The sequence below is a fragment of the Sorghum bicolor genome, chromosome 3, assembly GCF_000003195.3.
Source record: "Sorghum bicolor cultivar BTx623 chromosome 3, Sorghum_bicolor_NCBIv3, whole genome shotgun sequence".
NCBI lineage: Eukaryota > Viridiplantae > Streptophyta > Magnoliopsida > Poales > Poaceae > Sorghum > Sorghum bicolor.
In genome coordinates this window covers 62055820-62330855 of record NC_012872.2, presented here as the reverse complement: position 1 = coordinate 62330855, position 275036 = coordinate 62055820, and the positions used below count along the sequence as shown (strand labels likewise).

Below are 275036 nucleotides of genomic sequence, written 5' to 3'. Positions count from 1 at the left end.
GGGGACATGTCAATTCCTTGGACGATCCTTAGTGTCTTGGAGTTCTAAAAAGCAAAATTGTGTAGCCCTTTCCACAGCTGAGGCCGAGTATATTGCAGCCGGTGCATGCTGTGCTCAATTACTTTGGATGAGGCAAACCCTTCGTGATTTCGGATGTCAATTTACCAAAATCCCACTCTTGTGTGACAATGAAAGTGCCATAAAACTTGCAAACAACCCTGTAAGTCACTCAAGAACCAAGCACATAGACGTTCGACATCACTTCTTGAGAGACCACGAAGCCAAAGGAGATATCGAAATTCGCCATGTGAGCACCGAAAAGCAACTAGCCGATATCTTCACTAAGCCTCTAGACGAGACAAGGTTTTGTGCTTTACGTAGTGAACTGAATATCTTGGATTCTCGTAACGTGGTTTGAACTCCAGCACACACCTTGTTTGATTAACTAGTATGCATAGGAGAAAATACTTGAAAAGATTTAATTATGTCTTTCAAAACCTCTTAAAAATTTGTCTCAAATATCATGACTATAGTTTGATTGTTTCCTTGTGTCTAGTCATGGTGTTTGGGTTGTATATATTCATATCTAAAGCAATAGAGAAAAGTTAATTTCTCTTAAATCCCTCTGCTGTCAAGGAGGGCGGCAGTGCCGCCCTGTAGGGTCGGCAGTGCCGCCCTAAGCGGTTCAGGGTAAAATCGCCTTGGACTGGTTCTCACGGGCCCACTTTTCTTTTCCTTCTAGTTGTGCCCGTGATCTCTCTCTCTTCTCCACATTGCGCCGCACCTCTCCCTCTCTGTCTCTCTCTCTCCCTCACGCCGGCTCTAGGGGACTTCTCCCCATCGGCCTCTTCACTGCCGTGAGGAAGAAGGAGAAGAGGGGAAGGCCTTCTCTGGTCTTCTCCAGTGGTGCATTGGGGTGGGCTGCTCCCTCTCCAAGGAGGGACATTCTTCTCTCATCCCCTCAATCCAAGGAAGCAAAGCAAGGTGAAACCCTAACCAATTCCGATCTATGCAATGTCTGCTTTTTGGGCAAAAGTTTCAGTTTCTAGTGGATGGATGATGAATTAGGAAGAGGTTTAGTGGATGGATTTGAATGGATTTGATTTCTCTCGACGTATTGAAAGATGCCCTCCGGCAGTGCCGGAGCTTAAGGTCGGCAGTGCCGGCCTTGGCAACTGCTTCTCTGCAGTTTCAATGCATTGAAGGGAAAGTGAATCGATTAAAGTTCATAGATTAAATCTATCCTAATTCGTTTGTTCATCCTCTTTAAGCTCATGCTCATCTAGACTTAATCTGCATATGAACTGCATTAGAGATTGTATGATGGACAGTGGTGCACATGTGTGTAAGTTGAATAAGTGATGAAGTGAAGAGTAGGGACTGCAGAAACTCTGCAGGGCGGCAGTGCCGCCCTCAGAGGGCGGCAGTGCCGCCCTCACCTGACCAGCCTGGTTAGGGGGAGTTCCTACAGTCCATATTCTACACATCTCACTTGATCAATTGACTCTACATATGTTCCACTATATGCTAGATGTACAGTTCCTGATTTGGCTCAATTTTGGCATAGATGGACCGAGGAAAGAGGAAAATAACCACCAAGCAACAAGTTCGCAGAGGCAGGGGCAGAGGCAGCAGCTCTGGAGTATTCTTTGGAGATGATAGAGCAGCAAGGCAGCAGTATATTCAGCAAGAAGAAATGTTGCAGCAGGCTGGTTTCACGATCTCTCCCATAGGCTGTCCTAGCACTCCCTTGCACATTATAGAGTTTGATGACAGCTATATGAGGGACAACACTGATGAGTTTGAACTCAAGGCACCAAATGACACAGTGGATCATCCCTTAATCAATTATGCAGCAAGCTGGAAAGCTGTGGAGGAAGCTAGAGAGATGGATCCCTATGCTCACAGCAAGATAAGTGGTGTTGATTATCGTTTCTGGAATGTTTTTCATTCAAATTTCTATGCGACTGCTATTCTACCAGCTAGAAAGGGAAAGATTTGTGAGATGCATTTCATTGATTTTGATGCTATGCAAGCAAAAGAGGAGCCTGACTTTGATGCTGCAATTAAAGTATGTGATAAGTTTGAGCTGTCCACTCTCATGTCCTTTAAATATGACTGGAATAGAGAGATACTTGCTCAATTTCATGCTACCTACTTCTGGAACAGAGACAATGATGAGGTTCATTGGATGACAGATGGTACACATTATAGGATTGATTTCATTACCTTCTGCAGGATATTGGGTTTTGGAAATGACCATAGAACCTACTCTCGAATTCACAATGAGAGAAGGTTTGAGCCACATGAGGTGAGTTTTATGTGGGAGGATCCAACCCAAGTGAACAACAGGAGGACTGGGTTGAAGAGTTTCTATTATGTGATGAACAACCTTATCAAAATGACACTCAACCCAAAAGACAATGCCACTGATCTCAATGGCCATATTACTAATGTGCTGTCCAGATTTCCAGAAGGGGATAAATTTAATATTCCAAGGTTCATATGGGTAGAGCTGGCATATGCTATGGATGATGGGAGGAGGTCACTTCCTTATGCTCCTTATCTGATGTTTATGATTGAGAGAGTGACTGGAGTTAGATATCCTAAGGATTGTAGCCACACGGTGTATAACATCAAGAAAACCAAAGGTGGTAAAACAGCCCCACCTCCTGCAGTAGAGAGCTCACACCATAGTGAGGGAGGACACAGTGTGCCACAGAGGAGAGATGGAAGGAAGAAGAAGCGCTTTCAGAAGCTGGCAGAATGGATGAAGGCTATTTTTGGGACTTGCTCTTACATGGCACAAAATCAGTATAATGACAGGATGGAGAGCAGGCATGCAATAAATGCAGCTAGAGAGGTTCAGGGTCTACCTCCCCTTCCACCCGTGGCTCCACCTCCTCAGTTTCCCGATCTTCCTCACCTGTCTGACACGGAGTCTGGTGAAGATCATGGCAGCTATGATGAGCACCAGGGATATGATGATGATCCAGATCTTCAGGAGACACTAGGCAGTGTCTATCGGCAGTTCAGGGATGATGCTAGACAGCGTCGGGCTAGCACTTCAGCGGCTGCTCCTCGACGTTCCACGCGTGCCTCTCGCTTCACCGCTACGACTCATAGGGCTGGTCGTGCCGTGGTTTCCAGTGACGATGATGACGATGATGAGTGAGTTGTTCTCTCTTCTTTCTCTCTTCTTTTCTCTTTTTGGTACTTGATGCCAAAGGGGGAGAAAATTAGAGAAATTAGAGGGGTCAATTCTTTTCGACTGGACTTCGTCACTGCAGCTGCAGATCTTCATGTTCAGATCCGATGAGAGTGTTAGTTGTTAGTTTGTGAGCATGAGTGCTTCTTTAAAAACTATCTTTAAGTTGTAATAATGCTACTTACTTATCTCTATTTGCTTCGGATGTGAACATGTACTTGTGAACTGCTTGCCAGGCTTAATTTTTAGTTTAAATTCTGTTGGGTAACCTGTTTGTGTGGTGTAATGTTTTTTGAAATTTCTGTCAGCTTGCTGGTGTAGCAAGGGCGGCAGTGGCGCCCTACCAGGGCGGCAGTGAGGCCCTCTACTACAGCAGCATGCTGTCCTGCTTGTATAAACTGTCATATGCATACACGGTTATCTTGTGACACAGTTTGTTGCACCCCACAGAGGTCATGGACATAGGGGGAGGTCCTCCATCACTTGCTAAATGTATGAAGCTTGAATTTCATGTCGAGTTTGGGTATTCAAAACTCCAATCATACATTTAGGGGGAGCTCCTATGCCCATGACCATTTAAATCTCAGTTATAATTATTATCTTTTGTAAGCTCTAATTTGGTTGTCATCAATCACCAAAAAGGGGGAGATTGTAAGTGCAATCAAGCCTATTGTGGGTTTTGGCGTTGATGACCACCTAATTAGGGAACTAATGAGTTTTGCTGAGATGACAAGCAGGGAATATAGCAAAGAGGTTGTTGAATACCATGGAGGATCCCCCATTTCTAAAGGATGGCTTTCCTAGCTCCAAAGGAGGTTTAATTCATTTTCGGTTTGAATTTGAGTATAGGAAAAGCCGTACTATATAGAGGGACTCCAAGGTTGTGGATCAAATTGTGAACCAAAGGCTCAAAAGCTCATCAACATCCTCAGACCCAAGCCTAGCCAGCATATCTTTCTCTCTACACTTTTGTGTTTTCAGGCTGGTTCAGGCAAGGGCGGCACTGCCGCCCTCTAAGGGCGGCACTGCCGCCCTACCCTGTGACAGTTGGAGAGCTGGGTATAAATACCCTTCCAGACCGTCTCAAACGGTAACCTGCTCTTCTTCCTCGCTTCCAACCGTTGCAAACAGACCAGAGCTCACCTCTCTCTCCCTCCATTGTTGCTCCTCAAGCCCCCCAAGCCAATCCTTGATTCCAACCATCAAAACTTGAGGGAAAAGGCAGCAAACTTCGATTGGAGAGCAGATCCATTGATTCCCAGTGTCAAAAAGAGCTTTTGGTTCACGTTTGGCCGGCAGCCTTGAGTTTGTTACTCTTGGAGCTTGCTCCTAGCCGGCTAGGCGTCGCCCTAGAGCTTGCCAACTTGTGTGGCAGCCAAGGGAAGGTTTGTAAGGTTACCCTTGCAGCTAATACATTCTTTACTCTTTGCAAGGGGTAAAATCCTTGCTTTGAGAACGAGGAGAAGGTAAGCCTGTGTGGCTAAGCCGGTCCTAGTGTGGGCACCTCAACAACGTGGAGTAGGCCAAGCCTTGTTGTGGCAACAGCTGAACCACGGTAAAAATCGTGTGTCTTGTGTGCTTTCACTTGTGTATGAGTTTGTGTTAGGATTTGAGGCCGATCTACTTGGTGGGGAGGCTCCAGCACATTCTAGCCACGTATCTGTGCTCTAACATCTTGCAGGAAGCTTGGAAATTTAGTCGATCTAAATTTCCCTGGGTAAACTTTGAATCAATTCAATTAAGCTTCTGTCTGTTTTTTGTTGAGGCCGTCAGTGCCGCCCTGGTAGGGCCTCACTGCCGCCCTTGCCTGTGTGACTGATAAACTTTGCTGAAAAAGTTTGAACAGGCCTATTCACCCCCCCTCTAGGCCACTTCCTGTACATCCAGAGATCCTACACTGTCCCCTAAAACACTTGATTGATGTTAGCATTTTCGTTTTGTTTTTCTTTTTTTCTTTCTCTTTTCCTGTAGAACACAGCCAAAAGCACAAGAGCACATATATACATGTAATTTATCTAAACTTGTAATAACTTTTTGCGGAAGAAGTATATTTGTAAGTTTGAGAGACAAACAAGCATGTGGTTGAACCGGCACATGTGATGATGTCACTGCAATTTGGATTAGTTATATTTTCTCTTCTATGCTGTCTATTTCTACACGTGGGTGAACATAAGATTGTCTACAAATGTACAAAGGTTGTTTTTTTCTAGTAATGCTATCTTGCGCTTGGTGTTTCTCAAGCATGCAACACTCATTGTTTTCTACAGAAAATATGGCATCTCTCCCTCTTCTTCTCCAAGACTAATGGCATAGAAGTGGGTTCGGGGAGGTAGCGGCGATGGGGATGGAGGCTAAGCGATTAGGGGCCCTAGCGGTGATAGGGGCGAGGGGCAGGGCGCCATGGGCAAAGCTCACCGCAGAAACCAAAGATCGGGGGGGAGAAGGAGGACGTTGTGGTCATGCTAGGGTTTTATCGGAGCTCTGCGGCCTAGCGCGGTCGTGTTGGGTGGTGGGAGGCATTAGGGACAAAGGAGGGAAGGTAAAAAGGAGGAAATCTGAGTGTTGTAGCACTGGAATGGGCTATAGACATACTCCCTATGGATTACTTGATCCATATATTTTGCCCTTTTCTTATGCATTCGTGTCATTCGTTTCACTTAGGTTAGTCTCAATGCATGTTTCATGAGAGTGTCATGCACATTAAATAGGGTGTCACATAAGCAAGCAAAATTGCTGACTTTGGCAGGGTCATTAAATGAAGGAGTTTCATCAGATAAGAGAGGGGTTTCATCAGATGAGAGAGGAGTTTCATCCCCATAAAACTCATGTGGCTCGGTTATCTAGTTTATATAGTCTTAGTAATTGTGCCATGAAACTATGCATTGAGACTGGCCTTATGGTCCCTTCCACGCATAGGTTTCCACCAAGGAAATCTTTAACCACTCGCCAAATGTCCATCCCTGCCCTCGTCAATCAATCATCACCACCTCATTCCTTTCTTTTACATCTCTACCACACCCCACCTTTCATTCCCTCCCTAATGCCCCGAGCCACACCTCTACATACGCCTCGGATCCTCTCCTGCTTAGCCGCACTTTCCCCAACCGCTAGCTTTAGAAGTTGCAGTAGCTATCGGCCTAGGACTCAACGATAGCGAGAAGAGAGCCATAGACGAGGCCTATTTACCTAGCCTCCATGCCCGCTATGCTATAGCCCATCATGGCTCCATGCACGAGGTCAAAACACAAACGAGGCATGGCGCCCCACCTCTGTGGTTGGGGACGTATGGATCCATGAACGCTAAGACTTAGCCTCCTCGCCACTGGTTGCATCTCAGAAGTTGTTACATCCTAAGAAACTAGATCGCACCATCATTTGTCATCTTTATAGGCTCCTCATGAGAAATTTGTTGGGGTCATATTCATAAGAAGTGGTTTCACATATTTGACATCCAAAGCACTGGCTTAATTTGCAAATATAACTTTTTTTAGCATGGCAAATATAACTCCTAAAACATGCATTTGCTTGAACAAATGACATTTTTCATCTTTTCAATCTATTTCCCTCTCTTTTTTCACAAATTTAGCATATGAAAACGACACAAATGCTCTTTTATTTCTTATACTTTAATACATTGTGTGCTTCTCTTTTCCCCTCAGTTTATTTCCTTTTCCTCTTCACCGCTCGCACCACCAGCGCGTGTCTCGCAACTCGCAGCACGCCCCAGCGCCACGCGGGCGGCGGGCGGAGAGCTAGCGCCCGTCCGTGAGAGCGACAAGGGATGATGGCCTAGCCCTGATCTAGTGATCTGGCCAGGAGCCTGTTGAGTGTGGACTCGAGCCCGCGCGAGACAACAACACGCCATGCCGCTGCCACGCTTTCCTGGAAGCGGCTCGACTGTGACTTGGGGTGGACGCCCATGAAGATGAGGAAGGCCGCGTAGCTTCCCTGATCTGTCCTTTCGATCGTTTGTTAATGATTTTGCAGTGTATTTATCAGAGTCGGCAGAGAAGGAACCCCAACTACCGGTATTTGGATTTTCCCCAGAAAATCGATTTCGATTAGGCTTGCTTGGATATGTATGACCCCCAGTTGAATGTGCGTCTATTTATTTACAACTGAATCTTGATTTTATGTTTATGAACGGCAAAATTGTTTCAATTTGTTCTCAGCTCAATACCTTATTTTATCCATATATGACTTTGGGGCGTGTTCGGAACTTTAGATGGGTGCATGTAGTTTGCCTCCAACCGGCTGAGCTGCTCGGATGGGAGCGGGAGAGACTACAGTGTTGACCTGCGTCCAAACATTTTAAAAATACGCCTGCATACAGGCTGGTCCGTGCGCATTAATCGGCCTTCACTGTAGAGCATGCTACGATGGATGCAGGGATGCAAGTGGCGACTCCACGTAGCGGAATTTTAGCCCTTGTTTAGTTCCAAATTTTTTTTTTTTGCAAAATACGTATAGTAGCACTTTCGTTTGTATTTGACAAATATTGTTCAATCATTAACTAACTAGTCTTAAAAGATTCGTCTCGTCAATTCCGTCCAAACTGTGCAATTAGTTTTTATTTTCGTCTATATTTAATACTTCATGCATGCGTCTAAAGATTTGATGTGACGGAGAATCTGAAAAATTTTGTAAAATTTTTTGGAACCCTTGGAACCCAAAAAATTTTGTAAAAATTTTCAGATTCCCTGTCACATCGAATCTTTAGACGTATGCATAGAGTATTAAATATAGGCGAAAATAAAAACTAATTGCACAGTTTGGTCGGAATTGACGAGACGAATCTTTTGAGCCTAGTTAGTCCATGATTGGACAATATTTGTCAAATACTAACGAAAGTGCTACAGTGTCGATTTTCCAAAATTTTTTATAACTAAACAAGGCCTTAGGCTAGGTAGATTTCATCTATTCATGCATCTGACTAATAAACCTTTTTAAGATTTTACATTGAGCCTGTTCTCCATATCTAGAATGTATTCTACCCATTCTAAATTATAAGCTATTTCAAATTTTTTTAGAATCAAATCATCTCAAATTTGACAAAAATCATAGATAGAATTACAAAGATTTATGAAATCAAACAGGTATACTATGAAAATATAATTATTGAATAATCTAATGATACTTATTTGGTGTCATAAATGTTAGTATTTTGCTACTATATAAATTTGGTCGAACTTAAGATGTTTTGATACTCCAAAAATTGAAATGACTTATATTTTGGAATGAACGGAATACGGCAGAGAAAATTTATTCTATGTCATTGAAAGCTATAGCAATAACTAATACCTTGTGTGGCATTCCAAAATATAGGTTCTCTTAGTTACCATCCATTTATATTTTAAATCCCTTTGTGTGCCATTATAATTATACATGAGTGAAAGTTAGAGTTAGAAAAGCCAACTCTACTCATGCCAATTGTTGCTGCTCCAATCCTATTTCGTACCCAACGAAGGTGAGCTTATGTGGTCGTTGTGCCCACGCACCCTTCAACACAACCACGATCCTACTTGGTGAAGCACTTTGCCCGCATAGACGCAAAGGTGGTTGTAAAGCGAAAATTCCACATGCCCCTTGGGACACTAGAGTTATATGGACCATACGAAATTCGGATTTTGAGATGCGTACCTCGTCACTTGCTTCCCTCTTCCAATCGATTCACCACATAAGAGTATTTCGGTCGTTACAAAGTTTCTCTCCATCTCTATTCAACTTATCTTTGGTCTGCTCTTCTCTCTCTCTCCCCCCGCCACCGCTCATCTCTCATCTCTCTACTTGTCGCCTCTCTCTCTAGCTCCCCTGTCGTTGCTCCTCTATCATCTCTCTCTCCCTCTCTCTGCCCCGCCACCGCTCCTCTCTTCTCTCTCTCTTCTCTCTCTCTCTCTCTCTCCCCGCCATCGCTCCTCTAGATCTCTCATCTCCCTCTCTCTCTTATCTCTCTCCGTCCCCTCTCTCTCTCACACACACACTAACATTCCTGGCTAGGCGCAAACCATTGAAGTCGTGGAACCCAGCGGGTTCAAACCGCATAAGTTTGACATTAGACAGAGGGAGTATTGTCTATTAGATTGTCCATGATGTGAGTTTTTTTTATCGATGCTTGAAATCTAATTTTGCCTTTTAGCCTCGATGCAACCCACTATAATACGAGAATGGTGAAAGATGGATTCCTAGCATGGATGCATCTACTTTACTTGATGCTTTACATGACAACATATGCGGAAGGACTTGTCAGACACAAGGCTCATGCAACACGTTGCAGCTAAATTAAAGCTGAAATGGTGCATCCATGATTCAATGTTGTTTCTAGCATCGAACGCTGTGGACAGTTCCATGTGATTCGCTGCAACAATAAAGATACACAGCAATGCGAGCAGCCCATGCTATATAGACGCATGCCTTCCGGGCCTCTCGACACTCCCAACGCATTTTAACAGCGTGTCTTCTTTCCTTATTTGATAATTTATTCCCTTTTTTTGGGACAAGGTCTCGCTACAATTTCGGGTGCGTTCCCTCGCTCGATCGCCAAGCACAAGCAGCCATTGGCCCATTGCCATGGAGAAGCAGATGAAGACCGTGGTCCTCTACCCTTCGCTGGGCGTGGGCCATCTTAACCCCATGGTTGAGCTGGGCAAGGTCTTCCTGCGCAGTCGCTTGTCTGTCATCATCGCCGTCGTCGACTCGCCCGACGCCATGGGCCGCCTCGCCACCGCCAACCCGGACATCACGTTCCGTCACCTCCCAGTCCCTCCCACCGGCAAGGACAAGTACTCGCACCCTATCATGCGTACCATCGACGTGCTTCGCGTCGCCAACCCCGCGCTCCGGAGCTTCCTGCGCACGCTCCCGGCCATCGACGCCGTCGTGGTCGACATGTTCTGCACCGACGCCCTCGACGTCGCGGCCGAGCTCGACATCCCCGCCTACTTCTTCTTCACATCCCCGCTCGGCCACCTCGCCGTCAACGTCCACCTCCCGTACAACTTCCCCGCGGTCTCACTGAAAGACATGCCCGAGACCATGCTGCACTTCCCCGGGGTGCCGCCGATCCGCGCGATGGACATGGTGACCACGGTGCAGGACAGGGAGAGCGACATCACCAGAGCACGGCTGCGCCAGTGCGCGCGCATGCCTGAAGTGAGAGGCTTTCTCGTGAACAGCTTCGACTGGTTGGAAGCACGGGCGCTGAAAGCGCTCAGGTCTGGGCTCTGCACGCCCGGCCGCTCAACGCCGCCTGTCTACTGCATTGGGCCGCTGGTACCGCCCGGGAACACGGGAGGAAGCAGGGAGAGGCACGCCTGCCTCGAGTGGCTGGACACGCAGCCGAACCGGAGCGTGGTGTTGCTCAGCTTCGGCAGCATGGGCATCTTCTCGGAGCCGCAGTTGAGAGAGATGGCACGCGGGCTAGAGAGTTCGGGGCACAGGTTCCTGTGGGTCGTGCGGAACCCACCTGAGCACCAGAGCAGCAAATCAATCGAGCCGGATCTGGAGGCGTTGCTTCCGGATGGTTTCTTGGAGCGGACTAGGGAGAAGGGCTTGGTGGTGAAGAACTGGGCGCCGCAGATGGAGGTGCTGCGGCACGACGCCGTCGGCGCGTTCATCACGCATTGCGGGTGGAACTCGGCGTTGGAGGGGATCGTGTCCGGCGTGCCGATGATCTGCTGGCCGCTGTACTCGGAGCAGAGGATGAACAAGGTGCACATGGTCGAGGAGATGAAGGTTGGAGTGGCGGTTCAAGGCTACGAGAAGGAACTGGTGGAGGCAGACCAAGTGGAAGCAAAGGTGAGGCTGGTCATGGAGTCCGATGAAGGGAAGAAGCTTAGGAAGAGGCTCGCGATGGCAAAGAAGATGGCCGCTGACGCTCTCAAGGAAGGTGGGTCGTCATACATGGGGCTCGAGAAGTTCTTGGAAGGCCTGAAGAAGAGCAGCCCGGAGCTGAAGGCATAAACAGAGCACTGGTGGCCTGGTAGCATACTGATCGATACTGTCCTGCGATTTCTTTGCCGAATGTATCTTTCGAATTGAACAAGAAGACGATAGATGTCTAAAAGAATCGAATAAATTGAATGAAGCAAAGAAAGAATCATGAACGTACAAACCCCGTCCTGTTCTTGTGATCCGACCCAGCCTACACTAAAACACAGCCACAGGGCCATCACCTCCACAAGACATCATAGCAAGAGCTAACCCGGCTAGATTTAATCACACAATTCACAGCACAGGAGCCAAACCCAAGAGCACTAATACACGTCGTCGCTCGGGTCGGTCTCTCACTCGTCCTGGTCCTGGCACAGCTCCTTCCTGAGCCGCTGCGAGAAGAGCTTGCAGGCGTCCATGCAGAGATCGACGGCCGCGGACAGCGCCACGAACACGGCGACGTCGCCCATGCACGTCACGTGCTGCACGCCGACCTGCACGGTGGGCCGGCTCGCGCGCCCCTCGCCCTCCACCGTGGAGCCCATGACGAAGCCGCCGGCGAACGGCCACGCGGCGCCCGCCGCGGCCTCGGGGAACGTGGCCGGGTCGATGACGAACTGCCCGCCGCGCTTGGTGCTGATGGACGACTCGGCGATGGGGACGGCGCACTCGTGGGGGCCCGAGTCGAAGACCAGCTCCAGGCGGTAGCCGAGCGCGTCGACGGGGCCGCGCTCGCGCCAGGCCTCGAGCCGCGCCCAGGGCTTCCAGCTGGACGGCCCCGCGCCCGTGGCCTGGAGGATGAGCCAGGAGCCCGGGTTGGCGCGGGAGACGCGGCCGGAGCCCGGGGACGGCACGAACGGGGTCACCATCGACGCCGCCGCCACGGGGGACCCCGACAGGTCGTGGATGGTCACCGTCCATCCCTTCCGCTGCTCGCGCCGCGAGTGCGCGCCGTCGCGGCCTTCGCCGTGGAGGGTGCTGCTCAGCCAGGACCGCAGCCTGCGGCTGGTGCTCCGGGTCATGGACGATTGCGGCGTCAGCGATCTGGTCAAAATTTGCAGCGCGCATGCGAGATTAGTTTACATGGACGTAACGTGCAGGTGCATGGATGCATTACTGGTGAATCCGGTAAAGTGTTGCACAGATATCATGGCGTGGCGCCAAGTGTGCATGCGACAAGATTAGCAGGCACTAATGGCGATGGTAATGCGACCTCGTGTCGTGCTCCTTAGTTGGACGTGATATATGGAAGATTCTGAAGCCAGCTATGTGAGCCTCCTGAGCAAATTTAAAAACACAGCTAGGTTGGTATAAGCCCATCACATGCACGGTTGGTGTCTGTAGTCTGTCTGAGCATGACGGATGTGTTCAGGTTTAATTGATCAATGCTACCTATAAGTAATTTTTTTTCTGGTATCTTGAGCTAGCTAGCTGGATGTATGGGGATCTGAGCAGCACTGACACTGAAGGTTTCTCTAGAGAACCAGACTGCTCAGACTGCAAGGCTATTGAGAATTTGATCGATATGGTTTGTGTTTTTACTCCTTTTTTTTAACAATTCTGTAGACAGTGATGTGTTCACCAATTCATTTTGATCCCAACGAGAACGCTAGCTTCCATGGCGAATAGATAAATTAAACGCAGGCTTTGCCAATATATATATAATGCTTGTAGTACTCCTATGATAACCAACAAAGTATCTAAGAGCTGGCATCCTATCATGAAAAGGTGTGAAGAAAAAATCAAAATCAAAATAGAAAAGAAAGGTGGGATGCTTTGAAAGGACATAATAGAATTATGCAAACTAGTTACAGGCAGATATATACACTTCATTTGTTTAGCTCATGGCAACTGTCACTAGCTTATTTATAAATTTCCATCCGCTATCTGATGACCAAACTCCATTATTGTAAACTTATTTTGTTTGTCCAATTTAGAGTTATATGTTTATCCTTGAGTTTTAAACTTTTGACTATTGGATTTCTATATCAATCTCTTAAGCCACTTAATTGTATCCATCTGTTCATTTGGACCAACAGTTAATGCTCCACCCTTGCCCCCTAATGTCTAGCTAGCAGTCCTGGTCCAGTGCATGTCTGCAACTATGAACTATACAAGCACTTAGTAGCTGTGAAATCAGATTCAAACGATGAACGACGATCAAACAAATTACTGACAGCGCGAAGACAAAGGATAACTGAATGAGCAAGCAAATTGATGAAGATGTTGCAAGTGGCACACAACATAAATATATGTGTCACGTAAACGGCAGGCGAAGCTATACCAACCTGCTCCTGGCCGCCCTCCGGCCGGCGCTGAACCGGCAGGTGAAGACCGGCTGCCGCTGCTGCCCTCCACCGGCGGCTCCTCCGGGCACCTGGTACACGACGGGCCCGCACTCCGGCTCGCCGCCGAACTGGAACACGTACCGCGGGTCGGGCTCGGCCCGCACGACCATGTGGATCTGCGCGCGCACGGAGACGGCCGACGAAGAAGCCGACGACGCGGGCTTTCCCACGTCAACCCAGCCGTCTCGGGCGACGACGGTCTCCCCGGCCGCGGCGCGCGCCACGTCGATGGCAACGCGCACCCGGCCCAGCGCGCGAGAGGCGCTCACGCCGCAGCTGCTCCCCGTCGGGCCCGCGTGCACGGACACCACCAGCTCGGCGGGGCGCGCCGAGAGCCTCCGCACGGCCTCGGCGTCGAGGCTGAGCACGACGGGGTCGGCGTACGCCGCTGCCGCGCCGGGTCCCGAGGCGGCGGAGGCGGACGCGAGCGGCAGCAGCGCGGTGCGGGAGAGCGAGGAGGAGGGGTGGTCCTGGAGGGTGAGCGTGCAGAAGCAGGGCGAGTTGGAAGGGTGCACCCCGGCGCCGGAGCTGGGGCGCGGCACGGCGGGGAGCTTGAGGAGGAGCTGGTCCACGGTGAGGCGCACGAACGCGCAGGGGTCCATGGCGAGCGCGCGGCCGGTGATCGCGAGCTCGGCTCGCTCGCTCGACTGCCGCGCTTGCGCTTGCAGCGAATGAGAATGTGCAGCTGCCAGCGCTCCGTCCCCGGTTATATGTAGCCGCGGCCCGCGGCCGCGCGCGTCCTGGTTTGGGTTTGGCCCCGGCCCGTGCGTCGTCCTGCCTGCACTGGCGGATCGGTGTGGCATCTGAGGGCAAAGCGTCAAACTGGTGGTTTGGGCGGGCCTGACGATTTGTTTTGGTGGACAAAATTGGACGCTAGTAGGACACGCATGTGCTCGCGTAGAATTTGGCTCGTGCCATAGCCCTCTGAAAATACAGACTCTATTTTGGTTTCCTCCGGTAAAGTTTAACTCATATCACATCAAATGTTTGGACACATACATGAATTATTAAATATAAATTATTTATAAAACTAAAAAATAGCTAGAGAATAATTTGTTAGACGAATCTTTTAAGTCTAGTTAATCTATAATTAAACACTAATTAATAAATAAAATGAAAATGCTACGGTGTGTATTAAACTTTAACACAGCAAACCAAACAACCCCATACTCCATACTGACCGCGCGCGCGGTGCGATTTGTCTGGACCTTGATGTTTTAACTGAACCAACATAGACTAACCTCCAACATTTTCAAGTAATATATGGGAACTAAATTGCCCTTTTCGTGTAACCCTGTACGAGTGTCTTTCCGATGACAAGAGGTGTTTCCAATGTGGTACTATACCATACACGTACTCCTTGTCCTTGCCGAGCCTGTACTACATGTCCACGTCGATCAAATTAAAAGGTGAACAAAGCCAAGCAACCATAAACCGTCGATCTCGTCGTTTATATCATATAAAACGAAAGCATAATCAAGAGGCAGCACCAAGACGAACTAGATTAAGGAGAGAATGAAGGGGGACTTAATTTAGCGACGGGTCGATCATACCAACAACGATACGACAGTTGGACGAGATTACGAGCGCTAATAATGCATTATTATCGAATTGGGAGATGCATGATGGTGTTTATGATGCCATGTATGATAGAGATCGAGACGGCGTGACCTGTCGTGGACCCACCCGTGGGCCAGGACACTCCGCTGGTGCCGAGCTGTACTCACATGCGAGTATGCAACTATGCGAGCTGACTCTACCTGTACGCTTGCATGCATGCATGCGCCACCGGACGTGATAGCTCCTCGCATAAATGTACGACTGCTACTGCATGGACTAGCTTATCCGTCGCTGGCGGTTCGATCGCCTTCCGTCGATCGGCTGCCGGCTGGAGATCGAAACCATAGCTTCGATCGTTCCAGACTGGCTCGGCTTCAATTCTGATTCTCTGTCGCGGCAGGATGATTCACAGTTAGCTACGTAGATTTGATCGTGCCCTGCAGGAGCTAGCTAGCTTCTAACAAGACTGGCGTGAGCTAAGTTTGATTTGCTTCTGCATTAATCGAGGGTTTGCTGGCTGGTTCTCAAATGATCTCGACACATGATCCACAACTAGTAGTGTATAAAGATGGATCTCAGAAAAAGAAAAAAGAGGAAGTGTATAAAGATGTAGGATGAATATCTTTCTGGATTTGGTTGGCGAGGTAATCATATTCCTGGATACCGAAGCTAGCTGGGTACACGTACCTGAAATGATCGAGTAGTGTATATTGGTGATTGTAGGTGTTTAAGCTAAGACAAGAGTCCGCCAGTTGGCTGCATATATATGTACTCCTCCAATACCAAGTCATTTGCGAGGTCCATCCAATTATCTATTCGTTTATACTTATTGCGTATGCACGCAGATATTTGCAGAATAAAACTAGAGAGGGATCGATCATGCAAAGCCAAAGCTGACTGCATGGGTTCATATGCACAGCTAGCTAATCCAAATCGGTATGGTTTGTATACCAGCAAGCACGCATTGCACTTATTCCAAGCCTAGTATAGTACTCCCTCCGTCCCAATTTATAAATCATTCCAAGAATATTGAAGAGTCAAAGTTTTTTAAGTTTGACCAAATTTATATAGTAAAATAATAACATTTTTGGTACCAACTAAGTATCATTAGATTCTTTGTTAATTATATTTTCATAGTGTACCTATTTTGACATAAATCTTTATATTTCTATCTATATTTTTGGTTAAACTTAAAAATATTTTGACTCTTTAAGATTTCATAGAATGACTTATAATTTGGAATGAGTACTACGTACGTATAGCTAGGTACGCACCACCTACAGCGAGACGGATGTACCGGTAGCTAGGCTGAGCTGGGCTAGCCCAGCTCGATCGTACATATATACTGTATGCAATGTACTACTGAACCATGAACTGAATATATCATTGAAACACTTTATAATATATGCAGCGTTGCACGGTTCACTGATCTATCACCTTCGTGCGCATCTCACCAGCAGAGCCGCCCCCGGCCGCTTTATTTGGTCCCGTGTCCCGTGTACGTGCACGTCCGGTCCAACAGTCGCGCGCGCGGCGCCCATCCGCAACACTCGATGATCGGCTACCAAACTAAACACGTTCACATGCTCGCATGTCGCTTCCAAATCTTCAGCGAGCTGGGAAGAAAATACTAGTGGTTCCAGGGCGCAGCGGCGCGCGGCGCACCAGCACCACGCTGTGTTTTTTTGGCAATACGTCCGGACACAGACAGCAGCGTACGTGCGTCGGCGCGCCAGTCTCAACGGCGAGGTGCACTGTTCCGACACGAGCGTACGTGAGTACGTCCCGCCCGCGCCCGCGGGTGCCCCACGCCGGCCTCTCGATCGGTGCCGACGGGGTCGGGCACTGCCGGGCTCACCGCCGGCGGCCCCCGCGCAGACCAGACCAGGACCCTTTTTTCCGTGTGGAGGTACGCATGCATGCATGTGACGCAACGTCTCACCTATCGGTCGACCGATCAGTGTGCCGCTGTGGGTTTCGCATTCAATTTCGCAAGAGGATCAGCTCATCTGCATCTCGTCCCGTCATCGAGTTATTCGATTCGATCTAGCCGGCGGGCGGACCGACCGGGTTCCTGATGAGACTAGCTGGCTTCATGATTAGTTCGTTACAGATGTTAATGGCCATGTCGTGATGAGAGAATTGCCGATCCGAGTTAAGGATCGTGTTACTTGTTCGCCGGACCAGTCCGAATAACAATCCGTGCTTCATCTCTCCAGGAATATATGCAACACATGCATGAGTGACGAGAGAGAGAGAGAGAGAGAGAGAGAGAGTCTACTATACTACTACCTCTGTTTCCCGTTATTACATGTGTACTACACTCCTATGTATATAAGAGTACCAGCTAGCCCAATTCGGCGTATATAAACACGCTGTGCTAGCTGTTTTCGCTAGTTGCCATGTTACTAGAATCATGTCGTGTCTAATTGCGGCTGGCCTGCTGTGCACAATCATCCATGTTGTGTCTACCCTTTTTCTTTCTCCAGCTAGTAGTAGCTAAAGTATACACTACTATGTGTTCTTGAGTCAGCTTAACTTGCGTCGCGATAGTGCAGGATGGAGTGACAGCGCGAGATGGCGCTCACATGGCAGTATCGCAATGGAGAACCTAATCCGATCTCTGTCGTTGTCCGGTCTTAAAGCAGGCCTCCTTGGATGCGGACATAGCCTACCTGGCAGGTCCTGGCCTGATGTGACACTCCTACAGTAGGAGTGCATATATCATCAAACAATAGCAGCATACTACTCCATATATAATGCAGACTATGCAAGGTTAGCCAATTGTAAAACTGGTTTTGAAAAATACTTGCCTACAAGACAACTATGCAAACTATACTACTACTACTACTACTACTACTACGGATCTAGACCACCTACCGACCGGTAAATCAAGGTGACAGATAGCGACTTCGATGTGCAGAATCCTAGGCGCAAAGAGGGAACTCCATAAATCGATCCAAGACTACTGCAAAGCAGATCTGGGAGCACCCAGCGTACCACTAGTAGTTTGCAGAGGCAGATATTGCAAGTTGCAACGGTTTTAACGGCCGGGCAACCGACACTCACGCGACCGGGGTGAGTCACCGCGCGGGCACTCCGACGCAGCAGCAGGTCGGACTATTCTCTGGACTCTGGAGAGTATAGTATCCAATGGCGGGGGCACGCAGCCGTGCGGCTCGTGCGCAAGGGATCGCGGAGCAGGGCACCGAGATCCGCAGCGGGATACGCCTGTCCCGTCAGCTCGCCGCTCATGCGTCCGTCCTCCTCGGCAGGAGGGGCCCCGCGCGTGGGGATGCCCCGACTGACTGACTGACTGACTGACTGGCGAGAATGCTGCTGATGAGAAGGACGGAGAGCTCGCTCGATCGGCTCGCGGATCGCCTCGGCAATAGGCATGTGCGGTGTGCGTTTGGGTTTGGTTGGTGCCGCGCCCGGGCGCAGGTCGCTGGCCCGCTGGGCATGTGCCCCGGCCGGTTGGCCGCCGCGCCGCTTCTTTGACCCGCCGTGGATTGGACGGGTGCCGTTGCTGGCCGGACGGCATCTTGGACCGGTGAGTGGCTCGACGTGCGTGGCGGTTGGGGGGCTCAGGCGGATGGGCCGGCGGGTGGTGGTCGAGGTACGTACCGAGGTGCTGACCCGGTACGGAAGCATTACGCCCGGTGGTTCGCGGTCGATCCGATGCATGCGTGATTTCACATTTCAGGATGCGGACTGCGTTGCTCGCTGCTGTGGACGGCAGGGGGGGGGGGGGGGGGGGGGGGCAGACGGCTACGCTCTCCGATATGTGCTACCTACAAGCTGAGCAAACGAAAAGCACAAGAAAGATAACGAGCGGAAGCGACCGATGTTGCCGGGTTTGCAATTGATCGTGCATGCATGCAGCCGTCAACAGGTCTTAACCGGCCTGTCGAGGCCGGATGCTGAGAATGGGTGATCCATCACGTGGACGGTGGATCCCATTGCCTGTTTGCCTCACTCCAGTTCCGAAATTGGTCTGTGAAGCAAAATGTAGGCCGGTGCGATTATCTCTGTGACACCACGCACATCGTTCGATTCTTGCGTTCAAGCTTCGTAGTGGTTCGGAAAACAAAACCTCAACACAAGAGGCCTCCATAACTGCCAGTACATAGCTACCGAATCGCCGCAACGACCGGCAGCCGACGATCGGAACCTGGATTCGTTTGCCTTTGCTCCCGCCTGCTGCAGAGCAAACATGTGCAGCAACTTCTAGAACCCGGCTGCCATTTGTACTAAACAATCAGATGCCATTTGTGCCAAACGAATCAGCAATTAACTGTAAAATGCACCATTCTCCAACTTGCAGGTCTCACGCGCAGGATAAACAAGCAACAAGTTGGGCCACTGGAATAAGCATCGCATCTGTACTGGTGCAGAGCATCACAACTCTAGGCATATAATCTGTCGCAGAAATCGAGATATACTTCCTCCGTATCAAATTAACCGTTGTTATTGGTTTAGTACCATAAGTTTAACTCGATTTATAAAAGATATGTGCACTATTTGTATCTCTAAATAATTTATTAAAAACTATACTCAAAGATCTTTCTAATAATACTAATTATGCAACATAATATTCATACTTTTAATATATAATTAATCAAAATTGTTTCTCAAAATGTGCAAACGATAATTATTTTGGGACGGAGGGAGTAGCTTCATATAGTTTTTTTTTTACCAAAAAGAGCAGAACTAGTGGTAGCATATGTGCATCAATGTATAATTTGAGTTAACAACGAATAAAACACACATGTTGTTGTGCATGTTCTTTTCTATTTTCATAAAACTAGAAGATTTGAATCCCTGGAATATTAGATTAGAGGTAAACAATTAGAGATGTTTTTCCCTAAATAATGGTAAGAAGAACATAAATACGTCAATACTATGTTAGACTTAGAGCCACACCATCGGGGCATCATCATCTTCTTGGGGGGCATATCCCTTGTAGGTCTTCCCTCCTTCATTCACATAACCAATCCTCGTCAATATCGCTGGTAGGAGCTAAAATATTCACTCTTGCGGTGAGCCTGAGAGCCAACTCTAGTTGACATCCAGAAGCCCCTTCTAAAGCAACGGGCTAGCAGTAGCACAAAATGATCTTTAGAGACAATCCAGAGAGAGTGACCGAGGATGTGCCACCCATCCGTTTCTGAAAACCCATACGAGAAGACATCCATCCATGAGCATTCCAGACCATATAGTTTGGGCATGAGACAACCCTCGTCTCATTGAGAGGTGCAACATTCTAGAATGTGCACAATAGCAAGGAGGACAACATTTTGCTAGTCTAGGAAGACAAGTTCAAAAGAAATCCAATTTGGATTCTTGTATGGGTTTGTACTCAAAGGACAGGTCCCCCTATGGTGCTAGGAATACACTTAGGATCTAGCTCTTATCTAGGAGCATTTTTCGGTACGCTAAGTGTAATTATAGCACTACAAATAGTGCCCCTATATCCTCTGAAATAAAGAGGACATAGTGAATTTCATTGGAACACTATTGCGAAGAGAGTATTGTCCAAGGCTTCAGTCGTTAACAACATCAAGATTATTTGACCTTGTTTGGTAGAGCTTCGCTTTTAGCTCGGGCTTTGTGGAGTCTTACCAAATGATTAAAATACAACTTTATTCTTGTGGGAAGTTAAGAAGAACCAGTTCTCCATTTATTCTACAGCTACTAGTTGGGAGTAAAAAACTTACTCTCTTTTTAGGACCACCAAGTGTCTAAAAAAAGCAAAATAAATGGGTTTGTGAACGTGGATAGTGAACGAAGCTACTGTGCTGCAAGGATAGAAAGAACGTCTAGAGGATTTTTGGAAAAAAGAAGAAGGTGGTGTCAAACTTCACACAGTTATTGTGGATAAGTTAGAGTATCTTCAAAGATTTCTAAATAACAACTCCTTGATTTAGTTTCTTTAGAAAAAAAAATAAATAAGAAACTTTACAACAGTTTTGTAAAACAACTTTCAAATATAAGCACTTAGTCACATATGCGTGTTCATTCTATGTTGCGCGTCCATCCGATCCCCTTTGTTCGTCATTCGTTTACTGAGTGACTTAGCTTGTAGACGCTCTATAACCGAGCCTCGGCTCCGTGCTTCATTCTCGATTCTACCAAAGCTACTTAAAAAACACTCTTTAACAAATCCCTATCTCAACTCTCAATTTTCACGTGTGTATCAATTCTGCCAGTCTGAATGTGGAAGTGTGTGGGTAAGAATAAGAACAAAGACATGGTTTTCAATGTAATTGTACAAGAGAAAAAATTATAAAAAATGGCAGGGGTGATTTAAAGATAATTTGGGATTCATGATGCAAAATATCTTCTATATTTGAGGACTGAGATTATAGAATATAGTTAGAGGAAGATAACAAATATACTCCTAACTTTCCCTCAAAAAAAATATACTCCTAACTTTTTTAGGCCACTTGGGAACTCTTTTAGAAATGGTCGGACGGCCTATGTTTCCACGGGTTCCTTTGCCAATTGCCTAGAGATCTGGAGTTTTCTGGGCCTGTGGGCCGGAGCGGCCTGCAATACGTTTTGGAGAGCTTTTGAATCCGGTAACTGCACCTATTTGAACCTAAATTGCCATTCCATAAATTCAGATGGATAAGAAATAACAAAGTCGACCCAAAACACAAGAAGGAAGCTGAAGTTTTCTATAAAAAAAAAGAGGAGGAAAAAGCTTAAGGGGGGTGTTTAGTTCACTTTTTTTCAAAAAAGAATTAGATTTTAGTCCATCATTTTGCAAAATGAAACTAAACACCATATAACATTTTTGACAAAATAGTGGTTATTCTCCATTTTGGATTTTGGCCTCAAGAGGCCAAAAAACTCCAAAAAGAGCCTCAAGAGGCTCTCATGAGAGCAATAAATTTTGCATTTTGGATGAAACTAAATATGACCTTAAAAATTTAGGCATTTTGTATTTCATCACTCCAAAGTAGTTGACATTTTGCATTTTGGATTCTAGGTTATTATGTTTAACTTTAAAAAAAATCCAGAAACGCAAAACTGACTCTTATTTTCATATAATTGCATATGCATTGAAAACTGGAAAAGATATTGCACGAAATACATACATATTCCCGTGTTACAAAAGAATAGGTAGGAGCAGTTCAATCACATATAGTATATATTGTTCCGGGTTTACAAATCATACGACAACCAAATTTTGGGGGTGAAATCACAAAATTATTTGCAAAAACGACACCAACAAATTACAAACAAAAACAAGAAAAAAAAAATCTCTGGTGATCGGCGACGGACGGGGGGAGAGAAATGCCGGGCGGAGGATCGGAGGTAATTAACGGAGCCACGCACAATCCCAGAGCGTGGGGACTAAAAAAAATGCGTGCGTATAGAGACTACTAAATGCTGGCGGTCGTATCGTTGCTGCTGGATGCTCGAAACATGGACAGGCAGGCAGGGGGTTGAAGCAATCATCCATTTACAGGCCTTGCTCTACGAGGTAGTCGCCGAGCCTCTCGACCACCATGTTGCACTGCCCGGGGGTCATGGGCTCGTCGTAGATGCCGATCACCAGCGCCTGTCCGGTCTTCTTCACGGTTATGCCTCCAGATCCCTGGAAAACCAAACAAGAAAAGGGGAAGATACCTGTGATCAGGAGCGAGATCGATCGACGGAGATATGATCGAGAGGGCGGTGGTGTCCGGCGACGGACGGACGGAACGGTACCTTCTTCCCGCGGATGACGGCGCCGGGCTCGCCTTGGATGACCATGTACTTGGTGGGGCCGAGGAAGAGGCCGGTCGGGGCCAGGAACCCGGGCTCGTCGAAGTCCTTCATGATGTTGGTCATCTCCTCAGGCTTGAACTGGAGGATCACGGCGGCGAGCCATCATCATCATCATCATCATCATCATGCGCGCGCAGAAGGACGAAACCGCGTGTCAACCGCCGTACGCGACCGATCCGATCGATCGGCGGTGGGCCGACGCAAGAGCGAGCGAGATCGAACAAGGAGAGAGGGGCGCGCTCACCTGCGGGAACGCGGTGCTCTGGGCCCAGACGGTGCCGTCGTGGCCGATGATGGCGGCGGAGGTGAGGTGGTGGCCCTCGATCTCGCACATGAGGTGCTCGTCGACGTACGTCTGCCACGACATCCTGTCCGGCGGCCTTGTTGCTGCGACGACCTGCAAGAGGAGGGCGACGACCGGCGGTGGAAGCTCGGTGTCTCTGGTGGGGGAGGAGAGCGAGCGCTCACGTACGCAGGTGTCCCGGGGCACGGCCGCGGTATAAATAGAGCCCGCGCGGCGTGGCGGAGGACTGCATCGCCACCACTTTGGCTTGGCGTCCGCGCCCAACCACAACCACCCGTTGCATCGCTAGCTCGCCCTTCAACCTCGCCCCCTCCTTTGGTGCGCCACCGCCAGCGCCACAGGGACGGACGACGTGCGAGATACCGCTCCGCTGGACGCCGGGCCCTGCACCTCGCTCAACTCGTACTGCCCGAGTGGCTGGCGGGCCATCAGAATCTTCACTTTCCAGCCTCTCTGCACGATGCCCCCCACCCTGGCCGAAAGCACCCGCCAAGCTGCTGCTCCTGCTGGCCTGGGCTGGGCTGGGCTGGGCTTCCTGCCCCCCCGCCCCCAATTCTCATATTCCCATGTTTATCTTCTTGTTAATCCCCCACCTTTGCTCAAAAAACAAAAAAAAGTTAATCTCCTCCTTGCATGTTTTCTCACTACTACCTGATTTCTGATGCATTAAGAGTGGGGGGAAATGAGCTTCCTTTTTCTTAGAAACTACCGCCAAGTGCCAACATTCAACAATCTCATGATCCCAATTCAACAATACTCCTTGAAGCTTATATCATTGAGACATCGCTGCTCGTGATATTACCGTGCACAGCTCTACTACAGCTTGCCTGATTTCACAAAGATCATTGGCAGCAAAGAAGCATTGAAGCATCAATACAGCTTAAAAGGAGACATCAGAATTCAGAGCACGCATATAGAGCATAATAATGAACTCCAGGACCTCTCTGACAACTGACTTCGGAGCTTTTCTGCAATCAAATGATGGTCCAGCTGCTGCACAGGGATTTGGCAAAGAACTTCCCACCTTAACATTTTCATCCACGCATCCAATAATCCATTGATGGTCCAATGTACGGAAAAGACTTGCTAGCAGCGATATATTCTCACATGCTACCTAGGCCTTGTTTAGTTCCGAAAAGTGAAAAGTTTTCGGTACTGTAGCACTTTTGTTTGTTTGTGACAAATATTATCCAATCATGGACTAACTAGGATCAAAAGATTCGTCTCGTGATTTACAGCTAAACTGTATAATTAGTTTTTGTTTTCGTCTATATTTAATGTTTCATGCATTTGCTACAAGATTCGATGTGACGGGAATCTTGAAAACTTTTTGGTTTTCGGGGTGAACTAAACAAGGCCTACCATGGTAGTTCAGAAAAAGAACCATACAAAAGAGATTAATGCAAAAATGCAAAATGCAAAATGCAGCGATGAAGAGAAGAGAACCGAAAGACAGCAGAAAAGGTTATCGAGTTCTTAAGGCCAGCTGATATATATTGTCTGCGCGACGATGTACATCTCAACTGACCAGAGAATTCCTACAGCAGCATAATATGCCTCTCTACTAGACTACTACTAGTCTACTGCTCATAGCAAAACAGAACATCGGCTGGTTACCAGCATTACGCAATTCACCTTTCATCTCCACATCTGCAGAGGCTAGCTGGAGCATTTCCATAGATCACAGCATAACTGCAGCCATCACGGGGGCCAGCATGGGGAGGAAAGTGGTGAAGTATTTGGCGCATGGAACTGGACCAGAGTTGCTCTGAGCTGGAAGAGATGTCGAATTCATTGTGCTCATCTTATTGCTTCAAGTTAGAAGGAAAAAAATGTTAGTGGAGTGTCACTGGAACTGTTTCTTAAAATACAAAGGAGTGAGAGAGTATTTCGTACCCTGCAGCCAAATAGACACAAGTGTCGTAACCTGCAAGCCAGAAATAAAAAAAGCAAAGAAGCTTATTAAATTGGTCAGAAAAAGGAACATACATTTATAATAGAGCTTATTGAAGGAACACACAATAATATATTCTCATGCGAATCAATATGCTACACTGAAACAATCGTTGCAACTATCATCAAAATTTTCATTGTTTCATATGCATTATAAGGGAATAAGTTGACCAATACAAGACTCTGGTAAACTACAATAAGCTAATAAAGTTAGAAAACTATAGCATCATCAGTAATCCACAAGTCGTTTCAACACTCGAAGAGTTACTGGAATGAGTTAAGAAAGTTAGAAAATTATAGCATCATCAGTAAGTCTTTTCAACAATTCAAGAGTTACTGAAATACCATCAAAGCATCAAATTTGATAACATATGAGTACGAGGGGAACAGACACTGCTTATGCCTGTATTCAGAACCACAATGATCTATGCAAGATGCATTGGAGAGAAACAGAAACCACAAGCTGAGAAAGCAAACTCACAATTGTAAGTAAGCTACTGTTCTCTCATAGACATCTATATATAGCCTAATAGCAAAAGACACCTCATCAACATGAAATTAGCTACTGCCTCCATTCCAAATTGTAAAATGTTTTAGCTTTCTAGATACATACCTTTCTAGTAATGTATCTAGTAAAGCCAAAGCATCTTACAATTTGGAATGGATGGAATACTAGTAAATGCTACAACCATCAGATTATATGAGCAGCTTATGTATATAACTGCAACATCAACTAAAGACATGCTCCACAACTTGAATATATGCACATGGATGTCATCAAATGAAACCATGCATAGCATCATGATCATCAAAACAGTAACAAGGATGGGATTCTTACTTGGATCTTTCGTCGTTCGTATTCCCGCACCACTGAAGTCACAGGCCACAACGTTGGCTCCATTTTGCTGGTAGTAGCTATTGAATGCATATGAAGCATGGGAAGCTAAAGTGTCCGGCTGGTAGCAGGGTTGGCTTGGTTGAATGGCAGAGCAATCTACGTTGCCTGGACCACATGCCCAGTTGAGGGCATTCTGCAGATCTGTTTCTGATGCATTAGCTGAAGCAATACACCAGGTACCATTTGCACTTGTAATGTTTGCTCCAGTCATAACATCCACATTGCCTCGGCCCGTCCAATCAAGGCTGTAGATAGAGCTCTTATCAGGAAAAAACAGTCCCCAGTTCCTCTCCGACTCAATGCCAGGTTTCCTGTTCTCATTGAACAATGAAAATATGTAGACATCAATTTCTTCCCCTGGTTTCGCAGGCGTGCCACTGTCATTAACAACATGGCGTATCAAATTGGTATTGTAAGTCTGAGCATTGTCTGGAGTGGCTCCAGTCTCCTTGGCCGCCCCTTTGTTTGGCCACCCTGACTCAGTGATCATGATCTTCAGAGTTTTGAAGTTCAGAGCCATGAGCGCAAAGAAGATGGAATCAACCTGGGCATCAAACATGTTAGTGTAAACCAGTCCAGTGTTTGGGTCAATCACATCCTGAGACTGTGGCGAGAACAGGGCGTAGTTGAGGGACACATTGCTCGGTGAGTTCTGGTACGCATAGTAGGGGTATAAATCCACCATGAACGGCGCCTGATTCTCCACAAGGAACTCGAGCATAGGCTTCAAGAAGTAGGCGTAGCTGCTGTTGAACGCCCCAGCAGACGGCGGGAACGACCGTGACAGTATCCCGAGCGAGTGGGTGCTGGAGATGGTGATCTTCTTGTGCAGGCCGGCCTTCTTGAGTGCGGTGTGCACATTGCGCATGGCAGGCACGACGAGGGCGGAGACGTTGGTGGGGCTCTCGGTGACCTCGGCGCCGACGGTGATGTAGGTGATCATGGTGGCCGGGTAGTAGGGGAGAATGCTGTTCTTGAGCCATGTGTCGACGTTGGACTGGTACTGCGCGAAGGCGAGGAGGTCGGAGTTGGGGACGCCGACCATGAGCTCGACGCCGGTGTTGGCGAAGGCCTTGATGACGTCGATGTTGGTGTCGTAGATGCGCACGTACTTGATGGATTGCTGCTGGATTAGCTGCGCCACCTTGTCCGGCGCCGGCAGGTCGTCGGCGTTGCGGCCGTAGCAGACGCCAATCTTGCCGCCGTGGCATTGCCCTGCGATTGCGCATGTGCTGTTTTGATTACCACCAGCGCGAACAGAGCAAATACAGTGATTTGGGCTTTAAAAGTTCTTTTATTTTCTTTTCTTTTCGTAAAAACAGCGATAAATCTTCGGCTCTGGGTTTAGATGGAAAGAAAAGAATATGTTGCAGGGATATATAGATTCAAAAAAGGGGAGCAATGAAGTGGAACATTCCCCCTCTAAAAACACTCAAGAACACGCAGCAAAACATCAAGACCACTAGTCCAGAGCAAGAAGAATCGAATCGTGTCCTTTTCCTCAAGCACGCAAGGCATCTCGCCGTCCGCGCATTGCTAACAACACTAACGAGTGCGCAACTGGTGAAGGGTCGTAACATTCAAGAACAACGAGCGCAACTCACCGACGAGCAATAAGAAGAGGAGAATAGGGAGCGCCGCCAGCATAAGCCGCCCCGCCATTGCCGACCGAGCGCCGAGCCCTGGCACCGCCGCCACTTCTAGTTCTAGCCCTCGGTGTCCGCGCTCGAAACGGCAATGCGCCGGCCTCACCGTTGGGGAGGAGAGGTCAGACGTCAGAGGCAGAGAGCCGGAGAGGGGAGGAGTAGTGTGAGAGTGAGGACAAGACGAGACAGGCACGGGAGCACGGATGACGAGTGCAGCCGCTGAGCCACTGGCTGCGACGCAGGCAGAGCAGGAGGGGCTGCTGGAGTGAAGTGCGTGACGGCTGTTGCGGGCGCGGACGCCAGCCGGGGGCTATGAAATGGAGCTGTGGACGTTTAAACAAGGCCGGCTCAAGTCCGGAACGGAACAGAAGAGAAACGGAAGGCCGAGGAGTAGTAGAGTAGAAAACGGGGGCGAGGAATGTCTGCTGGTAAGGTTCTCGCATGGACCACGACCACACGAACACAAAAGGGACCCACATGTCAGTTGGGGCCTAAAAAATGTCTTTCCACGATGAGAGGTCGTGCTATACCTGTGACCTTATGTAATAATCCATCAATATTAAAAATTAGCAGCTAAAATTATTACTAATTACTACTGAATCCAGTGCAAACAAACCTACTAATATACTGTATAAGTTAATTATTAGCTGGGGGGCTCGTAACACGTGCTAAAAATTAGCAGGAGGTTTAGAGTTGTTAATCTATATCTATCTATAAAGAGCCAAAATTTCTCAAGAAGGCGTCGCGAGCGCGAGGAGGACGACAACGCGGTGCGGTGGTCCGGTGGCGCCTCAGATCTGGCTCTGAGATGGTAGGCCTATTCTATTTTCCATTCTGTTTTTGTCGAGTGCGCCACTGCCATGAGCCCATGACCCATGAGAGAGTCGGCAGTAGACGACGTGGGTGGCAAAGGAGGCGGCGCAAGGTAGCTGGCCGGGCGGCCGATTCTGTTGCGAGGGAGGCGACCGAGCACTGCAGGTGCAGGAGAAGGGGGCGCGGGTGCGGGCGTGCGGCCAGCCAAGATGCAGATAAGATTTGGCTTCTTTTCCTTCTTATATTGTTTTTCCTTTTGTTTTTCATTTAGTTCCACATTCTAACTTTTCTTTTTTTTCTGTTTTTTCTTGGACCTGTTTCTTTTTCTTGTTCAACACTAAGGCCTCGTTAGTTCTAAAAATTTTTGCAAAATAAATACTGTAGCACTTTTGTTTGTATTTAACAAATATTATTCAATTATAGACTAACTAGATTTAAAAAAATTTATCTCGTAAATTACAGGTAAACAGTGTAATTAGTTATTTCTTTTATCTATATTTAATGCTCCATACATATGCCGCAAGATTTGATATGATGAAAAATCTGAAAAATTTTACAAATTTTTTTGCAACTAAGGCCTTGTTCAGTTCCTTTGCAAAATAAACACTATAGCATTTTCGTTTGTATTTGACAAATATTGTCCAATTATGGATAACCAGGTTCAAAAGATTCGTCTCGCAAATTACAGATAAATTGTGCAATTATTTATTTTTTATCTATATTTAATGTTTCATGTATATGCTGTAAGATTCGATGTGACGGAGAATCTGAAAAATTTTATAAAACTTCTTGGGAACTAAACAAGTCCTAAGAACGGCTAACCTTTTTCGTGTGTTGATTTGACTTATTTATCCAAAATAGAGTCCTTATTAGTGAATAGGAATCCAAATAAAAAAGAAAAGAATAACTCTATTTCTCTTCTCTTCTATCTTTCCTTTCTTTCCTGTTGTCGGCGTCGGTCACCAAGTGCGCCACCGAATACACTGTTGCCCATATTCGTCGGAGCAGGATGGGATGCGTATGGGGTTGCTAGCTTCCACTGGTGGGCCCCACGTCCAGCCATGGTCGTCATTGCCCTTGCGGAGGCGTGCGACTAGAGTGGGAAGGGACGACATCGTGGCGCGTGGCGATGGGCGTCGGCGGAGAGGCCACACAGGGATGAGGAGAGACGGTGCGAGGATGGCTTGCCGCAGAGGCGCATGAGGGTGCAGTCGCAATGGCAGGGCACAAAGGTGCTTACTAGGAGGAAGTGAGGGAGGGCGTACGGGCATGGAGGGTGGAGGCAGCATGGGCGGAGATGCGGTGTGTATGCACGTCGAGAGAGGAAATAAGGTTGAAGGAGATGCGGTTTACTTCGTACGCATGCGTGGTGAGCAGATAAGATTGGAAGAGAAAAAAAAAAGGAAAACATGGTATTATGGACATTTCACTATTTTGAACTATGAAATAAAATTGTTTTGCCAAAAGGTCTAAAAAAGCGCTTGAGCTGTACAAGTGAATCTGTTCCATAAGTGAAACTAGAACTAAAGTTGTTTTGACGGGTGTTGGAGCTCTACCAAACTAACCCATAATTGGATATTGGATTCGAATACGTATTATCAGGGCAGCGAATAGGTAAGGAGCGCATGCGTTATGTTGCCTATCCGTTCATGGGCGATGGAGCCAGATTTTTTTCCCTTTCTCCAGGAGGAGAGGGGTTAATCCGATATTTGGTTTGGTTGCGTTGAACGGGGTGGCCGGGGGTTGGTGTATATAATTATTTTATTAATAAATAATTAATTAAGTAATAGTAATAGCTAATGGCAGCATTATCCACATTATACAACAAATTGCATATTTTCTATGATACAATAAATAATATCTTCAATGGTAATAAATTGGAAAATTCCCATTACCTCAAGACTATGTTGCACCGTGTGATATTATTATTAAATGTTAATGGTGTGTGTTATTGGAGAGAAAGTAAAACACATTGCTTTGTTTTAATTAACTTTTAGTCCCGTTGCAACGCACGGGCATTTTTACTAGTAGTTTGATAATAGCTCAATATACACCTTTAACTCACTACTCCGTATCTAGGTGGATCCAGACATCCCGTACTAAAAATTGGTTAGCTAAAAGATAGCAGCTTTTAAATATTGTCTAGCTAATTTTTAGTGCTCCGAATTGAAACAAGCTTTTTATATGCTTATAAAGATTATAAAAAATGCAAAGTATACAATTTGATTTTTTTACCGATTGTACAAGAATCCAGATGCAAGCCGATATGTTTGCATACTGTAAGTGCATTATGCAATTCTTTAGGCCTTGTTTAGTTCTAAAAATTTTTGGAAAATCGACACTGTAGCACTTTCGTTTGTATTTGACAAATATTGTTCAATCATGGACTAACTAGACTCAAAAGATTTGTCTCGTTAATTCCGACTAAACTGTGCAATTAGTTTTTATTTTCGCATATATTTAATACTTTATACATACGTCTAAAGATTCGATATGACGGGAAATCTAAAAAATTTTACAAAAATTTTTAGAACTAAACAAGTTAACCCAAGTGAAACGACAAGAGCTGAGAACGAAGAAGCGTTTTTTTTTCGTGAAAAGCATACTAGACAGAGGAGGGAGAAGGCCCATGTTTTCTCCTTTTCTCCAAGAACAAGGAAACCTACTCGGACTTTGGAGGAGGCTTTGCGTGACCAAAGAGCCTGCAACTTTATGCTCACGCCGCAAATTCATTCTCACCTGGCTTTTCGTTAAAGAAAAAGCTGGCAATATTTCACAAGCAATAAATAATTATCCTGCAACATAATATCCGTTTTGCCATGTTTCTTCAGATCTCATCAAAAATAAAATTTGTCTTTGTAATGTACTTTCTCCGCACCCATAAAATAAATCGTTTTTTATAAGATTTAAATCAAACATTGGGAATATAAATTATAAATAATTTTTAAGTTTTAAATTTGAAAATGTAAAACCATATAAATAGATTTGTTTTGAAAAATAGTTTTATAAAAGTATACATATAAGTATTTTTATAAAAATAAAGAGTTAAATTTAGGCTTTATAGATTCTGTCATTGTCCTAAACAATTTTTTATATGTATTGAGGGAGTATAAATATATATGTTATTAAACTTTTTTTTGACATCTCTCATGTAGATACAGCTGTAGCGTCTATTCGTATCCAAGACCAGGAGCATACACCTGCGTCGTATTGTACTCCACTGTACTCCTACGTGGATACCGCCATACCGGTCTGTCCAGGTCGGCAGAGCGGGGACCCGAGACCGGGGAAGCAGACGGCACACCACACCGGTAACCGAGGCAATTACAGCGACAGGTCGCATCGCAGCGCAGCACGCTGTGCGGGGCCCTGCATCGGTAAAGCTGGCGCCGTGCTCTCTTTCTTGGCTTGTTGCGCCTTGCCGTTCCTTTCTCTTTCCGTGCTCGCATTTTCGAGAACGCAAGGTGATGGAACTCCGCGCCAAAGAATTGAAATTGTCAGCATGCAGTGACGCGCACACCGAGACGCAGCTGTTTTTTCCCCCGCCTACCGAGAGCATGAGCTAAATTTTTAATCAGATTATATCATCAATATTAAAATCAATACAATGTCGTTAACCATAGAGACAGTTTTAAATAATTTAAATGATGCATACCATCTGTAATAGTAAAATGAGAGAGATTTACTTATATGGTTTTTAAAAAAAATTATATATCTTCCTCGTGTGACTTTTTTTAAACTTTCTACTATGGCCGTCAAATGAATTTTCCTTCTTTATATGGTCTTTTGTCCGTTTTCAGCACTTAGAGGTGTTAAGTGGAGAGTAAAAAGATCATAATGCCTCTAGCATGAATTTTGTTTTTGCAAAGTTTGGTTTGTTTCTTGTATAAATGAAATTTTTGAGCACATATTGTACTGTATTGTGATGTTGTCCAAATATTTATTATGATCCAAATATGTATTGTTATAATATCTAAGTAGTCAATTTATTTGTTTACTATTACTCAGAATATACAAGAAACTAACCAAATTTTACGATTTTTTTTCACGCCAGGGATATTATGGTCTTTATAACCTCCACTTAACACCGTTAAGTATTGGAAATAGATAGAAGGCCATAGAAAGAATAAAAGTTTGTTAAAGGGTCATAGAAGAAAGTTTTTTAAAAAAGACCATACAAAAAAGACATTTTTTGAGAGCCATATAAGTAAATCTCTCATAAAACTAATATCTTTTATGTTGTTAAAGTAGCCATAGATACAAATTTTAAATAGTTTTACCACACACTTTGTTATTCACAGATAAAGGTTATAAAAAACTAAATATATTTATGTACTCCCTCTGTCTCTGAAAGCACCAACTTCTAGAGTTGTCCTAAGTCAAACTTTTAAAACTTTGACCAAATTTATAGAAAAAAACGCTAAGATTTATAGTACCAAATTAATACCATTAGATTTATCATAGAATATATTTTCATAAGATACTCATTTTATATCATAGATATTGATACTCTTTTGTATAAAGTTAGTTAAAGTTAAAAAAGTTTGACTGACATGGATTCTAGGAGTTGAAGCTTTCAGGGACGGAGGGAGTATATCTGTATGAATAGAAGGGCTATATTGAGGCCTTGTTTAGTTCCAAAATTTTTTACAAGATGGACATTGTAGCATTTTTTTTTGTATTTGACTAACTAGGCTCAAAAGTTTCGTCTCGCAAACTACAGATAAACTATACAATTAGTTATTTTTTTATTTATATTTAATATTTTATGCATGTACCGCAAGATTCAATGTGATGAACAATCTAAAAAAAATTATATTTTTTTTGAACTAAACAACGCCTGACGCTAATGCAAATACGAATATCGAATAGTTTTTTTTTCCAAAATCTCGATCTATGCACACCCTCCCTTGCCTTAACCCGACAACCCATGTACTGGACCTATATATGGCCACTGTGTCGTGTCGCGCTGTGCCGGTCGTGCGATACCTGGCCGTGTCATGAGCCAGACCTTTGGCCCACAGCACAACACATGGACCGATTTTTCGTGTGGTGCCACACATGGGCCATGACCATTTTCGCCGTGTCGTGCCAGCCCGTGGCCCGTCGGCCGAGACAAAACTTAATTTCAACAAAAAATTCACAAGTGTTCAAAGCACTTCTTCATTTTCATACCAGTTCAGTTCAAAGTTTCAAACTTCAAAGAAATTGCACATAAAGACAAAAAAAATAGCACACGAAGACAATAAAAACAGCACACATCCGCAGCCACAGGCATCGTCACCATGGCCGATGGAGGGAGGGGAGGCCGATTCCAACCCCTAGCAATAGCTCTAGCACCGTCCCTCAAGAGTGGATATGTGCGCTTTTGGCGGCCTTGTCATGGCGTCTCCAGAGGAGGACAACTCAGCGTCAGGCACCAACCTCGGCAACCCGCGAAGAAGATGAACAAGAACAAGAAGAACAAAGGTAAGAGGAATCAGGAATCTCAAGAAGATGAACAAGTCGACTCACCTATGCCACTAGAGCCCAGTGCCGCAGAAGAGGCCAGAGTGCCAGCATCCAAGCAAAGAACGAGACAACCACTGTTAAACTGATGGCGAGCGGCGGCAGAAGAACAGACATGAGAACTCACATGGTACACCCAAGGAGGAGGAGGACTCGAGGAGGGAAGGGAAAGGAGGTAGGAGAGGGAGGGGTGGCAAGGCGAGCCGACGAGGTCACTGACTGGAGCAGGGTCCGAGAGCTCAAAGTGAGCAGGCCACCGCGCGGCGTCCGGAGGGGGAAAATGAGATTAGGGTTAGGGATTTGGGAGGGGGCGACGTGGTGGCGTTTATATACGCGCTAGTGGGCTTAACGACGCTCATGGGCTAGGCGAAATGAGCCATTTGAGGGGGCCGTGCCGCCCACCTTGCCGCGCCCTGGCTGTGTCGTGCTCGTGCCGTGTCATAGGCTAGGTCAGCGGCCCAGGTACGACACTGGCCACCGAGCCGTGCCAGCACGGGCATGAAGTCTGTCGTGTCGTGCCAAAAGGGTGTGCCGACGGGCCGTGGGCCGCATGGCCGGATATAACTGGACCGACATGGGGCTAGACACATTTTACCGGAAACTGGAAAAGGTACATAGACATGGGTCGGAAAATACCATACAAATATACTCCCAATCTTGAAAAGCTTTAACTTTTAGAATTTGTGTCAGTCAATTTATTTTTAAGTTTGACTAACTTTATATAAAAAACATCAATATCTATGATATAAAACGATATCTTATGAAAATATATTTTACTATAAATCTAATGGTATTAATTTGTTAATATAAATCTTAATGATTTTTTCTATAAATTTAGTTAAAATTTAAAAAGTTTGACTTAAGACAACTCTAAAAATTAAAGCTTTAGGAGAAAAAGAGTAGCCTAACCAGTTGTAAGAAAGTTTGTACCTGTATGAACACATATCGTTATTACTTTTGTTTCATAAAAATAGCTCTTGACTCCTTCGCAGACACAATGGCAGAAAATCAGAAAAATAGGAACAACAATTTCGATGAAGAAAAAAAAAACAACTAGAGCTCGATAGGAGCGTGGGCTACAGCCCAGCAAATTTTCAAGGTGGGCCTGATTTGGGCCTTACCATGCACGACTCCTTGACTCAACCAGAGTAACTAATTCTGGCCCTGGCCCCCACGCCTCGTTGTTTTCCACCTTTTTTTTTTCTTTGATGACACCGTCGAAATTCGAGTCATCCGCAACTCTCAAGTTCCTGTGTTGGAAACAGACTCCAAATTCTGTAACTCTGGGTATGGCAATCTGGCATGCCTTTTGATCGGCCCGTTCCTCGTCGCTTCATCGTCTTGTTGAGACAGTTTAGCTACATTTGTCGCTACGACACATGCATACCAGAACTCTCGCCGTCGGCCCGTCACCATTCATGAAAGCATCATGATCTGGCTACAATCTGCCGAACTACTCCGTATGACCAAATCATGGTCGGGAATAGAAATAGCCATCCCTCCTTATCCATACGGCTGACCAGACCAGCCCAGCTCGCCTCGCCTTTCCTGTGCCGCGTCGTGCGTTCCAACTCCAACCTCCACCCATCTCCTCTCCCCAGCAGCCGGTCGATCGGCCGCCCGCCACCTTCCCACCTGCATCCCAATCCAATCTGCCCAACTGATCGATCTCTCTGCCGACCGGCGGATATGACCATGCTCATTGGCTGCGCAACGGCCAGTCCGGTAAGGTCGTACAGAATCAGAAACCGCCCGTTTGTTGAAACCGCCGCCGCCACTTGCCTGCAACACAGGACCTGATACGGTACGGTGATACGGTGAAGTCTGAAGTGATGGTAAACCGGACAACGTTGGGCGCTTCGGAACGTTTTCGTAGGAAACCAGGGCGGAGGAGAGGAATTAGCTGTAGTACCTTTGAGTCTTTGACCGCGTGGATTCTGAATTCAGCTTGCATTGCGATCCATTCCATACAGATACAGCGGGTACGTTGCTTGGATCCTTCGTTCGTTCACTGAATGCAAGGAGCTCAAGTCCGCGACGCCTCTTCGTTGTCGCGTAGATTCAGACATGAGACATGCCGTTAAGCCAGGGCTCAAGAATAGTAGAAGCTACTACTACTAGGAGCTCTGACTGTGTCCGTCGGCAGGAATCTAAGGCCTTGTTTACTTCGCAAAATTTTGGTTTTTTGGTTACTGTAGCATTTTCGTTTTTATTTGACAAACATTGTCCAATCACGGAGTAACTAGGCTCAAAAGATTCATCTCACAAATTTCAGATAAACTGTATAATTAGTTTTTATTTTTATTTAATGCTTCATGCATGCGACCAAAGATTCGATGTGACGGAGAATCTTGAAAATTTTTGCGAACTAAACAAGGCCTAAGAACGATTTGGCATCCAAAACCATCAAACGGTCGTCAAATGTTAGGTTTGACTGTTTGAGCGAGGCGTCGTGCGAGACACGAGAGCAATGTGAGAGAGGATTCGTAGTTGCCTAGGAGTACCATGTAACCCATCGTGGAGTGCCAGCGAGTGGTTTCTCTCTCTCGAGAGAGACGGCTGAGGCCTTGTTTAGTTCTAAAAATATTTTAGATTTTGGTACTGTATTATTTTCGTTTTTATTTGACAAATATAATCTAATTATGTATTAACTAGATTCAATTTCATATCGTGATTTACAGATAAACTATACAATTAGTTTTTATTTTTATCTATATTTAATGCTTCATGTATTTGCCGGAAATTTTGAAAAGTTTTTTGTTTTCAGAGTCACAGGATATTGTATGGAGTACTGTACTCCGTAGCAGATAGCACTAACTATTGTACCAGAGAAGCACACGTAGCATACTGCTATTGCAAGAACGGATATGTATACCTCGGCATCCATCCATAGCGCCGGCTGGACCTACGCACCTTTTCTCGTCCGTCTCCTTTTGTCCATTCCAAAGTGCGGGTCCGTTATTGTTGAGTCGGCTCCCACGACAGTAACGCTGACAATGAGAGCTCAGACAGACCTGTTCGTTTGGCTGCTGAAAGCTCAAGCGATTGCACAGGTCCTCCGACAGCAGGCGAGCACCATGCAAGCTTGGCAAGTGGCCAGTGGCTCAACGGGAATACGCAAATATTAGTAACTAGGGGTTGAATCATGTTTAAAAAATAAAATAAAAAAACATAGCACCATAATTGGATCTCAGAAAAAAAGGGGAAAGGCTGATTTCGACCTAAAGTTGGATAAAGAGTTATCAATCGTCTATTGATAATACTCCCTGCATTTTTTTAAAGCACATTGTTTTGACGTTGTCTTAAATCAAACATTTAATTTGACCACAAATAACTTTTTTGGGGGTTGAGTTTCAATATGTGAAAGTGATGTAAGCAACATTTTTGCTTAACTAATATCTTTAATTAATGTCGAGAAAACCGGCCATTAGGACTGCTCTCATGTGAAAATTACTATGGTTTTTATGTTTTTGTAATTTATAATGCCACAAATTGCAATGAAGTCTCTATTGAGTGTTATGAGAGTTTTATGGACATAAAACATGGTGACATCTCGTCAAAAATGAGCCGTCGTTGTTTTCCACGCGTTGGAAAGCCTAGACCCACATTGATCCAGTTCGTTTCATGTCATCTGATGCAATGAGGTAAGTTGCAGCTACTCCTCGCACGCGCTCTTTGGTTTACAAAATGTTTATTTGCTGGTATAAAATTTCAAAATTGAGAGATGGCCAGATATGATAAACCATGTTTATTTGTCCGTGTGCACGTATTACAATATGCTAATAGTTAAAATAACAAATGACTTACATAGTTCACGTGCCATATTTAATCATAGCACTATGGAATGAATAGGCCATGTTTAGTTCGTGAAGAGAAAATTTCGCGACACTGTAGCATTTTGAGAACTGTATACTCTTCCACAGCTTGCATAACTGTATACTCCGGTGTTCTTTCTTTTTCCTCTGTCACTGCGCGCATCCATGATAATTCACCCAGCAAAAGAGAACCGATCGTAGAACCCCGGCTTTTGCCTCTGTCACTGCGCGCACCGCCTCCACGCCCGTTCCGGCTTCATCACAGAAAGAAAACCGATCCGGGTGGCGAGGGGACGCCGCCCGCCGCCCCCTCGTGAAAACGGCAGGTCGGTCTCCCGACACCCCAGGCCGCGCCGCGCGCGTCCGGGCATGGCATGGGTTTCTATTTTCTAGTCGTCGCATCCATGATCCGTCTATCCTGGCAGTGGCAGTGGCATGATGCGCGCGGCGAGCAGCGCCCGCCGCAGCGGGTGAAGCGCCGAAAAAAATATCGCCCGGACAGCGACGCGACGCGGACGCGGATCCATGGACGATCAGGTTGCCCTGGCTGGCAGTGGCAGGCCGCGCCGGCCACGTTCCCGCGCCTCAGGCGCGAAGCCGGGACAGGTAGTCCACGCGTGGTCCACACGAAACACTGGCGTGCGCAAAATTTTTTAGGCAGCGGCCCCGTCGTCGCACATGATTTTTCTGGGGCGCCGCGCGCGCGCTGCGCTGCGCTGCGATCGTATCGCGGCCCGTCGCTGTCGTCGGATCCCCGCACCGATTCGGCCGGGTCCGCTACGGATCCCATTCTTATCATCCTCTTTTCTCCCTTATCGGTGGCGCATCGTCGGGGTTAGGCTGTAGTATACGAGGACCGCGAGCGAGCGCGGCGGGGGTGCCTTTTGGGTGATGGCTTCGCGCGCGCCTCCAACCAAGAGTCGTTTTCTGTGGGTGGATAGGGGATAAAAATGATCCAGATGGGGGTGCTAGCGTTCCACGTTCCACGCACGAGCTACTAGATTGGTCAGGATCAGGACGATTGGTTCCGTGGTCGACGCGTTTCAAGTTTGAACGCACACGACAACAAGGTGCGTACTGAGCCACAGAGCGAGTGAGAAAAATAGAGAGAAAATATTTTGCTCTCTTTTTTTTGTGAAGGAGAAAAGTTTCACCTGGGCATTGTTTAGTTTTCTAAAAATTTTGCAAAATTTTTCAAATTTCTCGTTACATCGAATCTTTATATGTATACATGGAGTATTAAATATAGGTAAAAATAAAAACTAATTGCACAATTTGGTCGGAATTGACGAGACGAATCTTTTAAACCTAGTTAGTTCATGATTGGATAATATTTGTCAAATAAAAATAAAAGTATTACAGTCCCTGAAATCAAAAAGTTTTCAGAACTAAACAACGCCCTGGCTGTCCTGAGGTCGCAGTCTCGGCGCACAACAGACACAACAAACCGGAAGAGTCGTCATACGTGTTTGAATGGTTCGAAAATAGGAAGACCTGGAAACCTTCCAACAGGCCAAGTCATGAATGTTGCGTTCGAGTGAGGCAGGTGGACCATCACCGTACCCGGAACGACTATTGGCGAATTTTGAGCTTGTCCACCACCACCACTACAAGCTTGAACGAGTCCAGGGCTTGGATAAGGCCGGATTAAGAGCACCACGATCGGAAGCACGGATATATTCTTAGCAGCCGCCCCCCTTGACCACAAAAGGGCACCGATAATACTACATTGTTAAAGACGAAAGCACGCAGCTTAGTGTTGGAGCACCGAGATTTGTTTAGACGAGAAATTAAAGGACCTAACTGAATTAGGGCGTGTGATTGGCTGGAGCAGGAAAACGGGAGGGGAAACACATGAGCAGAGCAGACGCGGGCATATGGATTTCTGCATCGGCGGGACTCGAAACCACGTCGGGAAACACCGTTCGCAGCGAGCGGCCGGCAAGCACACATGCGGACACGAGGTGCTGTCGCCGCCCGACCTGTGGCCGTGTCCCCGGAAACGCTGCTCCTGCCCGCCATGTGTCCACTCACATCTTGTTCACACTCGTACTAGTTATTGATTGAAAATTGTTACTATTTGTTAATTAATTATTTGGTGTTTGCTTTGGTGGCAGAATACGTGGGAGGAGGTGTTTGTGTTGGTTCAGTGAACATGCGCCTGGCTCGTAGCTGGATCGCGCGACAGGTGTCCAGTTTTTGCGTCGCTCATCAAACAGGCTAGGTCCAAATTCGTCCTGGTGCTGCTGCTCTAACCCTGGTCGACAATTCAGGTCTTAAACAACGCTAACAAAAAGTGCAGGCGGCTGAGACAAAAAACAATGCCTTGATACTCTAGCGGTGGTATTCAACGCAACATTATCTATAGTAGTAGAAGGGGGAAAGCAACATTATCATGTGCACTTTCATGGAAAGTAAGTAACGTTGCCAACACTAGTGAGTGCATAATTTGTAGGTGAGCTACAACAACTTAAATTTTGAGCCAGGCATACTCATGTTACTTTTCACTTTTTTACTCCCTTGCAGTGGAAGCCAAGGAAGGAAGGAATGAGCAACATATCTATAGTGCAAAAACAGATGCGATGCGGAAAACCATACACGTGTGTTTACCCACCTACTTTGATAGGGTCCATGGATTCCACTTCTGCTCTTGTAGTATTTGAGAAGGGCAATCAAAATGGTCCAGGACCACGAGTAAGGCCTTGTTTAGTTCACAAAATTTTTTGTTTTTGGCTACTGTAGCATTTCGTTTTTATTTGATAAACATTGTCCAATCACGGAGTAACTAGGCTCAAAAGATTCATCTCACAAATTACAGGTAAACTGTGCAGTTAGTTTTTATTTTCATCTATATTTAATGCTCCATGCATGCGATCAAAGATTCGATGTGACGGGAATCTTGAAAATTTTTGCGAACTAAACAATGCCTAAAAATGACACTTGCAAGCTAAGACTCCGCTGTGGCTTACGTAAATTTGCAGCCAGCCTCGCACTGCAGGCAGGGCTTCTGTTCCAAAATAGGAAACAGCAAATAGTATTCTGGCGATAATCAGGGGAAGACTGTGCGATCAACCGGGTAACTAAGTCCAAATTCCCCCATCCCAGGATGTTTGTTGTGGGGTATACAAGTAAAACCATCATTTCGTTTCGTTTCAACTTTCAAGTAAAACCATCACAATTCAAGCAAAAGTGGTTTCGTGAAAAATATGCATACTCCGACACCACTTAACCTAATCCTGCGACCAAGACAATCGAAAAAGGATGATAACCCAACAACAGCGCGCCGCGTGTCCCTCGGCTCCCACATAAACAAGCAACACGAGATGAGGCGTCATCTCCAACCCAACATCCATGGCCCACACGTCGGTCTCACTCCCCGACCTGCCAAAGAGATACGCGAACAATCCTGGTCACATTCAGCAAACTGAAGAAGAGATAAGATCAGATCAGGCGGGGCACCAGCTGCAGAATCTGGGCAAAGGCATGTGCGAGTGGCCAACAGACACTTTCACACTCTTTTATATTCTTCTGCAAGTATAATAATAAAAAAGGGGAAAAAAAAACGGGACAGATGCACAGACCATGACGATAGGGCCCATGCCATCAGTGTCCTAGAAAAAACCTAACAATTAGGCCATGTTGGCACACAGCAAAGATGGTGATGTCACCGATGCAAATTGCTTGCGCGCATTATACTAGTCAAAGCGCACTACGCCGTGTTTGAATTCTTTGCGAGAAGGCAGCCTCCTAGCATTATCCCATTCCAGCTACTCCTAGAGCTGTGTCTGTGTGTATATATACCCCCTACCCTCCCCCTGGCCCTGGCAAAGGTCGTGAAGGAAAGCAAAGCAAAGCAAAGCAAGAGGAGCAGAGGAAGAATATATCCATCATCCACACACCCCACACACATACCTTGTTCTCCGGCGTTTCTTGCTGGGCATCCAGAAATCTCCTCGGAGTTGCAACAAGCATGGGCGGGTTCAGCGGCGCTACGGGTCTCGCGGTGTACCGCGAAGAGGACGACGAGGAGCTGTTCGAGACATCGTCTTCGATCTCCGGCGGCGACTCCGAGGACGAGGACCAGTTCTCCGACGGAGAAGAGGGCGCCGGAGCTCTGGAGCACCACCAGTTTACGCAGCAGTCGCAGCAGCAGCCGGTGCGGAGATTGAATTCGGACAGCCTCTACGATCTGTCGTCTATGATGGCACAGCTCCCTGTCAAGTAAGTCATCCGACTTCTCTTTCTTTTTACATGTAAATCATCAAAACAAATCTGCAAGCATCAAATTAAAGGGAAAAATTCTCAACTCGTGTTGTCCTCTCTCTCTCTGCAGGAAAGGGCTGTCCAAATACTATGACGGCAAGTCCCAATCGTTCGCGTGTATGTCTGAAGTGAGGTGCCTGGAGGATCTGCGCAAGAAAGAGACGCCCTACAAGAAGATGAAGCCATCCAGGAGTTATGTGGCATTAGACGAAGAGCAGGACTGTCATGTGCCGGGTCCTAACAGCAGGGGTTCTTGCGCGAATCTGGTGGCTCGGAAGAACAGCAAAAACATGCTCTACAGACCTCCCGCAATCCCTGTAAACAAGAGTGGATACCATCAGTAGGCTCTAGGACATGACTGTGTTTCTATCCAGGGTTTCACCTCTGTTCTTTTTTTTTGTCCTTTCATTTAGAGGGATTTTGTTGACAAGCGTATTGGCCTGTCTCAGTTGTAAGAGGTTTTCCTTCTCTGCTCTCAATAGAGTATCTCCTGTCTTGTTCATGAGACATTGATTCATGTAAATAACTGTGATCCTGTAGCCATATCGCAAGATCCAAGTATTTTGTGATCGGAGTAAAGAAGAGACAAATTGGGTAAAAAAAAAGGAACGCCTACATACAAATTTGAGAAAATAGTAATCCGATTACATATTCCAATTATAAGAGTATGTGGAGCTGGATTTCAGTGCCTGCCAACAAAAAATTATTACAGGCCAACAATTCAAAAATTCTAACCCTACATTGAGGTCGCACTCCACTGTAATTCTTCGAACGGTGTACTTGGAACCACTTGACTTCTGTGTTGAATACAGGGAAAATGGGGAATCAAAAGAACAGATATGAATCCAGTCCAAAATGATTCAGTGTTGTTAGAAAGCATATTCATAAATAGCCTGTGCAACTCCATCTTCATCATTAGTGGCACCAATTACATTTGCCACTGCTTTAGTCTTATCAGATCCATTTGCAAGAGCAACACCAAACGAAGCTAGTTGCAACATTTCAATGTCATTTTCTCCATCACCAATTGCCATTACCTTGCACAACAGAAAGTGATTTTAGAACCTTTTCAACTTATTTAGTTAATACACAATGGCAATTACATTGCAGCTGATCTTCTTTCAAGTCAAATAGGCTGAAATAGTACTAGAGCTTGCTCAAGGGGCTGCTATCCATGCCAGATTTAATTTTATTATGTTGTTTTGTTCTGTAAAACTATTGATGAAGTCATAAAAACAGAAGAGGTTTCACAAACTATACACGACGATAAGTACCCAAAGAAATGGTCTTGAACACATCCTAAGCTCAAAATATTCGATCCATCATGAATCCATGCTGTGGTTTTGGTAGGATAACACCATTCCTTTTTTAGTAACTTGTGCTTATGACAAATGCGTAAGTGATGGGACCAGGACCAACTACATGCTCAGACCAAACATGTAGACTAGGTTCAGAGCTAAAGATTAGGTAGATCCATCTATCTTCCCATTCCTTGAATCAAACACACCATAACTCCTCAAGATCAATTAGCATGACACACTATTAACGTCAGAAACATTATCACAGCTGCTTCACTGGTATCTCCATGTTTAAACATTTATCATGAACAAACACTTGAATGACCAGGAGTCGAATGCAAAACTCCATGGTTGGAAATTTTGGAAGAAAAGGTTAATAATGTGGATTGCACAAATTAGGTACCACCATATTTCTTGTCCTGGAGTCATTTGTCACAGCAGTTTAGAGGTATCACAGATCTCGTTGATCTAGAATAATGTTTTGGTATCTTATTTTTACTGAATCTTTTCTGCAGCTACTCCTACCTCAGCTAAGGCTAGCAAGCTTTGATTGGTGTAATGCAAATATATTAGTTGGGGACTAGATTGGTTGTACCTCATCCGGACTAATGGAAAGATGGTTCAACAGAATCTTCACACCATTGCCTTTCGAAGTTGCAGGCGGTACAAGTTCAAGCATATCAGGTTGTGCCTGAACAACATGGGCCCTTCCCTCTATCGCCTTTGCCCAGTATGGTCTCAATGCAGACGAAATTCCCTCAGGAGTTTCAAGGAACAATACTTTCTGAATAAGAAGAATATGGGAATGTTAAGCTGCAACTTGTCTTAGCACCACAAATTGTGAATACATCGTAGCATAAAAAGTGCAATTGACCCAATGTGTTCCATAAAATTGTACCTATCTTGTATACAAAATGGAAAATTCAAACAAAATCAGCATTTTGTTATAACAGAAAATGATCTTTGTTGTGAAGGTAACCCTAAACCTCTTCTATGCATCTGTAAGATGCCTTGTTTCTGCTTATATCAACTAAATAAATAACCTTAGAAACTAGCTACTTGAGCATGGATTTCAAGTAACAAATTACCTACAGACAGATATTCTGATGTTAATAGTTTTCAAGGGAGGGAACACTAAAATCATTCATACATTTGCGGAATAAGCTATTCAGAAAATTCATTTGGTATTTAAAGAATAAGCATACTTACTTGTATCTCAGCTGTTTCTAAAAGCTGATCAATAGATGACACTATTTTAGCCTGCAAAAGAAATTCCAACTACATTCAGAATGGACACGAATCTGATACCCAAAGAGTGATTAAGAACAAACTGACAAACCACGTCATACCTTAGGTTCATGGTATATGTAATGGAGAGAATCGACCAAAGGGTGGTCAAACACAGAATAACAATGATCCTGACTAAATGCTACTAATGGTATCTTGTTCTCCAAAGAATATAAGAGTGCCTGCATGAATCTCAACGATATCATATTTGTAGAAGAATAGTTATATGTGGCCTAACACACTAAAGAAAACAGTAGCAATATGCCACTAATTAGTAGGAGTAACGCAAGTTTCTAGATAGATACAGGAGCACCAAGCAAGCAGTGTAGACTGCAGACAATTGAGAGTAAGATTAGTTTATTCAGATAAACAGTTCTGCAAGTTCTTTCTCCTGTGCATTCAGGTGTTATCTCAGACATAAGAGAGTTATAAGCTATCAGTTAGCTAGTGTCCTCTGTTCTAAATTATAGTTCACTTTGGCCTTGTCCTATGTCAAATCTCTCTAACTCTGACCACACACTTTTGAAAATATATTTCACGACGAATTTAAGGAAACAAATTTGGCATTGCAGATGTTGGTGCATTTTTTTATAAACTTGGCCAAAGTTAAAGAAGTTTGATCTAGAACAAAACCAAATGAACTATAATTTGGAACAGAGGAAGCTCATCTAGCTCAGTTGGTCAAGGGTGTGGATGTATGACCAGACCACCCAAGTCCACATTGAGAGAAATTTGGTTGCCTATTTTCTTCTTAACAAAATACCACCTAGTTCCTCCCAGGTTGGTCTAGCTATTTTTGGGACGAGGTCGAGTTTTGTTCTAGAAAAGGCACATATGTATTTTAAGTTCTTGGTGTGAATGGTGTGTACACAGCTCTCCTATATGTTCGAGAGAGAGAAATGGAACAGAGGGGGTAGCATATAAACATTATACGAGTGTGCAAGAAAAAAAAACATGAAAATCATCGACAACCAGTTATGGTTGCTGTGATGCACGGATGCAGCCTGTTTATCTGCAGGCATATTTGCTAATTATAGTATGACATTGTTGACATGGATCCAAAGAGGATATCCACAACTAAATATAAAGAAAATAAGTGCATTTCAAAAGCCACAAGATTTTGAACAGAGCGGCAACTGCCCTTCTACCTATACTGCAAATTATGTCCACTTTTTTGTTTACTCAAACAAAAACAGTTCCTTACCTCTCTACATACTTCTTGGTCCAAATTTCTTTTATAAATCTGTCTCCCTTCCAAACCATAAACCAACAGACCCTACAAGTGGAAGTATGCACTAGATGAGATGGGGATAATGATCACAAGGATAGTTAATAATGCATAATTTACGTGATGTGAGAAGAATACAACAATATTCTTCACAATAATAATAGAATAATAAACTACATTGACATACATAATTGAGGGGACATCAACTATCAAATATAACAGGAGTACACTGGATGAAGAGTAGAGGCACTAAGCACCACTGAATTAGAAACATAAGTTTTGTGTCCAATGCCATCCATGTATCATCTCAGCCAACTAATAGGGACCCAAGTGAACTGTGTGGAGATGAATTAGTCCCAAACTTTAAGTTTTTAACTTTTAAGTATATAGATAGACAATAGAAACCTTCACCTATGATCGAGGGTGACCATTATTAGTTTAGTTAGAAAGGTTTCTCAACATTTTCTTTCCCCTACAGTTTTTCCCAATTCTGGTGAATTCTGAAAGTACACAGAAAATGCATAAAGTACAAAACCATACATGATAACCTATTGGGTTTATCACCCTGGATGTAGTTAGGGTTCCAATAAGGACATGTTGTAAGCAATACAAGGTTGTCAGTAAACTGAATGTATTGACAATGATCACAATGTTTAGAGGTGCAGCACTGACATCACTCAAGACAACTAATGACTAAAAAGACTGCATTTTCCAATAAATGTACTTCTAACAACCTGAAGGAATACACCAGGTGATGATTCTGAAACAATGCCAGTTCTTCCAGATAAGTCCACCATACTAAGAGCATCAATCACAGCAGAACGTGCCTGATTTCGCAATGAGCATGGAAGCAATATAATCATTAGCGGTACTGAAAAGATCTAATTATAAAAAAAAAGATAACCAACACAAATAATGTCCATTCAAGCTTCATACAAATCATGTTCAAGGAAAAAAAAAGCTTAACAAAGAAAAAATATTAAAGATGCATCAAGAAAGGCCTGTATTTATCCAATTCCAGCAGGACTTTAGCCAACAGTAAGTTCGTTTACCTTTAGACGAGTTTCACCTTGCTCAAAAGAAAAAAGTGTTGTATCAATGAAAGCAGACCACACAGGGGGAAGAAAAATAATGCAACATAGTCCTTTTTTCTTATGGAAAGTCTAGCTGGTGGACAACTTATCAGCATGTGAATTCTATGACAAAGCCATACACTTTAAAAGTTTATTTCCAGGTGTCTATTCTTCGGCAGTGTTGTAATACTAGGTGATTGGACCTGGTGGAATCACAGGAACAAATGAAATTTAAATGGACATCCCCTTCCCTTCTAATCATCAAGCAGTTCTACAAAGAGGAGGTGCTATGGTGCCTCGCTGGAGCCCTGCCTGTAAGCTTCAGGAATTGGTGTCTGGTTCTGGTTGTCGTGGTGGTGAAGCCTGATGCCCTAGTGTGAGTGGTCCCAGGACAGATCATTTCTTTGGTTTTAGGTGATTATCTCTTAAGGTGACTTTTGCAATCTCCATTCTCCTCATACCTCCTAGCTCCTAGTTAGGTAAGGGGGTTGCCTTGTACAGGACCGTTTTCTTATTTTTTGTATAATATAAAGATACGCAACTCCCCTATGCGTTCGAGAAAAAAAAAAGGTGACGCGCCTAATCAAACTTAGTAACTATTTCCTTAGACACAGTTCCATACATGTTTGGTTTTGAAATTAGGTGAATTATTGCAGGTTACAAATTTTCCAAGAGGGTATAGTTTCTGCTATGAAATTTTCCACGATAGCATATCTGAGCCTTAATTATTTTAATCCCTCTAGAGTTATGATGATCATTTTGGCATCTTGATACACTAGGCTATACCAAGGTCATCCAATGGTTTCAATTAAAATAATCAAAAAAATCATATAGCACCTCTGCTCTTTAAATAGATTAGTAGAACAAGAGCAAAGAACAAATAATACCTTTCCAGTGGCAATAACTATGTTTACTCCTCTTGACCTAGCTTCCCTTAGAGCTTCTGCATTCCTTGCTGTAACTTGACTTTTACTGTTGAGCAGTGTGCCTTGTTCAAAGAAAAAAAACAATAACAAGTCAAAACTATTAGCACATCTAGACTGTAAATATGTGCAAAGAGCAAAGGATATACCATCCATATCACAAAAAATATATTTGAATTTTGGTTTGTAAAATCTTAGGCTGCCAGCTTTCTTCAGACCATTCGTCACTTGCCCTGTAAACATTCTTAGACACCAAGAGCTCGATTAGATCATGAGTGTGGTGGGCGTTTCTGTAACATATTAACTTAGAAATCTTATTAAGAATATACCATCCAATGAATCTGTTTGAGGCTTGCTTGAATCCAAAGCACTCTTAGCTAGACCTTTTCCTTTCCACCTTAGACTTTTTAAAATGAGCTGCTCCTCCTTCTCAAATTCTGCTGCAGCCTCATTGCTCGACTCGTGTTGGAAACCAAGAAGATGTAATATGCCACGAACCTAATAGAGTAAACAAGTAATGTGTAGAATAATGAAGCTGTAGTTGTAAGAGTCGGTGCAGTTATGCAGTTTGGAATTGTGCACACAAATTGAGGTAGATGGTATACTTGTAATACTTTACTAGATTGATTATGGTGCATTTAAGTAGAGGTAAAACAGGAAATGGGAACTGAAAAGGTGCCTAGATGGACTTATTTTGGAATCAAAGGGAATAATATATGAGTTGAAGGGCTTGGGATGCCCATAAGGAATACACAAATTATAATCAATTTCAAAGGAACTGTGAGGAATGAAAATCATTAGGTAAGTTCAGGGAATAAAAGTAAAAAGAACCATACCACTAGAACCCGCACTTCATCAAGAAGTGTAACACCTTTCTCCTCAGCTTGCCTTGCAGCTGCCTCAACAGATATTACTATATCACCTAACATTAGCTGCATTAACAAGATATTCAGAGGAGAAGAAAATAAGATGGATGGGTAAAACTAAGAGCATAACAAGATTCAAAAAAGTATTCCTGCTTACAATGGGAACATCAAGATCTGGAATGTACTGGGACATTGAGAGCATATCAGTAGTGCGGTTTTCGCCTCTCCATTCTTTGTTAAGATCTTGGATGAAGTTACCATTGCATAGCAATACAGAAACCTCAACCTTATCATACTTCCCAACATCACTTATTGATGTATCTCGGGTGCTGTAGCTGGAATCCAGAAGTCCATCAAGTGCAATCTTCATTGCCATTGGGACATTTAACTTTAAGATTTCTACAATGTTCTGCACGTGCATATGACAGAAAATTTACAAACATATATGGACAACTCATCAGTCTAAGAGAAATAAGGTACTAAAGACTAATCACAGCAGAACACAAAAACAATATGTACACACATAAATAGCTAAATTTAGGTAACCAATAGGCAGCCAACTACCCACTACCCAAACAAAAGCCAGAATCACATCAGACACAGGTATACTTAGGTATGACCTACAATTTCCCAGGCTACTCATGTCTTGGTCAAAGAAAATTCTACCAAGACTGCTATTAGAAGTGCATAATTCCATTTAATGTAAAGGTATCTTTTTGGGATGTGCATTACCAGAAACCCATGTTAAAACTTAACAAAAACTGCAACAAACATATCTAACAATCCATTGCCATTCACCATGAGGAAACAAACAGCTCAAAAGCTAGATAATACCGGAAGTCCACAATACCTAAACATAAAGGCCAAATAGCTTGAGTAACCAGAATCCATCAACTACACAAATCTGAACCATTATTACAAGCCAAATACAGTTCTTTTTTTCCCTTATAAAGAACCTACATTGTCCTAGACAACATATTACTGGTGAAAGAGATCTCTAATAAAACATGTGCTGAGAGACCTGAAACATGTACGTCCTTACTGATTAGGTACTTCTCGGGACTCCAATCATACACAGAGTAGTACATGGAGACATAACCAGTTCAAAATGGCAAAACATGGTCTCTAATTAGCAAGTTACATAAATGAACAGCTGCATTGGTCAAAACAAAAGGCAATAGTCTTACAGTTCTAATTGTTCTGCAACATCAGGACAAAACATGGTGCAAAATAACGGTGCACCAAATATATAAACAGTTGCGGGATTCTCATCGGCATTTCCAGTTAACACTTCTAAAGCAGCAGGAAAAATAAGAATACAGAGAAGTTCTATAAAGCGTGATGTGTACCAGCACTTCTGGGTCATCGGGCATGTCCTCCTCGACGCCGATGCGAGCGATGAGCTCGATCTCGCTCTCCTTCGGCGGGGGTGGGGGCGGGGGTGGCGGTGCGTCCTGAGGCTGCGACCGCTTCGCCGACGCCTGTCCGCCCCGCCCCTTGCGGAACCCGCGGATTCCGGCGAGGAACCCTGCGAACGGCGGCGGTGCCGCTATCGAGGGCTCAGGGTTGCCCGTGTGCCCGCCCCAGGAGAGCAGCGAGGCCGCGAGTGCAGCCCTGGCAGCGGGGGGCAGGGGCGGCGCCGTGGCGGCGGAACGCAGCAGCGCCGCGCCGGGGAAGGGCGACGGTAGCGGGAGGTGGAGGGACGAGCGCGAGGCGAACGGGAGCGCGCGAGACACGATGCGCGCCATGGCCGTGCTCCCGGTCGTGTGGCGGCGGGAGAGAGGGAGCAGGACGACGGGAGAGGGTTTTGGTTGGTTTGTTTGGCTCGTCCAATTTTGATTCGTACGGAACATGTTTCCGCCGATCAGGGTTTGCTCGCACTCCTTCATCATCACCTCTCTAAATTACGAAATGGGATCTTCAGTTCACTAGCTTGGGCATTTGAACATGTATTCCAGTTTCACTTTCAGTTGGAGATTGCGTTTTTGTTCTGCTCGACTGCTCCCGTGCTCGCTTCGTCGTTTGGATATTCCATGCAATATCTCACCAGAAAAGCTTTGTTTAGATGTAATCAGCACAGCAATTCATATATGTTAGGGTAGATTGGAGTGTAACTAGAGGGTGTTTAGTTCAAAAAAATACAAAATGTTAACTACTTTGGAATGATGAAATGCAAAATGACAAATTTTCTATGGTTATGTTTTGTTCCATCCAAAATACACAATTTATTATCCTTATAAAAGCCTCAAGCTCTTTTAGGTTTTTTTTTTGTCTCTTGACACCTTTTTACCAAAAAAATTGCATGGTGTTTAATTTCATTTTGCAAAAAGATAAACCAAAACCTAATTTTTTTTTGGAATATGAGAGGAACTAAACACCCCCTTAATTAAATTCTCCCTCAATCCATCCAGCATACATGGATTGAAATAAATACCATGTTTTAAATAGCGAGCTAAGGCCAAGATATTTAGCGTTTTATAAACTATAATTAGCGTACTTTAACGGCAAAATAGCGGTAAAATTGTACATAAACGCAAATATCGGCATAATTTTTTTCAAGCTATTTCGGGCTATAGCGGCAAAAATAGCGGGCTATTTTTTTCCATGAATAAATATGATAACATCCAAACAAGGCCAAATGAATAAAATGGAGTCACGGAAATCAGCAAAGAAACAGGATCACAGTTCACATTACGTGGAATTACACCACCGCGCACATCAAGCAGTACGACAATAACGTCAGCAAAATCGAATGCAAATTCACGACAATTTCATGTACAGACAGAAGGAATTAAGTTGCAGGTAGTACAAAATTGTCAATAATCAATCAAACTGAGGTCGATGCCGCCCCGGCGGCTGAAAAGGCCTGCTTTTATTTCAAGTAAACAATGATGCAAATTGCAATGAATCACATGCTTTTGAGAAAAAAAACAAGGATATTCGACACGTTCACAGCTCTACACTCTAAAAACTAAACAACCCCTCTGGCTATGCACACAACTTTCTTCCCGATGGCACTGCCATGGCTATAAACTCAGGCTTCTACAAATCCTATTTGGATGATTGCCTATCTAGAGATACACTCTTGATTCAACATGGAAAACTGGAGAAAGACACTACCTAGCAGGCACGAACCTCAGTGAACCGGCTTGAAGCTGGTTCACAACTGCTGCTGTTAAGTTTCAGGGAGCCAAAGAGGCAGGACAATCTCCTCATGATGGGCCTGCGAGTGGCTACTACCAATGACACGGCATCTTTCCTAGTACCAATATAAGTATCATAGCCCTCAAGATCTGCTTCTGTTATGAGGACTGCATCGGTGCACCCAGTGGGGCTGGCTGGCTTAGATAGCATAATTTGAGAAAGTGGTAAGCCACTATCTTCGCAGTCAAACTCCATCACGTGGTAATCATCATTTTCCGTGTTCATACAACGAGCTTCAATGGCTTCTAAGAAGCAGCCCAGGTTCGTACTCCGAACTGGAAGTTGTCCAGTGGTGAGACTTCCAAATGACCTAACAGCCTGCAAAATTGTGTGAATTGTCATAAAGTGTCTTAACAGTAGTACTATTGTACTAATAACTTAGGATGCAATCACAAAAGACTCCATACATGCCACTGCGATGGTGCCAAAAGCACTCTAGGCCTAATGGATCGGACATGATCCAAAGCTGCTTCAGGGGTCATGTTCCTGTATTTAATCTGCAACACAAGGATTATCAGGAAATTAAACAGGAGCATGCATACTGAGTCCAAATACAAATGTAGTTCATCCTACCAAGTAGCACAATACAATAGTGGTGCTTCGTCCTCTTCCAGCTTTACAATGAACATACGTAGTACCGCCTTGTAATGCATTCCCTGAAAAAAAAGGCAGCTATATATTGAATCTACCCATTTGAGAATGTGTACTCAAATTTCAAAGAGTAACAAAAAGTTTTATTTGCTGATTGCACAAATCCTAGTTTCTGGCAATGTATAACTGATTAAAAATCACATAAAAATAATTGTATAATTGATTTTGGGTTAAATCCTTGAATAGCCTATCATTTTGTACTACATGTGCATGACTTTTTGGCAAAAATACCTATGAATTTGGCTGGGCATGCCCTGTCATAGATTGCTGTTTGACACAAATCAAGAATTTAGATTATAGGCATGCTTTGATGGGTTATGATTCTAGTTTGCTTGTTTGAATGACTGACAGACATTGTGTAATGGCTAGGCTCATTTCAATGTTTTTGGATAGCAAATCTTCAATAATTTCACATAAGTGTCATGCATGACGTCATATACAATGACATCAACCAGAACCTTAATCTGGAGGTTGGGGATGGACTGTGCAATAAAAGATAGTGCTGCAGCTTATTTGTAACCATACCTACCACTGCAGAATCTAATTGGCAGTACATACCTAACCACATAAACATTAGTTGACCAGTGATCAAAATAATAACCCGCTTTCTTTTTCTGAGTTAACTGCTACTGCTTTGCCTCCCTAAGTTTGAGCCAACCACCACTAACTCTCCTACCTATGAGTCAACGGTTACTCTTTGGAAGAAAAAAAATCCATAACAAAAAGGTACCATGGATGCAAGGAAAATAAAATAATAGAAACTGATCAGAGCTGGGGTTATGTTTCATGGAAAAAAGTATGAATTTGCTATCGTGTATTCTTTTTGTCCATAAAAATAAACAAGGAAGGGCAAGAACTTACGGTGGATGAAATCTATGGCTTGAGAAATATCCTCGAGTGAAGGTGCAAAGAGATAATCTCTTGTTGGAATTACCAGGTGCTCAATCTCATTCGCCTAGTAAAAGAAAGCATGTGTTGTTATTTGTACATGATTTCACATTGCGTATGCACAACAGTTCAATTCAGTCCCCTGAACTCTGAACCAACATACATGCAAAAGGATAGACTTGGCCAGTGCTGAATCTCAAAATAAGTAGATAATGGTGTCTAGGGTCCTAACATGGCAACTCCATCAAAATTTAAAAGCAAATGGAGTCACATAATTAACTAGCATAAGATGGAATAGTTACCTGGTATAAAGATGTTGGGACAAGAGTTTCATAAGGTTCATTCAACGTTACAACCCCTTGAACTCCAAGCTGCTTCAATCGTGGAACATCACTTGGAAAAGGAACAGCGCCAAGCAAAATAAACTGGATGGAGATCAGAAAAAAAGATTAGACAGAGGCATTTCAGACTGCACATTCTTCTGATACATGATTAGAAATTTAGAATACTAGGTTCTGTACGAAGAAACAATTAATGACACCAGTCAAGGACTCAAGGTTTGCTACTCCTGCGAAGGCAGGGCTCCAGGGCCCTAGGCATGTGATGAATATTCATCCTCAGTGCTAAATGATATATACACAAAATACTAAAGGACGAGAAACAATCATGCGCGTTGACAGCAAGTACCCACAGTCTTCTCACGACTGGGTTAAAATTGTAACGTCTGACAAAAGCAAGCACGAGAATAATCACTGCTCACAAGGGAGCGATGAGGTGATATATTTCCTCGCTGCTGAGTAGAAGTCACTCTTAAGCACAAACGAGCTTTGTTGGGCGACATATTTCCCTGCTGCTGAGTAAAAGTCACTCTTAAGCACAAACGAGATTAACAAAACAGAGTCAATCCCTGCGTAGAACTCAAATTTAGGGCCACTAACAGGTGCATAACTTCAGAGGAAAAAAATTGATAAAACACCGAACTATCCGAGAATCACAAATCCAACATTAACAGTACTGATCTCAGCCACAGCCCACAGGAATAAGTCAATAATAACCGCATCAGTACCACTTGCGAGCAAATTAAATCAGAACGTACAACACCATCCAGAATACTAGTAACCACACAATCCACGCCACGCAGAACAAAAGCAAGGGAGGGCCAGTACCTGGTCGACGCGATCCCACCACCGGAAGTCGGCCTCGTACCGGTTGCGCAAGACGTTGTAGAGCAGCGTCGGGTAGAACAGCACCCTCGCGCCGGCGCCGACGAGCGCGCGCTTCGCCTTAAGCCGTACGAGCTCGCCGCCACCGCTCGCCTGAACAGCCTCCTCCTGCTGCTCCTGCTGAAGCACCAGCCCCCCGTCACCGTCTCCCAATTCGCAGATCCTCATTTCCCACCACAACAACAGCTCGGGAATCCTCGCGCTGCCGAGAGACGCCTCCAGCGTCCTCCTCCGCTTCCACAGCGAGCAGATCCGTGGAGGAACGGAAGAGGAGGGGAATCGGTGGATCGAGACAGCGGGTGGTGGCCTTGCTCGCGACCGTGGCCTGGGGACGCGAGAAATGGGACGAGTGATTTTTGTCTAAAACCCCAGCAACAGAAGGCGGAATGGCGGAATGCGGAAACAGGTGGCACGGAATGCTGAATCGGAAGGAAGCAGAGCTGGCTCTCGCTGGTGGAGTTTATTGGTGGCGGAAACGTGGGTGCGTTTCCTTCTCAGGTACCCGGGCATTTGCAGTTTTGCATAACCGCTCCCCTTTTCTTGTTGGGTGGGGTAGGTGCAACAACAACTTCCCAATGTTTCTTTCGTGGTCCAGCGCCGATGTCTTTGTAAAGGCCTCAATTAACAAAATGTGTGTTATAAGAAGGCAGTGCCCCCAACAAAAAAAACTACTCTCTATATTCCACTCCTTCCATTGCAAATTACTAAGTCATTGTAAAAGAATCTTATAAGTTTGATCGAAAATACAGAAAGAATTATAAAGATTTATAAAATCAAATAGATATTATAGTTAGTATCTTAAATGTTATTGTTTTATCATACTATAAATTTAGTTAAGTTTGAGGTGTTTTAACTCTCTAAGGTTCTTAAAATGACTTATAATTTGATAACGGAGAGTAAATTATAAGGTAACTTTATTTACAACAAGAGAGTACTATGTAATAAATGACTTATGCTAAATCAATTATGTGGGAAATGTATTTGTGTGGGTAATTGTACTTTGGGTATGCATTACACGGGTGACAGAAGCACCTCGTAATGCAAGAAGGTATCGGTATCCTTGAATTCACCACTTAATACAGTAAGATAGTTTAGGGATCGAAGGAGATTGTACCACTACATTAGCATAAATTATGTCTTAATGTCTTAATTAATGTAGACTGACAGATATACTATCATGTTTACATATATTATGAGGACAAGGATGTAACACCAAATTAGCATAGTAATAAGAAGAGTAAAAAGCCAAGTTCATCAAAGGGAAGGGAGTATGCCTACTACCTACCCTCGTGTCAGACATCAATTAGGCCAAGAGAAAAAAGAGAGTGACATTAAGCAACCTGTGATGGGCTCATGATAAGGCCTTGTTTAGTTTCCAAAAAATTTTGCAAAATTTTTCAGATTCCCCGTCACATCGAATCTTTGGACACATGCATAAAGTATTAAATATAGATAAAAATAAAAACTAATTGCACAGTTTGGTCGAAATTGACAAGACGAATCTTTTGAACCTAATTAGTCTATGATTGGATAATATTTGTCAAATACAAACGAAAAAGCTACCGTGTCGATTTTGCAAAATATTTTGAAACTAAACAAGGCCTAAGTCAATAAGCACTACGTTATAATTAAGGGCTTGTTCAGTAGCTATTGTTGTTGTCTTGTTGATGTTGTTGTATATGTGGCTACACTTAGGTCCCAACGAGTATTGTGCCAGCAGCAAAATCAGTTGTGGCTGCTACAGGGAACCTGCCATAAGTTAACAAGACCTTCAGTAACACAGCCCGGCAGCATCACTTATGCCCTATTTAATTTTCACCTAAAAGTCTTTCACTCCATCGTGTGGAATATTTAGACACATGTATAGAACATTAAATATATATTTAAGACCTTGTTTAGTTGCATCTAAAAACCAAAATCTTTTAAAATTCTCCATCACATCGAATTTTGTGGCACATGTATGGAGCATTAAATATACATAAAAAATAACTAATTGTAGTTTGAGCTTAGTTAGTCTATAGTTGGACAATAATTGTCAAATACAAATAAAATTACTATAGTATTCAAATTCAAAAAAAATCTAAACAAAGCGTAAAAAATAACTAATTGCACAACTTTTTATTTATTTTGTGAGATAATTTTTTTAAGTCTGGTTAGTCTATAATTAGATATTAATTGCTATATATAATTATGAATGTGTTACAGTATCTTTTTTGAACTAAACAAGGCCTTAGAAGCATTCACAAACACAATTTCGAACTATAGGGGGTTATGGGCATGAAAGTGCCTAATTAACAATCGCACGCGTCAATCGCTTTCCGAGGGCAGAATTGTGAAACCGCCCGTTCATTGCCAAACCAAACACTTCGGATCGGATATCCATCGCGCCCTCAGCTCAGACCTCACACCTCAGCTCACCCCGGTCCAATCAGCGCCGTATATTCAGCATCCAATGAGCCGGCCTCCCCAGCCCCCAGGACAGACCAGCGCCGTCGAATCAGGCTCGGTGGATCCGACGGCGCCAAATGACGTGCCCACGCCCCCGTCGCTCTGACAAGCCCGCGCCGCGGATTCACCCACCCCCGGCCCCGGCTGCGCGCGTGATTGGACCGCGGCGGGCTGCGGCGTCACGCGGGACGGTACGCGCACGACCTGCCGGCTGCCGCCCCACCACGTGGAACCACCCGTTCCTGGCGAAGCAGGGCAATGCTCCCCGGCGGGCCCCGATGGGCGGTGTCGATTGGACGCATCCCGTTGGTGGGATAGGAGTGGAACAGTGGGTGAGCCCACGGGCCACGGCGGCTGAGAGCCTCGGGACCCGGGACCGGGAGTGATAATGTTTGGTGGGCCCCAGATTTGGAGTGAGCATGCGCACGGTGTTTGACTCGGCTGCCGCCAACCAGCGTGTCCGACTCGGACACGCTCATCGGATCCAATCCACATGCAGTCATGCACTGAGCACTGGTGATCGCTGCTTCCAGTCTGGGAGTGACGAGTGTACCAGTAGTGACGGGTCTCGTTTAGTTGCCAAAAGTTTTCAAAATTATTTACCACATTAAATATTTAAATACATACATAAAATATTAAATATAAATAAAATTAACTAATTATATAATTTACTATATTTTTTGAATTTAATAAATCTATAATTAAATAATAATTATTAAATACAAACAAAATGACTATAGTAGTCAAAACTAAAAATTTTCATGACTAAACAATGTGTGACTGACTGGACAGATTTTCGTGGTGGCTGCTATCCCGAGTGCACTGTGCACATGCGTTTTAAGAGCATCTCCAAAGACTTTGGCAAATTGACTTGACATTTGTTGTTATTTGCAAACTTCCATAACAAAATGCAAAAGATAAAAATAGGTCATCTCCAAGGGAATTGGCATTTAGACTTGGCAAATGATAAAAATAGAAGGTCTCCAGGCGTGCGTGCTTTCCTCGCGCGTGACTTTGCTCGCGCGATTGGGTTTGCAAAGCCAGCCACAACTTGGCATTTTTGCCAAGTTTGCTCCCTCATTTGCCAAGTTACCCGAATTGCAAACTCCAAATGCAAAACCGTTGGATACCTCTTTTAGAGCTTTTTGACAAATTACTCAAATGCAAACCTCAAATGCAAAACCCTTGGAGATACTCTAAGTTCACTTTTGTTTCTTTAATGGAATTAACTTTATTTTTAATGATTCGTTTAATTAATTTCATCTGTTAAATCTACCGATTATTTAACGGTGTTTATTTTTAGCTATGACAAAGATAACCGGTGAGCGTGCACTGGCCGTCTGGGTGCGTCAGATGACGGCATGTGCCCGGTTTTGGATATGCATGAATCTAATGCGGCACTCAGATGATTAGACTACAATTAGAAGAGTGCTTACACAGGATCTGTACTATGTTCACCGAAATATTCTGTAGACGGCTGGTGCTTGGTTTATTCTGCACGGGGCATCTCCAGCTAGCGGGCGTGGCGTGATCGCTGTTTCACTGTTTTGGAATGGAACCAAAGCTATCTCCGTCCGTGTGAACGCCCACATCTCATCAGATTCGCCACATACGATGCCCAGCGATCTTTTTCCTCGCTGAGAGCGGAGTGGACGTTGGAATGTGAAGCAGATGATGCATCGCCTTCGCGCGTCACGCTCAGCGCAGCGCCAGCGTCACACATGACGATCGCAAGTTCGTGATTTTTCTGAACTGACCAGACCAGTGACCAGTACGAGTGTAAGACTGAATTTGTCAATTGTCATGATGCTTGGCCGTCATCGTCATACTTGTAGTAGCAGTGTGGCACAGCTATGACAAAAACTAGTTTAGGCTCGTTTTGAACGGAGGATCCTCCAGGAAACTTCAAAGGAATGTGATTCCCATGTTTTTTTTATTGAAGTGATTCCTATGTTTCGATGATGTAACTCTCTCTTTGGATCACATGAACAAATCTTGTCGCTTGTATAAAAAGGATAGCATTCCTTCACGAAAAATAAGAACTAAAACATCCACTTCAATTTGATCTTTTTCCACAAATATGTGTGTACTAGAGAACAACCAGAATACTCGTTCGCACGCACCTGATAGTTGGTTTTTTCGTCAATCGATGTGCTTGCACGTCTGATTCAAAATTGATAATCCAAATTTGTCTTCCTCCTAGCCATGTCCCCTTTTCTTTCATTCTCCTCTCCTCTCTCTCTCTCTCTGAAATTCATGAATGCCAACTCCTGCGAGCTTCTCCCTAGCGCCCGCGCCCGCGCCCGCGCCCACCCCCTTCTTTCCAACTCCTGCGGGTTTAGAAGATAATAAGGGGTTTAGGAGGGATAAAAGTTGGCCAGACGATGGGGATGACAGTTGGGTGGTTTAGAAACGACATGGTATGGAGGAGGGCAGGTCGAGGGAGCCGCTGGCCGGAGGTGAGGAGGGTGCAGAGCTGTCAAAGGGGAGGAGGAAGAAGCGGTCTGTGGCCATGCGACACCAGGAACAAGAGGTTGAAGATGACTACTGCATATGCAAAGTATGAGGCAACTATCGTGGAGACGTCGAGAACAAATAATGACGGTTGGTTCTGGTGTTCCGAACACTACTCTTTGCTACTTTTTATGTTTTGCATTTCTTTGTTTTCTCACTTCATTCTTGTTTTAAACATGGCCTAATGTGCCATATGATGTGTCAGCAATTGAAGATGGAAAATAGTTATATTCCCTATGTCCAAGAAAGAATGTCATTCTAGCACAATGTCATATTTTAGTATCTTAATTTGACCAATTATAGATAAAAAATATGAATATTTATGGTAAAAAATATCATTAAATTGGTTACGAAATGTATTTCATAATAAATTGATTGATTTGGATCTATAAGTATAGAAACTGTTCGCTAGAAATTGATCAAACGTAAAGTACTTTTACTGACACGCAACTTACATTCTTTTCTGGCCGATGGAGTACTTCTATGCAGATTGCACCATCAGAGTTATCTATGATTTGAATCTAATTTCTGGTGGTCAAAGTATCGATGCAGACGCGGGGAACGAGTGACCGCAGCTCGTGACAGTTACAGTACAGAAAACGCTGAAGGCAAGCAGACATATATGCGGGCTAGAAGCAACAGGAAAAAAAAAAAAGGAATGCCATTTCGCCGCGTATCTGTAATAGAAGTGTTTGATGGATGGCCCATGACATTGCGTGTTTTGAGAACTGAGATGGCGTTTTCAAGAACATACGGACGCACGCTATATTGGATGGCACTTTCATTCATATATTTCGTTTATATTTGTATATATAGGTAGTCGTGTCGTGCCAGCCACTAGTGGATGGATATTGCTTGTCGCATCTCTATCTCCATTCTCCAACTTTCCCTTCCGGCGTGTAGTCCATTGGGGCCTGCTCCGTAAAAGCTCAAGCGCAAACGTGGTCCACGAGCGATGAGCGTGGAACTCGCCGACTGCAATGTAAAATAATAAAGAAACAGAAGCAACCATGAATAGCCTTATTTTCTCCTACAACTAAAAAAAATAAAAAGAAAATAATTTTTTTCTTACGACATTTGTTTGGTGTTACTGTCTCTCTCCGTGCATCACTCCACCCCCGTGCTTCAGGTTGTTTAGAAAGAAAAAAAAAATACCGTATAGGATTTAAATGGAAGGAAAAAATGTCGTGATCAGCTCCATGTGATCAGCTCAATCCTCGTAACAGGAAGGCAAAAAATCAATTGTGCCACCAATCACGCGAGACTGCACCTTCCTCACCTGCACTGTGACCTCACTTGCACGGCTGCAACACGACCTTCCTGGCACTCCGCTCTCACACGGCACCGCGACCTCACCTCTTCATGCCTGGCCCTCGCGCCACCTTCGCTAACCGCAGAACGTGGGCGAAGACGACCACGACTAATCTTAGCATAAGCACACGGGTGATGACAACTAGCGGAGCCGCGGCCGAATCGCCCCACTCGAGTCTCCATGGCGCCGCACCCCCCACTGACGTAGCTACTTTGCGCCGGCGCTACCGCCTTAGGTCTCCACCGTACCGCTGCTGACACACGCCATGCAGTCACGTGTGGAATCAAGATGCTGCTCTGACGTTCATTGCAACATATCATTGACTTCAATTCGCCACCTATAGGCCTACAACAGATCGGCTATCATGACGAGCGGCCGAGCTTCTTAGTACGAACTACCAACCCACCACTGCCAGGTGGGCAACACAAGCATTAGGTGAGTTGCGCCACCCTTGGTAAGCCGCAGGTGACCTTTCCCTGCACCCTGCGCTCCTTCTCCATGCACGCACGTGCGCGCAAGGCACATTTCACGATCGCAAGCTTGCGGTTGCTGGGAAATGGCCACCGAGCACCGGCCATGCTCTGTTCCGTGCTCTACTTTGCACGAGCGTTCCTATCTTATTAGCTTGATGACATCAGGATGACATATCCCTGCTTAATTTCTTATCATTTTCCTTAAGAAGAATAAAAGAGAAAATACATTGCAAATACAAGGACCCATACCCTTCAGCATCGACTTGGTCCATAGTGGACCGCTCACACGCCACACCGCTCGTCCATGGTTTCGTGGACCCAGTCCGCAGCATAGTCAATGTGAGCTTTGCAAATTAGCCCGAGTATGTTTTTGTTGAATTCAGTCACTATTCCCTATCTCTGAGAAAAAACTCACTAGCAGCTATCCTCTGCCATCTCTACCAGCCATACATACACCTTAGTTTGCAGGTATAGATGGATCTTTGTTTTTAGAAGCAACTTGTTTTGGTTCATGACCTATGTAATTTGTGGTGACAATGTGATATCTTGTTCTGCATCCTGCTACAAATTTTATAAATGAATCATATTATTGTTCATCATCAATCAAATACATATATTACCTCATTAGTTTCGAATGCAAAGATGGGGTTTACATCACTTCATATCCGTTTTCTTGTGTATTGCAAGAGTCCATATATTCACGTAATTATCTGTGAATTCTTGTATGATTATGTGATAATATCATTATAAAGTTATAATGATTCTTGTGATTTGCTATTATTAAGTCTACTGATCGGCCAAGAATTATATTTTGGGATCTAAATTTATTTTTTTAATAATTACTGAAAATGACTGAAGCTAAGTGCTAATAAATTGTTTTATAATCAATTGCTTAGCAAACATTTACTTACAAAAATCTAAGCTAAAGCTAGACATTCGCGATTTTAGGGATCCTTTCAAACCATCATATACTATTAATAACAAAAGTCAAACCATGCTATAGCTCCTTCGGACACCAACAATAAGGAGCTACAATGTTGACAGATCATTCTTGTGACTCTGAAGGTGAGGTTTGCTTTCAAATTCAAATTCACATATATCTTATCTCCTAATTTAATTACTTTTTGAGAAACAATGGATTTGGAAATGTGCGAGCAGACAAAAAAAAGACATTGTTAAAATAAATTTTATATGGCCAATCATATATGATTTAGATTATAAAAGCATGACATTTTTTTTGTTACTTCACATTGATCTATGAAATAGTGATGGATAGACCTAACCATCATCTAGAGACCCTAGTCAAGTTATTGCCACCTCCTATGGTGGATGGGATGAGTAAATAATCCCCCTTAGCTCAGTAATGTATGTCAAGAGTGTTATGTCTTGTCGCTCATCTAGTATTGTAGCGGGACTTCTATATGAAGAGCTTGTAATAATGCGTAAACTGTGACGCTGTTTAAAGACTTAAGTGCGTAGGTTGGTATTGTAATAATTATTGGCACTCTCTAGCTATTCTCTGTTGCCAACTTTGTTATGGTTTATTATTCGACAAATCTTGTATCTGTTGGGTGATAAATCATAGGCCAGGGTTATTATTTAAAGTGTTAATGACCCGGATCGTCACAGCTGGTATCAAAGCGTATCAATTATCTTGCTAATGCAATTAAGAGAGCTGATGTAATTAAGGTTAGTTATCTACTAAAAATGTGGGTCGTTACATCTATCTTTAGCGTTTGGACACACACAACCACAAAACGCTCGTCTCAGATGTTTCTTTGCATTTTCTGACTTTTCTTTCCATTTCCTTTAATCATTTTTTCAATTTTTTCTTTTCTATTTATTCAGTTTAATTAACTATTTCCTTCATTTGTATTTTATTTATTTATATGAGATGTTTTATGATATATTTTTTAGATGTATTATGATATGGTTCGGATTATTTTCCAGATCCATGTTCTATGCATGAAATATTTTGTAATGTTTCTGATCTCTTGAGATGTTTAACGGTGTATTCTATTTGGACCTCTAATCAAATATCTTCTCCTTATCCCTTCTTGTAGCTGAAGACCAGGATACTCTATTATTCTTTTCCTATCAGCCGGATCAGTAGGATGATCATCTAAATTAACATCGTTTGCTGATAGTATCAAAGACCTTAAAAAATAGTATCAAAGTAGAATGAGCTGTAACAATGATGTTTGATGCACCACAATGTATCTGTGAAGTCCCTTCATCACTAGTTCGTGGTGGTAATTTTCTTTTCAAAAACCATTCTATCAAATTCATATTTGCACTACCTGTACAAATAATTAGTGTTAAATTCATACTTTTAACATTTGCACATGTAAATGAAGAATGCTATTTTTCCTACCTGAACCACCTGTCATCTTGGTCTTTAGGAAGTCTGAAAGATGAAGATGAAAAAGCCCTATTGCTCCGTCTGATATTCTCTCCGTCCCAAATTATAAGACTCTCCAAGAATCTTGAAGAGTCAAACCATCTTAAGTTTGATCAAATTTATATGGTAAGATAATAATATTTATGGTGTCAACTAAGTATTATTACATTATTCATTAATTATATTATCATATTATACCTATTTGATGTTATAAATTTTTGTAATTTTTTCTATAATTTTGGTTAAAGTTGATATGCTTTTACTCTCCTACATTCTTGGAATGACTTACAATTTGGGATGGAGGGAGTCCTTATCAACGTCTTCAACAATGGATCAACTATGATTGAAAGTACTGTTTGCTGATTTATTATGAAAGAAAAATATTGCTAAATATCTGATAAATTCGACAAATAAGTTCAAGTGAACAGGACTATCACGACTATCAAAATCTTCAGACATGAAATGAAACTGTCAAATTGGATATACAGTTTATAGGATATATAAAGCCTTATCCTGATGCTCCGATGGGGACGCGCGTTGCGTTTGTTTCCACTGCTACTGATGCCGGCTGGAGAAGGGAAGACAAGTTTGTTTCTTGTTGTTTTTTTCTTTTCTTTTCTTTTTTAGTGGAAGAAGGAAAGACAAGTACTCTACTCAGTTTTGGGCCACAAGTTCCTTTGGACGACCTGTATATGGGCTGATTTCAGGGAAGTAGTGATGTCCTGGGCTGCTGTCATCCAGTCCAATATTGAGAAGGGTACTTGGGCCAGGCTAGAAGCCACTGCTGCCAGATGACAGCATACCTTCTATACATATTTGCTGGGCTGCTGTCATCCAGTCCAATAATTGCGGAGCTTTGGACTCATGAAAACATTCTTTGATAGACTGTCATACGGCAAAGTATGTATGGGCTTTGGAAAGGGAGGATGTCATTGAACATTTATGCACCATACCAATTCAGGATGCTCGAGGTTGGTTACATACTATAACTAGGTGAATTTCCCACGCGTTGCTGCGGGATTTTTTTAAAAATAAATAACTATATGGTATTTAGTCTATTATATATGTACACATATGAATTTGACTTGCATGTATTTTATTGTATTAGATCTAGTAAAAAAATTGCTAAGCTAATAAAACAAAAACTAATATTTGGTTACATTATAGAGGAATTAATTAGTGATGAAATAAATAGTGTATGTACATGAATTTTATGTGAATATATTAAAGATTTAAAGTATTTCACATGATATAGATGACATGGTTATTTTTTATAATTAATATGGAATGACATGGATTTAGTGGGGAATGATGTGGACATCTTTTATGAAGAGATAAAAGATTTAGTGGGTCACTTAGTGAGGAATGATGTGGACACCTTGCATGAAGAGAGAATTCATCTAGTGGGGTTTAGCTTTATAAAAGTTATAGATAACTACCTTGAAGCATGAAGATCTTACACGGGTACTAGTTACTTTGTGGACTATTTGGTATGCGAAGAGACAAGCTATTTATAAGAATTCCTTTCAGAGCCCTCTGCTCATGCATTGTTTTGTTAAGAGCTTTCTATCACATCAACTCGTGAAACAGACAGGTCCTCTAGGGGCATGTCATCAATACCAGAATGTACAAAAGGCACCATGGATACCTCCGCCGGTGGGCGTCATGAAAATAAATGTCAATGTTGCTATATCGAAGAATTCAAGCAAGGCATCAGCTTCAGCAGTGGCAAGGGACTCCTCGGGCATGTTCATTGGGGTTTCAGTTGTAGTAATCAAAGGCATTTTCTGATCCTAATATCATAGAGGTAGCGGTGTGTAGAGAGAGCCTTGCATTGGCCTCAGATTTGATGCTACAAAAATTCAGGGTGGCTTGTGATAATATCACAGGTGTTAGAAATATCGAAGGCAAAGGATTTGGATCTTTTGGCCATGTAATTCAAGAGATCAAGGCACGAGGAGATAGTTTCACTTCAGTTGAGTCTGTTCATGAAGGTCGGATGTCTAATGGGGATACTCATAGGATAACGAGAGGCTTCCTGTATGAGGCAGTTGATAAACATGTCTGATTTATCATTCCGCCAAAGAGCGTGTGTACTTCTTATTCACACACTAGTTAATAAAGTTTGGGATTCTCAAAAACTAGCGTGCGCCCCATTGGAAGGGATATCTCTATATTTTCATATGACAAGGGTATAATTTTCATTTTCTTCATCCTCTAACATCCATCTAACTGATTTCATGCGTCAATAATTGATTTTATGCCTCAATGACATATAAAGGAAACAAAAATACAGTACAAAGGGAACTCTTAATTTCCAATGGCATATAAGAAATTGTTATAAGTTTCAATGGCATTCAGCAATTTTTCTCTTCGTGGACGACGAACGAATAGTGTCAAGTTGCCCCTTTTTTTTCCTATTGACTTCACACTAATACTAATATACTCCCACCATCCTAAATTATAAGGCGTTTGATTTTTTTACCTCAAATTTAACCGTTTATCTTATTCAAAAAATTTATGTAAATATAGTCAAATTTAAGTCATTATTGAAGACCTTTATTAATAAACTAAGTCACGACAAAAAAAGTGACATTGTGTATGCATTTTTTAATAAGATGAGTGATTAAATTTGATGTGAAAAAAATTAAATGTTTTATAATTTAGGATAGATTATATTATATACGCGTAGCCTAACACTTTGGAATCGTTTTTACCCTTTTTTTCTTTACCTGATAACTAATTTTTACTTTTTGTCGCCTTTCATCACTTAACCCTCTGATCCTGCTATTAGGTTCTGAAGAACTGTCTATGTGATCTGGTTTTGCATTTGATCCACACACATCCTCGCGCCGAACATATGCTGTGTAACTAAAAAAAGTTTTTATCAGAAACCCAGGAGTCCAGGACCAGATCACATAGACGGCCTTTCGGTGGAGCAGTTCGATTCCTCGAATATGGAACGGGCAAAAGTATTGCTTAAAAATGCAAAAGGCTGGTGGAAATGGGCCACAACGTTACTACGATTCCCCGACTTGTTCCCACGAGCATGATTGACGAATCTGTGCACTTGTGCTGGCCGTGAAATGGACTCCGGGGTCCCTCTCGACTCTCGAGTCTAAACCCATGTCGTTGTAGTACCTGGTTGTTACGACACAAAACAAGTGGCAACGAGTGTGGCACTCGATTCGCCTGAAGATGTCTGTTGCCTTTGGTTGGCACAAAACCAGCGTACCCGCCTTTGCGTGCTATCTATGGGCGACATTAGTAATGTGATTCTGATGGCAGTAACAGTACGAGGCAGGCGTCGTCACTAGCATGATCTAGAAAGATGCGATGCCTCATGTCGCTCTCATTACCATATGCATGGCCTAGACACTGCACATGTTCGGACATTAGCACCGGTTGGGAAGGGCCTGTTGCCCCGGTTTTCGAGCCGATGCTGCCCTTCCGGGACTAAAGGCCCACCCTTTAGTCCCGGTTCGGGCAACCGGGGCTAAAGCCCCCCCTTTAACACCGGTTGGTAAAGGGTCCTGCCAGGGCTGCCATGTTGCAGGACCCTTACCAACCGGTGTTAAAGGGTTTCTTTTTTCTTTTTTTTTGGTTCACTTCTTCGGTTCTGTTTATTGTTTATATATAATATATAATAATAGATTTTTCAATACATGTTTTTCTGATACAATAATATATTTATATTACACGTATATTAAGCATATATAAATGAAAATTATAGGCTTAGCTTAATAATTAAGCTTTGCCTATAATAAAATGAATAGACCACATCAAAAATTAAATAGATATGTAAAAAGCTTTATATATATATATAGTTTTATATGTACAAAATTCGTAACACATATATACATAGAGTTTTTTTCTCCCAATGTCTACAAACGATACAAATGATCATCGTTGTTTGGAATAAGAGTTTCGTTGCCGTTGAAGTGAAACTCGCCGTTTGGATTGATCACTTGGTCACGGAGAAATCCTGCCATCGTCTCTTGGATAGCTTTGATTCGGTCTTGTTGTAGGACCTTTTCCCTCAGCCATTCCGTCTTTAATTTGAAATAAATAAAAAAGGTATTATTCATCTAAGTTATTCAATATAATTCAGAAGATAATGAAAAGAGACATGTAACGTACTCTGAGCGTCTTTGTGGGTGTTTGATTGACTTGTGCCATCATGAATTTGCACACGTAATATGCACATAGATTGTTCCCCCCTTCTTGTCTTAAACACCACTGTATGATATATATATAAAAATATTGACGACCACGACAATAAGAAGGCTAAAAGTTAGCGAAAGTTTGTTAGCTAGTAGAACTTACTTGTGGATGTATTATGTTAAGCGGCGCTTTACATCCACTGAGATGTTCACGGTCAATGAATCTTTCCCAAACTCTATACACAGCCATTGTGGATCGTGAACTAATAATTACAGAGTCATATTATGATATTTTTGTAGCTGAGATCGACATTACGTACCTTTGAATAATGTTTACCATTTGTTGATAATTTTCTTGTGGTTTTCTCATTGAGTCAAAGATTATCAACCGGTTCTTGGGAATTTCAATGACCATGAGTATCCAGTGAAAGCTGTTTACACACACATATATATAGTCAGTCCTATAATGTAAAATAAAATATGCATGCACTTAATAACTATATAACTCACTCGAAGTTGAAGGGGAAGAGTATTTTTTGTTTTTCTTTTTGGTTCACAAAGAACCTCATAAGATTGGTGCAGACTTCTGTCTCATGATCTGCTGTCCACACTGCTGCGGAGCCTTGAAAACAATATAAGGATCAACGAACCCAATATTATTGTCATTTCTCATTCTGAGCTCTCTCATTTGGTGCCTGCATATATACATACAAATCCTAAGTGTGTAAGGATTATATACATGTAATTAAAGAAGTTAGAAGTATAATAAAAAGAAAAAAATACTTACAGACAAAAGTAGCTGACAAGAGATTTGTCAAGAGCGTCGAGGTGGCATAATTGGTGCAATTCTTCGAACTGTACGTATATGAGGTCATCTCCACGGAAGTAGTGATGTTGTCTAATACGAACAGAAATCCAATTATCTTCCCTTTTAGACGCCTCAATGTACCATTTGTTTATTGCAAACATTTATGTGCCGAGCTCGTGTAAACGTTTAGGGTCGAATAGACTCCTGCCCGGTTCATATCTTGCCCTCCATTGATCAAGTACCTCGGCTTTTTAAAATGTTTGGCATCCAAGAATGGCGGCAATTTCTTCCATATTTAAACCGCTCTGTCCAAAGTAACGCTCAAGCGAGTCTAGCTCAGACAACGCTAAGGATTTCTTTGGCATCAAGTCTTCATTTGAGCCGTATTGATTTGGCACAATCAAAGGGGGCACCGGTTTTGATACTTCTCCGAGCTGTGGGACCCCCTTTCCTACTCTCTTCTTAGTAGGCTGTGAAGACTTGACCAGAGACCGCTCATAGTCCGAAAGTGCTGGCTTTTTCTGAGCTTCACGTTGCTTCTTTTGATGGTACACCACCTTCTGCCTCAGTTCCGATGGCTTCACATAAAAGTACGGCTTTTCTGGGTTAAGCCGTTTTTTCCTTTCCTCCTTTATTTTATCAAAAAATTGTTGGACCTCAGCTTTGGATGTAGCAATTACCTCCTCTTCACTCTTTTCGTAAGGTAATTTTTCTGGTGTCTTAGCTCTCTTTGCTGAGGCAGCCTTCTTTGGAGGTGGGACCGATGACTTCGGTCCTTCTTGGGCGGACCGCTTCTTACTACCTCGCTTTGGAGGCGAGGGGACCGACCGTGCACTCTTTGGAGAGGGCGGTGCAGGCGGTGGAGGTGGTGGGCCCGATCTTTTTGGCGTTGGAGAACGCGGAGGAGGAGTTGGAGACCTCGGTGGAGGAGGTGGAGAACGTGGTGGAGGCGGTGGCGGGGTCGGTGTGGCCACCGCAGGTGTTGGAGGAGATCCAGTATTGCCACCGCCCGCAGCACTATGATGCACTGGGGAGAGAACTGGACTTAGGTTGGAGGAGTCCCTGCAAAGAAAACAATTACAATTTTTGTGAGTAAACTTTTTTAATTTCAATACATAATAAATAATATAAAAAGTAAAATCACACACAAACCTATGCTGAGGAATAATTATGAAGCGCTTGTGCCAACAAATAAATGTCTTCTCAGCTTCACCTAAGGTCTTCTCTCCGTCTCCCCCTTCTATGTCTAGTGGCACATTGCCACAATCTTTCTCAACCCTATCAACCGAGACGCTAGCATATCCACCAGGTACTGGTCGATTATGGATTCTTGGAGTTCTCGTTCGGTCGATAGGGTTGACAACAGCGATAGCCACTTTTTTGGTGGCATTCCCATCTGGTACATGCAGCTCACAGGTAGTAAAAGCCTCTGTGACATCATCCATGGGGAAGTGTAGCTTCGTGTCATCCTGAATGGTTGGTACTTTCGTGGATGCGCAGCTGCTTTTCAACTGGCCTGGGGGGCTAACATTGACCTCAGGCTGTGATGTACCTTGCCCTTTCGTCATTTGACTAAGTGCTACTTGCACTTGCCTTTGAATCTCTGCCTGCATCCATTCTTCACGAGCTTTCTCGCGCTCTTGTGACTACAGAACAAAAGCTTCCATGCGGCGGATCCGCTCTGCCTCTTCATCCTTCTTTCTCTGGCGCCTTCTGTAGGTATCTTGATCGGCTTGGAATGATTGCAGCCACGGAACTGCCCCATAGCCTCTCGTACGCCCACCGTGCTCAGGATTTTCAAGCGCATAGGTGAGTTCATCCTTCTCCCTGTTAGGCCTGAACTCACCAGACTGAACCGCCTCTCGTGCACGGACTAGTCTTTCTGCTGCTCTAGAGATTTCTTGGCCCCAAACTAGCGCCCCGGTGTCTGGGTCCACGCTTCCCCCATGACCGTAGAACCAATGCTTGGAGCGCTCGCTCCAATTCTTTGCTATTGTCTCGGGTGTGACCCCCCTAGCAAGCATCTCCTGTTCCATTCGGTCCCACTTGAGAACAGCACTCTTATAACCACCTGATCCCATATGATGGTGGTATGTCTTTTTACTGGCATTCTCTTTGTTTCTATTGGCTCGTTCCTCGCCCTCTTCTGATATTTTGTACTGCACAAAGTCATCCCAGAAGGCCCTCAGCTTTACATAATGCTTGAGGTTGAAATTTGGAGTCTCGTTTTTCTTGACATATTTATTGTACAAAGACTTCTTCCAATTCTGGAAGAGTACTGCCATCTTCTTCATAGTCCAGTCATAAATTCGTACCTTCAACTCTTCATCGTTGGTGTCGAAGGTGAAAACGTCTGTGACGGCTTTCCAAACTAATTCCTTGTCACGATCAGAGACAAAACTGATCTCAGGAGCACCTCGCTTCTCTCTCCATTCACGAGCACTGATCGGTATTTGATCTCTCACAAGATATCCACAGTGACTACCATATTTATTTGCATGCTCACCAAGTGGTCTGCCTGTAGCTATCTCAAACTCAGAGATTACATAGCGTCCCTCCAACGGCTTCTTTGGCCCTCGTGGAGGTACGCTTCTCCCTGTAGAGGTCGATCCAGAAGGCTACACGTAGATATAGAAACAAAAATACTAAATTAATAATCAAGTAATAAGTCTAAAACCTAATGTAAGAGATGCATTAATTATATATGTTTACATTTACATACCTCGCCAGTATTTTCTTCTTGTTGCACGACAAGTTGTTGCTCAGTAGCATTGCCCTCTTGTTGCTCAGGGGCATTGCCCTCTTGTTGCTCAGTACGATTGCCTTGCATGATCTCGTGGTAATCAACAAAGTACTGACTACCGTCGTCGATCATATTTTGAATGACATCTTCCATATAATCAGGATCATCATGAGGACGGTCAGCCATTTCTATGTCTGCAACCATACATATATATATATTTTATATAAGATAAGAAATACACTAGAATAATATACTAAAAAACAATACTAGAATAATAGAACAAACAATAATATATACAAAACCTAGAATAAATTTGGTGGCTAAACACTACTAGAATATATATTAAAGACTTATATACTACTACAAATTGGAGTGCTCTAAAAATAATACTAGAATCTTTTAAGCCAAGTAATACACTAGAATAATATATAAAAAACAATACTAGAATAATAGTACAAACAATAATATATACAACACACTAGAAAATAAAATAGATATTAGAGACTTATATACTACTAGTACTACTACAAATGAAAGTGCTGGAGTTCTCCAAAACTAATACTAGAATCTTAAGCCTAGTAATACACTAGAATAATATACTAAAAGAATAATACTAGAATAATAGTACAAACAATAATATATACAAAACACAAGAAAATAAAATATAATACAAGAATAATACAAGAATAATATACTATAAATATATACTAAAAAATAATACTACAAATAATATACTAAAAAAATAATACTACAAAATAATACAAGAATAATATATACTACACTTATACTAATGTACTAAAAACTATTACTAGAATAATATACTAACATCATGTATTATTTTTTAGTGTATATATATATACTTAATATATATGCTAGCTAGCATTCAATAATTATTATTTTTGTGTAAAAATATATAGAAATCACTAAAATTGCAAAGTGATTGGCATATAATTCATAACATTTATTTATTATATATATATATAAACTGCAGCGGAGTATTTATTATATATATATATATATATATATATATATATATATATATATATATATATATATATATATATATATATATATATATATATATATATATATATATATATATATATATATATATATATATATATATATATATATATATATATATATATATATATATATATATATATATATATATATATATATATATATATATATATATATATATATATATATATATATATATATATATATATATATATATATATATATATATATATATATATATATATATATATATATATATATCTCGGTTTTGGATTATACATGGCGTGTGTGCAGTGGACGCGCGGGGCCGGGCGTGGAGATCGAGGCGTAGATGACGGCGCTGGTGGAGATGGTGGTCGCGGCGGCGGCGCTGGTGGCCGGAGCTGGCCGCGGCGGCGCTGGAGACGGCGGCGCTGGAGATCGGCGAGGTCGCGCGCGGGCAGATGAACGGGCGGCGACGCTGGATACGATTAACTCGACGAAGACGAAGATGAACTGCTCAGATCCAGGGCGCCCATGACTTAAATAGAGGCGGACCCTTTAGCACCGGTTCCCACTATAGGCCGGTGCTAAAGGCCCATTTTTTTAGTTTAGGGTTTTTCAATTGTTTTATATATACAATTTATATTATAAATTGTATAGTAAATTAAATATTTTGCATAATATTTTTTAAACAGTGACATATATTGTAATTTGTTTTAATGTACACATGAAAATTTTTAAACTTAAATATCTTATTGTATTTTTATAATTTGCAATGATTTTGTAAGAAATGTTTAGTATTTTATTAATGCAAAAATATATTATTCCAATAAATTTACAAAAACTATATCCAATGAACTGGAAATTTATTTTCACATCATATTGACGTAAAACTTTTTATTTTTGTTATTTATTACTACGAATGCTAGTTGGGTATAATTTTCATCAAATAAAAAATCATATAAAAATATATATCTTGATGAACACACCCTTTGACCGAACCCTAGATTGTCCCAAATGGAAAAGTCATGAATACAAAGATTGCTACACTCATTAAGTTCTACATTTTGTCTAATGGTCAACTTTTCATTTGGAAAAGTTTGAACCACTGAATTTTGAATTTTCATAGAACTCATAGCCACGCAGCGGTTTCGGAACCCTAGATGGTCTCGAATGGAAAAGTCATGAATACCAATATTGTTCCACTCATCAAAATCTACATTTTATATATAGACCATTTTTGCATTTGACAAAGTTTTGGGAAGGTGTAGTTGAAAATCTACAATTGACACATATAATTTCATATAGTTTGTGTGAGATTCAAGAATTGGTGGGTATTGTTAACTTAGACTTTCTCAAATGGAAAAGTTGTGTATATAAAAAGTTTAGATCTTGATGATATCTAACAACTTGGTATTCAAAAGTTTTTCATTTGAAGTAATTTAGTTTGTCATTTGACCAAGTTTGACCAAAACCCGTCTTGGATTTTATAGAAATGTAATTAGGATTGGCTCAAAATTATCCAAATGGAAAAATGGACAATATATAAAATATAGATCTTGATGATCTCTAACAACTTTGTATTCAAACTTTTTTCATTTGAAGTCATCAAATGGGCCATTTGACCAAGTTTGACCAAAGTCAAAGCATCGGTTTTTACAAACACACCCTTTGACCGAACCCTAGATTGTCCCAAATGGAAAAGTCATGAATACAAAGTTTGCTACACTCATCATGTTCTACATTTTGTCTAATGGTCAACTTTTCATTTGGAAAAGTTTGAACCACTGAATTTTGAATTTTCATAGAACTCATAGCCACGCAGCGATTTCGGAACCCTAGATGGTCTCGAATGGAAAAGTCATGAATACCAATATTGTTCCACTCATCAAAATCTACATTTCATATATAGACCATTTTTGCATTTGACAAAGTTTTGGGAAGGTGTAGTTGAAAATCCACAATTGACACATATAGTTTCATATAGTTTGTGTGAGATTCAAGAATTGGTGGGTATTGTTAACTTAGACTTTCTCAAATGGAAAAGTTGTGTATATAAAAAGTTTAGATCTTGATGATATCTAACAACTTGGTATTCAAAAGTTTTTCATTTGAAGTAATTTAGTTTGTCATTTGACCAAGTTTGACCAAAACCCGTCTTGGATTTTATAGAAATGTAATTAGGATTGGCTCAAAATTATCCAAATGGAAAAATAGACAATATATAAAATATAGATCTTGATGATCTCTAACAACTTTGTATTCAAACTTTTTTCATTTGAAGTCATCAAATGGGCCATTTGACCAAGTTTGACCAAAGTCAAAGCATTGGTTTTTACAAACACACCCTTTGACCGAACCCTAGATTGTCCCAAATAGAAAAGTCATGAATACAAGTTTGCTACACTCATCAAGTTATACATTTTGTCTAATGGTCAACTTTTCATTTGGAAAAGTTTGAACCACTGAATTTTGAATTTTCATAGAACTCATAGCCACGTAGCGGTTTCGGAACCCTAGATGGTCTCAAATGGAAAAGTCATGAATACCAATATTGTTCCACTCATCAAAATCTACATTTCATATTTAGACCATTTTTGCATTTGACAAAGTTTTGGGAAGGTGTAGTTGAAAATCCACAATTGACACATATAGTCATGACAATTTTTGCATTTGATGATCTCTAACAATTGGAAAAGTCATGAATACAAAGTCATGAATACAAAGTTTGTTACACACATCAAAATTCACAATTCTCAAATATAGTTTCATACAAAGTCAAGCCGACACAACAGTGAACTTCTTCTTGACGTATGACCCTTGGTTATGATCAACCATGGAGTATCCTCATTGTTTAACAGAATGCTTGGGTCTTTGTTGACTAGGAAGGGCGGAATTCGATCATCCCTTTCGTAATCGCCTGACATGTCTGACTTGTCCTCAATTCCGACAATGTTTCTTTTCCCAGAAAGGACAATGTGGCGCTTTGGCTCATTGATGATTGAGTGGTCATCATTTTTTCCTCTCTTTGGTTTCGTAGACATATCTTTGACATAGAACACCTGACTCACGTCTGCAGCAAGGACGAATGGTTCGTCTTTGAACCCACTATTGTTAAGGTCCACGGTTGTCATCCCATACTCCTTGTCGACTGTTGCCCCACCTCTGGTCATCTTCACCCATTGGCACCGGAACAAAGGAACTTTAAAATTAGCTGCATAGACTAGTTCCCATATGTCTTCTATGCGTCCATAATATGTTTGTCTGTTCCCATTTGGATCCGTGGCATCCACGCGTACACCACTATTTTGGTTGGTGCTCCTTTTATCTTGGCCAACTGTGTAGAATGTGTTACCATTTATCTCGTACCCTTTGTATGTGAGGACATGCCATGATGGTTGCCTGGCCAACAAATAAAGTTGCTCATCAATGTTTTCATCACCTTGACATTTTTTGCGCAACCAATCGCCAAAAGTTTCCATGTGCTGACGCATTATCCAAGCTTCATTCTTTCCGGGCCACTGGGACCGTAGGAAATCTTTGTGTACCTCAACATATGGTTCCACCAATGAGGAGTTCTAGAGAACTGTGTAGTGTGCTTTATTGAAGTAATCGTCTCCCGTACCAATATATGTTTTCTTCCCAAGTGTTCCCTTTCCGCTGAGTCTGCCCTTGTGTCGAGATTCAGGAATGCCAATTGGGTCAAGGTCTGGAATAAAGTCAACACAGAACTCTATGACCTCCTCTGTTCCGTAGCCCTTGGCAATGCTTCCTTCTAGCCGGGAACGACTATGGACATATTTCTTTAGGACACCCATGAATCTCTCGAAGGGGAACATGTTGTGTAGGAACACAAGACCGAGAATACGAATCTCTTTGACCAGATGAACTAGGAGGTGTGTCATGATATCGAAGAAGGATGGAGGGAACACCAACTCAAAGCTGACGAGACATTGAACGACATCATTCTGCAGAGTAGCTAGTTGCTCTGGATTGATTGCCTTCTGAGAAATTGCATTGAGGAATGCACATAGCTTTACGGTGGCTAGACGTATGTGTGGAGGTAGAATTCCTCTTAAAACGACCGGCAGCAATTGCGTCATTAGAACATGACAGTCATGGGACTTCAAGTTCAGGAATTTCTTCTCTGGCACATTAATTATTTCCTTGATATTGGAGGAGAATCCAGATGGGACCTTGATGCTGCTAAGACATTCAAACATGCTTTCCTTCTCTTCTTTGCTCAGAGTGTAGCTAGCAGGGCTTAAGTAATGACGTCCATCATCTGTCTTTTCTGGATGCAGGTTGTCTCGTTCTTTCATGTGCTGCAAGTCTTGTCGTGCTTCAAGTGAATCCTTAGACTTCCCGTAGACACCTATGAATCCGAGCAAGTTCACACAAAGATTCTTTGTCAGGTGCATCACGTCGATCGCGTTGCGGACCTCTAGGACATTCCAGTAAGGTAGCTCCCAAAATATGGATTTCTTCTTCCACATGGGTACGTGTCCCTTAGCATCCTTGGGAATAGGTTTGCTGCCTCGTCCCTTTCCAAATACCACTTTTATATCCTTGACCATTTCGAGTACATCATCCCCGGTTCGATTGAGAGGTTTGGTCTGGTGGTCTGCCTTGCCTTTAAAATGCTTGCCTTTCTTTCGTACTGGGTGGTTCACAGGAAGAAACCGACGGTGGCCAAGGTACACGACCTTTCGACATTTTTTCAAAAATACACAGTCAAGGTCTTCATAACAATGTGTGTATGCATTATATCCTTTGTTTGACTGGCCTGAAAGATTACTCAGAGCTGGCCAATCATTGATTGTTACAAACAGCAATGCTCGCAGGTCAAAGTGCTCTTGTTTGTACTCATCCCACACGCGAACTCCTGGTTTGCTCCATAAAAGTTGAAGTTCCTCAACTAATGGCCTTAGGTAGACATCTATGTCATTGCCAGGTTGCTTCGGTCCTTGGATAAGCACCGGCATCATAATAAACTTCCGCTTCATGCATAGCCATGGAGGAAGGTTGTAGATACATAGAGTAACTGGCCAAGTGCTGTGACTACTGCTCTGCTCACCGAAAGGATTCATACCATCTGTACTTAAGGCGAACCGCAAGTTTCTAGCATCATCTGCAAAATCTGGGAATTCTCTGTCTATCACTCTCCACTGGGATCCATCGGCAGGGTGTCTCAGCATATTGTCTATCTTACGGTCTTCTTTATGCCACCGCAACAACTTTGCATTGTCCTTATTTCTGAACAGACGTTTTAATCGTGGTATTATAGGAGCATACCACATAACCTTGGCTGGAATTTTCTTCCTATGACGTTCTTCACCCTCAACGTCACCAGGATCATCTCGTCTAATCTTATACCGTGATGCCTTACATACTGGACATGCATCCAAATTCTCGTATTCCTCCCCACGGTAGAGGATGCAGTCATTAGGACATGCGTGTATCTTCTGGATTTCTAATCCCAAAGGACAGACAACCTGTTTTGCTTCATACGTAGTGGTGGGCAATTCGTTGCCTTTCGGAAGCATCTTTTTTATGATCTTCAATAACTGTCCAAATGCCTTGTCAGATGTACCATTCTTTGCCTTCCATTGCAGCAATTCTAGTGTGGTACCCAGCTTTTTTTGCCCCTCGTCAGCGGTGGGATATAGCGATTTCCTGTGGTCCTCTAGCATGCGCTCGAACTTGGTTTTCTCTTTATCACTTTCACATTCTCTTTGTGCATCACAGATGGCATCACCAAAAGCATCATCGTCCCGATCATCTTCTGCCGCCACCTCTTCTTCATTATCTCCCCCCATTGCAACATCATTGAAGCCACCGTACTGAGCAATAATATTGGCATGGTCCAATTCTTCTTCTTCTTCTTCACCTTCATCCATTATAATCCCGCTTTCTCCATGTTTGGTCCAACAAATGTAGTTTGGTACGAAACCTGACTTTAATAAGTGTGAATGAAGAGTTCTTGAGTTAGAATTTTCCGTCAAATTCTTCCACACGGCACATGGACAGCACATGAAACCGTCCCTCTTATTTGACTCGGCCACACTTAAGAAATAGTGCACGCCATTAATGAACTCTTCGGAGCGCCGATCGACATTATACATCCAATTACGTGTTACCATCTGCATTAAATATAACATATATATTATGAAAAAATACACACATATAGTTTCTCATCTTATTGCACAACATGTCTAAGATACATAGTTGATTAATTTAGGAAAGCTTGGCTACAACAAATACAATCGCAACTAGCACTAAAAAAACCAAAACTAAAATGCACTTAAGCAACATAATTAGTTCGCGTCCGATCCCAACTATAATAGATAGATCATTCGCTTGATCAACATCATTGAACTCCTTTCGTCGGCTCACTGCCTCACCACCTTCAGCCTCAACCACCTGTGCAAAAGATTTCTTAATGTGTTCAATGTATTCTTCCTCCCAGTACCAACCTGTACATCCGCCGGTACCGTCCCACTGAAATTAAAAGAGAGAATCAAAAGTTTAATTAATATCATTTAAAAAAATATGCACATATATAAGCAAATGTCTGGAAATAACTCACATTACGATCTGGACACTTGTAGAATATACGACCCTTGTTTACTCCCTCTTTCGACACTTTGTACTCCATCAAAATCTTCTGCCCACACTTGCCACAAGTAATGAGAGGGAGTTCCGGAGGGTATCGCTTTTGAACCCGTTGAGAGACCGAAGATCCGGTCACGGTTGCCATCTACTATCCATACTTAATTTTTAAACAATTATAAATTCCACATTTACTAGTAAACATGTATGATACAATAGACATTATATGTAGTAATAAAAATAAATCAAGTGATATTAACAAACCAATTAATTTGAGCTATCCTACTTTCTAAGATCATAAAAATATACTATAATTCATTCTTGCAAACTACATTAATACTAGGTCAACCATGAAATACGATATATATATATATATATATATATATATATATATATATATATATATATATATATATGGATACTAATTCATGTGAATGATTCAAAATAACAACGTGGATTTGAGCTAAAAATAATGCGAACATCACAAGCCAAAAACAACATGAAAAGACAAGAAAGACAAAAGTTAGTCACCTCCAAGCACGAAGAGACGATGACGGAGTCGAAAAAGATCAACGATGGGTGTTGGAGATGAAGAACAAATGAAGAACAAGCAAGAAGAAGCTCCAAGAACAACAATGGTGCTCTCGGTTTCAAATGGGCAGAGGGGAGGAGGGAGTCGGCCTATAAACCGGAACTTTAGCACCGGTTCAGGGCAAAAACCGGTGCTGAAGGGTTACCCTTTAGCACCGGTTTGTAACAAAAACCGGTGCTAAAGGGTTTGCCTCGGACCGTGGCTCTGGCCGGTGCTAAAGGGACTCCTTTAACACCGGTTTGTAATACGAACCGGTGCTAAAGGGTCTCTGCCCCGACAGCACCTGTCAGTAGCCGTTGGGCAGAACCCTTTAGCACCGGTTCGTGTTACGAACCGGTGTTAAAGGGGTCTTTAACCCCGGGCCGCAAAATGGCCGAGGTTTTTGGCCATTTTGGGCATCGACCAATGCCTCATTCTGTAGTAGTGAGAAGGATGCCCCGTGTATCTGATTCGTGCTTCTTAGACCTTGTTTAGTTTCATTTGAAAATCAAAAAGTGTTCAAGATTTTTCATCACATTAAATCTTACAACATATACATAGAATATTAAGTATAAATATAAAAAATAACTAATTACACAGTTTGTCTATAATTCGCGAGACAGATCTTTTGAACTTAGTTAGTCTATAACTGAATAATAATTATGAAATAAAAACAAAAGTGCTACATTATCAAAAAAAAAACCTTTTCACCTCATCATCTAAACAAGGCCTTATTACGCCCCCAAACTTCTTTGATTCCAGTAGACGACTCCCTGCTTTTCCTGACCGCATGAAATGGACCTTCGTTCGTTGGCTCCTACACGGACGCGGATGTTAATAAAAATATTTAAAATTCGAAGCATGTTTAGGCTTCTAGCTACCGGGAATGGACCTACTGAGCTGAGACCCTGAACCATGACCGTGGCTTTCTAGTATTTGCCGGCGGCGACATACTCGCGCACGGTGGCCGGTGGGTGCATCGCGCGCATCGTCCATTTCTGAAAAGGAGTCGCGCAGTCATGTGCCGACTGCCCGAGATGCGCGAGTGCCCGGCAAACCACCGCCCAATCCACGCGCCCGCTCGTGAACTCCAGCGCCGCCCGTCCCGTCAGGAACTGTGAAGACATGTACTCTTTAGAATTTGGAATTTGTCCTAAAATAAATGTATCTTTTGGTATGAGACCTTCTAACTCTACTTGTTTTTATCTTCTATTTATCGCTTACCAAAGTACAATGATTACATATACACATATTTACATGGCGGAAGGAGTAGATCTCTTTCTTTGGTCCTCCTGCTTCCCTCTTTCTAGTTTTATATTAAAAAATACATGTGGATTAGATATAAATGGATATCGCTAATACCATTTTTTATATATTTTTATTCATATTATAGTGTCAGCTAAACGGATTCATATTCTGATTATGTGTCAGTCATGTTGGATATAATACAAATAGATATTAACATCATAAATATAGTATTCGGATATAAATACGATATTAGATATTAAATATTTGGAATCAGATATTAACGGATCTAACTCCTCTAAATGGATTCAAACTCAAATACGGTTGAAAAATATATTCAATCCCTATTCATCAAATCGTCATCTCCATTCCCTCTTCCTGGATCACTCTGCTCGTTAGATCGCTACGAACTCAAAACCCTAATGAACTGCAGTTGATTCAGGTGCTTCTATGCTAGTAGCTTAGCTCTATCGAGTCCGAACTCTGAAGTGGCAATTGCAAGTCGTAGAGCTTGAATCCGACGTTTCCTCGCCCGGCTGCAGAGGACGAGCGAGCGCATCACCTGGCAACTACGGCGGCACTGCGGCAACGGGTGCTTTTTTGTGGAAGAAGAAGAAGGTTCTCACAAATTTGTCAAACGAATATTTTACAGAGGAATCAAACGACCTTTGTGCCTTCAGTTATTATTATGAAGTAGGAGTAAGGAACAACGGAAATAGTAAAGATGCATAAAAGTTCTAAAACAACTTGTAGTTGGAATCATATGGAGTATTTTTGAATTTATAGAATATCCAGCTCGGGCGTGGTACATGTTACGCTAGTGTCAATGCAAATTTATAGAATATATATCCATCAGGAGAACAAGAATAGGATCTTGTCTTCTTCTTTTTTTTTTTAAAAAAAAAAACTAGAAGATACTCCACGCATCATTGGTTACTGTGAGAATTGTACATAGATGGCTTATATTTAGACTTATATAAAGTGATAAACTATTATAAATTATTATTGTTGGACGGTGTGGTACATGTTACGCTAGCTAATGTCAATGCAAATTTTATGTTGTTTCCAATATTTTCATATGTTAATAGTATAGATAAGTTTCATTATCATAAAACTCATTTTATCCCACGAAACTTATTTCATTTCATAAAACACTGACCGTCTCTTTCTTTATAAATACTACTCAATCCATCCCAAATTGTAAGTCGTTTGACTTTTTTAATATCAAGTTTGACCACTCGTCTTATTCAAAGTTTTGTACAAAATATCAATTTTTTTTGTTGTGTATTGGTTTATTAATAAAAATTCTTCAAGAATGACTTAAAATTTGACTATATTTGCACAAATTTTTTGAATAAGACGAGTGGTCAAACTTGGGGTAAAAAAAGTCAAACGACTTACAATTTGAGATGGAGGGAGTATGTCATATCAATTTATTTATTGTTCTAAAATCTTCACTAAGACTGACTTTAGTGGATGATACGATAACTAACGTTGATAACTTGCATGAAAAGATAGACATGCTAGTAGATGTCGTAAATAGTTTGAATGAATAAATAACTATCATAATTGCACGTGCTAATGAGCCGCTAATGTGGATGGCTTGTTTTTTCTTTTTGTAAAATATAAGATACGTAGATATACATTTGATTCTTCAACCTATCAAAAAAAGAAATGATAAAACACAGCAAATAATGCCGGTTATAGTTAGTGAGACTCTCTATAGATGACAGACGCACAGCTTAAGTTAGCTACCTAATCATCCATCTATTTAAAGGCTATATACATATCTGTACAAAATCCAAAAATCAGTCAACCTTATAAACAATCATCCGAAGAAGAAACCACAGAAAGACTCACCTCCTACGCGGCCGCCACTTTCATCATCAGCAACGCCGGCGTCGCCGTCACCCACCCTCTCGCGGACTGCGGACAGCAGAAACCATCACATCAAACCGGAAACCACCCTTCCCTCCAGAACTCGAGACCATTCTCCCCTTTCCCCTTCTCCACGCTTCGCCCCTCGCCGACTATTTTAAACCCACGCTTGTTCTTCCCCGTCGGATTCTTTTGTACCCCCGCGGGAGATCCACGCATCCACAGCCGAGCAGTGGAGCTCGATCGCGAGGCTTCTAGAGAGTCGGGGGGAGTTCAGGCTTCTCCAATGGCGTCGTCCCACATCATCCTGCCCAAGGAGGAGGAGGAGGAGGAGAAGGAGGCGGCGGCGGTGGCGGAGGCCGGGTTGGGCGTGGGGGTGGAGGCGGACCACGACTCCCCGGCGCAGCGGCCGTACCAGGAGCAGGCGCCAGGGAAGGCGGCGTTGCCGTTCTCGGCAACGTGCGTCCGGATCTCCCGCGACTCGTACCCGAACCTCCGCGCGCTGCGGAACGCGTCCACCATGGCACTCCACGATGATGACGCCGCCTTCGTCAAAATCGAGGAGGGTGACTTCGGATACGTGCTCGACGACGTCCCGCACCTCACCGACTACCTCCCGGACCTCCCCGTGAGCGCCGCAACCCCCTCCCGTGCTCTGTGGTTGCCCCGTTGCCAGATCTGTTGTTCCTCGGTGAAAAATGCTAGTGATACTACGAATTGCAATGATGGAATTGGCATCGTCGTGGGCTCGGTACCATTTTTTTTTTAAAAAAAAGTCGTGGAGTTTATGTGTTTGGGGATTGGTCGACGCGCGAGCTGCAGTTTTAAATAATTCTATGATGTGGCAGTTTCGACTCTTGTCAGGCGTCAGCGTGCAGACAACTCGTTTAGCTTGTGTACTACTATGATCCAACAAAAAATGTAATATCACTCGTCTCGTATCGAAATTTTAGACTGTCGTGTGGATCTCATGTCTCCTTGCGTCTATGACTTTGTGTTATTAGGTTCTGTTCTTAGATTTCTTGTTTCCATGCTTCTGGAAGGAATTGCTTGTACTTGTCGGCAACCTGTCAAATTACTTATATTAGTTGGCAACCTGTCCTCGCTGATCTCAATCATCTACGTGTCAAATTCACAGGAACATGGCATTTCACCTGTTTACTTGTCTATTTTTGGTTTAAGTTCAAATTAAAATGAAGTCGTTTTCGAGGTGACATCGTAAGGGTTAGTCTAATAGTTTCCCTGTTTGATTCTCATGGCAGACTTTTCCTAATCCTTTGCAAGATCATCCGGCGTATTCAACTGTCAAGTGAGGATTTCTTTCTATTTGACTTCTCTGCTTCTTTCTGATAACCTCTAATCATTCTAGTTGTGCAATCTGCCAAACTGAACTTTCTATGCACACATTCACCAGGCAATATTTTGTCAATGCAGATGATACAGTCCCTGAAAAGGTAAAATAATATCAGATGTGATTGTTCTGAATGTCAGCGTTGTTTGTTTGAGTGGTGATTGGTGAAATGACATGTTCTTTGTGCTACCACAGGTGGTTGTTCAGAAGAACAGTCCGCGAGGAGTTCACTTCCGTCGTGCTGGACCTCGTCAGAGGGTATGACACCTTCGACACAGTTATACACCTATACCATTTGTGAGCAATGCATTATTTTCATATAGTATAACTTAAATATTCAACTCTCAGGTGTATTTTGAGTCAGAAGAAGTGAAAGCTTGCATTGTAACCTGTGGAGGCCTTTGCCCTGGGCTCAATACTGTCATCAGAGAGTTGGTGTGTGGCTTGTCCCACATGTACAACGTTAGCAATGTCTTTGGAATACAGGTTTGATTCATTCCAGATTACTTATATCGAATTATCGATGCTGGATATTATAATGTGTTACTATTCTTTCCGCATAGTCAAATGGTCCTTTCTTTCTTTCTTGTTGATGGAAAAAGATGTTGAGTCTTGATATTTGGCATGTAAAACTCTTGCAATAAATAAATACGAATTTTGCAAATTTAAAGTCAAGAATTCATTTTGGTTGCATTGTAATGAAATAGTTGCAGGTTCTGGAATCTTCAGATTTTATTGTCTGATATAGTAGCACAATTTTTATGATGCACATTACCAATTGTTATGAACTTTGTGCCAGCTAGTGGTTTTGCCATGACAATGTGTGCATCATGATTGCAGTGAATCAGTAACATGTAACATGTAACATGTAACATGTAACATGTTGTAGTCTATCCATGAAACGTCTGTCATCATGTAACATGTTGTAAGGAATTTTGCAGAATGGGTACAAGGGGTTCTATTCGAGCAATTATCTTCCCATGACACCAAAGAGTGTGAATGATATCCACAAACGAGGTGGTACGGTTCTTGGAACATCACGAGGTGGCCATGATACCAAAAAGATCGTTGACAACATTCAAGATCGTGGAATTAATCAGGTATATGCTTGCTGATTAGTGTGTCTTTGCATAACTCTTATTTTGGACGCTGAGTAAATGTTCTTCTTTACCACATCTAGGTGTACATTATAGGAGGAGATGGAACTCAGAAGGGTGCATATGAGATTTACAAGGTGATCATTCTCATGAGTATGTCTGTCATACGTGGTTCAGAACTTCAGATACTGTCAAACCATGTCATCTGTGCATTTCTGTGATGTCTGTTCAGTGCACTCGAGCAGTAGTGATTTTGAATGTGCTCAATTTATGTATATGTATAGTTAAGTGTTTTTATTGACAAATAGCGCGAAGAATTGTAATCCAGAAGTTAGTTTTTTATTATGCTCTGTTTTTAAAATTACCGCAGGAAATTCGGAGACGTGGTCTACATGTAGCTGTTGCTGGTATTCCCAAGACTATTGATAATGATATAGCGGTAATTTGGCTACTTGTTCTTTTTTCAGCTTGCATATATGCTTTTGTTGCTTACCTCTTGATTTGAGAGACTGTAGTGCAGAGACCTGGAGTATGCTGATTATTTGTATATACATTGTCAGGTTATAGACAAGTCATTTGGTTTTGATACTGCTGTAGAAGAAGCCCAGCGTGCCATCAATGCAGCTCATGTGGAAGCTTCAAGTGCTGAAAATGGGATAGGGTTAGTGAAGCTTATGGGTCGCTATAGTGGTTAGTTTTCCTGCCTACAAACTGAAGAATGTTCACCTTTTGTCAAAGCGTAATAGTTTTTTTTCGTTTAAATCTTTCATTGTGTTGCCCTTACTGTGATACTTCCTTTATGATTCAGGGTTTATTGCCATGTATGCTACTCTTGCAAGCAGAGATGTGGTGAGTTAATGCCTTCTATTTATGCCTAATCCAGTCAATATTCTCTAGTTTCTTCAAGTGTCCTATTTTACATATTTGGCCCTGTTACCCTTTTGAATTCTGTCACTTTGTAAGTATAATCACTAAATATTCATAATCTTCTTTGAAAATGGACCTAATTATTCATGTCTATCTTATGTAGGACTGCTGCTTGATTCCTGAGTCACCCTTTTATTTGGAAGGGGAGGGTGGACTATTTGAGTATATAGATAGGAGGTTGAAGGAGAACAACCACATGGTTATTGTTGTGGCGGAGGGAGCTGGACAGGATCTTATTGCTCAAAGTATACCTGCTGCAGATCAGCAAGATGCATCTGGAAATAAGCTGCTTCTTGATGTTGGTCTCTGGTTGACTCACAAGATTAAGGTACATTCCTATTAGCCCATTTTCATCACTATACTCCATCTTGATTCCACCTTTTGTAACTATTGTTGCTTGAAATGGCAGTTTGACATGCACTTTGTGCGCAACTTTCTAATTTTCACTAAAACTACAAGAATGTACACATGGCTGTGACATGTCTTGGGTTTGTAACAAGTCTACCTTAGGCAAGTAAAAATGAAACTGCTGATAGGTTTAGCAACCTAATGTCCAAGGGAAAAAGTTTGTGTGACTTTGTATTGTTTCTGAAACGAGTCACTGATTAGTGTTTCTGTGGTGTTGCTCCAAAGTTTCTCTGAACAATTCTTTGCTGTTGCATTATTGCTTTGTAGGATTATTGCAAGAGCAAGAAGATGGAGATGACTATTAAATACATAGGTAATCATCTTCTGTTTACTTGGTCAACACAGTGTTAGTTTGTAATTTATAGTGTGTCAAGGAATCTGAGGAAGTGCCTGCCCTTTTTTTATGTAGATCCAACCTACATGATCCGTGCTATTCCAAGCAATGCATCAGACAATGTCTATTGCACACTGCTCGCACATAGTGCCATTCATGGTGCAATGGCAGGATACAGCTTTACAGTCGGAATGGTTAATGGCAGGCATGCATATATACCATTTCATGTGAGTAACTTTCTGCATCCCTTTCATAAACAGGGATAATATTAGTATTGCCTCTTTCGGGCTTTTTTTTTCATTCTCGGAATATGCAGGAGCTGTATATAATTTCATTGGGAAGAAAGGGAAATACAATTGAAAGGGAGGAAGCTCCCGAACCCTGAGACACCCTTATAACACACCCTTTAATAGAAATTACAAAGTTTCACCAAGCACACAAACATGCGACCAGAAGTATCCAAGGACAGTAGCTTCATGTAATCCTTAGATGCCTGAACTTTTTCGGTACATTTTGACAGTCTTGCTCGCTGCATACCCGAAAAGAAATGAATTCAATTCAGTGTAGTGCTGAACAAGTGTTGTGCTCGATTGAACAAGCACATAAGGAATCTACACTAACCAGTAGCAATCACATTGCACTGCACTAGGTTTGAATTTCCAGGGCACCTTGGTAGACATTGAAGCTTAACTAAAATTTCTTTTGTATATTTGCTTCCAAAGAGAGTTGTGATATGTGTTCTGGCAGGAAGAGAGTTGCTTCCATATGGGAGAGACAAAATTCTTCCCTGTCTCTCGTAATGTTACTTTTGCAATCTATATGACTAAATTTATTCTGACCACAGAGGGTGACATCTACAAGGAACAAGGTGAGGATAACTGACAGGATGTGGGCGAGGCTGCTGTCTTCAACCAACCAGCCGAGTTTCCTGAGCCAGAAGGACATCGACGCGGCAAGAGAAGCCGATAAGGCGGCCAATGCGAAGAACCAATCTGCACCAGCGTTGGCAAATGGTGAGAAATAAGTATGCTTTTGACGGCTCTTTGTTGTGTACAGTAGCTGTTGCAAACTGACTGAGGTCAGTAGGCCAAAACTGCGAATTCGATGAGTTTTGCTTCCATTTGCATCGGAACAGAATCCACGTAATAAAAGTTTCATAGTGTGTGTATTTGCGTTAGTAAACGTGTACCAGTGCTCTGCAATTTGCTTGTGTTGGTCGAATGTGCCGGCCTCCATCCGCTGCCGTTGCGCTTCATCTGAAGCAAGGCTGTGGCCACAACAGGTACTCTGGTGTGAGTAAACGGCTCTTCTGCTAGAAAGTTTCCTGTGACCGTGTCTCAGGCGTGACAATATCACGAGAGGTTACCTTCCGCTGCTCAATGTATCGTCCCGTGTCCCACCAAACTAGCCGTCGATCGTCCATGGACCATGATCCTCTTTGTTCATGTTGTCCTCAAGTTGTCTCTTATTTTCGTCCCACTGTTCTGCACGTCGGTGGTGGTTGCGCTTGGTCAGCAGGTTTCCATGCTCAGTTCTTCCCTGATGCCTGATGGCCCTACGTTTTTGCATGGGGAGAAGGCACCGACGGCGTCGAAGCGCAGAAACCACCACAGCAGCCGGCAACCGATGTTCCTGTGCCACAACCTGCAAGACCGGACGTCGACAACGCGAGGGCACCTGAATCCGTCAATGCGGACGACGCCGGTGCAGCTCCACGCGATCAGGAGGAGCAGGCGAACGAAGAAGCAGAAACCGCGGTGCCCGACGTTACAGGTGGAACCCTGGCGCAGGCGGAGGTGAAGCCGATTCCCGGAACAAACGCCTCGCGGCCCGCGGCACCACCGGACACGCCAGAACGCGACGTGGCGCCGGCGCCGCGAACCGAGCACGCGCAGGCGGCCGAGATGGAGCCGGCGGACGTCGACATTGACACCGCGAAGCCCGAAGGCTGCACCACGCCGCCGCCGCCGCCGGTGCACGACTCGGAGGGGTCCGACACGCAGAGCGCCGACGGCCGCGGGAGCCCAATGCACGGGACGCAGGCGGGCGCGAGCGTGATGAAGCGGGACGTAGTGGCTGCCTCCAAGTCGAGGCTGTTCGCGTTCCGGTCCTTCACGCGGGACAAGAAGGTGATCAAGCAGCCCGCCGGGGCCGCGGACACGGCATCTCCAGATAGACGCAAGGCGGGGGAGGCGTGCACGGAGAACAAGGAGAAGGGCAAGGAGAGGCGGAAGAGGTTCTGGAAGTGATCGAGAGGTGGTCGCGTGTGCTAGTTTTTGCCATGCACGTCGCGCCCGCCGCCGGGCACGTCACACAACGATGACTGTAGAATGCATTGTCGCGGTGCAGTTTAACCTTTTCTTTAGCACCATGTAAGTATCATGATAGGTATATAACATGAATTTGTTGATTCTCCTTTCATGTAATGATTTGTCTACAGTAGTGTTTTCCTCAAGTTGCTTGTTTGTTCGTTTGGCTGATAAGCTATGAGGTTGATTTATTGTGAGAGAAAAACACTACTGATGACTGGCAGATTCAGCTATTTATTGTGAGAGAAAAACACTACTGATGACTGGCAGATTCAGCTAATAAGCTCAAGAGAACATGCTTACATTCGAACATTTAAAAATTATAACCAAATATAAGAGATTTTTAGGAATGAAAGATGGTTCTGCATTAAATAGTAGCACAAAATTGGTAGTTATTATGTCATTACTTGTCATTTATCAACCAAACTCTATTAACAATGCTAACGCTAATGATAACGTCTGATTAGAAAATAATAAGGTAACGTACCCGTAGAAGTCCGAATGGGAAGAGAAAAAGGAAATCCTACTAATAAGGTAAGGATATGTCTTTTGTATTCTTTCATTTATTCTAAAATCTCTAGAATACACTGTAGTACAGGACAGGTATGGTCCAGAAATCAGATATTGCAACTCTACAAGAGCAACAGAGCATGGATAGGAAGACATGTTCACTCTCAAAGGCAAAGTAGAACATCTTGATGAAAGATCACTAGATGTCTCCAAACTGCTGATGCTAGAAATCTCTGCTCCACCAACACCATTGGTTCATATGGACGACGGAAAGCCAGAAGCCCAGAACTGCCAAGGCCTTATCCATCGAGCATAGTTGCCCCCATGTACCATGGAGCAGCTGAGGCTTCCTCCTCAGATCCGTTACTCATTTTCCCAACAATCCCGATATCTGAATGATGGACCTTCTTTGCTGCATATAATGATGAACACTCATAAGCTATAAAAACATTCATAAACTACTGTAACGAGAGTAATCTAGCCTGCTTAATTGTATAAGGCATCTTTTTATATGTAAAAGAATACACAAAGTACAATCTTGAAATATGTTCCTCATCGTTCCTACTAATAGAGAAATTATAACTTTACATGTGCAGAACTAGGATTGCAACTCATGATATATATAGTTTGCAATTTTCGTATGTACGGAGCAGGAACTATAACTCATGCATGATATATGCATAAAGCTAATAAAGTTTCTGTGAAAGCAGAGATGCAGAGGGCCCACCAAATACATTCATATAAAAGAAAATGGGTTATAGAAGTACATACGGGCAGTTATGTTCAAATCAATCAGGCCACGACTCAAAGAATCAGCCCATATGCCAGACTTGACCTCAAAGGATCCTTTCTTCACATCTGTTTTTGATGTTGACATTGACGCCGGCTCCAGCTTTGTGGGTGATTTGTTCAAGGATTTGACAGCACTTGCTTTAGGCAATTCGGTACGTGAAGTGAAGGCACCAAAATTCAGCTCCTCTAAAGGACTATGATCGGAACTTTTCACACTTACAGGAGGATCATGTCTTGGTTCATTAAGACCTGAACCTGTATTTGAAGAGAATAGATCGGAGTCAGATCCATCAAGATTCCTCACTGCAATTGCAGCAAAAGGATCAAAATCTGCAGCAATGGAATGCTGGTGAATTGAGTTTTTAGATTTGCCTGGGATGTCATGCGCTGAGAACTCTGTGTCTGAAGGGAATGATGTTGCAAAGGATGGTTGGAAGGGATAGAAAACAGAGGCTGAAGAATGTGCAAGGCAAGATGGATTATGCTCTGAGGATTTATTATTTCCGCGTCCTGAGAATTCTGTATCTGAATTGATGGAATCAGCAAATGATGATCTGCCTGCAAATAGATCAATAATGTCCTGTGATAACATCCAGGAAGGGGCAGTTAGGAAACTGATGTTAACATAGTAAGCAATTGTAATCATCAAGTATTTCATTAATCAAGTTTGTAAAGTGTTGATCACATAGTCAATATAATTAGGATATATTGTTCATTTGCCGTGAACAGATTCTACTTTCTTGTGTCACTGAAAAAGTGGGTCCTCAAGTTACGTCCTTCTGAAGTGTGATATTCATTTGCCATGAGAAGATTTTCAGCCTGCTTGTCTATGATTTTTTTCGGCTGCGGCTGCATGCTGAACCAGTTTGCTGTTTGCAGCCACAGCTGCAGCTGCAAAAGGCTGCAGCAAGCGCGCCCTTTTGTATCATATTTATGTAGGGTACAACATAAACAACCGCAAGATATGTAAAATGAAGTGAATTATTAAAAAGGTACCACTAGATACTATACTAGGGTAAACCTGTGCGTGAGAACCAGTTGCTGGAGTAGCATAATGGAAATCTGCATTAGCAAATAAATCAACTTCTGGCACAGAAGCAGTTCCAGCACGTGGCAGAGCTCTAGAAGTAGATGCAGTGGTGTCCACAAGGTCATCCATTAAACTTGGTCCAAAGAGATCCATATGATTAGAGCTAACATTAGCTGTTCCTGATGCATTTTAAAGGTAGAGATAAGTATAATGTCTAACAACAAAACGATGCATGTGGTCAAATTGAGATAAATCTACAGAAAAATCTTCGTGCCAGAGCTCATTATACTAATAACCAGAAGAATTCTGACGCAAGCTTCAGTACATACATAGCAAAATAACAATGTCTACCAACACAAAGCAACCATTCTAATACAACAATAACACCAGAATGTTCCACATAAGTAGAGGAATACAAACCAGATGTGGAAGGTTCTCGAGGGTTGAAGTCGTCGTCGTCATCTTCATTTGCTTTCTGTGAAATTGTTCCTCCAGATGTGGAATGAAGATTTGATGATGATTTCAGGTGTGATGTTGGAGAATCTTGATTTCTACAACATACCACATATCTTTCAGGGTGACATGCATCACAATGAAAAGAATTATCTAAGAAATGGTCACTGAAGGGATTCTGAAGTAAATAGTTACCTCCTGTGACGCCGTTCTCCCTTTATTGGCTTATAGTTAGTTGCACTGTTTGTGTTTTTTCTCGACATTTGTCTAGTACTTCTAAAATTTGAAATTGATCCTTTACTTTGGTTACTCCATTCCTTGCCTCTGTAGCTATTACTGGATGTGTCAGCTTCTTTTGAACTCTGTGTGCTCCCATAGTGAATACCAGATGAGTAGCTGCCACTGCCAGATGCTGCGCTTGACTTGTATGTTATTCCAGTTGATGACAAACCAAAGTACCTACATGTATGATCCATGTAAAGATGATATTTCTGCAGAGAATACCATGCTGCATCAGTAAGTAAGATATGAATGACTCACTTATCCCTCGTAGCAGCAGCCTTCTCTCTGATTTGCTGAAGTTTATCCCTATCATCCACGGTAGCTAGAACATTTTCAGCCTTCTTTCGAACGCTGAGCCCAACATCTTTTCCATTAGGCTCCACATACTCGAAACTTGTAAGTTTCTTCCCGAAAGGCAAACATCAGATGAGATCAGGTGTTATAAGCAGTGAAATTTGAATTGAACAGGCTGATGGCACATACCGCAATCTGTGAGCTATTGTCAATAATTTCATCGACAACACGTTCAGTTCCATTAGCTAAAAGATACTCAATCACAGTCAATGCCTGTAAATGAGATAAAGCAAGCAATCATGTACGAAGAAATTAAACAATCTAAACAGTGTATTCATCAACAATTAACTCCATATATCATTTCTCTCTTAAAAATACCGACCTTATACACATGGCGCCAATTTGCACCAGTGTTCCCCAGCCGTTGCCACAACACATTCATGATCATGGCACATTCATCACTGCAGAAAAACAGTGATGATAGAACAATAGAAAGAATTACAATAAATTTAAGAACAAGTGAGGTGGGGAAGAAACTGAGATTTGGCACCCACTATCTTTTGGTGGCTCTGGCAATGTCAGCCAAGTTGGAGCCGTGAGGACCCCATGGCTCGTCGCTGGTGGCATCTAGAACCTGCAGTCGAGAAGAAACACTCGTGATCGAAATCTACACAAATCTAAGAACCCAAAACATCGATGCGCCAGAAAACATTTGGGTATCAAAGTTAGACCGAGTGCGGATTCCAATAGAAGAAAACCCCAACCTTCTGCTCGATTTCCGGCACCTTGAGCACCTTAAGGTTCACCTCCCTCTTTCTGCGTATAAAGGGAAAAATAAAAAGGAAAAGGAAGAGCTAGCTGTTCACCAAAGTCCTTTATTTCTTTTAAAATAAAAAGAAAAATTTTGAGAAGAAACGCGGTTCTTACATCTCTCGCACGGTTTGATCGAGCACCTTCATGAAATCCATGGCGGCGAGAAGAAGGACGATCGTGGGCTCGACTCCGGTCTCCGGCTGCTTATCTCTTCGTCCTCTGGGGTTCCCTGGAGGGAGGATGCGCGAACGATTTTGCTTCCTCTCTCTGACTCTCTCTCTCGAGACGAACAACGGGAGGCTCGTGCGCAAACCGACTAGCACCCGGGCCGGCGTGGCGACTGGCGACCCGGGAAAAGGAAAAACGGTGGCGCCGCGGCGCGGAATGGTAGCGCGCACGCGCAGTTCCGTCGGCGGACCTGCGGCGCGGCTGCCACGTGTGTCCTGCAGGAGGGACTCCGAGTCCGGCGGCTCGGCGGCTCCTCGTCAAGGTTGGACTTGTCTCGGGCCCCTGGATCTTTCTTGCGAGCTTTCCGGACGTGGGCTTGTCAAGGATATTGGACCATCATCACATGGGCCGTGGGCTGGTTTGAGGTTCTGAATTTGCTACACTGGGGGAGTGGGGACAATCCACGGTCCCGCGGAGCGGAATCCCAGGCACGCTGTACATTGTCCGACGATTTCTTGTGAAACACGTGCTTCAGCCCTCGGCCCTCCAATTTTATTGGGCTTTCCTCTGACGTGGGCTCTTCATTAGATTCTCGCTAAAAGCCAATGTGGCCCACGACAGCCGAACTAAAACAACCCTTTTTTTTTTTTGCGAAGAAAAGGAAAGGGGGAAGCGACACCGACCGACAGACGTGCGGTGCAGCGGTCGCTCCTCCATCCACGCAGCTCGTACGCGTATTTCTTGGTAAGACATTGCCATCTGCCACCGGTTCTCCATCATGTGGCTGCCGCTCAAGAATTATTGCGACCGCGTCAAGGCGATCCACCACCGATCCTGATCGACGCGCGAGGGATGGGGATCTATGCAAATCTCAATGATATGTGCCCGCACCCAGCCTTTGGACAAAACGGAGGGTGGGAATAATTGAGCGTAGGATGCATGCAATTCATCATCAGCAATAAAAATTAGCACCGCTAATCATTGTACTTGTGCCCGCCCAACACAACGCCTGTATACAGCGAACTTAATCCTTATACAGAGACTTGCAGTGCAAGGGCAGCAACTGGCCAAGCCTGCTCCAAAAGCAGTGAGGAGGCATAGCAAGATTGTTTACTTCTTTTTAGACAATGAGCAGGATTGTTTACTGGAGTATTTATCTGAGAATGCCAGGAACAAAACTTTCTGTGTACTCTTTCACTGGGAAAAAAAAAAAGAGGATTCATTTACTTATCTCCTGAAAAAATGCAAAATTTATTCCACCGGGAACAAGAATTGCCTCAGGGAGGAGTAACAAAAAAAGAAAAAAGAAAGAATCATGTAAAAGAGATAATTACATGTAAAGAATGACCAAAAAGAATGTTAATGATCTTGTACCGAATCTGTTCACAAATCTCTTCGGCTTCTCCAGCTTGCTTGGCTCAACTCGTCGCTACAATCCCGGCTGCCGAATTCCCTCAGCTGGAACAATCTAATCTCCTCGGATTGTGGCTCTAAGAATACCTCGCTGCGTCCGGGTTGAAGGCCGTTGTTCAAATTAGAGTCTGCTAAACTATCTAGTGCTCTAACCACCTGGGAGATGAGACACGGTCACATTTTGATCCTTTGTCGTCAGTCATTCAGGAATAGGGGGGAAAAAGGTGTTGCAGAATATGTTACCTGCCCCATCCGTGGCCTCATTGCTGCAGAATGCCGAATGCATGCAGCTGCAGCTCCGATCATATGAAACATCTCGTTTTCATCGAACCTGTTTTCCATCCTAGGGTCAGGAAGGTCCCCAAACTCCCGATGCTCAATTGCCTTCATCAGAAGAGGGCGAGCCTGAAATTTTTCCAACATGCATAAGGTTGAGTTAAGACCATAACAGCAGTAAACCTATCCAAGTTCAAATGCTAAGCTCTCACAATGAAAAATAGAAACACACATACACACACATTGAGCCAAACATAGCCCCCATGGTATCTGTTACAACCGATTTCATTGATTGCATATGGGACTCATATTCTTTATTGTAAAGGACATAGAATCTTTCTAACTATATCAAACACTTGTGGACTTGTAGACCTAGTAGAGTAGAGGTGATCCTTGGACACGCCACATACGGGGAAAAATTCTTGCATCTCCCCTTATGGTTTGCATATCTACACTTGTGCTCTTTAGGAATGTGTTCAGATCAATTTAGGTGTCATTTGTGTAATGTGTCAGCTCCTTTCATGATTGCAACAGTTATAACTGGTGTTTTGCTTTGGTCCTGCATTAAGCTCCTTGAGTCATTGAAGTTCCCATCTGAGCTTCTTTCATGCTGAACCACAGTATGAAGACTGCAATAAATAAGTCCCTAGCACTCTAGCCACTTTTTGTGTGCCACTCTGGAAGAATAATCTGGTTGCCCACTTTATAAAAGGTACAGTTCCTAGAATTTTTAGCAACTGGTTCCCTCCAGATCACTCTTGGTTGACATGCAATGCAACTGGGACCAGTGGAAGGATTAAACATACAGTGGATAACAACCAGAAGCAATGCCCATGTCATGGAAGAAATACAATGGCCATTCAGCTTTTAAGGGAAAAGAATAAACTAGTGAAAGCATCAGCAGAGAATTAGCTACTGCAAGATAGAACTCAAATTTTGAGGCATTCCACTTCCACATCAACTTAATGGATATCTATCGACAGCCTGTGGAACAAGAAATCAACAGTCGAAACTTGAAGAAGTCTAGACACATCCATTGGTGTATCACAAAATGATCATGTTATTTATTAGTGGATCTCGATCTCATGACTATGGTTACTGATTAAAAATCATAAAATTTACGCATACTTTAGAATCTAACATTAGTGACATGCAGTAACTCCAACTATTATACAAAATAAACTCACCCATTCGACCAGACTTTCATCTCCCAACGGCTGAGAAGCATCAACAGGTTTTCTTCCTGTAATAAGCTCCAAAAGAACAACCCCAAAAGAATATACATCAGACTTTGCTGTTAACTTGCCTGATAATGCATACTCTGGAGCCAAATACCTGGAGAGGATATATATCATATTAGTTCTGTAAATTAAACTAGATATCGGGCATAGATTAGCCAATAAACTCTGAAAACTGCAAGATGGTGTGGATTAGCTTCATTACTTACCCAAATGTTCCCATGACACGTGTGGTGACATGTGTATTGGAATCGGCAGCTAACCTTGCAAGTCCAAAATCAGAAACCTGGATAGTTTCCATAGAATATATCAAATTTAGAAAACAATTATGATCACAACAGCATACCAAAATATTGACCTCTAGACTTATATATAGCAAATCACATCATACCTGAGCTTCGAAGTTGTTGTCCAACAAAATATTGGATGATTTAATATCTCTATGAATAATACGTGGATGACCTAATGAACAAAAACAGCAAATACTAAGAAAACTATCCAACATTAGGGGATCGCTGAAGAAATAGTTTAGTAAAAATATTACAATCTTCATGGAGGTAACCAATCCCTCGGGCTGCTCCAGCTGCGATCTTAACCCTTGTCCGCCAGTCCAGTGATGCCTCACTTACTGCAGTTTTGAGAGGTCAAGTCAATGGTCACATAAGCAATAAATAATTAGAGTGTTCAAATGAAGCTGGCATTGATTAAATGTTAGAGAATATTATTAACTGAAAGAAAAAATGTCCTCACCATGGAGGTGGTAATAGAGTGTGTTGTTGGGAACAAAATCATAAACAAGCATTCGCTGGCCCTCCGCAATGCAATAGCCTACTAGAGAAACCAAATGCCTATGATGTACTCTGCTGATAGTATCGACCTCAGCCTTGAACTCACGCTCGCCTTGCCCATTCCCAATCTTGAGCTTCTTCACGGCGACTGGGCGCCCATCTGGCAAAATGCCCTTGAACACACACCCAAATCCACCTTCGCCCAAAAGGTTCTCTTCTGCAAAGTCATCTGTGATAGCTGCCAAATTCTCTGGTGTGAACAGCATATGGGAATACCCAATCCCAGAGTCCGCTGGAGAGTATGGAAAACCATGGCTCCCAGTGCTGTACCTCATGAAAGGATACCCTGGCGATCTCAAGTAGAACCCGTCTGTCCAGCACAAACACTTAGCACTAGCTTGATGTGTAAAATTGGGGAATGCGTGAAAAACAACACCAGTGTTTGCACTCTTACCTGAAGCTAGTGAGGATCCAGCCGAAGATGGAATGTAATTGGGCGGTGGTGGTGGAGCTGGTTGCTGAGTAGGCAGTGCTGCCGGGGGCTCTATGCGCCGGCGCTTTTTCTTGACGAACCAAATGGTGGCGCCAATAAAGCTGAGCATAGCGAGACCGGCCAGTGCTACAATGGTGGTGGCTGCTTCCCTCGATATCTCGATGTTCTTGCCGCTGCCACTAGCTGCATGGGTCGAGTTCGAGTGCGACTTCACGGGCGAGTGCGGCGTGTAATGCGACTTGCCGTGATAGTGCGGAGGAGGCGGAGGAGCGATTCTTGGCGGGGGAGGCGAATAGGCAGCAACACGCGCGGGAGCCGGAGCTTGTGCAGCTGGAGCAGGCGACGGCGATGGTGAGTTGGATGGAGCCGGCGATGGCGGCGAGACGGTGGGAGGCGGCGGCGGAGGAAGGGACGGCGGTGGCGGTGATGGGTATACGCGGGGCTGAACGCGCGGCTGGTCCGTCGCCTGCGGGGGCGGCGGGGCTTGAGGCGGTGACGGGGTTGGGTATGGCAGTGGTGACGGTGGAAGCGACGGAGGGGGAGCGTCTGGCAGAGGAGGCGACAATGCCGGCGGCGGCGGCGACGGCGGCAATGGTGCAGGAGGCGGCGGCGATGGCTCCGGCAAAGGGGACGCCGGAGGTGGGCTACTTACCGGAGGAGGCGACGTTGCCGGAGGCGAAGAATGGTAGGTCGCGGAGACCGGCGGAGCGGAGGCGGACGACGAGTACGGGCAAGCCGGTGGCCGCGGAGCCGGCTGCGCCTGCGGCTGCCCGAAGTCCCCCTGGGGCGCGACGTACGCCGCCTGCCGCTGCTGCTGCGGGGGCAGGAAGGGATCCACATACCCGTAGCCCATCGGCACCGCCGCGCGCAACAGCCTCCACAGCAGCAGTGAGCCGTGCCCGCGCAGGCAGGGGATCTGCAGCGCCGCGCCGTGGGCCAGATCTCCCGCCCGCCGGGCGCAGTCGGCAGCTCAGCGGACTGCGTTGGGCGACTGATGAGCACGCCGTGCCCCCTGCAGAGTCTCGCGGCAGCGACAGCAGCGCTTCGAGATCCAGGCCTCCCCACCTCGAACGGCGTCGGCGGCGCGCGCCAGATCACGCCCCCGCGCTGGACCGAGGCCGCCCGCCCGCCAATGGGCGCAGCGCCACCAAACGAAGCACGCGGCAGCTACGGCCGGCCCCAGAGACGCCAAGATCCGGAGCCTCCCTCCCCTGCGGCGAGCCCTCCTGCCCAATGTAGCGCAATGCAGCAGCTGGCGCGCCTTCGCCGAGCTCGCCTCTTGCCTTCCCTGTCCGCCTGCCTGCCCCTGCCTGCCTTGGTGTCCGCGGCTGGACAGTAGAGAGAGAAGGAGTATAATTTTCTCTCTCTCCTTTTTCCGAAGAAAAAACAAGGCCTTTTTTTCCTCTTTGGTGTGTGCGACACTGGAGAGGGGTTGGTGCGAAGTCTATGGGAGATAGCTGGACTGAGGCCTTGTTTAGTTCCAAAAAATTTTGCAAAATCGGCACTGTAGTACTTTCGTTTGTATTTGACAAAAAATGTCCAATCATGGACTAACTAGGCTCAAAAGATTCGTCTCGTCAATTTCGACCAAACTGTGTAATCAGTTTTTATTTTTATCTATATTTAATACTTCATACATGTGTCTCAAGATTCGATGTGACGGGAAATCTGAAAAATTTTGCAAAATTTTTTAGGAACTAAACAAGGCCTGAGAGGAGCAAGCAGTACAGCTACAGAGGGGAGGCATCGGGAGTTGGGGGGGAGAGGCGAGGGGAAAACGCTAAAAAACACCGGTGGTATTGGTATTTCTCGTGCAGGTTGTCGCTAGTGGCTCCGCACCCACCGCTGGGCGCTGGCCTCGCGGCTCGGCGTCGCGCCCCGCGCCGTGCGGGGTGGAGACGGGGAAACCACGGGACCAAGCGCAGCTCAGCAGCTGGGCGGCGCACGGGCACGGAACGAACCCTCGTCATCGTCACCCACCCCGCCGTGTTGACGGCGGCGCGCGGACTGTTTCGGGGCAAACGAGACCAACAAATTGCGGGTTTGTTTGATTGCGCGCGGGAGCTCAAGCCGCAAGCTCATCCTGTAGCGCTGTGGGTTCATAGTTTACGGCGTACGATGTGAGGGTAGAGCTGGCTGGACTGTGGTGGGCTACGTGTATACATTTATTATGGTTTTAGAAAATGATCCACACTTGCAGTGTCTTCGTGAGGTAGCTTCAGATTTTGTGTTAGCTTTTATTTATTTTATGGACGCAATGCACTAGTGCGAACGATGGCAGAGCGTGTTTGTTTTGTTTGAGGCCGTATTTAGGCCTTGTGTAGTTCCTCAGTGAAAAGCTTTTGGGTAACATTTTTTGTATTTGATAATTATTATCTAACTATGAACTAACTGGATTTAAAAGATTCGTCTCGTAAATTATAAACTGTGCAATTAGTTAACTTCTATCTATATTTAATGCTCTATGTATGTGCTGCAAGATTCTATCTAAATCTTAAAAAGTTTTTGTATTCAAATGTGACTATGAGGCTTTAGTTCTCACTAAAAACTTTTCGTCTCATTACATTAAATGTTTGAACACACACATAGAACATTAAATATAAATTAAAAAAATAACTAATTGCACAGTTTGTATATATTTTACGAGACGGATCTTTTAGGTTTAATTAATCTATAATTGGACACTAATTACTATAATTACAAATGTGCTACAGTACCTATAAAATTTTCTTTTCGCGAACTAAACGAAGCCCGAACCCTCAACTCCTAAAGGAACCTGCTTCTGATCTCACTTTGATGTTGATGTCTGGATAAGTGAGTTTCTTAGGGTGAAACTATACGAGCCCTTAAAACATGACATATGATGTTATTGTCAAATGTGTTAGTATTTGTCTAAATTTTATCTCTAATTTATTGATGTACCATTATTTTTGTCCTTCCCACCTGTAGGCGCAGCCACTCACTATCATTCCAGGATCCTTGATTATTCCACCAAACCATCACCTCATCTTTATCCACTATAGGCTCCCGCTATTTCATTGAGATACTCCACCATCCACCATTGGTCCATTACTTTGATCTCGTCCTCCTCTAAGTCTCTAACCCCTCACTCCTCCTCCTACCTACACCCACTGTTAAAGTTCATAGTGAGATTTTATCACCTTATTGTCCAATTTATAAGTTGTCAACCATTGATAAGACAACTTTTTTTGCACTGTAGGTCCATGGGAGTCAACTAGGTTTTCTTCTTAGACAACAATGGATGTAGGAGGGGTCACGTATTCACAAAAAATGCACGAATCGTTGTGGCATAGTTGTTGTTGTTGTTGAGGTGCAATGTGTTTTGTTGTGGATCAGTAAACACATGTGGATACGATGTTCACAGTTATGCTTGTTGTTATTGTATTTAGTATGGTGTGAGCTACTGCTAGCAACATGAGTTTACATATAATAAACATGAACATGTTTAATGTTTTATGGTTTTAACGCTCCTTAACAAAACTCCAACACAACATTTAAAACATATTGTTCTAGAATTTTCTAAAGAAAGTATACGTTCGAGATTGATATGGTCATTCCTTTTTAACAAAATGTATGTGTCTCAACTAAATACTTTAAAATATTAATGAAAGGGTGTTTAATTAAGTAACTATATTATATCATTCTATCATTCCATTTAGATACTAGCTATAGTGTGATAGCACAACTAATTTGTACAAAAATGTACCCGCTTTGGTTTTTGCTAAGTCATCATCCATAGCATTGAGAAAATACATTTTCACAATATTGTCTAGTGAGGATATCAAGAATGCGAATACATATTACTATTCTCACTCTCTAACTTAAGTAAATATTCTTTAAATAATAATGTCATGCTATATCATGTCTTAATTTCTTTGTCAAAGGCGAGTATTCCATCCATTTCAAAAAGAGTGTCACTAAAGGGGTTTGTGACAGTACAACTAGGTTTATAAAAAAATAACAATATTTATCTCCAAATGAGTATGTTATAAAAATAAATTCAATAATTTATATAATGACATTGAGTATGCATCATAAATATGAATGTTTTCTAATATATCTAGTCAATGTTAAAAATATCTCACTTCTTGAAAAGTGAAAATAACACCTTTTACTTCTTTAGGATGTCCTCACTGAGCAGAACAAACTGCCACACGAGTATAGACATGAAAAAACAAAACAAAACAAAAACTTCCTAGCCATACGACATTATTGGAGTGGGCCATACAACCAGAGACACTTGGTTTGTGGTTAAGTGCGAGTTAGATGACTAACTCATCGCTAATGAGCTACTTTGTTATGTTCTCTTTATGTCACATTGTCAGATAGCTAGCTAAAAAAACATTGTTGACAACACCCTTTATGAGACGAAGGGTGGTAGATTTATCCATTTTGTGGCTGGATATGAGAGAGAGAGAGGAATTTAAGGCGACGTGGACTTGGTTTCTATTCGAGAAGCTAACGAGGTTTGTAGAGGAGAATACCTATTCTACTCATGTCCAAAGACAAACATAGGGAAATGGAGGGAGTATATATTTGGAATTAACTTTCACTATGTATGTGATATTGCGTTGTGTTCCACGCTGTTTTACGAGTGGCATGGTGGATCACACTGTATTTGGAACATGCATATGGGGCGGCACGAGTCTTCAGTCTTTTTGGTTGGCGTGTGACGTGCTACGTGCCCATGCAGTAAGGTTTGGGCTGAAACGGACGTAAAGTCTAAACGTACAAGGAAGAAACCATCACTGGATATTCCTCCTTTCCCACTGTACCGTGTCACAATGACATTGACACACCGCACCGTGCCATTCTACCCCACTTGGCCAGTTCCCTTGACCGACACGGCTCCATAGACGTAGCAGTAATTTAATTTGTAATTACTGCTCGTATCGTACTGATAAGCACACTGAGTGTTCAGAAGAAGCTAATCCAATTATTTAATGGATCAAGTCGCCCGACAGCTATGATCGATTTTTTTTTTAAAAAAAAGGATTATAAATAAAGATTTTCTAGATATAGTTTTACAGTCATAAACGAAGTCTATTGTTGAGCCGGTGACATTAACATTCGCTCTAGCATCCTTTTACTTGTTTCAAATCATGGTTGTCCCGCTCCTCCTGCATCACTGGATCAAGATACAAATAGAATTTTAGACTTTTCCTAGTTAGGTGAGTTCCTTCTAGTATTTTAGTTTTCAAAATTTAGTACACATTTTTTCTACCAAATATCTCTGTGCTATGACTAGTAGCAGTGTTTTATTACTACTTAAAAGTAAGGAGAGGTCCAACATTTTGGTAGTGATAAGTGAGAAAGGAACACAATTTTTAGTGCTTTCTTTAAAGTGCATATCACACGTGAGAGGAATAAGTATTCATTATGAGTTATTTCTCGGTTAGACCCGTCTATATCTATATATATCTTATATTTTCAATTCCCACCATCATTCTATCTTGACATGTAGAATATCCATATTAGCATCCGCTGACACAACCCACTAGCCTATGCAATTATATCTATAATAAATCAACAATCACATCATTTAATAATATATATTTAATTATCCAGAGTGTTAAAAATCATCCATTGACATGTATTATATAACAATATATTTATTCATCCATACAAGTAAATGTAAGTATTATAATTTTACATGTGATTTATGCAGCAAGACACAAGGTATTGTTTGTAGTAACTCCGAAACTCAAGCTCGCTCCTGGCTTCCTCCTGTACCATTGTCAAGAGGCTTTACGCTATTTCTTAGCATCATAAAAGTAAAACAACATAGCGAGCTGATTGAATACTTTGTCCACATTTCTATTTGCTAACCTCCAACAGCATATGAGCCGTCATATGCCTGCATGCAGGGACGAGGGAATGCAACGCTGCAGGTGCAAAGCACGTATCCGGAATTGAAAGGGGAATAATTAGCATTAGCAGACAGCAAGCAGAACAAAGGAGAAAACAAAAGCGGGCAGGGGGGCACGCATGGCAGGGCGCGCCGCGGGGCTGCCGCGTAGGCAGGCAGGCCTCCCGGTGGCCGGCGCGCTAGACAAATGCACCGCCCGCTCGGCCCCGCCGGTGGAGCCCAAGTGGCGTCGACTCGGTCGACGGCTGCGGCCACCGAGCGATCTGGCTGTGTGCGGCGCTGGCGGTGCCCCCCTCGCCATTTTTGTCGAGCAATGGAGTGTGACCGTGTGGTGGGCACTGGGCAGTGACGCGTGCGTGTGTGTATCACCGTATCGGCAGCCGAGGGCGAGAGAGTGCCTGCCAGTGCCAGGACGGGGACGGACGGGACGGGACGGCCTCGACCGCGCCGAGAAACCGCGTCCCCGCGGGCGCGGGACATGAGACCGATCGTTCGTCCCCGACCCATTCCTGGTTCTGGCCTTCTGGGCGTGGCCCGCCAGCCGCCACGCGCGCGGTTGGTAGCCAGCTGAGCTGACCACCGCCGGCATGGCCGGGCTTGGAGCTGGAGGCAAATCCGCCAAAATGCGGTCAACTCCCCCCCAGCCATCCGAGTATCCGACCGATCCATTTCGTCAGGCTGAGCGCTGAGGCAGTACCGCATCTGCCATTCCATGGGATTCTTTGCCCGCTCCACGTTATCCCCACGCGTACGAAGCAATATCTTTTTCTTTTCTCTCTGATGCCACCATCTCCACTGGCTTTGCTTGCGTAAAGGCTGGAAACCATGGGCTTTGTGATCACCTACTGTACTTTTAATGGCTCTAGCCTCATTGTCAAAGAAAAAAGAAAATAAATGGCTCTAGCCTGGGAACCGTGCCGAGCAAGAGCAACAATGTTAAAACACTGGACAATTGTACGTAGCGGTACAGACAGTAGTACTGCTGCTACTCTACTGCCACTAGCATGCATTTATATGATTCTAACTGTCAACCAAAGTACTCCTTGTTTCTTCTCAACCTTTCCGCGCTTCTCGAATTTGGTCAATTAGGACGAAGGCCTACTACTGTTCCATTCTTTCTCGCGAAAACTGAAAAAAAATAAAAATAAAGCTTGCTGCAAGTTGTTGATGACCCGGCCTGTTGGTGTAACGCGAAACATAGACAGTTGCGTCATGCGCGTGTGCCCATACACCGTCCAACCCAATCCAATCCGTGTCCGTTCTCATGTTGTTGCCAGTTCCCAACCGAACTGCATGAGCCGGCGAATTTATCAGGCCGGCGAGCGAGCACCGACAGCAGCTGCCCCTACGTGACGATCGGGTGGACGGACAATGTTGTCCACAAAAAGGACAGAACAAGGCCGACGGCACCTCGGGCGTGCCGTACGCGAGACGTTTACGTGCGTACGTAGCTATGCATGGCTTCTACTTCCAGTGCCTATGCACCGGCCACCACCGGCAGGGGATAGCGAACCGAAAGCGACTTGTGCCGGCCGAGCCGAGCCGAGCCGAGCCAGGCAGAGGTCAAGGTCCGAACAGGGGTCCCGTACTCCCGTCCCGGTCCCGCCCGTGTCAGGTGGGCAGGGCAGCAGCGTGCATATATACGCGGCTGAGTTCAGTCCAGGCCACATAACCATATCGACTTGCACCGCATTAGAATCGCCCGTTTACACCGGGAATTTTGTGCGTGTGCAGATAGTGATTTTAATACGCGTATAGTATATCGCTTTCTGTACGAAGACGGGGTTGGTCGATCGGCCCACCTCTCTTCTCTCCCCTCTGTGTTGGCACGCGACTACGCGAGTCAACAGTTGGGCACTTTTTTTTTTCTTTTTCGGCAGCTCTGGAATGCACGCTGATGCAGTGATGTGTGGTGGAATGCTGCAAGGGGGGATCGGGGGAGATTGTTTGTGAGCGCGTAGGTCATCTTTTTCACACCACGAATCCCATGGTCAGGCCATGAAATCTGCTTAAACTAATGGTCACCGCATGTACTGTGCTCGTGATGTCGTGGGATTATTTTACATCCAGGCCTTGTTTAGTTTCCAAAAAATTTTGCAAAATTTTTTAGATTCCCCATCACATCGAATCTTTAAACACATGCATGAAGTACTAAATATAGATAAAAGTAAAAACTAATTGCACAGTTTGGTCGGAATTGACGAGACAAATCTTTTGAGACTAGTTAGTCCATGATTGGACAATATTTGTCAAATACAAACGAAAGAGCTACAGTGTCTATTTTGTAAAATATTTTGGAACTAAACAAGGCCCCAATGCAATTGCGACCTTGAACTCGAGCTGCCACTGCCAGCCTGGACTCTGGAGGCACTTGCGGCGAAGTCGTCCTCGACTCCGCCTCCACGCTGCACCTTGCATGCATATTGTTGCATGATGCGTGCGCACTGACCTGGTGGACGGAACATCGAACATGTTTGTGTTTGAAATATACTAGTAGATGGCTAGATCCAGCCGACGACTTGTGCTTCATAATAGGAGTACTGCATAGTACTACGATTATATATACCCGATGGTGGTAGGCTTGTACGAAGTACGAATAGCTTTTTATTTTGGATCATACAAGTAATAGCTTGACTGCAACTGAAACCAGCAGTTCTGTCAGGTCAAGTACTCAGGTCAAACCAGGCAGCAATCAACCCTGTAGCGGCAGCGGGAAAACTGGCGGAGCACAAAAGTGGGCCGGTCGAAGGCTGGCGGGCCACTGGGCTTTTCTGCGTAGTCCAGACAGAACGCACGTGCTCCAGGCCCAACCTAAAGCCTTCAACTCGAGATTTTAGCCCAAGAAGAAACAAACGACACGATTGCTAACTCCTGCTAGATCGCAAATGGGCCCACGTGTTTTTTTGAATTTATTAATTAAAGCTTTGTGGTGATAGACATAAATGGTAAATGCGGTACCGTACACAACATCGCAAACAAATTTTAGAATGTTTCTTCAAATAAAAATTGTAAAAAAAAAATCATAATTTTGCCATTGTGATTGGGGTTCGTTTTGGTATTTGAGTGCTCGTTGGTCCAAAGTAATCGGTATAGTATATAAAAATAATAAAACAATATCCTCTTTCTGATATTGTGTACACGTCATTTCATTTTCTGAAAATCTAGAATAACAAAAGTGTAGAGACGCTCTATCTTGTCTTATCATAAAAATGAGGTTCAACACTTCAATTCACATGAGGCGAGCACTTATTTAAATGTTAAAAGTGTGTCTACAGCTCACCATATTTGCCCGCATATATGTCACCAAATTTCGGTCACTGAAATTATTAAATCATATCTCATCGTTATCTTCCTCATTTGTTCCTCTTCTAGGACTCTTTTTCATTCTTACGTAGGCTCTGATGCCCCCGATGCCTGACCAAAACCTTGAACTCGGTTTTGGAGCTTAACACTAAGGCTAGTCTTAATAATAAGTTTGATGATGTTGCTTTCATGACTACCATGTCATACAAAGTAAAATAAAACTTAGATGAAACATCCACTTTCAATAGAGAGATTCATTCTATGGTTTCAAAAACATTTAATTTCAAGACTCATAGTTTGATAGGTAGATGAAACTCATTTTTTCTCTCTTCTTAAATACATTGTCATATCATAAAAATATCTATGTAACATTCTATTTAATATAAATGAAACTCATTCGAAACTCCATTGAGACTAACCTAAGTTATACTAACTCTCATTTGATGTGACCTCCCCACATTTAGATTGTTCATCTTTTTTATACCATGTTGCCTTATCCGTTAGGTATCTCCATGATAAACCAACCATATTTTAGCTGCCCCTTCTTTTATTGTTTTTTCATTTATACAGCCTGTCATATTTTTGTTGGCTTTATTTTTTTTCAAATCCTCAAAACACGCACAAATCTCTAACCATATTTGAGATCCCTAAATAAAATCATAGATTTAACCCATAATAGAGTCTAATCTTGATGGGCTACATCTTATTAAGTTGGAGAGACATGAAAAAAAGACAATCAAGATGAGTGATAGAGCATAAACACCTGAATAACTAAGAGTAGTGTTTGTCTAAGCAAATTTACTCATGTTTAGTTGCTTAAAATACTCATTATCCATTGGTCACCAACTTAATTTAAATTTAAATTTAAAATTTGGCGGTTTGGTACTTTACCTGCAATAATTGGCTTTTAAAAAAATCGTAAGTGACAATCGAGATGACAACACATATGCTATAGTCGAATGAGTAAGTGTTAGTGGGCGTAGTAGCATTGAGCTCTTATCGCCACATAGGAAGGTGGTGGTAGTACACCGCACGAGAAAATGGGGCGGAGTCGTTAGGGCTCAAGGGGGGATTGTAGTGAAAGAGTGCTTGGATTGAGGGTGAGAAAAAGGTAGCATCGCAACTCTTATTGCACACACATTTGTCAATATGGTTATTAACGAATATAGTCCATCAACATTACAAGGAAACTAATTAAAAAGATAAACTAATCGGACAAATTTATAGTTAGTCATAAAAAAAGAAAGAGATTAAGTCACTGACGAGCAAAGATGTTTATGAGAAAGAAAAAGTTAAATTAGCTACGCAAGAAAATTAATCAGTTAAAAGAGTTTAAATAGAAAACCATATGTTGAGAATGTAAAGTCAAGCACGAGTCCTAAATAAAGATTGTTAGATAGCTCACACAAGCACTAGGTAGCAGACATGCTACGATGAAACAAAATACAACTCTCTATATAGAGGAAAGGAAAGATTAGTGAAGAACAAAATAAAACGAGACACGATACACAGGTTATATAAAACTATCAAAGCGAATCTCAGCAACTGAAAAAGTGATTTCGGTTTTTAATAGAAACTAAGAAAACAATATATACAACCCTCCTATTTGATTGCCATTAGAGATTAATTTACTATCGGACATCACTGTTCACTGGTAGCCGCACCAATCCACCATTGCTATTCGAAATAGTGGCGAGGATGAATTGAATTCGCTCCCCCCACTTCACGCCGTGTCTCATCCCCCTCCTGGTCGAAAACCCTCCCTCTCGTCTCTTCGGAGACATCCGAGAAAACCCTCCTCCTCGCCCCGTTTGATCGCCTGAACAGAAGCCTCCCCCGCGGCCCCGCCCCACCCGCCCGGCGGCGCGGCAATGTCCGCGTCGAGCGGTGGGATCGTCATCGACCGGCGACAGGCGATGCCCCCCGATTCCCCGGCGGTGGAGTTGGAGGTCGTCGGCTCACCCTCTCCATCCGTCGCGCCATGTCCCGCGGCGGCGGCGGGCGCCGACGCCGACATCGATCATGGCGGGGGCGCGGCGGAATTCGAGCAAGTGAGTGATAAAAAATTACAGGAGCGTATTAGCCGCTGCGAAGGGATGTTGAAGCAGGGTATACCCCAGAGGACGCCGGATGGTGGCGAGAAGATGCAGGCATGCGTCCTCCGGATGAAGAAGGAGCTCGAACGACGGAGGGCCAGGCAGTGGAAGGTGAGGAAAATGTGGACCTTGCGTAATAAGTTTCCGGGTTCGCTTCAGTGTTTTTCCCCCTTTCTGTTTTGGGTTCGGTTGATATCAGGCTTACTGACAGTTGGGTTGGTGATTGGGCTGCATGAATCATCTGTTAGGTTGTCTTAAGGATTTCACAAATGTTGGGGGTTTAGTGTATGGTTTTGGATAAATGCTGTGTTTTTTCTTTGCTTTCAGCAAGCAATTGAAATTGCATCTGTAATTAGAATCATCCCAGGAGGAACGAGGTGTCTTTTTCATTAAGGAGAAATAGCCATCCAAATTGGTGTTGGAGAGTTCATCCTGAATACACATTTTACTCGGCAAATGGGCTAGGTTCAGTTCCTCATCAGTGGATAAATTGAGATATTTGCTTGTATCTGTTAAACGAAAGTATAATAAAATTGGGCTTATGTCATAGAGAGATTGAAAGATCCAAATGATAATATCGTGGATTAGCAATAAAAGATTAAGTGGATATATAAGCATCTTTCCCGTGATGACGTTTGTTTGGAAAAGTTTTTATGATCAGAATGGCTAACATGAGTAAATAAAAAAGAGTACCTTGAGATCACATATTGCTGTTTCCTGGGCTTGCATCAAGTACATTTGTATTTTTAGCTTGTTTCATTTCCTCCCATGCAGCAACCTTACGTTTCCTTTTAATTATGTTAGGATGACACGGTTTTGAGACAGGCAGTGCAAGCTAAGTGTACTGGTGGCAGCAGGGGTGAAATCTACGACTTAAGTAAGATTTATGCATTTATATGATGGTTATGGCCCATTTCTTCTTTAGGCCCTGTTGGTTATTTTCTGTTTCCTTTTTAGGCCTTATTGGTTATGTTCCTTATTTGCAATCGCTTGTCATTATAAGGTCACGAAAGAGCCTCTAGCTGAGTTGGCTAGGTGGCTTCAGTAGCACTCCTCATGTCCTGAGTTCGATTCCCCGTGGGAGCGAATTTCAGGCGGGCTGCTGAGGTTAAAAAAAATCCGCTCGTCAGTTCCACGTCAAAGCACAGGTCTAAGGCTAGGACAGTCTCACATGGGCAACGATGCTGCTGTTTTTTTCCTCGAACAACGCGGGAGAGCTGCGTGTCATTTCATTAAGGTAGATAAAAAAGTAGTACAGAAGTCTGGCAAGAACCTCCCCGAGCCCCCCCCCCTTTTGGGTGCCCAAAATTTTTGCTTCCACTCCAACAACATCCCCAAATGAAGGCCCCCAAATCCAAATTGGCAGACAATGACATGTGGGACCCACACGGCACTGGGTCAAACCTTTCTTCCTCACATACTCCACGCAAAGGCTAGGACGCAAATGAGACGAGAGCTCTCGGCGCATCAGGGCAGCGCCCTCGTAGCGGGGAAGAGGCCGTGTCGGAGTTGCGCACCGGCGAATCTGCCTAGTGGTGGATGTCGGGGGTGGAGGGAGGGAGCACGGTAGTGGAGATTGGCGTTGGAGGAAGGTGGGCGAGGTTGTGTCTGTACGGTGTGGGGAGGTAATGGTCACACCACGAAGGATGGGGGCTGAGCTGTTGGGCCAATAGGAATGAGGTCTGCAGGGAAGATTTGGGTGCCCACCCCAAATTGGGGGCTCTAGTAGGGGCCCTGCTGGAGTGTTGTTTTTAGACTAGACACCTATATTTAGCTATGGGGGCTCAAGTAGGGGCCCTGCTGGAGTTGCTCCACCAGGATTATCATGGATTGAGACCCTTCCACAAGTCTTTTGGTACAGCCGAACTTGCTTTCTTCCACAAACCAGAGAAACGGGACTCTCGCCTCCTGGTGCCAAGTTAAATAGGCCTAGGTGCTGAAGAATCATGACCCAGACTTGACGAGTGAAAACACATCCAACCAGCAAATGGTGAATCAACTCCTTGGCCTGATCACAGAAAGGACAAGCCTCCGGATGGGGCAGGCCGCGCTTTACTAGGCGATCAGCCGTCCAGCACCGGTTGTGAAACACCAGCCATATGGAAAACTTGCATCGTGGGGGTGCCCAGCTTTTCCATCTCTTTCTCCAGGAACCAAACTTAATGGTTCCAAATAAGAATGAAGCATAGGCCGATTTACTGCTATATAACTGATCTGGCACATCCTGCTGCAATGTCAATCCATCCACTAAATCCCAGATCTGTAGCTATTCAAGAACCTTCACAGTAAGGTCCCCTTTGATATCCTCCACCAATTTTTGATTTAGGAGTGCTCGAGCTACCGTCCTCCTCTTAGCAGTTTGCTTATGGACTGATTTCACTAAATTAGGGGCTACCTCAGCTATGGTGTGCCCATCCAACCAACGATCTTTCCAAAACAGAATTTTCTCACCATTTCCCATAATGGCATCTACTGCAACATTAAACAGAGCTTGGGCATTTTGAGGGATTTGAATTGGGAGTCCTGCCCAAGGCCTAGTGGGGTCTGTTATATTGGCCCACACCCATCTGATCCTTGAATCCCAGCCAAGGAGTTCGAGGTTATGGATCCCAAGGCCGCTGTGTATGGGTGGGGCGAGTTCGGGTTTTTTTTTGACCTGCGTGAGAAGGTTACTGTTATGACCGGCGTGACATATCAACGCCGTGCCTGGCCCAGTGGCTAGGCTGGCTGGCACCCAAGAGGGGGCTAGAGGCCCAGATTAGCTTCTATTAGATATTTTCTGGATTACTTCTATAGATACTTTTATTTCCTTAAATTATAGATCTTAATTAGCTTGTAATAGGAGGGGATAAATACCCCTTGATACTATGGGATTAATCAAGCAAGGCAAACATTATTTGCCTGGCCTCAAGGGTCACATATGTGGCTTCCCTGCCTCCCTGCTCTCTCTCATGCACGGCCTAGGGCAGCAGCAGCAAGCAGCCGCTGCCACGGCACCATGCCGCCGCCGAGAGATCAAACCTCGCCCTCCCCTCTTCCATCCCTACAACCTCCGCAGCAACTCCGGTCGGACCTCGGGCCCTATCAGTTACCTTCTATATTATGTAGAATGCCCGGGGCACTGCCCCCCCCCCTCCCCCGCCCGGTCGAGTCCTTTTGGTCATTAGTTTAGTAAGGTCAGACGGACATACAATTTCTGTCATTGGTTTATGCGGTCTCAAATGCATGCTTAGTGTTGTTAGGATGACAGGAGCATCCAACATTGTTTATCTCTAGTGCAATCATGGTTAAGGTACAAGGAGACATACAAGTCCATTATTATCAACAGGGCACTGTACTTCCCATTTTCTGTGTGATTTTGGCTTTTGCTTTAATTTTAACAATCTTAGATCCTGACAAAAGGTAGAAACTGAATGCATTACATATGTTCCTTTTTAATGCCTATACAATAACCATGCAGAAATGTGTCCCAGTCCTATTTGATGCACAGTGTTCTAGTGTGATCATTTGGCACCCGCTGATGGGGTAGCTAACTGAAGAGTGTCATGCCAGGCTAAGTGAGGCACCTATCAGATAAGCCCAACCCTCAAACTTAAGTGACTTCACCCTAAAGGATAGCAAATGATCATCTCATTATATCCTACTGGAGCGACACTGTAGAGATGAATGCATTCTAGCCTTGGCTACTCCAACATCTTCTTTTTTGTTGCCTCTTGCCTTAAGGAAGTTTGTTCTTGTGCAATCAGTCACACTGGTGGCCGTTTTGCAGAGTCTGATGATGAAACCATGGATAGTACGGGTAGCAAATTCTATCCAAACTCAAGTTTTACTCCAGCTACAAAGACCTGTACCCAGGTGTGCCTTTATTTCTCTGCAGGTTTTTAATGATACATTTTTGAGATATTCTCCTTCCTTAAGATTTACCTTTCTATAGATTTTGTGACTACCTTTCCCGATTGTATGTAGGTTAAGGGAGCTGCATATAAAGAAGAAAGTTCTTTAAGCCATGCCAAATGTGCTTACCCAAAGAATGGTGGTCAAATATCTCAAGAGTCGTTGAATCCTCAACTAAAAACTTGTGCTCATCTTCCAAAGAGCTGCACCATAAACCAACAGGAGAATAGCACTGTCCATAAACGCATCAATGCCACCTTTGGTAGTAACAGGAGGTAATGCCTTTTCCTTGATCCACTTGATTTTGTATTTCACATTTTGCAGTTTTATATCGAGAGCTATGTTCTTGTGTATCAATCTGTCTATTTGCAAACTGTAGATGTTTTACTTTGCACTTGATGTTTAATTGTATAAGTATTTGCTTTACTGTTTTGTGCTCTATTACATCTCTCCTTGAAATGTTTCTTTCCTTTTTTTAAAAAAAAAATTCTGATTGTTCATGTTTCCATTGGTTTGTCTTTTAAAATTTGCACTCCCTTTTGAGTTCTGTTTCCCATCTATATAGTAGTAAGATCACTGAAATTGAATCACTGTATCCCCATCTTAGTATATCTTTCATATTCAACAAACCGTCTGAGACTCTGAATAGAAACAAATTTTGGTTTGAATCTCAACTTTGGTCTGTCTCCATGTCTATTTTTTCTACTTTTGGTTTTGTAAATAAGGAGACCTTTTGTATCACTTTTCCAAAGGCTCCTGTGATCTCAGATTTAATACTGCCATTCAGCTCATTCATTGTTTCAAATAGCATGCTAAGGCATTTAGCGGCAGACTCCTCCAAAACCTATAAATAGCTATAGCGGGAGTTATTTCATTTAGCATTTTTTTTTGTAAAAACATGAAAATTCTTGATTACTTATAACGGAAACATTTAACTAACAGAAATTTCATGAACAGAAATACTAATATACATGTACAGGCTCTAGGAGAATATGTCTCCACGTCCATTTAACATTCACTAAATCCATGAACATACTCACGGCTACATTCAATATTCAATAGTTCAGCTTTATTATAGTGCCTCTTGGCCAACACTTTGGATTAGCCTGATGGAGGGCGTGACCCTACTACACCCTCAATATTTCTGTCTCTTGTTGGGTTTCATCTCTAGTCTATGTCTATCCTGACTTGCTTGGGGCAGAAGCATGTTCTTTTTTCTTCATTGTTATATGAATAATGAAGTTGCATCTTGATTTGCCATGTCATGGTGTTTCGTAAAACCAGTGTGCTTCTCTGACAAAAAGATTCTGATTTGCAGGTCGAAACTTGCCAAAAATAAGCCCTTGCCTTCTTTGAAGATTAAAAAGGTGGGTAACCGTACATTTTGTGGGTAGCTATACATTTTCCACTTACCATGTTTCTTAATATTGGCTCCTGGTGAATCAGTTGTATGAACAATATTTCCTACATTGCCTTAGAGAGCTAGCATTTAAGGTCCAATCCTTTTACTGCAAATGCACTTTTGTTGTTGTTGTTGTTGTTTTCCATCAACTAGTATTTGTTTTCACAAAAAATGCAATGATATAAAACCCCAGATTTACTTGAAATAAGAAAAAACAATCAAAACACAAAGAAAAGTATACAAATTTGAATTGTGAAGTTTAATGCACCAATTCATGCACTCTTGTCTATTGGTTAATAATTGATGCTTCATTGATATTATAAAAAAAATCTACTACTATTTGTGCAACTTCAGTTGTCTTGTCTGTTTCAGGATGTAGTTCTCTTGGATGACGATGATGATACAGAGCCTGCTAGATCAGCTGATGTTCAGATATCTAATAAGTTGTAACCCAGCAGACATCTCTACCTGTTTAAGATTTATTTAAATAGTTATAATTTAAGATGATGAGCAATTATAGATAGCGTTTTATTGATGAAATTTCACTTGTGTAGGGATGAGTCAACGATCCACTATCCTTCAAGGTTGGAATCATTCTGTCATTGAGGTACATGTACATAGGGAGATTACCTCCATCCAATCTGATATCCTTATATTTGTCAACAGCACTGATCCAGAAGCAGTTGAACTGAGCTACTCTGACATGAAATGTCTGGAACCAGAAGAATATTTAAAATCACCTGTTATAAATTTTTGCCTTCAGTAAGTATCTTTTCCACTTTCTGTACTCTCTCTTTTATCTCCCACTTTCTTCTGCTTGCATCACTGAACTTCACTTAGCCTTTGCTCCTGAGATTTCTTACAGCCTGTGGAATGCAAGAATTTAGATGCCACCAGATTGGGTCTAAGTATCAGTCTAAGTATATTGTTTTAAAAGCAAAGTATATTCATTTTGTCACTCAGCTTCTGTTGGGAATAATTGGTAGCCTCAAACTGTTTGATAAGTTGCTGAAGTTCAATAACTGAGATGTTACGTGGAAGATGTTTGTGACTTTATGACATATCACAAATTTACTAGATCTGTTCCTTCTATAGTTTATAAACATCCAGTTATATCTGTAGTTTATAAACATCCTGACTATGACTATGTCAGGTACCTCAAGAAATCAAGACCTCGCAGGGATTTATACATGTTTAACACCTATTTTTATAGCATACTTGAAGAAGCACTATCCACGCCGGTATGCTTATTGTGTTCCAATGCTATCTTGATTCTGTACAAATTAAAGAAATACATGAGCTTGATACCGTGCACTGTTTTGCATGAGTTGGCTTAATGTGGAAGTTCCACTGTACCCACAGAATAAACACTTATCACTTTCTTGATATGTTGCAACTGTAGTCTAGCGTCACATTTTTAATGTGGCATGTCATTCAATTCAGGTTTACCATTTTGTCCATATTAATACATGTAAAATGAAAGGTTGACTAGATGAAATTGGTTCATGGTGTGGAGAAGCTGCCTGGGCCAGGCAGCATTCCCAGGTGTCTGATTTTGGACGCCTTGGGCCAGGATCATCTGCCTGGCCAGGCAGCAGGCATGCCTTTAAGTGCACACAGTCGAGATAACTTTTCCTGTACTCATTTTCCTAGTCGAGTACAACGTTCCTAGCACACATTGCCTCCGAACTGTATATATACCTCAATAGTCCTTAGTAACTTTTATGGTGAATACACAAATTGCAAACATCGATAGCTTCAATTTCCTTTAATCTTGAGAACAGGAAAACAACAGTTTACCAAAAAAAACGTTGTATGTCTTTTTCTTTGGAAAACATAGCCCATTTTTTGCTCTTATATTTATTTCATTGTTGTATAGTACCTTCTGCAAATTGGTCTAATCATTCCCTCAATAGGGTGACCATGACTCAAAATTCAGCAAGTTACGAAGATGGTGGAGAAGTGTAGATATTTTTAAGAAAGCATACATAATTTTGCCGATTAATGAATTGTAAGTTGCTTCTTCTCTGGATAATACTTCAATACTAAATGGTAAACATTTACTTATTGGCAAGAAATGATTACCTTTCTAAATAGTCGATGGAGTCTGGTTGACAGTTAGGCAACAGTATTCTTGTATAACATGTCATGTATATAATGGATATCACATTATGATCATGCAAATTAGGATGCACTGGAGCTTGATCATTGTTTGCATGCCTACAAAAGAGTCAGATTCTGGGCCAATAATGCTTCACTTGGACTCTCTTGGTATGCACTCCAGTCAAAAGCTTTTTGACATTGTTCAGAGGTATGTAATCACCCGTGTTACAATGCTAAGAGTTTGGTTTTGAGCCCAGTCTCGCTGCAACTTTCATGAGTTCTGAATTCCAATACTGTCACAGGTGTATTGAAGCAGAATGGCGGCACCTACAGAAGGATTCTTCTTATGATATTCCATTTTCAGGGAGGATATGGAAGCATCTTTCAAGAAATATTTATGGGGAAAAGGTTGAGGTAAGAAGCCTGGAATTCTAACCATAGTTTTCTAAATACTTGTTAAAATGACTTTGCAGAAGCTCTTTTTTCCCTTTATTAGTTTTCTTCTTTGGCGTATCTTTTTCTAATGCCACCTTCTATTTTCACATGCCAGGTGCCACGTCAGCATAACGACTATGATTGTGGCCTCTTTATGCTTTACTATATTGACAGGTTTATTCTAGAGGCACCAGAGAGGTTGACAAAAGAGGGCCTTGGGATGGTACAAATCGCATTGCTCCATTATTTTTGTTCTCTTATAGTGCTGATTCCTAACTACTAAACGCACAACCTCTGGTTCTTTAGTTTGGACGCAGATGGTTCGACCATAAAAAAGCTTCAGCGCTTCGGGAACGGATACGGCAATTACTGTTTGATCTATTTGATATTGCTCCAGACGAGGATGGACCATCGGAGCCAGAGCTTCATCCAGGTGAAGACAAATGACATTCGGATGGCCTGAGCCTGCTGTTCCACAATTATGCTGCTTTGATTGGATTTGTAACCTCGACGGAGGAAATGCCCCGTTGGCCGTTGGTTACATACTTCCGTTTACACCCTTGTTCACTCCAAGTGAAGTTTGGCGGTGTTGGAAATGCCCCGTTGGGCCGTTGGTTACACACTTTTATTTACACCGTCGTTCATTCCAAGTGAACTTATGCGGTGGAAATGTACAGTTCAAGATTATGCTTAGGCATGCGAATGAAATCTTCCCAAATAGAATTTGCATACTTATATATTGTTACATATGATATAAGTATCTGGTAATCTGCGATCAAGCATTTCAGTCGACTGCTGCTTGTTAAGAGCACAAAAGAAAATAAACTTAATTATAATTTAGATAAGAGTAAAGTCTACCACCGGTCCCTAAACTTGTATTAGTGTGTCATCCCGGTTCCTAAACTCGCAAATCGACCGTTTAGGTCCTTGAACTTGTTCGTCTGTATCATCTCAGTCCCTAAACTTGTTAAGTTGTGTCATTCCGGTCCCTAAACTTAGAAATCACCCGTTTAAGTCCTTAAATTTGTTTAGTTGTGTCATCTCGGTCCCTAAACTTGATTTTGAGTCTCATATGGGTCAAAACAAAGCGATCTAAAAACTCTATATCAAATATAATTCATAACTTTTTCATATGTATTCGAATGAAGACAAACTTTATATCAAAGTTGTAGCCCTTAATGCGTTCTACAACTTTGTAGTTGAAATGTTTTTTTATTTAGATTCATTTAATATCACAAAATTTATTTTTAAATTTTAAATTTCTAGATCTAAAAACTTTCAAAAAATATTTTGGGACCTCAAAAGATTTCAATTTAAAAACTTTTCAACTACAAAGTTGTAGATCGCATTGCTTACTACAAATTTGATATAAAGTTTATCTTCATTTGAATTCATATGAAAAAGTTATGAATTATTTTTCTATATAGAGTTTTTAGATTCGCCCTGCTTTGATCCAGATGAGACTTAAAAACAAATTTAGGGGACCAGGATGACACAATTGAACAAGTTTGAGGAACTATATGGGAGATTTCTAAGTTTAGGGACTAGGTTGACACAACTGGAACTATATGGGAGATTTCTAAGTTTAGGGACTAGGTTGACACAACTGAACAAGTTTAGGTACCTAAACGATTGTTTTGCAAGTTTAGGGACCGGAATGACACACCCAAACAAATTTAGGGACCGGTGATGGACTTTACTCTTTAGATAATTTAGAATGCATCGCTTGACTCGCATTTTGTGCACGAACAGGTAAATATCATTCTCACGATGCTCCGGATAACGAATCTTTGATACTCATTCTCACGATTCGAATCCCATGGCACACCAGACAAGGAAAGATAACATGGAATACGAATAATTCAAGGGATCGATATCATAGAATTAAGAAAATTGGCACATGAGACCATAAGTATTTGGTCGCAAATTTTAGTACAGATTCCAAAAGCAAAAGTCCAAGGGTGTACTCCGCAAGGCACGTAAAAGTGTTATTGGAATCCTCTAGCACAAAGGTGAAAACAGGCTCTTGTGACGGATACACCATTCCTGTTATAGGGGTGTAGCAAATCCTGTGGAAACAAATAACAAACAATATAGATAAGAACAACAAAGCAGACAAATGAGGTGAACAGAAACATTGTGATAGATACAAAGAAAACAGTTAAAGGGTAGCGCTTGCTGAAAATGACAATCATATGCACATACATAAAAATTCATAAATTACCAAGGCAATCAATATAACTTGCGTCTGTAAAGATAGGCTTATTTAGAAGTAGAATGGAATCATTTGGCAAGAAAAAAATAACTTCACTGAGTGACCCAGACACAAAGAAGGAATTGTCTACCAACAATTTGGCACAAAGTGTTGTAGACACCTTAAATGTCCCTTGAGTACAATTCATAGATGTATTGTTGTTTTCCAACATCTCAGAAACAATCTTAAATAAAACAGAGAAATCGATCAGATGGGGCATGTGACAACACATGAACAGCAATTGTTAAAAAAAGGGTAAAGTCTTAAAGATGTTAACAGATGCTTGCCGATTGACGAAACATCAAGAAAAATGTATTTGGCTAAAAAACTATTCTAATAAAAGACATAGCAACAATCTGTACTTAGTCAAATGATGATGGCAGGATGCTTAATTAATAAGCAGTAACCTGCGGTCAGTCAGACAAGCGCATCCTAACCATTGTGGCGATAATATTTGTTAGGAAATGACAAACATACAGAGCACTAAGAGAAGAATGCAAAATACATCAAAGTTCTTCGATCCCACCCACCAAAGATGCAGAAATTCAAGGCCATATCGATCCAATTTTAGACACTGGCACACCTATAGCACTAGCCAGTAGCCTACCTTAATTCAGGCATACATTCAAATTTGAACTTTTGAAGTGTCCTTAGTTTCTAGCCTATACTCAATAACCATCTCAAATGGGCCTAAAGGGTTGAAATGTAGGCGAAGTACTTACATAACAGAACTATGTTCAATATTAATAACAAACACCAAACTGAAGAGAAGACCGAATCAATCAGATTCTGATCTGATACAGTACAGTCAATTCATTCTATGTAATATAGTCTCAGTGGCATGCATCATTCACGGAATCACAGCACCGAAATGGAGCAAACGGATTAAATCACTTACCTTCGGAGAGCCAGCCCCAAGAGCCAGGCTTAAGCCCGAGCATGGAGGTGAGCAGCGCCGACGCGGTGGCGTTGTGCATCGGCATCAGCGAACCCTGCACGCCGCCGAGCGCCGCAACCGGCACCCTGCACCACCGAATCTGAGCAAAGGAGAAGGGGAAAAAAAAATGCTCCGCTAGAGAATCAGAGGCTGGAGGCTACCTCGAGATCGCGAGGCGCCGGCGAGAGGCGCGCGGCAGGGACGCCGCCGCCAGCTCCGGAGAGCGAGCCGCCGCCTGGCGGGATAGCGTTGCAGAGATAGTAGACTGGGAGCCGGAGCGCAGCGCCGCGAGGGCTCGCCGCGCGCCGCCAGCCGTCGCCGCCATCGACGGGGTCCGTTGTCCTCTAAAACCCTTGTTGGGCTCTTTGCAGATTTGCGAGGACGCCGAAGGGCTCGGTGGACCAGGTCTATAACACAGGTCCACAAGGCACCGTGGATGCCTACCTTGCCGTCTGCAGACTGCAGGTTGCATTTGCTATTGTTCAAATCACCAAATGTGCTCAAAGTACGGCTGATTGTGTTTTTAGACGCATTTGGGCCTTAGTACCCGGCAGCATAGTTTATTAGTATCAAGTTTTGGTCGTGCACGGGTGGCATTCGAAACTTGAGATTTCCATGGAAATCCAAGCAAAATTCATATATGCAGGGCACAGAGAAGCTCCATAGAATATGATTGATTGTGTTTCTATGATAAGTCTGACTACAAAAGTAATCCAAACAATTTTGTACCCGTCCATGTCAATGCAATTTTATTGGTATTTGATTGTCGTGTGCTAACCAAGCTTATATTGGCTAGTTCTTGATTGTTTGCCTAGATTACTTGGTCCTATTATTTCTTCTTTGCCATGGTGATCTTACCTCCACCACTTTCGTTGTCTCTATTTGTCATCGTCGGCATACCCACATGACTGAAACTACAAACTTCAGATAAAAATCGGCTTGCATCTCGGGAAAAATATTGGATGTAAACTACCCTTTTCGTGCAATCGTAAAAACTTCTCCAAAAACCATATTTAGAGGTTTCCAAAAATTATGAAACAATGCACATCCAAAATTCATCCATAGATGTACGTCGTAGCAAAATTTGGGAGGCAAACTTATTGTGTAAAAATCCACATAAAAATGAAAATAATTCAGGTGCCAGTGGACTAGTGCAATGAAATTTGTCATTTCCATATGATTTTTTCTAAATTGATTTTGTTTCCCAACTTTTGTGACAACATACATCTATGGACGAACTATGGAGTATATCATTTCATAATTTTTGAAAACCATTAAGTATGTTTTTTGAAAGGGTTTTCACGGTTGTACGGAGAGGGTGGTTTGCATCTCCATGGTACAGACAAATGCAACAAGTTCCATTGATCTTTGGGTGCAGAGCAACATTATAATTATAAAATGCAAAAAACTAGAACCAATGTGAAGAAGTAAATCCACACGCAAAATTCATCCATCAGAACAAGCTAAACGATATTAAACTAGTAGCAGATTTCTTTAGAAACTCAACTCCAGTGTCCAGAGCCGAAGGAAGCCCAATCCCGAGCTGAAGCCAAACAGGTACAAGGACAAGATTCTGCTAGCTATAAGCAATGGATACAGAATGCTGTCAGAAAGCTTTGTAGTCAAGCTGAATCAAAGTTTACATGCCAGGGGACCACAACCCAATAACATTCTACTGTTTTATTTTGGTGGCAAGTAACAAATCGGAGACAACAGTCGTTAAAGCAAAAACTCAGGCTTATATCATATGAACTGCAAAATAGAGGGGCTTAGGGCCTGCTTGTCCCTGACGACATCATACATCATGTCCCTGACATGAAACTATCAGCTACCTAAATGTTAGATAGGCATCAGCCTACCTTCAGCATATAAACAACCTATAGCGGTCTTGGGCAGATCAAAATTGACCAAGATGTGGGCTTCTATCATCTTGTTTACCAGTAGTCTTTGCAAGAGCACACACCATTTTCAAAGTGGTGGAACCTCTTTGCATCCCTTGCAATGATCTGACGGCCGACAAGTTTCGAGATTATCTTGAAAGCCGTGTGACAGTCTCCACAGGACCGGAGATTCTTTATAACTCGAATAGGTGAGCGGGGAGCACTTGTTATAAGACCATAACTGATAGCCAGCCTCTCACTGTGAGCCAGTAAAGCATCCTCTTTGGTTTCTTGATCAACATCGTGAAGAACAAATCGAGTGTCAGCAATATACCCAGCTTCCTTCATGTGAGCCAACAAGTACCTCAGCTCTTCATAGATCTTAGGAGTGTCAGGGTGGGATCGGTCTCCAGCTCTGTATTCATGGACCTTGCTCCGAGCTTCAGCAACACTTGCCTTTTTTCTTTCCTTTTCCTTTGCAAGGTCTGAAGCATCGACAGGGAAAAGACCCATTTTAGACTGTTCATTCAGCCTAGAAGAATCCAAGCGCTCTATGATTTGAGCGCAACGATCTCCAAGCTCTAAAAAGCCATTAAGTCGACACATGTTCATCAAATTTTCCCATACCTCAATGCTTGGTTCCACAGGCATCTGTTCCACAAATTCATAGGCTTCGGCAATGTAGCCAGACTGTCCAAGCATACTAATAATGCTTGCATAATGTTCCATAGTGGGATGTATGCCAAAATCTTTCTGCATGGATTCAAAATGCAACATTCCTTCATTAACAGATCCCAAAATTCCACAGGCCAGGAAAACATGTCTGAACATACCAAGATCTGGCTTATCCCCTGTCTGCTTAAACCGATCGAAAAAATCTATTGCTTCTTCACCAAGAGTATTATGCACAAAACCTGAGATCATAGTGCTCCAAGAAGTCAAATTATGATGATCCATAGAACTGAAAAGCTTCTTTGCATCTTCCATTGAACCACACTTAGCATACATCTTTAGAATTTCGTTTTGAAAATCTGTGTCAACAACAGTTGATGATTCAGATATTTGACTATGTATTAATCTTGCTTCTGAGAGTGCAGCTGCATCACCACATGCTTGCATCAATCTGAAGTACTGAGGAGGATGTAGCACAATTCTGTTTTCCTTTAGCATAGCCAGAACTTCCAAAGCTTCTTTTACATTGCCATCTTCACAAAACTTCTCCAGTTCTTCAACAGTACCTTTGTGTTTGCCGACGGCTTTAGGTACTTCATAAGGCAATCCAACATTTGAAAAGTTGCCCTGCAGTGACTGGTGATATTTGCCATCTTCATGAGGTGCATTGTTTAAGTGGTTCCCAAATGATCCAGCAGATTGCGCATGTGAATGTTTTTCTTGATGAACTCCATGAGAGGGGCGTTGCACATCTGTATTTAGGTACATGGAATATCCTTGAGGAGTACTATGCATATCAGCTTGCCTATTGAAATGAGGGCTTTGATACGACTGCGAAGCATTATATCCAAAATTACTATTGTTGCCTTGCTGAAACCCTGCAACATGCTCCTTATGGAAATGAGTTGGATTTACATACTGAGAGGGATGATTCCGCGATCTATCCGGATAACTTTCCCCAGATCTATGATCAACATATTGCTGTTTCTGAATGTGATGGTTATTTCCAATCGGGTTTGGACATGCTTGTCCTGAAGGACCATATCCGTACTGCCCATAATTAACTCCCTCTCTTTCATAAACCTTCTGGTTACTTTGGGTGTTGTATCCAGAGCTATATGTACTATTAGCTTCTGTGCCATTATACTGTTGGCGATCATTTGGAAAGTACCCATCAAGGCCTTGCTGGCTGTATGCACCACCACCTCTGTAAGGTTGTGATGCATTATATCCAGATGTCTCATTATTCGCTCTTGCACCAGTATACGGCTGATGACTGTTTCGGAAGCCATATGATCCACCACTTCTGTAATGTTGCTCAGAACTGCCACCACCATCCACAGCCCTATTTGTGTGAATACCTGTTGTGGAACCAGCTGAAGGGACATCTCTCTGAATATGGAGGCTAGAGCCGTTTGAACGGGAGTCAGCATAGCTACCTGCTTTGTTTTGTCCCCACTCACGCTGATAGTCTTCATCAGTCCTTTCAGATGCAAAGCTGCCAGCCGCTCGATGTGGAACCCAAGACTGGAGACAAACACTTTCAGCTGGAAGTCTGCAAGATAAAAGAACCATGCTTTTAGGAAGACCCTGAATTGGAATTTTTCACGTGCAATGTCACTCGTAACAGGTACTCCGTAAGTGTTTTTATTTTTTCCTTTTGATTGAAAAGACCACATCTGGATTGGATAAATAGTGAAACTACATATTTTTAGGATTAAAAGTAACAATCGACGTTCTAATGAACAGAAAACACGAATTAGAATTACTATGCGTCTATGCCAAGGACCAAAATGTCAATTCATGTTCTAATCAGCTCACAATGAATAGAAATTTCCTTCCCAAACAATTGGCTACTTTTTTTTTAAAAAAAATATTGTATTATATTCTGTTCCGTTTCCTAGCAACAGATGAACAGTTTACAGACAACCCAATCGCTAGAGAAGATCTCCCAACTCTAGTCTAGAAAAAGAAAAGATCAGCAACAAGGAATAGCATCACGACGTCATGTCAATCAACGAGACATCGCCGAGGTAGTGGTACAGTACCTGGGCGGCGAATCCACGCGCCGGTAGAGGGGCGCAGGCTTGGCCGACGCCGCTATGGCGCCGCGAGGGGAGAACCGGGCGGCTAAGAGCGCCCTGCGCGCTCCAACCATGGCAGCCATCTCCCACCCTCTCCCCCTGTACGGCTATACCTCCCTCGGCGCTCGCCTCCTCCCCTTTCTCTTCGTCGCTAAAACCCTCGCGAAGGCGAAGAAGCGGCGGCTGCCCCCGGCCGCCAAGCAGAAGCGCTGCCTGAGGTCGGCCGTGCGTCGCGTGCTCGCGTGGCTGTGGAATGGGTTGCTGCGCTGCCGTGGGGGGTTTGGTCTGGCAACAAATCGGGCTGGGTAACATAGCTCTGGTCAGTGACTGGGCCGGCTCAATGAATGGTTGGGCTCACCCGTCTCGCGGCATCGCAAGATTGCTCCGCTCCGGCCCATCATCACCACACCGAAGCAGCCGAGAGCCGAGAGCCGTGACCCGGACCCCGCACATGCCGCAGCACAAAGCTCGCAACCGAAACCGCAGGCCGCTGCAGCACTCGAGAGCGCAGCCAAGCGGCGGCGCCGCGCCTCCGACTCCGCCCCAGGCCGCTGCGTCCATGGACCCCTCCCAGCAGTCGGCACCTCCCACCGGGGACGACCCGGCGGCGGCGGATCCCGAGCTCCCGAGGCTCACGGTGACGCAGGTGGAGCAGATGAAGGTGGAGGCCAGGGTTGGCGACATCTACCGCGCCCTCTCCGGGGCCGCGCCCAACACGAAATCCATCATGTGAGCATCCCAGAGCGCACGCTTGGTTTCTCACTTCTATTAGGAGATAGGAGATATCGCCTGGCTGCCGGCAGTGCTAGGCGGATCTCGACGCATGGGTTTAGTTTGGATATTGGAGAATTTGACAAGCTGTAGCTTGAAAAATGGCTGTAGCACCAGATAGTTCAGTGCAGGGTTCCTGATGTGGTGCATACAGAGGCTTAATACTGCTATTATTTGTTGTTGGATAGCGTAGTATACACAAACACTTGAATGGGAGTTGATATTAGGGTGTCCACTGCCTCCTCATCATAAGCTTTTGTTGTCGAGTTGTTTTCTGTGCAGGCTAGAACTGTGGCGTGATCAACATATCGAGTATCTGACGCGTGGGTTGAGGCATCTCGGGCCAGCCTTTCATGTTCTAGATGCCAAGTAATGATTGCGCATGGTTAAGTTATCTTTAGAATATCCTGTTTTATTGTGACACTAATGCATATTTGTTCTGGTATTGTTTTTAATTGCTTTCAGTCGCCCTTGGCTGTGCTACTGGATGGTTCATCCACTTGCTTTGCTGGATGAAGCACTTGATGATAACCTTGAGGATGATATCATAGACTTCTTGGCTCGATGTCAGGATAAAGATGGTGGATATAGTGGTGGACCTGGACAGGTTGCTCCAATCCCAAAACCTTTTGAGCCCACACTTTTGAGCTAGATAATATCTTTGATTTTGCTACTCACATTGATTCTTTTTAAATAAGATTTAAGATTTATGGTGTGCATGCATTAGTCTTGGATATGTCCAATGAAACACTGAGGACATATATGTTTGTTGTTGTTGCAATCACCTGGTTGTAGTTGTAACATTTTTAATTGATATTAGCATGTCCATGCAACAAACAAAATACCTGCCGGTGATGGTGGGTACTATGCTTTGGATTTGTATACTCAAGGTTTTCTTTTTTGGTAGCAAAGCTACATTATTCGGTGCATTGATTTAGCCTTCTCATTCAATTACCATAAGTTTTTAACCAGAAATCTTGTTTGTTTTTATTTATGAAGTTTGTTTGAGTTCATTTATGTTGAGTCATTCAAGATGGTAAATTATAGATTTTTTATACATTCTTTTGTCCACGTCCTTTGCAGTTGCCTCACCTAGCTACGACTTATGCTGCCGTCAATACACTTGTGACAATAGGGAGTGAAAGAGCACTGTCATCAATCAATAGGTAAATCTCATGGTTGCTCTAAAACGCTTTACATGAGTCATTTTGTTAATAATGTTTACCTTGTTGGTCAGGGGCAACCTGTACAAGTTTATGCTTCGGATGAAAGATGTATCAGGTGCTTTCAGGTATGCAACCTATCAGCATGGATAATGTACAAAGACCACTTTCTCATTTGTAGCTCCTTCTGAGGTGATGCCTGCCACTCATTTTTCCTTTGCCCTAGAATGCATGATGGTGGTGAAATTGATGTCCGTGCTTCCTACACTGCTATATCGGTGAGTTTCTTGTGGTCCTTCACGATTTTTCTGCAGTTACTTGATATTTCTTGATGTTAACCTTAGGTTGCCAGCCTTGTGAATATTCTTGATGTTGAACTGGCAAAAGGCGTTGGCGACTACATAGCAAGGTTTTGTTTGTGTTATATAAATGCTTTTTTTTTCCAGTTTTTTCAAAATTGATGCTTGGTCACAGTTCTTTTCTAGAACGTTGCTCAATTGATATACTATATGACTGCAGTTGCCAAACTTATGAAGGCGGTATTGCTGGGGAGCCTTATGCCGAAGCACATGGTGGGTATGTTTCTGAGGATTTCTGTGAAGTTCCAAATTTATATGTTAAGAACATTAACAAAAGTTGCTTTCATAAGGTATACATTCTGTGGATTGGCTGCTTTGATCCTGCTTAATGAGGCAGAGAAAGTTGACTTGCCTAGCTTGATTGTAAGACAACTTTTTCCTCCCTTAGTTTATTTAATTTACTTCTATAATTATGATGTGTTTTTGTGTATTAGACCATGAAGTTGTTCTTTTAGGTCCTTAGTGAAAGTACATGGCAAGTAGTTGATACTTGTGTGTTTGGCTGATGCAACATTTGTTTTTATTACAATACCATTTGGCGTTGTTGCTGACAGCTTCACCATTTAGGGTTGGGTGGCTTTTCGTCAAGGAGTGGAATGCGGATTTCAAGGACGAACTAATAAATTGGTTGACGGTTGTTACTCCTTTTGGCAGGTAATTGTAACATCCATCTACTGCTATCTTTGCCACATGTTGTGCTTGATGTAACAGAAATCTAGTGTGTGACCAGGGAGCTGCCATTGCTTTAACACAAAAGTTACTTACGATTGTTGATAAGCAATTGAAGTCCTCGTATTCCTGCAAAAGGCCATCAGGAGGGGATGCCTGCAGCACCAGTTCATATGGGTGCACTGCCAAAAACTTTTCCTCTGGTACGAATCAGGACCATCCATATTTTTCTTATGAAATGAAAATTATTTCTTTATTTTTGTTTGTGATAAATATGAAATAAGTTTTTGTAAAAATTTTAAAACACAAAATAGAACCGGTTCTAGATCGATGTAAATTGTAACTGATTGGAACTTCTTTATTCCTCGTACCATGCAGCAATGCACTGATAACTTAAAAGGCCTGTTTTGTTGTATATATGCTAGTTGGTGGGTGACCAAACAGTACCGATTATCAATTTTTAAAACCTTGATCTGCTTACTGGCAACCTAATGTCATTTCTCATACTGTTTGTACTTTTGGTGCATTTGATGTGCAAATTTATAATGCCCCCACAAGATCATGACCTGAACTGAACTAACGTATTGATTACAAATTCTGGGGGCACTTGATCATGCCCCCACAAGATCATGACCCACAAGATCATCATACTCATGTGTTTTGCTTGTTTCCCTCCTGAAGCTGTAGATTATGCAAAGGTTGGATTTGATTTTATACAACAGAGCAACCAAATTGGCCCGCTCTTCCATAACATTGCCCTGCAACAATACATCCTACTTTGTTCTCAGGTGAGATAACTTTAAATACAATATCATTTTCATGTGCAGAGTTTTATCACCAGAATGTGAAATTCTGCAATGCCATCTTATTATAGTTGTTACCACCCTCTACCAAATTATAGGTTGTTTTGGCTTTTCTTTGTACATAGCTTTTGCTATGCACCTAGATATAGAATATGTCTAGATACATAGCAAAAGTTATGTACCTAAAAATACCAAAACGACCTATAAATTGGAATGGAGGGAGTATTTGTTGAGGAGTTGACATCTCAGATAAGTTAAGATGACAACTGCTTCTGTAACTCAGGTACTAGAGGGAGGCTTCAGGGATAAGCCTGGAAAGAACAGAGATCACTATCATTCATGCTACTGCCTCAGTGGTCTCTCAGTTTGCCAGTACAGTGCCCTGACTGATGCGGATTCGTGCCCATTACCTCAGCATGTGCTTGGACCCTACTCTAATTTGCTGGAGCCAATCCATCCACTCTACAATGTTGTCCTGGATAAATACCATACAGCCTATGACTTCTTTTCAAAAGAGTGATCTTATGTTAGAACCTAAGAACAATTGGCTAGGGTTGTGTGGGATTGTATTATTTGCACGAGAACGGTAACTTTTGATTTACATAACTTAGTCGTGTTATACCAAGATATTTGTATGTTTGGTCAGGTGCCTGGATAAATCTCTTGGTTGTGATGGTCGTGTCTCGAATTATGTTACTGGTGTTTATTATTAATTAATTAAATTAAAATGTACCAGAAGTACAGCGTTAGATCAGCATAGTGATCTGTGGATGTAGCATAGTGATTAGATGCTAAAACCTTTGGTAGAAGATAAGTGAGCCATAGTGGATGCGACCAGAGCATGTTGCTTCGTGCGGCTCGTTGACAGCGTGCAGTGCAGCTCGGTTCCTAGCAAAAGGCTGTTGCCCCACATTGGACGTTGGTTGAAGTTCTCAGGGACACGGCTACCTGACGTTTGACGAACTCATCTATGATTGTGCGGTCGTGTGGCTTATGCAAATTGAACATTTCATCAAAAGACATGTATGCTTTAATAATAACTTCTTCTTTTTTAATTTTTCAGACGGCTAATGGTCAAAGAATTCATGCGATAATGAATGCACGCGGGTATCTAGCTTTTTAATTTTCTTTTTTAGTTCAGATTTTGTTTTTGGTAAATAGTTTTGTTTGTTTCTTCGATTATAATTTCAATCTCCTTCTGCCTCTAGTACATCCATTAGCACGTACTTGTCAATAACTATCATCAATCAATGTCTTGACTATTGTCATCTAACTCATTTTTTCCCCACCTCTATCTTGTGGCCGCGAAATTTTCTACTCAGACTAAATCAATGTGGCTCAGTTTTCTCTTGGTGAGCTTCATTTCTCGATAAAACTACTATCAAGTTTCTCTTACAAATTGTTAAATTTCTTGGCCCTCTTACAAATTTGAATTTTCTGATAATCTTTTATCTTCTCCTGTAAATTCATAGTTGTCGTTTTCTACCTTAAACCATCACCGGATTGTCTAATCCTGCTTGTATTCACCACTACCTCAAGTTGCGCTAGGCCGCTAGCTAGCCGTGTCATCAGAGCAACATCCGTCTGCATCTCAAAACCCTTTTAGGGCTTGTTTACTTCCACCTAAAAATCCAAAAATTTTCAAGATTCTCCGTCACATCAAATTTTTAGACGTATGCATGGAGTATTAAATATAGATGAAAATAAAGACTAATTACACAGTTTGGTCGAAATTGACGAGACGAATCTTTTGAGCCTAGTTAGTCTATGGTTGGACAATAATTACCACAAACAAACGAAAGTGCTACAGTGTCGCGAAATTTTTTCGTTGAGGAACTAAACACGGCCTTAGTCATACTATAGACCCACCACTATAATGCCAATGCACTGGTGATCTCAAATATGCTACTTATGCCACTCTACCTTGATACTGATCATGTTGTGGTCTACTTGTGAGTTGTGACCAACTTCTCGGGAAAAAGAACAATATGTACCACATGCCAATGTCTCAACATAAGCATGGGAGAATCAATAGACCAGTTCATGTAAGATCAAAAGTCGATATATATTTTTTATTATGTTATAATAATCACTCAGCTCTTTGATAGGTCACCACAATAAAAGCCTATACAAATGTAAGCCACGGTCGTTGCAGTCAAGACATGTTTATCCGTTTCCCCTACATTGGCATTGATAGTGATGTTAAGACTCCTCGACCTCGACTAGGAACACATGGGTTGAAGGAGCGAGTCAATAAGTTTCAGGGTATGACGAGAGGACATGTTGAGATGGTAAGGCAATGAGCATGCCGGTAGAAGCAGCGACGTGTGGATCAGAATTGTACCAAGTTACCAACATCCGTAGCAACTCAAGCCTCTTTGAACATATTATGGAACCACCACCAATACCAATGAGCTGATCTCAAGAATGCTGCCCATGCTACTCTACCTTGATATTGATCATGTTGTGATTTTTTGCTTGTGACCAGTTTCTCGGAAAGAAAATTGATTTGTGCTTCTTGCTAGCATCTCACACGTGCATTGCGGAGTCAATAATGGACCAGTGACACTAACATATCAAAAGTTGATTTATTTTGGTGACTGTTGTGATCTTGGGTGTCGATACATGTTTCTCCACTAGGTCACCGCCATTAAAGCCACCAATTGTAAGCCACGATCTTTGGAGTTGACTCAAGTTTATCTTTTTCCCCTTCGATAACATTGATAGTGATGCTAAGACCAACAAAATTCTAAATTACCATAAGCTTTCAATTGCAATTTTTCTATGGATTTTGTTGGTCACGATGTTTTTTTTTGTATCTTTCTTGAAGATGGGTTTGTAAATATGAAAAGTGTCTCAAGTATATAATATATCTATGGGAATATTACTTACTAGTCGAACATATGTATTGATATTTATTGTATATTGTATATATGGACAGAACATTGTTAATCTAGAATGTCACATGCACAAAAAAATATTAAATGTAGAGTGTATGTGGCATATTATTTTTTTTTTGTTCGAGATTGTTAGATCTTCTTAAAATCTAACCATTTTTTCTAATTAAACTCGTATTTTCTAGTAAATTTAGATAGTTTGGACATCCTAATAAAATTCAAAAATACACATATTTTTTTATTCCGGTTCGTTTGTCTTATATACCGTACTTTTTCTATCAGCCAACGGTGTTTTTCTCTCATAATAAATCAGCGAACAATATTTTCAACCATAACTTTTCAGATCATTGAACAGGATAACTTGAAATATCAAATAGGAGTAACTTGAAATTTGATTTTTAGACAAAAAAAAAGAAAGGAGCAAATTAAACATGAGTACTACGAGCACGCTTTAACTTTGCAATGCACGCAGCAAACAAGTGTACTAGGAGCACGCTTTAACTTTAAGCTACCATGTACAAGCAGTTCGCTAAAATTTATTGTGAGAAGAAAACACTAATGTCTATATCCGCAGAACTAAAGTAAAACTGAATATATATTTAATATTTGCATGCAGACGACGCACGCACTGCACCAAGCGGATGATGTTAGGCCCTGTTTAGTTTCCCATCCAAAAAATTTTCATCCATCCCACAGAATCTTTAGACATATATATGAAATATTAAATGTAGATAAAAAAATAAATTAATTACACATTTTGGTTGAAAATCGTGAGACGAATCTTTTAATTCTAATTAGTCCATGATTAGCCTTAAGTGCTACAGTAATCCACATGTGCTAATGATAAATTAATTATACTTAATAGATTTGCCTTGCAGTTTTTTGACGAGCTGTGTAATTTGTATTTTTATTAGTTCTAAAATCCCTCCCGACACCGGTTCAGATATATCTGATGATGTGATCTCCAATGTGCCTCCGGCCTACCTCGAACGACGCGAACGCATCGGCGCAGGCGTACTTCAGCTGGTCGTACGACAGCTGGCGCGAGTCCCAGGGGCTCCTACGGACATGGTACGGCTTCTCCATCTGCACACCCATCACCTCCCACACCAGCGCCGGGCGCCGGCAGCCCGGCCCGGCGCAGCCCGAAGTTCCCGAGCTCGTGCGCGGCGAGATGGCGAAGGTCCACCGCATTCCCCACCTCCAGGCTCCAGCCCGTACCCGGCTCGCAGCTTGGCCACGTCGCCGTGGATCCCGACGCCGACGAAGGTGAGGCGGTCGTCGGCGAGGAAGTCGAAGAGCGCGTCAGGCAGGTAGTCGGCGTGGAGGATCTGAAAGACGAGGCAGCGGTGGTCGACGCACATTTGCAGCACGGCTACTGGGGGTGCGTCGTAGCGGGAGTAGGACGGGCGCCACTCCACGTCCAGGCCAACGACGAGGCGTTTGAGGCGGCGGCGGTGGATGCGGTAGATCTCGTCCAGCCACGAGTCCACCACGTCGCCGGAGTCTGTAAGCGTCGTGAGGATAGAGTCATCGTCGAAAAACACCATGTAGCGGCCGTCGTTGGTGTGGGCGATCGCGATCCTGGTCGCCATCGAGGGTTTTACAACTCTGGACCGGGGCAGCTTTTTATATAGAGCCTTTTACGTAGATGTCAGATTGACCAAACCAAAAAACTACTAAAAAATTGTTTTACACCGTATCTTCGGTTATACTCGTGTGTCTAACTTTATCTTCACCATCGAAGGCACATGGAATCTTATGGCACATGAACTCAAAAAAATACCCAAATTTTTTTTTGTAGATTTCTCATCACATGGAATCTTATGGCACATGATAAAGCATTAAATATATACGAAAACAAAAACTAGTTACATAATTTGCTTGTAATTTGCGAGACGAATACTGAACAAGTCATGATTGAATAATATTTACCAAATGCAAACGAAAATGCTAAAAAAAATACTGAACAAGTCATGAATTGGGTTCAATCCAACGCAGCCATGGTATTGAAATGGCCACACGATTCGAATATTATTGTTTGAATGACCATGGGCTTTCGAATCCTAGCAAGTAGAGCTCAAATCTGTTTCCTGTTTGGATGCAAAAACATTGAATTAAATCTGTTTTCTGTTTGTTTAGATCCAAAAACTTTTTAGATTTAGACATTATAACATTTTTATTTGTATTTGACAATTATTATCTAATTATGGACTAACAAGACTCAAAAGATTTCTCTTACAAATTACAGATAATAGTTAATTTTTAATTTATATTTAATGATCATATATACTGTAAGATTTAATGTGACGTAAAATTTTAAAAAGTTTTTACATTTAGGGTGGCCTATGGCATGACCACATGACGCGTAACGCAAAATTGCTGCTACTGCGGGTGTCATTTCCTCCACGCTGCAGCTCTGCAGGAAGCATCACGCATCACTGCGTCAGTGGGCATTGCTGCGAGCCTGCAAAAGCAAAGGGCAAAAGCTCACGGCTCACATGTCATTTTTCCTCCTCGTCGACGTCGTGAACGAATATATACTGTACCATATTGCAGCTCAATTTTCTTCGATTAAGGCCTTGTTCAGTTTCAATTTTTTTTAAAAAAAATTAGTATTGTGTATTTTCGTTTGTATTTGATAAATATAGTTTGGACTAACTAAGCTTAAAAGATTCGTCTCGCAAATTACAGATAAACTATGTAATTAATTTTTATTTTTGCCTATATTTAAAATCTCATGCATATATCTAAAGATTCGATGTGACGATGAATATGAAAAATTTTGCAAATTTTTTTAGAAACTAAACAAGACCTAATAAACGTATTAAGTAACATTGTCAGTCCGTCGCAGATACTACCCGGTACTGTTTTTTATATATACTATAGTAAAACCTCCTTCATAGAATATTTCTATGAGGCATTCTATATTTGAATAGATTTATTAAAATAGGATTAATATTTATATCTTTAAATAGTTTATCATAAAAATATAGTCCACGACTAATTTAATGATGTTTATTATGTGTCATAAATACTCCCACCGTCTCAAATTATATATAAGTCATTCCTAGAATTTTGAGAGTCAAATTATCTCAAATTTGATTAAATTTTTTTTATAATTAAATCAAAACTTGTGTTTCAAGTCTGGCCTATTTCACTAAAAAAGTAACGTTCTCAAGTCTGACCTATTTCATTAAAAAAAGTATGGATATTTATGACTCTATAGATTTGCTATGAAAATATATTTCATAATGAATCAATGGTACATACTTATTTAATGTAAAAATATTAGCAATTTTTGTAGAGGAGATTACATTTAAAATTGTTTGACCTTTTAAGGAGTACTCCCCCCTCGTGTAACTCGTGTAACGTAGTGTATTTTAGCATTCAAAAAATATCCTCAAATATAATACATTCTAAAGACAAAATCTAGTTTTACATTAAATACTTTCTATTTATCAACCAATCACCATTAATCATGTTGATAATATTATCTGGTTAGGAAATAAAATAAGGTATATATATCTTTTATGTGCTCTCTTAATTTATCTTTTTAAAACTGTATTACAGGAGAGAGTATAAGAGTTACGTTCTTTTAGACTAGTTACTTTTTTATAGTATTTAGTTAAAGCTTACATGACTCCCCAGGAATCACAATAGTGCATATTTTTTCATCATCATGTAGTACTACAATACGCTTTAAGCTTTATGTGTGTAAAAATGCCATGTATGTACACGCGAGGCGAGGGAGGAGAGTGACGAATCGGACTGCCTGCACGCTCCTGAGGCGGCTTAATCAACATGTTAATTGAGCAAGATCAGGGGGCTTCAACAACAGGCAACGAGAATAGCATTCAAATTTTAAAGTCGAAATGCCATGCATACACTTGCGGGTAACGGGAGAAGAGAGGAGATCAGGAAACCACGAAACTTAAACATGACGAGTGCATATGGTGTGTGGCGCACACAAAAGCTAGCGATCACATGATAGTACTAGTCCAACTAGGCGAGAAACTGGCCACGACTGCAATGCAAACATAAACATCGACGCGAAGACTGATACTGATAGGACTGACAACACGATGTATCTCACATGCCATGGCAAAATATGGCATTGCTCACCGAACCGTGTACCCTAGTAGTCGCCGTCGTAGAGCCTCAGGCCGACCTCGAACGAGGCGAACGCGTCGGCGCAGGCATACTTCACCTGGTCGTCCGACAGCGCGGGCGCGTCCTAGGCGCTGACGCGGACGTGGTGCGGCTTCTGCATCTGCAAGCCCATCACCACCCACACGAGCGCCGGCAGCCCCGCGCGGCGCAGCACTGGCCTCCCCAGCGTGTCGGCGGCGAGCTCGCGCAGGTCCACGGCGCTCGCCACCCACAGCCCGTACCCGGCCCCCAGCTTCGCGACGTCGTCGCCGATCCCGACCCCCACGAAGGTGAACCGGTGGTCGGCGAGGAACCTGGACAGGGCGTCGGGGACGTAGTCGGCGCGGAGGATCTGGAAGACGAGGCAGCGGTGGTCGACGCAGATCTGCAGCACGGCGACGGGCGGGACGACGGGGCCCGGCACGCGAGCGGGGCGCCACTCCACGTCGAGGCCCGCGATGTGGCCGCCGCGGCCGTGGAGGCGGTAGGTCTCGCCCAGCCACCACTCCACCACGCTGCCGAAGTTGGTGACCGTCGTGTCGATGTGGTCGGCGTCGAACGACACCACGACGGTGCCGTCGTCGTAGTAGCCCTGGATCTCCGTCGCCATGCCTTCGTGTGAGATCGAGGTCTCTCGCTTTGCGCGGTGGGAGTCGGGGTAGTAGGACCAGAAAGGAAACCCAGATATGGACACAATGGGTGCGTTGGGGTCGGTTTATATAGACCGAGAAAATAGGGGCTACCCTGCTTTTAAACTCCACCTTTAAGTCCTTTTTAGAGATGCATTCTAATAAAAAATCATTTATATTTTTTCACCCTCTAACAATTGTTTTATATTTTAGGAACTTTAATAAAATTCAACTTCGGTCTCTATTTTTGGCAAATGACAAACCAGAAATAAAATGACAGAAATAATGAGATCTATTTGAACAAATGTTGGAGAGTATTTTTCACCTGAATTTCTAGATATTTCTGTCGAGGCGCAAAAGAATATAAAAACAGTGCTAAAGTTGCTCTTAATATATTAGCCAAATTTCACTGTACATTCCTTTTATTTGCATAAAATTCCATATATAGCGACCTAGGTTTACGACTACTCGAAGTTTCTCATATCTGAACTATTTTACAGAAAATTAATATTAGCAAAACTGAATTCTTTAATCGAAATATGGTCGACGGATGGAAAGAGAAGGGGATATGTAGTACTGTGTGGAGCCAAGCGACTGTGGGTTGTTCACCGTGCTACTTGGCGCGTCGCCAAGTGTGGGAGACCTGGTCCACAATGAATGGTGACTCTTTGACCGGCAAGACACTGGGAGAGTCGGACGCTGGTCAAGAGGAAAGACGCAACACGTCAAGACGAAAGACACTGCTGGCTACAAAAGAAAGACACTGCTGCTGCCGCCTTTTAGGCCTTGTTTACTTCGCAAAAATTTTCAAGATTCTCCGTCACATCGAATCTTTGGTCACATACATGGAACATTAAATAAAGATAAAAATAAAAACTAATTACGCAGTTTACCTGAAATTTGTGAGATAAATCTTTTGAGCCTAGTTACTCCGTGATTGGACAATGTTTGTCAAATAAAAACGAAAGTGCTACATTAGCCAAAAAGCCAAAATTTTGCCAACTAAACAAGGCCTACTCATCTCTCAAATCACTGTGCGGGCAAGCTGCTGCAGCAGAACAGGACGCAAATAATTAATACAATTATAGGATGTTAAATTAACTCAACTTTGACTAAATTTATAATTAATAATATTGATATTTATCTTTTTAAATAAAACTATTATAAAAATACATTATATAACTAATCTAACTATACTTATTTTATATCATAAACATTAGTATATTTTTATATAAATTTAGTTAAAATTTGAATTATTTAACTTCTCAAAAAATGAGAATTACATTGGTGGTCTGAGGAACTACTAACTACAGTAATAAACACCTATAATTCCAAATAATTATACTACCAAATTAAGAATATTTAACTAAACACTTCTATAATTACATTCATTTCATTTATAGAACTGAAGGTAGACTTCATCTGACTATACCTAAAATAAATCACATCCCAAGTCAAACTATTTTTAGTTTAACTAATTTTATAGAGAAAAAATAACATCTGTTTCATAATGTACTAGTGATATTAATCTGGTCTTGTGAATATTTATGGTTTTTTTAGATTTGATTAAATTTAAAATAGTTTGGGCTAACTTTAAAAGATGATTTATTTATTTATTTTCCTTTGATTCCTTTGTCCCACTCCCACGCACGGAGTAGACAATTCTCGGCTTGAGGAAATTATTTTCTTTGATTCCTTTGTCACATGTACAGGCTTTATGGCATCCATGACGGTGAAAAAGCAGTCCATAAAAAAGAACGTATTGACCGGCTTGGCTATTCAACATCTTATTAGCAGAAGATAACGAGGTTTTAGGAGCAAAAGGCGAAGATTCCAGAGGACGGCAACTCAAATTTCGAACACATCTCCCAGGTGGGCGTCGACGAACCACGCGAATCATCATCGTACGCCAATGCTCGAGAGGAAGTTCAAATTGCATGCATACAATCCACGCAACGAAAACGACAATAGTACTGCGAATATTTACATCCTTATTACAGGACACGAGAATGCAGATTAAAGACAGACAGACACGAGGATACAGATTCAAGCGAGACATCAACGACACCGACTAATGACGACACTAAGCAAGCAACTAAGATGACACCGATCGGCGATCGAACAAGGAACTAAGGATAATGCACGGCATAGACCTCACAATGCAAGAGTCACACCACGTCTAGACTAGTGGAGTAAAACTAGTAGTCTCCGTCGAAGAGCCTCCGGCCAACCTCGAACGACGCGAAGGCGTCGGCGCAGGCGTACTTGAGCTGGTCATACGTGAGCTTGGGCGCGTCCCACGCGCTGACACGGACATGGTGCGGCTTCTCCATCTCGACGCCCATCACCTCCGACACCAGCGCCTGCAGCCCGGCGCCGCGCAGCGCGGGCTTCCGGAGCTTGGTGGCGGCGAGGGTGCGCAGGTCGACCATGCGCCCGACCTTGAGCCCGTACCCGGACCGCAGCTTGGCCGCGTCGTCGCGGACGCCGACGCCCACGAAGGCGAAGCGCTGGTCGGCGAGGAAGTCGGACAGCGACTGCGGGACGTAGTCGGCGTGGAGGATCTTGAAGACGAGGCAGCGGCGGCCGACGCAGATCTGCAGCAGGGCGACCGGTGGCACGTGGTTGGTGGTGGTCCTGGACGGGCGCCACTCGACGTCGATGCCGACGATGAGGCGGTTGAGGCGGCGGCGGTGGACGCGGCGGATCTCGTCCAGCCACGAGTCCACCGCGGCGCCGGAGTCCGTGAGCGTCGTGTGGATGGCGTCCTCGTCGAACCACACCACGAAGTGGCCGTCTTCGGTGCGGTAGATACTGGTCGCCATCTCCTCTCCTGGCTCCGGCGATCGATCTACACCTTTTCTCTGTTCAGCTCTGGGCTCCGGTGATGTCGATCGAACCGCTCTGGGGAGCGGTTTATATAGGCACCAAACCAACCGCCGGAAAGGTGTGCGTCCACGGTCCATCCACGCACGAATGGGTGGGTGGCTGAGATTTCGTTTGGTTGGGATTCTAGCGAGAATCGACGGCCCTGATCACTCCAGTGGCAGCGCGAGGTTTCGCCAGTGTACGTTGTGGCTGTGCATGAGAATGGGCATGCCCCACATTACGGGCTCGTGGGGAGGTTGGAAGAAACGTTAGAGAGATCTCGCAGCAGCACATGCGTGGCGTTCCTTGCACTCACTGACAGTAGTGGCCTCAGTAGTGTTTCTCGTGTCGTGGGCCACTTGTAATTGGCTGCGAGTAAAATAGCACGGTGTAAAGTATTACCGAATGGATGGAGCAACGGATAGGATAGAAGGGGAGCCAAATCTGTTTGAGATCGTGGCGGTAATGCCGGAACACAGCACTCTGCGCTTCCTCCAGTCCCACTGGGCCACTCCCACGGAGTTTCTTCACGTCGAAGCTTTGGTTTTACTGTTCGTGAGTCGTGACTCATCGGCGCGGCAATGGGCTCCTCCCCAGGTCCCATACCTGTTCAGCACAGAGGACTTCCGTTGCCTTTTGTCTCCCAAAAAACCAAAACTTTACAAGATTCTCCATCACATTGAATCTTGCGACACATGCATGGAACATTAAATATAGATAAAAAAGATAACTAATTGCACAGTTTAACTGTAAATCACGAGACGAATCTTTTAAGCCCAGTTGCTCCATGATTAGATATTTTTGTCAAATAAAAACGAAAGTGCTACAGTGTCAAAATCCAAAAAGATTTTAGATCTAAACAAGGCCTTATATGTATATTTTTCCTTTCCTAACAACTAGTAGTATTTTCCTCTTAAAAAAATCAATAAACAATATTTTTAATATGATTTTTTAATCAGCAAACAGCCCTAAATCGCAGCGGTGCACCCCCTTGGTCCACGAATAAATACATATTCTCACTTTCAGAGTCAAATTTTTTAAATTTAGTTTAACTAAAAATATATTAAATAATATTAATATTTGTATCTGCACATAAGTATATTATATGAAAGTATATATATCTCATGTTTAATCTAATAATATATATTACATGCGATAAATATTACTATTATATATATATGGTTAAATTTAAAAGACTTAATTTTTCATGAAACGAGAACTACATTTATTCGTGGACAACGGAGGAAAGGGAGGGCTTTTTTTCTGTGCAGTTGTCCTCGAGAGACCGTAACTGCTTGCTTTGAGGCCTTGTTAGTTAGCGAAATCTTTTAGCTTTAGATATTGTAGTATTTTTTTGTATTTAGTAATTATTGTTTAATTATAAATCAATTATATTTAAAAGATTCATTTTTTAAATTATAAATAAAGTTATTTTTATTTATATTTAATATTTTAAATATGTTCCGTAAAATTTGATGTGATGAAAATTTTAAATTTTGTTAAGTAAACAAGGCATGAATGTAAAACAAAGACAAATCCGGTCGTCGAGGTGGTACAGCCGGTCAGCCGCAATCGATCGGTACTGTCCAGCACGCAAAGCACAGAGACAGTCGGTCAAGCGGGAGGCGTGACTCGGTCGGCTTGGTGATCATCAGAAAACCCCAGAAGCAAGCGGCTGATACAAGATTTGAGACGCCAATCATCAAACAGCTACAGAATGCACCATACGACAAATAATAACCCGAATCAAACGACGGCTGATACTAGTGCAGAAATTACGATCAACAAACATTACGATCGACACATTGCATTGGCGACAACTAGTTAACTACTACTAGTGCAGAAATTTAACATGCCACGCCATTATTTGAAGGCACGACACGATACAATCACTCGTCGCCGCAGTGGCAGGTGTAGAGCTCCTGGCCGACCTCCATGGACGCGAACGCGTCGGCGCAGGCGTACTTGAACTGGGCCTTCGACAGCTTGCGCTTGTCCCAGGCGCTGACGCGGACGTGGTGCGGCTTCTCCATCTGCACGCCCAGCACCTCCCACACCAGCCTCTGCAGCCCGGCGCGGCGGAGGTCGGGCTTCCCGAGCGTGCGCGCGGCAAGGCGGCGCAGGTCCACCGTGCGCGGCACCTCCAGCCCGTACCCGTCCCGCAGCTTGGCCGCGTCGTCGCGGATCCCGACCCCGACGAAGGTGAACCGGCGATCAGCCAGGAAGTCGGACAGCGCGTCGGGTACGTAGTCGGCGCGGAGGATCTGGAAGACGAGGCAGCGGCGGTCGACGCAGATCTGCAGCACGGCGACGGGGCCCGGCACGGGCGCGGCGGGGCGCCACTCCACGTCGAGGCCGACGATGAGCATATGGCGGCAGCGGCGGTGGATGCGGTAGGTCTCCTCCAGCCACGACTCCACCTCGCCGCCGGATTTGGTGAGCGTTGCCTCGAAGCAGTCCTCGTCGAAAGACACCACGTAGGTGTCGTCGTCGGAGCAGTATCCTTGGATCTCGGTCGCCATCTCGCTCGCTCGCTCTCTCTCTCTGCGGTGGGGTGAACTGGTGCTGAAGACGGAGATCGTGCGCTGCAAATGGGAGTGGTTGCCTTGTGCATCGAAGCCCGTTCGGCTGGCTTTAAGGCCGTGCTGCACTGCTGCCGCGGCGGCCTGCTTGTGACCGTTGTGTATGATGGCTGCCGAGCAGCGCTGCGGCTGCCTAACGAAAAACCATGGCCATAATCCTATCCTATCAACACCTTATGTTGTCACTTCAGTATCCGGCAACAATTTATTGATCACCATGAGGTGAAAACACAAACTGGTACGATAATAATAGTAGCCAAGAACAAAATAGGCCTTGTTTTCACATAAAAAAACAAAAAAAATTTAAAATTTTCTGTTACATTGAATCCTAAATTTAATAGATATCACATTGTTTTTGGACGGAGTGGGTAGTCCTGTCTCCTACTGCGCAATAGTGTGTGGTTCCCGTCGTCCGGTCTTCGAGGTAGTAGAGCCGCGCAATCAAATCGATCACGGTCAGAGCAGCGTCCAGCACTCCAGCACGCAAAAGACAGTAGCCCACGCGACAGGCCGGCCAGGCCAGACGGCAGCGGCAGCGACAGTGGCCCAAAGCGTTCATCTGCTCCCGTCTCCCGTGGTCGGCGTGGAGGATCTGGAAGACGAGGCAGCGGCGGTCGGTGCAGATCTGCAGCACGGCGACGGGTCCCGGCACGGGAGCCGCGGGGCGCCACTCCACGTCGAGGCCGACGACGAGCGGGTGGCGGCAGCTGCGGTGGATGCGGTACGTCTCGGCCACCCACGACTCCACCCTGCCGCCGGACTCGGTGAGCGTTGCGTCGAAGAAGTCCCCGTCGAACGACAACACGTAGGTGTCGTCGTCGGAGAAGTATCCTTCCATCTCGGTCGCCATCTCGGTCGGGTGCTTCCTCTCTCTCTCTCTCTGCGTTGGGGTTTTGGACGGGGTAGTCTAGTACTACTACTGGTGTAGAAGACGGAGATCTGTGCGTTGGGGTTTATGCGAAACACTCAATTTTTTACAATTTGGTCCTTTTTTTGAAAAAAGTTCACAATTGGACTCCTGGAAAACTTAAATGCAGAAATGGACCCAAGGGGTCGGCGCCATGCATCATGGCACCGAGGTTTCACGTCTCGGCGCCATGGATCACGGCGCCGAGGTCCTGGACTGCTTTCTCACGTGGATCTGACGTGGCAGGGAGCTCGGCGCCACAGATCACGGCGCCGAGCTCGGCGCCACAGATCACGGCGCCGAGCTCCCTGCTACAAATCGGCCGACGCCCTTCGCTACCCGTGGACACAGTTCATATTTTCATCTCCCCTCTCGGCTCTTTCTCTCCAAAAACCGAGCACGAATTTGGATTCAATATTTGGACCATCAAAAGTTTGATTTGTTCCATAGATCTTGAAGAGCCAGGTATACTCTTTCACATATTAGTTTTTGACTCATTGATTTGACCTATATTACACGTATGTTGTAGACTTAGATAAACCATTTATAGTTTTTTGAATGGATGATTAATATTTTTCTTATGCAATCGTAGAATGCCACGTCGTGGAAAAAGTAGCAAACCAAGGTAACCTTTCGACATGTTTCGATAAATTTCATTCGTTATTATTTATCATTTGGTAAATTGTAGTTTTCGGTTCAATCGTTATTTGCTATGACTTCTTAGAATTGAATTATTTGAACTGTAGCTATGGCCGGACGACCGGTAGTCCGTACATCCACAAGCCGCTTCCTAGCGGTGTTCCAGTACCTATGTGCTTTTGTGGTGATCCTTGCAAGGTAGAAATTTCGGAAGACGAGGAAACCTATCGGCAGAGGTATTGGATGTGTTCGAATTTTGCCTGGGAGCCTACGCCAAAACAACGCCGCAGTAACTTTATTGTAAGTTATTTTTTCTATTGTGCACTTATTAATTTGTGTCCTACGAAGCATGATTTAAATTTTTGAACAAATATATTTGTTGCAGACCCCTCCACCATTGTGTGATTTTGAGCAGTGGATCGACACTGAGGTTAAGGAGTCCGACAAGCGGCTTCTACAAGGCCTAAAGGAGTGGGATGCAGAGCGTGCAGAGATATTAGAGAAGAGACGTAGAGAGGAGGCTCAAAAGAGGGAGCACAAGGAAGAGGAGGAAAGAAGACGTGTTGCTGCGGCTCGGGAGGAGAGGGAAAAGAAGCTTGAGCGTGTGCGCCGAGCGAAGGCAGCTATTGATGAGAATCCAGATGTCCAGAGGAAGGGAAAGTGGCCTCGTTGCACTCAGTAGTTACATTACCTTCTTGTTCTTTGTTTGGTTCATGGACAATATTGTTTTGTGTTGGACTTTTCAATTTGTTGTTATGTAATGCACTTTAGCAATTTTAATTTGGTTTCATTATTAGTAGACAATATTTTTATTTGAGTATTGCATAAGCAATGAAATGAGGATAATTAGTTGAAATAGAAGTTAACGAACTAGTATATTGCATAACTAGTAGCACACATCACATTGAATGGCATGTCAAAACATGCACCAAACAAGGGTGCAGAGGTCCGAGACTAAACCTAACATGCCTTAGGTAATTCAAGCAATTAACAAGCACAGGGAATGGCATGTGAGAACATATACCACACAAAGGTACATAGTTCTTTCGACTAACCCTAACATGCCTTAGGTGATTAAACCAAACAACAAACATATGGATGTGGCCTGTGAGTTAGTTCAGTTCTACCTAGTAGTGTGGCCACATAGCAAACTGTGTTGCCCCTTCTCCATAGTATCCTCCCGTTGTTGGTGGTGGTGGTGGGGGTGGTGGTGAAGGAGGGCCCTTGTTCTTGTGATTAGGGCATGTGCAGTATGGATCATTGCATATTGTGTTTTGGAAGCCAGTAGCATTGCTGTTGTCGTCCTCTTCGTCGTCCTTGTAACCACAGCTAACTTCCGTTTCTAAATCAAAGATACGGTCCTGCAGGTAGTAGATGTACTCTGCATGGGGATGAATAGGTCTAGGATCGACCCATCTGGTGAAGCCACAGTTCTCTTTTGACAAGGATGACTGCAATAAGTATGTAGCTTTAGCACAAGAGAGTATCTTATTGAAGGTTGAATTAGTAATATGACTTACCCATGCTCGTGGACATTTGAAGAAACGACGCCCTCCATCTATCCCCTATGTGGAATTTACTAACTAACTAGGGTATATTATTCTTCATGTACTTGGATTTGGGATTGCTTATACAACTAATAGACTTATATATCTCAATTTAGTAAAGAAATTAAAACAATTAATAACTACATTACCTAAATTAGATTAAATAGTTAAACTACGATAAATTAGGAAACAGAGAAACCAATGTGAATTCTGCTAAATTAGGTTCGATATTTTGGCTTCTAACTAAATAAAATCCTAAACTAGCTAACTAAATAAATTACTAATTGCTAACTAACAAAATTTAGGCTTCTAACAAAACTACCTAAACTTGCTATTTCAGTTTACTAAGTATTCTAAATAAATTAGTAACTCAATTATTATGTAAACTAGAATAACTAATTTCAAAAAAAAACTTACATCCCGCCGCTGCAGCGGACGGACGCAGGGCAGAGGGGCCTCAGGCTCGTGACCGCCGGAAGAGGGGAAGCCCCCTGCTCCCTGCCCCGTGACCGCCAAACGCCGGCGAAGGCGGCTCCCTGCTCCCTCGACGACGAAGCCGGCGGCGGGTGGGAAGGCCGGGGCCAAGGCGCGGACCCGAGGGCGCCCTGCGCGGCGCGGCCGGAGGGAGCAGCACCGGGGGCCGGGCCGGGGCACGCGCGCCGAGTAGGGAGACGGGCGGGGCACGCGGCGAGCGGGGGATGGAAGGGGAGCGCGGCGAGCAGGCGGCGGCGGCGGCGAGCAGGGAGCGCGGCGGCGGCGAGGAAGGCTGCCTCGCGAACAGAGGAACGCGAGCCGCGGCCTGGTGGTATTCAAGGGGTCGACGCCGAGATCTGTGGCGCCGTGATCTCTGGCGCCGACTGGTTTTTTTTTTTTTGCCACACAAGCCGCCACGCAAAATCCACGCTGGCTTGGCCCAGGGAGCTCGGCGCCGTGATCCATGGCGCCGAGACGTGATACCTCGACGCCATGATGCATGGCGCCGAGCCCTGGGTCCATTTCTGCACTTAAGTTTTCCAGGGGTCCAATTGTGAACTTTTTTTTAAAAAAAGGCCAAATTGTAAAAAATGAGTGCGAAACACCCCGGGACGACGCTCGCGTGAATGGGTGGCTCGGATGCTGTCTCGAGCGGCTCCCGTGTGCATCGACGTCCAGGATCGTTACCAAAGTGAAGATATTTTGTATCAGAAATGAGATCGTGGGGTATGAGTATGACCTCAGCAAGCAGACCCCACTTGGCAGTCCAAGGCGGGCTTTTTCCTTCTTGTCGAAGGCTCATCTCACATCTCCCGTGTGCAGCACATTACCAGGAGGGACAGGTCTAGCAGGTGGCAATCGGGGTACGGGGGCTGTAGACACGAGTAAAAGAAATAAAATCATCAAAGTATTGATTTATTGTAGGAAAAAATATTATTAAATAACTAACATATCTAACATATTATGGATGATATATACGGTTGAGTAGTCGTAAATGGGTGAAGTGTGGTATCAAAATTTTGTACCAATAATTTGAGAATATGTATAAATATATGTCAGCTATGTCATATGTATATCACGTTGATTAGCTCATTTATTATGTACTCCCTCCATCCTAAATTATAAGTCATTTTAAGAATTTTGAAGAGTCAAATTATTCTATGTTTGACCAAATTTATATGATAAAATAATTATTATTATTATGAGATCAACTAAGTATCATTAGATTCTTCCTTAATTATATTTTCATAGTGTACTCACTTTATGTTACAAATCTTAGTATTTCTCTCTATAATTTTAGTCAAACTTGAAAATGCTTTGACTCTCCAAGATTCTTGGAATGACTTATAATTTAGAATGGAGAGAGTAATTTTTATGGATGGTTGAATAAAGTGGTTGTGTGTGAGCTATTAACTTGTTACTTTAGTTTTTATGTGTATGAGCATGAATGATCGAATTATAATCTAAAACATATCGTGTCTTGTGAGCTATTTTGTGTATTATCCTATTGAACTCTATGTAAGTAAGATTGATATATTTGTATGTTTATCATTGTGATTTTATTATTTAATCTCTTTTGAGTATACTTGATGGGTACCCGATACACACTGGCTGTGGGCGTGGATATGCTCGCATACGATAAGTTAGGATTATGGTTATGCTCGTGGGCACGTAAATGCTTTACCTGCATTTTACAATCCGCTACCAGAGGTTCAAACAAACATTTTCCTAAACTTAGACAATTCTATATGAGAGCTTCATTTACATTTAATAAGTTATTATACAAAGTTTATGATGATGTGATAATTTTTAAAACAAAAGAGAGAAAAGAGTGAGTTTTATGGTAACGAAGCTCTATTGACTCAGTTACCAACTCAAGTGAGTCATGAAGTTAAATGTCTATAAAATTAAAAAAAAGAAAGAAAATTTGAGGGCGATGATTCCAACCATGTTTTATAGCATTCTACGTTTATGAAACTTTCCATCGACTCGAATCCTTTTAAGTTTCGAAAATTACTCAGGTACCTTTTCTTTATAAAAGTGGCACACATCTCAGAGCAGTCCATTTAATAAATTATTTTTTAATTACAATATCCATCTAAAACCCGCATGGGCCTGGCGCCCTGGCCCTTCTCCTATCCCGTGCCCAGCCCAAAGTCCCAAATCCAGTGCGTTTGTTAACTGGTTAACCCTGTGTTTGGACTAGCAAGCACTCTATCTATTCTAAGTTATAACATGATTGATTTTTTTTATCCTAAGTTTGACTACTCGTCTTATTAAATTTTTATGCGCAAATATAGTCAGATTTAAATTATTCTTAAAAAACTTTTATTAATAAACCAATACACAACAAAAAAGTGATATTTTGTACAAATTTTTAAATAAGACGAGTGATCAAACTTAATCCTACCACTAAAAAGGGCGAAAGTAAATCGTCGACCCGCCCATCGCTCGCTCGCTCTAATACTCTCGATCTGCCTGTCTCCTCTGTACAACCTGCAGTGTTGCTGCCGCTGCTGCTCTTGCTGCCGGAGGCCTGCTGCTGCCTAGCGCCTAGCATAGTGGTGCTTAAGCCTGCTGCCTAGAGCCTAGGAACATAATGGCTGATGGGAAAAATCAGATGTCCCATACATGTTGCAAATATATACTCCCATGCATTATGTAGGTGCTGGTCCCTAGGAACTCATGGACCCGCATCCATTAAGGCCTTGTTTAGTTCCTAAGACAAACTAAGTACCACAATAATTAACGCACGGGTATAAACTAATTAAGCTCGAAAGATTCATCTCGCAAATTACAGACAAACTATATAATTGATTTTTTATTTTATTTATATTCAATGTTTCATACATATGTCGCAAGATTCGATATGACGGAAAATCTTAAAATTAGATTTGAGAGTGAACTAAACAAGGCCCTAGATCTATTTTTTTATTTTGACACTATAGCACTTTTTGTATTTAATAATTATTGTTTAACCATGGACTAACTAGGCTCAAAAGATTCGTCTCGCAAATTATAGATAACTATACAATTAGTTATTTTTTATCTATATTTAACGCTCCATGTCTTGAAAAAAAATTAGATTTTAGGATGAACTAAACAAGGCCTAAGGCCTGGTCTAGATTCAAAGTTTTTGAATTTTAACACTGTAGCCCTTTGTTCAAAAAGTTTTAGATTAAATAGGCTCAAAAAATTTATTTTTTCAAATTACAGACAAAGTATATAATTAGTTATTCATTTATCTATATAAATATTGTCTAATCATGGACTAATTAGGCTCAAAAGATACATTTTGCAAATTACGGACGAAGTGTGCAAAGTTATTATTCTAATCTATATTTAATGCTCTACATGTGCAACTGGTTCTTAAAGACTTACTCCATCCATACTCATAAAACAAGTTATTTTGGACAAGATTTAGGTCAAACACTGGGAATATAAATTATGAATAACTTTTAAGTCATTGAGTTTGAAAACATAAAAACCATATGAATAAATTTGTCTTGATTTTTTTTTATAAAAATATATCTATACCACATTTTGCTAAATATTTTTTTATAAAAATAACAAGTTAAAGTTAGACTTTGGAGACCGTGCCATTGTCCAAAACGACTTATTTTATGAGTATGGAGGGAGTATGTAATATTATATTAATATTTAATTATCATGATTGCAATATATGTTCTTACATTATAGATAATCAAAATTGATGTTTTAGTTTTGTATTCAAAGTTATATTTAACTATCTATCTTTTTTGAATTCCCTCATACATATGTTATTGTGGTATTATATATTTCCGTTGCAACGCACGGGTATTTACCTAGTGTCAAAAAGGTCTCAAATGACTTATATGGATTGAGTAGATACATGTTGCACTGATGTGCTATGTTTTGATGTAAGCTGCAGTCGGCCGGTTGCTGTGGTGCCGGAGAAGCCACGAAGGCAATGCATTTAGGCCCCATAGTTAAAGTTTAATAGGTACTATAATATTTTTGTCTTATTTAGCAATTTGTGTCTAATTGTAAACTAATTAGACTTAAAAATTCCTCTCATAAATTACTTTCTAGATATATTTTAAATTTCATAAATAGTCTGTATTTAGTACTTCATGCATGTGTCCAAACATTCGATGTGACGAGAGTTAAACTTTAACAGGGTGAACCAAACAAAGCCTTAGTTCCCATTTTTTTTCTTTTGGTCTCATTACATTGAATCTTTAGTTGTATATATGGAGCATTAAATATAGATAAAAATGACTATTTATAAAGTTTACATGTAATTTGCGAGACAAATCTTTTAAGTCTAATTAATTTATAATTGAATAATTATTAAATAAACAAAAAAAATATTATAATAGCTAATCTAAAAATTTTCACGCCCTAAACAAGACCTTAGAGGGTGCTGCCTTGCGGCGGTTCTCTATGCCAAACTCTTCCACGGGCTGAAGCCGGAAACTGACGCCACGCGGAATGGACCGGCGCCGGCGGATCTTCTCACACAAAACGGAAGTACGGAACGGCACCAAACAACCGACATCATAAGATGCAGATGAGATCGACTTGTGCTGGAGTGTCCGTGCAGGAGAACTCATATTCTCCGCTTGATCTGCTCCGAGATGGACGCCCGGCGGCGCAGGAAAGGGATCAGGATCTAGAGGATACTGATAGGCGAACTGGGTTTGGGATGGCCACGATCTGGGCCGGAAGGGCCCAAGCAGAACCAAATGAATAAACCAAAGAAAATATTTAATTATTTATTTGGTGGTTAGATATATACAATTCTTAGAAAGAGAAGTATTGAAGCAGTACTTGTAAGTTTGACCTAATATATACATTCAAATACTAATACATATTTATGAGGTGTAATAAGTATTGGTGCAATATACTTTAACAATAAATTTATTTTAAAATATAGATATTGATAGTATTTTTTACTCCATCCGTCCAAGTTTTAAAGGGTTATAAGGATTTTTTTAGCAAGACCAAAAAATCTTAAGTACTCTTTATCTCATTTACTCTAGCCGAAAAAAAAATTCTGCATGCACCTTCATATATTTGGTTGTAATTTTTTTTATATATAAATCTATTCAAACCTAAAAGAAGTTTTCTTTAGGACAACTCAAATCCTTGTACTCCCTCTGTTTTTTAAGTGTCACATTTGGTTTGTCGTAAGTCAAACATTCCAATCTTTGATCAACCATTTTTAAAAATCCTTATAGTTTGACAATATATGTATTATATATTATGATAGTATTTCTCAGAGTAAATCTAAAATATAAATCTTATAATGTGAAACTATATTTTTTAAAAAAATTAATGACCAAAGATATACACGTTTATCTTAGGACAAACCAAATATGATATTTAAAAAAACAGAGCGAGTATTACAAGAAAGAGTCATGGAGTTGCTTGGGCGACGGTTATGTAGTTTATACTAAAATTGCAATTTTAATTTGTTGCAATTTATAGACATAATCTGCAAATTTTGGTACCGAGAATAAAAAACTCGTTAGGTTAAACCATAAACCCAGCAAAATTTGATCCGTGGGGCACAAATACAATCAACAATTTACAATTATTTCTATAATCATACAAGGACAAAATTTTGAAATGTTATGATACAAAGACAAATCACAAATCACAAAAATAATATTTTACTATTAGTAGTTGATTGTACAAGAGTATTGGCTAAAATTATCTCAAAATTCAGATACCTGAGATATAGAAGTGGAAGAGTATCTACTGTATCTAATATTGAAATTCTTTAATCCCAACATCTTGTCGCCCCGGCGTGAGCCTCAACTTTGGCACCAGCCCGTATGCCCTCGTTTGAATTAAGAGCCATCTCTGTTGGATCTTGTTCGAATAGTTTAAGATGAATAGAAATAAAAAAAATTAACTATTTTTTATCTCAATCCACTTCAATATACATCGATTGATGTGAAGCACACTTGGACGTGTTGCGCACTGTTACAGGCCTATCCAGCCTACTGTGCTCACACCATGGGCACTTGCTACAGGGGACACTAGAATTGACTCGTGACTAATAGACGGATTGATCCACCGATCTATCTAAGCATGATCGTATTATCACCACTATGGCTGATCCTCGTAACACTGAATTAGATTAGTAACTGATTGCCTTAACACCTCTACGTTATAGAGAGTTGAGTTTTCTCAATTGTGTCAGCAACTTGGCGCTACAATTCCACATCAGAATAACTAGGATATTATTTGACGGTTTAAACAGACATGTAGATCACCATAGCAGAATAGCCACAATATTGATAACATCCAAATCCAAACACTAAACGACATAGTGAAACCATCTTACTAGACGTCTAATGAAGCTGGTCACGGGAAGTATTCCTCGGGAACATGGAACTTGAGACCGATGGCCTATGACAGGAAAAACCAGATGTGAGCTGATGAAAGGCTTCAGGCTTTCCCAAACATGAGAAAGGGAAAGCATAACTACGAATAAGACTGACTGAAACTATGCGAAAGTAGCATAGCATCCACGTAATGTTAACTTCCAATAGATAGAAAAGGTTTAAACCCTGCTCTGCAAGTTACAAACGGTAGTCGTATTAACTACCTTGCCTGCTTTATATAATCCTTGTGAACCAGGTTGTTATATTTTCTCTGAATTATAAGTAAAGTGCAAGTGGCCTTCCAATTTGTTTGAATCCAATGGAGGAAAATGCTTGCTGATTGCTACAGGTAAACATGATTTTTCATACCTTAGCAAATTTTATATCTGCATCACTATGATCCTTCTCTCTCCCAGCAGCATCACCGACATAGAAAGATCTGTAATAATGGGCACATGTCAGAAGAGGAGCTTCTGTATAACTTTGCATCAAATAGAAAAATAAGGGGGTTGTTTTACTGTGTTCCCAAGTGTGACCAAAAGCTTAATCCACAAGACCAAGGTTGGGATTGCTAGTCACCTATTATTCAATTAAATACAAAATAACGTCTGTCCTATTTAGGATTGATCAATCCTAACCTATAAATGAGTGGATGGTAAATTGGTCTGGGCTCCTTTTTCCGTCTGGGTTTAGCCCATCTCTAATACCGTAATACATGTTCCCGTGTGGCAACCAGCTAACCACCTAGGAGAGGTGGTCAACACTGGGTATCTTACAACTACAACATAACAACATTGTCCACATATAAATCATATATTATAAACATATTGTGCTACTTACATGCATGTTAGCAAGTAAACGTGTATTGTGACGTCGACTAGAGAACTACAGGGTCATAGCAGCAAAGCAGCAGTCCTCAACTCCTCATCAAAAGCATTGCAAATCTATGATTGCAGTTATTTTCGCAGCATCTGAAAGACCCCCACAGGTTCCTACCCTATCATCTAACACTGTTTTATTTTAAATTTATAGGGCAAAGATCCAAAGAAAATACTAAGGTTTGACACAAGTGTCATCTCGAACCATCCCTTGTGATTGGGATTAGGTAGACCTCCAAGACAAGGCCCATCAATGCCTGCTACTTCCAAGAATATGTGCTGCACTCTGCAGACACATTCAAACCATGCCAAAATAACATACATAATAAATTTAAGAAACGGAATGTGTATATTTTTTTATGTGCACACCATTGCAATCAACTAACATGTCAGCCCTTATCCTGCATGGAAACTACTTTTAAGGTTGTGAGACAGGTGAGTGGTTCCAGGTTTCCAGCCGATTGAAACTACTAACATGTGTAGTTTCATTCAAAGAGAGGTGCAGTTTTTTTCAAACTGTTAGCCCAAGAGTGATTTTATGACTCTGCCAAAGCCCAAAGGGCGTGGTTCTTAAAATCTGAAGAAAAAAAAACTGAGAATAGGTGATTACTGATCCATGTCAATTTCGATTCCAGAATTGAAATGCTGAGCCATCAACCACCACATTCCAGGATTTGGTTTGCGGTATGGATCATCTGGAATATCTTTTCCTTTCCCTAAACCACAAGCAATGAAAACCTGCAGGTGCAAATCAAATTAATCAATTATAGTAGAACTACCTTTTGTTCTTGAACACGCAGAGCCTTGTTCATTTGATCCCCAAACCAAAGGGGTTGGGAGGGAATGGAGGGGACCCCCTTGGTTTAGGGATCAACTTCAAGGCCTAAAAGGGCATGACCCAACCTGAAAAAGGCAAACTTAAGTTCTATTTGAGCAAACTCTGGCTATGGGGACCGTGAGGCCTGGAGCAGAGTCTTCGTTTTGGTGGTGGAGGTAGGGACCAACAAAATAAAAAGAGCATAACAGGAACCCCAGATGATAATGAACATCAGTGCTTTTTGGTCCAAATAAGGTAAACCAGATACCTCAGCGACTCAAGTATCAGCGCTATGCCCACTCCTCTTGTAGTGACATTCTAATAAAATGTACTTGACCTATGTTTTTCCACAAACTGGAATGGGGTATCCACTGGTAAAGAATGAATACTCGGAACTTAATCTTGAAATATCATAGAAATTTTACATCTCCGGAGCACAAGTTTCATGATTCTGAGTATAGTATCACAGAGAGAGAAAAAACAGATATTCCAGGTTCTATGTTTGTGCATCTTAAAAAATAGCAGACTAAAGTTACATTTGGCATTAAGGTGAGCTGCAATAATCTTGTTTGCCGGAACTGCTTTTCATAATCTTAGTTGACTAAGTTATTTTGGTTAATTTAGATTGATACAATGGGATTTCACCAAGTGTGAGTTTAAAACCTAATTTGGTTTCCTAAACATAGGGGAAAAAATTTACAACTGCTTTTCTATGGCACCTTTTCAAAAATAGTTAGTACTGCACAGCACAGCAGCCACAAACTAAATGTAAATAAGATCAAGTGGTTTAAGATATAGGGCAATGCCCGTTTCAGTTATCAGGAACCAAAATAACAGATATATTTCTTTATTCCTTTTTTATTTGAATGGCTGCTAGATTTGAGATAAAGAAAACAAATTTACAGCATACCTGAATAGGGGCCTTAACACATTCAATAAAGTTATCAAGGCGACCAACTTTGGAGTCAACAGCTTGCTGCCGCTTGTTCTTATGGCGCTCAATGTTTGACTCATTGGTGAATATGACCTAAAAACAACATACAGTATAAAGCCATTGAAATGAAAGCAATGCATAATTAGCTATATTAATTAAGATATATATGTCAGAACATAAAAACACAAGGATTTAAAAGAACTGGTGAAAAGAAACCTACTAACCAGCTTGTAACCATCATTGTACAGTCTTTGCAATTTTTCTGGAATTGATTTATGCTGTAAAGACCACTGGTCTGCACCAATCCTGCACAAGCAGTAGGTTGAAAAATATCAACCAAGTTCTTATTGTAGCAACAGCGGTCAGAAAGTATTCCGAATCAGAAACTTCACATGTAAGAAATCATCAACTAGAGAGAACGTCACAACAAGAAGCCATAAGAGGGCTTGTAATCATTATGATAAAGGTCATCGAAAATCCAAGCATAATACATTTCATGGCTAAACTCTAGGTTGGTCTTGTGTCAATATTTTCCATAGAGATGCTTATAGACAGTTAACGCCTTTGCTTGTAAAGACATTTGGCTTATTAGTTAAGGACACTAAAGGAAAATGTTGACAAATGAAGGGGCCTTGAAATGAGAAATTGACAACACACCGATATCACAGAGGTATGCCCAGTTGTAACGCCACCAACCAGGGTTCAAACCCAGTCTCACAAAAAAGGGCCTCGTCGTGCAATGCCATGTTCATGGGCGGTCCAGCCTTCAGTTCCTTTTCTCAGCCCTGTGTTGAGATCCTCTTCTTAAAGCAATGCCTCATCGGAGGTCTTTCCCCTAGGGGTCTAGTTTTTAAGAGAAGTTGAAATCTAAGAGACCAATGCTCTTCAAAATTACTATGTGGATGTCTACAGGTATCCCTAGGAATACTCAGAAGTGAAAATCATATACCATGAATGCTTTGCATTGAATTCAGGATTGCCCAGTTTTCCAATTTTTTGGCGTTCCCATTTTTTACAAATGTATAATGCTATATGTTTAATTAGTACTAATTCATTAATAGATGGCAGTGTCTGACAATCCCTCTTTATCCAACTGCAAGAACTTCAGACTAACTAATTACACAACTCAGATAATTCAAAGCCTTAGGCTGAAGAAAGAATGAGTGGTCAGACAAAGAAAGGACTTAATTCCATCGTTATTCTGGGAGCCTGGACGGTTTTAAAGTACTGCAATCGTTGTGTCTTTGATGGTGCCTGTCCTAATCCAGTTGGGGCCTTAGAGGCTGCTACAGATTGGGGTGTGGCTGGGGCCAACGGCATTCCCTTTCTCCGTGCCCTTGCACCAAATGATGAATAGGGCCACTACCTTTCCACAGGTTGAGGTCGTTTATTCTCGTTTATTGTTCTTACCCCTCTTCTTTTCTTCTTAATGTTATGATCTTATTCGAGAAATAAATCAATAATTTAAAGCCTTTATTTACTAAATCAATTCAAATGTGCCTCCACAATAACGGCCGAATAGGGAAATATTCGCAGTGGAAGCATATAGAATACCATTTAGAGTGAAACCAACTTGTATATCTTATGAAACACAATACCTCCTCACACTGGTCTTGGCAAGGCATCCATCAAAATCAAATGCAGCAATCTTAGATGAAGCATGAAGGCCATCTTCCTGAACGACAATTGGAAGAAAGTTTTTTTAATAAAAATTAGGACCTTACCACCAGAAACAGTATGACATAGTATCAACACACCTGCTCACGGAAGATAACTGTATCAAAAACCTTCCAATGAGCAGGAAGGGTAGCATCCTACATCAACAGACAGAAAGAAGGTGAATATGTAGCAATTCAATAACATGCTTGCACAAAAAAAAGGCATGGCAAGATAAAGGGAGCAATGGAGCAAAATTCTTAGCAGCAGCAGCAGCAGCAGCCGCCAAGGACAGGAATAATTAAGAATGACAAGGCTACCTTGTATTCTTTCTTGATATCAGAAAGTGAAAAGGATATCGATGGACCGACCGTCCTGTTCCCTGCAGGTAACTTCTAGGAGAAAAAAAAAGAAGAATCAGATGTTGAGCTTTGCAGCGTTTTTTTTTAAAGAAAATATGCCAGTCAAGCAGGAAAGTATTTACAGCCTGGCTGAGTGCCAGACTTGAAGGAACTACTCTAATGACTGACAACATACAGGAAAACCACAGAACTAAGAGTTTTCAAAATTGAATAAATAACAAATGCTGTGATAGACAAGCAAAGGGATTCGAAAACAGAGTTGGCGAGTTGCCAGCAAATTTTTGTGTGTTTGTCTCCATATTATCATCAATGGTAGATAGAGTCCAAAACCGAAAGCATCATAACTCATAAGATCAGATATTCAGATCACGCATCACCTTTGCTTCTTCCAGGTTATTTTCAGCACCTTCTCCAGACTCCCCCATGCAGTGAACCTAGATGAAATCAAGTAATGAGGAGAGACAGACATGTTACTTATACAACATTATTAATTCACTGACTTTTTACTACTCCCTCCATCCCAAATTGTAAGTCATTCCAAGAATCTTGGAGAGTCAAATTTTTCTAAGTTTGACCAAATTTATATTATAAAATAATTATTATTATGGTACTAACTAAGTATCATAAGATTCTTTCTTAATTATATTTTCATAGTATATTCACTTTACGTTACAAATCTTAGTATTTTTCTCTATAATTTTGGTCAAACGTGAAAATGCTTTGACTCTCTAAGATTCTTGGAATGACTTACAATTTGGGATGGAGGGAGTACTTGTTCTCCTGTAGCACATATTGCTGCAGATTGATTCGATTGTAAGCATGATCTTTCAACATGTATATTGTTAAATCTTTCGTGCATGCCTTCTTAATATCAAATGCTTAGCAGCAGTTCTAGTACAAGTGATCACCTTTACTCCTTCCAGATCCTTGTCAGCACCTCCTTTTGAGTCCTTCATGTTGTGAGCCTAAAAGAAAGTAAGCAATGCAGGAAAGATACATCAAAAGGTGTTTTAGGGGGCTAGAGTCAACTCCAAAATGCTCATATTGAAGTCTAACCATTTCTTTCTTAAGATTTGACTCATTCGATTCATCAGCCACATTCCCACCACTCTTGTGATTCTGCAAATGAATGTGGTGAATCTAACTAAGAGATCAAACATAAAATACCACAATTCACAGAAAATATTATGAAATAGACGGGATGAACTGGAATCAACTGTAAAGTAAACGCATTGTTTTACAATTCTGTTGAGGAAAGAATCCTTCATCTTCCTTTTGTGGACTAAAACACAGACCGCACTTTTCCATATTTACAAAAACTAAAAACTAGTGAGCATACGCATACCCTGCAGTATATACTTCATAGTTAGAATGACACGTGATTTACGGCACATTTGGTAGTTTTACCCATCCAGCTAACCTCACCTCACCCAGTAAGGCTAGGCTTGCCAGCATGCGTGAGGGAGCAGTTTTGGCTCACTTTAGTTGGCACGAAAAAACCTTGAAAGCTCAGAAAACAAGGGAACCAGCCAAGCTACCAAACGTTATGTTTCTTGCAAAGCCAGGCAAAGCAAGAGGTGGCAATGCCAGCAAATGTGCCCTTAAGCTAGCTGTATGAGTGACAGATTGTTACCTCCTCCAACTTGCGCAACTTGTCACGGTCATGATCCTGCATGCAACCCAAATCTACAAATTAGTTTCCCTAAAGAGAGAAAATCGCAAAAACTTGCAAAATAAAAGGCTCAGACCTCGATTGAATCAAAGCCCTTCAGATTCTCCATTGGAAATAATGGGTATGATGATGTAGGGAAGCACGCAACATGGTACCACTTGTTATTTTCATAGCCACGGGGATCAGGAAAAGAGGCACCAAGGCGGAGGGCCCCTTTGGCAATATTCTCGTTGCAGCCCTTGCAGGTAGAGCGGCCAGACTTCGCATACTCAACAGAGATGGTTACCTTGTCTGGCACCCCCTCCGCAGAAATCCTTGCTTTCTTTGGACTTGGTTCCTCCAAAGGGCTGCCTGCAGTCTTGTCTCTTTTATGATTCTGATGAAAATGAGTTGCTCTCATCATCATGGAAGCCGGTCAAGATTGCCCCAAAATATTTGAATCACTCATGTTATTTTGCTAAATATGGGATCAGGAAAAAAATACTAATCCTCCAAGTGCTACAGTTCAAACAAGAAAATCACTGTGGTCCATTCTATTTGATTTATTCACTTCACACATACTTATCCAACTATACACACATCATTCTACAAGCAGGAGTGCCATAAAGTGGGCAAATGTTGGGAATGACTTGTACATAAAACTCCAATATAAGACAATTCATATGTTTTGGAAAGATTAAACAGACAACTAAGTGTCAGGCTGGCAGAATTATTTTATCACTCCAGCAATTTTGACTATATTGTTAAATCTTTTGTGTGGGTCTTCTCTATTGATACTATCAAAATGCTTAGCAGCAGTTCTAGTACATGTGATCACCTTTATTCCTTCTGGATCCTTTTCAGCACCTTCTTTTGAGTCCTCCATGCTCTGAGCCTAAAAGAAATGGAGCAATGCAGAAATAATACATCAAAAGGTGCTTCAGGGGCTAGAGTCAACTCCAAAAATGCTCATATTGAAGTCTAACCATTTCTTTCTTCAGATTTGACTCATTCAATACATCAGCCACATTTCCATCGCTCTTGCGATTCTGAAAACGAATATGGTGAATCTAACTAAGCAATCAACACACAAAATACCACAGTTCACAAAAATATTAAGAAACCAGAGGGGACAAACTAGACTGAACTGTAAAGTAAATGCATCATTTTACAACTCAAGGTTTTTGGTTGAGGAAAGAATACTTAATCTTCCTTTTGTGTACTAAAACAAAGGCCACAATTTTCCATATTTACAAAATCTAAAAACTAGTGAGCACATCGCACTACATACTTCATAGTAAGAGTGACATGTGATTTAATGCTAGCTGTATAAGTGACAGATTGTTACCTCCTCCAACTTGCGCAACTTGTCACGGTCATGATCCTGCATGCAACTCAAATCTACAAATTAGTCTCGATAAGGAAAACAAATCACAAAAGCTTTGCAAAATAAAAGGCACATACCTTGATTGAATCAAACCCCTTCAGATTCTCCATTGGAAATAATGGGTATGACGATGTAGGGAAGCACGCAACATGGTACCACTTGTTATTTTCATAGCCACGGGGATCAGGAAAAGAGGCACCAAGGCGGAGGGCACCTTTGGCAATATTTTCGTTGCAGCCCTTGCAGGTAGAGCGGCCAGACTTCGCATACTCAACAGAGATGGTTACCTTATCTGGCACCCCCTCCGCAGGGGAAGACATCTGAATCCTTGCTTTCTTTGGACTTGGTTCCTCTAAAGGACTGACTGCAGTATTGTCTCTTTTATGATTCTGAAAATGAGTTGTTCTCATTATCATGGGTCGGTGAAGATTTGCCCCAAAAAAAACTGAAATACTTATGTTGTTTTGCTAAATACGGGATCAGGACAGAAAAACATTAATCATCCATGTGCTTCTATTCAAACAAGAGAATCCATGTGGTCCATTCTATTTGATTTATGCACACGCTTATCTGACTATAAGCACATCATTCTGCAAGCAGGGGTGCCATAGAGTGGGAAAATGTTAAGAATGAATTGTACATATGGTGTTTATTTACTCGGCGTTATTAACCACAAATTGTGTCAAACTATTCTACATTACCCACATCAACCAGTAAAGGGTGCATTACCTTCTCTAGCTTTCGCAATTCCTCACGATCATGGTCCTGCAATCCCAAAGCCCCACGTATTAATCCCCAGAACAACACAGAATGAGATGACGAACGGCACGAAACTAACCACCCATTGAACGAACCTTGATGGAGTCGAACCCCTTGATACTCTCGATGGGGCCGAGCGGGTGCGACAAGGAGGGTAAGCAGGAGACGTGGTACCACTTGGTGGCGTCGAAGCCACGGGGGTCGCGCGCAGAGGCGCCGAGGCGGAGCGCCCCTGAGGCGATGGCCCCGCTGCACCCCTTGCAGGTTGAGCGCCCGGACTTGGCATACTCGACGGATATGGTAGCCGCCGCCAGCGGCGGCGTGGTCGACATGGCGAGACGGGTGACGCGAGCAGCGGAGACGGGGTGGAGAAGGCGGACGCGGATGGGGTTTCGCGCAATGCGGAGGCAGGAGAAGGGGACAGCGAGCATATACGAGGCGGGGAGCACGGGGTTTATGGTGGTGGCGGGTGAAGGGTGGGGGCGATGGCTAGGGTTTTGTGCGGTGGATGCGGGCGGCCGGCCGGCGCGGGAATCGATACCGTGGTGCGGTGGAGTGGTGGTGGCCGGTGGGAGCGGAGCGATCGATTCCGTCAATCCGGCGGGAAGAAAGAGGGGTTGGGCAGCGAGTCGTGTCTCTGCTCTCGTTCTGGGAGTCTGCGGCGGCTGTGCAGCGGGCGCGAATCTGGCAGCCGCGGGCCACGGCCCACGGGCGCAGGGCTTGCATCGGGCGGCCGCGGTGTGCCTGCGCGGCTGCTCCTCACCATTACGCGAGCGGTCGCACACCTCACAGCCACAGGCACGCCGCAGTGCCGCACGGGCGCACGGCAGTCGGCACGGCTGGCCAGGCAAGAGGCAAGCCTTTTTTTTTTTTTTTGACAAAACGAGGCACACCTCATTTGGGATCCATTTTAGCCTTGTTTAGATGCGAAATTTTTTTTGGATTTCGTTACCGTAGCACTTTCGTTTGTTTGTGGCAAATATTGTCTAATCATAGATAAACTAGGATTAAAAGATTCGTCTTGTGATTTACAGACAAACTGTGAAATCAGTTTTTTATTTTCGTCTATATTTAATGTTTCATACATGTGCCGCAAGATTTGATGTGACGGAAAATCTTGAAAAATTTTTGGTTTTTGAGGTGAACTAAACAACGCCTAAATATTATTCAGTGCCTCATTATCACTTGTATTGTTCACGTGTGTACATCAGTTGTGAACTTGTGCATGTTCTGTTCTTCTCTGTGTGGCTGCCCTGCTGCCTGGTAAGAACAAGAATTGTGAACTTGTAGCTCTTATGCACTTATAGGCTTGTAGCTCTTGTTTGTTTGGCTGTGAACTTTTTGAAGACTTGAAGTATGAAACTATGTTATGTACACTTATATGAATACGTGGTTTCCATGTTTACATTAATTTTTGGATATGTAGCTTTTTGTGGTCATATTATTGTGATATTTATGTATTTATTTATTTTATCTGTAAGTCTACTATATATTATCAATGTCTTGTAAACAACAAATCACAGAAAGCACAGTAAGAATAAAAAAAAATTATCCAAACTTGTTTGCTAATCATATTAGGACATGTTTAATGAAAATTTAGGTTTTACTTAATGCGTACTTACATTTCGTTATATTTTACATTTCACTGGATGTATATTTAACTAGTAGTAACAATCAGCCAGGACTACTAGCGTAGTGTTCTACAAGTACAGTTCCTTTGTTATATTGTCTGATTCGATACAGCAGTAGCCTGAAATGGTTTTGCAGTAGTAGCTGGAGGAGCGGCAACAACGACCATACTTGGCAAAGTTGTAACAGGCCTTCTTGCTCCCAGACTATGGGTTTGAAAAAGGCTCATTTAGCTCATAACAGATACATCTCTGAAGTCTGAACATGCACTTTAGCTAACTGGTTCACGATTGACCTGTGGCATGGCCACGCCGTTCCTGCCCGGTCCCTTGCAATTTGCAGTTGCATCCTGCATTCCTGCCAACAGTCCAACAGTGGGCAGCTCCTTGCCGAAGCCACTCCATGAGTGGAAGCCCCAGCTCCCACGCTGAAAGATAGGGAGCGAAACCCATTAGCTCCAAGACCTTCGCTTTCCGGCCAGTCGCTCGCCTGATCGCCTCTCGGGCCTAAAACAGTGTCCATTTGAGTTGAGGTGCCTGGTGCATTGGTCAACACGCAGCAGTAGCACACAGACATGCCCTGCTCTAGAAGGTAGCACGTCAACGTCGCTCAAAGGCACCGCTTTACATTGCTTCTTCAGTTCTTCTAACCGCCCACAGCGCCCAACCCGTCAGCCTAACATCGACGTATCTGGATTCTCAGCGATCGATAAACAAATCGCTGATCGCATCTCGAATGCATAACGCCAACTATTCGGCCGGTGGCCTGTTGCAGAGTTGCAGTTGCAGTTGCAGGTAGCGACGCCGCGACGCTCTCTTCTTCTGTCGCCGGTCCGAAGAAGGGGACCCGGAGAAATTCTCAGGGGCTATGTGATAGCGTCACACGAGGGCGACCTGGGCGAGCCATTTCAGCGAGGTTGCTTCCATGCAATGCTAACACTAACACGTCGCCTCTCGTTTGTTTGATTGTTCTCTCTGTTTGTTGCCATCTTTTTTTTTTTAACATCCCCCCCGGCTCCTCCTCTCATATCAGAGTCAGAGCTTGCACCACAGCACCACCAATGGATCACACCACCCCATGCGCTCTTCTCCCCGAAGTCGGCAGCTTCTCGTACAGCTGGCCGACCAGCAAACCAGAGCCCCAGCCCGAGGAGCGCATCGTCCAAGGCGACATCACAGCCTCCTCCATCACAGCCGACCCCGCGTCGTCGTCGTCGCCGTCGCAGTGCAGTTTTGACTTCCGGCTATCGGTGTCCGAGCAGACCGAGGCGATGGCCGTCGCCGACCAGATGTTCCTCGACGGCCTGCTCCTTCCCCTGCATCTCGCGAGCCAGCATGCTGGCCATGCCGGCAACAATAAGCAGCAGCCGGTGCTCCCTCGGTCGCTCTCGCTGGACTCGTCACAGAGGATGGTAGCCTCTGCGGCCACCAGCAAGCAGCACCCGCCGACCACCCGGCCGGGGTCCGTGTCGCAGAACTCTTCGCCTTTCAATCTCCGCGGTGGCCATGGCAGTACGGTGACCACCGCGGGCGCGAGTGGCGCCATGATCAGGATGACCGAAACCAAACTCAGGCTGCCGTCTTTCGGGAGATGGAGGAAGCAGCACAGGTGGATTTCGTTTAGGTTCTTGGTGCCCTTGTATCGGAAGATGGTGAGATGCGTCTGGAGGGGGAAGGCAACGGAGGAGGAGGCGAAGGATGCTCCGCGGCGTGCCGGCAGCGCCAAGGCTAAGCTGAGTGATTTAGGCCAAGAAAGTGCTATCAGGGACGCTATTCTCCATTGCAAGAGATCATCCCTGTAGGGCCACTCATAATAACCATCGAAAGCTCGAACCATTTGCAAGGGTTATTAAACTCTAGTCATCTTCTCTTCAGTTTGCTTGCTATACAGATACAGCTATACATGCAACTGATGCAAGCGTGAAGCGTTACCAAGGATCTGCTGCGTCCGGCTTATCATCCGTTGTCCAATTTGGAACAAACTCTTCGTGGAAGAAAATTCGGTGGACGCCTCTGGAAATTACTGTGACAAAACAAACAACTACAGTCATCTCGACGTCTTGCACGATGTCCGGCTGCATTGTGCCAGATGTGAAAGGAAGGGCTTGAGCATAATGTAGAAGTTACATTTCCCTTTCTTGGTTAACATTTCTCATTCCTTTGTGGCTTGCGGATTGATGGAGGGATGATGTTCGACAGAATGTGTATGGAGTCTCGTGCTCTCGTCTTCTGGATCACTTGATAATGAATGGCTGGACAAAGTGGCTTAGTTCTTAGACTCCTACTTTGAGTGGATTAACTACACATGCTGTACTACAAGGTGTGAGGAGATAAAGGTCAAGAGTTCACGAGAAGCCACATGATGAAAATGGCGAGGATCTAAGGAGGGAGAGAAATAACGAAAAGAATGGTTGCTTGGGTTTGTGAAAAAAAAATACTGCATTCGTGAAGATAGGTTTTTGTTGTGTTCTTTATCGTAGAAACTACTATTATGGGTGGCATTTCGCTGAAATTTATCTTATGCTGAAATATTGTGAAATAAAATACTATTCTTTTGCTGAAAATACTGCTGAAACAGCGCAGCAAAACAGAGTATTGGCAATGGTAGCAGGAAAAATACTGCGGTTTTTTTTTTTTTGACAAGTCAAAATACTGCGGTTGTTGCAGCTAAAGCTTAACATAGGCTGTTTTCCATGGGACATACGAAACCTATTCGTCGATTGTTATTTCATAGCATAAAACATTTGTTGTCCTGTGAGGATCAGTCTGGCCATTATCATTGAAATCCTACGAGTTCTCTTCTTTTCACAAAGGTGCGTTACAAAGTGATCCGAGATGAACAAAGAATTATTTTTCACTAATTCTAATTAAAAGCTCAATATATAGTTCTCTGTTTCTGTAACTTTTACACTACGGTATTCATTCCACTTCAGATGCACATCTCTAAGTTGATACTTGATAGTGAAATAAAATATAGCCTACATGTCAATGTACATCATGCATGGTTGTCTTCAAATTTCCCTTTGGTATTCCAGGTGTCCATAGCAAATGAAGACGTATAAGACATCCCACTTTAAAAAATGTTAAATCTACATGACATGCATGTCTGTATGTTTCAAAACAAGATGACAATGGCGTTTTATATTAGGAGAGTAATGCCGAGATAAGTTCCTGAACTCCAATGTAGTGTAGAAAAGATAATGTCTCAACGCCTGGTTCTCTCCATTAAGGGGCACGGCAACAACATAGCTAGCACCAAACACAAATGGTCCAATCCAAGTGAAGATCACTGGACAGATTAAGTCGCTCAGGCACCAGTTCTCTAGTTTACCTACTAAGCAAACCAAGGGGTTGAAAAGGGCATTGCACTTCACCTTTGTAACCATTGATAGTCACAAAATAACAGACCCGATCACTTGAACCCAAATGGCTCAAAACCAAGCATATGTCATCCAACTAGAAGCACTGCTATTAGATTGTATAACCTTGACAGATTCAGATTGTATCCTTTCTTAGAGGTGCGAACGTCAAAAGACATCCAGACATCAGAATTTAGTTCGGTGAAATATAGGCAGCATTGAAGCATTGTACGACATGGTACAATCTATATGTGAAGGATATAGTGTCAAGAAAGTAGTTGTACTTTTAGATCCAGCATCTGTTAGGACCCCAATATAACTCTCACGTGAACAATTTACATTGCATAGTTGAGTACATTTGTGGCCATGGTATGAAATGCCGTGAAATATCAAGAAACATTCAGGCATTGTACGACATGGCACAGTCCATATGTGAAGGTTATAGTGTAGTGTTAGAGAGCTCTCATACTTTCAGATCAAGCCTCTGCTGGGACCTTCACTAACTTTCACGCAATGATGCATATGGGATGCACACATACCTCAAGACAATAGACCACATTATCATATCAGAACAAATAAAATACTACCATTTCATATGAACAGAAATGTGCACACTTCACTAGCCTAGCACTTGCAAAAGGTGCCAAGTCAATAATAAAGGTGTTGGACAAAGTTCACATGACATTGATAGAGCACATAATATATTTCAAGATTCCAGGCAACTATGCTGAAAGTTGAAAACAAAAACAAGATCAACAATTTTCAGCCGACATGACTTTAAAGATCAGCAAAACACAGATGTCAGCCACACCAGAGTTGCCCATACAGATTATATACTATCGACTAGAAACCAGGACAAAGCACCATCCTTCAGAGAAGGAGATGACCGTAGTGACTTAAACGTAGACGTTGATTTATAGCAAGTACCTTACTACCAATCTAGTACTTCTTATCCTTAAGGGGGCCCTTTGGAATCTTTGATAGGCACTTCTCATCGAAAATGGCATAATACTTCTTCAGTTCAATCATAGCCTTCTCACCAAAAGCATCAACCTTGTCCTCATATTTCTCATACAGAACTGGTATAGTGTAAAGTGCCACAAAGACTGCAATAGAGGGAAAAAAATTATTCAAAACTTGAATGAACACCAGAGAAACGTTAGTAACAGAGGAATCAAAGTCATTACCAATATAGAACAGTGTCAGAAAGTTGCAGCAGCTCCCAAGAACTGAAAGAAGCCAGAGACCTGCGATAACCTGAAGAAAAAAGTGCCGGGCATCAGTACAATACCAAGAATTTCCTTACACTGACCATAAGATGCTGAAAGAGAACCAACATACAATTAGGAATTTCTTCAGATCACGGCCATGTCCAATCTCCCTCAAGGTAGCGAAGCCCCTGTTGATCTCATATCTCAGTTGCAGCGCAACATTAACAGCCACATCCTCAGGGATTTTCACCTCAGGGATGTTTGGTGGCGACCTGAAAATCAGCAACACCGTAAATTAAAGAAGTTACAAAATTTTGCTCGTGCCATGGCAATCAGAGCAGGCTCCGTTCCATGGTTCAGTTCATTTGAACATTAGGAATCCCAAAAACTCACTTGTTGATGAACGTGGAGGCATTAGACCACAGGAAGAGGATGGCTAGCGAGAGGATGAGAGAGTGGCACAGCAAGGTGAGGAGATGGTACTCCATAACCTCGAACAGGAGCCAGATGGCCGTGGCACCAGCAAGTACCCCACCTGAGATCTTCTTGTTCCTCCATAGGACGAGATCGGCAGCTGCAAGTGCATGTGTCAAGAAATAACCGCATCAGTCAACATCCCTAATCAACAAGTGGACAGCTAAACATTCCAGATCCGTTCATAAGTCCAGATCGAACAGAGCACGTTAGTGTTTAAGGGTAACGACAAGCTACCGCAGCTGATCGGATCTAGAGAAAACCAGGAGCGAATCGGGTATACAAATCAAGGGGGCTTACGCTTGCCGCCGCCGAGGACGGAGTGGACGGGCCTCTCGCGGCCGAAGAGGCGGTACATCTTGGCCTTCACGGCCTCCGCCGCCGACGCCGACGAGGACCCCTTCTTCTTCTTCTCGTCGTCCGAGTCAGACGACGACGTGGAGTCCCCGCCGTGGAACTTCTCGGTGATCTTGTCCATCACAGACTCCAGCACGGGCTCCTCCTTGTGGTCGGCCATGCTCGCCTCCCTCTCTCTCTCTTCTCTTCTCGGCCGCGCCGCCGCCGCCGCTCGAAACCACAGTAGCAAAGCTTGTTGGCTGGTTCTTGTTCAACTTTTCGTTGCTGCGCGGTGTGCACACACAAAGACGCCGTGTGTGTAGCAAGGCCCAAGTCGTCTTATAAACGGCGCTTGATGCGATCCTGACCGTCGACCTCCGTTTGAACGGGCAGCTGCCGTCTGATGCGAGGCAGTGCCGTTTGAATACCGTGGCTCGTTTTGTCCGCGCAGTATGCGTCCCCACGGAAAGGGATCCCGCCTACCCCCCTTCGCTTAACGGCGAATCAAGGTGCCAGGAACAGAAGCGGGCCCAGCGGCAGTGACACCACACATGAGGGTATAGAGATGGGTAACCGCGGGATTCGGTACTTAAGGGTGAAGTCTATAAGAGCAAGTATTATAATGGGCTGTAAGTTGGCTAAATGCTGAGGTGGAGGAGAAAAGAGATGAGAGAGAGGAGAAGCAGGCTGCAAGCTTACAGCCAGCTTAGGCACAGGAACCAATAAACTTTGTGAAAAAGATAAGTAGGTCATGTATTAATAGTGAATAGCTAACTATTGTATGGGTGGGCTAGAAAAAGGCTACAAGGGATCTTACAGCCAGCAAATGGGCTGTATTAGGGCACTCACAATGCAAGACTCTATCATAGAGTCTAAGACAATTAATTACATATTATTTATAGTATTTTGCTGATGTCGCAGCATATTTATTGAAGAAAGAGGTAAAAAAATAAGACTCCAAGTCTTATTTAGACTCTGAGTCCACATTGTTTAAAGTAATAAATAATTTTAGACTCTATCATAGAGTCTGCATTGTGAGTGTCCTTATTAAACTTGCTCTAAAGTCGTCTACAGGGAGGCGCCGGCTTCATCGCGGGCACGTCGTCGGGGAACCAAGGCCTTGTTTACTTCCCAAAAATTTTGCAAAAATTTTCACATTCCTCGTCACATCGAATCTTTAGACGCTTATATGGAGTATTAAATATAGACAAAAATAAAAACCAATTGCACAGTTTGGTCGAAATTGACGAGACAAATCTTTTGGGCCTAGTTAGTGCATGATTGGACAATATTTGTCAAATACAAACGAAAATGCTACCGTGACTATTTTGCAAAATTTTTTGGAACTAAACAAGACCCAAGAGCAAGTCTGAGGACGGTGGAGATCACGAGGCAAGCGTCAGCAGCCGTTCGACACGTGGCGCGAAAGGGGCCTTGGACGGCATCCGTCGGCGTGGTGCGGCTGGTGGACTGTAGGTGGGGGCCGGCCTGGGAAAAGAAGATGGTCGGGCAGAAGATTCTGGAAGCAATCACGCGGTTTGAATTCGGCAAGACCGACGAGGCTCCAATACTTGGTGGCCAAGCTCCTTCTAGATGACCCCCTTTTTATTAGACGTTGCAAATGTAAAGAGTAGTATAATCTAAAAAATGATTTAAGAAGTTTTATAGAGATTAGAAGTTTAATAGGATTAGGCTACTCTCAATAAAAAACTTTATAGGCATCAAATAAATTAGCATGGTAATAAATAATGACGGATGATAAAAGTTTAATAGGATTTAAGAAGTTTTATAAAGATGAAACTTGTTTTCATTGTTGTCAATACTTGTGAGTCTTTAAAACAGGGTCATAAAACTCAAACTCTAACTGAAATTAGCCTTACGTATCATCTGCAATATATCATCTAAAGACAAATACTAGCGTCTTCGCATTGCTAGAATAAAATTTCACTTACTACCTTTCTATCTATTATATTTATTGTATGACAAAAGAAAAAGTAGCTTGGGCTCCAACAGATATATTTGATGTTTAGACATGTGTTACAAGTTTAGAAGGCATTGTCCTTTTTCTTGTCTATGAAGAAGTCGAGTTTTAAATTCTAACTATTACTAGGTTAATGCCCATATGTTGTTACGGATTTTAAAATCCACATACTATATGTTTCTTCATTGTTATTTTATTTTTTATGTCTATATTCTTCCTTTTTCATTTTTTCAGTTTTTGTTTTTCGATTTTATTTTATTTTCTGTCCTTTCCTTATTCTTTTCTTGTTTTGATTTTACCTTTTATTTTATTTTTCTTTTGGTTTTATTTTTATTATTCTTTCTTGCTTCTATTTGTTTTTCTTTTTTCTTTTTTAGATTTTCTATGTTTCTTCATTCTTATTTTATATTTTATTTCCTTTTAATCTTATTTTTATCCTTATTTAAATTATTCATTAATTTTATTTGCTCTATGCACTTTTTATAATTTGTTAATTATGTCTGTTTTTATATTTTTTCTTAGTAATTTTATTTTTTATTTTTATTTTCTATATATATGTGATATATATGTAGTATATATTTATTGTTCTAGATTGTGTTATGTCATGTTTACGTAATATATATGATGTTCTATGATGTTTCTTACAGTGTTCACTTAGTATACATGTAATCTATAATAGATGTGATGTTCTATAATATATTTAATGATGTTCTATGATGTATTTAGTGATGTTACTATTCTATAAATATATTTACGATATTTAAAAAGTAACCCTTTGACATTATTTGAAAAATTTCTCCATTTTGTGTTTTTATTTTTTCTTATGCTTTCTACTCTAAATTTTTTTTATTTTTTATCTATGTCATGTATTTATGTATTTTTATGAATATTGTAATATCAGTTTCATAAACCTAAAACCAAAATACTATTCTTCTAAATCGATAATATTTTTTTTACAAAGACAGAACATTGTCTGTTGAACATAGAATATTGTTTCTACTTAATAAAAGAAAATATTTTATCTTTATAAGATAAATATTCATTAATAAAATTTTATCTAAATATATCCATGTGTGATCTTGTTTTGAAGGATTTGTTATAAGAAATTTAATGGTACAATCAGAATTTAATTTATATCTCTAGTTTAGGAGTTATGAGTTTTTTTAATTCGCTAAAATAATTTTGCATGCATAAGTGAGTGGGGCCTAGGTTGATGGGATAGCGTGTCATCGCGCAGTAAAAAAAGACCACCAAAGGGATGAAATTTATGGATGGGTCCTCTCCATAATTTTTAGTTGTAGAGATAAATATTAATTAATAAAATTTATCTAAATATATCCATGTGTGATCTTGTTTTGAAGAATTTGTTATGAGAAATTTAATGGTGCAATCAAAATTTAATTTATATCTTCGGTTTAAAAGTTATGACTTTTTTAAATTCGCTAAAACATTTTTGCATGCATGGGTGAGTGGGGCCTAAGTTGATGGGATAGCCTATCATGGCTAAAAGGGATGGGAGTTGTGGCTTCACCATGGGTATGGTAGATGTGTCCTTTCCATCTCCACTACTATATAATCCACCAGTTGTGAACTTAACTAGATGTACCCTATAATCTAGTGCTACAGTCATAAACTACACTAAGTACACCCAGGTAATTGCACCCAAAACCCAACCAACCTTTAAAATAGAGGGACAAGATTCACTCTAATTTCCTCTTTATCTTACTCACCCACATCCAACGGACGAGATCGTTGGGATCAAACCTCATCACTCATCCTAAACCCGTTCTGCGTCCACCACCTAGGCACGAAGCGCGAGGCTCACCCTCCGTCTCCGTCTCGCACTCTTCCCGACGACGCCTATTAAGGGCAAACTCTTCAACTCCTTCAGCTCCATCGCTAGGGCCACAGAGTGAGCCCGACCGCGAGGAGTCCGTCCGCCCACCCACTGCGCTGTAAGTACACCATCCGCTGCGATTGAGCCCGGCCACCAACTGTGAGGAACGACGCCGTCGGCCACGAGGACGCCCTCCGCCCGCTCGCTACGCCGCGAGGACGCCGTCTGCTGCGAGTGAGCCCGGCCGCCGGCTATGAGGAATGACGCCACCAGCCGCGAGGACGCCGTCCGCTGCGAGTGAGCCCGGCCGCCAATCGCGACGAACGACGCCGCCGGCCGTGAGGATGTTGTTCGCCCGCCCGCTACGTCGTCGGCCGCTACGAGTGAGCCTAGCGACGAGGAACGACGCCGCCGGCCACGAGGACGCCGTCCGCCTGCCCGAGCCATCAACGCCGCCAAGATTATTCAGTTAGGATTTTGCTTCTCTGTTACTCTTCTCAGTTTTACTTAGAATAATAGCAAAACCTATAGAAATTGATTTTGCTTACTATCCTTCCGGTTAAATTATTTGATTTGGTATCTAAATATCTTCTATCAGTGCTTGCAACTTTTTAGCATTCAAAAATTTGGGGTCAGGGTTGCAGGGTCAGTCACATGTTGGACATGGTTGAACTATGCTTCTCTGAGGCAGCTCTGATCTATTACGTGCTTAATGATTTCTGAAGGCCTTATCTGTACATCCCAGTAAAGAAATTGATGATTGATGTGTACCCTATTTTGCCATCTCTACTAATATGCAGGGATGAAATAATCAAGGACTTGCCCTTGCTTTGTTGCTACTGAATTGGCCACGTCTTCATTGAATAAGTTAAGAAGTTATCACATGGCACTTTTACTAATATGCAGTACTTATTTTGTGATGTAGCATGTAGAAAACCTTATATCTTTACTGTTATTACGCAATACATCGTATATGATTTTCCATCAACAGTATGTTCTACTCTGTGTCTATTTGTGGGAGTTAGTAAAGTTAATTAAAATTTACATGCTTTGATTATTCGCTGCAGATTCTAAGAGTGGAAAACTAATATTGGATGAGGCTGTTTTTCTCTCGGATTAAAAAAAGAAACAGGTGATACCTCCCTCCTGTCTTCCTTGCTCTCTCTCAAAATTCTATGGAACTTTCTTCTTTGCAATGATGCTATCAAGATGGTCAGTTATATGCCATGGTCATAGGATATTATTGCTTTACCAACCTATCTTATAGACTTTTTGTGATTGCTTCAACTCATTTGATAAGTGCTTGAATATTTTAAATGACCACAAAAACCTTTGCAGATAGTAACTTCGGATCTCATGCTTTGAAGCTCATAATACATGTGACTTGACTTGAAGTTGGTGTCAATGCAAAGGGATCAAGAGTCACTGTTCTGACGGCCAATAATATGATGCATGAAAATTCCTTCAGCAACCCAAATAATGTAAGAGGGTGACTGCTTTTTACAAGCTCTTTGGTATTGCAACCTTCTGAATATCTGTATAAATGTCAGTGCAAACAATTTTATAACTTTGAAACTTGCAAATTGGGGCAGCTAAAATTTTGTTTGGAAATGATGCAGGTTGTGTTGACTACCGATGGGCAACAAGCCATGATGCTAAAATTTAGTTTGTTCAACTTTTTGTAAAGAAGCCAACCTTTTGCTAGCTGTTGTTGAGACTTATAGGTACTTCACAATTTCTTCTGTGGTCATTGTGCTTCTTGTAGAGTAGTAGCAGCACCTCTTCTGGCAGGAGCAGTGGTATTGGCTTGTAGAGTAGTTACAGGACGAGGGTATTGTGGCATCGACATATGGTGGCAGAGCTATGCATAGATATGAGGACCAATGGATATGTGTGCATCATCGACCTGCTCAAACTCTCCATATCTTTGCAAATCGCAATCCCACGATGTGGACGAGATCTTGGAGGTATTAGCAATACTGCTTCATGATTTTATTCTATATTGATGAACTATTGTCGAACTTATTAGGCTCTCAGTGCTACATGCTTTTCCAATCTATTGGATAACAAGTAGAGGTTTAAAATATAAAATTTATTTTATATCTTGGAGAATGATGGCAAGCTGTTGATCGAAGCAAGCCAAGGGCACACGGTAACTGTTCTCTGTCCAAAATTTACTACACTAAATAGTATAGTTGTTTCTACAGAGCAGCATGTATTTCTCATGTTCACTTTTTCCTTTTAACTTCGTGTAAGATGGAAATATTTTCTGTAGAATATTACAACTTGTATTCCTATAATTTTGAGAGATGTAATGTTCTTCCAGATTGGAAGACCTTCAGTGTTTAGAGTTCAGATTTCATACTATGTTCAGAGTTCAGATAAAATAATGTTCATATATTTCATAGATAAAGAAAACAGCTTAGATAAATCAAGTGCCAATGCTTAGTATATAATGGTCTTGCTTCCTAAAGCATAAAAAGAATAAAATTGTTTGCTATTACAACTAGGATTATTCAGTTTGCTTCCTGAGTTGATATATGGGACTAGGGATTTGAGATGTGACGAGGGATTCATCAATGTTACTAACATATGAGTCATTATGTTCCAATTGCAAATAGAAAAAATACACATAGAAATCAAATATGAATTTGGGGCTGATTTGTATTGCGAGGGTTCAGCTATTCAATGATTTAGTCCAATGGGCCACCAACAATATTCAGTAGGCAATATTGATAACTATAGATTCAATATTTTATTACAAGCAGTGAGCACCAAGACAATTATTTTATCGAGTTGTCGATAAAAAGCATGTATTTCTCCATTCTTGATTGCGTTAATAATACACTGACAGAACTACAAGCCACTTGCACCGGAGGTTGTTTGACAGCAAAATCGAAGCAATAAGGTTTGTTTACTTTCATTTTTTAAACAATAGTTCTGTCCATGCTAGAAGCCTAATGCCTTAACATGCTTCACATGTTTATTGTGCCACTTGACTTGGGAGGAAAAAGTAGTTGCCGCACTACAATACTTTGTTGCCTGCTCTCTGCGGGTTCTAACTAGCACTATGATATGTGTGTTTATCTAGGTTTCATCTAATGTTTCTTTTGATATCTTACATATGCATGATGCAATTTATTCTGCTCAAACATGATAAATATTCTTACATATGAGTACCTTAGCAATGATAATCTACAGAAATCTGACCCAGTTACATATGAGGAACTTATTTGTAGTATAAATACATGAGACATGGCTTTATTGTTTCTTTTCTTATTCATGAGTGTATTTTGGATTATATTAATTAACATATGCAATTGTCTAAGACTATAAACTATGAAAATATATCGTTGTTTCATTCAAAATAGTTATTTTTATTAAGTATATCCCTAGAATAAAACCGTAGCAACGCACGGGCACTATACTAGTAATTTTTAGTTGTAGAGATTTTGCCACCAGTCACCCTTACAACACCCATATACATTGTTTATTTATTTATTTGGAGGGGGATGCATGGTCCATGTACACTTTTGAGATGATACAATAGCAGTATCCAAATGCGAATGAGCCTGTGGTCCAGTGATAAAGTTGTCCACCTATCACACCTTTTTTCTGAAAGTGTGTGAGTTGTGTACATCCAAATTGTATCCAATAAAAAAATAGTAGTATCTAAATTTGCTAAAAAAATAGTATTCAAATAATGTCTTGTTTCTTTAGAATTACGTAGTACAACATAGACAGATTACACGAATAATGTTAATCTTCTGAAATTCAATTTAATTCTCATTGGTCATCATGAATGGTGTGTTTGGTTTGAGGAATTACTCCATCCTAGAAGAGGTGGTCCATCATGTCTTCATTCTTTAAATTTAGTGGGATGATTCCATTCCTCATACTAGACTAATTATTAGCTTATGATAAATGAGGTGATGATGTATCAACTTATTCCATTACAAGCTAAACAAAAAAAAGAGGAATGAGAAAATGATGGGCTAACTTGTTCCTCAAATCAAACATATCCTAAATCGATTATCACAAAATCATAATATTTATATTTAAATAGTGCTCAATGCCCTTTTGAAACTTTTGTGGCCACTGCATCAACACGTGCATATTTCTAGCTGACATTAAGCGAAAGTAATTATTCCATATATAGTTTACTTTAGCTTTGTCTTAACTCAAACTTCTTTAACTTTGTAAAAGTTTATAGAAAAATACATTGATATATACATCATCAAAATTGATTTTAGTAGATTATTCATTAAAAATATGTTTTTACAGTGCCTTTATTTGTACTTGTGGATGCTAATAATATATTTATCTGTAAACTTACTCAAAGTCATATAAGTTTGCCATAAGACAAAACTAAACTAAACTAAACTATATTTTGAATGGCCTGTACGAGTACCATGGAGGTGCTAATTTTGTTCCAATGTATGGGTTTATGAGAACAGGCAGGATGCAAAAACGAGAGATAGGTTTGGGTAGGTAAACATGATAACTACCCAAACTAGTTGATACTCTCATCGTTTTTCATTTTTTTTTTAATCTTGTGCAGCCGAACACGCCTTGCTAAGATCATTACCGTTTTCATTCGAGAACTAAAAATGTGAACAATGGTCCCTTTTGCTGCAGCGAGCAGGCTGTTCGAATTTGGAGAAAAAAAATTACAATGGTACCTTTTACTTAAAAAATTATCACCATTAAAGCATCTTATTTTTTTAGTGTCAGTGAGGACTAAAAACTAATAATTTGTTTGTTGCAAAATGTGGATCTGGGCCTAAATTACTTTGTGGCACCTTCAGGCCCAACTCTTCAAGTGGACTGGATACCAGAACGGACCAAATGCTCTTAGTTAAGAAGCTTGCTTTGTCTCAAAAAAAAAGTTAAGAAATTTGCTCGCTTGTCTAAAAAATTATAGCTAAAAGTGTTATTTTTCATATGTCCATATACCTCAGCCTTACTATGCATTATGAGGGCCAATGAGCAATCTAAGATCTAAGATTGTTGACCTGAATGGTCTGGCTCTCGAACAATGAAATTCTGAACAAACGAGCATCACTAACTAAGCAAGTAAGCATGGCTACTGAATTCAGGAAACATTTGATGTGCATCATTCACCGAGATTCCAAACAAAAAACGAGTTGGCACGGGCGAGAGCAATGAACGATTACTCACAGTCACAGCCTTGCAGTCGCAGGTCGCCGTGAAAAACTGGAGCTACTCCGTGATCCGGCCTGTTTGGGCTTCATTCGTGAGGACGCCGCGGCCGACCGCAGACGACGCGGCTGGAGCGGGCAAGATTGAGCTTTGCGGGATGCTGGGGTCGATAGGATGATACTACTACAGTTGAAGCAAAGCGAGAGCAAAGACCTGATGCGCGAGCAGGAGCACAAGCACGAACACGATTACACCCAGCCAGGCGCGGAAGCTGGCAAGGGAGTCTGGGGAATATGCTGTTGGGAACTTGGAATGTGCGGATGCTCGGGGCGAGAGCGATGCGGAGCTAATCATAATTCTGTAACAATACAAAAATTTAGACTTGTGAGTCCATCACCAAGTCGTTGTAGTATAGTGGTGAGTATTCCCGCCTGTCACGCGGGTGACCCGGGTTCGATCCCCGGCAACGGCGTTTATTTTTTTTTGCTTGCTACTGTTACGTTCACTCTTTGGTTTTTTTTGTCACATATCTTCCAGAAAGCTTACGTCTTCCATATTCAAGCATGACAACAGATTTGGCTGTACTGACGGGATAGTAACGCACAAAGGACACAGATTTGGCTGTGACTTTCAAGTCTTCGTTTTTTTTTTCAAGGTTGAAAGTAATAGCAATTATGCAGTCCGATGCCATGACGGAGAGTACGCTTCGCTCTTTCAGGCTTGCAAATGAAACTCTTTCCCCGCGTTTCAATGCCTTGAAAAATCCAGCGACACGGTTCCGCTTTACTACCATGCAACACCATCAGTTGATCGGACGACAACACGACAGGAAATCCTCCAAAAATTGACATTGCCGCCGCTGGCCAGTGGCCACTACTACTGGAGCTCAGCAGCAACGCGCCTTTGGAGCTAGAGGTCAGACGGGTGACCCAGGCGAGGCCCCAGCAGAAGTTTCCGTCCAACACCACACGGCCAGTCAGCCACACCCCCACGCGGTCACTCGTCGTTCTCCTCGCCGTCTCCCAGTCCCAGCCCAGCGGAGCCCGAGCCGAGCCAAGCCAAGCTGCGGAGCACGAAGAGAGAGCCTCCCCGTCCCCGGCCGCCATTACTCCTCGCCGTCCCTGCTCCCCGGCAATAAATGCAGCCGCTCGAGCCGCGCACCACCCACCCCGCCAGATCTGAATTCTGAACCCCGCGACAAGGCGAGGGCGAGGGCGAGGGCGAGGGCGAGAGCGAGGAAGGAAAGCAAAATATCACCACTTCACCACGCCACCTCCAACATTTACTCCTCCCCCAGCTCACGCGGCCTCGTTTCCACCCACTGATCCAGGGCAAGGCATCCACTAGCCACCACCACCATCGTGCGCGCGCTCCGCCAATGCCATTCCGCCGCGCCCTCGCCACCACCAGGGACTCGCCACCACCGCCGGCAAGACCACCGCGATGTCCCTCCTCTCCTCGCTCTCCAGCCTGGGCCTCGGCTACTCCATCGCCATCGCGCTCGGCTTCCTCGTCCTGCTCGCCTCCCTCCTGCTGGCTTTCTACTTCTGCTTCGGCCGTGGCGGCGGCGGCGGCGGGGACTACTGGGCCGGTGAAGCGGTCACCACGGCCTCCAGCTCCGGCCACCTCTCCATCACCGTCCCGCGCGTGCTCTTCGTCGCGGAGGGGTCCGAGTCCCCCGACGACGCCGCCTACTCCTCCGCCTCCGCCGCGGCGGCCTGCTCCCCCGTCGGGCTCGACGCCGCCGCCATCGCGTCCTACCCCAAGGTCGCCTTCTCCAGCAGGGCCGCGGAGGCGGACGCCATGTGCTCCATCTGCCTCAGCGAGTACAGGGACGGCGAGATGCTGCGCGTGATGCCCGAGTGCAGGCACGGCTTCCACGTCGCGTGCCTCGACGCCTGGCTGCGCCGGAGCGCGTCGTGCCCCGTCTGCAGGTCCTCTCCCATCCCGACGCCCAATGCCACGCCGCTCGCGACGCCGCTCTCCGAGCTCGTCCCGCTCTCGCAGTACGCCGCCGACCGGAGGCGCCGCAGGTGATGGACACGGCCACATTACTGGTGCAACACACTATATTGCTCTCTTTTTTTTCCCCATCTTTTTATTGCGTTGGAGGAAAGGAAGTTATGGGTTGCTTGACTAGTTGACTGTGGGGTTGCTTTTAGGATATCTACAAAATTGTTTGGATTGAAATCACAACTACCTTGATTAGATTTTGTAACGTAGAAGAAGTAAAAGGTGGAGCAAGGGATACTGTAAATACAGATTGCCCGTTTCTGTGAGTATCTTCTGCTGATTTATACTCTTTGCTATTGAAACTATGGCTAGATGGGTTATTGAGAATTGTTGTCCCAGTTTCAATGAAAAGCATCCGTAATTGGCTAGAAGCTAATAATAATAAAAAAAACGTCTGGGTACAGGAGATTTCTAGCTCCGGATGGTTGGTGAGCTGGAACATCAATGCTCATGAGCTAAACGAATGTTGATTTGTCTTCGTGTGCATGTGAACATGTTATTCTTTGTCCTATAGATATTACTCGATTGATTTACTTTACCACAAATTACCTTTACACACAGTCATAATTTTGTTATTGATGTTACTCTGTGAGCCTCTGAGTAAATATCACGATGAAATATCAATCTCTATATATGTTCATGCTAAATGAAATTCGTGAATTTAAGGTTCATGCGCGATGAAAACAAAATCGATCCAGACTGCTATTTTGTTCCTAATTGAGAATTGGACTTGTTTTGTTCTCACAGTGACGATCCATAGTCATGTTTCTTCAAGCACATTATTATTGTCATACTGAAACCAAACCCCCTATGCATTACTGGAGTACTACTAGCTAGGGTTGTGTTTGATTTTTCTTCGCATGCAGTAATGTCAGAAAACAATCTCTTTTTGTACACATTCAATTGCGCCGCACCATTTCCCTGTCGCATATTGTACATCTGTTGGCTAGTCAATACATAGCGGTACGGTTTGAAGGTGCTTCTTTCTTGTAGGGCTTGGGAGTACTCTAAATTGGGTCCACAACCTTTGGATTTTCAAAAGGCTGATGTATTTATGTAGGGCCCAGAAACTAGAACAGCAAGGGCAAACAAAAACTTTCGTAGATTACTCTGCAAAAGTTTTGACGGTGAGGGCCTTTTGCTCCCTTTTGTCTTTCTTCCTCGTTATGAATTTGTCTTCTCTCCTGCTTCAAATCCAGAATGTTGCTTTCACTGTTGTTCCAGCTTGTGTGGTACAGTAAAAGATTTTATTGGAAACTTGGCAGCTAATAAAAGCTGGATTTCTCTAGTACAACTCGTGAAGTTCTGAATTCAGCTTCTCTTGTCACCTCCAACAGAACCATCTGATGTGGTTACTTGCCTCTCTGATTCTCGTGGTTTTGTGGCTAATACTACTGTTGTTAACTGAACCTCCGCGTTTGGTTTACTTTTTCATCAAAACTTCCATTTTATCAGCTGAATCTATCAGTCATTTAGCAGTATTTTTCTTTCGTAATAAATCAGCCAACAGCACTTATCATGGTTTATCAGCCAAATAAACAAGGCAAACTGTCCTCTTGTGGGCGCTGTCTGGCGGCTCTGGCATTCTGGCGTTTGGCAAATTTCTGCTTCCATCAAACAGCTCATGCATGCTTGCGTGCTTCCGTGCTTGCATAACTGTAGATACCTGAGTCGAATCCATGTAGTGATCTCGGCTATATGATTGTAGTGTGTTATGCTTGTGACTGGTTGCCCGTTTTAGGAAGAGCGCAACCGTTCTTTCTTGAACCACACGAGCGCGCTTGGCACCACAGAGGAAGAAGTGGACACGGCGGGTCAGGCACTCGTGCTTGTGAGCGATGTGTCGCGTGGTTCAGTTTGCTTATATAATGCTGTGTAGTACTCCCTCTATTCAAAATTATAAATTTTAGAAAGGCAAAATAAATTTATATGATAAAATAATAACTATTATGATACCAAGTAAGTATCATTAGATTTTTTTCTTAATTATATTTTTATAGTATACTCACTTTATGTAACAAATCTTAGTATTTTTTCTATAATTTTGGTCAAACTTAAAAATGTTTTGACTCTCCAAGATTTTTGGAGTTACTTATAATTCGGATTGGAAGGAGTATCTATTTTTCGAATTGCACTCATGGTACACCACTATGAGTGCCAAAATTTCTCATTTGTATGTGAATTGGTGGGACATTTATACTTTAGCAGTAATTTCTGTTGCTACGAGTCCGGGCAAAAAAGAATCCCCGTATTCCATACGTGATATAGTCTAGATCTCATGATGCCCGTTCTTGTACAGGAAATGAAATTGATCTCCGAAAAGAAATAGAGCGCCTCGGGCATTATGCTTAAGAAGAATATCTTTTCATGTAGGTCGATAAAACCTCATCGTAGCTCCTATGGACTAGGGACTTGTTTAGTTCTGAAAAGTGAAAAGTTTTCGATACTGTAGCATTTCGTTTGTTTGTGACAAATATTATCCAATCATAGACTAACTAGGTTCAAAAAATTCAGTTTAGACTAAGGCCAGACTGATCTTAGACATATGCTTAGCGTGACGCAGACTAGGGAATTTTCTTTTCAACGTGTAGATAGATTCGAACTCCGGACGCAAGTGCGCAATGCGGCAGCAGCTAGCCAACTGGACTTTCGCCTGCTTGCCAAAAAAAAAAAAAACCGCTATGATGGAGCAGTAGCAGAAAACAATGGTAAGGTCAATCTGAAGCACGCAGCATGGCTACTAGGCTACTAGCTCTTTTGTACATTTGCTACTGATATACAGCCGGTGCTCATCTTGCTGTGGCTCGCACAACTTTGGAGAAACCCAGTCATTGGATAGAACAGCAGACATTGGATGGAGAAGAAGCTGCGGCTGCCATGATCACGCTGGAGAAATGGCGAGCAGTATGAGGATGTAGGGGACTGAGCGTACAGGCGTACGGTGTACTGCATCCACGACTGGCCGGAATACGCGTCTTCGTCCATCAGGGACAATCAGAACAGGTCAGCTCAGCACGTACTCCACCGAAGCAGCAGCAGGGACGGACACGGACGGAGCTGTCAAGCGCACATGGATACTCTCGAGAGCACTTTTTTCCAGTGTGGCTGTACAGTGTCATGGCTGTATGATACTGGTACCAAACTACCAATGTGCCATACGGAACAGATCTGTAGCTGCACGATTTGGACGGATTTGAAGAGGAGGGGAAGATGACACAGGCGTGCCAGTTTCTTTTGAAAGCGAGATTGTCGGTTTACTCTCACTACAGACGATACCACTGGTTTTTTTTTCTGCGAGCACTGTAGATCACTGATGGACACCTCCATTAAACTGTTTTTAACAAGGTTTTATTGAGAATTATTTGCTGGATTTTTTTTCTTCTAAAAACAAACTAGACCTTACCAAAAGTCGGCCGCAAGCCCATTTCAAACAAGGGAGCGCTCGGCTTCTGGGCCCATTTGAAGTCTGCCACTAAAAGGGCCCATATGCCGTCCCACATGACGTTATTCTGTATCTGATATTTGTCCTTTCTGAACGATCAACAAGAAGGTCATTGCTTCTGGAAAAGCAGACCATTAAACCCATTAAAAAGACACGCGACATCAGAAAAGGAACTACGAGAAAGCATGGTGGTTAGCCTACCGAGTACCGATCAACATCAAGACACGGATTAGTTGGTTTGCTCTCGTCCTGTCAGACTCGCAGCCGCAGTATCTAGATAGAAACTACTCTGAGTTAAAGCTGATTAATTGTGGCCTGAACTTATAGGCAGCCTTCTCATTAAAAAAACACTAAAAAAGCATATAAACCCATAAGCCTCACACTCACTAATCTTGTACATACAGAAGGAAAAGGGGGGAGAGGGGAAAGCACAACTACTAAAAGCAACAAATATTCATTTCATTTTGACCAGCTAACCGGAATCAGCTGACGTTTGCAACGCAGTTAGTGGCTTTGCTCTGCACGCTGCTGAAGGCCCCGACCTCCAGCATGATGGTGCAGTTCATCTTGATGTCCAGGTCCCTCTTGTAGATGCCGAGCACGTCGACCCTGCCGTTGATCTCCGTGTAGCTGGTGATGTTGTACACCTGGCCGAAGATGAGCGCCGTGGTGTTGGCGTTGGGCGAGACGCGGTCGGCGAGCACGTCGAGCGTGACGTTCATGCGCGCGGTGCGGTCGGCGCCCACCTCGCCCTCCGGCGCGTACGCCACGCCCACCGTCTCCCCGCCGTAGTAGAAGTCCGTCTCGCTCCGGTCGAACGCGAAGGACGCCACGTTGGGGTTCTTGATGGAGATGTCGGCGGTGAGCGTGGCGTTCACGGACACCGGGTTCGCCGCCGTGGGGCCGAGCCCGCCGTCGACGCCCTCCAGCGTGACGAGGTTCAGCGTGAGCACGGGGTCGTGGACCTTGAACACGGTGAGCGCGAGCACGAGGATGGTGAAGCCCAGGAGGACCACGGAGGTGGCGCAGCAGCCGCAGCACCACAGCAGGCACCGCCGCTTCCGGAGGTACTGCATCGACCGCCAGCGCCTGGTGGTCGCGACGGCCGCCTCCTCGTCCCCGGTGCCGGTGGCGGCATCGTCGGTCGCCGCCGGGTGGACGGTCGGCGACGCGATCGCGAGCGGCCTCGTCGGCTCCTCCTTCCATGCCGCCGCCGCGGCGTTATACGGAACCGCGGTCGCGGTGCCGGTCGCCATGGGTGGAAGCTGGAGAACTGGAATGGAAGCGCAGAGGAGAGGATGATGCGGGGCGACTTGGATGTGAGAATTCTTTTTTTGATCAATGGATTTGAGAATTCTGACGCAGCGTCGCGCGGTCTTTATACGTCGGATTTTTTTTCGCACAAGACTCAAACTTCTCGTTGTGGCGGGCCGCCGTGCATCGCGTACGTGTTCTTCGCGACGGAGCCGGACAAACACGCCGGCTTGACTTGGCCTGTTTGCCGTCGCTTCGATGGACTTGTGGAGTGGACCAATAAATGGGCCGTGCAGATTTATGCCGCTTGCTCACAATAAATAAGCGTACTTCCTGCTCAAAAAAGAAAAATAAACGTATTTTTAGCCATATTTTTTTTTCAGCCAAATGAACCGGACGACAAATTGAATCCGAGCTTTTTATGGCCACATCTGAATTTCTGAAATGCAGTTGCAGCCCCTCCAGTATTGCAACAGCCTAGTGCCTAGTGCCACGCTGGGTGTAGTGTCGGAATGGATTTGGTCGGACAAGGCATATGAGGGTTCTTGTCAGTAGAACTGTAGTCGCGAGTCGCGATCCGTGAGAAGCGCCTAATCAAATAAGCGAGTCATCAATTTTGACTTCAAGCACTTGACTTGGTATTCTACTATTCTGTGGGACTGTGATCAGCTACTACTGTATTTTTCACGAATCGTAAGCACATCTTTTCTCCATAAAATAATCTCGGTATTTCAGCTAGGCTATAGTACTAAGGGCAACCACAATGTTTGTGACGAACTGGCTTCGATTTGGTGGCTTTTGGGGGAAATCAGGGTATCTTTATTGCGAATTTGTAACAAGGTTTGTGTACAGGAGCAGATGAACTGCTAGACTCGAATGACTGGAACTAATTTCTAGAGTATTTCTGTTACAAAGTTCGCTACCTGAACCAAAGGGAAGAACGGCTTATATAGCCTGACCCGACTGCAACAGCTGTTGCCAGTCAACCATCACGAACCGCCTCAGCGAATGGGCCAACCTGTCATCCGTTACATTCCCCCTTCCTTAAGCAGCAGGCTGACCTCAGTCTGTTGAAGTCTGAAATTGTTGTCGTGGTATATCAGCTTCATCTTCCCAGGTCGCCATCTCAGGAGTCATCGATGTCCACTGAACCAACACTTGCTTCACCATATTTGCTCCTCGCTGAATCACTCTGGATTTCAGAAGTTTCTGTGGTTGCAACACCATGAATGGATCAGTCGCCACTGAATCCAATTCTGCAGCAACTACCGTGTCTTTTGGAACATGCTTCTTCAGTTGGGAAACATGTAAGACCGGATGTATCTTACTTGCAGCCGGCAACTCCAACTTGTATGCGACAGCTCCTACCCGTTGCAGAACTTTATAGGGACCATAAAACCGAAATGACAGCTTCTTATTAGATCTGGATGCCACTGAAGACTGTACATACGGCTGCAACTTCATGTACACCCAGTCCCCTGGTTGGAATTCCCTTTCTACTCTATGTTTATCAGCTTGTGCCTTCATGCGTTGTTGTGCTCGCTGAAGTTGTTGTTGCACAATTCTAGTCAACAACTCTCTTTCCTGCATCCATTTCTCCAGATCAGGTATTGTGGACAGTTGCAAGTTTTCAATGCCCAACTGCCTAGGACTCTGTCCATAGAGCACCTCAAATGGGGTCATGCCTAAGGCAGTGTGATAGGCAGTATTATACCAGAATTCAGCCACTGAAATCCATTTGGCCCACTGCCTAGGACAAGAGTGAACTGTGCACCTGAGGAATCCCTCCAAACACTGATTCAAACGCTCTGTCTGACCATCTGTTTGAGGATGGTAAGCTGAGCTCATGAGAAGCTGTGTGTCAGTCAACCTGAATAATTCCTTCCACAAGTTGCTGGTGAATACTGGATCTCTATCAGAAATAATTGCCTTTGGTAGACCATGGAGTTTGTACACATTATCTAAAAATAACTTTGCAATCTGTAATGCAGTGTACGGATGATGAATAGGAATGAAATGGCCATACTTGGAGAATTTATCGATTACCACCAGAATAGCATTGTATCTATCTGAAGCTGGTAATCCTTCTACAAAATCCAAACTGATCACCTCCCAAGCTTGAGCAGGAACAGGTAGGGGTTGGAGAAGTCCAGGCAATTTAGTGTGTTCCACTTTTGCTTGCTGACAGATTGAGCACTGTTGTACAAACTGTTGTACAGACTTCTTGAGCTGAGGCCAAGCAAATAATGATTTCACTCTACTGTATGTTGCCGCAACTCCTGAATGCCCACCAATTCCACTAGCATGCAGTGCTTGCAAAATGTGTTGTTGAGCCAACTGATTGTTGCCTACCCAAATTCTTCCTTTGAATCTTATTACACCATTCACCAAGGCAAAGCCTTTATCATTGTCCTTCACCAAGGTGAGCTCAGCTAACAGATTCCTATCTTCCAGATTATCCACATATCCATCCTTCAACTTTTGAACCCAAGTTGGAACACATTCTGAGATAGCAAAAACTTCAGCCTCAGATACACACCTTGACAAAGCATCTGCAGCAGCATTGTTCACACCTTGCTTGTACTGAATGTGATAATCCAAGTCCATCAGCTTGATCAATGCTTTATGTTGAATTTTTGACGTGACCCTTTGCTCTGTCAGATGGAGCAGACTTTTATGATCAGTTCGAATAGTGAACTTTTTGTGCTGTAGGTATGGACGCCACTTGTCTATAGCCATCAGGATTGCTAAGCACTCCTTCTCATAAACTGACAATGCCTGATTTCTTGGGCACAGATGCTTGCTAAGATAAGCTATGGGGTGTCCGGACTGCATTAGAACTGCTCCTATCCCACAATCACTTGCATCAGTTTCCATCACAAAGGATTGATCAAAGTTTGGTACAGCTAACACTGGTGCCTGAACCAATCTCTGCTTCAACAACTGAAATGCTTGTTCTGCCTGAGGTGTCCACTGAAACTGACATCCCTTCTTCAGCAATTCAGTCAATGGTCTGGCTAACAATCCATAGTGTTGTATGAACTTCCGATAATAACCAGTGAGCCCAAGGAACCCCCTCAATTGTTTTACTGTTTCTGGTTGTGGCCACCTTAATACTGCATCCACTTTAGTAGGATCAGTTGCCACTCCAGCTGCGGAGATCACATGTCCCAAATATTCCACAGAGGACTGTGCAAACAAGCATTTAGACCTTTTAATCAAGAATTGATGATTGTCCAAGATCTGGAAAACTTGCTGAAGTAGTCTCACATGTTCTTCTAAAGTTCTACTGTAAATGAGTATGTCATCCATGAAAACCAATACACCTCTCCTCAGCAATGAAGCAAAGATCAAATTCATTAAACTCTGGAATGTTGCTGGTGCATTAGTGAGTCCAAATGGCATGACTAAGAACTCATACAGACCTTGATGAGTTTTGAATGCTGTCTTGTACTCATCTCCTGTGGCCATTCTTATCTGATGATATCCAGCACTGAAATCCAACTTGGTGAACCACTGAGCTCCATTAATTTCATCCAGCAATTCATCCACCACTGGCATTGGATGCTTGTGCTTCATGGTGATTGCATTCAGATGGCGATAGTCCACACAAAATCTCCATGTGCCATCCTTCTTACGCACCAACAACACTGGGGAGGCAAACTCACTTGTGCTCGGCCTGACCACCCCAGATTTCAACATTTGTTGCACTTGAGCTTCAATCTCATTCTTTTGAATTGGTGAATAATGATATGGTCTAATTCGTACTGGCTGAGCCTCTGGTACAAGCTGGATCTTGTGGTCTGCTGCTCGCTGAGGAGGCAACCCTGATGGTGTTCTGAACAAATGCTCATACTGAGTTAGCAGCTGTTGTATTGAGTCAGGTATAACCTGCTGCTGATATGACAGAATAGCCTGGACTTCACTTTCTTCTTCTATCCTCAGTGATGGATACCCAGTACTGCACATTTGCAAGCAACACATCACACCTCCATGCTGAATTAAGTTGAGCAGTTTCCTAGATCCAATAGCTGGACATGCTTCCAACTGATCCTGTATTCCCTGCAAGGTTACTCTTCTACCTTTTACTGTAATCTTCATTTTCTTTGTCTTGTAATCTACCCAGACTGGGCTAACAGCCTCCAACCAATCTTCACCCACAATCATGTCATAGCACCTGAGGGCCAACACTCTAGCGTTGGATAAGAACTGGTGCCCTTCAACCCACCATTGCAATGATGGAGCTTCTTCTTCACAGTGCAACTGTCCTCCATCTGCTGCTTTGAAGGTTGCAACAGGACATTTTTGAGTCTGCAGTCCAGCAACTTGAACCAACCGATCACTGACAAATGTGCCAATGCTGCCTGAATCTACCAACACCAGCACCTGCTGTTTGCCTATTCTGGCCAGCAACTTCAGAGTCTGTCGTTTGCCTTGTGATTCCTTTCCTGGTGTTTGCAGAGCAAAAACTGAATCCTCAGCAGATATATCCTCCGACTGCATCTCCTCGTGACCATCCACTTCATTCATTTCAAGTGCATCCCACAACTCTTCCAAGACATGCAATGGAATGTGTTCAGGACAAGTATGATTGGGACTCCATTTGCCACCGCACTTGAAACACAAGCCATTCTTGCGGCGATACTGTTTGAGTGTTGACAGCTTATCTTCATGCTCGGCCCTCTGATTCTTGAGCACCATCTTGTCAACTCCCCCTTTCTCCACTGTTTCCTTTGACCCAGCCTTATAGAATCCCCTCCCAAGGTTTCTGATCTTAGCAGCATTGAGTTCTTCTTCCTGCAACAATGCCAAGGCACTGGCGGTATCCACATCTCGTGGTCTATGCAAAGCAATCGGGGCCCTGATCTCCTCCTTCAGACCAGCCAAAAATCGTGTGACAAAATACACATTATCATATGATGGATTGTAGAGCAAAACCCCATGCGCCAATTGTTCAAATTGAGCCTGATACTCAGTGACTGTCCCTGTCTGCTTCAACTGCTCCAACTTCCGCAAGTGCTTCTGATACTGATCTTTGTCAAACTTTGCGAAAACCAACTCACAGAGCTGATCCCAATCAGTAATCCGGCCATGGCGCTCAATTGTCTGTAGCCAGGTAGCAGCTGGTCCTTGAAAATTGAGTGCCGCAAATCGGGTCCTCATCGCCGGATGAACACCATATACCTCAAAAAACAGGACACAATGGTCACGCCACAATCTGGGATTATCCCCATCAAATTTGGGGAAATCAAACTTGGGCACAGGTGGGGAACGAGGCGAACGCATAGAATCCAAATCGGGCGACTGAAAAACATGAGGAGTAGGATCGAAACCCATACCCGTGACCGGGTGCGGCGGCAAGGCGCATGAGGCCCCACCGCCAACAACCCGGTGATCATGACACTGGCCGTGCCCATTGGGCGATTGTGAACTCGACGCCGCTGGCGCCGTGTTCAGATCGAGCCACCCCTGGTGCTGCTGAGGAAGAGACGCCGTCAACGGATTCGGCGGCATCGGCAGCGACGATGGTGGGGGCGGACGAATCAGCGCGGTCGTCGGAGGTTGAGGAAGCGGCCCCGACGATGGTGGAAGTGGACGAATCAGCGTGGTCGTCGGAGGCAGCGGCAGCGACGACGGCGGCGGCGGTGGGGGTCGCGCCTCCAACTGCAACACCCGGGATGACGTCTCCTTGGACTGCTGAATCATAGAGCCCATCGATGTCTCTGCGATGGTGCGCCACGACTCCAAGTCATTGAGCTTGTCGAGGGTAGTCGTCATCACCTGCTGAAATCCTTCGAGCTGCTTCGCCATTTCTTGAACTCCCTCAAGTTGCTTCGCCATAGATGCCATGGTGGCCTTGAGGTCGTCAATCGATGTCGTCATCTCCGTCTGGAATTTGGTGGGTTTGCGTTTCGGAGCCAGCCCGGAACAATCGATTTGCGAGAAAAAAAAATTTCTCTCAAACCGATAGGCTCTGAGTACCAATTGTGACGAACTGGCTTCGATTTGGTGGCTTTTGGGGGAAATCAGGGTATCTTTATTGCGAATTTGTAACAAGGTTTGTGTACAGGAGCAGATGAACTGCTAGACTCGAATGACTGGAACTAATTTCTAGAGTATTTCTGTTACAAAGTTCGCTACCTGAACCAAAGGGAAGAACGGCTTATATAGCCTGACCCGACTGCAACAGCTGTTGCCAGTCAACCATCACGAACCGCCTCAGCGAATGGGCCAACCTGTCATCCGTTACAATGTTCTATCAGCTAACTGAAATATTGTAGAGGTAGTCCATATAGCAGTCTATAACAAAAGCTACCCATAGCCCTATGGACTACCCATAAGCAATAAAGAAATGCTATTTTCTCTCTCCATGCTCTCTCTCTTGTGTCATGATACATGAGATGGTTAAAAAGAATAATTTTTAATCTCTAGTGGACCCTACCTTATGGACTACTTTGTTGGCTGAACATTGTGAGCAAAAAATAATAGCTATGGACTACTTATGTAGGCCCCATGTATATGGACTACTTGGTCCATATACATTGAGGTTGCTCTAATTTCGCTCTTTTCTGCAAAGACCGCTGGTTGGGCCACGAGTCAGCAGACCTCTGTCAACTCATAGGCCGCGCATAGCGGCCAAGGAAGCACAGTGGTTCACGCTCTCGGCAGGGAGCATCAGCATCCAAATGCTTCTTAGGCCTTCCTTAATTTACCTCAAAAACCAAAAACTTTTCAAGATTACTCGTCACATTAAATCTTACAACACATGCATAGAACATTAAATATAAAAGAAAAAAATAAAAACTAAATGCACAGTTTGTCTATAAATCACGAGACGAATCTTTCAGGTCTAGTAACTCCATATTGTATAATGTTTGTCAAATAAAAACGAAAGTGCTATAATATTAAAATTCAAAAAAAATCGATCTAAACAAGGCCTTAGTCCAATAGTTTTCAAAGCCAGTCTCAGGCTTTATTCACAACATCTACAGGAGTTTGGTATAATTACTTGCTAACATAATCAATTTAGCAAGTTAACAAAAGCAATAATAACCTTAATTTTTGTTCTTGTCCAACAATCTCCTATAATAAATTTCTAAAAATCAGAGTAAGGCCCACATTTATTTTTTTTTTGGTTTATTATATTGTTCATAAAAAAATTAAAAAGAAAACTGCATCTTGTGTTGTCACCACAATGATGTGAGTACTAACTCTATACAGCCAACAAGGCGTGCTTAGCTTCCATGCTTTCTGGCCAATGCAAGCGACGAGCATATATAAAAATAGCAGACTATGCACATGTGAAGGCAACATGCTATGCTTTCGAGCCAAAGGTCAATAACAACCGCAGAGGCAAGCGTAGAGCGATAGCGTTGACCTATAGGGCGGCGGCAATGGAGGCCGGTACATATGAGCGGCGGTCGGACCAGAAGATTGTACGAGAAATGGCATGAAAACAAGTTTAAAGAGGAGTGTAGAGAGTTCTCCTGACTTTGGATTGTCTAACTTATAAGTTATACAAGCAAGTTATTATAATATAAGTTATTAACATGACTTGTACAAACAAGTTTGTTCATCTATATCTTGTAAATCTAACTTTTACATGCAGGTCATCTAATTTTGTGACATAGTGAGTTATATGTATAAGTTATATATATGTGCATAACAAGTCACATAAAAGTTACTCCCTCCATCCCAAATTGTAGTCATTCCAAAAATCTTGGAGAGTCAAAGTATTTTCACGTTTGACCAAAATTATAGAGAGAAATACTAAAATTTGTTACGTAAAGTGAGTATACTATGAAAATATAATTAAGAAAGAATCTAATGATACTTAGTTTGTATCATCATCATAATAATAATTTTATCATATAAGTTTGTCAAACTTAGAAAAGTTTGACTCTCCAAGATTCTTGGAATGACTTACAATTTGGATGGAGGGAGTATATCGATAAGTTATGTGCATAACCTTTGACGTAAAAGTTATACGTTTAAGTCATGTGTATTATACTCCCTCCGTCCCTGAAAGCTGCAACTTATAGAGTTGTCCTAAGTCAAACTTTTAAAACTTTGACCAAATTTATAGAAAAAAGCACTAAGATTTATAGTACCAAATTAATACCATTAGATTTATCATTAAATATATTTTCATAAGATAATCATTTTATGTTATACATATTGATGCTCTTTTCTATAAAGTTGGTCAAAGTTAAACAAGTTTGACTGGCACGGATTCTAAGAATTGAAGCTTTCAGGGACAGAGGGAGTATGTTATACACATGAGATGGAGGGAGTAAGTTAGTACACATAAATTGCTGTAGAAAAAATTCTTCAAAACTTATACAAATAGGGTCTAATTTTGTTTGTCTCGTCATATAGAACACATTGATACAAACGAAATTAAAATAGATACACCATGTAGAAGCTATAGCAATTTAAAATAAACGTTTCACTTTTTCTTCAGCTTGTGTCAACGCTGATGTCAGCATGCAGAAGACAAAGAGAAGCACGCGCAGTCCGCCCAAAAAGTCCCGGATCATAAAAAAAGTATTTTAAGGGAATAAATAATTTTCTAAAATAAAAATATTTATTGGTCGGAGAATGGTTCGCTGCATTCAAATTGAATGAACATTCGCTAACTAGTGGCGTCCGATAATTTGCTTGTTTAAGGTCAGTCTCAACGTATGTTTAATGAGAGTGTCATGCATATTAAATATGGTGTCACATAAATAAAATTGCTGACTTTGCAGGGTTATTAAATGAAGAAGTTTTCATCGGATGAGAGAGAAGTTTCATCCTATTAAACTCATGTGGCTCGTTACCTAGTTTATAGTCTTAGTAACTGTGTCATGAACATAATTTCATGACACAGTTACCAAGACTATAAACTAGGTAACGAGCCACATCAGGGTTGATTAAAACCCACTCCATTTTGCTTGCACCACAGCATTTGGAGCATTGGTGGCTCCTCCATGTGCCGACACGTGTTTCTGCCTATCTTACAAAAAAGTCTTTCAGTTCTTTGGAAACTAACCCGCAGTCCACTAAATCACGCCTAAAAGGTGACATTTTGCAGAGAGCCCCCCACCTGACCCGAACCCTAACCTCCTCCTGATTCCTCTCTCTCTCTCCTCTCCCAGGCGTCGATGCGGCTCGCGTATCACTGGGCGCGCCTCCCCGCTCGCCGCCGCCGCTCCTCCACCTCTTCCATGGCGTTCCTCCAACCCGAACCCCTCTAGCCCTCTCCTCATTCCTCTCCTTCCTTTCGCTCTCTTTTCACCACCGCTGCCGCACTTATCGCCGCCATCGCTCCTCTGTCGCCTCCAGCAACGCATCCGCAACGACGACGTCAAACTGTTCCGGCATCTACCGAGCCCAGTCTTACGGAGTAACTCCTCATGATGCCCACTGAGCGAATCCGATCAGCTTCGTCATCGATGGCAGCAGATCTAGGCTCGAGGGCAGCGGATCCAGTTGGCTCCATCCTCGATGGCAGCAGATCTGGGCTCAGGGGCAGCGGATCCGGTTGGCCTACACCGGCTGCTCCGCGACGAGGCCTCCCAAGGTACGTGTGTGCCGCTGCTGAAGTGGTTGAACCGGTGGCTGCGTGTTCCACGCCCTCATCTCTCTCACGCGCCTCCACGCCCACCCTGCCATGCGCCCCTACGACAACGCTCCCTATTTCGGTTGTCTGCTCCATCGACTGCTCGATCTCCATGCTCATGAGCCGCAAAGAGGCCAAAGCCCCATTTCGACCTGCCACTCTTCATTGCCTCCATGCCAACATGGACGCTGAAAGGTCCTAATATGGCTAGAGGGGGGGTGAATAGCCTATTCAAAAATCTACAAACTCACTAGAGCAAGAGGTTAGTAAATAACAAAGCGAAGTTTTTTTGCTCTAGCCCTAATGGGGTGTTTGCAAGCCACCTATCCAACAATTCTAGTTGATACAATCACTAGGCACACAAGAGCTATGTCACTACTTTACACTAGAAAGCTACCTATAGTTTCTACACAAGTAAGTAAGCTACTCTAGTTTGCGGGAATGTAAAAGAGATGGTTTGAACTTTATACCGCCGCGTAGAGGATGAACCAATCACCAATATAAACAATCAAGCACCGGGAGAATGCCAATCAAACACAATTGAGACACTGATTTTTCTCCCGAGGTTCACGTGCTTGCCGACACGCTACGTCCCCGTTGTGTCGACCAACACTTGGTGGTTCGGTGGCTAAGAGGTGTAGCACGAACCTCGTCCTCACTAGGACACCACAAGAACCTACCCACAAGTGAGGTAACTCAATGACACGAGCAATCCACTAGAGTTACCTTTCGGCTCTCTGCCGGGGAAGGTACAAGACCCCTCACAATCACCGGGAGATGGCCACGAACTATCACCAACTCGTGCCAATCCTCCTCCACTGCTCCAAGCCGTCTAGGTGGCGGCAACCACCAAGAGTAACAAGAAAACCGCAGCTAGAACAATCCCCAAGTGCCACTAGATGCAATCACTCAAGCAAATGCACTTGGAATCACTCCCAAACTCACAAAGATGTATAATCTATGAAGGAGATGAGTGGGAGGTGTTTGCTTAGGCTCACAAGGATGTTATGTATGCTAGAATGCCAAGAGAGTGAGCCCCAAGCCGGCCAAACACGTATAAATAGCCCCTCAAACAAATAGAGTCGTTGGCTCTTTTACTGGGCAAAACTCGGGGGCACCGGACGCTCACAGGGAGCCACCGGACGCTCAACACCCAGCGTCCGGTGCTCAGCTGACCGCCACGTGTCACTAGCCGTTTGAAGTCGACCGTTGCCGCCAACGGCCACTTCGCACGCGCGCCTGCACAGCACCACCGGACGATGGGCACCGGACGGTCCGGTGCTCACCGGACTCGTGCACAGAGAGTTTGTCAAACTCGCGACCTCACCGGACGCTAGGCACCGGACGGTCCGGTGCTCACCGGACTCGTGCGCAGAGAGGGTTGCAAAAACCCCTCACACCGGACGCGCATCACCGGACGCTCAAGCCAGCGTCCGGTGCCTATCGTCCGGTGCCTTACCCTAGCTGGGCCAGGCACAGTCTGCACACCGGACGCTCAGACACAGCGTCCGGTGCCTCTAAGCCAGCGTCCGGTGAGTGTTTTCTCAGCGAGAAACACTCCCGCGACTTCACCAAATTTCCCTTCGGCGCAATAGAAAATATGCACTTCATTTTCTCGAAAAGCGCCGAATCCCGCCTCGCAAGCTCGGCGGGAGGGAGAGAGGAACCCATCCTCTCTCAACCCTTCAAACTTCAACTCCCTTCACAAAGTGTGCCAACACCACAATGTGTAAACCAACATGTGCACGTGTGTTAGCATTTTCACAATCATTTTCTTCGAAGGAGTTAAGTTAGCTCACTAGGTTCTAAATGCATGCACATGAACAATGACACCTAGTGGCACTTGATAACCGCTTAGCCAAAGAATTCCCCTCTTTATAGTACGGCTATCTATCCTAAATGTGATCACACCCTCTATGGTGTCTTGATCACCAAAACCAAAACCCTAAGCAATACCTTTGCCTTGATCTCCATAGGGTTTTGTTTTTCTCTTTCTTCTTTTCCAAGTTGAGCACTTGATCACCTTGTGGTCATCACCATCATCACCATGATTATCTCTTGCTCCATCACTTGGCATGTACCAACCTCATTAAGTCTACACACACTTAGTATAGAGGTTAGTACTAGGGTTTCATAAATTATCCAAAACCAAACTAGGGCTTTCAGACGCCCCCTGGTAGCTAGAGGTTCTTCCCCTGTCTTTCATCCTGTGTTTCAGATTTTTTTTGGCAGAAAACTTCTTGATTTTGCGTGTGACTTTGAATTCAGTTCAGAGTTGTAGAATTGGATAATTCTGACTTCCTGGTGCTATTCCAGATTGAGATAATCTATTTGTCGAGTGGCTTTGAAAGTAGGGAAGTCGATGATATTTCAGTGGACACCAGTAGTTCAAGCATTAAGATGTCTGATCTCCAGTCTCAACCAGACATGTGGATAGGTTGTGCAGAGCCTCTTGAGAGCCTGTTGGGAGCAGATATTATGGCAATTGCTTATGATATCACTAACAGATAATCTTCAACTAAACTACACAATAGATTGGCCAGGGAGAACGGTATAGCATATGGTTGTATACACTTGAAAAAGGTGTAAGTATTAAACTTAGCAATTTGTTAAAAAAATTCTTACTGCATATTGATGCTGGATAGTAAGGCAAATTAATGTTGTGCTTGATTTCAGATGGACGCTTTTCCAGTATAGGTTAGATGGGGCCATGCTTAGTTCCAATAGAGCTTGTTAAGAATAGTTTTCGTAGTCTGCCTTTCCATAGGTGTACATGGACTTTCCATTCTTAGGGTCTTTTTTTCCTTTTCTTTTCATGAAGATAAATGATTCTTTGTTAATCTAATTCACCACTGAGCTAAGATGGCTATAGAATGAGGGAATTTGTTTGGATAATCTATGTCAAAGAGAGGGTTTTTGAGCTTCACCATTTTGTTAACTTAAACAATTTAATTAATTTGCCAGGCAAAGTGGTGCTTTTCATTATCTTTTTTGTGTAACATTTCTGTTTGTTTATTTTCTTTACAGGCAATTACTTCTATGCATTGGTTTTTCATGTATGATTTATCCTACTTCTTAAACTTTAACAGATTATATTTTTTCTCTCACATCTCACACAGGCAATTACTCATTTAATTGTTCGTAGCTACCGATGATAGATTAGTCTCGGTTTTAATCCCTCACAAGACACATCGTATTCAGTATTTTCCATGGCCTGCGACTGTATTTCTCTTCTTCTTTTTTTAAGGTGCTTGATTGATGTCAAACCTGAAATTGCAACTGACGCTATCGCCATAGCTTGAAAAGGATAAAAATAAGCTTACACTTGAACTATGATACTAGAATAATGATATTGATTGATATATCTGTTAAATGTATGATTTTCTATGGTTCTAAGGCTGAGTTCTTGAAGATTTCACCCATGTGTTTGATTCCATAAAGATTCTTTTGGATCTGGAAATTTTTAAACTCAATGAGTCCCAAGTCATCATGAAGAATGTTGACAAGACCAGTTGATATCCCACTCAAAGCATCTTGTGTCCTCTAGGCATTGAACTCGCAACATCTCTAATTTTCTTATTTCATTTTTCCAGAAGCTCTGTGGGTATGATAATTGTGGGCTTAATTTTAGAGTAGAAATTATTTTATTATGATAAAGCTAAAAATTACCTATTGAAATTACATATGGGTTGTGTAGTTAACAAAAGTTGTGTTGTCTTGCTTTATACGTACAATGTAATCATTTTTTAAAATAGTACTTATTCTGAATTACTATTTGGTCAAAATTGCTTAAAAGTGAAATACATGAATATTCACAAACATGACAATGATACTGTAAAGCAAGACTTCCTATGCTTTTTTTTCCTTCTAGATTTGACAGATCATAAGCTGACAATGGTAAATAGTTAGATGCTTCACTTATTTTATTGTTTTATTATGGTTATATTTTTCCTTCAAGGATGTAGGTCGCACACTTGCAGTACCTATTGTGCTGATATAAATATCACTGCATCCTTTGCAGGCAAAAAAGCTCTATGAATTGGCTATTCGTCTCGAATTTGGATTTCTTGAAGTTGCAACCTACCTGATCTGCTTGTTGCTAAAGGACGGCATTGATGCCTTGGTTTATTGGAGTTGCACTGGCCCTAGCTGATCTGCGTATTGCTAAACGATGACATTAATGCCTGCTGCTCTACATCACACGTTTCGCATTGAAAAACTTATTGTTGTATTAGTATAAACTAGATATTTTGGTGAATTATTTAGCTGTATGCATAATTTGATTCTGAACACAGTAGGAAACATGATTTTAGCTTGAGGCACATGACACCTGCTTCATGGCATCATGATTTTTGAATGCATGTTTAGTTGATTTAGAACACAATAAGAAATAAGTTTTTTTTTCATTTCATTTTAAAATTAGGATATGGAGGTTATGTTGTTGCTTCATAATTTGTTCTATGTTTATGTTGGTGCATATATGCCTCATCTTAGATGCTGATGCCGTGGTTATGCTAACAATTACTCTATATGTAACTGCATGTGCTTAGATTTTAGCTACCATCTAATTACAAGTCTTTATCTACCCAGTTTGATAGTAGCTTTTATTCTTTAAACCATTGTAGGGCGCCCGAAGGGCGCCTGATGTTCTAGTGAGTTTAATGGGATGAAACTTCTCTCTCATCTGATGAAACTTCTTCATTTAATAATCATGTAAAGTCAGCAATTTTATTTATGTGACACCCTATTTAATGTGTATATGAAACATGCATTAAGACTGACATAATTACTATTGAGCGGACGGAACCGCATGAACCGTTTTCCACGCTCCACGCCGTCCGCTGCCGCTACGCTCTTGTCCCCGTGGTGTCGACGGCGACCAGAGATAATGGAGATCGGGTGGGCGACGGATGAGCGACACATTGGCGGGGAGTGCTACAGTCCGTCCATTCGGACAGAAATCTCCGTCCGATAATTTTTCGCGCCTCGTTTTTTTCTTCGCGTGGGATCCGTGTTGTTTCCCGTTCCCGCTCACCTGCCCAGCCCCGCGGAGTCTTCATGCTCAGGAAAGAGGTTTTTAATATTTTATTCATTAATTGATTTGCGTGCATATCATTTTCTACCGGCTAAAAAATGTTATAACTACTAAACTGAATATCTAAATATAATTCTGATTACACCATTATATTTCCTAGAATAAATCCATCAAAACAAGACTTCACATGAATATATTTAGATATAGTTTTATTAGTGAACATTTGTTCTCTAAAAATAGTATATTTTTTAGGCTTTGTTTAGTTTCCAACCCAAAAAGTTTTCACTAGTCACATCGAATGTTTAGGCCTTGTTTAGTTCACTCCAAAAACTAAAAACTTTTCAAGATTTCCCGTCACATTAAATCTTGTGTCACATGCATAGAGCACTAAATATAGGCAAAAATAAAAACTAATTGCACAGTTTATCTGTAAATCATGGAATGAATCTTTTAAGTCTAGTTACTCCATAATTGGACAATGTTTATCAAATAAAAACGAAAATGCTATAGTCCCGAAAATCAAAAGATTTTCAGAACTAAATAAGGCCTAATGCATGCATGGAGTATGAAATATAGATAAAAAATAAACTAATTACACAGTTTAATTGGAAATCACAAGACGAATCTTTTAAGCCTAGTTAGTCCATGATTAGCCTCAGTAACCTATATGTGCTAATGATAGATTAATTAGGCTTTAATAAATTCGTCTTGCAGTTTCTAGCTGAGCTATGTAATTAGTTTTTTATTAGTATCCGAACACCCTTCCGACATCCTACGAAACATCTGATGTGACACCTAAATTTTTTTTCTCCAACTAAACAAGGCCTTATTATACTACTAGAACAATGTTCCAAATTCACAATAAAAATGTTTAGTATTCCAATTTTAGGTTCATGAAATTGTTATTATAATAAACATAAAATAAACACATAATATAAATAAAACATAACAAAATCTAGAGTAAAGTATAGAGAAAATATAAAAACATGTAATAGTGAAAAAAATTAAATAATAATATCGCATATATATTATCTAAACATCACTAAATACATCATAAAACATTACATGTGTACTAAGTGAACATCACTAAATACACCATAACATTACTAAATATATTATAGAATATCAATATATATTATACGAACATCACTAAATACATCATAGAGTGAACATCACAAAAAACACCAGAGAATATCACATGTATATTACGTGAAGATCACTATATATATATAATAGAACAAACGTGTACTAAGTGAAAATCACTAAATACACTGTAGAATATCACTAAAATACATTATAAAACATCGCATATATATTACGTGAACATCACTAAATACATCATAGAACATCACATATATATTATACGAACATTAAAAAAACACCATAGAACATCATCATGTATACCGTGAGAACATAAAAAACACCACCTGTATAACACGTGAACATAAAAAAATATAACGCATTACTTGTATACTACATAACTATAAAAACAACATAGAACATAAAAAATCATTACAGAACATCATATCTATGTTATATGAACATAGCATATCAAAAATATAACGTAAAAAGATAAGTAAAGTAAAAAAATAAAAAAGTTTGCTGAAAACAATAAATGATAAAAAGAAATATAAAAAATAATAAAATATAAATAAACAAAATAATAAGTTATAGTAACTATTTATTATATACTACATGAACATTATAGCATATCATATAATACAGAAATGAAAAGAGAAACCATGAAAAAATGGTTAATTAGCTATGATAAAATAGAAAAAATTAAAATTTAAAACTCTATTGAGAAAATATAAAGGAAAGAAAAACAAAAAATAAATATAAAAATAAAATGAAACAAACAAAATAATTAATTATAATAAAACCACAAAAGAAGTAAAATAGAAACATAAAAATGAAAAGAATAAAGAAAAATCACATGAAACAAAAAAACAAATTAAATCGTGAAAAATAGTAAGAAAAAGGAAAGCAAATAAAAGAAAGGAATAAAAGATAGAAGAATAAAGAAAAAGAAGAATAAAATAAAAATATAAAAACAAAAAGAATAATGAAAAAGTCACACAAAAACAAAAGAAATAAAAATAAAAATAAAAACATAACAATAAAAGGAAAGAGAAAAAATAAAATAAAATGAAATGAAAGGAATAAAAAAGAAAACAAAAAGGGAAACTTACGTTCCGTCGGACTTGCGCGGGAAACAGGAACTGGCGGCCTGAGACTTGCGATCGGCAGGTTGCTCCCGTCCGATCGTTCGGACGGGAAGATTCCCGCACATTGGCACAAGTGACGGTCCACCAGTTCCACTTGCGCGAGCGCGACATCGCGGCTCCACGACGGAAGGCGACCAGCACAGCAGGGCACATCGCGCGCGGGGTTGCTCCGTGGGAGGCCAGCAGGCTGGCATGGCAATATACTGCTGCTGTACTGCAGCCTAGAGAGCAGATACAAGTGCACAGCATCGACCTGCACTGCACTGCCTTGCGGCTTGCAGGCCTCATCAAGGTATGTAAACCATGTGGACCTACATACACCATTGCATTGTTGCATCTGATGTGCTGATCGAATGATGTACATATGTGTACGTGCAGGCGAGGTTCCAGGAGCTCCCAGGCGGGCTGCTTGACGCGCTGCCGGTGGAGGAGGTGATGTGGTGAGGACTACATATGGATATGGCTCTGCGACACCAAAAGCTAACGATGCTGAAGATGGCGCTGTTGTAAAGAGATGGATGCTCCCTTTCTCTAGCACTTGTCACAAGCACTAAGCAATCGCACGGGAGGGAGAGCGCGGCAGCAGAGGACTACGTCGAGCTTCGAACACGGTTCACGCCGTTCTGTGATTCCGTCCACTCAATGGCAGTTAAAAGGAAGCAAACTATCTAAATAGATGGCAATTAAGGGAACAAAACCCACAAATGTAACAGTAATGGCAATGAAGGGATCAAAAATTATAAATTAATGGCGATGAAAGATGCTACTCCCTCCGTCCCTGAAAGAATCAATTCCTAGGATCCGTGCCAGTCAAACTTTACTTTTTAAAGTTTGACTAACTTTATAGAAAAGAGTAACAACATCTATAATATAAAATACACATTATATGAAAATATATTCTATGATGAATCTAATAATACTAATTTGATACTATAAATCCTAGTATTTTTTTCTAGAAATTTGGTCAAAGTTTAAAAAGTTTGATTTAGGACAACTCTAGAAATTGACTCTTTCGTGGACGGAGGGAGTATAATTTTTAATTAATGGCAACCAAGAAACTGTTATGATTTTTTATGGCAATGAGCAAATTTTCTCAACAACCATACCGGCAACGACGTGAATCGGCAACGGAGTTAGGCTACCGGCATAGATGCGGTGAGAATCAGGGAAGAAGAAAACTAGGCGCGTCCCATCCCATCCTATCCCATCTTCTATGGGCCGTGCTCCTTCGAAACAAAATACACGGTGAATATTCCATTCGGTCATAGGCTTTTGCTATACCACAGCTTAAAAAGCTTTTGTGGCAAGCTGTGGCCAGTTTTTTTTTTTTTTTTTTGTGACTGCAAGCTGTGGCCAGTTGTTGAAAGCAATTGCAAACAGATGGACCTTAAATGCACAGGTCGGTTCTGTATTTAGTTTGCACACCATCACCGCCCCCGTCGCACTAGGACGACCACTCACCGCCACTAGGACCATCCCGGCGTCGACGTGGACGTCCACTGCTACTCCAGAACCACAGCCACATATACGGTGGTTTGATGGACGAGTAAAGAAGCAACACGTGACACTGTCGTTGATTCCGTGCCGCGGCAGGAGCAGGACGACGATCGGGTTAGGTAGGACTCGTGGACCGAAATTAGGGATATTTTGGTACGAATTTCATCTCAGGCTACCGATAATAAGGCACAAGTTTAATTAATTGATTTATTAGTGAATAAAGAAAAAATTATCCAGACAAATAAATATATTAACCTTGAAACAACATTCTCTACAAACTTTAATGGTCCTTAGTCTCTTTGATCGTAATAATACAATAGGCGACTAACGTTTTGTCCTTGTTTCAGTATCTAGTCTTTATTCCCTTCAACCAAACATGCCCTCAAAGTACGAGTATGCATGCGGGGTACTATAAACAGGCTAAGCAGCCGGCACTAGTACAGTACTACGTCGCCCGCGTCGTATCAAAAGCAAATCGCTCACAACATTCACGCCACCTTGTCGCTCAAGCTCACGGGAAACTACACAGTGATCCCACAGGTTCCCAGTCCCAGAAATGGCGACCCCATCCGAGAGCCAAGACAAGAAGGCCCTCGTGGTCATCTACGCCCCGCCGATGATGATCAGCCACCTGTTCTCCTTGGTGGACCTCGGCGAGCTGCTCGCAGCGCACAGCCTCGACGTCGCCGTCGTCCTTGGCGGGCGGACCGACGACACTGCCACTGGCGGCGGCGCGGCTGCCGGTTCATTTGCCGAAGGCCTCGCGGCTGCGCACCCCCAGCTCTCCTTTCACCTCCTACCGCACGTCACGCGCCCGCGCGACGTGCCCGCCCACGATTACGTGGCGCAGACCTTCGAGCTCGCCCGCGCCTCCGACTCTGACCTCCGTGAGTTCCTCCGTGCCGCCTCCCCTTCCCCGGCCGCCCTGGTGCTGGACTTCTTCTGCGGCAGCGCCGTGGACGTCGGCACCGAGCTGGGCATCCCCACGTACTTCTTCTTCACCTCATCCATCGCCGGCCTGGCGGAATTGCTATACCATCCCTTGATCCACGAGCAAACATCCATTAGCCTCCGACACCTCGGGGGTGAACTTTTGCGCGTTCCGGGCGTCGCGCCGATACCCGTAGATGACCTCCCGGCGGCCTACCAAGACCGCGACAGCCTTGGCAACAGACTCTTCCTCGCGCTGTCCGAACAGATGTGCAATTCCCACGGTCTTATCGTCAACAGCTTCCGCTCACTGGAGCCACGCGCCACCGACGCCATCGTGGCAGGCCTCTGCACGCCACCCGGGAGACGAACGCCACCGCTGCACTGCATCGGTCCGGTGATCAAGCCGTTGGAAGAGGTTGGCGAGAAGCGGCACGAGTGCCTGGCGTGGCTAGACGCCCAGCCGGAGGCCAGCGTCGTGTTCCTCTGCTTCGGCAGCATGGGCCGGTTCAGCGCGGAGCAGACGAGGCACGTGGCGCGCGGGCTCGAGACGAGCGGGCAACGGTTCCTGTGGGTTGTGCGGCGCCCGCCTGCCGGCGAGGAAGACGGCCTCGGCGCGCTCCTCCCCGAGGGCTTCCTGGCGCGCACCAAGGGCAAGGGGCTAGTGGTCGAGGCGTGGGCGCCGCAGCGCGAGGTGCTGGCCCACGGCGCCGTCGGCGGGTTCGTCACGCACTGCGGCTGGAACTCGGTGTTGGAGGCGATTATGGGCGGCGTACCGATGCTGGCGTGGCCGATGTATGCCGAGCAGCGGATGAACAAGGTGTTCCTGGTCGAGGATCTGCGCCTCGCCGTCGCTATGGAAGGGTACGACAAGGAGATTGTCAAGGATGAGGAGGTAGCTGCCAAGGTGAAGTGGCTCATGGAGTCGGACGGCGGCAGGGAGCTTCGTGAGCGGACGCGGGCGGCGATGCGGAAGGCGAAGGAGGCGCTGAGCGCCGGCGGAGAGTCTAGCACTGCGCTGTTGGAGCTCGTAAGGCAGTGTAAAATGTGAAAAACACCTGCTTTAATTTAACTAGCAAATATGCACGTGCGTCACGCACGTGTTTGTATTATCGGATATTTTTTGTTTTTATTTTCACTTATTCATTCATAATATGGTACTATAAACAATGTAAAACGTTTGCTAGTTTTTTCTTTCTTCTTTATCATAATAAATAAAATCACATGTGTTCAAATTTTATTTTTCTTTTTAATTGCTAATACATACGCCAGCATGCATTCATATTGATGTTATTTATTATAGTTGCATCCATGCAACCATATTTTTATTTTTCCAATTAGTTTATTTATTAGTTGCATATATACATCTTGATGTATATTATTTTTTTTCCCTTTTTTGAACAATCCGCGGCCGGCGGCAGTGAGTTTTTTTAAGGAGACTCTCTATCTATAATAACCGTTCGATCTATATGTCGTGCTATATAAATCATCTGTCATCTGTGATCTTATATGTAAAATGTAAAACTTCTTCTAAACCAAGATTCCTCGTAGACATTGAAAGAGGAAAATCAATCTTACATGAAAGATACGAGACTCCTATTAAACCAAGATTTCTCCTTAACCCACCTCTAGCCTCTCCAATTAAGTTTGTTTCATTGCCGATTGAAGTTCGCTCTCAAAGGCCAATCATGATCAACGCTATTCACGCAGGAGAATTCAAACGGGGCATCTCATACCACATTGTCATGAATAGGTTGACTTTTTAAAATTGGCGCGAATATATCTCAATTTGAGTATTTGATTTCCTATTGCCGGTAGATCTTGTATGCATCTTCTAGAACAAGTGATCCTGTATGCCGATCTTAAGCATGCAAGGTAAAAAGAAAACATGCTCTTAATTCTTTCTTGAAATTAAAAAAGTCAAAACGGCTAACGAATTGGACCTAAAAAAAACAGAAAAGCTATACATGCACATTGGAATTGGACTCCAATACGCAAATATGGAGTATTATATTCCGTTTTTGGAATCTCGGAGGAATCTTAGTTTAGAAGGAATCTTACATCTTATATTATGTAAGATCACGGCTGACGGAAGGTTCATATAGCACGACGTTTAGATCGAACGGTTATTAATTAGGAGGAATCTTACATCTTATATTATATAAGATCACGGCTGACGGAAGGTTCATATAGCATGACGTTTAGATCGAACGGTTATTAGTGAGGGAGAGCTCTCTAAAAAAACTCGCTCTTTTATAGTGTGATTGTCGAGTGTCGACTAAGAGCACTCACAATGGAGACTGTATCATATAGTCTAAAGTTATTTATTACCTTGACCAATGTGGACTTAGAGTCTAAATAAGATTTGGAGTTTTATTTTTTCTATCTTTTTCTTCAATAAATATGCTGCCACATCAGCAAAATACCATAAATAATATGTAATTAATTATCTTGGACTCTGTGATAGAGTCTTGTATTGTGAGTGCCCTAATGTTAGTAGCAGTGTAGTAGACTACTAGTAGTTACAGGGATGCCATCGAACTATACGTAAATTGTATTGGTCTCTGACTCTCTGGTACAAGGCGGTGGTACTCGTCTCCAGCGGCTAAAAACGCAGAAGGTTCTCGCGATTGTCTGCGTGCGGACGGGGGCTCCTAGACGCCGGGTGGACGGGGATGCCAGGGTGGCGCCGGTGGCATTCCGCGGGGACGCCGGACGCGGAAACAGGGCCGAGGCTTGGAACCTTGGGCGGGAGCTGGAACGTGGCCTGGATCGGGAGCTGGAACAGTTTGTGGCTTCTTTAGCCCAAATGGCTGAATATCGAAAAAATTTATTAGGAATTAAGAAGAATTGTTAAAAATATTGTTAGGATATGGGCCGGACGGCATGTGCCTGGCAACCAAGGCCCAAGAAAAACACTATGAAGCACTGCAAAAGCAATAGGAGCTGGATATCAATATTCACAATTCTACTCATAACTTCTATGTAATTCTCCGGCAAAGTTATTCTGGGCCGTTAAATCCCGTCTTCGATGGCCAGATCTCGTTTGAGCTCTTGTTCTGTTTTGTCGACAAACAACTCCCCGCTATTAACAATCGGTACAAAAAGTCGTCGATTATTGGATACTAGCACCATGAATCCCCTTTTCGAGATCTCTCCTTCCACCCAACTCATCCTCAACGAACTCGGCAAACTCCACGGGATCTTCAAGTTCGATGCGAAGTGGGGACTCACCAAGGACGCTGTGCAGGAGTCCCCGAGGCGAATCCGCTCCGACCAAGTCCGCTGTTGTTGGCGCAGACGTAGTCGCCGACAACCAAGGTGGGCTCTTCGACGCAGGAAGCGGCTCCGACGAGGATTTCACTATTGTCGGCACCAACGTACTCCCTCCGTCCCAAAATAAGTGTCGTTTCCGCTTACCGAGAAATAATTTTAACTAAATATATAGTAAAAATATTAGTATTTATAGTACATAATTAGTATCATTGGAAAAATCTTTAAATTTAGTTTTTTAACAAATTTATTTAGAAATATAAATATTGTATATATTTTCTATAAATTGAATAAACTTGCGGTATAAAAACCTAAAATAATACTCTTTTTTAACGTAGAGAGGGTGGGCTGTTCGAACAGCCGGCCCGCACCTCGGAGGAGCCCAGCCTCAACCACTCCGCCAACGGTGGCTTCACGAAGCTCACGTCTACCGTCTAGATCCGCATCTCAGAGTTCAAGGTGGAGCCGGTGCGGCTTCTCGAATTCCACCTCGGCCTTGTCGAGTACACGCTCCTCGTTGACCCCACGTGGATCGTCACAGCTCTACATGAACTCGACACCGATGAGCCCGAGTACATCTCTGCCTCTAATAAAGTATTATAGTACGCTATAAGCCAGCTAAATGCTGAGGTGGAGGAGAGAGAAGATGAGAGAGAGTAAAAGCGGGCTGTAAGCTTATAGCCGGCTCAGACACAAAAATCAAGAAAATCTGTGAGACAGACAAATGGGTCATATATTAATAGTGATAAGCTAACCATTATATGAGTGAGCTGTAATAAGACTGTAAAGAAATCTTACAGCCAGCCGCTGGCTGTATTATAATAGTTGCTCTAACAAGGAGTTGAAAGTGCTAGAGGTGGACGAGAAGGTACCCCATCCACCGGCAACAAGGTTCTCATGGCCGACGTCGCGCAGTTCAACGCCGACCAGATCCTTCACCAAACCACCTCCGAGTCACTCCGCCCCGCGTCCGAGCAGCTCGAGTCGCTGTGGATTAACGGCTCGCAGATCCTCTCCCTCCGGCACAAGTTCCTCGTGCCGCCATCCTACTTGAACCCGCCTCCGACGACTCTGACGCGCGTCACCTCTTGGCCAAGCTCTCCTCGCTCATCCTGCGCCTCCACTGTGGCATGCCCCTCCTCGTCCATCTCGGTTTTAGCCGACCGTGGCATGTGCGCCTTACCGCTGCCTTCGTGGGCATGACATTCACCATCCAGTTCGTGCGCAAGTTCGCCCACCTCAGCCTCCACCTCTCTGTCGGTGGCGTCCTCGCCTTCACACTCACGTGCGAGCTCTCGCCAGTCATAACGACCATCATCTAGCTACATCGGGCTCCGCGTTCGCCACCGAGCTCGGCACGATGGAGGTGTCGGAGAAGGCCGCCACTGCTGTCCGAGGCGCTGTGCTGTCTGCTATGGGGCGCCAGGGTCTTAATTACTATCATCCATGTCACTTCGGCATTACAAGCTAAGGAGCTCTGTGGAGGTGATTTCACTAATCCCTCTGATTTCAACATGATTGGTGCGTCGGTAGTGTTTGTGAGGAGCTGTGATGAGAATGTGGTGAACTCGTGGCTTTTGTCTTCGTCCGATTGGATTGAGCAGTAACCTGGTCACCACCACCTATGCAAGTTGAGTTCGTGTGTGTAGCAGAGCTGCTATTCGACCAACTCCATGGCCTCCACCTGAATGCATAGAAGCCATGAATCAAGACATTTTCACAACATCACGGAGAGTGTTCATTGCTCAGCTTATGGGAAGAATTTTTGTGCACCAATTCAAGAGCTAGTATAGCGGAAGTGTGGTGGAAATTATCGATTTTCCTTGCTTAAGGAATCTGGACAGAAATTTCAAGTTGCAAGAGGAAAGTCCATGGATATCACTGGCAGGCTAAACAAGATTTGTTGCATTAATCTTTGTCTTCTGATGCCTGATGTACAGAAGAGTTGAATCCCAAGCGGAGCATTGAGTCACAGTTAATTGGAAGTGCTGTAGTTGCTCCCTTATTGACTGTTGCCACTTGCCACTGCACGATGGATGGCTAAGGGTTTGTTGCTACCTGTGCGTAGAGTGTTTGCAGTGACACAGATTGGTATGAAGGCCTTTTTTGGACCGCATCTTGAACAGAGTACCTATGTTTCACGAGCATTTGGCAGCTTATAGTTTATGCAGGGCTGCACTGTCCATGAATGGCTACATTGAGTTGCAGCCTGGCCACCTTCTAGGCAGGACTGCAATAATTTGCTCAGGGACACCATTTTAAGCTCTGCTGCAGTTTATGGTCCATATTTTTGTTTGGATTGGTTTTCCCTGCAGTTCGTGCCACTATGGTCACTGCATGTGCTGCTCGAGATCAAGTGTGATGGAGTCCAACTCTGGCCATTTTTCTGCAGCTATGCAATTCTGGTGCTCTTGAACACATCAACGTAGTTGTTCCACCTCAGATGTCCTTTGGGTGCATACAAGTTGCAGATGGCTCTCTTGTCTGGAGTTTTATATCGGGGACAGATACTTCTGGAACTAACACTTCAGGTGCAGCCCCTCTTTCGATTACAGATGATGGCTCCAGGTGTGATCCCTGTGCATTAGTAAGACAACTTGACAGTGCAAATGCTAAGACAAATTTACACATGCATGTACCTGTGTGTTTGATTGCTGCTCAAATCATTTTAGTTCCTTGGAAGTCTTGGCCACGGTTCACCAGATATACCTTTGATAGGTTTCTGCAGTTGATAGATCCTTTAGTGACCAGGGTCTTGTTTAGTTCCGAAAACTTTGATTGTTTACTGGTTGCACAGTCTGTGACTTTGGAATTTTGCTGGCAAATGATGATGCTTGATATGGGCTTTTTGTCTACCAGCAAGGAAGTGCTAATGACTTCAGCTTGACATATTTCTTGTCTCATGAGCCTTTTGCTACTACAATATTTATCGGTATGGTAGGAAAGGAAAACAACAGAAGTAGCATATTACCATTTGGGCCTTGTTTAGTTGGAGAAATTTGGTTACAGTAGCACTTTTGTTGTATTTGACAATTATTGTCCAATCATAGACTAATTAGGCTCAAAAGATTAGTCTTATAAATTACCGGCAAGTCGTATAATTAATTATTTTTTAATCTATATTTAATGCTATATGCATAGGCCGTAAGATTCGATATGACAGAAATTCTTAATTTTTTTTAAAAAAAATTAGGTGGAACTAAACAAGACCTTGGCCTTAATAAGTCAAGAATCATTTGGGATCCCGGTGGTTCCATATTTCTTATCGGTTTGGGGACAAACCGAATCTTAAGAGAGGGGAATGTTAGGATATGGCCATGAGTTGATGGGCCAGACAGCATGTGCCTCGCAACCAAGGCAGCACTATAAGCCCTCTGTAGTTCCTCACCTAAAATTTTTTCATCCATTCCATCAAATCTTTGGACACATATATGCAACATTAAATGTACATAAAAAATAAACTAATTACACAGTTTGGTTGAAAATCGCGAGACGAATCTTTTAAGCCTAGTTACTCCATGATTAGCCTTAAGTGCTACAGTAACTCACATGTGCTAATGATAGATTAATTATACTTAATAGATTTGTCTTGCAATTTACTGATGAGCTATGTAATTTGTTTTTTTATTAGTTTCTAAAAACCTCTGCCAACATCCTTCCGACACATCCGATGTGACACCCAAAAAATTTTCATCTCCAATCTAAACGGGGCCTAAAACACTACAAAAGCAACAGGAGCAGGAGGGGAAGCAATATCGATCAAATATTCAGAATATACAAACAACTACCCGTTGCTAACAAAATATCTCTCGGAGTTAGCCATCACACGAAAAGGTCAAGATTAGGTTAAGCACAATCCAGCTCTTTTAGCCAAAAAAAAGAACAGCACATTCCAACGGCTTATGCATAGGGCATTAAATATAAAGAGTGAAACACGAGAAAGAGAAACGAAGAATTCGTGTCACTGTGTCATAGTGAAACTCTGCTCCCGTGAGCGTGTCTGATAGGTAATAGGTTCATAGGTTCACTGACGCGTCGAAATTTCCATGTCGATGATAAAGTCAACTAACGCTGCCTTTGACGATCCGGCGGTCTCCAGCGCGGCGGCGGCCTCATCCTTCGCCACGGCCACCCTGTCCCTGAGCTCCTTTCCCTGCTGGGACTCCATGACCAGCCTGACCTTGGCCTCCACCTCCTCCGCCTTCACCATGGCCTCGTCGTAACCCTCCATCACCACCCCGAGCTTCATCCCCTCCGCGACGAACACCTTGTTCAGCCGCTGCTCCGCGTACATCGGCCAGCACACCATCGGCACGCCCGCCGTGACCGCCTCCAGCGTCGAGTTCCACCCGCAGTGCGTCACGAACGCTCCGGTGGCCGGGTGCCGCAGCACCTCCACCTGCGGCGCCCACGTCGGCACCACCAGCCCGCGCCCGCGCGTCCTGTCCAGGAACCCATCCGGGAGCAGCGCCTCCAGCGCCGCCTCGCCGCGGCCCTCGAACCGCTTCGTCGAGTCGGCGTCGGGCGCGACCGGCGCGCGCACGGCCCAGAGGAACGCGTGCCCGCTTCTCTCCAGCCCCACCGCGATCTCCCTCAGCTGCCCTGCCGGCACCGAGCTAGCGCTCCCGAAGCAGAGGAACACCACGCTCCGCGCCGGCCGCGCGTCCAGCCACGTCAAGCACTCGTGCTTCGCCTTCGCGTTCCCGTCTCCTCCCCTCTCCTCGCCCACTAACGGGCCGACGCAGAACAGCCTCGGCACTGGCTCGCCGCCGGGGCGGGGGCTGCCCTCCTCGATTGCCCTCACGGCGCGGGGCTCCAACCACTCGAACGTGTTGGCTAGTACGCCCTTCGCTCTGGGGAGCTGCTCGAAGAGATCAATGGTTGCCTTGTACTGCTCGTTGTGAGGACCAAGCAGGACCTCAGGCAAGTCCGAGGCAGGAACCGGGTGCACTCCGGGGAAGTGCAGCAACGAGCGTCCCATGTCCCCGAAGGAGACGTCGGAGCGCATGACGGGGATGTGCAGATAGGCAGCGAGCGGGGACGCGCCGGACGTGAAGAACAGGTAGGCCGGGAGTCCGAGCTCCGCGGCGGCGTCGAGCGCGCACCCGCAGAAGAAGTCGAGCACGAGCGCCTTCACGGACGGGAGGGACCTCACGAACGCGAGGAGCGCGGGGTTGGTGGCGCGGAGGTCGGCGATGAGCGTGATGAAGGGGTCGGCGTCGGGGTCGGCCTTGTCCCCGGAACGGGCGGTTGTCGGCTGGAGGAGATGGAAGGAGACGGAAGGGTAGGTGGCGGAGAGACGGGCCACGGTTTGATGGGAGTCGCTGGACGACGGGACGTCGGCAATGGCCATGGTGATGGGAACGCCGTGGCCCGCCAAGCGGTCGGCGAGCTGCGCCATCGGGTGGAGGTGGCCCCGGACCATCCATGTGTACAGGACCACGACGCTGCCCATTCGCTGTATTGTGGATGCGCAATGAATCGATGATCTATGTGCGTGCCTTGTTGGCCCCTCTGCTAAATCTAAATACTAGCAGCAGCCAGCTGCTAAAGTTCGACGCAGATCATGCACTAGTGCACTACGCAACCTCGTTGACTGCGAGAGGCGGCTAGGACTGAAGATTTGCCGACAGCAAAAACGGAGAATTGGACAATGGTAACGGCGGCCAATCCTGGAATCCAAAACCTCGTGAAGTTGGTCAAGGAAGTGGGTTGCTTTGCTCAGCTGCCAGTCCACCAGTATGAGCTTTGTCACAAAAATATATTTCTTTTGTAAACAACGATAATGAGAAGTAGCCATACAATCCCACATTATAGGCAGTTCCAGACCCTGCATCAGCATCCATCTTACAGACAGTTCATTATTCATTACTAGTAATTCTTTAATCCTAAACTATAAGACCTTTTTTTTCCTGTTTTTCTAGATACATTACTTTTGATACGTTTCTACATACTATATCTAAATACATAATAAAAATAATATATATAAAAAACTCAAAACATCATATAATTTAGAACGGATGAAATAAGTATACATAGATCCATCACTTGGATCCTAAACCCCTTAGAAACTCACCAAGTTCGACGTGAGACGACCCGCTTTCTTTCATGGCATCGGCAGCCATTTCCTTGGCCATCGCCGTCCTCTCTCTGAGCTTCTTCCCTTCCTCCGACTCCATCACCAGCCGTACCTTGGCCTCCACCTCGTCGGCCGTCACCGTCTCCTCCTCATAGCCTTCCATCACCACCCCAAGCTTCATCTCCTCCACCACGTGCACCTTGTTCAGTCTCTGCTCCGCGTACAGCGGCCAGCAGATCATCGGCACGCCGGACATGACAGCCTCCAGCACCGAGTTCCACCCGCAGTGAGTGACGAAGGCTCCCACGGCCTCGTGCCGCAGCACCTGTGTCTGTGGCGCCCAGTTCTTCAGCACCAGTCCTCTGCCTCTGGTTCTCTCCAAGAACCCGTCCGGAAGCAGCGCTTCCAGATCAGGCTCGCGAGAGCTCTGCTCCCGACTTCGCACGGCCCACAGGAACCTGTGTCCGCAACGCTCTAGCCCGCGCGCCGTCTCCTTCAGCTGCGCCGCCGGGAAGGCGCCCAGGCTTCCGAAGCAGAGGAACACCACGCTCTGCCTGGGCTGCCCGTCCATCCACTCGAGGCACGCGTGCCTCTCGCCGTTTCCCTCGGCGTCGCCACCGTCGACCAGGGGACCGACGCAGTAGATTTTCGGCGTCGAGCGGCCGGGCAGGCAGTCGCCGTCACGCAGCGCTTTCAGTGCCCTCGACTCCAGCCACTCGAAGCTGTTCACCAGAACGCCTGCAGCTTCGGGCATCCGGGCGAGCTGCCGCAGGCGTACGCTGCCCACGTCGCTCTCCCAGTCCTGCATGGTGTCAGGCATGTCGAGAGCGCGGACTGCCGGCACGCCGGCGAAGTTCAGCACCGCCTTGCCCATGTCCTTGGGCGAGGGCGGCACGGCGCGGAAGAGATCTGGAATCTGGAGGTACACCGCGAGGTCGCCGGCCGCGGACGGGTAGAAGAAGTAGGCGGGGATCCCGAGCTCCGCGGCGACGTCGAGCGCGTCGGTGCAGAACATGTCGACCACGAGGGCGTCGACGGCGGGGACCCGCGACGCGAGGAACGCCCGCAGCGCGGGGTTCGCGGCGCGGAGCGCATCCAGGATGGGCTTAATGGGGTGGGAATGCTGGTTGCTGCTGGCGCAGGGCGGGATGGGGAGGAGGTGGACCGTGATGGAGGGACTGACCACGGCCAGGCGGGCCAGCGCAGCAGCCAGCACGGCGTGCTTCTCGGGCGGGTCGACGACGGCGATGGTGACGGCGACGCCGCCGTGGCGGAGGATGGCCTTGGCCAGCTGCGCCATGGGGTTCAGATGGCCCACGCCCAGGGAGGGGTACAGCACCACCGTCTTCTCCGTCATGGCCTGCTGGTTTCTCACAACTCACGACCAGTGGACTGGACAGGACGAGGCGAAATAGAATGATCCCGCTCACCAGCGACGACAGGCAACAGCCGACTGGCCGGGAAGGGAAGAGGCCGTGTTGGTGTTGGTGATCCCATTCCGCAAAGATATAGGACAGGCGGCGCACGCAACACGGTGAGCGACTGGAGCATTAACATGGGCCGCACCTGTTTGTCCGGTTGGTTTTGGTACTTCGCTGCTCGCTCCGTAATTTTCCTCCAATCGGTTATTTTCGTCCCCAACAATAAGGCCTTGTTTAGTTCCAAAATTTTTGGCAAAACGTGAATAGTATCAATTTTGTTTGTATTTGACAAATATTGTCCAATCATGGACTAACTAGGCTCAAAAGATTCGTCTCGTCAATTTCGACCAAACTGTGTAATTAGTTTTTATTTTTGTTTATATTTAATACTTTATGTATATATCTAAAGATTCGATGTGACGGAGAATCTGAAAAATTTTACAAAATTTTTTGGGAAGTAAACAAGGCCTAAGAGAGCTAGTTTGCTGGCTATTTGGTTTCCACGTCATCTTTAGAGATGTAGCATAAAATACATTCCTCCAATCTGTTAATTTACAACTAGAAAATAGCAATGCCTTTCGTTTAATATTAAATAGTATGAAGCGACATGGAATAATAACAAAACACCAGTAGTAGTCAATAAAAAGCTAAAAGCGACGTGAAGTGTATCATTGAGGAAAGGCCAACACGCTTTTTAATGGTACTAGACATAGGCCTTGTTTAGTTAGAAAATTTTCATAATAGATATTGTACCATTGTGTTTGTATTTGACAAATATTATCCAATCATAGATCAATTAGGTAATTTTATTTGTATTTAACAAATATTATCTAATCATAGACTAATTAGGCTCAAAAGATTCGTCTCGTAAATTACAGGTAAATTATGTAATTAGTTATTATTTTTATCTATATTTAATGCTCCATGCATGTGCCGCAAGATTCGATGTAATGGGGATTTTGAAACTTTTTGTAAAATATTTTGGGAACTATACAAGGCTTTAGTTCCAAATTTTTTTTGCAACACAAACACTGTAACACTTTCGTTTGCATTTGACAAATATTGTCCAATCATAGACTAACTAGGCTCAAAAGATTCGTCTCCCGAATTACAGGTAAACTGTGCAATTAGTTATTTTTTATCTATATTTATTGCTCTATATATATGCTGCAAGATTCGATGTGACGAGGAATCTGAAAAATTTTGCAAAATTTTTTGGGAACTAAACAAGGTCATATTATATTGGGTTCTAAAAACATACCATACACATATAAATTATATTTAGGCAACACGCTGAAAAAAAGTTTTTTCTACCTTACATACCCTTATGTCCATTCGATGTTTAGATATTCCCTTTCAAATCTAGGCCTTGTTTAGTTCCATAAGGAAAAAAATTCGTAACACTGTAGCACTTTTGTTTGTTTGTAATAATTATTATCTAACTATAGACTATCTACGCTCACAAAATTCGTCTCGTCAATTTCGACCAAACTGTGTAATTAGTTTTTATTTTCGTCTATATTTAATACTCCATACATACATCTAAAGGTTCGATGTAACGGTAAATCTTGAAAAATTTTGGATTTTTGTGTGGAAGTAAACAAGGCCCTAAACGAAAGTAGTTTTATGTTTAGCTCCTCCCAAATCAGAGCTCGAGCCCGTCGAAGTGGAACTCGCTGGCAGGATCGGGCTTGGTTTAGTTTTAAAAAAATTACAAAATTTTTTAGATTCTCCATCCCAGCGAATTTTGCGGTATATGCATAGAGCATTAAATATAAATAAAAATAATAATTAGTTATACAGTTTGCTTGTAATTTAAATTTAGATAGTCTATGATTAGACAATATTTATCAAATATAAATAAAAATACTACCATACTTATTTTGCTAAAAATTTTGGAAGTAAACAAGAGCCTAGACCTGGGTTCGAATCAGAGCTCGAGCTCACCGAAGTGGAGTTCGCCGACAGGGCTTGGACCTAGCTTCCTTGCCGCATGCCCTAAGTAGGAAACAACAGAGAAGAAAACAAGGTAGAGTTCCACGTGGTGGACTAGCATGCCTCGCTAGAAACAGATAGATGAGCGATTCTTTCGTCAGTAGTGAGGTCATTTTTGGCTCAGGCTTGTTTACTTTCCCAAATATTTTACAAAATGTTTCAGATTCGTCATCACATCAAATTTTGCGGCCGAAGCATTAAATATAAAAAATACTAATTACATAATTTGCATATAATTTAGTAGACGAATCTTTTAAATTTAATTAGCTTATGATTGGATAATATTTATGAAATACAAACGAAAATGTTATTGTTCATATTTTACAATTTTTTTCAAGTAAACAAGGCCTCATTCTCCATGTCGAATTAAATCCGAGTCGGCTGACGGCATCACCCGTTGTTGGGGACACCCTAGGCCTTGTTTAGTTCCGGAAACTGAAAAGTTTTCGGAACGGTAGCACTTCCGTTTTTATTTGACAAACATTATCAAATCATGAAGCAACTAGGCTTAAAAGATTCATCTCGTAATTTACAGGTAAACTGTATAATTAGTTTTTATTTTCGTCTATATTTAATACTTCATGCATGTGGCGTAAGATTCGATGTGACGGGAAATCTTGAAAAGATTTTGGTTTTTGGGTAAACTAAACAAGGCCCTAGTCGGATCGCAGATTTGCAACGCCACCTGTTTGGAAACATCCTGCACATAGGCCATCTCTAGCGAGGAAGATGGACTTGATGCATGTACTACAGTGGCAGCCTGATGAATCAGGCCATTGCCTACTCACGCACGTGTTGTTTCCAGTAGCAACTTTATTTCTTCTTTTTTTTTTTTCCTCGCCTCTTCTTCCTTCTGACATCTTTTCTCTTCACTCCTCCCGCCAGCCTCTGCCATCGCCCAAGCCACCCGTGCTCACACCGATGACCTCCCCCCTCCCTCCCCCGCCGCAACTCCACCCTTTCCTAACAAATGTGGGTCGTGAACATGCTCAAGCGTTTTCTGCCCTAGCGCCGCCGATGCCGCCGCCATCGCCGCCGCAGCTCCCGTCTTCCACCGCCGCTGGTCCCCCTCCCTTCTCCTTCGGTATCTCGCTGGAGGTTGAAGGGAGTGGGATCCATTGTTTCTAATAAGTTTTTCTTTAGTAGATCGAGTCTAGGGTTAGAGTCTCTCCATGCCAATTTTTTGGTATTGTAATTTTATCTTCTCCTTCTCTCCGGCGACGGTGAAGGAGAGAGGTGGAATCAGTTTCTCCATAACAGCTCTGTTGAAGATAAGGATGACAACTTTGGCGTCAGCATCTTCATCGACATGACGACATGGAGACTTTTGTTTTCGGACGGCGGCATCAATGCGAAGATGATGTCGCTACCATGGAATAATTTTCTCCAGTCTTTTCTCCGTTTTATTGTGGTTAGATTTAGCCACAATGAAGGACTAGAGAGAATAATTTCAGATTAGTCATCCTCACTCTTTGGTGGCAGAAAGAAGAATGACGACACCGGAAAGAAGAAGTTCCTCAATTTCGCCTACTGGAATGTTGGCCGTCGTTCGTTGGGCATTTGTTCTCAGGCCATTTGCCGAGTGTTTGCCTATGCGATCATCTATACTGCAAAGCATCTAACAGGTTAGGTTTTGAGTTGTGCTTTACACAGCGTAAGTACTATATTGTAATCTAAAGTGTCTGTAACGTGTTTCATGTACTCACCTATCATATAATATAATTCTTTTTTTATCGCAAAAAAAAAACAAAGGTGTGTCGCTAGTATAAGAAACAAAGAAAGAATTTTTACCAACGGACCATCTATTGTTATCTTGGCATTTTGAACAACTTAATTTTTTTGAAACAAAACCTTTATCAACTTACACCCAACACTATCTTTGAGTTATGGTGTAGTACCAGTTATGTTATGTAGGACTTAGCGGTGGACTCGCCGCTCTCTTCTCATCCTTTTTCTATGAGTTGGCTGATCACGGACGTAGAGTAAACAACATGAGTGAGCTTTGATCTGCTTAGTTTGTTGAAGAACTAGTTTACTGTTCAAGTACTCTCTCTACTTTCCCTCTCTTTGATAACATTACTCTTGAACAAACGTCTCCTCTTATTATTAATCAAAGCCGGTGAAACCGGATCTTTCAAAAAAAAAAAACTTCTTGGACAAACGTGTTGAAGTTTACTATACACACGTTCATTGCGGAAATCATTACCTTGAAATACTCATGAGTAAAAGTTTCATCGATATCCATAAGTTTGTGAACTTATCTTATCATAGGCTAAAGAATGTCAACAACAAATCTTATGGGGAAGGTAGTGTCAAGAAAGATAGAGAGGGGTGTCTACATAAGTAGGAGAAAAATAGTAAAAAAACTAAGGATAGCAACGGGACGGTTTCTTTTTTTTGATTTGGAATTCGTATTCCATTACTCAACCACGTCGGCTAAATCGCCTGACACCAAATCTCTGATACAAAGAGGCCCTCCGGCCAGCACCAAAGGTGCCGAGTCACTTCTACTTCTCCCTAACGAAGCAAGCTCATGCGCTACTTTATTACAATCGCGTGGAACATGTGAAATTCTAACAGAAATTGAGCTCTCCGCTAACAGAAGTTTGAGTTCATGGACGAAGCCGCCCACCATCGCCAACCTGAAATCGTCCCCTTGCATTGCCCAGACCACATGTTGGGCGTCAGTTTCCAAGATGAAGTGGCTCGCTCCCAATGACAGAGCGGCTTTTGCTCCTTCCAGACATGCCATAAGCTCAGTCTGTAATGGGTTGCCCGCATACATAATTCTACCCAGACCAGTCTGGATCACTGCACCCTCTTCATCTCGGATAACATACCCCCACCCTCCAGTTTTATCCACGTCTCTAAACGCCCCATCCACATTCACCTTCAGCATACCTGAAGGTGGTTTCTCCCATCTCCTCCTTGTGGCCTGAGCTCTTGGGACTGATTGGATTACCTTCTGCAGCTTGGAGATTTCTATTGCTTGTCTTCCACTTAGATTAGCAATGTCATCCAGAGACCTTCTCCTCTTCCCTTCTCTGACTTGGTTTCGTTCCTGCCACCAATTATTCAGTAGAAAGCTTGCTTTCAACTGTAGCTCATCACCCATTGTCAGCATTTTCTGAATTGCTTCTCTAGCTGTAGCACAATTCACCATATTCAGGCGAGTTTCTTCCAAGCCCATTCTACTCCACAGCTCTCGGGCCTGCTTACATTTCAAGAAAAGGTGAGCACCATCTTCGCCTAGTCTATTGCACATGATACACCGATCATCCTCCACCTGAACTCCTCGGTGTTTTAGATTTAGGCGCAGCGCCAGAGAATTATGTGCCAGCCGCCATAAGAAATGCTTCAGTCTGCTCGGCGCTTGCATATCCCAGATCAACCTCCAGACCTTCTCATTGCCATCCCCATTGCTGGAACTCGATGCTGCCCAATCATTCTTACTGCGGCGATTCTGGTCATCACAACAGACTCTATAGGCTGACTTTACTGAAAACAAGCCCTTCGGGTCATAGTGCCATGCCAGAATATCATCCATCTCCAAATGCACCGGTATTGTGAGTATTTTTTGGACATCTTCCTCCCAGAATATGGCACGAATCATCTCTTCGTCCCAGTCTTCTGTTAATGGGTTGATCAACTCGGACACCCTCGTTAGAATGTTTCCACGCCTGGGCGTGATCGGCTTCCTGGTTACTCCCTGTGGCACCCATGGGTCTTCCCAGATTCTGATATTATCTCCGCTGCCCACTCGCTAGACCACTCCCTTTTTCAGTAACTCCAATCCTCTCAAGATACTTCGCCATGTATAGGACATGCCTGTTCTTGGTTTTGCATCCAGAGCATGCTCTTCTTTATAATACTTTGCTTTCAGAATTTTTGCACAAAGAGAATCTGGATTTTGAATCAGCCGCCATCCCTGTTTTGCTAGCATCGCCATATTGAAGGCATGGGCATCCCTGAACCCAAGCCCCCCTTGCTTCTTTGGTCTCTTCAATTTCTTCCAACTCAGCCAATGCATCTTATTCTCCTTATCATTCTGACTCCACCAATATCTGCAGATTTGCCGACTGATCTGGTCACACACCTCTTTAGTGATATCGAAGCATCCCATCGCATACGTAGGAATTGCTTGAGCCACTGCCTTTATCATTATTTCTTTACCTGCATTTGATAACAGCTTCTCTTTCCAACCTTGGATTCTTTGCCATACCCTCTCCTTCAGATAACTGAAAATTTCCACTTTATTGTTCCCGACATGAACTGGTAGTCCCAAATATTTGTCATTAAAAGATTCCCTAGCAATCCCAAGCTTCTGCATCACCGCTACCTTGCAACTTGCCCTTGTATTCTTGCTGAACAAAATAGCAGATTTTTCCTTGTTGATCACCTGTCCTGAACACTCCGCATACAAGTCCAGAATACTCTGGAGTTTTGTTGCATCTTCCCCGTTTGCGCGAACTAGGATCAGAGAGTCGTCGGCAAACAGCAGGTGAGAGATGCTTGGAGCCCCTTGACAGATTTTCACACCTCCAATTTCCCCCATAGCTTCAGCTTTTCTCAACAGGGCGGAGAAACCCTCAGCACACAGCAGGAATAGGTACGGTGATAGAGGGTCACCTTGCCTTAGCCCGCGTTCAGGAATTATTTCCTCCGTCAGAGACCCATTAATCTTGACCTTATACTTCACAGAACCAACACACTTCATTATGAGCTCTATCCACCCATGGGAGAAACCCATTCTTGTCATCATATCTTTTAGAAAGTTCCATTCCACCCTGTCATACGCCTTACTCATATCCAATTTAATCGCAGCATAGCCAGCCTCTCCCCTTCTCTTATTGCGCATATAGTGGAGGATTTCATACGCTACCAGGGTGTTATCAGAAATAAGTCGACCCGGAACAAAGGCACTTTGTGCTGGGGAGATAATCTCTGGTAGAATGACCTTCAGTCTATTTGCGAGCACTTTTGACACCATCTTGTACAAGACATTGCAGAGACTGATTGGGCGTAGATCCTTTACTTCTTCAGGATTTGAGACTTTCGGTATAAGAGCAATTGTTGTGTCGTTCCAACCATCCGGAAAATCCCCGCCCGCTAGGACTGCCATCACTTCCTCTGTTACTTTGTTCCCGATTAAATCCCAGCACTTCTTGTAAAAGATCGCCGGCAAGCCATCAGGGCCAGGTGCTTTCAAATCACCAATACTGTTCAAAGCCTTTTCTACTTCGTCAGCTGAGAAAGGCTTGCACAATTGCTCATTCATTTCACTTGTCACTAATGGCCCAACAGCATCTAAGAGATGCTGTGTTCTGTCAGCAGGACCCGACGACCTGAAAAGGTTTTTAAAATAGTTAGAAATCACCGCCTTCTTTCCCTCCTCCGACTCCTCCCACAACCCCGCTTCATTCCTAAGTCTTCCCACTCTATTCCTCCTCCTTCTCTCCGAGCACGTCGCATGGAAGAAACTTGTGTTTCTATCTCCTTTCTCCAGCCACTTAACATGAGCTCTTTGTCGCCAGTAGATATCCACCTGCTCCTCTAGCCTATCCAGCTTGAAGCGTAGAATCTCCTCCCTTGTCACTGCCTCCTGGATTAAAACCCCCGCCCTACACCTTTCCAGCTCAACTTTCACCTTTTAATTCTTCTCTCCAAGTCCCCCAGAACATTTTGACTCCAATGTTTCAGGCTAGTCGCAACTCCTTTTAAAGCACCCATCACTTTAGAGTCCTGTAATGCAGAACTCTGCTCCCAAGCCTCCTCTACTACCTTCCAAAAATCCTCTTCCTCTAGCCAGCAGGCTTCAAAGTTGAAACCCCCTCCATTCCTGCCGCGCAGTGGGCCATCTCGTTTCTCCACAGTTATAATAACTGGTCTGTGGTCAGAGTGCCTTGGATCACCATTGAACACCCTTGCTGCTGGAAACAGACCACGCCATTGAGAGTTTGCAACGGCCCGGTCCAGACGTTCTCTAATGTAGCCCTCCACCCGGTGATTATTGTTCCTCCAAGTGAAAGCATCTCCAAAAAAACCCAGGTCCTGCAGCTCACATACCTCTAGAGCCTCTCTGAACTGGTCCATATGAGACTGTGGACAGCTTCTTCCACCCTCCTTTTCATGGTTATATAAGATCTCATTGAAATCACCAGCACACATCCAGGGGCCATCACTTGGAGAAGATAAACCCTTCAACATCTCCCATGTGCAAAATTTTTTGTCCCCCTGGGATTCCCCATATACTCCAGTAAACCGCCACACTCGTCCATTAACATCCTCAATATCTACATCAATGTGAAGCTTTGATTTGCTTCTCAGCGTCACATTGATCCCCCTCCTCCACAACACTGCAATTCCCCCCCCCCTTTCCTACCGAGTCCACCACCACCATGTCTCCCATGTTCAGAATGCGTCTGAATCTCCTCATGCCTTTCTCGTCTTGTTTTGTTTCTGACAAGAAAAGCACATCCACCTCCTCAGCCTTTTGGAAGCCGAGGAGCCCCCGAACTGCCGGGCGGTTTCCCAGACCCCGGCAGTTCCAAGCTGCTATTTTCATTTCTGCTCGCAGAGCTGGTTCGCCAGCTCCGCCTTCTCCAAGTGGTCTCTGTTTTCCTCCACTAGGCCCCCCTTCATTCTCTTCTCGTTGCCCTGTCCATCTACCTCCATGTCACTATTGCACCTCTTCCCCTCAGTGATTTTCATCTCCTTCCCATCACTTTTCCCTTCCTGCTCCCTCGCTAGCTTTTTATACTTCCCCTTTTTCCGAGTCTCCTGCACCTTCTCATTCCCATGCACCTTTTCCACAACCTCTCCACCCATTGCCACATCGCAACCTAGCAACCCGGTCTTCTCCGTTACACTCTCAGACCCCACCACCCTTTCCTCTGGCTTTTCCCTAGCATTCTGGATTTTCTTTTCCAGATTTTGAGACGCTGACTTTCCCCCCGCTCCCTCCTTTGGGGGGAATGAACTTCTTTAGGGGGCTCTGAACCTCCGGCTCCTCCCTTCCAGCCTCCTCATCTTTGCGCCAGGAAAGAGACGCACTTCTCCCAGACTCTTTCGTTTTTGTCTCTCCGCCTATCCTCTTTACCTCGCCACTCCCGCTTGACCGCCAGGATCCACTCCTTCTACTATAGCTGCCACCACCATTAAACCCTTCCTCCCATCTTTTCTTCTCCGGCATAAACCTCAGCTTCCTAGAGAACTGCGGTACATTATCTCCTTCACCCCTTTGAGCACACGTTTTATCTATGTGCCCAATGACGCCACAGATGAAACAGAAGTCCGGTAGGTACTCATACACCATCGGACACCACAGCAGATTTTCTCCCTCCTCCACCACTAGCGAAACACCCCTCATCAGAGGTTTTGTAATGTTCAATCTAACCTTGATCCGAAGGTACTGTCCCACTGCAGATCCATCCTCCTCCAAGTCCATATCCACAAAAACCCCCACCTCATTCCCTATCATCTCCCCCGTCTCCTTGTTCATCATCCCAAGTGGTATGCCCGAAACCCTAATCCAAATTGGGATGTTGTTAAACATGATATCTTCCAGCCTCTTCCGTCCATCGAAATCTACCACCACGATCAGATCTTTTCCAAACAGCCACGGCCCATCGTCGATCGCCCTTTTCTTCCCCGATGGCTGATTGTACGTAAAGAGGAAATGGTTTGAACCAAGATCCTTACAGCCGATCCCATGAAGTGGACACCAAACCTTCCCCAGGGTTTGTTCCAGGGCCTCCGTATGAACCGGCCGATCCGCCAAAACCTTACCAATTGCCTGCACGCCCACCGTCTTCGCCACCCCCTCTCCACCAGCCTTGACCCTGATCCCCTTCTTCTCTGCATCAGACAACTTCATCTTCTCCATCATGCCCGCCACCGCATCCATCTCCGCCGCCGCCGAGTCACCACCCCCGACAAGACGAAGGCCAAGCCCTAACACCCGCTTCCACGGCAGAGTTACCTAGGTTAGCAGAGGGGCTTTGGCTCCGTCAAGGAGAGTTTTAGGGTGGACTCAAACGTGGAACAGATCGGTGAGTGAGGTTGGAACAGAGGGAGAGAGGGAAGGTGTTGGAAACCTAAACTCGCCGAGAGACAGGAAGCCCTAACTCGATACGCCCACGAGCGCAACGGGACGGTTTCAGATAAGATATCTGTAGGTTTCAGTTCTCACATATTCAGATTTGGGGATGATTTTCACCCACCCTTTTCGGGTTGGGCCGCCGAAACCTATCGGGTTCAGTTTCGAATTTGGTTTTTCACCCGTAGATATCCAATCGATATTTGAAATAAATCATTTATAATTAAATTTTATATTTTATAATATGCTAATAATAACTTATTTACTTAGAATATTTAAATTATTGCTATTATGTTGTGTTGCCATACAAAGCGGATTTTGAGTATCCATTTGGGTTTTGAGTATCCGCAATTTTTGGTTTTGGAGATAGACTATCACACAAATCGGTGTTCGGTACGGTTTCTGATTTCAATTTTAGGTTTCGGATTCAGGTGCACAGAGACTCCACCCGATTTGAATCCGCCCCGTTGCCATCCTTGCAAGAAACTAGTATTAAGGGAGATATAAAAGGTTCTTTTTTCATGGATTGTATAATTCCTTTCCTATTCTAATACGACATCTTCAAATACTCTTATATATATACTTCAACTATTGAATCTACAAAATTATCGTGTCATACCTGTATCATTATATATAGGGTGTTCCTATTTTACCTTTCCATTATTTTTTCACGACCCTTTTTTTATGGATTTGTTTTCCCTCGCGTGATGTTTCCCTGTTTTGCTTACCTAATAATTTCCCCTTTCAATTTCCCACATACTTTTTATACTAGTATATTGCCCGTGCTAACGCTACGGTGACATTTAGAAAAAAATTACAAAAATAAAATAAATCATAAAACTAAAAAACAAACCTACCCCACTGGCGTCACTTCATTTGGGAACATATATTTGGTTTTAACAAATGCTATGTAGAAAATTAGGGTCTGAACAGGAGTATTTTAATTTCCCTTTAGTCTATGAAAATTACGGTACTTCATTTGGGAACATATATTTGGTTTTCACAAATGCTATGTAGAAAAATTGAGAAACACAGCTGATCTATAAATAAATGCCCATCATTTATCTTGTAATATTGGTAACAAGTCTAAAAAATGAGATATTTGATTGTAGTTAGTGTAGGCGTATACCCGCCCTACTGGACAAACAAGCAAGAACACCTATCTTCAGTCTATCACACAATGCCAAGAAGACAAGCAAACACTAAATTATACACAAGGCTAAAGGAAAATTAAAATACTCCTGTTCAGAAGTTTCAGATGGTCGTACAAAACTGCTCTAGATAGGAGAACATACAGATAGAATTTATTTATTCTCCCATCACAAATTAAGGGTGCATATAAAGTTGGCATTCTAGTGTGTAACATTATATTCTCTCCATTTTTGGCTGGTGCTCACGCTATTAGGACTATCTGCCAAGTTCATCAAAGTTCCTTTCAGTCTTGAATACTGAACCAGGAGCAAAACCACAAATTAAGGCCTAAATATTAAAGACTAAATTAGCACCAACTTTTGTAATTTAGGAACATATTTACCATGTCAAAACTTAGCAATCACCAGATAGAATATTTTACTATAGGCAATTTGTATAATTGTATTGCACAAATATTCAAACTGAGACCATTCCAAGTCTTGATAAGTTGATCTGACAATATGATGAATTAGACTGAAAAAAGCTACTGAGCCCCATCTATTCTCACATCAAACTGGTTCTGTTATTTAAGTGAAATAATATACTGCATGAACAAACTCATGCAAATACTAAAGCTATTGACAGGATATTACTTCTTTACTAATCTGAAGCAGGAACTACGAAAGATAAAATAGATGGAACAATCAAATGCAGCATGGAAAAAAATCAAGAATTTTCTCAAGTTGGTATGGGATCTGCTTGTTATGCCACCATGGTCAAGAAAGCAGCAGCCACCCCTTTACTGCTATGATATGAAGATTTATTTCGAAAACTGGACATCATGTTTCCTCAAAAAACTGGACATCATAGAGAAAAAAGAAGGAAAGGCTTGGGCGCCTAAAATCTCACAAGGATTAATTTCTCCATTAACAAAACATACTATGTACTAACCATTAGGAGCATTTTGGAACACCGAGGCCACCATCAGCACGAAGCCTATACCTTAGTCAAAATTCAAATTTGCACATCAACTAATCTCCTACCATAATAGTTCTAATCGATTAAATACAAAATTAAAACCCAGATCCAATACACATGCTATAAATAAGAGATAAAAATTCCAAATCATATTATAGTTACTTTCACAGCCGAAAAGATTGAAAAACAAGAGGTAAACTATACGTTAGCTTGGATCCATCCATGGCACTAACCCAGCAATCACTGGGGTAAGGTCTCTTGCAAAACACCCACAATAAATCCTCACGCAAATCAAAACAACATCCTGCACAACACCTCCGAAAAAAGGCCTCTGGATAAAAAAATGTACCACGGAGATGTCTGGGTGGGGAGGAACTGCTGGAGTGGCAACCGCACGAGTTCACTGTCCAGGGTCCACAATGAAATTGAGGGGATGACTTCCTCCCTCCACCGCATCTCCTCTCCTTTCTCTCGATCTCGCTGTGCGTGGCGCGGGGTGGGAAGCGTGACAGGGTGGGGCTGCGCCAGCTCGAGCAGATTCCATGGAGAAAACCTACCTAGTTGCGCACATCTTCTTGGCCTGCCTCTATGTGCCGATGAGGAGGGTGGGGGCTGCGCGCGTGCTGCAGAGTTGACCGGCAACAGGAGGCGAGGTTGGAGGAGGCGGCAGCCGGGAGGAGGTGGTGGGGTTCTCTGTGTTGTCACAATTTCTTTTTTTTATTCCATGATCGCAGCCTTTGATCCCTGGTTGCGACGGAGCCGCACGCGTGGTAAATTTATGTGATGTGTGATTGACACGAGGCTGAGGGTGTATAAGGTCGTGATCATACTTCTAATCTGGGCCGTTAAATCTATAGGATATGTGCTGTGAGTCGTTGATCTTGCAGGTGGGATTTACTGGAGAAGATTTCAATTATAGTAGAGATAAATTTTTGTTTCTCTTTTTTTAGAATTACGTGATGGTTTTCGATTCTATATGGGACAAGTTTTTTCAAGGTGGAGATAAATCTCATAGGTACTTATGTATGTGTACGCGTGTACATGATGATTTATAATTTGTTTGGCTTTTTTTCCAACGTACTTAAGGCCTTGTTTAGTTCACCCTGAAAACCAAAAAGTTTTCAAGATTCCCCGTCACATCGAATCTTGTGGCACATGCATGAAATATTAAATATAGACGAAAACAAAAACTAATTACACAGTTTAACTGTAAATCACGAGACAAATCTTTTGATCCTAGTTAATCCATGATTAGATAATATTTGTCACAAACAAACCAAAGTGCTACAGTACCGAAAACTTTTCACTTTTCGAAAGTAGGCCTAAGTACATTATATGGTTTCACGAGGATCAACACTTTTGACTACTTTTTACATGTGAAATAGGTAAACTGGGGTAATGAGATAATTTTGGTTATAATTGTTTTTTAAAATAGTAAATTGGAAGTAATGATTTTTTTAGCTGTAACTTTTCTTATTTTAAGTTTAGAACTGTAAAACATTCCTCAGCACTACACTATTTATATCATGCTCTTGCTCTTGGAACCTCGTGATGCATGTGTTGGCGTGTGACTCTCACCTTAGACCTTTTCAAACTCATAGTAAATGCATACAATAATCATCAATTTTTTAAATTAATCTGTTGTCAATTTTTCATAAGAAATCATATTTATTTGATTTGAGGTTGCACCAAATCATTTAAAATTATAAAATTATATAATTGTGGAGTAATAAATTGTACGCTCCGATGCAATACACAGACATATTTTAGTAATAATCTTTAATGAACAATTAGGCTGATAAAAAAGAGTGAAAATAGCGATTCAATTTCCACATGGTTGAAATCATTTTGCAGCGCTGTTTCTTCTGGGGTTCTACCCTTGGTCGTCTTCTTCTCCCCTTTTCGCTTTCACTCTTCCTCAGCAGCCCACAAGAATCCGCCGCGCCGCAGACATGCGCCCGCTTATCCGAACCGCTCGCTGCTGGCTCCTCCGCGCGCGTGTTCGCGCCATGGCCACGCTTCCCATGGCGCCCCCCGCCGCCGCCATCTCCTCCTTCACCACCCGCTCCCTCTACTCCCCTTCTTCGCGTTCTCACCGCCTCCTCCTCGCCCGCTTCTTCTCCGCCGCGCCGGCGCCTGCCGGGGCGAGAGCGCTCCGAGCGGCAGCCTCCGCCGTTGAGGTGGGCGGCGTCAAGATCGCGCGCGAGGGTGAGTGGGGGCCCTCGGGGCCCAAGCTGTGATGATATAAACAAAGGCGGGATCTTGGTAGGATGGCCGGGGTTTTGAGCAGGGTTTTCTTTGGTTGGATTGCTTCCACTTTTCCTGAGATAGGATTTTGAGAGTTCAAATGCGCTATGCTTGGGCTTGGGCTACATAGGTAGTGTTTTGGGTGGTTCCATTCATTCATGATGCATTGGAGATATCATAATGACTAATATGTTGGTGTGCTATGAATTGGTAGTTCGAATTTCTGAATCACTGCTTGCGTAACTGCGTTCTTGTTCGATTCTTGGCAGTGGAATTGCTCTGACAGTCATTGCCTTGCATTTAGTGGTGCACTTTGAGACCAAAATGTTTCTACAGTGGCATGTCTGTTTATACTCCAGTCGAACTAATGCAAATTGACTTGAAATGTACCATGCATTTTGTGCAATTAGTATGTTCTGGATTTTACTGTCATGATTTGGTTCATTTTGGATGTCTCGGTAGATGTTGTGAAGGAGAATGACCCGACAAACAACGTGCCAGACACTATCTTTTCAAAGATTGGCTTGCAGCTGCACAGGAGGGATAACCATCCCCTTGGGATCCTGAAGAACACGGTTTATGATTACTTTGACAAGAACTTCACTGGACAGTTTGACAAGTTTGATGACCTTTGCCCCCTTGTTTCCGTCAAGCAGGTATGAGGTACAAATTGCATGTACTAGTAAACTAGTAATACTGAATGGATCTAGGAGTATGCTATTTTGCTTCTGCTAATATTTAACTGCAGTAGTAGTATACCCTTAACAAGGCACCAATTGCTAGTAAACACACAATGTAGATGGGTAAGGGTGAAAAGACTGGTACAGTGCATATTTTGGTATAGCTCAATACTTGGAGTGCACACGCTTTCCCTCTTGTGGCTTCTTCCCTGATATTAGTGAATTGGCAATTTGGCATATGGATGTGTTGTGTGTTTGTTCTTCAGCATACACCTTTGGGAAAATAGTATGTGGTAGTTTTTGGCCTCTGGCTGACCTATAAATATTCTTTGCTGCAGAATTTTGATGATGTCTTGGTCCCATCTGACCATGTAAGTCGGAGTTACAATGACACATATTATGTTGATGGTCAAACAGTCTTAAGGTGTCATACTAGCGCTCATCAAGCTGAGCTGCTAAGGGATGGACATACACACTTTCTTGTAACTGGAGATGTTTACCGTAGGGATTCCATTGATTCAACTCACTATCCTGTCTTCCATCAGGTAACTTTATTTTGCCATATTCACTTAAATGTTTCTTGATGATGTTTGTTTTGATAATCTTTAACACATGCAGATGGAAGGCTTCCGTGTCTTCTCTCCTGATGAATGGTCAGGTTCTGGCATGGATGGGACAGCATATGCAGCTGCGGAACTCAAGAAAATGCTGGAAGGCTTGGCAAGACATCTATTTGGTAAATCACTTGTAGCTTGTTCCTTGTCATTTGAGGGATGACGAAATAGGTCCTTGTTTCAGCTAAACTATAGAAAAAAGTCATCTGCAGGTGCTGTAGAGATGCGATGGGTTGACACTTACTTCCCATTTACCAACCCATCCTTCGAGCTTGAAATATATTTTCAGGTATGTTGGATGTATTCAACTTTTTTTTGATAGTCATTAGCCCAAGTAAAACATATTGCACAAGTCACATTGGCATGAATGAGCCTGAATAAGTTTCTGGTCTTCTAAGGATGATTGGTTGGAGGTTTTGGGGTGTGGAGTCACCGAGCAGGAAATTTTGAAAAGAAATGGCAGGAGTGACCATGTGGCATGGGCCTTTGGATTGGGACTGGAGCGCCTTGCAATGGTCCTTTTTGACATTCCAGATATTCGACTCTTCTGGTCGAATGATAAACGGTTCACGTCCCAGGTACTGCCACTACAATTTGGCTATCGAATTACTTGGGTAGTTCAATTTTGTGTTAGCTTATAGTGACCTGTTTACCATGTTTGAGAAGGCTACAACATCTGCTGAATCATATTTACTTTCTGCAAAACCCTCACTCCCCTTTTTTTATCTCAAATATTTTGAGGGTATTTTTTTTTAAAAAAAATAAGGATTAAGAGCTTGATCTATCAAGTTCAATGAAATATCCCTAACATTAATTTTCCGTGCCAGTAACAACTGTTGTTGATTAATGTTTAGGAATCATTTGTTTCCTGATGTAGTTAAAATTTACAACTGATGTCAAATTAAATGAAATATCCCTAACATTAATTTTCAGTGCTAGTAACAACTGTTGTTGATTAATGTTTAGGAATCATTTGTTTCCTGATGTAGTTAAAAATTACAACTGATAAACTTTGGTTTTGGCAACACTTAAAGATTGAACATACTAACTTTATTTGATTGTTTAGTTCATATTTTTATTCTTATTGGCTTACTACATTAATTAGGATGTGAATGGTTGGGTTGATCCATTGGGTAGTTGACCCAACCCACGAAAGTAAGGCCAATGGGTCATAGGGCCGGCCTCAAAGTCTAAAATGGGGCGACAGGGCCGCAACCTATTGACCCAAGGGTAATATGGGTGAACCCACTCGTCACATAACAATCTTTTTCTTTAGTTTGTTGTTCTTCATTTTTTTCACGTAATCATGGTTGGTCATAACTTGTAAGTACGTCTATGATTGGAAGTACATCAAGGAATAGCATTGACCCATAGTACCCATTGGGCCAATAAGGCCACGGTCTTTAGGTGAAATGGGTCGACCCATGTCCCCTAAAATTGGCCTTGAGGCCATGGGGCCAGGTCCAAGGTCAGGTTCTGGTCGACCCATTCCCATCCATTAATATGTACCACAGGATCTAATCTGTGTAACTGTACAAAGGTTATGCAATATATTGATCTAAATAGTATTAACAAGAGATGCCATGTTTGTCTTGGTTTGTATTTACTCTCAGCAACATTAGTTTCTAAGACGTTCATTCATGCTACCCAGTTCTCAGAAGGCAAGCTTGGTGTCAAGTTCAAGCCATTTTCAAAGGTATAGTCTCTACGTTTCTGTTTCTTGTTTAATCTACAGTTTATTTTTTGAGAAAATAATCTTCATCTTGGTGTTAAATATGCTGACTGACTTTATTTGTTTGTTTAGTTTCCTCCTTGTTACAAGGATATGAGTTTCTGGATCAATGATGCATTTACAGAGAACAATTTATGTGAGGTTGTCAGAGGAATTGCTGGCGATCTTGTTGAGGAGGTATGACAACAGTGTATTTGATGCATATTGGCTTAGCTTAGTCATTTCAAGTTTATAAGATCCTTCAGCTTTCCTGTTGTCATTTTGTATAATAACTGAATTCAAAAAATAGCATAAGCGATATGGATTAAATTGATCATTTTAGATCCATGGCTATTTATTAGTAAGAAAGCCTCAAATTAGGTGAAAGTATTACTTCTGATCTATACAAGCTTATTGCCAGTGTCCTGTACTCCTGCTAGTAATGATTCATCTTTCCTTGGGTTATTAGTTCGATTAAATGATTAGCTGACTCCTTCCAGTGCCCACATACATGAGGCATGATAAGGAGTTTTGATCTCATTACCTTCAAACACCAGTATCCATTTGGTTAATATGAGGAACCTAATCTGTTATCTATGCATCCAATCTACAATTTGTAGTTTGGTCATATAATGGAATTTTAAAGCTCTTATTAAGAGTATTTTGAATTTTTTTTTTGTTTGCAGGTAAAACTTATTGATAATTTCACCAACAAGAAAGGCATGACAAGTCATTGCTACAGAATAGCCTATAGGTCAATGGAACGGTCGCTCACAGACGAGGAGATTAACAATCTTCAGGTACATGCGACAATTCTCATGGAGTGTTTTTGTTTTATGTTATCTTGATTCGGAATCTGATCATCTGTGCAATTCAATTGCAGTTGAATGTCAGGGAAGCTGTGAAAGATAAATTGAAAGTAGAGTTGAGATAGAAGCAGCTAGCTATGCTGTTATACCATGAACTAAATTTTGCCTGTCTTGTATATGTAAATCCATTTAAAAAGAAATTTTCTTTTGTCTATCGAGAAAATGCACCATTTGTTTCTGTATTGATCACGTTTTCCTGTTTACAGGAGAGAAAAAGGTCCCGTTCCGATTGGTACTCATCATATCTTGTACGTAATTCATAAAGATGATGTGCTGTACGCTGCTCACTATTTTTCTTTTTTTGCTGGTAGTGTAGAACAAGACGACTCTTATGTTTGCAGTAGTGATTCCCATCGTCGCTGGGAAGCCGTGCGTCTTCCACCGTGAGTGTCACGGCTCTCATGTTGTTGATTGCCGTTGAGTTCGCGCAGATGCTTTCAGGTGTCGATGGGCAATGGCTATGAGAGACGTACGAGTGTTTTTTGTGAAAGAAATAAAGACAGGTGTTTACTTTGTTTCATATCCCGCTGATCCGCTGCTTTCTGATACTGTTACCGTTTCCCTTCACGTTTCTCAAGCAAACATAACAACATCATGTTAGCTTGCTAGACTAGAGAAGAAACTAAGAAAGGGAAATAGATCGATGGCCGTTAATTTCCTTTTGGCTACTTCTTCGTTGCCCGGTCTTTTTTGGCACGAATTGAAGGCTAAACTGCTCTGAACGTAGTGGATGCCAGAATTATCCGCGTCAGCATATTCACAGAGAGTCCTCAACGTCCTGCACTCGTGCTTAACTGGGCGCGATCCACTAGTAGCTAACCAGTGCCATCACCGTACCTCAAGGCAGGTTGGTTTCTAGCCACCGTGTTATTCTATCTTGTTTTTGTATGCGCATGTGCGGTTTTTTTATGCATGCATGTGTGTTTTGTTAATTTAGAGAAGGAAAGATTCATCTTTGTTTTCCATAGAAACCATTTATATGGGTGTGTTTGTTTGGGGAATGAGCCGTCCATCTTTTTCCACTTCTCCACTTCCTTTTTGGTTCATTGAGTGAAATGGGTTGGTCCATCGTCACTTCATTCCTCATAGACTGATAATTAGCATATGCATGAGAAATTCGTTAATTCTACCAAATTTATGGGATGTACTCATGATGTATCACCTCATGAAGCATGGATGATTCCACAAATCAAACACACCAATAGTTTCTGCTGTTACCATCTATCATCACTTTCTTAAAACTCCCATTTTTTATGGTTAGCATGGGCTCAGATCATGGCACATCAAGAACTATGGGGTTGTTTGGTTGATACCATGGTCTAAGAGGCTTCAGCTAGGCAGTTTGATCCCACAACAGACGCTGAAAGTTGAACTTGGGGATTTGTCAGGCCAGGTGAGTTCAAAAAAATAACAAGCAATGTTGCCTTATATGCCTTCCACAAAAGAAGAAGAAGAAGAAGAAGAAGAAGAAGAAGAAGAGAGAGAGAGAGAGAGAGAGAGAGAGAGAGAGAGAGAACAATACGCAAACATATGGAAACCTTTCTACATCCTTTCTCTCGCCTTGCTTCCCTAAAGTGGACTTTCAGGCTACCTAAATAGAGATCCTACTTTATATATTTGATTAGTGAAATAAAAAACTCACCTTTAATATGCTATCTATATTTCGCTCCACGGATTTGTTGGCTACAAGAATTTGTAGAATCAATTTCATAAAAAAAAAGAGTTATTACAAATCATGTTTTCAAATTTGTAGCAAAGATAAGACAATTATAGAATAACAACATAATACAAAATAGATCTCAGCTTAACAAAGGTAAAAACTACCAGATTTAAAAATACTATGATTGGAGCCCCAACTGCTTTCTACGAGGGTTGGTCAGTTGAGGTTAGTGTGAAAATCCGGATGATAATGCCTGTGGGCACCACTTCCTCCGTTCAATCCATCCTACCTTGCTAGGTTTCCATGGCCTATAACATAACCATTTATGGGCTAGCAATGGCAGCATCTTATTCTTCCTAAAGACATTGTTGGGGAATCCTGCATCGTGTTTGGTTCTTCTCAACTGATGGTCGTGCCTGATTACAATGTTGTAAGATGGTTGGCCGCGAGCCTTGCTTCTTAGTTTCTCACTTTCTCTAGTTCAGCTCTTCTTTCTCTTGTTTCTCTCCCTGCCCCTGATGCTTCTCTTGTAAAAATCCTCTTTTATTGAATCTTTAATAAAGTCGTTGTAGAGGCTTCGGCCTCTCTAGATTTCGTAAAAAAATAAGGAATTTGGTGATAGACTTCGTATTTGGCCATGTTGGGCTTGGTACCCACTTGGTGCTTCGATGAAGCTTTTGTCTCAAGGTTGCTCTAAGCTTCAAGACACGGCTGAGGACCTTCGCTGTGAAGTCAAAACTGCTTATCGTTGGACTAAGCTTGGCGACAATGACACATAGTAGTAGGCTTCGTCGTTTGTTATGAACTTATGATAGTTGTAGACAATGTAGTTTTTAGATAGTATTATATGGTTTTCGAGTTCTATTTCCCTTGTAAACTAGACCAACTCTCTTCTTGTTAATACATGCTAAAAAATCCATATATTTAAAAAAAGAAAAAGAATAACGATACACACCTTGGATTTTTTTCCTTGTGCAAGTAGCATCCTTAACATATGCAAAATGTAAATGACAGGTTAGCAACACATTAAAGAGCTTCTATGAAAGTCGTTTAAAATTTTATCGCTAAAATTGCAGAATCTATTGACGATATAGCATGTCTAAATGTACAAAAAGCACATGTCGGACCCATACTTGGGGTGGGTAAAATGATTCTGATCCTTGAGCTTATCTGTCGAATCTGCCAGCCATTCAGTAGTGTTTGTCTCTCACAACAAATCAGCGAACAATACTCTCAGCCATAGCTTATCAGCCAAGCGACAGAGAATTGTTTCCTTGTCGGGAAAGGCACATTGTGGCGGGCCATTTCGCTCATAAATTGGACCAACCCTCTTCTTCTTACTAATACATATACTGGAAATTATGGATCTTAAAAGAAAAACGACGGTACACCCTGGATTGTTTTTCCTTGTGCACGTAGCATCCTCCACGTATATGCAAAATGTAAATGACAGGTTAGCAACACATCAAAGTGCTGCTATGAAAGTCGTTTAAAAGTCTTTGTCGCCACAATTGGAGAATCTACCGCGCTAATGTAGCGCATGTCCAGGCCCATACACGGGCACCCCCGGACCCGTGGCGGGAAAAATGATTCATTCACTTCCAGCTTTTTTTTTTGGACAATCTGGGAAAGCCAGTCAAAATCCAGAAAACAGAGAACCGTTGCACATCTCACAAGGCACTATTCTCCGTACAGGTGTTCTTCATCAAGTCCGTCAAGAACTTGTCAAACGCCACGTCAGATGAGCCACCTTCCTTGAGAACCTCTACAGTCATCTCCTTGGCCGTCAAGAGCCTCTGCCTAAGCTCCTCCCCGTCGCCGGACATGACCAGCCTCACCTTTGCTTCCACCTCCTCCGCCTTTACCAGCTCCTCCTCGTACCCCTCCATCACCACGCCAACCTTAATCTCCTCCACCATGTGCACCTTATTCATCTTCTGCTCCGCGTATAGCGGCCAGCAGATCATCGGCACGCCAGACGCGATGCCCTCTAGCACCGAGTTCCACCCGCAATGCGTCACGAACGCGCCGATGGACCGGTGCCGCAGCACCTCGCTCTGCGGCGCCCAGTTCTTCACCACGAAGCCCCTTTCCCTAGTACGCTCCAAGAAACCCTCGGGGAGCAACGACGGCTCCAGGACCAGGTCCGGCTCGCCGGAGTTGCTCCGGTGCTCAGGCGGGTTCCGAACGACCCACAGGAACCTCTGCCCGGAGCTCTCCAGCCCACGCGCTATCTCTCTCAGCTGCGGCGCTGAGAACGTCCCCAGGCTGCCGAAGCTGAGGAAAACAACGCTCTGGTCCGGCTGGGCGTCCAGCCATTCCAGACACGCGTGCCTCTCGCTGGCCCCTCCCCTGTTTCCGGGAAGGACCAGCGGCCCGATGCAGTGGACTGGTGGAGCCGAGCGCCCCGGCGTGCAGAGGCCACGGCTGAGCGCTTCCAGGGCCCGTGCCTCCAGCCAGTCGAAGCTGTTCACGAGAATGCCCCTCGCTTCGAGCATGCGCGCGCACTGGGAGAGGCGTGCCTTGGCGACGTCGCTGTCCCGGTCCTGCATCGTCGCGCCCATGTCGAGCGCGCGGATCGGTGGCACGCCAGGGAAGTGCAGCACGGTGTCGGGCATGTCCTTGAACGAGGACGGCGCGGTGGGGTAGTAGTACGGCATGTGGAGCATGATGGCGAGGTCGGCTAGCGCGGAGGAGAAGAAGAAGTACGCCGGGGTGTTGAGCTCGGCGGCGACGTCGAGCGCGTCCGTGCAGAACATGTCGAGCACGATGGCGTCGACAGCGGGGAGCGCGCGCAGGAAGCCCAGGAGCACGGGGTTGGCGACGCGGAGCACGTCGATGGCGCGCATGACCGGGTGAGAGTAAGGTCTCGTGCCGCAGGACGGGACAGGGAGGAGGCGGAACGCGATGTCCGGGTTGGCGGCGGCGAGGCGGTCCAGCGCCTCGGCCGACACGGAGTCCTTGTCGGGCATGTCGACGACGGCGATGATGACGGCTAGGCCACGGCGGAGGAAGACCTTGGCCAGCTCCACCATGGGGTTCAGATGGCCGACTCCCAGCGAAGGGTAGAGGATCACGGTCTTCTGCGCCATGACGGCCATGAGGCAACACTTCTCGACGTGGGAGTGGGAATGCCGCGAGATGGAACTGTGCAACGGAACACGAGACGAGAATAGATAGGCATACGTACGGGGCCGCCATTCTCTATTTAAAAAGCATGAGGGGGCACGGTGTTTTGGCTGCTCATTGAATGGCTACCGTTGTTCCCATGTTTTTTTTTACTTCCAATTGAAGTCGTTCCTTGAACTGGAGGGAGCTAATTTTACTGCTCCAATTGCTGGCTGCCTGTGGAGAATCATGCAAAAAAAAATCGGAGAATCAGGGTAAATTTTTTGGTAGGGATGGTCTTCACCAAAATAGGGTGGAAATGTGGAGCTGATCTGATTTACCATGGTGTAGTTCCTCGATCCACTTTCGACAATCGGAGAACAAAGAGAGACGACAGGCCAGATAAGACGCGTCTCTCAGAATGGGCTTTGCGGAATTTGATTTCCATCCAGCGGGCTTAAATCTCCAAGGAAATGTAAGGGGCCGATCGTTGCTGCACTCCAGCCAGGGGAGGTCATTTTTGCAGCGCAGCTGCCGGCGTTCGGCCCCAGCGCCTCGCCACGCAGCCACCCAGAGTCGCGCCGCCGTCCAGCTCCCTGAGCTGTCGCCGATCTCGGCAGCTTGGCTGGGTCACAATTGCTATCTTCGTCCTCTTGACTGATCAACAAGTGTCCATATGGGCCGATGGGAGACTAGAAGTAAAACGGGCCTGTAAGGCATGTCCTAAATCCTAAAATTTCAGGTATGCCTCTTAAAGAATCAATCTCTGGAGTTGTCTTAAGTCAAACTTTTTAAACTTTAAATAATTTTTTTTAAAAATCACTAAAATTTATAGTATAATATTATCATTAGATTTTTCACAGAATATATTTTTATAAGATGCTCATTTTACGTCGTAGAAATTGATTTAGAAATATAAAGTTGACATGGATCTAGAAACTGATTTATTTGGGACACCCTTTAATATTAAAATCAATTACCCTTTAATACAAAAATATATACTATATTCTCTTTAATATTAATGTATATACTATATGCTCAATACGGCTATAGGAGTAACTCATTCTAGATCCGTGTCAATTTCTAAAATCAATTGCCCTTTAATATAAAGTTGACACGGATTGTAGAAATTGATTTAGAAATATAAAGTTGACACGGATCTAGAAATTGATTTATTTGGGACAGATAGAGTAAATTGCACTGCCAAGTCCGCTTTCACTACTCTATACGGCTATAGAAGTAACTCTACGAATACTTTGTGTGGGTGTGCCATGTATCATTGTTTTACTCCCTTCATACCTATAATAATTGACGTTCTGGGCCATGGGCTTGTTTTCAGAAAAAGTGATGTTTTGGCCACTAGAGACTCAAACTTGACCTGTTTACCCTTGCACCGCACGCCTCTTCCACTGCCACGACGCCCCCTGCTGACCTCAAAACACGCGCGCATTAAAGGCGCACGGCTCCCTTGTTGGCCTTCCCCGCAAGAATAGTAGGTTGAATGGGTTTCGAACTCTACACCCCACACAATATATCTCACAGCCTGCTGCTCTAGCCACTAGAGCTGGACAACTTTCTTGTTTAAAGAGCAGTCGTAACTTTATTTAATAGGGGTAGAGATGGGAAAATACCCCTAATTAATTACTCCTTGGTAAGTATAATCATGTCCTAAACGTCAACAATTTCAGGTATGGAGGGAGTATGTTCAAAAGTAGATGGCTCCATAAGAGCAAGTAGCTCCTGAGTTTTTTTTTTCTTTTGGAAAACATTTGTTTTTCCTGGTCTCCATATAAGTTATGCACACAACACAACTAGGTTTCTGCAATATAAGGACATGACATTCCTGTGTTTTCTTTAGGCTAATCTCAGTGCTTGTTTCACTTCACGGTTTCCAAAACGCCACATCAGCTTTCACAGGATGAAATAATTGATGAAACTATACTCCACAATGCAGTGTTTCATCTCATCATTTCCAAAACAAACTAAAGCATTTAATTGCTGTCAAACGATCAGATCATATGCTCCGTTGGCCATGTAGCCATTTGTACCCAAACGTTGCATGTTAATCACTGCAGCAGAAACGGTATAGGAACAATGATAAAATAAAGAGTTTTGACAGGAACCCATATTCATATATAGCAGTTCAGGTCACCGAAACATAGATAACCAAGATAGTAGTGCAGCCGATAGTAGTTCAGGTCACTAAAACATAGTAGAGGCGTAGAGCAGTTCAGGTAACCGATACATAGAGCAGTTCGAAATAAAAAAAAAGCAACGATAGTAGTGCAGCCGATAGCCTTCAGTTGAACCCATAAACTAGAACACATTGGATGGACATCGTTGCTTCATCCTGTACAGACAAAAAAATAGTTTGTTCATTGACATGATCGAGCACCCTTCAGAAACCAACCATAGTGCTATCAGGTTCATTGACAGTGATCAGGTTCCCAGCACTAACCTTGCTCCGCACCCTGCAGAAACCAGAGATCACTTCCACAATGGCACCCTGCAGAAACCAAAGTAATTGATAATGGGCATTCAGACATACCATCCATATATATAAATAAATGATACAAAAATATAAAACAATTACATGTATTATATCTCAAACTCCAGTTCTACGTGCATGACCACCAAACTTATTCCAAATATGTTCGATCAAATCATTCTTAAGTCTGCGATGAGTCGTCTTATCTCGAATAGAAGTATCCTTTTCTAAAGTTCTAGCTAACGGAATATCCTGTTCAGGAGAGAACTCTGGTTCTTGAACGGTTGATGAACTAGGTGGCATATTTAGGTCTAGATTTTCTTCAATAATGTCCTGATCTTTCTCATCTTCAACTATCATATTGTGAAGTATGATGCACGCTAGCACGACATCACGGAGTACAGCTCGGTCATATAAACGAGCTGGTCGTTTTAAGATGCACCATCGACGCTGCAATACACCAAAGGCATACAACTTCTCCTTCTCAGTGATAGGGAGTCGTATCGACTTCACAAACACTGCCCATTCAGGATATATTCCATCAGCAAGAAAGTATCCAATGTTGTGTTGATTTCCATTCACCATGTACTGCACTCTAGGAGCCTGTCCTTTAAGCTCATTGATAAATACAGTAGACTGGTTCAACACATTAATATCATTGTTAGACCCCGCTGCTCCAAAGAATGCATGCCAAATCCAAAGATCATGAGAGGCCACAGCTTCAAGTATCAGAGTTGGCACTTTCTGATCACCCCGAGTAAACTGACCCTTCCAAGCAACCGGGCATCTTTCCCATTGCCAATGCATGCAGTCAATGCTGCCAAACATTCCAGGAAAACCTCGTCTCTCACCAAGTTTGAGTAGGCGCTCAGTATCTTCCATAGTGGGACGCCTAAGATATCTCTCACCAAATATTTCTCTAACCCCTTTCACAAAATTCTTCAATGCCTCCATTGCAGTGGTCTCTCCTATCTTCAAGTAGTCATCTAATTGATCTGCAGCACTACCAGTAGCCAATTGGCGAATAGCTGCAGTACACTTCTGGAGTGGACTCAGTCCTTGCCGATTAACTGCATCAACCCTCTGAGTAAAATACTCAGACCACTGACCCAAGGCATCAACGATGCGTTGAAACAGTGGCTTAGACATACGAAATCTTCGGCGAAAAAGATGAGAAGGGTAAAGAGGATTTTCTGCGAAATAATCATCCACTAGTTTTTGATGTGCTTCCTCTCGTGGCCTCTTGATGTACCTTCTTGGATTCTTTCGATGGTCAGAAGCCTCTTTTTGAAGACCTTCGATTGTGGACTGTATGACTGTTGTGGCTTCATCGAGAGCGTCATCTATGATCTGACCGTCAGCAAGGAACTGATCCAATAAGTTCAGAGAACGCCGACTTGCATCACGATGGTCAGACATCTTTGCAGATGAAAAAATAGAGAAGGTGAGGGGAGAAACCAATCGAGGATTTAGAAATACAAGTTCTGAGTAAAATATGGTCACCTCAAAGATGAAGAACGCTTCTTGACAGGAAAAGAGAAGGAAAAGAGAGGAGGCATTCGTGTAGTTATATAGGCATGCAAATGTGAAACTGCAGCCAGAAACTATTGGAGTTTCACACAATGTGAAACTGCAACCAGAAACTATTGGAGTTTCACACAATGTGAAACTGCAGCCAGAAACTATTGGAGTTTCACACAATGTGAAACTGCCATTCACACTAACAAATATCAGGAAGTCTGATGGGTGGCCGTGAGCAACCATTCAGACTAATAAGTAATAAATAGATATTTAAGTGAAACTGCCATTCACACTAATAAATAGATATATTTCAGTTCACACTAAAAAATAGATACATTTAAGTTCAGATTTCAGTACTCACCTTAGTCTCCAAACAGCTTCTCTTCTAACTTTTGTATTGCCCTCGCATGGTTAGCCTTTTCACCTTCAGACATGTTGCTTGTACTTTTAGTAAGTAGAGTATTGTAGACCATTAACATCTTTGCTTCCTTCTCCTCTTGTGCTGCCTTCAACTGTGTATTTGATATCAGGAGCTGTGCTTCCGTGGCCTTTTCGAGCTCCACCTTCCTATCTTGCTGGACCTTGGCAATTTTTTCAATACTGTCCCCAAGGCTAATAATTCCTTCCATATCTTTAGCCTTCTTACGCTTCCCACTGCGTTCAGCCTTTGCAGCGTCTCTACCAATGGGACGCATCTGTTCTTCTGGAATATCATCCTCCTCAGTCCTCTCTTTCTCTGTCTCAAATAATGCACACCATTTGGGCTCTTCTTTGAGTATCTTCCACCAATGCACCAACTGAAAACGCTTTCCATACCTATTTGCATACATTTGTTGTGCCTCTTCTTCCAACATGTCGTTAGAATACCCACTTGTATGCATTTGATTCACCTTACTCCAATAATCATTGAATTCACCGATCGATGACTTAAGGCGTGACCAATGAATCTTCAATTGGTTGAATTCCCTTGTACGCTTCCCGTTCCCTTTCCTGTTGAACTCAGCAGTGACTTCCTTCCAAAATGTATCACCCTTCTTGTCATTTCCATGAATAGGGTCTTTAGAAGCTTCCAACCAAGAACTAGCCTACAAAACCAATAATAACAACATATGAACAAGAGAACTCTGGTCTCAATCAATGTCCTGCAAAAGGTTAATTGATAGATGCACTTACCAATCGTTCTTCCTCTTCATGAGTCCAATATCTCTTCTTTACTACTGACTTCTTTGGGACATTGTTTTCATCTTCATCAATCACAATATGATCGCTCTTGCTGCTTGTCCTATCTTGTCTCTCCTCTTGTGGTGATGGTGTTCTGTAGGTACTTCCTGGTGGTGATTGGTTAAAGGCCACATTCTGACCAACAAAATGAAAATTTTCTCCATGTCCTGGTGGTTGCGGTGGATAGTGAGGTGGTTCAATCATACGTAGAAAACCACCAGGCGGATATATCCTGTAATTTGTAGACAAACAGACATCCAACTAATTTTAGACAAACAAACATCCAACAATTTGTAGACAAACAAACATCCTACAATATGCAGAGATCGGAATCAAACATACCATTCTGAGCTGTGTTGGTTTCCATGTTGAGCAGGAAAATTTGGGAACATGGCCCCCCATCCTGCTCCTTGCGCTGGCCCTGGCAGGGACGATGTCATCGCTGCAGGAGGGGATGAAGTGGGCGCACCAGGGGCGCCAGTCCCAGCAGCTGAGGAAGAAATCGATGGCGGCGTCGGAGGATGAACTTGTGGCGCCAGAATGGAGGGCTTCTTCAACCCAAGTCTGGATTGGCGCACCTTCCCTCCACTGCCTGATGCGGGGCGCCGAGAATCCTCTGCCGGCGGCAAATCCATGGCGGGCGGCGGCGCCTTCCCTCCACTGCGAGGCGCGGGTCGCCGAGGACCGTCCCCTACCGGCGGCGCCTTCCCTCCACCGCGAGGCCTCTGAGGATCCCCGGGCGGTGAGGATCCCAGGCCGCTGAGGTTTCCCGGCGGATCCATGGCGGACGGCCGCAAGGATGGGGTCGCAACGACGGGGAGCGGCCGACGGCGGGTCGCAACGACGGTGGCGGGTCCCCTTCGGCCGGCGGCGGGTCGCAACGACGGGGAGCGGCCGACGGCGGGCCCCTTCGACCGGCGCCGCCGTATTCTTCACGCGCGAGAATGGAGTACTCTCTGGGCGGCAACGGGGCTGGATACGGTGGCATGGAAGGGACGGGGAGCGGGAGATTCAGCTTGCGCGCGCGAAGACGACGAGGACGGCACGGATCCCGCCCGCACGGGATCAGGGATGAAATGAAATGCCACAGCGCTGGTTTCACTTCGTTTCACCCGGTTCCCGATACTTTGGAAACAGCGCGCCCGCGTTTCACCGGGATGAAACGATTGCATTCTCTCTCCTTCCTGTTTCATGCAAATATTCCTTCTGTGCTGATGTGTCCCTATATTAAATACGCATGAAACGCCCATGAAATGCCCATTGAGACTAGCCTTAGAGATGCGATCACTACTGGTGGGTAGCCTATAACAACATGTTGGGGTGGTGGTGGCGACCGGCCGGCGAGCGAGCGAGGCAACTAGAGTCGCTCGCCACGACAATTGGACATTCTATCGGCGGTGGTGGGGCGCGAGTACATCGCTTCCGAAGCTACTCTCCAAGATTTGCAATATCCAACAAGAACCGGCGAAATGCCGCCTGCGACGAGCCACCGTCCTCCAGCGCTTCCTCCGTTTCTTTCTTCAGCTGCAGTGCTCGTTCCCTAATCCTCGTCCCCTCTCCGGCCTCCAACGCTAGCCTCACCTTCCCCGCAATTTCGTCAGCCTCGATGAAACCTGTCATGTAGCCCTCCATCTCCACCCCGACGCCCATGTCCTCGGTTATAAACACTTTGTTCATCCTCTGCTCCGCGCCCGCCAGTGGCCAGCACAGCATCGGCACCCCCGCCGCGATCGCCTCCAGCGTCGAGTTCCACCCGCAGTGGGTGACGAATACGCCCGTGGCGGGGTGGCTGAGCACGTCCACCTGCGGCGCCCACGACGTGACGACGAGGCCACGGCCCTTGGTCCGCTCCAAGAAGCCCTCCGGCAAGAGCGCGTCCAGATCCGCCTCGGCACGCTGCTCCCAGTACCTTTTGGGGCCGCCGTCGCTGCCTGCCGGCGTGCGCACGACCCATAGGAACCGCTGCCAGCATCTTTCCAGGCCGACGGCGATCTCCTTGAGCTGCTCCTTGGGTAGGGCGCCCTTGCTGCCCCAGCAGAGGAACACGACGCTGCGCTCCGGCTGCGCGTCCAGCCACGCGAGGCATTCGTGCCTGGAACTAGAACCATCTCCTTCCCGCTTGTCGCCCGTGCCAACCAACGGCCCGACGGAGTAAACTGGAGGCAGCACCTGCCCGGGAACGCACAGGGGATCCCTCAGCGCCTCCAGGGCCCGGCTCTCCAGCGACTCGAACGTGTTGACCAGGACGCCGTGGGTGTCCGCGTGGCGCTCCAAGATCTTCATCATGCTCCTGCACAGCTCGTCCTCCGGACTCTCCAGCAGCGACGTGACGAGATGGGACGCCGGCATGGACGGGACGCCAAGGAACTCGAGGGGCGTGTCGGCAAGTTCCTTGAGGCCCGTCTGTCTGCCGGCGAGCAGCGCCGGCAACTGGGTGAAGATGGCCAGAGTCCCGGCGCCTGAGGCGAAGAACTTGTAGACAGGGACACCCACCTTCGTCGCCACGTCGATGGCGTGGGTGCAGAACAGGTCGATGACGAGGGAGTGCAGGCGCTCCCGGGGGATGGAGCGGAGGAAGCTCTCGAGCTCGTCGTTGTACCGGCGCATCAGCTCCAGTATGAGGAGGAAAGGGTGCTTGGTGGAGCTGGCCAAGTCGGGAGGCGGGATCGTCGGCGGCAGGACGTGGAAGGTGATGGACGGGTTGGAGGCGGCGACGCGCTCGATGAAGCCGGCGCCGGAGTCGGTCGACTTGATGGGCGGCTCGATGAGCACCATGGTGACGTCGTAGCCGTGGCGGAGGAAGACCTTGGCGAGCTGCGTCATGGGTCCGATGTGCCCGACGCCGCCGACGGGGTACAGAACGGCGATCTGCTTCACGGATCCGGCGTCCATCTCACGGGCGCACGGCTGGTCAACCAGGAAACTGCTGTAGCGTGCCTGCCTGTGGCCTCAGCCCTCAGAGATCAGAGCTGTGGAAATGGCTCGCTAGCTTGTCTGTCACTTTTTTCTAGGACGGCGAAGTAGCTGACTAAAGGGGTGTTTAGTTCAAAAAATGTAAAATGCTAATTATATTTGGAATGATGTAATGTAAAATATCAAAATTTTTAGGATGATGTTGCCTTGTTTAGTTCCTCAAGTTTTTTTTTTAAAAAAAACCCCAAAAACCCCAAAACTTTGAGCAGCCCACCAAAATTCTAACACCAAGTTTTTTTTTTGATTTTTGGGTTTTTTAGCCTTTTGAATCTAAAATCCAAAATAGAGAATAATTACTTTTTTACCAAAAAAATTGCATAGTGTTTAAATCAAAATCCAAAACTTTTAGGAAAAAAAAAGGAACTGAATACCCCCTAATTTATTTTCGTGCTGGACAGGATGAGATTGCTAGCTGTTCGACGGATGGAGATTGAAATCTTGATTAGGATTTGGGAATCTACTTTGACCCTGAGATTTCCTCGATCTGTGGCCGACGCCAGGCAGTGTAGAAGTGGAAGTTCGAGATCTGCTTGGGCTACTTGCGTTAAAATAATATCGGTGGACCTGGAGTTATGAGATCTGTATTGATTACAAGAGGGGCAAGTATATTTGACTATTCATACATGTATTGCGAAATGAAAAGTTTTTGGCCACTGTAGCACTTTTTCTTTGTTTGTGATAAAATATTATTCAATTATAGACTAACTAGGGTCAAAAAATTCGTTTTGAGATTTACAGGCAAACTATGTAATTAGTTTTTGTTTTCGTCTATATTTAATGCTTCATATATGTGTCGCAAGATTCGATATAACGAAAAATCTTAATTTTTTTTGATTTTTTGGATGAACTAAACAAGGCCTAAAACTATAGTGACCCAATTCACGATCAAAGTCCATGCTAGTTTCACCATAAAGAACGTAACCAACTGCGCTATGCCCAATTTGCAACTCCGTTATTTGACGTCAATACGGGTTGGAATCCTATAATGAGCTTTCGGTTAAGCTATTTCTTTTTCTTTTCAATCCAAAACAAAGGACATGGACCTCTAAAATTTTTGCAAGTTTTAAGTAGATGCTGAAAATCAAGCACGACCTTTGTCGTTGTGAAATTAAAGGGGTGTTTAGTTGGGAGTGATAAAATTTAACAGACACTATAGTATTTTTATTTTTATTTGATAATTAGTGTCCAATTATAGGCTAATTAGACTCAAAAGATTTATCTCATAAACTATTTTTAGCTGTTTTTTAATTTTGCAAATAATATATATTTAATACTTCATTTATGTGTCTAAACATTCGATATGACAGATGTAAAAAAAATCAAGACTAACCAAACATGGCCTTAATTTCACTACTCCACCCACTCGCTCTCGTCATCGTGCTTGCTTATGCTCGTATGCACACTCTATTTTGTTTTCTTCTGTTATGGGGTGCTGCATCTCCATTTTGTATTCTTGAATTATTGCTCAAGCTTGCCCTTGTTGGATAATTTGGTGAACACGAGATTGATCTGGCAACAGCCAGAGGGCAGTTTGCCTGCTATGGCCTTTTGATTGAATTGCAAAAATGGATCTCGGTTACTAAAAACCCCTTGCCCTGTCTCCAGCTCTTATAGGCTGAGGGCTGCCTCTTGGATAGGCATATTCTAGAGTAGATTCCTAGTTAACTTGGCTGCCAAGGGTCTTATCTTCTTGACCCCCAAGCAAGCCTATTACAGCCACATAATTTAAAACAAAGAAGTAAAAGCAAAACTGCAGTGGACAATACTTAGGCCCTGCTATACTAGATACATGACCAACTACCATCAGTTCTCCCCCTTGGTCTTGATCTCCTTTGCTGAGATTGCCTCCAGGCCGATCCTTCCCCTGAGCTCTTCAAACTTGGCCTTGCCCAATGCCTTGGTAAGAATGTCAGCCAGCTGATCACCAGTTGAGATATGCTCTGCCCTGATGCTGCCATCCTCCAGACAGCTTCGAATGAAATGGTACTTGATTCTGATGTGTTTGCTGCGCTCATGGAAGACAGGGTTCCTTGCTAGGGCCAGTGCAGACTTGCTGTCAACCTTCAGCTCAACAATATCCACGGGTCTTCCGAGTAACTCAGTCAGCAATCTTGACAGCCACATAGCCTGTGTAGCAGCAGTAGTAGCAGCCACATACTCTGCTTCACAACTGGAGAGTGCCACTACTTTCTCCTTGATAGACTGCCAAGACACCAGACACTGACCAAGGAAGAAAAGAACACCAGTGGTACTCTTGCTTGTATCAACATCACCACCAAGGTCACTGTCACAATAGCCAATGAACCGTGCACTGCCAGAGGCTCTGGTGAAGTGCAGCCCATATTCCAGTGTTCCGGCGAGGTACCTCAGAATGCGCTTCACAGCTGCGAGGTGCTCCATGGTGGGTTTCTCCATAAATCTGCTGACAAAGCCGACTGCGAAGGCAATGTCTGGCCTGGTGTGAACCAAATAGCGCAGACTACCAACCAACCGCCGGTAGTGAGTAGGATCCACTGCCTCAGCAGTACTGAAGCGACTGAGCTTCAACCTTTCTTCCATGGGAGTTGCTGCAGGATTGCAGCCCTCCATGCCTCCAAGCTCCAGAATCCTCTCAGCGTAGTGTGTCTGCCGGAGATAGATCCCAGAGGCTGACTGACGGACCTCGACACCAAGATAGAAGCTCAGCAGCCCGAGGTTGCTCATCTCAAATGCCTTCATCATCTGAGCCTTGAACGCCGCCACTTCCTTCTCATTGGTGCCGGTGATGATCAGATCGTCGACGTAGACGCCAACGAGCAGAACTGCCCGCCCACTGCTCCGCCTGTACATGGCCGCCTCGTGAGAACTCTGCTGAAACCCCATCTCCTTGAGTGTTGAGTCCAGCTTCTCGTTCCAGGCACGAGGCGCCTGGCGCAGACCGTACAGAGCCTTGTGCAGGCGATAAACCTTGTCTTCTTCCCCAGCGACGGCGAAGCCCGGCGGCTGCCGCACGTAGACTTCTTCCTTGAGATTGCCGTTGAGGAAAGCGGACTTCACGTCCATGTGGTGGACAGACCATCCTTCCTGAGCTGCCAGCGCGAGGAGAACCCTGACCGACTCCATGCGAGCCACCGGTGCGAAGGAGTCATCGTAGTCAATCCCCTCTTGCTGGACGAACCCGCGCGCCACCAGACGCGCCTTGTGCTTGATCACCGCGCCCCGTTCATCCTTCTTGAGCTTGTACACCCACTTGAGAGTAATGGGCCGGTGACCAGCCGGGAGCGTAGCTAGCTCCCAGGTGTGGTTCTGCTCCACAGACTTGAGCTCCTGCTCCATAGCCGCGCGCCAGGCAGGGTCGTCCTTGGCCTGGTCGAAGTTCGCTGGTTCTCCCGCATGAGTCAGATGGACTTCAGCGAAGAGGCGCGGCGGCGGTGGCGGTGTAGAAGCGTTGCCGAGGATGTTGGCCACCGTGCGATAGCGCAGGGGCTCATCATCGTGCCAGGCATCAACCCGGTCTTCATCTCCCTCCAGCGGCGAAGCAAACTCCACCGGATCGCCGATCTCAACTGCCGCAGCTGGTGTAGTAGAGCCAGCGGCAGGAGTTCTCGGCTCGTCCGCATCGTTCCTCTCATGCTCCCCCGGAGCAGAGGATGGCGCGCGAGGTGGGCTCGGGGAGGTTGGTGTTGACGCGGGTATCTCCTCTGCTTCGGCCGGCCAGTCGATGTCGAAGTCACTTGATGCCGCTGCAAAGGATCCGGCCGCCGGCGTCGTCCAGTTCCACCCACGTCCTTCGTCGAAGATGACGTCGCGGGAGGTCTTGACGCGCCCAGACGCCGGGTCGAACACTCGGTAGGCCTTGGCGCCCTCAGCGTAGCCGATGAAGATGCCGGGGACGCCGCGGTCGTCGAGTTTGCGCAGCTGCCCCAAGTCGTGCGTGTAGGCGACGCACCCGAAGACGCGCAGGTGCGCCACGGACGGCGCGCGCCTGTGCCAGGCCTCGTAGGGTGTCACGCCCTGCAATGACTTGGTGGGCGAGCGGTTTAGCAGATGAACTGCGGTCACCACTGCCTCCCCCCAAAAGCGAGCCGGCATGCCACGCTGCTTGAGCAGAGCCCGCGCGGTGGCCACCACCGTTTGGTTCCGCCGTTCCACAACGCCATTCTGCTGTGGCGAGTGTGGCGCGGAGAAGTGGCGCTTGACTCCCTCCATGGCGAAGTACTCGGCGAGCTCGGAGCAGGTGAACTCTCCACCATTGTCGGTCCGCAGCACCTTCAGTTCGCGGCCGGTCTCCTTCTCAGCCTGAGCCTTGATCTTCTTCACTGCCTGCGCCGCCTCGTCCTTGGTTGCGAGCAGCGCCACGAACATGAAGCGCGTGGCATCGTCCACCATGAGGAGGAAGTAGCGTCGGCCTCCTGGAGTCGCCGGCGTGATGGGCCCGCACAAGTCGCCGTGGACGAGCTCCAACGGCTGCTCGGCGCGGTACGCGGCCTTCTGCGGGAACGACCGGCGGCGCATCTTGGTGGTGACGCAGGTGTCGCAGACTTGCGCCGCGTGCTCGATCACCGGAATGCCTCGGGCCATCTCCTCCTTCCCGAGCCGATGGATCGCGTCGAAGTGCAGATGTCCAAGCCTCTCGTGCCATCGCCAGGCATCATCGTCCTTCCGCGCGGCGAGGCATACAGGCTGCACGGCATCGAGGTGAAGAATGTAGAGACGGTTGCTGCCGCGCTTTACCTTGGCGAGGAGGCGCTTGCGCTGATCCCAGATCCGCAGGACACCGTGCTCGATCTCCACCTTCGAGCCTGCTTCATCGAGCTGACCCAGGGACATGATGGAGTTTCGCAGCGCCGGAATGAAGTAGACGCCGTGGAGGATGCGGTGCTCGCCGTTCTTCGCCTGGAACACGACCGAGCCCACGCCCTGGATCTCCACACGCGACGCATCACCGAACTTCACCGTGCCACGGACGGTCGTGTCGAGCTCGGAGAAGATCTCACGACGCCCAGACATGTGGTGGGTGGCGCCGCTGTCGAGGTACCAGCCGTCGAGCTTGTCCTCGTCGCTGGCGTCACCGAGGAAAGCACGTGCGCGCGGTTCGGCGAAATCCAGGAACGCGGCGGCCTTGGTGCAGAGGACTTCTGGCGCCTTCTCCTCCAGTTGCACGACGCCGTGGGCGAAGAAGAGCGCGCCATCATCCGAATCCGCCTCGGCGACATGTGCTGCGCCCCGCGCACCGCCGCCGCCGCCTCCGCCGCGGCCTCCCTGCTGCTGGCCGCCGCGATCTCTTCCACCGCCACCGCCTTGTCGCGGAGGATCACGGCAGTCGCGTGCCCAGTGACCCGGCCGCTTGCAGTTCAGGCAGATGTCGTCGCGGTTGGCCTTGCGCTCGCCGTCGTCTTCGCGGCGGTCGTTCTTGGCCCTCTGCTTCTTCCCGCCACGGGGGCGACGCCGCGGCTCCTTGCCGCTGGCGGAAGCAGAGTCCTGGACGCCCTTCTTCTTCTCCTTCTGCCGTGCATGCCACTGCTCTTCCGAGAGCATCAGCTTGCCGGCGATGATGAGAGGCTCTCCGGGGACCTCCTGCAGATCGTCCACCGTCTTCAGTCGACCCGACACCTCCTCGATGGTGAGGTCCTGGAAGTCGAGGAGGGTCTCGATGGCGATGCAGAGCTGCGCGTACTTGGCCGGTGCAGCGCGCAAGAGCTTCTCCACCGCGCGCTCCTCGTTGATGTCCGTGTCGCCATGGAGGGCGAGCTGCTGCTTCAAAGCAACCAGGCGCAGAGTAAAATCCTCAGCGTGCTCACCTGGGCGGAAAGACAGCAACTCCCACTCGCGGCGAAGACGTTGTAGAGCGGTGCGCCGAGCTCGTTCTCCTCCGATGCGTGCAGTGGCGAGGGAGTCCCACGCCTCCTTCGCCGTCGCCTTCTCCGACAGCGGCATCTGCATCTCCTGAGGAACGGCGGCGATGAGCGCTTCGACGGTGCGGCGGTCCTCATGGTGGGGAAGATCGCCGTACTCGATCGCGTCCCAAAGCTGGCGAGCTTGAAGCTTCAGCTTCATGATCGACGCCCACTCGTGGTAGTTGGTCTTGGACAGCATCGGCCAGGTGGTGGAGCCGCCGGAGTCCTTGTACACCGCCTGGATCACCGGCGAGCGGCCCCTGCCGCCACGTCCGCGACGGCGATCCTGATCCGGCGACCGCGACTGCCTGCGCATCCGGTCCGGGCTCCTCCGAAGTGGACGGCGGCGATCGCGCGGCTCGCGCAGATCCTGATGCGGCTCCTCCTCCTCAAACGGCTGCTCATCCCAGAGCTCTCGACGCAGAGCGGCGGCCGTGGTAGCGGCCTCCCTGGCTGCGGCTGCTGCGGCCTCCGCGGCTTGCTGCGCTTGCGCGGCTGCGGCCTCTGCCGCTGCCAGACGCTGCGCGCGCTGCCCGGCGGCTGCTGCTGCAGCGGCGGCTGCTCTCTCTGCGGAGGTGGCCATCTCACAGGATCAAGAACACGCTTTGATACCAATTGTTGGATAATTTGGTGAACACGAGATTGATCTGGCAACAGCCAGAGGGCAGTTTGCCTGCTATGGCCTTTTGATTGAATTGCAAAAATGGATCTCGGTTACTAAAAACCCCTTGCCCTGTCTCCAGCTCTTATAGGCTGAGGGCTGCCTCTTGGATAGGCATATTCTAGAGTAGATTCCTAGTTAACTTGGCTGCCAAGGGTCTTATCTTCTTGACCCCCAAGCAAGCCTATTACAGCCACATAATTTAAAACAAAGAAGTAAAAGCAAAACTGCAGTGGACAATACTTAGGCCCTGCTATACTAGATACATGACCAACTACCATCAGCCCTCTCCAGTGTCAAGTCTCCAGTGTGTTCTCCGACTTCTAGAAGACAGAAATTTGCAACCAATCAGCTAGCTCCTCGGTCTTTTTCTTTCTCCTTGCCAAACAAGCAAACAACTTAGTAGTAACCAGCTCCTTGAAATTACTGAGCTTGATCACTATCAGGAGAAACATCAGTCGACTTTTTACAAACAAAATCAGACAGGATCCACATTGTCCCCAGAACTTTTTTTTTTGTTACCTGGCCTGTATTTGAGACTGATGGCCTTCATGTTCTCTAGATCGTGTGTAAGGAATAGTTAGTGGTCTCTCCAGTCTCTCAATTGCTCGTAGCTCTAAAGTTAGTACTCCTACTAGCTGCTAGTTCGTGTAAAGTTTTGTTGGGCCTATCTGGAAGATGGTAAATTAGGCAGTACTAGTGAAACTCTGCTTGCTGTCAGTTCCTGGATGGATGTACGGCCATTCATTTTGAAACTAGTGCTTGCTTAGGAAAAGATGGAACCAATATTTTTGCCAAGTGTTGTAAATTGTCATTTTGAAGTCAAATGGTACACTTAAGTGTAGTCTGTGTTTCCCTCGTCCATTAACACTGCAGAAATTTTGCATAGCGCATGAATTTCCTCGACTCTGTTTTATAAGTGAACATATCAGTGTTTCAGGGATTGATCGACGCATTTTCGTCAGGGTAGTTCACAACTAAAACCACATATTGGTGATAAATGACTCTGCTGCTAGGACTTTCAGCCAAATGTTATCCTCTGAAGAAATGCAGGATCAGCTGGAGAAATTCAGTCTCACAGATGTGATGGAACAAAAGTTCCTGTCCGGTGAAGGCACTGAACATATGGACTATTTTCGATCGAATAAGCAATTCGACTGATAGAAGTAACTGGTGCAGAGAAGCCAACTATGACACAGAGAAGTAATTCGGAGAAGATTAGGTAGTAGTAGGCAGTGCCGTTTTGTTACCCAATAAGCAATGGATCAGCTTATGTGACGGTTATGCTTCTTAAGAAAAGGCACAAAATGTTCTTTGTTGGAGTAGTGGCAGGTTTGTTCGCGGGTCTGAAAAGTCATAGCTAAAAGTACTGTCCACTGATTTATTATAAGAAAAAAAATATTTCTGGCCGACGAAAAAGTTTGCTAAAGGCTGGACAAAAACGAGACATGGCAAAGATTCGTCATTCACCGAGCTACTCACTAATATTCTTAACATCAGATAAGAACTGGAGAAATGCCGCCTGTGACGATCCCCCATCCTCCAACGCCTCGTGTGCTTCTTTCTTGAGCTCTGCCGCTCGCGTCCTAATCTCCCTCCCCTCCTCGGACTCCAGCATAAGCCTCACCTTCGTCTCAATCTCCTCAGCCTTGATGAAACCTGTGTTGTACCCCTCCAGCTCCAGCCCGATGCCCATGGCCTCCGTCATGAGTACCTTGTTGGTCTTCTGCTCTGCGTCCAGTGGCCAGCACAGCATCGGCACCCCCGCTGTGATGGCCTCAAGCGCCGAGTTCCACCCGCAGTGGGTGACAAACGCGCCAATAGCTGGGTTGTGGAGCACATCCACCTGCGGTGCCCACGACTTGAGCACGAGGCCGCGGTCCCTGGTCCGCTCCAAGAACCCCTCCGGCAGGAGGGCGCCAAGGTCCGGCTCCGGCCGTGGCTCAAAGCGTCGTTTCGGGTCGCTGGCCGGCGTGCGCACCACCCACAGGAACCGTTGCCCGGACTTGTCTAGGCCAGCGGCGATATCCTTGAGCTGTTCCCCGGAGAGCAAGCCCCTGCTCCCCCAGCAGAGGAACACGACGCTGCGCTCCGGCTGTGCGTCGAGCCAGGCGAGGCACTCGTGCCTCTCTCCTTCGCCTCCGTGCGTCCCGCCCTCGCCAACCAACGGCCCGATGGAGTAGACAGGAGGCAACACTTTGCCGGGGACGCACAGCGGGTCGCTGAACGCCTGCAGGGCCGGGGACTCCAGTGAGTAGAAGGTGTTGATCAGGACGCCCCGGGTGTCGGTGTTGCGCTTCCAGATCTCCGCCATGGCCTTGCACACCTCGTCCTCCGGGTCCTCGAGCATGTCCCTGAGGATATGGGACGCCGGCATCGGCGGGACGCCGAGGAACTCGATGGGCGTGTCCCCGAGCTCCTTCAGGCCCGTTTTCCGACCGGCAAGCAGCGCCGCCGTCTGGGTTAGGACGGACAGAGCTCCGGCGCTCGCCGCGAAGAACGTGTAGACGGGGACGCCCACCTTTGCGGCCACGTCGATGGCGTCGGTGCAGAACATGTCGATGACGAGGGAGTGCAGGCGCTCCCGCGGGATGGAGCGGAGGAAGCTCTCGAGCTTGTCGTTGTACTGGCCCAGCAGCTCCATCATGAAGAGGAAAGAGTGCTTGGTGGCGCTGGCGAAGTCAGGGGGCGGGACCGGCGGGAGGAGGTGGAAGGTGATGGACGGGTTGGCGGCGGCGAGGCCCTCGATGAAGCCAGAGCTGGAGGCGATCGACTTGACAGGCGGCTCCAGGAGCACCATGGTGACGTCGTAGCCGTGGTGGAGGAAGACCTTGGCGAGCTGCGTCATCGGCCCGACGTGCCCGGCGCCGCCGCCGGGGTACAGAACGACGGTCTGCTTCGCGGATACTACTACGCTGTCCATGTCAGTGGCCGGCGCGCTGGTCCGTCAACTATTGGAGAAAACGAAAATACAAGCTGTGGTGTGGTGTGACTTCGGAGCTGCTGTGCTGTGGTGTGTGGCTTCGTCGGTGCTGGGGGGGCTCAATTTTGTAGCTGCGCAGCCTTGCCGGCCAAGCAGCTATTCACCTTCACTGCTTTCCACGGAGATGGAGACCATACATTGGGATTCAGGAATCTATCTACCCCTGAGACTCTCAGAGCTGATTGCCTTTGGATGCCTCTGCTGGACAACTGCCTGTGCTGAGAACGAAACGCTAGACTAAACGCACCTAGCGTAGAGAGTTTTTTGCAGTTTGAGAACGAAAGCCAAGACTCACTAAATGAGTGTTGAGCAAGTATCGGATCAGAACATTAGTGGCTAAATGAGTGTTTGAGTTCTAATTGAACTCCTAAATAAACTATCGTGATCCAGGTCACAGTATGGTCGATGCTTCCTAGATATCCACTAGCCGAAGGCGATAGAACGCTTGTCCGAAGTTTGATTGGTAGTCCGAGGAGGTTGGCGATGCTTGCACTAAGCATCACAGAGTATATAATATAAATAAAAGAAAAAACAGATGGATAGTCCATCGCTACCACTTTTTTGTGGTCGCACACTCATTCCAGGTATATTATATATATATATATGAATTTTAAAAAGATATATATGGTAGAAGGTTCTGAAAATTAGTTCAACTACTATTAGCTTTTATATCAAACAGGCTCTCGAGTCGTTTCATCCGAGCATGTTGTATAGCTGGAGAGAAGACAAACCATATTTATTGTTCAGTCGTCAATGTTTTAAGTTTTCTTCGATGCCACGATTTTTTGTTGAAATCAGGACTAGCATGCAGTAGTTAAATCGGTGCTTGGATCCAGAGGTAGCAATGAATTAACATCCCGTAGGATGAATTCTTTTTTTCTAGAACACGACTTCACGTGTATTTCATTAAGAAGAAAAAAGTTTGACAGTAGTACAGCGAAGAGAACCGAAAGAACAACCCCCAGCGAGATGCCAGGACGGTAGAAGAAACGCACGACGAACCACCAACGCGGACTACTCGCTAAGGGAATGCGCGACGACGGCCTCCAAGGCCCTGAACCCTGCCGACACCCACAGCTGCCCCTCCTGGACGATAGAACGGACCACGTCAATGGCGCTGGAGCGGATGCCTTCGAAGGTCCTCCGGTTTCGCTCTTTCCAGATTGACCAAGTGACTAGGAGGACAACGGAGTCAAAACCCCAGTGAAGCGCTCTAGGTAGCAGGCCACGCGAGGACAACCACCAATCGACGAGGGACGAGGGCGCGGCAGGCGGCCGCAGAGGTAGACGGAAGCTGCTAAGCAAACGGTGCCATACCTCCCTCGCGAAAACACAGCCGAGCAGCAAGTGGTCGGCAGTCTCATCCTCTTGGTCGCAAAGAGCACAGGAGGCATCACCCTGCAGTCCGTGCCTGTGCCGTCGATCACTGGTCCATAAGCGACCGCGCAATGCCAACCAAGCGAAGAACTTGACCTTAGGCGGAACCGAAGCCTTCCACAGCTGACGCGCACCAGGCAGAAGCGTGAGGCCATGGAAGTAGGCCTTGTACGCCGAGGAAGAGGAGTAGACCGCGTCAGGCGACCACCGCCACACAAACCGGTCCGGAACGCCTGGCTGCAGAACCACTGTCTCCAGTCGTTCCCAGAGGAGCACGTACTCAACAAGAACGTGCATTGTCAGCGCCCCGCAGATATGGCGCACCCATGCACGCTCTGCCACAGCATCTCTAACGGAGACTGAGAGGTAGCGGCGCCGGATCGCTTTGAACAGATTGGGCGCGAAGTACTGTATGCGCCCCTCAGGAAGCCACCGATCCGTCCAGAACCTCGCGTGCGCGCCATCCCCCAGCTCGACAGAGGTCGAGGCGGCCAACATCTCGTGAACGATCGAGCCGTCATTGGAGGGAAGCTGGGACCAAGCCGGCGCGTTCGGCTGACGCTGCTGCCATTCCCAACGTAAGCGGAGAGCAAAGCCAAGTGTACGAAGGTCCGGCAGCCCCAACCCACCGTAGATGCGAGGCGAACAAACAGAGATCCAGGCCACCTTGCACTTGCCAGCGGCGACCGACTCCGTGCCCGCCCAGAGGAAGGCTCGGCGGCGCTTGTCGATCTGCCGAATGGCCCATGGGGAGAGCACACAGGTAATGGACACATGCACCGGGATAGCGGACAGTGTGGACTGAGCTAGGGTGAGCCTCCCTGCTGTGGTGATCTGCCCGGCCTTCCACGTGGGGATGCGCCGCGCCACCGCGTCTACGAGGTGCTGCTCGACGGCGCGCGAAAGCCTCCCCAAGGACAGAGGCGCTCCCAGGTAGCGACAAGGAAACGGCGATAGCTGACAAGGAAAAACCGCCTGCACTGCAGCTATCTGCTCATCTGAACACCGTATCGGGGAGAGCAAGCATTTGCTGACGTTGGTGAGCAGACCTGAGGCTCCCGCAAACAGCTCCAGGACGGACTTGATGCAAAGAAAATCGCTTGCCTCAGGCGCAAGGAAAAGCACGACGTCGTCCGCGTACACGGCGAGGCGGTGCCCAAAGTGGCCACCTGGCAGCGGTGCGAGAAGACCGCGCCGATCAGCCTCCCGGATGAGTGAGCTGAGCACTTCCATCACCAGCACAAAAAGGAGAGGCGAGAGCGGGTCTCCCTGCCTCAATCCCCTGGCATGACAGATCCTCCTGCCTGGGCGTCCATTAACTACTACCTTCGTGCTAGCTGAGGAGAGCATGGCAGACACCCAATCGCGGAAGGCAAGGGGGAAGCCGAGGCGTTCGAGCACCTGGAGCAGGAAAGTCCATGAGATCGAGTCGAATGCTTTGGCGATGTCAATCTTGAGCAAGACGCACGGCCACCTGCCCTTGTGCAGCCACCGACAGTAAAGCTGGACCGAGCGAAAATTATCATGGATACGTCGTCCGCGAATGAAAGCCGTCTGGTTGGCGTGCACCAGATCATCCATGAACGGAGATAACCTGGAGGCCAGGGCCTTGGAGAAAAGCTTGGAGAAGCTATGCATGAGGCTGATGGGCCGGTAGTCCCGCAGGCCCAGCGCGGCTTCTTTCTTGCGTAGGAGCACCATGGAGGCAGCGTTAATGAGGTAGAAGCTGCGCCAATCCTGGCTCCACAGCGCCCTGAACGCCTCACAAATATCGTCCTTGATGATCGACCACGTCGCACGGTAGAAGCGGCCCGTGAAGCCGTCTGGCCCAGGCGCCCTGTCCTACGGCGTGTCAAAGACAGCCCGGGAGATCTCATCAACAGTGAACTCCGCTGCCAACTCTGAGAGGTCGAGGCGAGGCAAATCCAGGCGTTCCAAGTCAATTGTGTGCAAGCGGCGGAAACGAGAACCAAAGATGGCGTTGTAATAGTCGTAAACCGCCAAGGATTTTGCCTCCTCCGTCGTGAACAGCACTCCATGCTCAAAGGGGTGGAGGTAGTTTTTGCGCCTCCTGTGACACGCTTGGAGGTGGAAAAAACGTGTGTTTGCATCCCCTTCACTCAAAAATCTGCAACGTGACTTCTGTCGGGCGATCGTGCGTTGTAAGGAGGCGAGGCCCAACGTCATGGCCTTAAGATCAGCGCGCAGCGATAATTCGACGGGGGACAGGTCCCTGGATTCTTGCGCGACGTCGAGTTCAGAGATCACCACTCGCGCCATTGCTAGCTGCAGCCGCACACTGCCCACCTTGGTGGCCGCCCAGCTCTTGAGAGCATTGGCCACGGCCCTCAGCTTGGCGTCAATCCGCTGACACATGTCTCCCTGAGCTCCAGCCCCATGCCAGGCGAGCGCCACGACCTCCAGGAACCCCTCAACCTTGGGCCAGAACGCCTCGAAACGGAACGCAGGCCGAGCCCATGGTTCGGTGCTCAGCACCAGGACCAAAGGGGCATGATCGGAAGCGTCCGTGGAGTGACAATGCAAGTAGTGGAAGGGGTGTGCCTCAAGCCACGGCACCGTGGCGAAGACTCTGTCGATGCGTTCCATAGTCGGCCTAGCACGTTCGTTGCTCCACGTGAAACGGCGCCCGTGGAGGTGGAGCTCCTCAATGCTGAGCATGTCAATGGAGCGCCTAAATCTTGACACTATCCTGCGGTTAAGCCTGTCGTTGTTCTTATCCTGCGCCTGGTAGATCAAGTTGAAGTCTCCGTAGATTAACCAGGCTCCTAAGCACAACGTGGCCAGACCCTCCAGCTCTTGGAGGAAAGACTCCTTCAGAGCGAGGTCAGACGGCCCGTAGACGGTGGTGAGCCAAAATTCATGCACTTGGTCCGCGGCCAAAGGCAACAGCCGAACAGAAATGCAGGAAGAAGAAATATTGTGCTGTGCAGCCTGCCAGACGTCTTTACGCCATGCTGCCAGGATCCCTCCCGAAGCCCCTACTGATGGCAAAATCAAGTAATCGAAATCGGCACCCAGCAGCTCACTTAGCATAACATCAGAGAACAGTTGCACTTTTGTTTCCTGGAGGCAGACAACAGAAACGGCCTCCAGAACGACGACATCACGAACACAAACACGGCTGGCACGGCTGTTCAAGCCGCGGACATTCCAGAACAAGAACTTGTTGTCCGACATGGAAAACAGCTGGGCGACGAAGCTGAGGGGCGCGTCTAGGGGTCCAGCACGACACCCGCTACCCGACGGCCGGCTGCCGGGAACAGCTCCCGCATTGCCTCACTCTTGGAGGCCGACAAAGGCTCACGAAACACCGTCCGAAACTTGTCGTTGATGTTAGAGTTAGGGGCTTGGGGAGGAGCAGTAGGGGAGCGAACGGGTCTCCATTTCTTGAGCAAGACCTTTCTAGCTTGTGCTTCCGGCTTGGGGTCCCTTAGGTGCGCAGACTGAGCAAGGCGTGAACTACGTCGCGGCACCGGTGCAGCGGACGTGCGGCGCGGGCTGGCAGCACGGGAGACACGACGGATGGGGGACTCCAGCAGCAAGGGAGGGCTGAGAGGCACCCTGAAATCGTCAATGAAGCTTGACAAGGACGGCCGCGGCAGCTCGGCGTCGGCGCACCCCGCAGCATCTGAGGCATCCTCGTTGACCCGAGCATCCTGGACAGCAGGCTGGGACGCCACCACGGTGGCGCCATCCCCAGACTGAAGCACCACCGTGCCAGACGTAGGCGCTGAGGCCGCTCCCGCTGAAGATGCAGCCTCCGCCAAGCAGCCCTGCGCGCAGCCGTCGGAGGTCCCAGACCCGCCGAAGGCCAGCTCGCTTTCAACACAGTCCTTGAACCAGTCATCGTGAGAGGGGGTAGGGGGCAGGACGCAGCTGCTGCCCCCGTGAAGAAGAATGGGGGCGATGTTGAGAAATGCACCGACGACGCCCGGACAGGTCGGTGTAGAAGGCTCCCGGCGAAGAAAAATGGACGGCGAGGGCGCAGACGAACCTGACCCCGTGAGCGTAGCAAACCGAGCTGGGGTGGCGGGGCAGGGCTCCAAAGATCGAGCGCGAGCCTCCAGCACGTCACGGCCGCGAACACCGGGAGCGAGCGGGCAATGGAGATCTCCCACCCGCACAAAGCCGCAAGAGGGGGCGAAGGGGGACGCGCGCTGGTGCAGATGGAGGCCACCCCCAGTCGGAGCTGGGGCGTCCTCAACCTCGCCGTCCCCAGCGGCATCCGCACCGAACGGCCCATCGGGCGGCAGGTCATCGAAAGGAGGTTGCCCGGGCGCCGGGAGCTCCCAGCCACCCGCCAACTGCTGTACGCCCCCAGGGGGACCTGGAGGGGAGCTGAAGTCTTGAATAGCGACGAGCCGAACCTTGATTAGGTAGAGAAGGCCTGCGAGGTGATCATCCGGTGGCGCGACGCCCCCCAGAACAGGCTCCGGGATGAAGATGAGGTTGCGGTCGACGACGAAGGCTGGGTGCTTGCACCAAGCAGTGACAAAGAAATCCCTGTCGTCGTCATCCTCGCGGTCCCGCAGCAAGGACTCCTCAATGTTCGCACATGCCGGCCCCAACACAGTCTGAGCCACCTGGACACTCCTCGCATGTAGAGGAACACGCGAAAGGGCAAGCAAAACCTTAAACTTGAAAGTACCCAAGTGAGCAAGAGTGGTGCGTCGCCAAGGATACCAGACCATTGGAAGAGCCGACGGTCGCCTCGAAGCGAGAACACGGTCGCGGTCTGCGCCGTGCTGAAATCGGACGACGAAATCCTCAGGGAAGTGCCGCCGCACATCGAACTCTCCTGCCGTCAACCCGAAATGCTGCACAAGATGGTCGCGGAGCATCGCCGTGGACACTGATGGACGATTACCAGCAACATTGGCCACCAAGGCGAGGCGAAGCGAGTCCTCCGCCGCCTGCACCGCAGGAGACTGCGGAACAACCACCATAGGCGCACGGGGCCTGCCAGGGAGCAGCTCGCCCCCGGAGATCGCCACAGGCCCAGGGGCCGCAACCATGTCCGGGGCCACAACGGCCTCCTGGACAGGGGGGACACCGGGGGGCGGCTCATGGGCGGGTGGTGGAGGCGGCGGAGGTGGCGGTGGCGGCGGCGGAGGAGGTGCCGATTGTCGTTGGGAAGACTCCTCCGGGTTGGGCGCTCTGCAGCAGTGAGGCACAGAAAGCGCACATCCAGACGAGACGGAGCGCCCGGAGACAGTGTCCGCCGAGCTTGAACGTCTCCCCCCAGCGCGCGGTGCTTGAGCTCGGCGAGAGGACCCGCGACCGCCACCACGCCCATCCGACGGAGATCTCGGCCGCTTAGCCCCCACGTTGAAGCTGGTAACGGGGAACGGACACGAGGCTGCGTGGTGGCCCTCGGCCCAGCAGTTGTAGCACTTCGCCGGCCACTTGCAAGAAGCCCGGAGGTGGCCGGAGCCGAGGCAATTGAAGAAGAGGCCATTCAGTCCAGGTGGCACGGGCTGGGGGGGGCTCGACGGCGAACGAGAGCGACCCAAACGGCGGTTCTTCACTTGGTAGAAACCATCAGCGTCCGGGGAGCCAACGGCGCGTGGCGGGTGCGAGGCAGGGGAGCGGCTATTCACTGGCGACCCCCGCGGCGACTCAGGGTGAGTGCGGCGAGCAGCCGCCATGAAGCCCTCAATCCGCCTGCCTGCCCGGCGGTGGCGGTGTCGGGCGCGGCGACGGGCTCGCCGGCGCTTGGCCCCGGGGGCAGCCTCCTTGCCCCGCTCGGAGAGGGTGGGCGCAGGAGGCGACGGCGATAGCGGGGCCCTAGGTTCGTTAGCCGCACCGTCGTCATCTTCATCCTCCGAGAGCTCGAAGTCGCTGAAGTGGACCCTCTCCCCGCTTCCACGGCCGAGAGCTTCCAGCAGTCCGGCCGGGGAACCATCCTCCAGCGCCTCCTCAACCTCGTCAGCCCAGCTCCGGCGCGAGCTTGACCCCAGTTCCATGGGAAGCGCCAGATCTGGGCACGGAAGGAGGCGGCAGAGAGGCTCGCGAGGGAAAAACTTACGGTGTAGGAGGGAGCTAAGCACGAGCAGGCACCAGATCCGTGCAGTGCGAGGGCGGGAGGGGGGGGCTCAGAGGGGCGGCGGCGAGGCCATCGGAGCCGGGGCGCGGCGGAGTCGCCCTTCCTATCGCACATACCTATTTCCCTAGCTAGCTGCCTAGCTAGCTCTACACCGTAGGATGAATTCACATAAGGATAGGCGATCAGAGGGAAGTAAATGATTAAGCTAAAAATATTTTTTAACACTTCCCTCTTTACATTAAATCTAATTATATTAGCTCACATTTTGAGTTCTGGATAGAACACTACATCTCCAAAAAAAATTGATGTCTGCAAAAACCATAACTTGGATTGACATCAAACTTTTTGATATTAAGATATATATAAAACTTATGGACTATCACAATTGAAATCACGCTGACCGGAGGTCAATAGATTGGGATATAAAAATAACAAGCATAATATTTCAAATGGTGACGAGAGTTGATTGGTCATATTTGAATAATCTAAGCAACTTCATAAGACGTAAAAGTGACTAGCACCCCCCCTCCACGCGTTCAATGGGGATAATGAGATCCCAACTTTTCCCACCTTTTTTGTTGCATTTTAGATGAACCAAGTCCTAACCTAGGGGTTTAGTTCCAAGAAAATTTAAAAAATTTTCGTCACATCAAATTTTTAGACGCATGCATGAAGCATTAAATATAGACAAAAATAAAAACTAATTGCACAGTTTAATTTATCTGTAATTTGCGGGACAAATCTTTTTAGCTTAGTTAATCTATAATTAGATAATAATTGTAAAATATAAACAAAAGTGTTATAGTATTCAAGACAAAAAAAATTAAATTTTCACGGACTAAACTAGGCAAGACAAAAGGGCCCACCATGGTCAACGGAAACTTATATCGCCGAGGCATGAGCTATGACCTAATAATGAAGTGCATCTCCCTTGTTTATTTTCAATAAAATTTTTGTAGGGGCTTTCACCCCTCCCGTTTCATAAAAAATCAAGTGCGTCTCTCGGGGAGAGGAGAGTGTCCAACTCTTTGATATCCATGGAGGCATGTGTCACAACCATATTTGTTATCGCACCCTGATTGAAAAAGACACCTAAGGTTTCTATTGGCCTATTGCCCTCCAAGATCATGTGAGCTGGTATAACGGTGAGAGTTGTGCCCACCTCATGCACATCAAATCCACCAGCTATCATATTCTCCTAATCACATCAATAAGAATTTCTCTGATGACTAGCTCTAAGACACACGGTGGAGAGAGCCTAGAGGCTAGAAACCTTTATACTAGAGTGAGAAGAGAAGAGAAACTTTTTATGCTCTCTAATGCATGAAGGGAAAACCTCTCCTATGTTTCTCTTGTACACGTACAAAACTAGCGACTAGTGGGTCACATGAGAGAGAATATGTGAAATAAAAAGAACCTCAGATGTATGACCTATAAGATAGAATGCAGTACATGTCATGTAAGCGATACTGGTTGACTTATGCTATTACAGATTGCCTAATGTCTTTGTGAACCTTGAATTATTCGAGGAATCGAACATGTCGTGTCCTAAGATGAGCCTCCCTTAGGGATGAAGATGAGCCATGCTATCGATATCCTTCACTTCAAGAATTCAACAAAAGCATCATGAGATGAGCCGCCTTCTTTGAGTGCCTTGACCGCTCTATCTTTTACCTCCACCATTCTATCTCTGAGTGCTCGCCCACCTTGAGACTCCATCACCCACTTAACCTTCGTCTCCACCTCCTCTGCCTTCACCATTCCTTCATCGTAGCCATTCATTTCCACCCCGAGCTTCATCTCTTCCACAATAAACACCTTGTTCATCCTCTGCTCCGCATACAGTGGCCAGCACAGCAGTGGCAACCCTGCCATGATGCCCTCCAGCGTCGAGTTCCACCCACAGTGCGTAACAAATGCGCCGGTGGCTCTATGCCCTAGCACATCCACTTGTGGTGCCCAGGACTTGAGCACAAGCCCTCTGTCCCTGGTCCTCTCCAAGAACCCCTCTGGAAGAAGGGCCTCCAGGTCCGGCTCCGGGAGTGGCTGCCCCAACACGTCCTCACCGTTGTTTGCGGGGCTCCGCACTACCCATAGAAACCTCTGCCCTGACTTCTCGAGCCCAATGGCCATCTCCTCTAGTTGCTTCTTGGGGAACCTGCCCAGGCTCCCAAAGGAGAGGAACACGACGCTCTGGTCTGGCTGCATGTCCAGCCACCGGAGGCACTCGTGCTCCTCCTTGTCCCCGCCGCCTCCCGAAACCAGCGGCCCGATGCAGTACACCGGCGGCGTGGAACGGTCGGGGACGCACAGGCCGTCCCTGAGAGCGCGCACGGCCCGCGGCTCCAGCGACTCGAAGGTGTTGACGAGGATCCCGTTGGCCTCTGGGATCGCGTGGAGCATGCGGAAGATGGTCTCTCCTGTCGCGCTGCCGTTCCGGATCAGTTCTGGCAGTTCCGAAGCTCTGAACGGAGGAGCGCCGGGCAACGAGAGGACGGAGTCGCCGGCGGCGGCCTGCAGGAAACCCGTGGTCGTCATGCGAGGCAGGTTGAGGAAGACGGCCAGCGCGCTGGCGCCCGAGGCGTAGAAGTAGTAGACGGGCAGGTTGAGCTCGGCAGCGACGCCGAGCGCGTCGCGGCAGAACATGTCGACGACGAGCGCGTCGACGGCCGGCAGCGAGCGGAGGAGGTCGCGCAGCGGCGCGTTCATGGCCTTGAGGTAGCTGAACATCTGGTCGACGTGGTGCGACGGCGTGCCACCATCCGAGCTGGAATCGGCGGGGTCAGGCGGCGGCAGGACGTGGAAGGTGACGCGCGGATTGGAGGCCGCGGCGCGGGCGACCGCCGTGGAGAAGTCAGGGGACTTGGCGGGCGGCTCGACGAGCGCGACCGTGACGGCGACGCCGTGCTGGGTGAACAGCTTGGCCAGCTCGATCATCGGCGTCAGGTGGCCGACGCCGAGGCCCGGGTACAGAACCACGCTCTTCTTGTTCATCTCGCTGGCTGCTGGCTGCTGCCGCTATGGCACACTACGGGGACCTAGGCAAGTGAGTAGGTGTGCACGAGAGCGCTGGATTGGTGAACGAAGTGCTTCTTCGAGTCTGGAATCGGCGACACAGGCCACGGCGTATAAAACGGTCGGACACTCGGACGCGGCTGTTATTAAAATACAAAATCCAAGAACCAAGATGCATTTGAAGTCATGTATGATGTATTGGTAGGGCCCTGGATTGACCAATTTATGTTTATGATATCGCCTCGTTCGCTGCTCGGTGGTGGATACTGGATTGGAGGATACTACGTCGCTTCTCGATGGTGAAGTCATGGAACGATTCACCACGCACCGCACCGCACCGCACCGCATCATATGATATGTTCCGTGAAACATCAGCCACGTACGTGTGTGTGCGGGAGCACCAACGTCACCCGTGACGATGCAGGTGTTGGCGTCTCTGCTTGTCGCGGGTGGGGGCGGCTGGAGACCTGAAGCTCTTAGGGCCTGTTTAGATTGGGGATGAAAATTTTTTAGGTGTCACATCGGATGTGTCGGAAGGATGTCGGGAGGGGTTTTTAGAAACTAATAAAAAAACAAATTACATAGCTCGTCAGGAAACTGCAAGACAAATTTATTAAGCATAATTAATTTGTCATTAGCATATGTGGGTTACTGTAGCACTTAAGGCTAATCATGGAGTAACTAGGCTTAAAAGATTCGTCTCGCGATTCTCAACTAAACTGTGTAATTAGTTTATTTTTTTATCTACATTTAATGTTCCATGCATATGTCCAAAGATTCGATGGGATGGATGAAAATTTTTTTGGTGGGGAACTAAACAGGGCCTTAGAGTAAACGGGAGGTGACCTGCCAGTGCCAGCCTGCCAGGCAATGAGGCAACCACTACAAAGAGGCCAAAAGATTGCTGACACTATGGATGACGAAATACGGGGGATCGAGGAGCTTTCCACGCCTTGGCGCACAAGAAGTAGACGGAACATGGTGATCCCCACATGCGAGGCTGCTTAGCCGCTAGCCCGCTACGTGTTGCACTGGCCGTCTGGCACTAAGCCCTAGTATATATATAATATGAGCAAGATGAGAGGAGCTTTCTAGATGGCGCTGCTTTGTTTCTTTGTTTCGGAATGGGTTTAGCGGCTGACGGTGCGATCATTCAGGCCACTTAGTAGAGATCTAGGTTCTTTTAAAAACATTTCAGATTTAGATTTTCTTCTAAATCCGTGAAACATTTGGTTATTGATCTAGATTTTCCTTTAAAATAAACTAGAATCACTGTGAAACTACACCTATTTCGGTGATTCTCATTCCTAGGCCTTGTTTAGATGTGAAAAAATTTTAGATTTCGCTACTGTAGCACTTTCATTTGTTTGTGGTAAATATTATCCAATAATAGATTAACTAGGGTGAAAAGATTTGTCTCGCAATTTACAGGCAAACTGTGTAATTAGTTTTTGTTTTTGTCTATATTAATGCTCCATACATGTGCCGCAAGATTCGATGTGACGGGGAATCTTGAAAACTTTTTGGTTTTCAGGGTGAGCTAAACAAGCCTAATATGTTTATATATAAATTAAACAAAACGTTTGTCTGAGAATCCGAAACATTTCTGTCATCTATTGTGGTGATTCACCTGATAATTCAAAACGTTTGTCATTCAAACGGTGCATCAGTTAATGAATTTTCCTCGCAAAGATTGAAAAAATAAGACACATAATATGTTTATATATAAATTAAACAAAACGAATAGCAAAGGAGTGTAACTATTTTTCAACAGCACTGTAGACTCTTGTCCCAAATACACACACCTCAACTCATAAGAACTGAATGACGATGATACAAGAGAGTAGAATCATGGAGATTGAAAATTAGGTTGAGCATTTCGGGGAAAAATCAACAATTAACAGTGAAAATTTGGCAAAATAGTTCGAGAAATAAAACATTTTGCCGTAAGTGTGTAAACGAGTCAAGTTTGAGCAAGCCTAGCACCTCAAGCTCACACAACTGAAGACCGAGATCTAGCTAGCCAAGCTTATATGGAGTGACTCAATCTTGGCTCAAGTAGACTCATATAACTAAATCTCCATGCACGCATGAATCACTGCCCTCTAAAAGCCTTCATCACTGTTAGTCAGTTTTCATGACTACAAAACACCTAGTGGCACTAGAGTCTCTGTATTGATTTCTGGGCTTGGAAAACAGGTCTGTGATAAAAAAAATCATCCTTGCAGCAGCTCTCCGCACAACTACACGAGCGTTCCACCATTCCATCCGCTCACACCTTCCTTGGGGTCATAGACAAGCGAATAAAGAAAGCCATTTCCACCACACGTCTTTCTCTTCCTAGTTTGTCCATTGTCCTCCTGGTAGATCTATGGTGCCATCCATGATAAGGTCCAACTTTGGTGACTGCTCCTCCTCCTCCTTGTATATCATCATCATCATCTTAGCAGCAACATTCTCCTATTATCCCACCATCACCTCCATCGACTCTCGACCTCTCCAGGAGTAATGGTCGGGACAAATTTTCTATATTTTTTTAGATTAACCATATTTTTAATTACATTGTTTTTCCTTGTAAAAATATTTAGATAAATTTTGAAAACTTATTTTTATGATTTTTTGGGTATTTTTGAAAAAAATATCTTACCTCCCTAAACTTTCAACTTAGACTGGTTTACCCCTCTAACATGACGTTATGTTAGCAAAACTACCATCATATCATAGAGAAAAATTGGACAACCGAGATAGTTGAGTAATGTAAATTGGACTTATTCCACGCGAAAACAGTCCATGAAAACAGTCGTCCCAGTCTAATTCAACCCATGTGTCGCAATTAAAAAAAACAGTCCAAGAAAATACTCAACCCATTCTAATTCAGCCCATGAAGAGAAGAGCGTGTTGGTCATGGGCGGTGGCTGGTGGGTGATCACTCGACTAGTGGCTCGATTTCTCGCATGTTAAGCCCCGTTCAGCAAAGCTTTAGCCCAATTTCTTCTAGTGAAATCCTAGATATAGAGATGTAGATATATTATGTGCATATATATAATTTATTCCTTTCATAGTTTATATAAAATTATAAGTATATAGTCTAGAAGCTACAATCCACCATAGATCTCAGAGCTAGAGCCATGCTAAAAAGTCCCTTAATTTGACCTAACGGTTGGATCCAGTTTATTTCTTCTATGTAAGTAGGCCTCAATTGTGTAGTTAAAAACACCGTCTCAAGTGTGTGTTTTAGGCCATTACAAGAATTTCCTTTTTTATTTCTTTTATCCTTCCTTTGTTTCTATTTTTCATTTGGCATTTTTTTTATTTTCCCTTACATTTTTATTTTTTATTCCTGTACTTGATGTATTTGTAAGATGTTTCATAAATTTTTTTTATTCATTATTATGTAGTATCCAAAGGATAGGATGCATGAAATGTTCCATAGTATATTCTGCATTTTTTACATAGTATCCATAGGATGTTTTTCAATATATCTTTTATTGGTCATTCACATCCTGCCCAATGCCCATGAGATATTTTATAATATATTTTAGGTTGTCCATGATGTATTTTTCACTATTCACACGATATCATCATCACCCATAACATGTTATGTGGTATATTTTATTTTTTTACTTATTCACCTTTTATAATTATTTTAAAATTTTATTTTTGTTTTTATTTCATATTGTATTTTATTTCCTTTGATACATGTTTTTTGCTTTTTCTTCTTTACTTCTTTATTTTTCCAATATATTTTATAGCACTACTTTTCTCTCCATGGTCTTGTGGTGAACTGGTGATATTCACTTGAGCAATTCTTCTCATATTATTTATCAGACAATATTCTAAATTATTACGATATATTCTTGATGTGTTTAGTGATGTATCCTGGATTGTTCATTAGGGTTTTGAGATGTTCCATGATGTACTGGATTTTCCCAAAAATATATCATGTTCCATATGTGGTGTATTTTCAATATTCCAAGAGTACCCGTGAGAGTGTATGTTTTGTTGTTGGTTACTATATAGGGGATGTTCCACAGTGTATTTTTCAATTTTTCACACAATGTCTATGAGATATTCAATAGTATATTTTAAAACGTTTGCCAAGTATCCATGGGATCTTTGATGGTATAAGTTAACTATTCTCATTATGCATGAAAATCTTCTCATTTGAAATACTAGACACAAGTATTATGGAAAAGTATTTACCTATTCTTCTAAATCTAGAATATTGTTCTTTTGAACCTATAACATTTTTTGTATTAAGACAAAACATTATTTCCTAAATCCAAAAAATTGTCCCGCTTAACTATGAGAAAAATGATTTTCAATAAAAATTTATCTAAATATATTCAGGTGGCAATCTTATTTTGGAAGAGTTATAGTAAAAAAACACAATGGTGCAATAAAAATTTAATTTAAATACTTAGTTTGGCAACTACATATTTTTAATTTTTTTTCAAAATATTTCATCTAGCGTTGATGTCAATAAATTTAGTTTATCCTTTAGTTGCATATATACTCCCTCCAGACCAAATTATAAGACATTTCAAGAATTTTGGAGGGTCAAACCATTTTAAGTTTGATCAAATTTATATAATAAGATAATAATATTTATAATATTAACTAAGTATCATTAGGTTCTTTATTAATTATATTTTTATAGTATATCTATTTGAAGTCACAAATCTTTATAATTTTTTCTATAGTTTTAGTCAAACTTAAGATGCTTTGACTCTCTAAGATTCTTGGAATGCCTTATAATTTGGGATGGAGGGAGTACAATCTAAAGTTTAGCAAATAAACTTTAGCTCTTAAGGCTCTAAATAATAGTCTAAAATATTGTCTACAGTTTAGCCAACGCTCAGAATACTATTAGTTTATCATACCATACAATGATACAAGTGTGTTAGAATGGTCTAAAGTTTTGCTCTCTGGCGAAAAGACAATAATTTTATTCCACCTCTTCTCCCGAGAAGCACCGTAGGGATAATAATAAACCGAGGGACGCAGAAGTGTGCTAAAATGCTATTTTTCCTTTCATCTCTTTTTGTTTTGCTTTTTCTGTATGCGGGTACAAATAGGGAAAAAAAATGCTTCTGGCCTTGCCTCCTTGGCCACCAGCAGAAAGTGCAGGGCATGAGCTGCATGAAAAATATACAATTAAATAGCCTTGTGAGTTGTGACTAGTGGTATCCCTCCTATGTCCTATACGAATACCATGCTACCGACAATCCCAACTACTAAACCTCTTCGTGTGTGCTTTGCTTTGTACATTGGTGACCACCTGGGAGGAATTTCTTCACAGTTCAGGCATTGTGTGTGTGTGTGTTGGGGGGGGGGGGGGGGGGGGGGGGGTCCAATCTGATGATGGACGATTGGACATCACATGCATATGTACACAAAAATCCCCCTTGTTTTTTGCTCTGGCTCATTTAGGAGCAGTTAGCAAAAAGTGCAGGGCGTCAGCTGTTAAGCATTTATTTTGATGGTAGCTTCTCCACTTTTCCTCTTATGTCCTTCGTCTAGAACTCCAGATGAATATGCCAAGACAAAAATGCTGTACACATACATAATATATCCTTTCTGCCCACCAAGTATTTACTGGAATTCAGAAATGCTCCTTGTGGAACTCAAATTTCGTTGTGCTTTTCCCATTGAATTCGTGGCACAGTTTGTTTAGTTCTTGTGCAAGAACTGGAGCTCCACAGTAGAATACACCTGCGTGCAACCAAATCATTTTTAAAAAATAAAAAATGTATAGGCGGTACATAATTTATTTTCTTTTTCTGGAACACACAGGATAACTGTGCCATTATACTAATATTGCCATTAATTAATATAGAAATAGCTTGATTACAATGCACCCCACACACCATAGTAAACTTTGTTCATGGAAATGGAATTCTAAATAAAACTGGGCTGGTTATTCTCACTGTTTCGCTCAATCATGCAGGCCAAAGCTTAATTGCTATAAATTGTTAATGCATCTGCATCTTTATGCAGCGGTGTGTTTAACACAGATGAAGTTTTGATAAAGGACACACAAGTCATTCACAAATATGTGCATGACTCTATAAAAAATACTGAGAAGTTTAACCAGAATATCTGGCAATGTAGTATGTAGACTAACCTATCTTGGCATGTGGATGCTTGGAGGCAATTTTAGATAGGACTTTTTTCCAATTTGGTCTTGCAAAGTGTGTCCGGACCTGCATAATCAGCATACATATTTTGATGGGAGTATTACCTTATGCCTTAAAAAGTGATTGTACAGTCTTAATCATTTATGCTAATAGATGACATGTACAAAACTCAGCATTCCAACATTACTGACTTAACGGAGAGTGGAGCTGTTAATTGCTCTATCAGCACTTACTTTAGTTCCAGAGACAATGTCAACACCATTCTTTGCATGGTTCAAAGCTTGAAGCATGGTGATGAGCGCTGACCGAGCATCCCCTTCCTCATAAACACTCGTGAGGTAGTTATGCATCTCAATGATATTCTAGAATGCAAAGGCAAACTGTAAGTAAAACCCACTTAAGGAAACATATTAATTCTGACAATTAAAAATGTAACTTGAACAAAACAAGTGGTCAATTGGTACTATGTACCCTTTGGTCCAGTTCAGCAATCTCATTCATGACTCCCTTGAACCAATCAAAAGAACCTTGCTCACGTGTAACCCAATAAAAGTAAGCGTTTGTGGTCCTTAGAACCCTCTTTGGTCTTGATGTTACCGTCATAAGTGTGCTCAGATCAATGTGCGGCTTATTCGGACCAACTGGAGGATAAAGATCAGTGGAAGCATCCTGCTAACACAGGCACACATAAAACAGAATTGTTGTTAGCAAAATACCAAAACCCTACAGAAAGAATATTTTTCATATGTGATCTGTTATTTCACTGATGGGATTAGGAAGGTCTGATGGTGACAAGTGAAGATAGATAGTAAATTACCTCCTCTTCCTCCATCCTTATGATATTATTAAGAAGATCTTTCAGTATGCTGATAAAAGGAGTTGCACCAATTCCTAATCCAACAAGTAGAAGAACATCATACTTGCTGTAATCCTGAGCAGGAGAACCATAAGGTCCATCAATCAGAAGTTTTGGTAAGCTGCATTATCCAAAGACAAATATTATAACATGTAATTCGTTAAAGACCTATTACACACAAAATCAAGCCTCTATGATTGAGGGCTCATACGCTTTCTTGGTTGTCTCATCTGCTCTAAGAAGGCCACTTTTACCACCCACTGGGGGTTCACAAGCTGCTGCAAAAACCCTCTTCAGCTCTCGTGTCCAGTCACCAAGTTGTCGAACATGAATGCTGAGATAATCATCCCCAGGCGCTGAAGTAATTGAGAACGGATGCCTATGAAGAGAATGGAAATGCTCAGTGCTCAATGGGTTTCATCGAGACTAATTATGAAGCATTCATGAAAGTTGGTAATTTCTATCCAAGCAATGGCATAATTCAATCAAAATTTATTGCTACAAGTACAAATTACCATTCAAAGGGTGACACTGCTGGACATTGAACAAACATATATTGCCCACTCTTGTATCGGAAAGCAGGAGGCTTGGACATTTGCAGTGTCAACACATTACCAGGATATATGGCCACCTGAAAGGAAAATAACAATAACTAGATTAGTAGGTCCACAGAAAATGAATGCTCAAGTTTCTCATGTCTTTTTGATTGACCTTCAATAGCCTGACAGAATAACTGCCAGACCTGAAGAACCTCAGCACCCTCTCCCCTGCATACAAGCAAACAGGCACTGCCAGATACATCCATGTCTGCAAAAATACAAGAACCTTAGGACTCAAACTTTGATTATTTCATGTGCAAAGAATGAAAACAAATAAAAAAACTCACCGTTTTTCGGTACCAGTCATGAATGAGGTACAGGAACTGGCCATGAACAACGAGAGCCAAATACACAATTATGAATAAGTGATGAGAGTACCAGAAGGCATTGAAGCCAGTCAGTTTGTCAAATGGTTTTGGAAGCTTCACCAGGCTACGGCGGAACCACCGTGTTGCTAAAGTGAAAGCAATAATCATACATATAACCATAATTACACCAGTGATGCCTTCCACTCCTTTGACCAATCTAAAGTATGTTGGCTTTGTTTCACCGAAGTACTGGCCCAGAGGAGCATACTTCTCATTTGATGAATTTATAAGTCGTGGAAAATCACACACAAGGTGATTCCCTGCATGGAGGATTATACCAACAACGATTGCTGCTGCAATAGTCTGCCCATTAAAACAACAAAATAAGTTCTTTTTATTAGTTTTCGTAGTCAAAGTCTCATATTTCATATGTTGTATCTAGGGAGTAGCTTTCCATGTAACTCAAATCCCTGTATAGCCATATGATAAAGCTATTCTTTCTAGTTGGAGATGAGCAAGCATATTTTATCATTGAAGGTTAAAAAAAAGGAAATACTAGATGTGTTTCTGTACAGAGAGGATGGATCACTTCATCAACCCACAGATTGCCGACTTAGGTGGAGAATACATTTTGTATTTTGCGTAGTTGTTATGCTCTGCATATAATTCATATATAAACTGTCACAGAATTAAGCATCCCACTGGACATGAGTAACTGAACATACTTTTTTTTAGATAAACTGAATGAATTTATTTGGCTCACAATGAATTGGTACAATAAGTACAAACATAGAATAAAAAGGTAGAAGAAGGGCAAACACCTATATTCAGACTCACTAAGTACATGATCTTTTTTTAGAAAAATAAGGTTAAGCACGTGAAAATAAAGCAGAATATCCTGCATCAACATGAACAGATGATGCAAATGCCCATTTACATCCTTTCAGTCCTAAATTAACTGATTTAAGTAAAAATTAACTCATTAACATGAAACTCTGAAACTATATTGGCAGAATAAAAAGAGGCACTGACAAACTAATGACTAACCTTGTGGAAGTTTATATTATCATCAAATGGTAATGCCCGTGCAGCCCTTGTATTTCTCAACCAAGTAATGGTGTTACGGCATACTGGGAGGAGGATAATTGCCATGTTCAGCTTCAGGGTTTCAGCAGCGCCTTTTGCAGTGGTCACGCAGTAGCCCATCACATTAAAGACATACCTGTTGCGATACTGCATGAACTTCCAAGTGAACAGTCCAGCCATTATTCCAATCCATAATGCAAGCACCCATAGGCGTTTCCAATTATCCTCCAAGTAGTAACTCAATGTGGTACTTATCTTGCGAATTGGACTCTTTTTCCTTAAGCCTGCTAGGTTCTGACTTAGTGCTTGGCTTGTATAACTTAGCGCCTGACTGTAGTTCATGTAGGTATCCTTCTGCAACAGAAGGGTCTCCAACTGCCACAACTGCAATACCAATAAAACCCACGCATTCTTTAGGGGAAAAGAACAAAGGCTACTTCAATAGTAACGGGTTTGATTAATAAAAAAATTAATAAAAATAATACTCTATTAACAAATAATAGGCATTGTTGCATTTGTAATAAAATGCTGATAAGCGCACATCCGGAGACAACTAAGGCTGATGTAACTACTACAAGAGTACAAGTTAAATACAGTGTTCTAACTCTAAAACAGAAAAATACCCTCATCAGCTGAACAACTCATGCTCTAGAGAAACAAGATTTATATGCATAAAAGCAAATCCATAATGCGCCCCAAAAGATTATGTGCACATAGAATTAAAATAATTCTTCAAAAGGAAGTAAACACACAATTATGTAAGAAAAGACATCTAGACAAGTTATTGAGGGATTTTTCCCTTGAAAGACACCAAAAATTGAAGTGGCCTTACTGTACTGTATGAATATTTTAGCATATCACGTCAATAAAAAAAAATGGCATTTACAAAAGAATTTTTTTTCCTCAAACAGGAGAACTGGTATCACTATATTAAGAGAAAAAATGGGAAAAGATCCCATACAAAGGCACACCAACACACACCACTAGGATTTATAAAAGGCATACCATAAAGTGAGATGTACTAAAGTATAACGCATGGAAAATAGTATCAACATTTATGCCTCTAAATAGGTTTTCTATGAAAATATATTATATAATTAATATAATGATACTTTTTGGTAGCTTAAATGTTAATTAAAATTGTTTCTCCCCAAAAGAGTTGAAGTCTTTTGGGGACTGAGGAAGTACAGACAGATTACAGCACTCTTTAAAAGAAAAGGAGGTCAATGGCCATGAGAACGTGGTGGGGGCAACAAGCTGTGAACTGTGAGCAGCAAGGATGACACTGAACACGGCAAATGAATGAAACATAAGAAATGCATACAAGCTGATCCATAGCTGCTCACCAACTTCGACATAAATGATGATGGGAAAAAGGATTTTATTGGGTACCATTCCCATTTTTTTTGTATCGAACAGTAAATTAACTGCATGTACTCAGACTAACATTTCCAGGGGCGGTGGTTTTTGCGCCCAATTCCCACTAAAAAAACTGGGCCATCATCTTTTTTTTTTGTTCTTATAATAAAAATTATGGTAAAGCTTTTGCCGTCCTTTTAAAAAAACATTTCCAGAGGCAAAATTTTATTTCTACCACAGAATGGGCAGCCTCTTTGGCTGGTTATAGCGCGGTAGCGCCAAGTAATGCGATAGAAAATGAAGTTTAGATAATCAAAGACAAGTCTTATAATGTTTGGTACTAATCCACTATCATGTCATAAGAGACAAAGCCGCAGTCAACTACTTCTCAGTGTGCACTGATCAACATGTATGTGAACTAGCTGCCAAAATTCTATATGAGGCTAACCAAATACTGACACTTCTTTCACCTAATTATACTATTGTCACCACTGTTGCTGGCAATAAACAAGTGGTCGGGAGCCAAACTGTTTCACTGCATAACTGTGTGATTGATTGCTAACAATGTTAGCTTACCTCAATGTAGCCAAGTCCTTCAGGAT

General features: G+C 44.0%; 32 protein-coding genes, 2 long non-coding RNA genes, 1 other non-coding gene and 1 pseudogene across 49 annotated transcripts in view; 12 read left to right on the top strand and 24 right to left on the bottom strand.

Moving 5' to 3' along the window:
- Positions 9178-11167, top strand: LOC8062166 (anthocyanidin 5,3-O-glucosyltransferase). Its single transcript, XM_002458417.2, has one exon. It carries the CDS (start codon positions 9776-9778, stop codon positions 11165-11167), a length of 1392 nt encoding a protein of 463 aa, XP_002458462.1. The 5' UTR covers positions 9178-9775.
- On the bottom strand, positions 11260-14160 carry LOC8062165. Its single transcript, XM_002456288.2, has 2 exons — positions 13426-14160; positions 11260-12181 (listed from the first exon to the last, which is right to left on the bottom strand). Exons 1-2 carry the CDS (start codon positions 14085-14087, stop codon positions 11491-11493), a joined length of 1353 nt encoding a protein of 450 aa, XP_002456333.1. The 5' UTR covers positions 14088-14160; the 3' UTR covers positions 11260-11490.
- LOC8062164 (profilin-A) lies at positions 22094-23316 on the bottom strand. Its single transcript, XM_002456287.2, has 3 exons — positions 23072-23316; positions 22768-22905; positions 22094-22654 (listed from the first exon to the last, which is right to left on the bottom strand). The coding sequence occupies exons 1-3, from the start codon at positions 23192-23194 to the stop codon at positions 22520-22522; spliced, it is 396 nt and encodes a 131-aa protein (XP_002456332.1). The 5' UTR covers positions 23195-23316; the 3' UTR covers positions 22094-22519.
- Positions 24583-27923, bottom strand: LOC8075549 (glucan endo-1,3-beta-glucosidase 13). Its single transcript, XM_002456286.2, has 4 exons — positions 27587-27923; positions 25923-27197; positions 25028-25058; positions 24583-24942 (listed from the first exon to the last, which is right to left on the bottom strand). The coding sequence occupies exons 1-4, from the start codon at positions 27642-27644 to the stop codon at positions 24813-24815; spliced, it is 1494 nt and encodes a 497-aa protein (XP_002456331.1). The 5' UTR covers positions 27645-27923; the 3' UTR covers positions 24583-24812.
- On the top strand, positions 41471-42570 carry LOC8062163. The gene is made up of 2 exons (XM_002458416.2): positions 41471-41985; positions 42098-42570. The coding sequence occupies exons 1-2, from the start codon at positions 41735-41737 to the stop codon at positions 42369-42371; spliced, it is 525 nt and encodes a 174-aa protein (XP_002458461.1). The 5' UTR covers positions 41471-41734; the 3' UTR covers positions 42372-42570.
- On the bottom strand, positions 42624-50654 carry LOC8062162. The gene is made up of 12 exons (XM_002456285.2): positions 50052-50654; positions 48860-49111; positions 48673-48768; positions 48166-48334; positions 47986-48069; positions 47801-47901; positions 46575-46667; positions 45817-45888; positions 44675-44794; positions 44535-44585; positions 43921-44109; positions 42624-43064 (listed from the first exon to the last, which is right to left on the bottom strand). Exons 1-12 carry the CDS (start codon positions 50592-50594, stop codon positions 42897-42899), a joined length of 1938 nt encoding a protein of 645 aa, XP_002456330.2. The 5' UTR covers positions 50595-50654; the 3' UTR covers positions 42624-42896.
- On the bottom strand, positions 51523-55119 carry LOC8075548 (putative dual specificity protein phosphatase DSP8). Its single transcript, XM_002456284.2, has 6 exons — positions 54612-55119; positions 53748-53870; positions 53419-53512; positions 52480-52562; positions 52314-52403; positions 51523-52224 (listed from the first exon to the last, which is right to left on the bottom strand). The coding sequence occupies exons 1-6, from the start codon at positions 54834-54836 to the stop codon at positions 51823-51825; spliced, it is 1017 nt and encodes a 338-aa protein (XP_002456329.1). The 5' UTR covers positions 54837-55119; the 3' UTR covers positions 51523-51822.
- On the top strand, positions 82816-88160 carry LOC8062161 (ATP-dependent 6-phosphofructokinase 6). Its single transcript, XM_002458415.2, has 14 exons — positions 82816-83469; positions 84104-84150; positions 84256-84295; positions 84388-84450; positions 84541-84678; positions 85134-85292; positions 85373-85426; positions 85660-85728; positions 85850-85979; positions 86098-86138; positions 86320-86544; positions 86892-86937; positions 87034-87185; positions 87803-88160. The coding sequence occupies exons 1-14, from the start codon at positions 83128-83130 to the stop codon at positions 87980-87982; spliced, it is 1686 nt and encodes a 561-aa protein (XP_002458460.1). The 5' UTR covers positions 82816-83127; the 3' UTR covers positions 87983-88160.
- On the bottom strand, positions 89770-93902 carry LOC8062160 (clathrin interactor EPSIN 1). 2 transcript variants are annotated; one of them, XM_021458081.1, is made up of 12 exons: positions 93556-93902; positions 93393-93444; positions 93183-93262; positions 93011-93089; positions 92818-92901; positions 92593-92738; positions 92248-92511; positions 92020-92150; positions 91591-91778; positions 90942-91149; positions 90549-90824; positions 89770-90189 (listed from the first exon to the last, which is right to left on the bottom strand). In XM_021458081.1, exons 1-12 carry the CDS (start codon positions 93594-93596, stop codon positions 90077-90079), a joined length of 1662 nt encoding a protein of 553 aa, XP_021313756.1. In that variant the 5' UTR covers positions 93597-93902; the 3' UTR covers positions 89770-90076. The 2 variants fall into 2 exon arrangements, with proteins under 2 accessions (XP_021313756.1, XP_021313757.1); XM_021458082.1 differs by lacking the exons at positions 93393-93444; positions 93556-93902 and having other exon boundaries at positions 92593-92727; positions 93183-93245.
- On the bottom strand, positions 94708-99242 carry LOC8075547 (proline-rich receptor-like protein kinase PERK9). Its single transcript, XM_002456282.2, has 8 exons — positions 97779-99242; positions 97287-97694; positions 97081-97164; positions 96928-96998; positions 96746-96822; positions 96486-96633; positions 95266-95427; positions 94708-95178 (listed from the first exon to the last, which is right to left on the bottom strand). The coding sequence occupies exons 1-8, from the start codon at positions 98668-98670 to the stop codon at positions 94993-94995; spliced, it is 2028 nt and encodes a 675-aa protein (XP_002456327.1). The 5' UTR covers positions 98671-99242; the 3' UTR covers positions 94708-94992.
- Positions 108597-117692, top strand: LOC8062159 (ubiquitin-like-specific protease 1D). Of its 2 annotated transcripts, none has more exons than XM_002458414.2 (14): positions 108597-109217; positions 109911-109983; positions 112876-112961; positions 113073-113275; positions 114319-114367; positions 114775-114848; positions 114957-114986; positions 115069-115164; positions 115556-115643; positions 116319-116413; positions 116591-116713; positions 116808-116919; positions 117056-117163; positions 117247-117692. In XM_002458414.2, exons 1-14 carry the CDS (start codon positions 108882-108884, stop codon positions 117385-117387), a joined length of 1614 nt encoding a protein of 537 aa, XP_002458459.1. In that variant the 5' UTR covers positions 108597-108881; the 3' UTR covers positions 117388-117692. The 2 variants fall into 2 exon arrangements, with proteins under 2 accessions (XP_002458459.1, XP_021310816.1); XM_021455141.1 differs by having other exon boundaries at positions 108600-109217; positions 114775-114845.
- On the bottom strand, positions 118783-120532 carry LOC8062158 (protein NUCLEAR FUSION DEFECTIVE 6, chloroplastic/mitochondrial). The gene is made up of 3 exons (XM_002456281.2): positions 120293-120532; positions 120093-120217; positions 118783-119009 (listed from the first exon to the last, which is right to left on the bottom strand). The coding sequence occupies exons 1-3, from the start codon at positions 120454-120456 to the stop codon at positions 118990-118992; spliced, it is 309 nt and encodes a 102-aa protein (XP_002456326.2). The 5' UTR covers positions 120457-120532; the 3' UTR covers positions 118783-118989.
- LOC8075546 (pentatricopeptide repeat-containing protein At4g32450, mitochondrial) lies at positions 121605-125049 on the bottom strand. The gene is made up of 2 exons (XM_002456280.2): positions 124732-125049; positions 121605-124238 (listed from the first exon to the last, which is right to left on the bottom strand). The coding sequence occupies exons 1-2, from the start codon at positions 124848-124850 to the stop codon at positions 122066-122068; spliced, it is 2292 nt and encodes a 763-aa protein (XP_002456325.1). The 5' UTR covers positions 124851-125049; the 3' UTR covers positions 121605-122065.
- LOC8062157 (protein farnesyltransferase subunit beta) lies at positions 125195-129215 on the top strand. 2 transcript variants are annotated; one of them, XM_021456704.1, is made up of 13 exons: positions 125195-125496; positions 125821-125907; positions 126004-126145; positions 126622-126704; positions 126776-126829; positions 126928-126979; positions 127046-127110; positions 127221-127277; positions 127351-127423; positions 127628-127714; positions 127791-127932; positions 128417-128517; positions 128816-129215. In XM_021456704.1, the coding sequence occupies exons 1-13, from the start codon at positions 125219-125221 to the stop codon at positions 129050-129052; spliced, it is 1458 nt and encodes a 485-aa protein (XP_021312379.1). In that variant the 5' UTR covers positions 125195-125218; the 3' UTR covers positions 129053-129215. The 2 variants fall into 2 exon arrangements, with proteins under 2 accessions (XP_021312379.1, XP_002458458.2); XM_002458413.2 differs by having other exon boundaries at positions 125197-125496; positions 128411-128517.
- Positions 132369-133185, bottom strand: LOC8062156 (annotated as a pseudogene).
- LOC8062155 (Werner Syndrome-like exonuclease) lies at positions 135241-136248 on the bottom strand. Its single transcript, XM_021457920.1, has one exon. It carries the CDS (start codon positions 136189-136191, stop codon positions 135667-135669), a length of 525 nt encoding a protein of 174 aa, XP_021313595.1. The 5' UTR covers positions 136192-136248; the 3' UTR covers positions 135241-135666.
- On the bottom strand, positions 138127-139093 carry LOC8062154 (Werner Syndrome-like exonuclease). Its single transcript, XM_002456277.2, has one exon. It carries the CDS (start codon positions 139033-139035, stop codon positions 138409-138411), a length of 627 nt encoding a protein of 208 aa, XP_002456322.1. The 5' UTR covers positions 139036-139093; the 3' UTR covers positions 138127-138408.
- Positions 140765-141754, bottom strand: LOC8062153 (Werner Syndrome-like exonuclease). Its single transcript, XM_002456276.2, has one exon. It carries the CDS (start codon positions 141598-141600, stop codon positions 140968-140970), a length of 633 nt encoding a protein of 210 aa, XP_002456321.1. The 5' UTR covers positions 141601-141754; the 3' UTR covers positions 140765-140967.
- LOC8062152 lies at positions 142894-144012 on the top strand. Its single transcript, XM_002458412.2, has 4 exons — positions 142894-143032; positions 143160-143192; positions 143314-143506; positions 143592-144012. Exons 2-4 carry the CDS (start codon positions 143161-143163, stop codon positions 143886-143888), a joined length of 522 nt encoding a protein of 173 aa, XP_002458457.2. The 5' UTR covers positions 142894-143032; position 143160; the 3' UTR covers positions 143889-144012.
- On the bottom strand, positions 151117-160789 carry LOC8075544 (polynucleotide 3'-phosphatase ZDP). Of its 4 annotated transcripts, none has more exons than XM_021457756.1 (19): positions 160144-160749; positions 160019-160054; positions 159367-159678; positions 159251-159286; positions 158889-158951; positions 158741-158797; positions 158000-158299; positions 157885-157920; positions 157308-157370; positions 157160-157216; positions 156629-156685; positions 156210-156284; positions 155991-156047; positions 155832-155908; positions 154458-154539; positions 154210-154326; positions 153093-153220; positions 151974-152043; positions 151117-151629 (listed from the first exon to the last, which is right to left on the bottom strand). In XM_021457756.1, exons 1-19 carry the CDS (start codon positions 160477-160479, stop codon positions 151585-151587), a joined length of 2004 nt encoding a protein of 667 aa, XP_021313431.1. In that variant the 5' UTR covers positions 160480-160749; the 3' UTR covers positions 151117-151584. The 4 variants fall into 4 exon arrangements, with proteins under 4 accessions (XP_021313431.1, XP_021313432.1, XP_021313433.1 ...); XM_021457757.1 differs by having other exon boundaries at positions 151366-151629; positions 156210-156281; positions 160144-160748; XM_021457758.1 differs by lacking the exons at positions 158741-158797; positions 158889-158951; positions 159251-159286 and having other exon boundaries at positions 151366-151629; positions 158000-158209; positions 159577-159678; positions 160144-160789.
- On the bottom strand, positions 165656-167384 carry LOC110433922 (reticulon-like protein B1). Its single transcript, XM_021457044.1, has 5 exons — positions 167021-167384; positions 166640-166820; positions 166377-166518; positions 166223-166292; positions 165656-166141 (listed from the first exon to the last, which is right to left on the bottom strand). Exons 1-5 carry the CDS (start codon positions 167235-167237, stop codon positions 165975-165977), a joined length of 777 nt encoding a protein of 258 aa, XP_021312719.1. The 5' UTR covers positions 167238-167384; the 3' UTR covers positions 165656-165974.
- LOC110433352 lies at positions 171221-176593 on the top strand. Of its 6 annotated transcripts, XR_002450753.1 has the most exons (6): positions 171302-172006; positions 172213-172355; positions 172494-172841; positions 172985-173026; positions 173729-173782; positions 176072-176593. It is a non-coding gene; the product is annotated as an uncharacterized LOC110433352 (long non-coding RNA). The 6 variants fall into 6 exon arrangements; XR_002450749.1 differs by having other exon boundaries at positions 172494-173026; XR_002450751.1 differs by lacking the exons at positions 173729-173782; positions 176072-176593 and having other exon boundaries at positions 171221-171342; positions 171675-172006; positions 172494-173222.
- On the top strand, positions 176438-176509 carry TRNAD-GUC. Its single transcript has one exon. It is a non-coding gene; the product is annotated as a tRNA-Asp (tRNA).
- Positions 176971-178610, top strand: LOC8062151 (RING-H2 finger protein ATL67). The gene has a single exon (XM_002458410.2). It carries the CDS (start codon positions 177481-177483, stop codon positions 178072-178074), a length of 594 nt encoding a protein of 197 aa, XP_002458455.1. The 5' UTR covers positions 176971-177480; the 3' UTR covers positions 178075-178610.
- LOC8075542 lies at positions 181856-182909 on the bottom strand. Its single transcript, XM_002456273.2, has one exon. It carries the CDS (start codon positions 182746-182748, stop codon positions 181975-181977), a length of 774 nt encoding a protein of 257 aa, XP_002456318.1. The 5' UTR covers positions 182749-182909; the 3' UTR covers positions 181856-181974.
- LOC110434139 lies at positions 191843-196829 on the top strand. Its single transcript, XR_002451617.1, has 2 exons — positions 191843-192311; positions 196372-196829. It is a non-coding gene; the product is annotated as an uncharacterized LOC110434139 (long non-coding RNA).
- Positions 201414-203280, top strand: LOC8075541 (UDP-glycosyltransferase 1). Its single transcript, XM_002458409.2, has one exon. It carries the CDS (start codon positions 201667-201669, stop codon positions 203089-203091), a length of 1425 nt encoding a protein of 474 aa, XP_002458454.1. The 5' UTR covers positions 201414-201666; the 3' UTR covers positions 203092-203280.
- LOC8062148 (anthocyanidin 5,3-O-glucosyltransferase) lies at positions 206026-212966 on the bottom strand. 2 transcript variants are annotated; one of them, XM_021457100.1, is made up of 2 exons: positions 211390-212966; positions 206026-206997 (listed from the first exon to the last, which is right to left on the bottom strand). In XM_021457100.1, exons 1-2 carry the CDS (start codon positions 212747-212749, stop codon positions 206936-206938), a joined length of 1422 nt encoding a protein of 473 aa, XP_021312775.1. In that variant the 5' UTR covers positions 212750-212966; the 3' UTR covers positions 206026-206935. The 2 variants fall into 2 exon arrangements, with proteins under 2 accessions (XP_021312775.1, XP_002456316.2); XM_002456271.2 differs by lacking the exon at positions 206026-206997 and adding an exon at positions 207070-208035 and having other exon boundaries at positions 211390-212964.
- On the bottom strand, positions 209069-211321 carry LOC8062149 (UDP-glycosyltransferase 88F3). The gene has a single exon (XM_002456272.2). It carries the CDS (start codon positions 210766-210768, stop codon positions 209338-209340), a length of 1431 nt encoding a protein of 476 aa, XP_002456317.1. The 5' UTR covers positions 210769-211321; the 3' UTR covers positions 209069-209337.
- On the top strand, positions 226915-231375 carry LOC110434188 (phenylalanine--tRNA ligase, chloroplastic/mitochondrial). The gene is made up of 10 exons (XM_021457989.1): positions 226915-227223; positions 227725-227918; positions 228281-228487; positions 228561-228678; positions 228769-228845; positions 228955-229134; positions 230208-230252; positions 230361-230465; positions 230954-231067; positions 231151-231375. Exons 1-10 carry the CDS (start codon positions 226968-226970, stop codon positions 231199-231201), a joined length of 1347 nt encoding a protein of 448 aa, XP_021313664.1. The 5' UTR covers positions 226915-226967; the 3' UTR covers positions 231202-231375.
- On the bottom strand, positions 233842-235888 carry LOC8062145 (UDP-glycosyltransferase 88B1). Its single transcript, XM_002456268.2, has one exon. The coding sequence runs from the start codon at positions 235886-235888 to the stop codon at positions 234467-234469; it is 1422 nt and encodes a 473-aa protein (XP_002456313.1). The 3' UTR covers positions 233842-234466.
- On the bottom strand, positions 238128-242266 carry LOC8062144 (glutathione S-transferase T2). 2 transcript variants are annotated; one of them, XM_002456267.2, is made up of 5 exons: positions 241477-242266; positions 241087-241366; positions 240275-240998; positions 238363-238410; positions 238128-238254 (listed from the first exon to the last, which is right to left on the bottom strand). In XM_002456267.2, the coding sequence occupies exons 1-3, from the start codon at positions 241914-241916 to the stop codon at positions 240276-240278; spliced, it is 1443 nt and encodes a 480-aa protein (XP_002456312.2). In that variant the 5' UTR covers positions 241917-242266; the 3' UTR covers positions 238128-238254; positions 238363-238410; position 240275. The 2 variants fall into 2 exon arrangements, 1 of the variants encoding a protein (XP_002456312.2); XR_002450770.1 differs by lacking the exons at positions 240275-240998; positions 241087-241366; positions 241477-242266 and adding an exon at positions 238498-238624.
- Positions 242407-244309, bottom strand: LOC8062143 (UDP-glycosyltransferase 88A1). Its single transcript, XM_002456266.2, has one exon. The coding sequence runs from the start codon at positions 244024-244026 to the stop codon at positions 242563-242565; it is 1464 nt and encodes a 487-aa protein (XP_002456311.2). The 5' UTR covers positions 244027-244309; the 3' UTR covers positions 242407-242562.
- Positions 252002-253989, bottom strand: LOC8062142 (anthocyanidin 5,3-O-glucosyltransferase). The gene has a single exon (XM_002456265.2). It carries the CDS (start codon positions 253565-253567, stop codon positions 252119-252121), a length of 1449 nt encoding a protein of 482 aa, XP_002456310.1. The 5' UTR covers positions 253568-253989; the 3' UTR covers positions 252002-252118.
- Positions 262338-264405, bottom strand: LOC8062140 (anthocyanidin 5,3-O-glucosyltransferase). Its single transcript, XM_002456263.2, has one exon. It carries the CDS (start codon positions 264063-264065, stop codon positions 262671-262673), a length of 1395 nt encoding a protein of 464 aa, XP_002456308.1. The 5' UTR covers positions 264066-264405; the 3' UTR covers positions 262338-262670.
- LOC8062139 (respiratory burst oxidase homolog protein A) overlaps positions 269006-275036 on the bottom strand; it is an 8178-nt gene continuing 2147 nt past the window's right edge. Inside the window, exons 4-14 of one of the 2 annotated variants that reach the window (XM_021457203.1) lie at positions 275011-275036; positions 273037-273459; positions 271969-272352; positions 271794-271889; positions 271598-271713; positions 271294-271461; positions 271044-271203; positions 270698-270895; positions 270460-270588; positions 270214-270292; positions 269006-269801 (exon numbers count right to left, since the gene is read on the bottom strand). The exon at positions 275011-275036 is cut by the window's right edge and continues 88 nt beyond it. In XM_021457203.1, coding sequence (XP_021312878.1) covers positions 269692-269801; positions 270214-270292; positions 270460-270588; positions 270698-270895; positions 271044-271203; positions 271294-271461; positions 271598-271713; positions 271794-271889; positions 271969-272352; positions 273037-273459; positions 275011-275036 — 1889 coding nt within the window. In that variant the 3' untranslated portion in view covers positions 269006-269691. Of the gene's footprint in view, positions 269802-270213; positions 270293-270459; positions 270589-270697; positions 270896-271043; positions 271204-271293; positions 271462-271597; positions 271714-271793; positions 271890-271968; positions 272353-273036; positions 273460-275010 lie in introns of those variants that run through there. The other variant, XR_002451414.1, reaches the window with a different exon arrangement.

Bases quoted from the DNA above. Each gene is read 5' to 3' on its own strand.
- LOC110433922 (XM_021457044.1), bottom strand. From the start codon at position 167,237: ATGGCCGACCACAAGGAGGAGCCCGTGCTGGAGTCTGTGATGGACAAG. The intron at 166,293-166,376 runs GTATGTTGGTTC...TTTTTTCTTCAG, and splicing joins ATCTGAAGAAATTCCTAATT to GTTATCGCAGGTCTCTGGCT. The intron at 166,142-166,222 runs GTAATGACTTTG...CCTCTATTGCAG, and splicing joins TCTGACACTGTTCTATATTG to TCTTTGTGGCACTTTACACT.
- LOC8075541 (XM_002458409.2), top strand. From the start codon at position 201,667: ATGGCGACCCCATCCGAGAGCCAAGACAAGAAGGCCCTCGTGGTCATC.
- LOC8062161 (XM_002458415.2), top strand. From the start codon at position 83,128: ATGGCGTCGTCCCACATCATCCTGCCCAAGGAGGAGGAGGAGGAGGAG. The intron at 85,427-85,659 runs GTGATCATTCTC...AAATTACCGCAG, and splicing joins GTGCATATGAGATTTACAAG to GAAATTCGGAGACGTGGTCT. The intron at 86,139-86,319 runs GTGAGTTAATGC...TATCTTATGTAG, and splicing joins CTCTTGCAAGCAGAGATGTG to GACTGCTGCTTGATTCCTGA.
- LOC8062142 (XM_002456265.2), bottom strand. From the start codon at position 253,567: ATGGACAGCGTAGTAGTATCCGCGAAGCAGACCGTCGTTCTGTACCCC.
- LOC8062158 (XM_002456281.2), bottom strand. From the start codon at position 120,456: ATGGCGGCGACGGCTGGCGGCGCGCGGCGAGCCCTCGCGGCGCTGCGC. The intron at 120,218-120,292 runs GTAGCCTCCAGC...TCGGTGGTGCAG, and splicing joins CGGCGCCTCGCGATCTCGAG to GGTGCCGGTTGCGGCGCTCG. The intron at 119,010-120,092 runs GTAAGTGATTTA...TTGTTTCCACAG, and splicing joins TTGGGGCTGGCTCTCCGAAG to GATTTGCTACACCCCTATAA.
- LOC8062162 (XM_002456285.2), bottom strand. From the start codon at position 50,594: ATGATGAAGGAGTGCGAGCAAACCCTGATCGGCGGAAACATGTTCCGT. The intron at 47,902-47,985 runs GTATATCCTTTG...TCTTTGAACAAG, and splicing joins TATTTTTTGTGATATGGATG to GCACACTGCTCAACAGTAAA. The intron at 44,110-44,534 runs GTAAGTATGCTT...CTTCTTATTCAG, and splicing joins TAGAAACAGCTGAGATACAA to AAAGTATTGTTCCTTGAAAC.
- LOC8062166 (XM_002458417.2), top strand. From the start codon at position 9,776: ATGGAGAAGCAGATGAAGACCGTGGTCCTCTACCCTTCGCTGGGCGTG.
- LOC8062163 (XM_002458416.2), top strand. From the start codon at position 41,735: ATGGGCGGGTTCAGCGGCGCTACGGGTCTCGCGGTGTACCGCGAAGAG. The intron at 41,986-42,097 runs GTAAGTCATCCG...CTCTCTCTGCAG, and splicing joins ATGGCACAGCTCCCTGTCAA to GAAAGGGCTGTCCAAATACT.
- LOC8075546 (XM_002456280.2), bottom strand. From the start codon at position 124,850: ATGGCTGCCATGGTTGGAGCGCGCAGGGCGCTCTTAGCCGCCCGGTTC. The intron at 124,239-124,731 runs GTACTGTACCAC...TTTATCTTGCAG, and splicing joins CGCGTGGATTCGCCGCCCAG to ACTTCCAGCTGAAAGTGTTT.
- LOC8062145 (XM_002456268.2), bottom strand. From the start codon at position 235,888: ATGGCGCAGAAGACCGTGATCCTCTACCCTTCGCTGGGAGTCGGCCAT.
- LOC8075544 (XM_021457756.1), bottom strand. From the start codon at position 160,479: ATGCTCGCTGTCCCCTTCTCCTGCCTCCGCATTGCGCGAAACCCCATC. The intron at 157,217-157,307 runs GTTAGACTTCAA...ACTTTCTTTTAG, and splicing joins CAAATCTTAAGAAAGAAATG to GCTCACAACATGAAGGACTC. The intron at 152,044-153,092 runs GTAATCACCTAT...CCATTATTACAG, and splicing joins ATCGAAATTGACATGGATCA to ATCTTTCTATGTCGGTGATG.
- LOC110434188 (XM_021457989.1), top strand. From the start codon at position 226,968: ATGCGCCCGCTTATCCGAACCGCTCGCTGCTGGCTCCTCCGCGCGCGT. The intron at 228,488-228,560 runs GTAACTTTATTT...TAACACATGCAG, and splicing joins ACTATCCTGTCTTCCATCAG to ATGGAAGGCTTCCGTGTCTT. The intron at 228,679-228,768 runs GTAAATCACTTG...AGTCATCTGCAG, and splicing joins CTTGGCAAGACATCTATTTG to GTGCTGTAGAGATGCGATGG.
- LOC8062157 (XM_002458413.2), top strand. From the start codon at position 125,219: ATGCCGCAGCACAAAGCTCGCAACCGAAACCGCAGGCCGCTGCAGCAC. The intron at 125,908-126,003 runs GTAATGATTGCG...AATTGCTTTCAG, and splicing joins TTTCATGTTCTAGATGCCAA to TCGCCCTTGGCTGTGCTACT. The intron at 128,518-128,815 runs GTGAGATAACTT...TCTGTAACTCAG, and splicing joins ACATCCTACTTTGTTCTCAG to GTACTAGAGGGAGGCTTCAG.
- LOC8075547 (XM_002456282.2), bottom strand. From the start codon at position 98,670: ATGGGCTACGGGTATGTGGATCCCTTCCTGCCCCCGCAGCAGCAGCGG. The intron at 95,428-96,485 runs GTGAGTTTATTT...GAAAAATTTCAG, and splicing joins ATGAAAGTCTGGTCGAATGG to GCTCGCCCTCTTCTGATGAA. The intron at 95,179-95,265 runs GTAACATATTCT...CTCATCTCCCAG, and splicing joins TGAGGCCACGGATGGGGCAG to GTGGTTAGAGCACTAGATAG.
- LOC8062143 (XM_002456266.2), bottom strand. From the start codon at position 244,026: ATGGACGCCGGATCCGTGAAGCAGATCGCCGTTCTGTACCCCGTCGGC.
- LOC8075542 (XM_002456273.2), bottom strand. From the start codon at position 182,748: ATGGCGACCGGCACCGCGACCGCGGTTCCGTATAACGCCGCGGCGGCG.
- LOC8062149 (XM_002456272.2), bottom strand. From the start codon at position 210,768: ATGGGCAGCGTCGTGGTCCTGTACACATGGATGGTCCGGGGCCACCTC.
- LOC8062159 (XM_002458414.2), top strand. From the start codon at position 108,882: ATGTCCGCGTCGAGCGGTGGGATCGTCATCGACCGGCGACAGGCGATG. The intron at 109,218-109,910 runs GTGAGGAAAATG...TAATTATGTTAG, and splicing joins GGAGGGCCAGGCAGTGGAAG to GATGACACGGTTTTGAGACA. The intron at 116,714-116,807 runs GTATGTAATCAC...ATACTGTCACAG, and splicing joins CTTTTTGACATTGTTCAGAG to GTGTATTGAAGCAGAATGGC.
- LOC8062148 (XM_021457100.1), bottom strand. From the start codon at position 212,749: ATGACGGAGAAGACGGTGGTGCTGTACCCCTCCCTGGGCGTGGGCCAT. The intron at 206,998-211,389 runs GTGAGTTTCTAA...CTATGCATTCAG, and splicing joins GTCGTCTCACGTCGAACTTG to GTGGAGGCCATGGAGTTGGT.
- LOC8062155 (XM_021457920.1), bottom strand. From the start codon at position 136,191: ATGGCGACGGAGATCCAGGGCTACTACGACGACGGCACCGTCGTGGTG.
- LOC8062144 (XM_002456267.2), bottom strand. From the start codon at position 241,916: ATGGATCCGCCGGGAAACCTCAGCGGCCTGGGATCCTCACCGCCCGGG. The intron at 241,367-241,476 runs GTATGTTTGATT...TACAAATTACAG, and splicing joins AACCAACACAGCTCAGAATG to GATATATCCGCCTGGTGGTT. The intron at 240,999-241,086 runs GTAAGTGCATCT...TTGGTTTTGTAG, and splicing joins ATGAAGAGGAAGAACGATTG to GCTAGTTCTTGGTTGGAAGC.
- LOC8062140 (XM_002456263.2), bottom strand. From the start codon at position 264,065: ATGAACAAGAAGAGCGTGGTTCTGTACCCGGGCCTCGGCGTCGGCCAC.
- LOC8062164 (XM_002456287.2), bottom strand. From the start codon at position 23,194: ATGTCGTGGCAGACGTACGTCGACGAGCACCTCATGTGCGAGATCGAG. The intron at 22,906-23,071 runs GTGAGCGCGCCC...GTGATCCTCCAG, and splicing joins AGAGCACCGCGTTCCCGCAG to TTCAAGCCTGAGGAGATGAC. The intron at 22,655-22,767 runs GTACCGTTCCGT...TTGGTTTTCCAG, and splicing joins CCGTCATCCGCGGGAAGAAG to GGATCTGGAGGCATAACCGT.
- LOC8062165 (XM_002456288.2), bottom strand. From the start codon at position 14,087: ATGGACCCCTGCGCGTTCGTGCGCCTCACCGTGGACCAGCTCCTCCTC. The intron at 12,182-13,425 runs GTTGGTATAGCT...AATTTTGACCAG, and splicing joins CGGAGGGCGGCCAGGAGCAG to ATCGCTGACGCCGCAATCGT.
- LOC8062160 (XM_021458081.1), bottom strand. From the start codon at position 93,596: ATGGATTTCATGAAGGTGCTCGATCAAACCGTGCGAGAGAT. The intron at 92,151-92,247 runs GTAACTATTTAC...GGTATGTTGTAG, and splicing joins GGAGAACGGCGTCACAGGAG to AAATCAAGATTCTCCAACAT. The intron at 91,150-91,590 runs GTTTACCCTAGT...ATGTTATCACAG, and splicing joins CAACTGGTTCTCACGCACAG to GACATTATTGATCTATTTGC.
- LOC8062152 (XM_002458412.2), top strand. From the start codon at position 143,161: ATGCCACGTCGTGGAAAAAGTAGCAAACCAAG. The intron at 143,193-143,313 runs GTAACCTTTCGA...TTTGAACTGTAG, and splicing joins GGAAAAAGTAGCAAACCAAG to CTATGGCCGGACGACCGGTA. The intron at 143,507-143,591 runs GTAAGTTATTTT...TATTTGTTGCAG, and splicing joins AACGCCGCAGTAACTTTATT to ACCCCTCCACCATTGTGTGA.
- LOC8075549 (XM_002456286.2), bottom strand. From the start codon at position 27,644: ATGGCGGGGCGGCTTATGCTGGCGGCGCTCCCTATTCTCCTCTTCTTA. The intron at 25,059-25,922 runs GTAAGAATCCCA...TCTGGCTTGCAG, and splicing joins ACGAACGACGAAAGATCCAA to GTTACGACACTTGTGTCTAT. The intron at 24,943-25,027 runs GTACGAAATACT...TCTAACTTGAAG, and splicing joins TGTGTCTATTTGGCTGCAGG to CAATAAGATGAGCACAATGA.
- LOC8062153 (XM_002456276.2), bottom strand. From the start codon at position 141,600: ATGGCGACCGAGATCCAAGGATACTGCTCCGACGACGACACCTACGTG.
- LOC8075548 (XM_002456284.2), bottom strand. From the start codon at position 54,836: ATGAGGATCTGCGAATTGGGAGACGGTGACGGGGGGCTGGTGCTTCAG. The intron at 53,871-54,611 runs GTACTGGCCCTC...ATCTCCATCCAG, and splicing joins GGTGGGATCGCGTCGACCAG to TTTATTTTGCTTGGCGCTGT. The intron at 52,563-53,418 runs GTAAGTTCTTGC...CTTTTTTTTCAG, and splicing joins AGCCATAGATTTCATCCACC to GGAATGCATTACAAGGCGGT.
- LOC8062154 (XM_002456277.2), bottom strand. From the start codon at position 139,035: ATGGCGACCAGTATCTACCGCACCGAAGACGGCCACTTCGTGGTGTGG.
- LOC8062151 (XM_002458410.2), top strand. From the start codon at position 177,481: ATGTCCCTCCTCTCCTCGCTCTCCAGCCTGGGCCTCGGCTACTCCATC.